The 288,358-nt window shown below is 32.5% G+C and overlaps 6 protein-coding genes and 1 long non-coding RNA gene across 7 annotated transcripts; 5 read left to right on the top strand and 2 right to left on the bottom strand.

Moving 5' to 3' along the window:
• Nucleotides 1–18,495: 18,495 nt before the first annotated feature.
• LOC134698018 (uncharacterized) lies at nucleotides 18,496–36,124 on the top strand. The gene is made up of 6 exons (XM_063560306.1): nucleotides 18,496–18,595; nucleotides 24,171–25,172; nucleotides 26,550–26,961; nucleotides 28,147–28,173; nucleotides 28,902–33,092; nucleotides 33,315–36,124. Exons 2-6 carry the CDS (start codon nucleotides 24,180–24,182, stop codon nucleotides 36,122–36,124), a joined length of 8,433 nt encoding a protein of 2,810 aa, XP_063416376.1. The 5' UTR covers nucleotides 18,496–18,595; nucleotides 24,171–24,179.
• Nucleotides 36,125–62,965: 26,841 nt separating this feature from the next.
• LOC134698019 (titin-like) lies at nucleotides 62,966–140,958 on the top strand. Its single transcript, XM_063560307.1, has 41 exons — nucleotides 62,966–63,053; nucleotides 69,132–69,217; nucleotides 72,921–73,202; nucleotides 74,368–74,679; nucleotides 75,661–75,945; nucleotides 77,838–78,149; nucleotides 79,028–79,306; nucleotides 79,788–80,063; nucleotides 80,937–81,221; nucleotides 81,987–82,298; nucleotides 83,352–83,627; nucleotides 84,132–84,416; nucleotides 86,579–86,890; nucleotides 88,494–88,769; nucleotides 89,777–90,088; nucleotides 90,612–90,938; nucleotides 92,043–92,318; nucleotides 94,235–94,510; nucleotides 96,322–96,597; nucleotides 97,863–98,138; nucleotides 99,399–99,674; nucleotides 102,259–102,534; nucleotides 105,051–105,326; nucleotides 105,979–106,254; nucleotides 108,295–108,570; nucleotides 110,696–110,971; nucleotides 112,645–112,920; nucleotides 114,396–114,671; nucleotides 115,104–115,379; nucleotides 115,871–117,157; nucleotides 118,022–118,297; nucleotides 122,296–122,568; nucleotides 123,445–123,582; nucleotides 127,144–127,424; nucleotides 127,986–128,073; nucleotides 130,612–131,013; nucleotides 132,965–133,113; nucleotides 135,054–135,128; nucleotides 135,414–135,552; nucleotides 138,179–139,193; nucleotides 140,770–140,958. The coding sequence occupies exons 2-40, from the start codon at nucleotides 69,136–69,138 to the stop codon at nucleotides 139,186–139,188; spliced, it is 11,919 nt and encodes a 3,972-aa protein (XP_063416377.1). The 5' UTR covers nucleotides 62,966–63,053; nucleotides 69,132–69,135; the 3' UTR covers nucleotides 139,189–139,193; nucleotides 140,770–140,958.
• Nucleotides 140,959–143,625: 2,667 nt separating this feature from the next.
• On the top strand, nucleotides 143,626–147,363 carry LOC134698020 (uncharacterized). The gene is made up of 5 exons (XM_063560308.1): nucleotides 143,626–143,742; nucleotides 144,893–144,940; nucleotides 145,264–145,346; nucleotides 146,602–146,673; nucleotides 147,223–147,363. The coding sequence occupies exons 1-5, from the start codon at nucleotides 143,724–143,726 to the stop codon at nucleotides 147,361–147,363; spliced, it is 363 nt and encodes a 120-aa protein (XP_063416378.1). The 5' UTR covers nucleotides 143,626–143,723.
• Nucleotides 147,364–150,263: 2,900 nt separating this feature from the next.
• Nucleotides 150,264–161,316, top strand: LOC134696923 (microfibril-associated glycoprotein 4-like). The gene is made up of 10 exons (XM_063558891.1): nucleotides 150,264–150,345; nucleotides 150,983–151,054; nucleotides 152,219–152,348; nucleotides 153,482–153,604; nucleotides 153,964–154,083; nucleotides 154,425–154,550; nucleotides 157,793–157,911; nucleotides 159,204–159,300; nucleotides 160,052–160,216; nucleotides 161,075–161,316. The coding sequence occupies exons 1-10, from the start codon at nucleotides 150,322–150,324 to the stop codon at nucleotides 161,290–161,292; spliced, it is 1,194 nt and encodes a 397-aa protein (XP_063414961.1). The 5' UTR covers nucleotides 150,264–150,321; the 3' UTR covers nucleotides 161,293–161,316.
• Nucleotides 161,317–163,726: 2,410 nt separating this feature from the next.
• On the bottom strand, nucleotides 163,727–171,978 carry LOC134696073 (kinesin-related protein 12-like). Its single transcript, XM_063557660.1, has 2 exons — nucleotides 170,226–171,978; nucleotides 163,727–164,026 (listed from the first exon to the last, which is right to left on the bottom strand). Exons 1-2 carry the CDS (start codon nucleotides 171,775–171,777, stop codon nucleotides 163,731–163,733), a joined length of 1,848 nt encoding a protein of 615 aa, XP_063413730.1. The 5' UTR covers nucleotides 171,778–171,978; the 3' UTR covers nucleotides 163,727–163,730.
• A 52,733-nt stretch (nucleotides 171,979–224,711) lies between these two features.
• Nucleotides 224,712–242,710, bottom strand: LOC134698021 (glucose dehydrogenase [FAD, quinone]-like). Its single transcript, XM_063560309.1, has 7 exons — nucleotides 242,707–242,710; nucleotides 240,211–240,390; nucleotides 233,643–233,854; nucleotides 231,727–231,916; nucleotides 228,858–228,986; nucleotides 227,509–227,630; nucleotides 224,712–224,870 (listed from the first exon to the last, which is right to left on the bottom strand). Exons 1-7 carry the CDS (start codon nucleotides 242,708–242,710, stop codon nucleotides 224,712–224,714), a joined length of 996 nt encoding a protein of 331 aa, XP_063416379.1.
• An 11,865-nt stretch (nucleotides 242,711–254,575) lies between these two features.
• Nucleotides 254,576–268,368, top strand: LOC134695872 (uncharacterized). The gene is made up of 3 exons (XR_010102854.1): nucleotides 254,576–254,662; nucleotides 267,537–267,655; nucleotides 268,143–268,368. It is a non-coding gene; the product is annotated as an uncharacterized LOC134695872 (long non-coding RNA).
• Nucleotides 268,369–288,358: the final 19,990 nt, after the last annotated feature.

Consider the following 288,358-nt stretch of genomic DNA (forward strand, 5'->3'; position numbering starts at 1 on the left):
AATGCCGCTACAAGGCAGCACTCGCACCCGCAAAGTGGAAAGGGATTAATATAAGTTGCAAAACTTGTTTCCCAATCCACTATAAATAAATATGTTTTAACTAAACTTACAAATGTACATGTACACCTAATGGAAAGTGGAATTGATTGGATATTTTGTATTATACGAAATGAACATGATAGTAGTATATACGTCATATAACAATACAAATAAAACAAGAAGAGACGCACGCAAACCCTCCCCCCCCCCAAAAAAAAAAAATAAAAAAAAAATGGAATTATGAGATTTGAAAATCTATAATCTACTTTTTTCCTTATTGGTCTAGTCAGTAAATCAATTGAATGAATCATTTCAAAGCAGTATACCCCCCCCAAAAAATGAAAAAAAATCGAATGTGATGCGTCTTTCAATCGGACACGTTACTTTCATATAAATATATAATATAAGAATTGAGTAAACCACGGAAAAGCTAGCAGATGATGATCAACCACATATCACCATGTCGAGAAACAGTTTTGAGTGATGCTTGTTGTAAAATTAACAATGCATATCGATTAAAAAAACTAAAATTAGTCTTTCAATTTGTGTATAAAAATCAAAAGCGTTGATCTTAATTTCTTGCTTAAATATTTGCTGCCTTATTTAAGATAATTATATATATATTTTTGGAGTTTTTTATTTTATTTCTGGCTTTGGGTTGTTTCCATTTTCCTTTCTTGCATAGGATAATACTACTTCGTACCTTATATCCAAATCACAAACAAGACAAAGAGCTTTTAAGGTTATAATACGAGATAAAAGATAAGTCCATCATACCTCAAAAGAAAAAAAGAAGATAATTGAGGGTTATATTAAAATATCAATGACTTTTTATATGCACATGTACAGTGATTCGTCTTCACATTAAAATATAATGTTTCCGTAACTTCTTTTTTTTCAACATCTTATATGTATATATATGAATTAAGTAATTATTATTTTATCGATAATCAAACATGTTTATCTACTGTGTGATTCTGTTTCAAATAATTCTCATTACTTTTTTTTATGTATTATTTGGGTTTTTTCTGAACATTTTCATTATATCACTAGTCAATGTTAAATATGTGTTTCCTCAAACACAAATATGCTTATGATTTGTTACTATTTATAGGTTTGGGTAAAACCTTTAAATAGCTCCCACATTTCACTGCAGGCCGATGTAAGTACACAACCGTAATTGATTTCTTTTTATTGTGTTTTAAAATAGTTTGAGAGTTATTAATGGTTCGAGGTTCTAAATATATATTCAAAAATTGTGTTGATTCAGTATTTTGATCGATCTAAAAAATTACAAAATAATGTATTTCATCACTGTACAAACTGGTTTATAACGTAAAAAACTACAAGGAAGACTCAATGTAAAAGCCGTGGCTATTGTGAATTTTAAGTATAAGCTTGAATTGTAAGGAATTACAGATAGAAAAATGCCAACAAAGGCCCTAAAATCCTATATATTGATAGGAAATAATGACAGTGGCACAGTTTTGGGCGTAAAAGTAGCTCTCATAGGCGGACGCAGGGGGAGGGGTCCGGGGGCTGGATCCGCCGCTGGCTAGATATGTGAATTGCATTGCTATTTTACCCAAGTGCAATCTCAACTTTATTAGATGAAATTTTTCAAGCTATTAATACATGAATTCGTAATATTGTTTATAATATCGGGATATCGATAAAACGTCATTTGTCTTCCATTTTCACTGAAATAGCAACATTAAGCAGAAATCATAGGTAAAATCCCTTAAACTTGCGTCAGGAATTTGTATAACTTTGCGGCAGGAAGTACGTCATCAATGTATGGTTCTCCTATTGTTCTGAGTAATGTGAGATATTCCGTGCCTCAGAACTAGACATATGTGAAATCACTCATAGGTAAAGAAAATTAAATGACAGATGAAACTTCTATTGAAATGTAACGATGGATATGATATTAAATTCTTTGTGTCGTAAACAACTGAAATGGAAACCTCCATCTGATAAATATATATTATAATACGCCAGCAAACTCATATTTCATACAATCAAAAACGAATTAAATCTTAATACGATAAAAAATGCATACTCTATGATACTTAAGATTTTGTTAACCAACATTTAAATACGTAATTTTTAAATGTAATTCATACCGGAAAGCAAATTTTAAGAGTTAAAAACTAATTTAAAAAAATAAATAAAAACTATTTTAATTTTAAATCTATACAATTTTTTTTAACGTATACTCAAAATTCATTTTTTTTTTAAATATTTATCTACCAACTGCATATCACAGGGGTTGATGATTATATTCATCATAAAGTATAAAGTTTTAGCTTTCTTCAATAATAGCTCGAAAATTCCGAAGAACAGTACAAATCAGCAACTCGGTTAACAGCAAAATTTGAGCCCGCCGCCGGGGTTTAAATTAGCGGTGGTGCGAGGTCCGCGACCTTCCACTATTGCAATCGAACCTTCGTTTAGAGAATAAACTACGCCCGACGGACTTTCGATTTGAAAGAAAATAAAAAATAATTTTGTCGACCTTTTTAACCAAAAAATCCAAACAATCTCAATATTTATTTCATCTTTACAAGATTGATCGTTTATATAAATATACAGCGTTAATTTCCATTGTTTAACTTGAGCGTACATTTTAAATGAATAAATTGAATGAAAACTACGGTTTCTTATTGTGCATTGTGATTAAAAGTTTGTATGTATAATTACTTTCATTTGTTTCTTACTCTGTCTTGAATTGGTCTCGTCGTACTATTGCAAATATTCAATTTCATGACTGCATCAAGTGTTTCTATCAGTTTGCCATAGTGCTATCACATGGTAAGGGTAGAAATTAATGGTTAACCCTAGTTGTAAGTGTTTTAATGTCTTATCTTAATGTTTTAATTTATTGACATAACTGCACGATCCGATTTTCAACTAACAGTGGTACATGTAAGGTACATTTGTAATCGTCACAAAAAATCCCGCTCAAACTTTTGTCAAAGACGGTTTTAACTTTGAATTGTTGCGAGAGTTTATGTTTTATGTTGAAGGCACTTGTATATATTGACCTGAAATACAAGTACTGTTCCATTGAGTTTAGATACATGTCTTCTGTTTCTGTCCCTGACCCATGTTTTCTGTATTCGGCATGTGTAGTGCATCATGCCATGAGACATTGTTACGTGTACCGTGATGAACTTTTGTGCAGGACTGCTTTGTGGTTTTTTTTACATGGAACTCCTGACCAGACTATGACTTTTTGACTCTTGGTCTATGCACTTTGGGTGTGTCATAATGATACAGTGTGTTCCTTTGTATATTACCCTGACCTAGACGTATGATTTTAAATTGACCTTGCTTCTGAAAATGTAGCATGTAGATGTATTGTCATAAGATTGTGAGTCTTGTGGCACGAGAAACTTTATATGATCTTAACCTTTTCCCTCATTGTACAACTTGAATATTTTGTTTGAAGTATATGGAGAATCGTCTGATTGCACTCATATCCCATATTCTTATATCTATATTAAATATATAGATATATTTGTATGTTTTTAATTGTAAGATCGGTATTATGAATTGGAGTTTGAACTAGTACACATTTTGTTAAGGGGCCATCTGAAGTCCGCCGCCGGGCGAGGGATTTTCTCACTATGTTAAAAACCCATTGGTGACCTTTTAACTCATGTTTGCATTTTTGTCATATTACTGTCTCTTAAACACATTTCACATTTCCATTCTCAATTTTTGATATGAGGAATGTTTTGATCAAATGAAAACTAAATCTTTTAATTGCCGTGAAAAATTAGAAAGAACATTTACTACTCTAGTAGCACCATGTGCTGCCAGTTGTGATAGCTAGATTATTCAAAATGGTTCAATCATTTTACCTTGGATTTCATTTCATGGACATGTTGATATGGATAGTCTGTTTAAGCATCTTAAAAATCACATGAAGGTATACGCATATCAATAGACTGAACTCAGTGCGAAGAACATTTAAAAAGTACACTTAGACAAAGAGCTCAATCTAGTGAAAAACTTTTTTTATGCTGGTCACTGTCTGTTATCAAACTGCACCGCCATCCTTAAAAAAAACATGCAAGCTAATTCTAATAGAAGTAGAATCCAAAGGAAGTAAATAAACTGTTTACTGAAATAAATGTACAATATGTCTATGGGCCCCAGATGCCCCTGTCTGTGAAAAGAAAACAAAAGTAACCTTCCACATATAGAAGCAGGATTCACGTAACTTTGACTGTTTAGTGACCATAATCATTGTGTATAAGTTTCAAAACATTTGGTTGATGCAAACTAAAGTAAAAGAACAGAAACGACAGCTTAAGCATCTTTCCTATCTTTAGTCTACGTGTTGATATTTGTATCATTAGTACTAGTACCAACTTCATATATATAATAACTCTTGTGTTATGGGGTAATAAGCATTACGTATAAGGTTTATAAAATTTGATTGAGTACAACTTATTTAAAAGAACGAAAACGCAAATTCATCATTTTCTATGTTGTTAAAGGAATTTGATAACTCTTGAACGGTAAAAGTGACGCTACCAAATTTCAAATTCAATTTTTGTATGTGGAAATAACCATTGTCCCAGGTTAGGGGGATGGTGAAGACCCCATTAACATGTTCAACCCCGCTTTATTCAGTATGCATGTACCTGTCGCAAGCCAGTGGCCTAGATACATTTGTCCATTTCTTTCCTCGTTTGAATTTTGTTTTGTCGTGTTTTTTCTATGTTGTGATGTTATAGTATTGTTTCATCCGGCTGCAAATGTTTTCACCTGTCCTAAGTCAGGAATCTGATGTACAGTAGTTATCGTTTGTTTGTGGAATTTGTACGCTTTTCTCGTTTCTCTTTTTTTTTTTTTTTTTTATTTAGATTAGACCGTTGGTTTTCTCGATTGAATTGTTTTACACTAGTAATTTTGGGGCCCTTTATAGCTTGTGGTTCGGTGAGAACCAAGGCTCCGTGTTGAAGACCGTACATTGACCTTTAATGGTTTACTTTTATAAATTGTTATTTGGATAGAGATTTGTCTCATAGGCACTCATACAACATCATCTATACGTATTTGCTCATTGTTGAAGGCCGTATGGTGACATGTAGTTGTTTTAAATTTCTGTGTACTTGGTATCTTCTTTGCCACACAAGGTGAAGGGTGGGGATCCTGCTAGCATGTTTAATCCGCCGCATTCTGTTTGTATGTACCTGTCCCAAGTCAGGATACTCTAATTCATGAATTGTCGTTTCTTTATGTGTTACATATTTGTTTTTGTTCATTTTTTGTACATAATTTGTCCGTTTCTTTTCTCGTTTTAATTGATTTACATTGTCATTTCGGTGCTTTTTATAGCTGACTATGCGGTACGGACTTTGCTCATTGTTGAAGGCCGTAGGATGACTTATAGCTGTTAATTTCTGTGTCATTTAATCTTTTGTGGAGTGTTCTTATTGGCACTCATGACACATCTTTTCTATTTTGTGTATAAGTTTTGTAGCATTTGGTTGGGGCAACTAAAGTTAAAAAAACGGAACCCTTTGTTTTTGACGTTCGGGACGAACGGACTAGAGTAACTCCGTAGTTTATGCCCCTTATCTATGGTACCGACACAGAAGTTCCGACTAGTGTGCTGGTGCTACTCATTCCACCAGCACTGTCATTAACACACACACACCAACACAATTTTATTATAAAAATATTCAATCTTAATTTTGATTTGATTCTTTTTGGCGTATAATGATTATATGCATGCCTTAATTTCACAAGTAGTATCAAATTTGACAAATTTATTGTACATATACATTTTTGTTATATTTTATAACTCGTTTTTCAATTAAACTTAAATTGATCATCAATTTCTTTTTATATGTCTTTTAAGATTCCGTTTTGAACAAAACGATTTGTTACATATATACTTCACACGTATTTCTATCAAATCTGACATTATTAGAAAGCAGCTATTAAATAAAATGCATTCGAACTTTACATGTGCATTTAAATATATATGCAAGTCGTCAACTGGTCAAGTGGCTAGATGCATATATCGTTGGCCAATTGAACGACAGGTCTCCAAATTTTGCTGTTTTAAAACGTCTAGAAATATTAACGGAAACAAATAAAGACAGAACGACTGAATTAAATAAAAATAATGTTCGATATAATGTACCATTTCGATTTATTTTTAAAATCTAAACGATGCTTGATTTTATCTAGTTTCCTAATCATTAGAATTAGAAAATAAATACCTTACATCTTCTTTTACCGTCGATCCTGAAATGTTTAATGTTAGAAAACAATTTTATCGTCTTTGACCTACTTTACCTTTTTATTCGGATACTTGTGGTTATCTTCTCCAAGTTCAACGGGAACATTAGAATAATCTAGAATAGAACCCAGATGGAACCAGGAATTCGGGTTGCTATAACCAAATAACCCGGATGTTGAACCAGTTACCATGGTTTCGAACCAAAGAACCAAGGTTCAGAACCAAACAACCCAGATGGAGCCAAGGTTTAGAACCAGAGTGCCCGGATAGAACCTTATTGCATTCGGAATTCTCATGACTTTTTATACCTTCAACGTATTTTGCAAATCATTTATTTATTTAGTATATTTATATATAATTATTTATGACTGCGATGTTTATTTTATTCAACCGCTAGCTTTATACCGAAAGTCGCCAACAAGAAATGTGTAAATCCGAGTAAAATCGTATCTGACTGACAAAAACAAGATTGAAAAACAACCGATGCTAAAAACTGGAAATAAAGACCGTTACAATACTAGATCAGGGTAATTCCGGATTTGGCGATCAAATACAATTATCGGCCTAGCCAAGATCAGATGTGCATTTCATATTGGGTCTATGTTATAGGCTTGTAAAGACAAGAAGATAAACTTTACATAAGTAATACATCTTTGAACTGAAGAAGAGAATGTAGGGTTTCACAATGAATATTAAATATAATGTATAGGTGTTACCGTTTTGAAAAAAAACAACACTGAAATACACGCTGAAAATGGGCAAAATTTCACGATATGTTGTTTCATTTAAAATTTCGCTGTTTTTGTCAATTGATAGTTAATGAGTGAACTTAATTTGAACTACATTATTGGTTCACTGTTATAGACAATTTATTCACCTTTCTTTTACTGGTTGTTGCAACAAAACATTTTCAGTGGTTTCAAAGTTATAAACAGTTGAGTACTATGCGCTTGTTATGAAATTTTGTACTTTTGTTTTTAGCTTGCTCAGTGTAGTGATAAAAGAGAAAAAAAAATGCTATTATGTGTTTTGTTTTCTCTTCTAGTATATACATTATCAAAAACTACCTCATTTATCAAAATTACAGTACCCTAGCTGGAGATATATGCCATCAAAGTTGGATATACAAATAAACTGAAAAAATGTCTTGTCCGTAGACATGCATTCCCTAGTAAACTGGAAGCATAATTACATTAATGTTCCATTGCTAAGTTCCTGTTCTTTTGTAGATATGAAATCCCTACTAACATTGTTTTTCTACCATCTATTAATAGAGGAAAAAATTCAAAAATATGTCAGAATGTCTTGTCCGTAGACACATGTCTTGTCCGTAGACATGTATTTTTATTAATATTGCTTGGCTTTATGGGTCTTAATTAGTCCTATGTGTTGTTTTAACTTAGAAATATCTATTTTTAATAAATAAATAGTAATTTAAGTGTTCTCAATTTTTGTAAAATTACTTTACAGGAGTGGATTTTTAAAAGTGTCAGATTATCAGTCATAAAAAGCATACCTTATTTTACTTCAATATTGTTTATTCCAGTTGCTGCATACCTTAACAGATTAACTAAATCAAATGAAGAAAAAGTATTTCTCTCTCTCTAACTTTATCTTTTGCATTTCAGTATTAACAGCAGATGAGGAAGTGTCTACGGACAAGACACTTGTACATAACAAGTATTAAATTCAATTATTTGTCTGCTATGAAACTTAAATCTTATCTATAGGTGATGAAATCTATCTATTCAAATTAAAACTCAATTATTTGTCTGCTATGAAACTTAAATCTTATCTATAGGTGATGAAATCTATCTATTCAAATTAAAACTCAGTATTTTCAACATAAATATAGTCACAATTAATTCTAACATATTTTTTTTTAACTGAAATTGTCTTGTCCGTAGACAATTTACTACAATATATTTGTATCCAATTCCCTTGTGTTCAGTCTAATTTGATAGGTTTAATGTATGTTATTTTTTCATGAGAACACATTCAACTATGTCAAAATTGAGTTTTAATTATAGTTTGATTGTTTTAAACAGTCAGATTATCTGAGATATATGGATTTCAGTTAAAACAATGTGTCTTCATTTTGGCTTAATCAAAAATTTATTGAGATATGTAAAGAATTATGGGTATATTTTTATATTTTCCAAAATTTAAAAAACAAAGCATAAAATTTAATTGGTATTTTTTTAATCTAAACCGTAACAATTATCTTTGAAAGTATTTAATTGAATATCAATAAAATGTCTTGTCCGTAGACATTATCAAAAAATGTATTTGTTTCCATTTTCCTCGAAGTAAAGCATCATTTGATAGATAAACCTAACATGTATAGTTTTTTTTTCAAGAGAACACTTTCAGCTATATCAAAATTAGGTTTTGATTATGCATTTCGTTAAATATGAATACAATTTCTTGTCCGTAGACAAAATATATAAATTGTATTGCTATGTTTGATTGTTATTGTAAGAATATGCAGTAAAGTTATTTTAATGTTTTATACACCAAAAGAAAGGGTTTTTTTTTGAAGTTTTGGTATTTATAGATAAGCTTAGATACAGTTTTATCAGATAAGATTAATGATCAAAGAAAGCTACTGTTGTTTGAAATAACTGTGAGTTAAACATGTTCTTGTAATATTTTTTTTCAATTAAAATGTTTGATATCAATAATTCTAAATATATTTTGTTGTCTTTGTCATTGACCAAAAATCTGACACTGGTGATCATGTCTTGAAGGCAACCATCAAAGAAAATTATACAGTTTTTAAACACCATTTATTTAATAAAAATATTAAATATTTCTTCCAAAAACTGCATGTAATTATATAAATGCTTCCAGTGTTAGCCTAACGATGGCAATTTTTCATAATTTAAACCATTTTTTAACCAAAATATCAAAAGAGTTTTTCCCTGAGGTGATACTCATTTTTGACTTCATGTGAAACACAAAATGCACATCTTATTGTGGCTAGGTCGAATGAAAAATTAAAAATTGAAAAGGTTGACAATGCTTGACAAAGTTAAACCACTGAAAATTCGTACTAACGGAGGATCTGAGTTTAACAATAGCTGGTTTAATTTTGTTATATCAAAGAACATACATATTTGTCAACTAGTGACCTTAAACGAGGTCAAAGCCAATAATGTGGAAAGACTCAGCACGTATGTGAAGACTATGATATATAGATAGTTTAATCGGCATAAGATGCATATATACTTAGACGTACTGCCGTAGTTGGTGGAAAACCACAATGCAACTCATAGTCGATCACTCAACAACTTGGCACCAAACGAGTGATTGGGTCAACGATTCGTACGTTCCAAACATGTAGGAGTATCAAACACAATATTTTATTTAATGTAATATAAGGATTATTACCCGGACAATGAACCGAGGAAATATTAAATGCGTGTTGATACTTCTCTCAACTTGTCTGGGTTGTGGACTGTGACTTGAACTGACGTTCTAGAACCTGAACAAATTAAATACACGTAGTGTAGCTTGACAGTCGATACTCAATAGAGAACAACAAAATTATATGTCACGTGTTCTTCATTTTAAGAAGAGGAGGGACCTTGATATGTTACAATGGATAATCGCTGATCTTTGAAATTGTATTCTTTATAACGAACAGACAATTTGAATGCTCATCATTTCTAAAAACAACCAGAGATTTTTATTACCACACCAGGTAATACGTTCTTAACACTTCTAAGCGTTCATTGCTTGACTGCATGTGTCTGTCAATTTATAAATAGATAATTTGCATATTTTATATTTTATAACCAGCAAAACAACTTACTATAACTATTGTCTATAGGATGATTCGCTTTATGTATATATATATATATATATAAACGAGTCTAAATTGAAAACTACGTTCAAACCTATGATTGCGTTGGATAAAAACCGCAATTTTTATACGTGTGCATGTCAAACAAATTTCGTTGAAGAAGGGTCTAAAAACAGCACAAACAACATTTTCCAAAAGACCAAAAAAGTGAAAAAGTATATTTAAACAAAACGCATTTGACTAACAGGTCGAACAACTGATGTTCTTTAACCCTGCTGACTGCCATTGACGATTGCCAAATAAAATTGATCACAAGATGTAACAAACTGTATCTGAATATAAATTTAATACGTCACAGAAAAAAAAAAAATTTGTTAACTTGTGGCTACGATGTATTGCCACAAACATTCGGTGTCAATATTTCTTTAGTACACCAGATCTAGATTTCGACAATATATGTCTCTTCAGTGATGTTAGGGATCGAAACGGTATTTGGAAGGCCATATAATTTACTCTCAATTTAAGATTGACTCTTGAATTTTAAGAGACAATGTATAGGATGAACGGATCATATAAACCGGAGGGAAAACATGATACATGCCCAAACAAAAAATATAAACGAGTCTAAATTGAAAACTACGTTCAAACCTATGATTGCGTTGGATAAAAACCGCAATTTTTATACGTGTGCATGTCAAACAAATTTCGTTGAAGAAGGGTCTAAAAACAGCACAAACAACATTTTCCAAAAGACCAAAAAAGTGAAAAAGTATATTTAAACAAAACGCATTTGACTAACAGGTCGAACAACTGATGTTCTTTAACCCTGCTGACTGCCATTGACGATTGCCAAATAAAATTGATCACAAGATGTAACAAACTGTATCTGAATATAAATTTAATACGTCACAGAAAAAAAATAATTTGTTAACTTGTGGCTACGATGTATTGCCACAAACATTCGGTGTCAATATTTCTTTAGTACACCAGATCTAGATTTCGACAATATATGTCTCTTCAGTGATGTTAGGGATCGAAACGGTATTTGGAAGGCCATATAATTTACTCTCAATTTAAGATTGACTCTTGAATTTTAAGAGACAATGTATAGGATGAACGGATCATATAAACCGGAGGGAAAACATGATACATGCCCAAACAAAAAATATAAACGAGTCTAAATTGAAAACTACGTTCAAACCTATGATTGCGTTGGATAAAAACCGCAATTTTTATACGTGTGCATGTCAAACAAATTTCGTTGAAGAAGGGTCTAAAAACAGCACAAACAACATTTTCCAAAAGACCAAAAAAGTGAAAAAGTATATTTAAACAAAACGCATTTGACTAACAGGTCGAACAACTGATGTTCTTTAACCCTGCTGACTGCCATTGACGATTGCCAAATAAAATTGATCACAAGATGTAACAAACTGTATCTGAATATAAATTTAATACGTCACAGAAAAAAAAAATTTGTTAACTTGTGGCTACGATGTATTGCCACAAACATTCGGTGTCAATATTTCTTTAGTACACCAGATCTAGATTTCGACAATATATGTCTCTTCAGTGATGTTAGGGATCGAAACGGTATTTGGAAGGCCATATAATTTACTCTCAATTTAAGATTGACTCTTGAATTTTAAGAGACAATGTATAGGATGAACGGATCATATAAACCGGAGGGAAAACATGATACATGCCCAAACAAAAAATATAAACGAGTCTAAATTGAAAACTACGTTCAAACCTATGATTGCGTTGGATAAAAACCGCAATTTTTATACGTGTGCATGTCAAACAAATTTCGTTGAAGAAGGGTCTAAAAACAGCACAAACAACATTTTCCAAAAGACCAAAAAAGTGAAAAAGTATATTTAAACAAAACGCATTTGACTAACAGGTCGAACAACTGATGTTCTTTAACCCTGCTGACTGCCATTGACGATTGCCAAATAAAATTGATCACAAGATGTAACAAACTGTATCTGAATATAAATTTAATACGTCACAGAAAAAAAAAATTTGTTAACTTGTGGCTACGATGTATTGCCACAAACATTCGGTGTCAATATTTCTTTAGTACACCAGATCTAGATTTCGACAATATATGTCTCTTCAGTGATGTTAGGGATCGAAACGGTATTTGGAAGGCCATATAATTTACTCTCAATTTAAGATTGACTCTTGAATTTTAAGAGACAATGTATAGGATGAACGGATCATATAAACCGGAGGGAAAACATGATACATGCCCAAACAAAAAATATAAACGAGTCTAAATTGAAAACTACGTTCAAACCTATGATTGCGTTGGATAAAAACCGCAATTTTTATACGTGTGCATGTCAAACAAATTTCGTTGAAGAAGGGTCTAAAAACAGCACAAACAACATTTTCCAAAAGACCAAAAAAGTGAAAAAGTATATTTAAACAAAACGCATTTGACTAACAGGTCGAACAACTGATGTTCTTTAACCCTGCTGACTGCCATTGACGATTGCCAAATAAAATTGATCACAAGATGTAACAAACTGTATCTGAATATAAATTTAATACGTCACAGAAAAAAAAAAATTTGTTAACTTGTGGCTACGATGTATTGCCACAAACATTCGGTGTCAATATTTCTTTAGTACACCAGATCTAGATTTCGACAATATATGTCTCTTCAGTGATGTTATGGATCGAAACGGTATTTGGAAGGCCATATAATTTACTCTCAATTTAAGATTGACTCTTGAATTTTAAGAGACAATGTATAGGATGAACGGATCATATAAACCGGAGGGAAAACATGATACATGCCCAAACAAAAAATATAAACGAGTCTAAATTGAAAACTACGTTCAAACCTATGATTGCGTTGGATAAAAACCGCAATTTTTATACGTGTGCATGTCAAACAAATTTCGTTGAAGAAGGGTCTAAAAACAGCACAAACAACATTTTCCAAAAGACCAAAAAAGTGAAAAAGTATATTTAAACAAAACGCATTTGACTAACAGGTCGAACAACTGATGTTCTTTAACCCTGCTGACTGCCATTGACGATTGCCAAATAAAATTGATCACAAGATGTAACAAACTGTATCTGAATATAAATTTAATACGTCACAGAAAAAAAAAATTTGTTAACTTGTGGCTACGATGTATTGCCACAAACATTCGGTGTCAATATTTCTTTAGTACACCAGATCTAGATTTCGACAATATATGTCTCTTCAGTGATGTTAGGGATCGAAACGGTATTTGGAAGGCCATATAATTTACTCTCAATTTAAGATTGACTCTTGAATTTTAAGAGACAATGTATAGGATGAACGGATCATATAAACCGGAGGGAAAACATGATACATGCCCAAACAAAAAATATAAACGAGTCTAAATTGAAAACTACGTTCAAACCTATGATTGCGTTGGATAAAAACCGCAATTTTTATACGTGTGCATGTCAAACAAATTTCGTTGAAGAAGGGTCTAAAAACAGCACAAACAACATTTTCCAAAAGACCAAAAAAGTGAAAAAGTATATTTAAACAAAACGCATTTGACTAACAGGTCGAACAACTGATGTTCTTTAACCCTGCTGACTGCCATTGACGATTGCCAAATAAAATTGATCACAAGATGTAACAAACTGTATCTGAATATAAATTTAATACGTCACAGAAAAAAAAAATTTGTTAACTTGTGGCTACGATGTATTGCCACAAACATTCGGTGTCAATATTTCTTTAGTACACCAGATCTAGATTTCGACAATATATGTCTCTTCAGTGATGTTAGGGATCGAAACGGTATTTGGAAGGCCATATAATTTACTCTCAATTTAAGATTGACTCTTGAATTTTAAGAGACAATGTATAGGATGAACGGATCATATAAACCGGAGGGAAAACATGATACATGCCCAAACAAAAAATATAAACGAGTCTAAATTGAAAACTACGTTCAAACCTATGATTGCGTTGGATAAAAACCGCAATTTTTATACGTGTGCATGTCAAACAAATTTCGTTGAAGAAGGGTCTAAAAACAGCACAAACAACATTTTCCAAAAGACCAAAAAAGTGAAAAAGTATATTTAAACAAAACGCATTTGACTAACAGGTCGAACAACTGATGTTCTTTAACCCTGCTGACTGCCATTGACGATTGCCAAATAAAATTGATCACAAGATGTAACAAACTGTATCTGAATATAAATTTAATACGTCACAGAAAAAAAAAAATTTGTTAACTTGTGGCTACGATGTATTGCCACAAACATTCGGTGTCAATATTTCTTTAGTACACCAGATCTAGATTTCGACAATATATGTCTCTTCAGTGATGTTATGGATCGAAACGGTATTTGGAAGGCCATATAATTTACTCTCAATTTAAGATTGACTCTTGAATTTTAAGAGACAATGTATAGGATGAACGGATCATATAAACCGGAGGGAAAACATGATACATGCCCAAACAAAAAATATAAACGAGTCTAAATTGAAAACTACGTTCAAACCTATGATTGCGTTGGATAAAAACCGCAATTTTTATACGTGTGCATGTCAAACAAATTTCGTTGAAGAAGGGTCTAAAAACAGCACAAACAACATTTTCCAAAAGACCAAAAAAGTGAAAAAGTATATTTAAACAAAACGCATTTGACTAACAGGTCGAACAACTGATGTTCTTTAACCCTGCTGACTGCCATTGACGATTGCCAAATAAAATTGATCACAAGATGTAACAAACTGTATCTGAATATAAATTTAATACGTCACAGAAAAAAAAAATTTGTTAACTTGTGGCTACGATGTATTGCCACAAACATTCGGTGTCAATATTTCTTTAGTACACCAGATCTAGATTTCGACAATATATGTCTCTTCAGTGATGTTAGGGATCGAAACGGTATTTGGAAGGCCATATAATTTACTCTCAATTTAAGATTGACTCTTGAATTTTAAGAGACAATGTATAGGATGAACGGATCATATAAACCGGAGGGAAAACATGATACATGCCCAAACAAAAAATATAAACGAGTCTAAATTGAAAACTACGTTCAAACCTATGATTGCGTTGGATAAAAACCGCAATTTTTATACGTGTGCATGTCAAACAAATTTCGTTGAAGAAGGGTCTAAAAACAGCACAAACAACATTTTCCAAAAGACCAAAAAAGTGAAAAAGTATATTTAAACAAAACGCATTTGACTATATATCACTTCACTTTCTTGAATTGTTGAGACCTGATTTTGACCTTTCTTCTGTACATTGTTCTGTGATAAATTACTAAATTTTACTCATCTATATATTTGAAAGGAATTATATGTGATAATCAAATAATCTATTAAACATTTCTTTGATTTGATTAAGTTACATCTGGTGTTTCGGATATCATTTAGGTCATATTCGACCAAGGCCGTACATCCTGATCAGGTACCCTTTTATGAATTCTTAATTATAATCAGGTTTTTTTTCGTGAAGTTTTATTTGAAGTTTTTTTCTTGTCGTAGGGGTGTCTGGATTGATAAAATGAGCAATCCTGACACCCCGAGTTGTGTTTTACGACAAGAAAAACCTTAAAATATGCATTATCTGACTTATATACCGACAAAAAAATATTATTTTTTATAAAGATTTGCAAAATTTTGTATCCTATTTTACCGACCAGACTGAAGCGGGATATTCCTTTCTAATGCGTTCAGGTTTTAATACGCCCTACGGCTCATTTAGAATGTGAAATAAAACTCATTAATTAATCTAGATATATAAACCTTTAAAAACTATTATCCATTATACACAATAAAAATATTTCTCTAACTGCATGTAGAAAGACACAAATGAATTGTTACCATCCGATAACGATTTATGACAAATACAAGACACATTGTAAGTAATTTATTGCACCAACTTAGTTTATTGAAAAGGGGGGTATGTTTTTTCTTTCTTTTTGTAATGACATTTCTATCGCGGAATAGTGGTTATTTTTTCAACTATTTTTAATTGAATCGAATTAAATATTCAGAAAGATTGTCTTTTGAATAGCAATACATTTTTTAACAGATAATCAGGATATAATTATATACCCTCCCCAACCGACCCTATTGTGAGTTACGTAAATGTTATTCAATAGAATATCTTATTAGTTGATCATTTGATAGAGTAAAAGGTATACATAAATTTAAAAAAAGTTAAGAACTGACACGGAGACGAATATAAGTACATGTAGGTCACAGTATGATTTCCTATTCAATGTGTATCGTCCTGAACATGCATGGAATATTTGCCACTGGACGTTAAGCAAGCAACCAACAATCAATCAACCTATTCAGTGTGACTCAATCAGATTTTCAAAATCTTACACACGAATATGTTCAATCTGACTTTATTTAATGAAAGTCTACATTAAAATTCATCTCACATACATGATAATGTCTATGTATTGTAGCGATAAATTAACAAAACTTCACGTTATATAAAAAGAAGATGCGGTATGATTGCCAATGAGACAACTATCCACAAAATACCAAAATGACACAGACATTAATTTGTTTCTTAAATGCGGGCAATGACGATTTCTTTTACACCTATCATCGATTGAACTTTAAAAAATAAATTCCCAAATCGGCAATAAAAAACTATCAGACGAATATAATTTTGAAGCAAATTATAGATTGCATTTTTATCAAGGAAAATAATAACCTCCACAGGTAATTATTTTATGCCTTGGAGCATATTTTATTGAAACATGGTATCGTCCGGGTTGATTCTGAAAAAGAATGGCCTATTGTTCTGAAAGAAAATAACTATATATAGGTATATAATTATAGTTCAATGTTAATTCCTTATCTATCATTTTATAATTTTGCCGAGGTCAAGTACTCTTTCACATTCTTGTGTTAACGGTAAGCAATTATAGGCGGCTTGGGAATATATGTTTAGCGGTTGCATCATCTTCAATCAAATGCCAGTGTTTTCTTATTCGTCTTCCCAACTACTTAAATAAGTGTTTAAATTAAAAAGAAGTTATGACTCGTGGTGAACTCTTCTGTTCATTTTTTGTTTTAAGACATATAATGTGTGTTGCCTACTTTTTTGAAGTGATTTAATAGCTAGTGCATTACTTTCATTTTCCTTGTGTCCCCTGAGTATTAGCTTGTATTTGAAAAGTTTGATCTGTGTATCGAGGTCATCTTTGTTATTAGACGATCACATGAACCATGTACCTTCACTTATTTTAAATCACTTAAATAACGAGCCGGGATGACTTGAATGTACTTTTAATTTTCCCACCAGCAAAATCTTCTGATCTAGTTCTTTTAACTGGTCATACAATTAGTATTTATATTGATATCCAATTTGAACGAAATGTCAATACAATACTGCGTCTTTATCAGTTTGATATAAGTCAGCTTTAAAACAATTATATGCAAGTTCAAATTCTATATGTTGATAGATTTATTTAGTCTATAAGCTTTTTGTTGATAAATTAACAACACTTCCGCTAGGTAATGTGCAACTACAGGATTATATTTTTTAGAACGATGTCATTCTTTCGTGGAATTTTCATCACAATAAACATCTAAAACACGATAATCGGTCAACTTCCAACAAACAACCATATGAACACAACTGTAAATACTGAAACCAGTAACGTATTAAACAAACTATGTTTACACCATACAATAGGACAGAGGGCATGTTATTGCTTGGAAAGGGAGGACTAGCTTGGAAATATCCTTATCTTTTAATTCACTGGATATATGAGTTGCAAGTACACACTGAGATACTGTTGAGTGAAATGTCATCATCAGTATATCTAAAAGTAAAATTCGCTACCCTTGCAAGATGCGTGTGCATTTCTACTTTCCGTTTTTGAAGTTTTCTTATGAATCCTGCTTCATAGTAACGGTAAATTAGTATATTCAGTGGATATATGAGTTGCAAGTACACACTGAGATACTGTTGAGTGAAATGCCATCATCAGTATATCTAAAAGTAAAATTCGCTACCCTTGCAATGTGCGTGTGCATTTCTTCTTTCTGTTTTTGAAGTTTTCTTATGAATCCTGCTCCAAAGTAACGGTAAATTAGTATATTCAGTGGAATATCGAATGTCCTCTGTGTTATAATCACATCAATCCCACCCACAGATACCGTATTATACCCACTATTGTATGGTAGGATCATCGGTTGCCGTGTAGTTAGTAGCATGGTTAAGTAGTTACTACTGTCATCATTAGCCGCTCAACACTGAGGTTGTGAGTTCGAACCCTGCTGGTGTAGGTGCACTCGACTACAATCATAATTGACTCATGTCGAAGGTCGATGGTTTTCTCCGGGCACTATTTTTGTGTGCTTAAATCTATCTAGGATTTAGTTATTTTTCATTGATATACTAATTGTATCTATCATAGGTCACCACTACCAGCTCATCTTGCAGTCTTAGATTAGGGAGGAAACACCAGAGCATCAACAGGTAAGATATCAATTTTATTTAATAAGCGGGGTAGAAAGAGAGAGAAAGTATGAAGGAAAATTGATGTACATTATAATTTTAATATTGTTTTTTTTAGGAAGGAAATTATATTTTTCTTAAGTTAATTGTATGTTTGGTATATTTTATGATTGGTAATGTTCTTTCCCTTATCACTCCAAACTTTTCTGTGTGGATCCATTAATATACTAGACATTAAGGAAACAAGACACTCGGCTTTCTCTGCCTCATTTTAGTCTTATACTACGAACTTGAAATCAGTACTAGAATTCTTCATATATTTGTAAATTTGTAAAACTATTGGGATTCCAATCAAGACATGTTTGCCACTATATCAAGGTTTTCGGAAGACAAACATCAGCTCCCTTGAAACATGTGAAAGATACATAAACAAGCATATTTGTTTATTCAATTGGCCGAGCTAGTGTCAATTTTATTAATATTTATGGTAACCGTTCTTTTTACACTAAACATTAAACAGTTCGATTTTAATGACCATTATACGGTGTACACATTTAATGCATATTCATTATTAGTAATACTTTGAAATAACATTTTCGACTCTCGTTTTTCATATTTTAAAAGTTGATACTTGCATTAGCTTGGAAAACGCAACTATCTTCAGATTGGCACTTTGCGTCTTTAGTATTTTTGTTAGTTATTAGCTTTGCTATTGAGCTAATCTGGCCTAAAGATAATGTGGTCTTTTTTCATTACCCTGTTCTCCTTGTCGTCATCCTTCTGTCTGTCCGTCTTCGTAAACTCTTTAAAAGAAATATAATCCTCTGAAACTATTAGGTAAAATGTTATTAACTCTTATCTGAATGTTTTCTTGTGATATGTAGAATACAATGGTCTCCGGGGATCGGATCAGATTATATTCAGTTTATGCAGTTTTTGTTTAATATCTTATTATCCAAAACCAACACCAAAACCAAAAACAGGATTAAAAAAAGATCGATGAACCAAATAAGCAGCAAAAAAGGAAGTATGAGTTGATCGACTTGGTAAAATTGGTTAAATGACTGCTGAAGGAAGTTTTTCCCCATGAGAAATGATTTGTATTCCTTTTTTGTAGAAACCATAATAGATAGAGAGAAATTCTAATAGCAAAGATGTTAAAAACAATACGACATAAGAAATAAGTCAATAGCCAGAATGTCAACTAAAAGCCCTTGGTTTACTAAAATTACATGAATGATGATTTTTATTAGTTTTCTGTAAAAAATAAATTAAAAGCTATAGTTAAAGAGAAACATTTAAAGCAAAATAAGATGTACAATAAATTCAACATGACCAAATTGTCCCAATAGATAACATTTTTGTTTTCCCCAATTTAAAAAAAATTAGTTTAAACTTTTTGAAACAGGTTTAAAATTTAAATCAATATAAATCCTACAAATCTACCACTCAGGATTCGTAAATAAGCAACCATGAATGGTTGAAGTTAAGGAACCAAATAAATATCAAAATGGTTGACTTGTTTAAAAGTGATCGATGCAGGCTCTTGTGAATCTTTTTAATCGTTCTGATGAACTAAATACTTTAACAGATTGTTTTTAGTTTAATGTTATTTCAGCACTCCCACTCCCCTAAAGTTATTGGGTTTGTAGACGGGGTTCTGATGCTGAAAACATGTTTTATCCCGGTGCTATATGTGTTGGCAGGTCCAAAGTTGGTAGCCAGTAACTAAATGGTTGTTTTTTCTAATGTATATAATTTTTTTATCATTGTTTTGTACAAATATCAAGTCGTTAGTTTTCTTGTCTTACATTTTGTATTGTTGGCGATTTATAAATCTTGCCAATTGGTTTGATGCTTTCTCATTCTTTCAGATTGTGCGGTGACGTACAGTTTCTTACATTCACTCTATTTTTATTGGTTATGTTGTCTAATTTACAATTGTACCATATCTACAGGATTTATCACGTTTATATAAAATCATGTTAAATAATTTGTTTTTAATAAACCATAGATCTATAGCGAGTAATATATATGATCATTGATTTGCCTCCCACTTTGTGGTTTATTAAATGTATTTATATTCTTCTTATTTGCATCAAGTATGCTTCAGAGAAAACTAAATAGTATGTGTTTTGTTACTGAAATGATTCAAATGGAGCATGTTCTCCTATACATTTCAAGAACTGACATTTTCGGAAGTAAACAAATTTAAAGTTCATATTCCCATACCTTTCATCTTTAATTTAGCGATGAATATTATTCCAGAAAAGTAATCAGTACCATATTAACCCAAAACTTTACATTGAGGATTTTGTTATGTTTCAATCAAAAATGTTTTGTTTTGTTCATGCTTATGCTTGACCGATGTTTAAATCTGATTAATACATTTGGAAGAGACAAATCAAGTAATTATCAAAATCCCTGGAGTCGCATGCACAAAAAGGCCCCATTGCTTATGTCGACAGAGTAATGGTCTCATGCTATGCATGTATTACATCTGGTCCCGGCGCCATAAACCTTTTTTTTTCTGAGTAAAAAAATATTCTCAGAATGAATTATTTTACTCAGCTAAGAATGAAAACTTTTTCACCCGCCATAAAAAAATATTCTCAACATTGAGAATATTCTTAGCTGAGATTTTTTTTTCTTTTCTGAGAATTTTTTTCTTTCAGTTGTGTAAGCGGTAAAATAGATGTTTGAAAACTAAAAAGTATACCAAACTTCGCTTAAACTCAGTTTTATCTCTTTGGCAATAATGTAAAACATAAAAAAAGAATATATGATAGATAAAATGACAAGTACTGAAGTAGCATTTTGTAAGCATCGGTAAATGGAAAGTTTGTACTTCAAAGCATCTGTAAATGGACAAAAAGTCACAGGATACTGTATAAGTGGGCACTTGTTTGAAATTATAAGAGAACATTTTTGAAATATTTTGAGTTATTTACCCGTACGTTGTAAATATATATTACTTTTATATATTTTTTAATACAGTTTGAATACATGAAGTCTTCGTAGACGTTTACATGAAGAGTGCTTTTTCACGTCCGCACTTCTATCGTGCATGGCATGCTAAATAAACATTTGTTACGGACTAATAACATTCATTATGTATTCAGACGACATAAGAAGACAACATGTTAAAATTTTAAGTCATTTGTTTATTAAAGTGTAACAGAGCTACCAGCAAAAAAAAAATACATAAAAAAACCAGATGCTTTTAGGCAGCAATCATTTGATTTTCTGGGGGGTGGGGGATTTTTTTAGATTTGTTTTCAGTTTTAGGAGAAAAAAATAATTTGTTTTTGACCCTGAGAAAATAAAATGTTTGTTTCACCCTCAGCTGCCACTATGTTTAATGCTAAAAATGACAGAAAAAAATGTTTTCGACAAAAAATTTAATTCGTTTTCAATATTCGAGATATTGATACAGAATTTTATAGTTTAATACAATTTAATAATTATGCAAGTAGTAAAACTGCATGGCATATTTCATTGTTCATTTCATTTATTAACAACACCTTGTGAAAATATTGTTTTCGAAAATAAAAACTGTTTAAATGTAACAAACAAAACTGTCAGTCACATTGATGTATGAGGGTATGATAAGGGGAAAAGGGGCGTGGGGTGGTTCTATTTTCCCGTATTCTGTAATTCTATTGGCCCTTTTTCTCTATTCAGCATGTTCAGTAAGAAATGTTTTCTGTAAAATTCTTGTGTTCTGATCGTGTATTTTTTCTGTCTGTATCAATGACATATAAATGACGACACTACCCAGTTATCCCCCCTCCCCCCACACACTTTTCCCCTTCCCCCGAATCTGTCACTATGCTGTACAAATGATACATTAATCAATTTTAACTTCGATCTGTTTCAAACCAAACAAGGGAGGGGATTATTAAACTTTCTTTCTTAAAATTGGGATATCTGAAATATGAACGACATCTGGTATACTTGATTGTTATTCATATATTTGGTAAATGGACATCAAGTTTAACACCCCATTATTCATTCTTATTTCTTTTTCTGTGTTTTGCACATTTCTTCCTTATTTCTTTCTTTTTTTAAAAAAAAAGGGGGGGGGGGTATTTTCCATTCTGAAAATCACCTTGTATATCTTATGAAATTTCAAATAAAGATCTGATATACAAGCTGTATATTTAATACATGTACTATCAGTGTAGGGGTTTCTACAATGAGCAGCTGTTTAATTGGTTGCTTTTTTGTGGTCTCTTTAAAAAATCGATAAGATTAATTTGCTACAACCAACTAACAAAGATGGGGTTATCAACTTAAATTTTCGATTCTCATATGCTATCACAGAATTATAAGACATTATGGTTTTTTTCGGATACAATTTCATTTAAAGTAGAGATTTTAAAATTTGAAATGTCAAAATTTCTACTTTAAAAAAAATTCAAGACCAAATTTATGTTTACTATATGTCTCACATATGCTTCGGAATCCTTAAAAACCTTATTGACATTTAATTCTATATCAAAATACCCTCAAAAGCAACATGTAAGATTTTTTTATTTACTTAAGTATGGTTTTGGCTATACTCAAATATTTAAGAATATTCTTTACTCTGAGTAAAAAAATATATGAGAATTTTATGGCGGTGTATTTTGCTGAGAATAAAAAAGTTGAGAAAATTCTCAGGCTGAGTTAAAAAAAGGTTACTCAAATAGTTTTATGGCGCCGGGGCCAGATGTGAATCAATATTCAGTACAATTAAATTTCAGTCAGGAATAGAACACATTCGATGAGTACACAGATTTGAATTCTTCTAAGACCGCAAAATCATGTCGATTGTGAAATCCAACGTGATTGTAATATCATGTTTGTACATTTAAACTTTAAGGGGACATAGAAGGAATGCGTTCATTAAAAATGTCTTTTATTCTGTTTTAGTCTGGTATCTTAAATGGGTTTGATACGGATGTATAGCTTTAAAAATAAATTGTTTACGTGACTAATTTATTTTATGTTTTATTACACACTATTACTGTTACCAATATTACATAACAATATTTCAATATTTTAAATGAGTTCATGTTTAACGGGGAATTTCACATCTGTCTGATTATGGCTTTTAATATTAGATAATCTTGCATCGTTTTTGCCATCCTCATCTTTGATTTGGATAAATTTAGTTGAGAATATGTGAATATCGGCGGAATAAAATATTAAGACAAGTTGTCTATTTAAAAAGTAAGTTGATCATTAATTTAATCTTAATTAACATTTGTTCCTGATGAAAAATGTGGTGAGTTCGTTTTAAAAAGAGCCAAACCAAGTTTTCAAAAATAGTAAATGCTTTTGATGCATTGAATGTTGATTGCATTACGCAAGGTGTATATCACGGCGAACAAATGTTTTTGATTAGTTATCTTAAGCAAGGTATATTTAGTTTCTAAAGTTTGTTTTCAAATGTTCAAATATAGTAGTTAAATCCAAAAATAGCTCAACATGCTTTACTCTTTTCATTTATATTAAGATTCAAATATTTAAAAAAAATGACTTATTGTAAAGAAAATGTATCTATATATCAATTAGATTTAAGCTTTTACAAAAAAGTTTACTTAAACAGGTGAGAAAAATGACACAAAAGGAACAGGAAAACTTTTTGAAAAATGCAATTTTAATTGTTGATCATACGAAAACTGCATTGATTGCATTGGTGGATTTAGATCTTCAAAACAAAAGTCTAACATTTGAACAATTTCTCAATAAGAACCAACATGAAGCTTACCATTTGTGTTACAATAGAGGTAAATGCTGTCAGTGTGCTTGTCCTTACATGTTACCGTCTGTTCGAATCATATATCCAGCGCAGCTAGAACTTTTATATGACAAATTATCACAAAAATTACCTTGTCATGTTTTGAAACTCAAGACACTGTCACCAGTATGTTGTAGTTTTGCACAAAACGGAATATCAACGAATGTGTTGGATATATCATTGGCAAGATGTATTCTTACAAACTTTTGCCATGAAGTCTTTTGGTATAGCTGCTTACAATTCAAAGGTGAGTCTTTGGAAGATTACCTGAACTCAAATAAACATACTATATACCATCTTTTGAACAATAATACCAATTGTTGTCTGTGTCCATCTGGCTTTGTATTTCCATGTGATCGACCTCAGATCATTCATTCAGAATGGAACAACATGTTTTCGTCTCTATTATTACCCTGTAAAAATGACAGAAAACGTTCATATAATGGCACAACCAGTATTTGCTCCGTGTCCGCCACACCGGGAATCAGTATTCACCATTTAGATTTGAAGCTACAAGGGGTACTTCTTCAATACTGTTGTCCATTGAGAAAAAGTGTGGCCGATTTAGCTGACATAAGAAACGTAAAATACGGTCATGTTCAGGAAGCAAGAATGTCCGATGTAGATTACAAGCATGTTTTCAATGACATAGAAAAAAACCTGATGGCAATAGCAACCGTATGTGGAAATATAGGTGAAGTAAAACAGAGTCTTCAAGATTTACAAAATAGAACATTAGATGCGACATTATGTCTTCAATATCAGAATTCTCTGTTAGAGCACCTTCGTTATGTGAATGAAATGAAAGATGTAAGTAGGATTATTCTCAATATTTTGCTGATTGCAATGAATTAAAAGAATGGTTTTACATTATAATAAAATCGAAACTTTGGAAAAACTGAGAAAAAACATACTCGAATGTCCGGCATCAACAATAAATGATGTAAATGAAAATAACACACATTAATTATTTATTTATAGTTACGTTAATCTTTTGTAAAGGGAAGAACATAATTTTTTGTTGCATTAAAACGAATTGATTTTCATACAATTAAAACAGTTCTGCTATAAAAGAAATCTTTAATTAACTTATTTTTAAGCACGGTATTGTGTTGCCAAGACATTGTACAGTAAATGACTAATGACTTTAATTCATATCAAAGTCAGAAAAAAACATTTAGCTTCCTGCATGTTGTATAGCGTTAACGTAAAAAGATTTTTTTTTATAACTAAAAAAATGATTTAACTATTGAGAATATTCAAATATAGAAAAATACAACTTTTGGACAAGGACAATACTCCTAAGCGCCATTCTCATTTATATCAGGGTTTTTTCCGACGTAGTCGGTATAGTTTCGGTTTGTGCACTTTGAACTTAAGGACGCTTCACTATGGCACCAGACTACGCATGCTCGAAAATCCTTTCTGTGATTGGATGAAATGCTGTCATGTTGGGTTATTTGGTTGTGTTTGAAAAAACGTCTCGAAAATTATATCGTGATGGAAAGCAAGTAAAAAACTATAAATATTTGAACTATTAAAATAATTGTTTCTCCAATAGCTCTTTGCATCCATGACAGCTGTTTATTCGGGACAATTATATAATTTTTAATGTGAACTTTGTTGTACGAATGTACATGACTTTTAGAACGCACCTACGCATGTGAGATTTCCGCGGGATTTTGGTGAATGTATACAGAAAGATACTACTTATGCTACCAATAGTTTCTAGCTTTGTTAAACATGAATTAAGTTTAATGTTAACAGTAGTAAATGTATATTTGTTTCTTTTTATTTGCACTAGATTTTTTGACAAATAAAATGTTAGGTGTCATCACAATAGTCTTATATATTATTGCCTTAATATAACATACAGACTTAGTAAAGCAATTCTTGTAGTTATATTCAGATGGAGATTTTATTAAAGAGGTCCTGCATCATTATTAGTCATCGTGCTTCTGAAGGTTATCGAAATGATAGTTTTAAGCATAATACTCAAATTTAAATACGTCGGATATCTTTTTTAAAGATAGTTCTTGTTATATTTCATTTCTTGTATGTATCTTTCTTCAAGCAATCTGGAAAAAAAATCATTGATACAGATTCTTTTAAATCTTTCACATTAACGAATTTGTATATTTAATATTAAAAACATGTGTCTACATCTTTCTACTTTATATCTCACAGAATATTCAAATCTGCTGTAAAGAGGTAAAGTCATCTGTAGGAAAACTTAAAAAAGATTTTTCAAAGAAAATGTCTAAACTTGCAAATGAAAAAACAGTTGAAGCAATTGCAAATGAGGTCAAGGACTTAAAAATTCGCATTCCCCGTAAACTCGACAAGTACTACAAGACAAACTGCAGAGAACAACGAACTATCCAGCATTCTGTAAATAAATTAGCAAAACAATGTAAAGAGCAAACAAAAGAAGTAGATCAAAAAGTTAATTCCGTTGTGAAGTCAATTGCAGATTTTAAAACAAATATGGACACGCGTTTGAATACCGTAGAAAATACAGTAGAAATGATGTCGAAAAATGTTGAAGAACTTGCAATAAGCATTCCAGAAAAAGTAGAGAAATGCATAGATGAAAAGGGTATTTATGTTTTATCAACGTATAATGTACATTGTTGTGGTTATATAGTACTTTAATAGCAAAAATGTTCAACATTTTTTATAACTTTAAACAAGGCACATGTTGAATTCAGATACAAAAATGTAAACAAGCTCATGCTTTCCAAAAACTTTTTACAATTGATCTCATTTAGGCGTCATGAACAATACATATGTCCCGCAATACAGGTTTAGATTTTAGTTGAAATTAGGTTTGAATAATTTACATTGCTTCCAGTACCATTGGAATAGTATTTGATGTCTTCTTGGTAATTGACTAAATTTCAATCTAAAAAAAATACTCCTTTCCGATCATGTTTTACTCTTTTCTAATTTATGTTGAACTGGGGCATAATTGTCCCATGTAAGAGCGATTTTCGAGCGTTAACAAACATGATTAACCAGGACAAAGTAAATGTACAAAACTGAATGATGATGGTGATGTATGACTGCGTAACGTCCAGTTGCAATTTAATATACATATTCGAGACGAACACATTTAAATGTAATATAAATATTAACGCTGTTGTTAACCAGACCGAAACGTTGACTCCGATATTTAACGTATAAGTTAAAATCCACAGAAAGACAGGTAATCCTACGTACACACATTATATTGACTCTGAGCCGTTCAATAATGTGCTATTACTCCTAAATACCACGTATTTTAAATGCGGAAAAGCAGCAAATACAAATTTTAAAGTCTGGTTCCAAGACTTTCTACAATCGAGACAAACAAGCTACAAGAAGACCACACAAAAGGTCATAAGACAGGAACTCGTAGCAGTAGATAAGTCATTCACCTAGTTTTGATCACAATACTGTTAAATGTGGTGTTCCAAGCACGAACCAATCAATCAAAAAATCCAAGTGCAAATGCTATAGTCTTCTTTTCAACTATAGTACTTTGTATATTATACACTTTTAAATTTCTAAAATATAAAAAAAAAGAAAAAAAAAGACCTGCTTATATTAATTTTACGGGGCTCATCATAGAGGCCCTGCTAACGGATAAGTTTCATGAAACATAATAAGCCCAAGCATAGCGTCGAAATATCAATATAGTTCACTAAGTAATAAGTGTTTATCAAAGGGTAATTGTCTTATTGTCTATGTAGCTATGGTTGTATCTATTGAGGAATTCATTCTGTTTACTTTTCTAATTTAGGTTTGTCCAAGAGATCAAAGCTCATTGGTATGTACTTTACTTTTGATTGATTATCTGTTAATAATTAACCACTACAAAAGTCGAGGTATTACCATGAGTTTTAGTGAAGCAGTTGCACAGTTATTATTCGTCTATCAATATAAATACTAAAAATTTATAAGCTTAATCTAAAAAAGGAAACAGTGAAAGCTGTTTGAAGTAAAGTAGTTTGATAGACATTTTGACAATGGAGTTATGCAAACTGGAATATATTAGTTTATTTATCCTATAATTTACTGAGATATTCTCTATACCTGTGCTTACATAAATATCAATGTTTATTTGGTGATTGTTTACAAAGGTGACAATTGGTTAATTTCGACTTCAAAATACGACCATTAATTAGCTGGCATATTTTCACAACAGCACTGACCGATTGAGATATTTATTTCATGATTATATTTAATTGATGTATAAAAAAATATCAAATTGTGTACAGAAGACTAAGTTTATTATATATGTATGCCTCTGTTCAAGAATTGGATTAACATAATTTTTCAACAGTCACTCGTTTTCTCGACTGCAATCAAATGATGCAAATTCAATTTATTGTCCTTTTAAATATTAATTATCGATTGGTCTGTACGAGAAGGTGACATTCAAAAAATGTCTACCGCTCATAAATGGGATATAGTAAATTGTCTCCCTCGTATTAGACTATCAAAATCTGCCATTTTAACATGAAGTATGATAATAAAATATACACTTTTTTAAAGGTTTAACCATGTTAGAAATTGATAATCACAGCAAGGAAAATACATTCGTAACAACGTCTGTGGTTTCTTCCTGTGTGCAGTTACTTCAAGATAACAATATATTGGTACTCACTGGACGAGCTGGATCTGGAAAAAGTAGAAACAGTTTGGAAATTCTACGGCAGTATAAACTTCAAGGGTATGATGTCATTAAATTATCAGACTTAAAAGATTTTGAAGATTCCTTTAAAGGAGATGTGGAGACCATTATTTTGTGTGAAGACATATTTGGTAGGACTAATAATGTATTTACTCAGAATTCAGATATTGAAATACTCGATAGGGTTCATGCTTATGTCAATATGGGTAAAACAAAAGTAATTTTTACTATTAGAGATATCGTTAAACGGTCATGTAAATGGGTGTTCTCATCGTATAGGTTATTTTATAAAAGTGTTGAAGTAGATCTTTGCTCAAAGGAATTAGAATTAAAGATGGAGGAAAAGAAAGCATTGTTTGTCGGGTATTGTCATGTTAATAATTTTCAGATAGTTGGACTGAACGAACAAGAAAATTTTAAAGACGAAGTCATTTTAGATGACAAAGTTACAGTCAAACTGAATCGTATTACCCTAAATCAGGTTATAAAAACTGAGCCAATACTAGGTTTCCCCCAAACATGTTGCCTTTTTACAGGAAATAGAAAATTTACTAGACTAGGGGAAGCGTTCTTCAAACACCCGTCCAGTTGTCTGACAGAAGAGATAGAAAATTTGCGGAAATCTGGCAAAGAAGTTTTTTCTGACAAAATAAAATACTCTTTGCTTGTATATGTTCTCTTAAATGGAGATCTTTTAGATAAAAATCAAATAAACTCTAACAAAATGAGCGAAATTATAATTTCATGCTACGATTATAGTCCAAATTCCATTTCGGAACATAATATCTTCGATGCAATTGATGAGATGATTGGTCAATATCTAATAAAAGGATATTGTACAAATTCCTACAAATTTCAGCATCAGACAGTATTTGAAAGTGTTCTAATTTCATACAGTAGAATTAATCCAGTGCTAATTTTGTCTAAATTGGCGTTTGATTTTATCAGAGAAATGGTGCGCCTTGAAGGATTTCAAGAAAAGGAAGGAGAAATAGTCATGAAGATTCCTGTCAGATACTATCCAAATCTTTGTAAACGCATTATTCAAATTCTCCAAAACGAATATTCTCTGAAATCTCAAAGTTTGATTCAGCTTTTATGTGATTCAGAAATAATGAGAGAAAATAACGTAACCTTTGTTGAACATTTGATTGATGAGGCCCATAGAGTTTTGCCGTTGCAACACTTGAAAATTATAATTTCATACCAAGACGAATCAGAATCGGTCAATTTCTATCTTCCAGTCGCTTTACTTGAAAATGTTATCAAACAGAAGAATATGACAGAGTCGCTGTTTCCATTGTTATGGCACACTCGCTCTATCTTTCAAAACGATAGTAATAATGAAATAATTCAGTGTTGTAAAGCGTCTGTATTGTCAGTATTTCTATCTGCTGTAGTTCAAGAGCATTCAGAAAATATTCTCAGACGGATTTTGAGTATGATACAAGATTTCAAACTTACGCGTGATAACGACGAGTATTTCACAAAAGTTGTTTGTTCAACACCTCCGACGAACAAAAAACTAATGATATGGCTGCTAGAAAATATTGGCATGGAATATTTAGACAGAAAAGCCTTATGTTTTGAAATATGCTTTAGATCCTGGACAAACCTTTTGCACTTATTGACGAAAGATCCTAGCACTGCTGGAATTGACTTAACGTGTCTAATAAAAGAGTTATGTAGTTCAGGAAAATATGAAATTGTGAAATGGTTAGTAGAGAAAATAAATTGTTCCCTTATATCTATGGACATAAACATTAACGGAAAAAAGGATGAAAACATTCATTGGCTTCTAGAAAATGTTAACAAATCAACGTTCAATATGCAAACAGCTATCAGAGAACTTTGTTCATCAGGAAACATACATATTGTTCAGTGGTTCATGCAAAATTTCAAACCAATTTCCGTTCTTGATATGCAAACTGTTCTGAATGAAGCCTGTCGTGCAGGAAACATCTGTGTGGTAACATGGTTGATCAAAAGCACAAATAAATCTTTATTTGACCTTAACGAGGCGATTTTAGCAGCTTGTATCAGTAAGAGAAATGATTTAATAACACTTTTAGTAGATAGCTTGGATCCTTTATCGTTTGATATGAATATCTTGCTGAGGATGTGTAGAAAAGGGCAGAGTGGTATTGTAAACCAATTATTACGAATCATTAGGCATTTCACATTACCTGAAGTCATAGACTGTGCTAGAAAAGCGTGTGAACAGGACAAATTAGAGATAGTTCAGTGGCTGATAAAGGCTCTGAATTCAAATAACTACCTTAAATCAAATTCTCTTTTTAATATGAAAGTGGCGTTAAACATAGCATGTCAAGGCGAAGATGAAATACATATTTTAGATTTTTTGTTACAAAATGTTGTGCATAAACAATTTGATATGAAGGCAGGAATTGAAACGGCAATAAGGGTAAATAACATCAAAATTGTTCAGATGCTGTTAAAAAGTGATGCCCATCAATTGATATATACCAATATTGCTTTGAATTACGCGTGTCGTTTTAACAGAATTGACATAATAAAAGCCCTACTTCAAAGTATTAGTAGTACTGCTATTGACATTCCAACCATGAAATCTGTATTGAACAAGGGAATTGAATTTAATAGATCAGATATAGCAAAGTGTGTGCTAGACAAGTGCGATCATTCTCTATTTGACCTGAAAAGGATATTTACTGACGCTTGCTATGATGACAAATTTGAAATACTGGGGTTCTTGATATTATTCGTTCATCATAAACTGCTTGACATGAATAAGGCAATATATGCAGCACTCGATGAGTTTCCAAAGATATCATTGCGAGTTATTGAGTTATTATTAACCCATAGTGATCGCTCATTATTTGACATGGCGTATATTCGCGAAATTCTTCATCGTGCATGTCGCAATAATGAAATCCATAAAATCAAAATTTTGGTAGCGCATTTTGATAATACTTTGCTCGGTTTTGATTCAGTAATGAATGATGCGTGCAAAGATGAAAACCTGCTTGTTGTCCAATGGCTAGTAGAAAACGTTGACAATACGTTGTTTGACGATAAAACAGCACTAGATTACGCTATTGGCGAGGATAAAGAGGATGATGATGACAGTGAGTTTTTTAATTTTGACATCATCGACTTTTTATTGAAAAGATTAGTTACTGAAGACGTGTTGCCATATATAACAGAAATGCATAGACTAATGAGAGTGGCATGCTTCCACTTTAAAAAGGATATAATCCAATTGTTAATAGAAAAAGTAGATAATTCTTTGCTTAATATAGACACAGTCATGAATCGAGCGTGTTTATATAGTCGCTTCGATGTTGTCAAATGGCTAGTTGAAAATGTTGACAATGGGTTTTTTGACGTTAAATCAGCATTAGTTAATGTTATTGGTGAGGATGAAGAGTATTATGATTACAATGATGACGATTGTGGTGATGATGATGATCTTGATTTTGATATAATCGAACTTTTATTAAAAAGATGTATTGATGAAGACGTTTTGCGATATAACAAAAATTTGAAAAAGGTAATGAGAGTTTCATGCTTCCAGTTTAAAAAGGATATAATCCAATGGTTAATAGAAAAAGTAGATAATTCTTTGCTTGATATAGACACTGTATTGGATATAGCGTATTTTAATGATCGCGTGGGTGTTGTCAAATGGCTATTAGAAAATGTTGATAGTACATTGGTTTTCGTAAAAACAGCACTAGATTGTGTTATTGATAAGATGGAATATTATTATTTTGATGTTGACGATGATGATCTTGGTGTTGAAATAATTGACCTTTTATTACAAAGATGTATTGATGAAGACGTTTTGCCATATATAACAGAATTGAAAGGGTTAATGCTAGTGTCATGCTTCAGATTTAATAAGGATATAATCCTATTGTTAATAGAAAAAGTAGATAATTCTTTGCTTGGTTTAGACACAATAATGAATCGAGCGTGTTCATCTGGTTGCTTTGAAGTTGTCAAATGGCTACTAGAAAATGTTGACAAAACGTTGTTTGACGTTAAAACAGCTTTAGATTGCGCTATTAGTAAGGATAAAGAGGATGCTAACGATGATGATGATTATGACGATGATGATGATGATGATGATGATGATGATAATGATGATAATAATATTTATTTTGATATAATCGACCTTTTATTAAAAAAATGTATTGATGAAGACTTTTTGCGATATAACAAAAATTTGAAAAAGTTAATGAGAGTTTCATGCTTCCAGTTTAAAAAGGATATACTCCAATTGTTGATAGAAAAAGTAGATAATTCTTTGCTTAATATAGACACAGTCATGAATCGAGCGTGTTCATATAGTCGCTTCGATGTTGTCAAATGGCTATTAGACAATGTTGACAATAGGTTTTTTGACGTTAAATCAGCATTAGATTATGCTATTGGTGAGGATGAAGAGGATGATGATGACGATGATGACGATTGTGGTGATGATGATGATCTTGATTTTGATATAATCGAACTTTTATTAAAAAGATGTATTGATGAAGACGTTTTGCGATATAACAAAAATTTGAAAAAGTTAATGAGAGTTTCATGCTTCCAGTTTAAAAAGGATATAATCCAATGGTTAATAGAAAAAGTAGATAATTCTTTGCTTGGTATAGACATTGTATTGAATAGAGCGTATTTAAATGGTCGCGTGGGTGTTGTCAAATGGCTATTAGAAAATGTTGATAGTACATTGGTTTTCGTAAAAACAGCACTAGATTGTGTTATTGATAAGATGGAATATTATTATTTTGATGTTGACGATGATGATCTTGGTGTTGAAATAATTGACCTTTTATTACAAAGATGTATTGATGAAGACGTTTTGCCATATATAACAGAATTGAAAGGGTTAATGCTAGTGTCATGCTTCAGATTTAATAAGGATATAATCAAATTGTTAATAGAAAAGATAGATAATTCTTTACTTGGTATAGACACAGTATTGAATCGAGTGTGTTCAAAAGGTAGGACTGAAGTAGTTAAATGGTTAGTGGAACATGTTGATAATACATTGTTGAACTTCAACATTGCAATGAGTAATGTCTGTTCTAGACTAGATGGTTTAGATTTAGCTATGTGGTTACTAGCAAATACTGATGACAAAGAGATTGACATGAATATATCATTTATCAATGCTTGTACAAAAGGCAATCTAGATATTCTTGAATGGATATTCAAAAAGTGTGGTAGTCAAGTGTTAGACGCGAAGACAGCCCTGAATGCATCTTGTTTGAATGGTAATTTCAACACGGTCAAATTCATTTTGGAACGATTCGAAACTCAACATTTTGACTTGAGCACTGCAATGATAAAGGCGTGCCGAAGTCAGTCAATAAACAGTGTAGAAATTGGCATATGGCTGTGGAATAAATTAAACTGTGGTGAATTTGATATATCAAAGGCAATGATCAACGCCTGCAGGCATGGCAATTTAGGGATGACTAAATGGCTTTTGGAGAAAAATGATATCGATTTATTTGATATGTCAGTAGCTCTCAATAGTGCATGCCAGAGTAACAAAAGTTTAGTGGTCGAATGGATGATATGTAATATACCTACAGATAAAATTCATGTCCAAACAGCTATCAAAAACACATGCGCGAACAATTCAAATGACCTATCTATTATCAAGTGTTTTATTAAGAGTAGCGGAAAAATGAATTTAGACTTAAATATTCTTGTTAAAGAGGCTTGTACATACGAAAGAACGGATATAATAGAATGGGTGCTTGAACATTGTGACAAAGACTCCTTGAATATTTTAGATCTACTTACTACCCTGGTAAGTAATGAAAGCAATCCGGAAACTTCTATAATATACAGAAATGATAAATCGAAACATGATCCGAGTATGCAGAATCTTATTTTGAAGATTTTAAAGAATAACTCACATCTTTGTTGTGGTTACAATTCTATTTTAAGCAAAGCATGTTCGGAGGGCTGGATCGACATATTCAAATGGATCATAACGAAAATTGATTATACCGAATTAAATATCACTGACGCAGTCAATATAGCGTCACAGAATGGAAGATGTGACATTATCAGTTGGTCACTCTCAAATTTAAACCCTGATCAAATCGATGCCAATACAATCCTGGCTGAAGCAAGCGGGTTTGGCTGGGTGGAAGTTGTGAAGAACATATTCAGTCTTCCTATAAAAGGTCATCTCAATTTCAGTAATGCAATGAATGACGCCTGTGCATTTGGGCGAGCAGAAGTAGTAAGCTGGCTTTTAGAAAATAATGCAAAAGAAATGTTTGATTTATCTACAGTAATGATTGCTGCTTGCATTAACGGATGGATGGATATTTTAAATTGGATTCTTGAGAAAACAGACTATATGTTGCCTAACATTGGTTGTGCTATAATCGAAGCATGTGCAGCTGGTAATATCAGCATCGTACAGTTACTTTTCTCTACGTTTGAAAAGGAAATGTTTGACAAACACAAATTATCAACAAGAATATGTGAAAAAGTTAGCAATGAGAAAGTTGTTTTATTTCTACTCGAAAATCTAAATGCAGATGGCTTTCAAATGGATAACATCTTAAACAAAGCTAGTGGATTTGGTTGGTTAGAGGTCGTCAACTGGATAATGGATAACGGACCGGATATCAATACCGTTGGAGCAGCATTCGAAAATGCTTGTAAAAGTTGTGAGATAGACATAGTTAATTGTCTACAAAATAAAATCAGCCGAGACAATATTCAAACGGGGCTGTTGACTGCATGCAAGTCTGGCTTTGAGGAAATAGTAGAGGTATTGTTAGATAATCCAAATCATGAACATCTTGAAATGGCAACATTACTAAATGAAGCGTGTCGGTGTGGAGAACAAACCGTTGTAGAAGTGTTGCTTAGAAAAGTTGATAACGCATTATTTGACAAACGAACTGCAATTAACGAAGCATGCAGAAGCAAAATACCCGAAGATTTGGTATATTTCTTGATAAAAGACCTGCAAAATAATGATTTTGATAATGAGGTCGTCAGTGAAAATGCGCGCAAACATAGCTGGACTAAGGTAATGATGCAACTCAAAAGGAAGTCGTAATAAAAAAAAACACATATTACTTAAGATGATTCTCAAATTGAATAGAAAAAAACATACTTAAACGATCGCCATTTTATAACAATCCAAGTCCTTGAAATTGACTCTTATGATCAAAACTTTATTTAAATTTTAAACAGAATACTATTAGTTTAATTGCACTTCAAAAAGATATTATAAACTTTTATAGATAATCTTTATAGAAATAAAATTTGTTTTTTTATTTATCAAATGGTTTATACTAAAATATATGAATGATCATATATTGAAAATTTTCAAATTTAGAAAACTTTCAAATGTGTGCATTTATGTAGTCGACAACTTATTTTAACTCTAATGTATCATAATTAATTAATACATGTCAATATAATCTTTTTTTTTACCAAAATGTGAAATGATTGTATTTAAATTTAAATTTTAATTTTACAATTAATCAACTGATTTGTGTAAATAGCTCCTCAACGTTTGAATCAATTTATGATTATACATCAAGCATAATTTTAGTTCTAACTGTTTTGACTCTGAAACATGTCAATTTTTTTTTGTCTCGGGACTGTTAAAGAAACATTACCTTTCGAAATGTGAATCTGGTTTATTATTGGTTTGTAAAATTGTTTGCATGTGCATATGACTAAACAAAAGTAGGAAAACCGTTTGATTATACTTCACTTTTGCAAAGCCGTATTATACTTCCTAATAACCATAGAAAAAGAAACATTTTTAGATACCTAGTACCTATTTCCTATAAAACTGGTAAAAAATAAAAATAGAATAAGTCTTCTTATTATTGTTTTTATTTCAAGATCATCAAACGCATTATTGAAATCACGTAAGAGGTACACGTTTACTCAGGAATTTGCGATTTCTATGCGAATTCAAGTTTAACTCAAAACTCAGGTGTCAAGTGGTTTTACCTTTTAAGGATAAAAGAATAAATCAATATCTACTATAACGTTAGTGTGTAATTCTTGGTATTACTTTTATGATAATAAATGTACAAAATGTTTTATTATTGTGAGAGAATGTGGTTAATACGGATAGGAATGTCCGTTATATATTGGTTATTTTCAAACCTATGTATCATAAGTTAATACATGTCAATATAATCTTTTTCTTTTAACAAATGAGAGATAATTGTATTTTAATTAAGGAATGTTCGTCATATATTTGGTTTTTTTTTCAAACTTGTTTAGCAAACTTTCAAAAATGTGTAATTATGTATATTTTTTCTTTGTAGACGCCTGCTTATATTATTATAACTTTAAGAAATAACTAGTTAATATTTTTCAATAAGACTCTAATTTATTATTAAATGTGAAATAATTGCTTTTTACTTTATGTTTTGCTTTTACAATTAATCCGTAGATTTGTGTAAATAGCTTCTCAACATTTGTATTAACTTATAACTGTAAATCCAGCATGGCTTTAATTCTTACTATTTTAAGTCTGAAACATATCAATTTTGAATTTTAGACTTAGGATTGTTAAAGAAACATGAAAAGTCGAGATGTGAATCTGTTGGTTTGTTGGTTTGTTGGTTTGTTAGCTCGTTTACCATGTACATATGACTACAAGAAGTAGGTATATACTGCATTTCTGAAAACTTTTAGATGTATTGTACTTCCTAAAAAAAACCAGTAACTGTACCTCTTTTTTATAAAACGGAGGACACAATGTGAGTTAAAATAAAGCTTGACTAATTATTGTGATTTCATGATAATCTTACACATTATTGAAATCATGTAACGAAGAACACGTTCAATTATGAAGTTGACGATTTGTAGGTGTATTCAAGTTTAAAACCAAAACTCAAGTGGTACGTGATTTTACCTTCTAAGGATAAAAGAATGAATCAATTTGTATTTAAATGTTAGTTGTGTAATTCTTGGTATTACTTTTATGATATCATATATACAAAATGTTCTGTTATTGAGATCAATGTGGTTAAGGGGGTACCTAACATAGATTTAGCTCGTATAATTTTAATTACGTTTTAACAAAATATTTTCTTTGACCCGTTTAGAAAAATATTTTTAGAATTTTGAACCGCTCAATTTACAGAAATAATTTGGTTGGCTATATAGCAGTTTGACCTACACTAGTTTTGATTGTTAAAAGCTTGATTTCTCCTTACTAACAGTATGTGATTAAAATACTCCCTTAACTCCCTTAGGTGTTTTGTATCCCTTTAATAAGTATAGGAAAGTTCGGTTTGTTGTAAAGACATCTGTATCATTATGTAGATAATATTTTGACAGGTGTGTGTATATTGAAACCATAACTCATCAGCTTTTTTTTCAAGTCTATCAATTTTGAAATCTGAATGTACATGTGAGTTAACTTGTTTTATAAATGGTCTTTTCGAGAAAAAAGCAATAATTTTTTTTTATCTGAAACACATAATAGTATGTTAAAGATTTGTTTTATATGCTGGTAAAAAATCTATTTTATTATTTGAACTTTTCTTCCTCATAACTATGAGAAAAGATTTGCATCATGGATAATATGTACCTAAAGTATGTACAATTGTGTAAAAAAATATTTATTTGTATTGATATTTAGTCGATCTGTATATATAAATATATCAATGTGAATTATTCGTTCTCCGGAGAATGATATTACGCCTGTTTGTTTGAATTTATAATGCAGTTCATTGGGTTCATTGATTCAATCATTTTTCAGCCAATAATTCGTGCTATATAATTCCAAAGTTTAATACGACTTGATAAATCAAAAATGTCATAAGAATTCAAATTTTATGAGTGTATTTTCATATGTTTCTTTATATTTCCATTAGTATATATTAAATAATGTATCTTACTATGTATTTTAAAGTATATTTGTGCATGGTTTTTTTAATTTTACTTAGTTTACTTGTTATAAAAATTGTTGATAGCGTTATCATGTTCAATTTGAATTGTATTCATTGATATGGCTTGACCAAATATATTTTTACAAGCCCCTTGCAAAGAGAAAATGAAACAACATGTGAGAAATAATAAAACTATTTATAAATATATGCACAATATGCTAAATGAAAACACTCAAAATCTTCACTGTTAAGTCATATGAAAATATTGTCTTATGAATGTCATGTTAAGACAAATATTGTACTAATGCATGCATAAATTGTACGCTATGTCCTCTGCTCATATGTTGTTTTTTATTTATTTTTTTATCATGAATATATATATTATTATTATTTTCCAACATCGGTTGATACTATATATTTACCTTCAACGTTTGTTTATATTTTCTTTTATACCGGTTTCCCCTATAATGTGCCCTGTGTAATTGCAAAAGTCCTTTATGACTAAGATCACTGAAAACTCTTGGCGAACTAGAGTATTGGAAGAAAATCATCATATAGCAGCTAAGTTTGGAAGAAAATGCTTAAATTGATTTTAAATGCAACTGTGTATACAGTGTCATGTGTTTAATAAGAAAACATAGCCTATTAAGCGTCCAAAGAATATTTGTCCCCCACAAACTTTAAAAAATACATCATTAACAGTTTTACTATAAGTTGTCCAATTGTGCTTTATTAACAATGTATCTACACCATTGTTTATTTTTTTAATTTATTTCATGTTCAGCAGATATACTTTTCTTCATAATTTATAGCTGTGAAACTGACATTTTATGAAAGCATAATTGATCAACTTTAATGCATGTAATTATAGTACAAATATGAGCTGTTCGTCCACATATCAATAATATTTGTTCAAAGCCGTTGTTATTAAACATTGTATACTATGATGTATCATTTTTAGATATATATAAGGGTTTACTTACTATATTTGTAATTAATGATATAAAGAATTTTAAACATACTTTTCAGTGTTTTCCTATTTGAAAATACAATGATCATTGCAAAGTTCCTGTTTAGCTATGGTCAAGATAAATACGGAAACATTTCTATTGATTAAAACAGAATCAAATTCGTTAAAGGTTTTAATGAATTTTACACACGTCCGGCTAAGTTTTTGTAATTTAGTGAACATAACAGGTTTGATTCTTATCATAGTCTTTCCTTAAAGTTTGTTCAATCATTAAAAACAGTCTATGAATGAACAAACGATGATAGCGCTTCGGACGTATACAACGTGTTAAGTGTGTTTTTTTTTATTTCATAGAAATGGGTCGATACCGCTGAAGATGGACTACTAGTCTCCGTGGGTATCATTATACCACTAGTCAGTGCTTTGGATATGAAAGAATTTATAACCTACATGTACCTTTATACAATTCTCCGTTTATACATTAAATAAATCTTTGTAATCTTCTATCGTATTGAAATCATTTGTTACATTACAAACAGTACCCTCTACTAATGGAAAATTTCAGTAGCTTTTTTAACATAATTCAAGGTTCATGCTTTTCACCTGACGAAAAATTATACCTAAGAACTATGTCAGAACCTGTTAATTCACAAAAAAGGGAACGTGACATATATCTTAGACCAAGCTATTTTGCTATATCATGAACTGGAATCCATTGCAAAACTTAACCTTGGCAAAACATGATCCATAAAAGAGGGACGAAAGATACCAGAGGGACAGTCAAACTCATAAATCTGACAACGTCATGGCTTAAAATGAAAAACACTAATAGACAAACAAAAGTACACATGACACAACATAGAAAACTAAAGAATAAGCAACACAAACCCCACCAAAAACTAGGGGTGATCTCAGGTGCTTCGGAATGGTAAGCAGACCGTTCTCAACATGTGTCACCCGTCGTGCCTACATTTAGTTCCAAAACAATCCACAAAGATACTCACAGAAAAATTCAGTATCTGAATTGAATATAAATTAGATAACTTTCCAACCATCTTCGTTGGCCAAGGGTTACGATCCACTCCCCTCCTCTCCGCCCATGGCAGATCAGTAGATTCAAGTCACATCCATTCCGAATACATTATTCTTGACCAATGGTAGCACTGGAACTCTTCAATTTGGAGGTAAACACACAGTATCGTCTAGATTCTACACACTTGTTAAAGCAGGAAACGAACATGTTCGTTGACATTCATGCATTTGTGCAGGAAACATAAAACAGGAACTTCTTTTAGTTGATTAAAAACGTTCAAATTGTCACTAAATATAGTCGTATGTTTAGGGATGTAAGGACTTGTTGCACAATAAGCACGTGACAATTGTTTACATACACTTTCTACATTGAGACGTGATCATGCTATAGGCGCTTTTTGATTGGATGCAGCGAGTTTCGACTGCAACCAATGAAAACCATTACCTTGTGCCTCCGAAATTCTATCTCAATTCGCCAAGGATGGAGAGGAGGGAAGTGGATCGTAACCCTTGACTAGCGAAGATGCTTTCCTTCAGATATCAAATGACGTAGAAAGAAGCCACAAAGGGTGACAGTACTGCCTGTAAGAATGAACAATAACCGTAAACAGGGTATGTTCTACTAAAAGCCCTAACAAAAATCATTTAAATCAGTTCATACGAGAAAATTGAAAGACGTGCGGGAGAGGGTGCTGCGTTATTTTTGCTGATGTCTGATTGTTACACAAGAGCAATTTAATAATCTGCTATTGCAAGGAGCTTAATCAATAAAATGCACTTACTACTTTCGTTTAAAACGATACACGACGTATGTAAATGTACAGCAGGTAATACTGACCCTTCTGGAAAACGTTTTCTATCATTATTATAGGTAGGGTTTGTGTTGCTCAATTTTGTTTTTTGTTTTTTATAAGTTGTTAAGTTGTAGGTGTTCGCTATTTCGTCTTTTATATTTTGCCAAGGTGATATCTGCTTTTATTTTCAGTTAGTTCGATTGCCCTTTTGTATTATCTCTCACTTGTTGTCATTGATATTGGCAAGTATTGTTTTGCTGAACTTGATACTCATGTTTTTGAAATAGCACAAGGCAGTCAATGAAGATAAGGTTTTAACATCGATGACCTATCTGTTCTATATTGATTAACGTTCACAACAGACACATGTTATAAAACTATAGTTGTCTACTTTTTACACATTGTAACTTGGATGGAGAGTTGTCTCATTCTCACTCATACCACATCTTCTTATTTATTCATATTGAAATGCAATATACTTTTAAAACTACCCGACCCGAAACATTTCAAACTGAGGGGTTATTGATAAGACGTGATACCTGCAATAGTTCAAGAATATGAATATACTGATGGAATGCTGCTAACAAAAGCAATTTATACAGTTAAAAGAAAATGATGCGAGTGAAAAAAAATTATCTTGTTATTTCGAAAAACAGACTAGTGCTATATTCGTGTTCAACTACGATTACTTAATCTTGTATCAGGGATTCCTATAAAATTATAAAATATCTTTGATTACTAATGATAGCTATTCACCAGGACCACATACCAAAGAACATGAGTGTTTGCAACAATATGTTGCCAAGCGGCCTTCAACAATAATCAAAACTAATAATGTGCCATGCTAAAATCAAGTGCCTGACTTGAAAAATAAAAATACTCAAACGAGAATCCCGAAGGCCTAACTTATTATAAAACTATAAACGAGAAAGAAATATGACAGACACAAACCTACGATGATGAATCCGATACCAATTGAAATTACCGCAAAAATTCCATGTAAATTTTTTTTTTAAAAATCCATGTGTGCTTTATTTACAGTGTAAAGTATGCAGAAACATTCTACTTGTATCCAAAATTTATGGCATGCGGACAGAAATATCAACATTGTGCGTACGATTTAGGTAATGATGGTCCGGTTTGTAGATAGATTAATATAAAATCCAATTAAACTGTAATTATTAAAGAACTTTTTTTTGGTCTGGATGTTTACATGTTTGTGAAGGGACCCCGTGTATGCCTAACTTGTCACGATGCAGCGGACACACACTGAGTTTGTCATTTTAACAAAAAGTACCCAATCCGCATAGCGAGGATATGGCCTTCCGACATAATATTGGCAGTAAAATCTAGTCTCTGTCCACATTTCAGTCGTAACTATTCGAGATGTGATTTTATATCCCTCTGACAATCAAACAACTTTACTAAATTTGCGTCATGTTGATGTCATTTGCTAAAATTACACTCTGTGTCTGCAAACACAGACACAGAACAGGATGATCCGTGTTGTTAACAGCGCCACATATAAATAGGTTGCTCGAAGAGAGATAATTCAGACGGGAATTTTAAAAAGAACTTAATACGACCCTACAGCTACTCAGAAAATGTTTATCAACTATTAGTCTGACTTACAGTGTTTTTTTAGATAACCTTCTTCAGTTTAAATTATTTAAACACGGAATTTATTGTTTGTATTTTTATATAACACGTGTCCTTTGTTGACCACTATAATCTGCATATATAACAACAACATCAACACATATATATTCTTTATTAAATTTTAGTGAAACTCGATAACATATGAAAAATGTTCCGACAGTCTTTCCCATGTTTAACAAATAATAAGACAACCATGATAATTCTTAAATTTAGATTCTTTAATATCCATTTCTGTTTACATACAATCTATTAATGAAATTAATGAGCAAAAGTAGGATTATAGAATTTGGACTGAGTATAAAAAGTATTAGCATGATGATTTCGACCTTTTAATATTTCGTCTTCATCTGACCATTGTCGATTTTCAGTGGTGTATTCAGTGTTATCACGTGTCCTCCTTGTTGGAAAATCCTGAAATCAAAATGAAGAGATATATCTTCGATGAATAGTAACAAGTATTAGTTATATTTCCTAAAATATTACAAAATATCGATATATATATTTTTTGTTTATCAAGTTTATGTCCACTAACTGTATCCGTATAGAAAACTATATAATTTGACAAGAATCATGAAGAAATAGCAGTGGAAAGGTAAAAGCAAAACATAAAACATAAAACCCCTCGTATTTGTTTGCTATTTGTAAATGATACTTTCTCTGAAAATCGGATGGTGTCGTTAAAACCTAATTGTACATAAAATACATTAAAACTGATCTAGATAAAATATGGAGGATTGTGATTTTAAAAAAAAATATTTTGACCTCATTACATTTAACTTTACCTAGTCAAAGTCAAAAACCTTCCCTGAAATTGTCCTTTTTTATTTGTTTATTGAGGCTGAATCCGTGGTTCTAATGTTTTTTATAATTTTAATAGAATCGGATAATTTAGAGCTTACACAAATGTATAAACTTCTATATACTAAATATAGAAAGATGTGGTGTGAGTGCCAATGAGACAACTCTCCATCCAAATAACAATTTATAAAAGTAAACCATTATAGGTCAATGTACGGCCTTCAACACGGAGCCTTGGTGCAAACCTAATAAAAAAAAGCTATAAAGGGCCCCACAATTACTAGACAAAGTGTAAAACCATTCAAACGGGAAAACCAACGGTCTAATCTATATAAAAAGCTAGAAACGAGAAACACGTATACATTACCACTGTATTTTTGCCTTGTTTTGTGTTTGTTTTGCAGTGACATTCACGTTCCGTATCTATATTTTGTTTAATTTATCTATTTGAATCGTCGTAAAATACTCTTTCTCGAGCTCCCCACAATTCCTAATTTTTAAGAAAATTCACAGCTAGTAAAGTTATTTATAAGTCATGTCCTTTGATGAAACAAGCATTAGGAGCCTGTTATTAATTCAGTGGTTGTTGTTTGTTTATATGTTACATATTATTTTTTTCGTTAATTTTTATATAAATAAGGCCGTTAGTTTTCTCTTTTGAATTGTTTTACATTTTAATTTTGGGCCTTTTATAGCTGACTATGCGGTATGGGCTTTGCTCATTGTTGAAGGCCGTACGGAGTCCTATAGTTGTAAATTTCTGTGTCGTTTTGGTCTCTTGTGGAGAGTTGTCTCACTGGCAAACATACCACATCTTCTTTTTTATATCATACATTAAGGTAAAAAATGAAAGAATAATAAAATTAGAAACTATTAAAATTCAAGGCAATACATTCGTATATTTTTCTAGCAAATCTGTAAAATGTCTAAGAAGAAAACTCGAAATTAAAATTTGTATGTAAGCCAAAACCGAATACTGTCATTTAAAAAAAAATATAATGACTTACTGAACTACTAAATGATTTTGACTCCAGCAACCGACTGGCCTTTTTCCGTCTTTGATAATGGGCATATCCTTGTCTAACCTAAAATACCATATGAGGTATATATGAACTAAGCGTTTCAATCTATACAGAAATACATTCAAACACTCAACATGCATGTTCAAGTGGTAACGTCCGCAGTGCATGGAAAAATCATATCCTTTTGGTATGTTTAGCGATGTTTATCACTCCAAATACATGTAATATATAGTGCAGATCTTTTTTAAATAAATATAATTATTGTTTGTAAACTATGCATGTCCGACTGTACATCGGTTATACAGCTTTGAGGGTTTCGTTCTAATAAATCTAAAAAAAAATTGGCATATAATATCGCACATGTGATTATTACTCCTTACAGTTATAATAATAATGATCAGAAAAAAGGTTTGACAGAAACGTTCATGTTATTCTTAACTTGGAGATTTAAGTAGTTATCAATTGCAAAGGTACCAGGATTATAATTTAGTACGCCAGACGCACGTTTCAATCATGCCCAGTTTTAAAGAATAAAAAAAATAGCTTCTGTGGTCAGTTCTGGCACTTTTATTGCTTAGATGAGGAGCAGCAAAAAGAGAAATGTTCAGCTTTTAAATTATCCTGACCAGGAATCGAATCAATGATATCCTGAAGTCATGGCAAATTAACTTCAACGAAACCAATGAAACGGTCGCCCTAAAACGGATGTAATTGTTGAGTGTGAATTAAAATCAAGATTCGTTACCATGTGCTGCTTTAATGCTTTAATATTTCCAACAAGTAATAAATGGTTTACCTTTTTTGTATCGAATAAATTGTACATGCCATTTTCGAAATGCTTCTGATCAAACTAATATCCAACGAAAAAAAGTTATTCAATGAACAAAATGAATGGTCTTAATGATGCACAGCAGTAACAAATTTCATTTTCATTCTATCATCATTTCTACTGACCTGTTTATTCAAAAAGCAGTGAAACAAACATATAAAAAATCCCTGAAATGAATTAATATTAGATTTTATTAGGTGATAATATATAGTGCCAAAGATAATTGATTGAATAATGATTGTTACTTGTATTACATGTATATCCAGGGAACAATAGCGTTTGCATATTCATAACGAAAACGAATTCACAATAGAAACAGTGGGTTAGTTACTTCAGATATGCAGACCGGGGCGATGGATTTGTATTTATATAGTTTCTGCTGTAAAATATGGGTATAATGAAAAGGAAGAAGAGTTAAACGTTGTCATGGTCTACCTAGAAAAGTTCACCCACTGGCCCAAATTTAATTGTCGAATCGTTGAACTAATTTAACTAAACGCAGCAAGGATTTCACCTTACGCGAGACATTGGATGTAACTTCTCTATTTAAATCGGAGGTGGCTGTGTATTTATAAAGCATTCACATACAAATGGATATCAAACTCCAACAAGATTTTAACTTCCATTGAGAATGACCATATTTTTATATATTCTTCAATCCTTGTAGTGAAAGACAAATGATAAATCGTATGCTAGTGAAAACAAAACTACTTGAAAACTTTACAAACCTTGCAGTAATTTCGAATTTACTGAATATATATTTATTTCAATATAGTCATTCTTCAACTTTTAGCACCCGTCAGCTGCAGATGGGAGTTCTTTTAGTTTTTCGGGATGAGTACAGCCATACGTCACGTCATGTCACGATGGGGTCACGATGTATTGTATAGAGAGAATAAAATTATCTCTGCACATCGCAGAATCATTGCAAAAGCCCTTTAAGAATTCCGTTGACGGCATGTTGTAATGCACAATTTCTATTTAACCAGGTTCATTCTACCATAATGATTGTTTTCTTAAAATATCCTGTACAAAGTCAGGAATATGGCAGTTGTTATCAAATACTTTGTTTCCATGTTTGCTGGCGTTTGTTTTTGTTGCACTTCAGTGTTTCTGTTGTTCCGTTGTTTTCCTCTGATATTTGATGTGTTTCCCTTGGTTTTAGTTTGTAGCCCGGATTGTTTTCTTTAAAACTATCTATTATGACTTAATTCTAAACAGTGGCAAACTTCTGTTGCTTTTTTATCAATCAATCAAACCAAAATCGTAGGAAGAAGTTGATAAAAAGTCGTGTACATGAACCATCCCAGCAAAACTATTGTCTATAGGTGATTTTATTTATTGTCCTTATATATTTTCATAAAGACTTTTCAAGTATTGCTGTGTATAAGTTAGATGCATTTATATATTTGCCTCCAATATCAGGATTATTCCATTATTGTTTTACTAATGCACGATTTGGTAATCAATATATGTAACATGTTCCGCTTGAAGTACGTATATTCACCATATTTTCTCAACCTGTTGAAACCTGATTTGATCTTTCGTCGGTAGATTGTTCTTTGATAAATTAACAAAATTGCACATCTATATATTTGATAGGATTTTCTAAAAGTTATGATCAAATAATCTACCAGATACTTCTATGATGTGATGATGATATTCCTTGTTTGGGATATCATTTAGATCAGAGTCCAAGGCCGTACATCCTAATCGGGTGTACTCTAACCTAATTTTCTTTTAGTCAATATGCATTAAATTCATATCTTTTTCATACATGTAGAAATGTTTATTGCTTCTATGAATAAGATAAAACGTACTTGACAGTTAATTGTCTTGATTTCCTCATAATGTAAATGTCGTGTCCTTGTTGTAACGTGTCTAAGAATATTCGAGAAGACGATTGATGTGAACAACTAGCACTGTTACTTAGAAGCATGCCTTACTGACAGTGACACATAGAATGAGACTAGTCCGATTTTTTGCGGAAAAATTATGAATAAATATAGATGAAATTAAACGTAACTATACAAACTCATCTTATCTTTTAATGAGGTTGCAACCTTCATTCTTTATCATTTATACATACCTGAAGTGAGTTACATACTGCAAATAGGTATTGAAATACAACTAGATCTTCATTTACTGAAAATGCGCCAAGTATCCATGTAATTCCGAACAGTAAATATTACGCAAATACTTTAATTTAATTCCTGCCCTGAAAGATTAAGACAGAAATACATGGTTTGAAACTCCAAAACATAGTATAATTTCAATATTGCATAGCAGTTTGTTTATATCTTGATACATAATTGTTATACACAATTCTCTTTACCGTACATCAAATATAATTGTAACTATTCAGGACTAAGTTAAAAAGCAAAATAGGAAACTTAAATGATACGAGAACACACCCGTGATATCGCGGGTCCGTGACTGAATTAAAGTATATAACTGTGCGTATGCCTTATTTTTGTATTGGTATATCAATTATTGGTAATATTAATAATTTGGAAAACAAAAGGGCCTGGAATGGAGTATTTTTTACTCCTCAGCATACAGCAAAATTATAAATACACCGTTTGGTGGTGCGCCTTTCAGATGCGGAACGTACAGATAAGGTAATAGGTGACAGGTGAAAATACTATTGGTATCGGTGTCGGACTCGATCAGGAACTTTTTAATTATTGGCAATATTAAGTATGTGGAAAACAAATGAGCCTGGAGTGGTGTAATTTTTAATCAACACCATTGTGCTATGTTACTTAATATATATAAAGTTCCTTGATTCATCGTTTTTACGTGATGACGGCTGACAAATTGGACCTCCTTATTTTAGTTTTAAAGATATCATGACCCGTTTATATCCTACTTCCAGGACAAATACAATATTTTGTTTGAAAACAATATTACTTGTCAATGACGAACTTATTACGAGATATAAGCTATTTATATTTCACTTGAAGACCAAACATTTTCAACTAAACCATTTTACAAATGACTTACCAAAAATCTATTTGAAGAACTCTTGAACAATCGTAGGTACATTTTGTATATTCTGTTTTCTATTTAAACTTCAATCAGATAAATATATATATATAAAAACACCAAAAGAACAAAAAATGTCCTTACTGCACTGTATACCAAATAAACATACAAATAAAGTTGCTCGACGAGCCAATCACATGGTTTACAAAAATTCTTCTCAAATATTAACATCTTTTCAATCAGCAATCGAAAATGGCTCAAAAGTAACTGTGTAAGAGTAACACAGTTATTCATAGGGTGATAATAAACGTTTTCACAGATAAAGTCGCTTTCCTCGTTAAAAAAAAACAGATTCGTCATTCTTGTACTTCTCATTTTAAACGGATTGATAAATATTAATAATTAGGATGGTCAACATGGTCAATGTATTGAGATACAACGAACTTGTTTTGAAAATAAGGTGTAATATTTTTTGTATAGAAACATTACACATGTATAGTGTTACATACAAACAAAAAGTTATTTGACTTAGTTAGATACAAGATAAAATTCAACTGCTGTATATTTGAAGGTTGTCTTAGAAGGATTAAAACGATCTCGGGTAGGTTTTCGCCATATATTTTGAATATCCAACTGGCAATCTGGGCGCTCAAAAGACATGGAAGAAAGGAAGAGTACCAAAATTCCTTTTCATCACATTTGTAGAATATTTTTTTATAGATATAGGAAGATGTGGTGTGAGTGCCAATGAGACAACTCTCCATCCAAATAACAATTTAAAAAGTAAACCATTATAGGTTAAAGTACGGCCTTCAACACGGAGCCTATTAACTAAATGTCTGCATAATATTAGAAAGATTGAGAGATCAGGGGGCTCCCACCATTGCCCTGTGCCCTTTATCCTAAATTTTTGATATTTTTTAGCTGAAAAGTGACAATCTAAGCCCTCCGTAAGTATCGAAGATGACATTTTTCTGGGTAATCCTTTTAATACAACCTTTATATATACAGAGTCTATGATGAAACTAAATTTTATGGACATTGAAAGACCAGAGGGGTCACAATCTCATTTAAGCGGTCTCAGGAAGGTTTTCACTATACATTTTGAATATCCAACTGGCACTTTGAGCGATCCGTAAACATGACAGTCTGCTTAATATAAGCCAAGTTTAGAGATCAGGGGGCTCTCACCATTGCCTTGTGCTCTTTGTCCTGACAATTTTTAGATGAAAAGTGACAATCTAAGCCCTCCGTACATATCAAAGATGACATTATTCTCGGAAATCCTTTTGAAACAATCTTTATATATACAGAATCTATGAATTTGTCCAGTTTACTGTACATTGAAAGTACGGGGGAGGAGGTCTGTCCGTCATTTAAGCGTCTCCGGTAGGTTTTCACTATATATTTCTGTTTTCATGGCTCTCCATATGTATTTCTATGTATATATAAATGGTTAAAGTCATGTGAAACCTCAAATCAAAAAACATAATAAATACTATTTTTTATAACTCAATGGATAGTTTTGATTATGAAACTTATGTACATAGACTTTTTTTCTGAAGACAATTCTTCAATTTGGTCATATTTAGAATAAGTTTATTTTATTCTAATTGCTTCCAGTAAGCAAATCCCGACTTATTTCGGTAAAAATCTGGTGATCTCAATACTTATGGATGTCCTTATTATAAACTATTATCTGATTGTTCATGTTAAACACGTGTTCAATGTCCATGCTTTTTTTTTATTGTTGATAAACAGGTGACAATCGTTATTCTTCGGTTTCAAAATCCAAACTTTTAGTACCTGCAATATTTTCACAACACTGACCGATTAAATAAAAAAAATTGACGATTATATGAAATTGATGCGAAAAAAAAAAGATAAAATCGTGCACAGAATACTAAGTTTATGATGTTTGTATGCATTGGTTCAAGAATTGGAATAACATTATTTTTCACCGATCACTCGTTTATTATTACTCTAAAGAGTAATCGGGTTTTGTTTTTGTTTTATAAAAAAAAAATATCAGATTTTTTTTTTGATTTCGTTTTAATTGATAAAAAACATATATATCATAAAGACAAATATGCAACTTACATAAGCATTGATAAGGGTTTATATTCAAGAACAACGAGAGTTTAAACTTAATGGGGCCATCAAACGATTCCTACGTATCTTGTCGCTCCTTTGAACTATGAAAATCATGCTTTTAATGTTATCAAATATTATATTTTTTTTATGATTTTCAAATAAATTTGAATATCGAATATTGAATAACGAACCGGCTGCTAAATTCACATCCATGCATCAATTATAGTAATAATAATCAGGACCAGCAGGGTCACTAGGGAAAAACAGTTTTCTTGAATCTGCGACATCTTTTTATATAATAGTTCTTGAAAAACTGGTCATTATAGTGAAATATGGACTGCTCACAGAACAGTGGTATTGACTAAGATAGTGATAATGACTAAGCCGAAGGCGAATAATTATCGCTGTCACAGTCAATACCACTGTCCTACGGGCAGTCCATGTAATACGAAAATGACCAGTTTTTCAAAAACTATTATGTTTATTTCATTTAGAAACCATGTTTTGGAAAATTCTCATAAATTCAAAACGCCTAAAGTGAACTCGAGTAGTTGAACAGTTTCTATGGCAAAGAGTAAAGACCAGTCGTAGTAAAACTGACATTCATTTTAGTGCAACTTTTCAGTATATAAATACTTAGTAAAGTTCTTTTTATTTTTATAATTAACGAAAAAATATAATAAACAATTCAACAACTTAAATATAATAGTATAATTTTTGAGTTTATAAAAATGGATAATAACCACGTGAATCACTGTTTACATTTACTCGGAAGAAATTGTTCCGAGTATTCTTTATTTAGATTGGTTAATTTGTTACCTGGATACAGGACGCTCTTATATATTTTTTTGTTTCGGGATTCGCGGTACATTTGAAAATTTTTGTTGAAATTATTTTATTAAATTGTAAGAATTGGAGGAGTTGGAGGAGCTCGAGTTAAAAGAGGCTTCTAAGCCGAAAAAGGAGAAATCCGGCAAGAAGGTGGAACAGTCCAAGAAGAGCAATAGTAAAAGCAAACAAACAGATAAAGAGAAAGGTAACGAAACAGATAAAGGTAAAGGTAAAGATAAAGATAAAGACAAAGGTGCAGTTAAAGATAGCAAAGGTGATGAACTTTCTAGTTTAAGTATTAAGCATTTGAGAAAAGATGCAAAGACTAAGAAAATAGTAGAGAAACATATAAAGCAAATGCTAGCCACAGAGTCTAACTCAGAGTTTGATTCTTCTTTAAGTAGTAGTTTAAGTTCTGATAGTAGCATGAGTAGTACGGGTAATGAGTCAGAGCAAAATTGTGTATCTAGTTCGGACTCTGATAGTGAAACTACACATAAAAAGAAAAATAAGCATACGAAAAAGAAGGTCAGATCAGGTATCAAAGACAGACCTCATAATAAGGTTGAAATTAAGATGAATTGGCCGCAATCTGAGCTAAACTATGAGTTTACAAATAGAAAGGCTGTGGAGTTTAGACAGCTAACTATGAGTCAGTTTTGTGCTGGAGAATTAGAAACTATAAGGCATTGCAAAATTGGTAAAAAAGAAAGAGAGGGTAGATTATCTTTATTGAACAAAATTTGTTATTATGCTAGTGAATTTGAATGGTCTGTGCTGTTAAATTTTTATGCAGCATGGGTAAAATTAATTGAAAAAGGTGAGAATGTGTGGTCTGATGATACTTCTCTGTTGGAGGTTAGAATGTTAATAGGAATTACATCCCAGCTCCTTTGTTCTAACAGGGGTGATCTGAACCGAATCCTATAACTCCTTTGATTTTAAAACAAATTTATGAGTTTATGGATTTGAATGACACCAAGGATATGACTTTCTGGAGTTTGTTTTTGTTAGCCGTCTTTATGATGAGTAGAAAATCTAATCTTGTTCCTAATTCAGAAAAGGAATTTGATGAAAATAAGCAATTATGTAGAGGGGACATTATTATTGAAAATGATGTTTAATTATTATTTTGAAATGGTCTAAAACAATTCAGTTTGGACAAATAAAGTTGAGAATTCCAATTTCTAGTATTCATGGGAGTATTTTATTTCCGGTTAATGCATACAAGAATATGAACGAAGCTATTCCTGCTGTTAAAAAGGATCCTGCATTTTGTAAAGTCAAAAAGGGACGCATATTACCCATTATTTATAAAGAGTATCAAAGTAAGCTTAGATATTTAATACAAAAAACTGGTCGTAACTCTTTATTTTACTCTACTCATAGCATCTTTAGCTTTTGATGCTGATGTTTCTATTGAACTAATTCAACTTTATGGAGATTGGCATAGTGATGCTTATAAAAAGTATTTAAAATTTACTTTGGAACAAAAACTACAAGTTTTGCAAATGATGTCGAAGAGTGTTTTCTTGTTAGGTTACTAATTTAAATTGTTTCTTTACAGAACCAGGAACTTTTCTGATAGTGTCAGACTCAATCGCAAAATATGTGAAGCTTGAGAATGCTGATGTGTTTGCGTTTCGGGGGGCTTCCATAGGAGAAATAACTTATCAGCTTAACAAGAACAAGGGGAGTATTTATGAAGGTTATAAATGTTTAGTTATTCATTGTGGTACCAATGATATTCATATTTTATCCATTGATCAGTTTAAGTCTGCTTATTGTAATTTGATTTCAACTGCTTAGTTGTTGTTTCCATCTATATATGGTTATTGCTTTGTCTGGTATTCTTCCTCGTCCTGTAGATTTTGAGGAAACGGGTCAGAAAATTAAGGCAGTTAATATGGCTTTGTTAAATTTATGTTTGAGTTGAAATGTAGAGTTCATTCATTCGTATAGATATTTTTTGAAATGTGGAATGCCAAAGGTGGAGTTATTTGCCCATAAAGATGGTGGTTTACATTTGAATTGTGAAGGTACAAGGCAGTTAGGTTTATATTTTAAAAGACGGGTTACTCATTTGATTTACATGTGTTAACTTGTCATTTGAGATGATTGTCTCAGGTGGATTTAAAGGATAAGTAATGGTTGAATTTTATATTTCTACCATACTTCCTTTAGTTTCTTTTAGTTTATGGTTGATTTAGTATTTCTTCCATACTAAAATTGGGATAATTTGTATTTTATTTTCCTTTATATGTAGTGGTATTATTTGTTTTGTTGGGTTACGATGTAGTAATGTTTATTTATATATTATGTACTAATAATTTTTATTTTATATTGCAGGTAAGAGACTCTTTTCAGTGAGTATTGTTCACACTTTTGGGTGATGTTTCTTTTCATATGAGATATGGTTTCTTGTATGGAGAAAAGTTTATGTTCAGGGTTGATATTGTTTCTTCCTTGCTTGCTTTAACTATTTAGTTTTTGCATGATATTATTTCTTGCATGCTAGATTAACAAGCTTTAATTGTGTAATATTTATATGTTAGTTTAAACTAATTTGCTTAATTCTTTGTGCAACACAGTTGTTTTTTTTTATTTTTTGGCGGCCGTTGGCTTGCATTGGCGGCTAGGTTACGTGTTTATTCGACTGTTTGGACTAATATATTGAACATTTCTAATGGCTAGACGCTATATTTGCTCTTTGACATTAACTTTACATGTTATATGTGACTGTCAGTGGTATATAGTCGAGTGTTTGTCCTGTGCTGTGAAATATATTTATTTGTCTTCTGTATATATTGTGCCGTAATAAAATTGAGTAACTTTGAATTCTTTTGTGAGAAGCCTGGTTTTTGTGTAATTTTTGATTTTATAAAAATGGACAATTACCACGTGAATCAATGTTTACATTTACTCGGAAGAAATTGTTCCGAGTATTCTTTATTTTGATATGTTAATGTGTTACCTAGATACAGGACGCTCTTATATATTTCTTTGTTTCGGGATTCGCGGTACATTTGAAAATTTTTGTTGAAATTATTTACCCACCCAACCGCCGCCTACTACTGTGTTAGTTATGAATTTTATTGCATTTTATGTGCTTATTTATAACTTGTGCTTATGTATACTGTGGCTAGCTCATGTGTTTGTTCGACTGTTTGGACTAATATATTGAACATTTCTAATGGCTAGACGCTATATTTGCTCCTGAACATTAACTTTACATGTTATATGTGACTGTCAGTGGTATAGTCGAGTGTTTGTCCTGTGCTGTGAAATATATTTATTTGTCTTGTGTATATATTGTGCCGTAATAAAATTGAGTAACTTTGAATTCTTTTGTGAGAAGCCTGGTAATTTTAAAAACAGGAACATGTTTTATAAAAGGTACATCCCTCTAAACGAGAAACCACGCCCCACCGGTAATTTACAGGGAAACCACGCCCCAACGGTCATTATCAGTCGGAAACCACGCCCCAACGGTCATTATCAGACGGAAACCACGCCCCAACGGTCATTATCATGTAAAAGTTCGTTAACGACCGGTTTTCTGGTCCGTTTTTTTCTGCTTATGAATGATGGAATTTATTACTGAAGATTAATGAATGTCATGTGACCCCTTTTTATCCAATAAGAGAATCTTATTCTCAACCAATATGAAATAATTCATCTTCAAAAATATTACTATTGCACATAGAACATAATCTATTTTTTATATCTACATTGTAAATAAAGGCAACCGGGGTGTTTCAATGGTGCCTTCTGTACATTTTTAGAATATCTTCTGGTGAAAAGTCCAAGCAAATAAATTTGGACCTCTTCTGAAGATATTCTTTGAAAGAAGCAATAATAATATGTAATATTAAGAAACGGTATTGGCAAAATCTATCCACATTAGTCCATCAGCTAGATCTCAAAAGCGCGTTAGTTAAGGAGTTTGTATTACACCCCAGGGTACCGCGATTTTTTTTGATAGAATTCAACTTCATTATCTTATTGATAAATTACAAGGTGTTATACTAAAAAAAAGTGTCCAAAAGAGGTTTAAAAACGTCCCTTTCAATGGTCCCCTCATTTAGCAATCACGACTAAGTAATTTTTACTTAAAATTTTTAATATAAAGCGATTAAAAAAAATTAAAGTATAGGTTTAAACAACTAAAACAGATACAAAACTATAATATTAAATGTAACTCGGAAGATTTTTTGTTTTACAAAAACTGTTTTTTTACATTAAAAACAATCCGATTTTTTGGGTTCAAATTAAGGCATATTTTCTCCTTTCAAAAAGAAATTCGTTTTACAATTACCCGTTTTAGTTAATTTAACTTGAGAATTAATCATTATGAAATGTTTAAATCATTTGCAGTATTTATATATCGTCTAAAATATGAATTATTTGATAAAATATATGTACGTGCAAATACTCGTGAAATACCGTAAATCACCAAATTACCGTCTTTGATTCAGTATACAACATGTACAATGTATTCACACATAAGCATTATCAATTTGCAACTGAAAACAAACATTTAATTATCGATTTATGTTGTTTTTGTGAGACAAATTATTTTAAAAAGTGAATGTGTTAAGAAATATTTATGAAAAAATTACAAATTAAGGTGATTTTATTTGCGTTCAGAAAAGGTGCATTCTATTGAACTCAATAAAGGTGTGCTTGATAACATTTTGTGTTTGAGCTATGTAGAGATTGACTTAAGATTGTTAAGTCATTCAATCGACAAACATCAAATAGTCAGTTGTGGGATTTTGCAATACTTTTTACTTTCTTAGGTTTCTTAGAGATACAAAAAGAATTGTTTCTTTTTGGTTTCAGTTTAAATAAAGATTCTGATAAACGTTGGTTGCTAAATGCACATAACAGAGCTTCAATATCCTAAAAATGTCGCGATTTGGTAGGAATGGTTAACCCTGAAACATCTGTCCCAAAAGAACTCAGAAGAACTCGAATGAAGCGAGATGAAACTAATGTTTTGAAATTGTTTCAGACATAGCAAAGCTGGTCAAATCAATTTAAAACATCTGAGCAGTTATATGGCTTGTTCTCGGGTTCTGTTGCTTCTTCGGAATTAATGTGCGACCTTCTAAACGCGTACGAAAAGGGAAAATTTGCTTCAGAAATTTACGGAACGGCTTATTCAAAAGTCAACCGTTATGTTCAAAGCACTCAAAAGAAAATTATTGCTTACATTTTTAAAAAAGGAAATAAAAGGCAAGCAGTTAATGGCTGATAGAATCATATTCAAAACTGTGTGGTCCTGGCCATTGATTGACGATCTAAATTATCCCATTGACTGGGACAGATAAGGTGAACGTTTGTCTGTAACGACCATTGCTCACGTCTTACTTATTATAGAATTTGAACTGTGGGGTCACCAAAGGTTCTTTACGCCTCTAATAATAAAAAAATTCGAAAAGTTATTCAGGAATAACCTTTATGTTTTGATTAATATTATTGATATAAATCAACACATTGTATTATTCCGGATTCGTTTTTCGAATTGCTTTATTTAGGTGTTGAGAACCTTTGGTGACCCCACAGATTCAGTGTATTTAACAAGTACATAGTGATCAGTGGTTGTTACCGACAAATGTTCACCTAATCTGTCCCAGTCAATGGGATAATTTAGGTCGTCAATCAATGGCCAGGACCACACTGTTTTGAATATGATTCTAGGTATTCCACAATATTCATAAGGAAATTAGAACGGCAGGTCCTTGGGAGGGCAAATCAATACGATAAGTTCTAGAATATCACAATCGAGTACGGAATGGAAAAAGTGTTTGTTAGTTGCGGGAAACAAAGTTGCTCTTGTTGAATTCTTTGGTTTGGAAAAGAGTTAACAATCCTATAGATAAGGTTACGACTCCATTGTGAAAAAAACCTTCTGACACTGATGTGGAAGTATTGGCTTACTATTTTCACTAGTTGCATATCAATTCTAACATTGTTAGTCTGACAGATACAGCTTCCAAATGTTATTATTTATGCAATCCCTGGTGCGAAATTTGGTGAGAATATTTGTAAAAAACTGCCAGAATTTCACGCCAATACAGATTGTGATACAGTAAGTGTTTTGTCTGGTAAAGAAAGAAGACAAAACATTCGACTTTTTGACACGTTATGAGGAGTTTTCAGAAGGTCTATTCCATCTTGGTGAAACCTTTGACGAGGTTTGCGGAGCTTTATCAAAACACTCGAGAGGTTTTCGTGTTCTATATATGGCTACGAAATTAAAAATATAGATGAACAAAGATCAGAACGTTTTGAAATGCAAAATATGCTATGTTAAAGTAAATTAAACAAGCAAACTTTCGGACGAAGATTTGGAAGATTAAACACAACACTGGTCTGTTGCCAAACAGCTATGGTTGGATTGTTTAGAACGCTTTGACCATTATCAATTGGCTAGACCATCCACCAGCGTTAGATGCTTTGATAATTCTGATGTGCTGTTCATGTAAAGCTGGTTGTGCCAACAAAAGATGTGCATGCGTTCAACAAGGTTTATCCTGAACAGATAGCTGTATGTTAATGCTTGAAAGCTTGTAGATATAAGGATTATCAAATCGTTGATATTGTTAACGATGACAACGAAAATGATGGAAATGATGTTAATTATAATTTGGTAAATGCATGTGACCAAACTGATGATGATTCTATGGATTGACCTTCTGCGTGACCTTAGAATGTGGTGATTCGGTTGTTGAAATTTAAAGAAAAAATAGAGATCTAGAAATCCTGACAATTTTGTATGTTTTAATATGTGAGTTTTTTCATGAATGTGATGTATAAATTTGTGACAGAATCGTACATTTCTGGTTGCATATGTTTGTGTTTGTCGTTGATTCTATGTTTTTGTGTCTTACCCACTTGTTTTTCAACAGAATTTAGTTGCTCTATGTTTCAATGTAAAAAAATGTACCATTTTGTCAAGAACATTAGTACGTATGCTTCTTTTCATTCAAAATCATGACTTTTGGAAATGACCCTCCCCCTTTTTCTTTGTCCTCTTCGATTTAAAAATTAATTAAAAATTAACCTGCGTTTTAATAAGATATGATGTGTTCCATTTAATAAAAAAATATTACTGAATAATTGGTAATTTTCACATTTTTCTGTAAATGTCTGCAAAACAAAACTTTTGATATACCCTCAAAAAAGTCCCCTTTTAACCCCTTTTGGACATTTTTTCAAAAGTCTAACACCTCTTAAAGTATTCTTCAGATATTTCTCTTTAAATTTATACCAAAAAAATGCGGTACCCTGTGGTGTAACACAGAATTGAAATTTTGCCCTACCAGCTGATGGACTACATTCAATCTTTTACAGTAGTTATCAGTTCACATTATGGAAAAACTTTTTTTTGTAATTTTTGTTCAATATCGAAAAAAATCCGTAACATGTAGTTGTATTCCTTAATTTATCTTATGAATTACTTGTCATTCTCCGCCATGTTTTGTATAAATCATTATTATTAATATTACACTGATGCATTTTAAAATTAATGTAAAAAATTATATTCTATAAGCTGTGTTGCTTCTGAATAAAGTATTATATTACTTTTTTAGTTTGTCTTATAAAAGAGGGGCGAAAAATACCAGACTCAAACTAATAAATCGAAAATTAACTGAATAACGCCATGGCTAAAAAACAGACCGACAGACAGACAGACAAAAGTAAACAAAACACAACATAGAAAAAAACCTAAGCAACACTAACCCCACAAAATGGGGATGGGGATCTCAGGCGCTCAAGATGGGCAAGTAGATCGTATCCCACATGTGACACCCGGCGTGTTGCTCGTGCAAGTACAACCCGGTTGTAGGTAAAATTAGGTAAATTCTAACTTATGCATGTGGAGCGCATCAATCTTAACAGTTTTGATTATCATTAGGTTACTCTTTTCCGTGGAAAGTATAAAAAAAAAGAAGATGTGGTATGATTGCCAATGAGACAACTGTCCACAAGAAACCAAAATAACACAGACATTAACAACTATAGGTCACCGTATATATTCTATTTTAAGACCTTTCTTTTCTGATGCCGTTTCGGTGTTTCAAATTATGTCGCTCAGATATTAGAAATATGACATTGAACAACTAACATTTCTTGACAGTCAGGATTTTACTTCGTTAAAAGTATCTTAAATTTTACAATCGTAAAAAAAGATGCCATTGTAGGGACGACGCGCTACGATATAGCTCTTGAAAACCGATAAATTTATCCACATAGCACCATTACGATCCTTATGTGTCAGTTGTACATGTAGTTTAAAAGACAAATGTATCTTCTAGCTATCGAGGATAACTTTGTGTACTTTTTTTGCATTCAGTCATCTTAAAACTATTGTTTGATCGGTTGTCAGACGGATTTTTTTTTTAAAGTAATGCTTTTTTAAGATCCAGTTCAAAAGTCCGTCGTTAAGTACTTTTAGTTAAAATTTGTTATTCGAACACACTTACTCTGTATTTATATGACTCGCCAGGAAAGTATTTTACTCGATCGATATATGTCACTTTTTATAACTAAGATTTTTTTATATTATCAAATCAACCTGGAGCCGAATGCTATATCAAAACAAAAGAATCTGAAAAGATGCACTCGACTTTCTATTTTCGATGCGTCCATTTTGAGATTTTTGTTTCTCTATAAACTATCGCCAGGGGCAAAGATACAAATTAATGCTTTAGAAAAAAATCTTGCAGTGGATATTTTTTTCGACGGAATTTATGCTTATATATGCACAAAAAAGATCCAGTTCGATTTGAACCTGCGACAAATATTTCTGAAATTTAAAACTGTTTCTCTTTAAAAAAAAGTTATATCCCGTCACAATATCGATTTCACTGTAATATATTTATGGTCGAAAGGAATTATTGTCGATGATTTGTGCCACACAGATTTTACATGCACCCAGGACAATAGGTAGAAGTAAATTTATTTTTGTTGCCATTATATTAATTAGAAAAGAAAATTGAAATAGTGAGTAAAGGGTGTTGGCTATTGGTGTATAGAAATAGCGAGAAATGTCGAGGAAACTCTCTGTGTTAAGCAAAATGTACTGTGCAAATAAAGGCAAGCCGAAGGAGTGGTTTTCGTTCATACTATGTCGAAAATTGCGGAACCATAGAGAACCCTTAAAAAAATAAATGTTCTATTAAAAAGCTGCGGCACCATATGTGTTCCGATGTGTTCTTTACACCCAAAGCTGTGGGAAAATTTTGGCATTTTTTTCAACGGATCTTTTATAGCGAAAGCACAAAACCCTAGAAGTAAATAATTACTTCATGTTAACCTTGATATATGCAAGATACATATGAATGGAACATGTAACCGAAAAAAGTGTTGAGATGAAAAGAAAAATTAATACATAAGGATTACATGTTTTTCTCTGGGACTATGCCGCTGACTTCTTTTTCTTCAGAAAAACAAATAAGACTTTTATTCAGGTTTTTTTTTAACTTATCGGTACGATAAACTATAATAAAATATATAAAAATATGTTGAACCCTATGTTTTACCGGTACAAAATGTTATAAATTGTGAAAACACTGAATTGAAAAAGAAGTGTGTGAAACTAAAACTGGACAACTGCTCTTCTACTCATTTTTCTATGTGTTAATGTTTAGGTAGTTTGAAAGAAAAGGGGTCTCAACAACAGTTTTGAATAGAAAAAAATGTCTTTTTCGTACGCAGAATGCAAACTAAATGATTGAAACGGCGTTTTACGTTTCCGCATTTTGGCACTAAGTTTCCGCAATTTTAAAGTACTCTTTTCCGCATTGTTTTAAAATTGATCTTGTTAAAGGTTATTAACGTTTCCGCATTTTTTTCAATGTATGCCTAGGTGGAAGTAAGACATCGGAATAGGAAAAGACTTAATGATTAAAATGAAACTATCAACTTAAAATGATAAAAATCATGCATGATCATATATCAATTAAAAGTCAATGTTCAGCACTAACAGTCGGTATACTGTTATACAGTACATGTAGTATAGTTTACATATTTGTCAAGACGGAAAACGTGAAGCCAACTGACGTATGAAGTCTTACCTCGCAATCACTTCACTACAATACTTGAAAAACTGTTCGAATACAATTCAATTCGTTCGCTGTCATTTTGACGAACTGGTGCTATTGCTGATAAAGACCGAGTTGTTGTTGTATCTTCGGCAAAATTTCTATAAAAAATAAATATACTTAGGGACATGAATAGAACAGGGAGTAAAGATAAGAATCAAACGATTCCATCCCATTTGTGGTTCTTTGGGCTTCTGTATCGGGAGGAGATGTCGATATTTGCGATGGAAGTTTAGAATCCACGGCAACGTATGTGGTATTGGCTTTGGTCATTGTTTAAGGCCGTATGGTGATCTATAGTTGATAATTTTTGAGAGTTGTCTCATTGGCAATCATACCACATCTTCTATTTTTTTTATATAATTTTCTAGGATGTAGTCTTTATTATCACTATTACCACTTTTTTTTTACAGGTGAAAGACAGGTAAAATACGGAAAGGTGGTATCTATTTATTTCGGAAAAGTAATGCACGAAAATGCGGAAACGTGAAACTTAATTTTTGCAAAAAATGCGGAAACGTAATACGCCCGATTGAAGTCATACTTAGGGAGAGTTCTATTCTAAATGCTTTGAGATAGTACAAAGAAATTTAAATTTGAAGATTTTTTTTAAGTCCGAACATTTACACAAGTATGGCCATCCATCTTAAAGAAAATTGCACTCTTTATAAAACAACAAGAACTAGCTTTCATTGGGAAATATGGAGGCTCTCCAATGTGTCCTATTACTTTTGGTTATCAGTTTTCAATAAGAAAAAAAATCACTCAAATGAATCTCACAAAGGTCGTATTGTTTAATGTCTTGTACTTTATAATCATGAGTAAAATATGCAATTTTCTAGTTAAATCCATACGGTATATGTAAACCCCGTAGCATGCCCCGCGTTATGTGGATGTAACCAGCTATTACCTGAAGTTAGGGGAATTACCTGAAAACTTCCCCTAAACTCACTACATTTACAGCATGAGCAAGGTGTGAGCAAGGCATGTAAGTAAAAGTTTAAATTTGTAACCATTTCTATATTTTTTCTTAAAATTACTGTTTGTGTTGATACTTATTAATATAAACTACATCAAACCTGTTACTAGTCTAGATAAATATTACATACAAATAACTTTCGGTGTACTCGAAACATATTCATAGTTAGAATTACTGAGTTTTTCTAATTATTTAGAGTCAATTTCTTAACTATATCAACTGAACTCCTGGTGTCGAAAATCTAAATGAGATAGCATGAAGCATTTTGAACTTTTTGCATAATTCGAAATGGATTAAAATACTTTATTGATAACCAAAAAAAAATGAGAGAGAATTTCCTACAGACTGTCCCTTCTCGCCCTTACCCGTTATGTTTTTTTTATGTTAAAAAGGTGAAAAAAATCTATTCACATTACACACTATACATGTACAATGTAAGCAGATTCAGAAAATTACAAACAAATTGGACATTTTATAACAGCCAATGTATTTGTGAAACAATCCAACAACGTAAGTGCTAAAACGTTACTTGAAAAACGGTGTTTTGCATTTGCGCCGATGTGCATTTCATTTGCGCCGATTTTTTCTTTCATTTGCGCCGATTTTTTTACATGTAAATTACAGGTGAATAGATATAAGAAGATGTGGTATGAGTGCAAATAAGAGAACTCTCAATCCAAGTCATGTTATTTTTCACATTTATCATTTGAGACCTCTTCCATTAGCCATTTGTGCAAATGTAATGAATTGTCAATCATAACATTAATATAACTGTTTTCCCCTGCTCACTATGGGGAGATGGAAGAAGGCCTTACAAGATGCACCTCCAGACTTTTTCCTTGACAGTATCCGTATTTCTTTAACCTCTGTCTTTCGGACATCTGCCACATGTTTATGCGCGATCAGTATTTTGACAATAGAATCCGTGATGACTCTGGCTTAAAACAATTTCTGGAACATTTGAAAGATATGTTGTTATGTTTCAGGACACTAACCTTCCGATATATATATATAGCCCTCGTTGATTTAAAAATTGACTCCTCGGCTCGTTTCAGTGTGTAATATGTCCATCATGTACAAAGAAGTTCCAGAATAATATGAATCAAAATTAACATAAATATAAATGAACATTAACCAGACCTTATCAATTATGGTATAGTACAGAACAAGTACAAGTATTAACTTACCTGTAAATCTAATAAGGAGCAAATATTGAATCGGCGCAAATGAAAAAATGAAATAGGCGCAAATGAAAGAATGAACATTTTCAAAATCGGCGCAAATGTTATACGCCCCTTGAAAATATACTGAGTTTCCGCTTTGTTCGGTGACAAAAAGAAAATAGAACTCTATAAAGGTTCATGGATATATACATGTAGACCCCATGCAGCAATGCAAAAAGCAAAGAAATAGATATTAAACATAGTAAACCTAGATTCATGTCAAAATCATGATCAACATCGAGGGTAAATGGGGATTGTATGGAAAGGTTAGTCCTTCCCTTCTAAAATTAATACCGTGTTGCTAATGACAACCAAAGGTTTGTTGACTAGTCAAATTTTGAATAATAGTACCCAACAAGTGAACGATATTTTTAGTGTTTGCATTGAGCGGGTTTTGGAGTGAAAAGTTTGACAACTGTCCGCTCTAAACATAAACCACACATAACTGTCAGTTGCCGCCAGAGAATCATCTGTATTTTACGGGAAAATTCAAAGATGTCGAATCGAGTTCAGAATATTGCATCTCGATCATTAGTTTGAATGTCTTCCAGCGAATGTTCACCTTATGAGTGTTAACAGCTAGGTCCATGAGCATACCATGTCCATTGTATTTAATATTCATATAATATTTACACTGGACTTTTAAAAACACACAAATCACACATTTCATTCTGTCCAGTCACTCACATTACAGAAATATGAGAAGCGTTTATTATCAAGTGTTTTACAACTGTTGATGATGGCAACGAAACTACAAGAAGACATTCTTTTTTTAATTATTCAAGGCATTATCCTACATGTCCTATCCAGCCCCTTATGTAGGAAATAAAATGTGGTTATATTGTTGATTGGTAGTTCAATTGATTGATTAATTGATTGGTAGATAAATTAATTGATTGATTGGTTGATAAATCGTTGATGGTTTTACTTGCAAAAATAAATGTTTCATGAAAACAACAAATAAATGCACTAGGTACATGTATGTCCCGTTATAAGCGTAACACGTGTCTAGAAAATGAGGGTATGTTGGGACAGGTCACATACAGAGACCCGTCAAAGAAATGAAACATTTTTTGTAGCGTTCATGGAGCTAGGAAATCTATAAAGAAAAAAAAATATAAAGCCCCATTCCGCACGGACGACATGCTCTACGTTCAGTGGCAAATAGTTCATACATGTTCAGGAAAAGAACATTAAAAATGCATAGGTCGGTTACCACTGGACGTTAAGCAACCATCAATCAATCAATCATGGTCGGTTATGTTATATATATCGATCGTGATGATAAGTCGAAAATACTGCATTGAAAAATGAGTGAAATGGATCGGGATAGAAAATGTGCCTTGTAAGCCACTTTCGTCCCTCAAACAGTAATAACAGCTTCACTCAAAGTTTAGAATTTAACGTCCGAATTATGACGGGAAGTGGTGTGTATTAATACAATCCGCACACAACCAGTTAGACGGACTTCTCACTTTAACAAAAGTTTTTTCTGCTGGTGACTAAATGAACCTAATCATGTTACTTAAAGATAGGATCTAACTGAGTATTATATCCTGTGAAGAAATGGTTCCGATAGTAGGGTAGTATAAAATTATTTCAATGAACGCGCAAAATTTGTCCGCTGGTTTAAAACAGAATTGAAATCAAACAAGACCAGTTACTGAAAACATACAAACAACCAAACGTTACAATTGTAAGAGATTTACAATGATACGGTTTTCAAATTATGAATAAACTACTAGTATAATAATATGTGAGCATGATTTCCAAATACATAAAATTTCATTTTGTGTACATACCAACCAAAACGAGTCTTATCCGTTTATAGTTTTGAACAATAAAATAGGTTTTAAGTACACCGGTAACACAGTGTAGATACTATTCTGTACGCTATCCGGAAGTCGCGATTTTCGAAGCGAGGATTCCAAACTGGCTAACAGAACGGTTTTGTTTTGGTGCTTTTTCTCATCATTTGTTTACTCCTATATCTATAAAGTGCTTTGCACATCTTAAATGTATGTATAACATCATAAATATGAGTAACTGTAACAAAAGCATGCAGTAGAATATAAAATATTCGCGTGCATCACACCAACTTCAAAAGTGAAATCGATTGACAATTTTGCTCTCGTAGTACAAAGCAAATAATCTTTTATTGCGAATATTTGCATCAGTTTACAGTAAAATATATACTGTTTCAATATTCCTACCGTATTTAAGTAGAATGTTCGTATTTCAAATAAAAAAATATGCTTTCCTTGAGGTTCCCAAAATAAATTACTGTACGATCAGTCTAAAACTGACTGTATTCTAGTAGCGATTTCAGATTTTTTGTCTGTATGACCAGTCGTGATTTTGAAGAAAAAAACAACAACAAATGGAAGTTTTTAACGACCTTGACTGAAAAACAACGGCAATTTGGAGGTATATACGTGTCTAGGTGATATTATGATTGTGTCCATGGAACTATATAACGTGTAATTTCTTTCATCAGACAATACAAATATATTTCTGATGATTTTTGTAGACGGCAAATTATTTTTTGTTCCGTCAGTCTTACTTAAAATCAAATGCCTAAAAAGCAATACATGATTCGCTTGTGGACTGTATTAGTGTGTCGTTGCAGTTATCTGTTTAACCTGAGACTATGTAGTCTCAGGTTTAACTATAATAATTACATTTTTAAAGACTATTTACACCGTCTACCGTTGATCAATTGGTGATTACATACATCAAGCCTGTCTCTTTTAAAATGACAAAAAATAGACAGAGAAAGCTTTGTTAAAAAAATTTAGGTATTGAGGAAAGAATTAACGAAATTATACCCCGCCACTTCTATAGTCCATGTTTTGGAAAAAAATAAACCACCAGAAAAACTAAATTATAGGTGCACAGGGGCATCATTTAATAACGAATATGAGAAAGTTTTATTAATACTAGTATATGGTAAGTTTTTGAAAGTTGCGTATAGTAAGCGGGTACCACCCAATAAGGTAATGGAAAAGTCCATATCATGGAAATTAAAAACTGATGATTTTTCGAAAAACCAAAATAAGAGGTACACAATTGAATTAAATGATAAGGAATCTGAAAAAAAAGATTCATTAAGTTATGACAAGTGTCTGAAGGAAGTTGTGGATATAAAATAGGTACGCCCAATATAAAGTTAATATGACAAAGTCCGTATTTACGATAGAGAAACATCAAAAATATTTTTACAAAATATTCGAAATAGAAGGTCCATAGTACATTAATAGATTACAAATGGAGCAATTTTAGAAAAGTTTAACAATTGGTTTTGGAGGTCACGGTTGGAAATATCTGATGGATGCCCCCATATAATGCAATGTTCAAGTCCGTATCTTATATAAAGAGACCCCATAAAATATTCTTAATAAAATAAGAAAAACATATCTTTTTTTTATATAAATAAGGCCGTTAATTTTCTCGTTTGAATTGTTTAAAATTGTCATTTCGGGGCTTTTTATAGCCGACTCTGTGGTATTGGCTTTGCTTATTGTTGAAGGCCATACGGTGACCTATATTTGTTAATATCTGTGTCATTTTGATCTCTTGTGAACGGTTGTCTCATTGGCAATCATACCGCATCTTCTTTTTTTATATTTTTTATATTTATAATACGGAATCCGAGAAAAAAATAATTAATAGTTAAACCAGTGACGGATTCAAGAAAATTGGGATCCGGCGGTTTGAAACTCTTTTTTTTAACTTTCAATGCATTTGTATGGGAACATATATTTGGAATCCTCTTTTCTCCTGGATTGGACCCCCTCTCCATTTAAAAATGTCTGGAAACACCAATGTATATTAAGTGGTTTATGAGGACATGCGCTTGCAAAACCGGCGAAACATGTTGTACCGGTCCAACGGACGAACGGAAAGACGGACTTCATTATCACTATAAACCATCGCTTTACAAAGTGGTGTACAATTGAGTGTGAAAGAGACAGATCTACATCCAAAACAAAGTGAAGGAACTGTGATCAATTATAGGCTACAGTACGGCCTCGAATGTTTGTAAATTCATGCATTTTTATATAGTAACAATTAAATCTGTGTGTTTGTACAATTTTTTAGTATAACGGAGGACATTTCTGAAACTTCTATAAACAAACAAACCTTCTTCTTATTTCAGCCACATTCAAACATCCTTATACTTAATGTAGTAAGTCGAGTACACCCTATCAAGCTAAAACATGTTTGAAAAGTTTACAGGATGTAAATTTATTAAAAATATATTTGTGTTATTAAGAAAAATGCCATCTTCTAATGTATCGTAAATAACTTTGAAATCACTACTAGAATACAGTGAAATAGCGACTGATCATACAGTTTCAAAATATACAAGCGAGACTGATCGTACAGTGAGAAATTCAAACAAGTGTAATTTTCTTATTTCTGGCTTCAAAGATCTGGCTGAAACTTTTACCATAACTTAAAATACACTTTATCTAGTAAATTAAGTCTGGATTTTACGTTAATTTGTACAGTAAGAGTGCAAAAAGATTGTTTTCAGTTTCACCAACTGATTTTCCTTAGTGATGCACTTGAAAATCTCTTAATTAAGGCAAAGATACGAATAATGAATGTGCTAAATTTAATTATAAACCATTTGTGAGTATCGATGTCAGCTGAATTAATCATTAAGCAATGTATAGATGAACATCTTGCCGTTTAATATAGTATATCCAACAAATTTAAAATGTGATCCAAAAAGTTCTCGCTTCGAAAATCGCGACTTCCGGAAAGCGTACAGAATAGTATCTACACTGTGGGTAATATATGCCAATAATTGCTGTTTTCGGCTCATTTTTTGTTTTATTCGTTTGATTTATTTTAGCAAAATGATTGGCAATGTACATCGAAGTCTCAATCTGCTATGTGTTTTTCTGGTGTTGCAAAGACCAATTCCAGTGTTGACCCAAGGTAAGAATATAATACAACAAACGCATATTGTTTCTCTGTGATCTGGTACACTGCTGAATACTGTGTATTCCGCTCCTAGTGGGACGTTCTCACCTGTAGCAGCATTACATAACAGGAATCCAGTTTACTATACAGTTAAAATGTGTCGTTTCCTTTAAATTATTATGCCGAGTTCACACGTAATTCGAATTCGATTCGCATCAACTAATTCAAATTAGTTTAATTCGCATTCGAAACGTTTCACGTCCGAACGTCAATTCTAATTCGAATTGAAATTCGCGTCAAATTCGCTTTACTGTCCAAACGACGTTTCTAATGCGAATTGGCTAATTCGAACTAGTTAATTCGAATCAATTCGAATTAAAAAAGAAGAGTGTGTGAACGCGATTAGCAAATTTGATTCGCATTCGATTCGAATTCAATTCGAATTAGATGTCCGTGTAAACAAGGCATTACATTAATGAAATTTATAAATGCATGATAAACCATAAGCTTCAAATAAACATCCTAATATCCATCTTACGTGTATAGTAAAAGTATCAGCAAAACTCTATGTAGCATGATATTTTTGTTTTTATTCATTCCTTTACATCTTTACCCCTCAAAGTCTTTTACTAACCTTTTTTTAAGTTAGACTAAAATTTTTGACATTCTAATCAGTAAAATATAAAAAAGAAGATGTGGTATGATTGCCAATGAGACAACTACATACAAAAAGACCAAAATGATACAAACATTATGAACTATTTATAGGTCACCGTACGGCCTTCAACAATGAGCAAAGCCCATACGGCATAGTCAGCTATAAAAAGGGCCCGATAAGACAATGTAAAACAATTCAAACGAGAAAACTAACGGCCTTATTTATGTAAATAATTGAACGAAAAACAAATATGCAACACATAAACAAACGACAACCACTGAATTGAAGGCTCCTGACTTGGGACAAGCACATACATAAATAATGTGGCGGGGTTAACATGTTAGCGGGATCCCAACCATCCCCTAACCTGGGACAGTGGTATAACAGTTCAACATAAGAACGAACTATAAAAATCAGTTGAAAAAGGCTGAACTCATTAGATAGACAAAAAATACAAGTGGACGTGGCCGGGTACTTATACATCCCGACACAAAGAGACACAATGAACAGATCTGAGAGTACTCGCAGTGATCTGACAGCTAGTTCAAAGCCACTTACAACTAATAAAAAAATCATGCCTCTAAGACTAAACAATCAATCCGTACATATCCAACATACAATGGATTTAGTGTAAAGACGTCGGAAACAGCCAGAGAAAAACATGACCTTGTGCAATGCCAAGTTACAGGTGCCGACAGATTGTAGATCCATGAATATGTATATGTATATAACATACTAGTGATATTTAGTTAGCTTTTAATCTACTGATAACAAAATCAATATTAATATAAATAAAACAATAGTCAGTGAATTTATTACAGTGTTGAATAGGTAACCTTTTAGAATAAGTTTAATTAGAGGAGCAACAAGTTTACATTGATCATTTCTAAATTTCCGGGCACGGTTAACAACATTTCCGTAAAAATGAGGATGTGCTATCCCGTTTATTGTGCAAGTTGCATTTGTGGTTTTGTAGATTGACTAAGTTCGCTCTTTGAAATTTTTTTTATGATGCTCATTAATGCTGGTGTGGTACCTGTTATCGTTATTTGATGAAAACAAGAACGTTCATTTACTGATGTTTTGTAGAAAAAAAATTTAAAACATATCTTGTTCATGTGTTCGACATGACCAGCATATACATGTATACCTATCACATAAATAAACAAAATACATGTATGCATGTTTTTAAAGACGATGTTGAATATTGAGCTATGGTCTTTAAAACTGACACCCTCCGGTAAAAAATAGAAAAAATCTCTAACAATTCAATATAAAAAACAAATTAATCCGTAACCATCAGTTAGATGATATTTCAAGTGGATGGCCGTACGGTGACCTATAGTTGTTTATGTTTGTGTCATTTTGGTCTTTTGTGGATAGTTGTCTCATTGGCAATCATACCACATAGATATAGGAAAATGTGGTGTGAGTGCCAATGAGACAACTCTCCATCCAAATAACAATTTAAAAAGTAAACCATTATAGGTTAAAGTACGGCCTTCAACACGAAGCCTTGGCTTACACCGAACAACAAGCTATAAAGGGCCCCAAAATTACTAGTGTAAAACCATTCAAACGGGAAAACCAACGGTCTAATCTATATAAACAAAACGAGAAACGAGAAACACGTATATATATCATAAACAAACGACAACTACTGTACATCAGATTCCTGACTTAGGACAGGTGCAAACATTTGCAGCGGGATTACTTTTTATATTTACTGTATATTTAGGTCGTACATTATATAACAGTACAATATAGCTGTTTAATTTTTGAGTAAACAAGAAAGTTGCATTAGAACTTGCATACATCAAAAAAAGCTTTGCCATTTTAGCTCAATGGGCACGAAGGGCCAAGTGAGCTTTTCCCATCACTTTGCGTCCGTCGTTGTCCTGCGTCCGTCGTCGTCCTGCGTCCGTCGTCGTCCTGCGTCGTTAAATTTTACAAAACTCTTCTCCCCTGTAACTACTAGACCAAATTAAACCAAACTTGGCCACACTAATCATTGGGCTATCTAGTTTAAAAAATGTGTCCAATTATCCGGCAAACCAACCGAGCAAATATGACAAGGGGTAGAAGTGTTTATCAGGTCAAGATCTATCTGCCCTGAAATTGGCAGATGAATCCGACAATCTGTTGTTGGGTTGCTGTCCCTGAATTGGTAATTTTAAGGAAATTTTGTTAACTGTTTTTGGTTAGCATCTTGAATATTATTATAGATAGAAATAAACCGTAAACAGCAATAATGTTCAGCAAAGTAAGATTTACAAATAAGTCAACATGATCGATGGAAATGATCAATTGACCCAATAAGGAGTTATTGTCCTTAATAGTCAATTTTTAACAATTTTCAAAAAAAGTTGTAAATTTTATTTAACATTTTCCACTGAAACTACTGGGCCAAGTTCATTATAGATAGAGATACTTGTTAGCAGCAATTATGTTCATTAAAATAAAATGTTCAAACACATCTCCATCACCAAAACACAATTTTGTCACGAATTAATCTGCTTCCTTTGTTTAATATTCACATAGACCAAGGCGAGCGACACAGGCTCTTTAAAGCCTCTAGTTAATGACTGATCGATACATTATTAAAAGTTGTGTTTATACATGTTCCTATGCAGTATTGGTTTTGCGTATTGCTTCAATCGTACGGTGTCCTATATTTATGATAAATGTATCTTCATTTAAATTTGGTTGGTAGTTATACTATTGACATTCCTACCACATCTTATTTCTATGAACTGTAAACAAACAAATGCTCGCAGATACGTTTGTTTTTGTTCAACCCTTTCTAGCTCAATATGCGGCGATTTGATTTCGCGATTTTCACATCTTTGTAACATATCTCAGTTAAAAAAGATCAAAATTTTACATAATCGCGGCTATTTACCTTTGCATTATATTTCAATTTACTAAAGTCGCAAAAATATGTCGATCGCGGAAATAATTTGATTTAAATTAAATTTGATAATCAAATTATTTCCGCGATCGTCATATATATAATAAACATTAATTATTTAATTAATTTTATTCTACTCTCCTTTCCAGTGCCGCCAGGTTCACCCGTTATTACCGGACCCGACATTATAATGATGGGTGACATTGTTACCTTGACCTGTACTGTACACGGAGGCTCTCCACTACCTACTGTTAAATGGTTCGTTAATGATGCTGTCATAGATGATACATCGACATATACAGGCGGTACAACACACAATTCGTATACATTTACGGCAGTGGAAGCAGATCATCATAAAGTGTTCGAATGTCAGACTGCTAATGGTGTCTTACAGAACCCGTTATCTAGAACTCAATTCATACGGGTATATAGTAAGTCATTTTAAATTATCCATAATTGTTTCATTTATTAGCCTTTCATATCTGATCATATCTGTTCAGATAGAGTTTCAACATTTTTTTCGGTTCACATTTACCTTTTTTTTTTAAAATTTGCGAGTGTTCGCTTATTTACTTTCAAATCACAGGCACTTGTCTCAGATTTTTTCCCCCTATATATTAAGGTATATAGGGAAAAAAATTCTGAGACAAGTGCCTGTGTTTCAAATGTGTTTCTTTAATTGTAATATGGGTCGGTACATATATACATGTTTATAATTAATATATCAAAAATTCAGAAAAAAAAGATTTGAAAGTGTTTGGTGTAAGAAATAATCTCAAGTATAAACCTCCAAACTAGTGAGACGTAACCCAGTTCTACGAAATATAAATGGAAAGCAAACATAAAAGAATACGCATTGAAAGCTCTGGTGCTTGATGACAGTACCATGTGTTGAGTCTCCCAAGGTCCATCATGACCTACTTCATTTTTTGAAATGTTTAATTTCAGTTATTTATTATTTATGTTTACCTTATATGAATTTAAATGTTTACATGTAGTAGCTATATCAAGTCTTGGTGTGGCTGACTATGCAGTATGTGTTTTACTCATTGCCGAAGGCTGCATTCTGACCAATAACGTTTATGTCATTAGGTCTCTGGTTAAGAGTTGTCTCATTAGAAATGATACCATATCTTCTCATCTATATATGATATACCGTGTTTACCATTATAATTCATATGTTATCTTTTATAAATTTGACTCACTTTGCTTCGCTCTAATTTCGGGGATATACATGTACTTGACGGGGCTCAGGACAGGGCATGTCATAATTTAAAAAAAAATCAAGGTGTTTTACTTACATAGATATACAAAGATGTGGTGTGAGTGCTAATGAGACAACTCTCCATCCAACTAACAATTTATAAAAGTAAACCATTATAGGTCAATGTACGGCCTTCAACACAGAGCCTTGTCTAACACCGAACAACAAGCTATAAAGGGCCCCAAAATTACTAGTTTTAAACCATTCAAACGGAAAAACCAACTGTCTAATCATGTCGATTTAGATCTGTTGCACACAGCCCTTACATGTTTAAGCATATAATTTTAATCGTTTTTCTTTTTAACTTGTTTTGATTTCATTTGTTTCGCTAGGATCCCCGAATCCACCCACCCTAACTGGACCAACAACTATAACAACAGGAACATTATCAAAATGGACGTGTATATCAGAGGAAGGTTATCCAGCACAGAATATGTCTATGAGATTAGGGAGTGCCTCGTTTGGCAAAGGATTTACCACTAATACACGACTTGTAGGACTGAAATCGTACACTGTAATCGGAATCCTATATTGGGCCCCATCTACTCTCAATGACAATCATATGCTATATTGTGATGTCTATCACAAGGAAACGTTAGGATCAAACAATGCTCAAACAGTTGGATTGCTTTTGTCAGTAAAATGTAAGTTATTTAAGTTAACAATTTAAAAATGTGAACTTATTATACCTTAGAATTTGGATTTCGGCGAGGAGGGAGCCTTTGTTTTAGTATTATTTTTTTGCCGTTTTTCTCCCTGCCTTATTTCCAATTCTGTAAACCAAATAAAGGACCTCATATCTAAATGATCGTTTGGCATTGTACATCATCTAGTCTTGGCGACAGTTTGATTGCTGGATAGCTTCTGTAAGAGCCAGATTTTCTAGCTAGAAACAAACAAATAGATTGAAGTATAGAATACAGACATCCACATATTCTTCACAACCATATCTTGAGGATGTACACCTCTGAGAAGCCAAAAATTTCTAGAATTAAACTTTTTTTCTTAAACTGATTTTTGGGTTTGTAAGACTATAAAAAAATAATTGGTGAAGAAAAAATCATATGGTGGTGCACTTCTTTTTTTGCTACGGCCCTTTGAAAATGCCCAATTTTGATGATTTTCTCGTTTTTCATCAATTTTTACTTATTTTTGGGCTATTATTGTGAAAAAATCACAGTTCCACAATTAAACTTTGTTTCATACTTGCGTTGTGTGTTGTCGGATTGATCTCTGACTGAATGTATTCCAGCTTTCCAGTTGTGTACTTTCCATCTCTATTTATCAACTAAACAGAATAGTCTGCGTACGGAATATACATCTCAGTTGATACGATAGTATAGGGCTTGTACTTCTAATCGTGATTTTCTTGACAGAGCGTTGTATGCTGCTCACAATCAAAAGGAAGTTGTCAAACAAATATTTCCAAGTGGTGAAGCTGAAATCACCCCTTCGTAAATTTTACGGACGCCATCACTAGTTGTTTGATTGTTATGGAATGTTCTTTTTATATCTAAAAAATGGCGGACGAATAATCAGGACTCGCTTTTGATTCGCAAAATTAATTTAGTGTCTGGTAATGTATGCATGATAGATAAACCAAAATTATTTAAAACTATTTTCAGCAAATTTTACAATAAAAACACCAAGACTAATATATGAGCCAATCACTGGGCAATCCGCCACTCTAGTGGTTGCGGTTATCATTGGTAAAGCTACGAAAGTTAGTTGGTACAAGAATAACAATCTTATTGATACAGCATCAAACTCCAGATACTCCGGAGGGAACTACCAGACTCCTTCTTTGACTATCAATAGGGTTGAACTTGACGATGCCGGAAGTTATATGGCTTCAGTAACCGAAGACAGAGACAAAAGAAACACATCTATAATCACTGTATCTCCGAAAGGTTGGTCAATAAATAACGCATGCACAATATATGTATCTCCGAAAAATTGGTTAGAAGATGTAAACAACTTTCATAAGGTTTTACATGTAGTAACACCAGTACAGTACGGTTTTCTCTGAAAGGTTTGTTTATGGTATTAAAAACCAATTGTTCTCTAGATCTTTCCATCTCAAATGTTGATACTTGATGTCTCAAATTATCATTCATAAAGAAACAAATACAGATAAAAACCTTTTTCTGATTAAAAAAAAGTAACTTTCTAAAAAAATAACCGTATATATAGGAAGATAACTTATCCTGAACAGTTTCCAATATATATTGTTTGTAGTTCTTTTTTTTTGTGGAAAAAAAATGATGATGTTTTCAGTTAAATCCGATGCCTAGAGTAAAAAGAATGCCACGCTCTCTTCACGTTCAGAACCTTTGCCACAATTCTTTTGAGTTGCCCGCATGTGCACGTGGCTTGTAGCTAGGTAAAATGTCTGTTCATATCCAATATATCCTCGCTTTCCTGTGGCGGTCTCCAGATCTTTATCCTGTCTTACTTGTCATTAATGCCAAACATGTTTATATGACCTGAAATAACCGAAAAGGTGTTTTTTTTCATTATTTATAATTGTTGAAAATTCTTTTACATCAAATGAAAGAAAACGACGTTATTTCAAATCTTTCCATTGATCGTAAACGAAGTTTAATCAGATGGAAAGGTTTCAATTCTAATTTGCATTTTTTCTGAAACCTCCATGAGTTTGACAATTAGTTAAAAATAAAAATCGTAAGGGTACATGTTCATATCACAGTTATGAACGCGCAATGCATGTATCTTGATAGCTACATGTATATATAATTTGAATTAGGTTGACCGTTTTGAAAGAATCTAAAACGTGTTTTTGTATTTGCAACGTTAACAAGGTGAAATAAAGGCAAGCCAAGCTTTTCTTAATATTTCTACAGCTCATTCAAGCAGATCTCATATTTTTCTGATAATCCGCTCAATTGTATGTATAACAATGTGTCTATTGTCATATGTGACATTAAAGTACATTGTATTTGTAATGTTTAAGTTACTGTATTGTAGCGCATAATAACTATTTACATGCTGAACATCGGAAGTTTTCTATGATGCAAAAGCAAAATTATAATACCTTTAATAAAATATGATTACAGCCGATATCAATGAGTGTGTAGGCAAAGGTTATATCTTTGATTATATTGCTTGCTAGTTGAAACGTGAAGTCATTGTTAGGTTAGATAAACTACCTCCCTTTAAGAGTAGACTTGTCCGACAGATAACCAATATATCTGTCTGTAGAACTATGCTACATTTACTTCGAAAGGAGGATAGTATACATTTGTACCTTACATAACAATTAATGACTCCAGGGTTCAACTAGCAAGCAAGCTAACCAAAGAAATTACATTTACCTACACACTCAATGAAATCGACTATTACAGCTTATTCCCTGAAGCATGTAGAGCAAGACTTTAGTTAGCTTACTTTCTTTGTTTTTATATTGTACAATCATTTGGATAACACCCAATTAAATTCAAATACCGGTATTATATATACAGGTTAAACTATGCCTATATATATTATTTAAAGATGTCAATCTTATTTACAAAGCTTGTATAAACAACTATACAAACAAAGCAAGCAGGTCAACCAAAGTTTTGCATTACAAGCATTAATTTAGTAAATTTATAGTTACTGTTCTGTAGCGCATGATAAGTACAATGTATTTACATGTTGAACATCGGAAGTTATAATACTACTAATTATATAATGCAGAAGCAAGATTAGAATACTTTTAGATAGGATTAAACTACTAATCGGCACTTCATTTCATAAAACAATACAAATATTATAATCTTGAGTATGTTCTTTTTGATAGCAACACCAGCACAACCAACATTGACTGGCCCAACATCTTTAACAGCAGGGACGACTGGTTCCTGGACATGTATTTCGCATGGAGCTTTTCCTCTCCAAACTATGTCAATGAGGATCGGTAACCAGATTTTCGGCAGTAGTGATATGTCTATTTATTCTCAATATGAACCAGCCGTCATGTCATTCCGTGTTGTTGGGATGCTGTCCTGGACGCCTTACATAAATCATGATGGACAAACTCTTTTCTGTGATGTTACCCACCCTGAAACTTTAAATAATCCACAGACAGTTAGTTTACAGCTTACAGTGAGAAGTGAGTTACAATTAATGGAGATGATATCCCTAAACTTTTATATAAGTAGGAACATTTTATAATCAGTCGGGCACCTGGAGTATTTAATATTTACAGCTGATTGCATTGAGTGTGCAGGTAAAGGTAATATCGTTGGATAGATTGCTTCCAAGCTGAAATGTGGAGTCATTTTTATGTCATGTAAACTACCTCCCTTTAAGAATAGACTAGTCCGATGGATCACTAATCTATCTATCTGTAGGATTAGGCTGCTCCGAAAGGAGGGTTGTATACCTTACCGTATGACAAACTCATGGTCAGCTAGCAATCAAGCTAACCAAAGATATAACCTTTACCTACGCACTCAATGTAATCGGATGTAAAGGATTATCGTTACATAGGGTTTATTTTACTTCGATTGTTATTCTTAAAAATTGAATAATACATTTCTGTTTTTTCTTCTCACCATTTCGCAAAGTTACAATAACTGTCAATGATGGTATATATATATAAAGTCTCTGAATGATTGTATAATAAAAACGATAACACAAATTCTCATACGTTTCGGACATTACGGCCTTCTTCATTGGAATAAATTACAACATTGACAGTCGGTAATAAATTGGATCGGTAACTGGATCGGTAATTGGATCGGTAATTACTAAATCTAATATTTTGTCGAGAGAGTGAAATTTTTGTCAAGAAGAATACCAATTGTATTGAATTAATTTAAATACACGTTATTTGTATCGTAAAAAGGATTTGAATTTCTTTTTTTTTTGCCGTTAAATATCTCACCGTACGCGACGTAATTCAAGCTCCTCGCCACTTCAGTTTGCCACTTACTTATCCTTGTTAAAAACAGTCGTGTAAATAAAATAAATGTTTTCTTTTTGTAGCCCCATTATCAATGACGACTCCAAAGACTTCATATAATACCGAAGTGACAAACAAGGTCACACTTGCTGTTGATATCAAAGGAAACCCAACTGAGATCAGATGGTACAAAAACGCTGAGCTGCTAATCACAACATCAAATAAATATTCCGGTGGAACTTCATTCGTTCCAGGACTGACCATTAAAAATATCTCCATGAGTGATGCTGGTATCTATGTGTGTGAAGCAACGGATGGCACAGATACAGTTAGATCGAGTATTATTCAATTATCTGCAAAAAGTATGTTAGATTAGCATAAATTCTTTATCTAATATTTGTCAAAAATATTCATATATTATATATCGGTTAATTATTTATGTTAGATTTTTGTAGCTCGGTTTAAGTGTATGAAAAAAGTCATAAAAACCTACATTTCGACCAAGAAAAAAAAGAAAAAAATAATATTAATGAAAAAAAGGATGTCTTATTTTTTAATCTTTAACGGGTTAATAGAAGAGCTCATTGCCATCAATTATATTTTTAAAAAATCTGTTTATTCCTGAAAGTGTTAAAAAACACTTATACTCACTTGAATACTGAATGTGTTTTTGTAGTATTTTGCCTGATTGCTTTCTGTCTAATTGACATAGCCCCCAGTATAGTCGATTAAAGACGTTTAAACAGCGGTTTACTACACTTTGTTAAGTATGTATTTTTAAAAAACCTTATTGGAAAGATGAATACTAACCCCGTTAAGTTTACATTGTTATCTTAATTGTAGTTCCGTTGTCGGTGAGAACCACGAAGACCTTTTATAACACAACAGAGACACGAACCGCTACATTGAACGTAGTAATTTCCGGAACACCAACTAACATCTTCTGGTTCAAAAACAATGATTTGGTTGTTACATCTGGTCGATTCTCTGGAGGGACAATCTCTACGCCTGCGCTGACTATTCAAAACGTCAGTATGAGTGACGCAGGTCGATATGTATTGGAAGCAACAGACGGCACTGTAACCGTTAAAACTAGACCTATATTTCTGTCTCCAATAGGTATGCTCATCATTGCTTTTATCGTGCTTCGTTTTCTTTGTATTTTACCAATGTTCACATTTCCAAATATAGATTGAGGCCTCGGGGAGCAATCCAAATTCGTAGTCTTAGTAAGACAAACAACGTCATCGCAAACAAATAAAATAAAGTCAATGCACGGATTAAAAAAGATTCGACAACACCATGGAAAACAATAAAAAAAAAAACATCTTTAAAATGCATTACACATACTCGGATGCGATGATCATGACAAACGATGGTTCTAAGTCAAAATGTCTTCACCTATCAATCATAACGCCTTTAAGTGTCAGTTCACATTTTTTTGTCATTTATCACGGTTGATCTACCTTGATAAAAATACCTACAACTGTTAATACAGTTTTTGTTTTGGGATAAAAGAATATTAGCGACTGGACGTAACGTAGGAAACCAACAAAAGATAGACGTGAAATTATTCTGAAATGAAATCAGCGTGTTTCGCTAAAAATTGAACTAATAGGAAATTATTTTTCATAAATAGATAACACAAATTACACAGTTTACATTAAAATTTAGAATGGAAATGTGGAATGTGTCAACGAGACAACAACCCGACTAAAAAACAGACATCAGCAGAAGGTCACCAATAGGTCTTCATTGCAGCGAGAAACTCCTGCACCGAAGGCGTCCTTCAGCTGGTCCCTAAACAAATATAGATCCTAGTACAGTGATAATTGACGACATAGTAAACTCCAAGTTATACACAAGAAACTTAAATTGAAAATCATAAAAGACTGACAAAGGCCACACGCATTTGGACAGGTGCAAACATGCAAAGTAAAATGATATAAAAGATGTTTCTATGACTAGAGAATCAATCCAATTCATTTTCAGCTCAACTTGAAGTAACTGCACGGAAGAGATTATATGAGCCTACTATTGGGGAGTCCATTACTTTGTATGTCGACGTCACTTCCTCTAATATAAAAGACGTCCGATGGTACAAGGACAACAAACAGATATATGTCGATTCAGACTCTCGATTGTTTGGAGGAAATCCACAAACTGTCTCCTTGAACATAAAAAGCGTGAAACTAAGCGATGCAGGGAATTACAGCTGTTCAGTAACAGACGGATTTGTGATTAGAAATACTAGTTACATTACAGTATCACCAAAAGGTTGGTGTTTTTTTCTTTCTTCTGATTTGACATCGACCTGACATCAATGTCATATAAGTGTAGAAATTTTGTTTGTAGTGATACAGTTTGTTTTATGACGTAATCTTTCAATTTACCTCTTTGTAAAACAGAACCAGATATACAGATACATGTACCATGATACTTGATGAGTAAAATGTATGTTTGTAGTCTACTGGTATCTGAATTATGTTGCGGCCGAACGGTCATATATTAAAAGTTCAATTTATGGTCGTCATTGCGGTCAAATTTCAAGTCCTGTCTATTGCATTCAAAATATATTCAATGAGACGGGGGAATTTATCGGATATGCTAAATTCTACGGTAAAAAAAATATTCTATAATGGGCGGGAAATTTGAAAAATTGGTGTACTCTGCGAAATTTTGCTAGCCTAAATTGCTGTAACATAGGCAAGTACGCCACCACGAGTTGATTTTACTGTACATAAATCTTGTTAATACCCAATTGATCTATAGATAAACTGTTGCATGGCAAAATACCCTGTTTTTTTCGTTCGATAGCATTTTCAATATAATTATTTTAGTCGCACTTATATTCGACTACTCAAGTTCAAATTTTGATTTAGAACTGTAAGTAATGACATTATTATTAAACGATCATTTTATGATCCTCATTCAATAATTCATGATTTGCCTTAATAAGATAGGAATTCGTTAACGGAATTACCTCAAGTGTTTCCAGTCACAATGACTTTATTATTTTAATATTTGGAATCTTTTTGATAGCATCTCCAGAGATTCCAACTCTATCCGGTCCTACGTCTCTAACAGCAGGAACAACTGGTACCTGGACATGTATTTCAGTTGGTGGTTTCCCTCTTCAAAGTTTGTCAATGAGAATTGGTGACCAGGTTTTCAACACTAACGAATTGGTGACGTTTTCCCAGCATGACATAGTTCACAAGTCCTACACAGTTATAGGGATACTAACTTGGACACCAAAGTTAAGTCATGATGGACAACAGATTTCCTGCGACATTAAACATCCTGAAACATCAATTAGTCCACAGACCGTTGGTTTGCAGTTGACAGTAGAGCGTAAGTGTTAGCATAGACAGAAACAACAAAAGCCACTTTATCACAACAATAGTAACTTTTTATGCCCGACCTACGATAGGTTAAAGTTTTGGTCAAGGTGTTTTTTGATGAAGACGAAGGCCAATCAACTTGAATCTTAGTACACTTGTTGCTTATGATATGATCTTTTTAATTTTAAAGTCAAATTAGACTTTTGACCCCAATGTCACGGTCAACTGAACATATAAAATGAAAGTGGGATTTTCAGGTTAAAGTTTTTGGTCAAGGTAGTTTATGATGAAGCCGAAGTCCTCTCAACTTGAAACTTAGTACACTGGATGCTTATGATATGCTTTTTCTAATTTTAAAGTTAAATTAGACTTTTGACCCAAATTTCACGGTCCATGGAACATGGAAAATGATAGTGCCAGCGGGGCATTCGTGTCCTTTGGACACATTCTTGTTTTCCAATAAAAACGCCATTTTTTGTTAACTATCGAAATTCGGAGACCGTTATCGACCCATGTCTTTTTTCGCTTTTGCGCATACTCAGTACGTACTGCCCACGAAGTTAAAAACAACTCTTTGTTTAAACACTTTCCCAACTTTACTGAGATTTCTCGGGCATCTTCGAACGCGGCTTTATAAATTGCAAATATGTAGCTAACGTTTTGCAAGCAATATATCTTTATGATTTACAGGTTAGGTTGCATTTCAATACACTTGACAGATTTTTACTGAATTACTTTCAATTGACATAGTATAGGTCCTTACAATTATAATTGTTACGTTTGTGTTGACGTCAGATATGAGCTGATTTTGTTGATTATTGATATGAAATTTAGCCAAAACTATAAACTGAATTCAATAATATCTGTTTAATCTATATCTATATCTATCTAGCTAGCTGTTTTCTTTTTCTTCTTTTTCTTTTAAATTTACTCCTCAGTACCACGAATTCCTTTATTAAAAAGTTGTCTGTTTTATTATGTTTATTTTATTAATACATGCAGAAATAAGAAGCAAATATCGATATTATCATATTATTACTAAAATATTAATTTTCTTTTATAGCTTCATTAACAGCAATAGCTTCTAAAGTTTTGTATAGCCAGACAGAGTCATCCATCGTTACCCTTGACGTTAAAGTTAAAGGAAATCCGAATAGAGTTAATTGGTACCATAATGGAAATCTTATCGTTCTATCCGGAAGATTTTCAGGCGGTACTGTCTCTGTGCCTTCTCTAACAATCACAAACGTCAGTACTAGTGATGCTGGACGATATGTTTTTGAAGCAACAGATGGCGATACTACAGTTCAGACAATTACAATAATACTGACTGTCAGAGGTATGTTAATAAGTATTCCCTCAACGATTCTTCATTAGTCTCGTAAAATTACGTTTTTTTAATTTATCTACTGATTGATTAAATATATTTAGTGCGTTGCATCGGTTTGGTCTTTAGAAAAAAATATAGCGTAGTTAATGAAACATCTAAAACACCCCTTCGTTCTTTATTTGACCTTTTCAATATTTTGGATTCGAGCGTCACTGATGAGTCTTTTGTAGACGAAACGCGCGTCTGGCGTATATACAAAATTTCGTCCTGATATCTATGATGAGTCTATTTACTCACGCCGTCATGATAATATAAATTGAGTCAATTGTGTCGTCAAAGCATTGATTTTGTTCATAAGTTTAAAGAACGCGATAAGTTTCGAAAGCAAGCATTATCTATTAATTTGCAATGAAATAAAAGGATCAAATAAAACCCTGCCTTCCTTAATTTTTTAATTTAATCCTTAATTGTCATAAAGTATATGTTGTTACAAATGTTCTATCTTTTGTTTAGCATTACTGGCAGTCAGGGCTACAAAGACGTTATATGAGCCTGTGGTTGGAGAGTCTGTCGTTTTAGGGGTCGAAGTGAACTCTGTTAATGTGACGGGTGTCAGATGGTTCAAAAACAAGCAAGAGATAAATATTGCTTCAAACTCTAGACTGTCAGGTGGGAATACACGTTATCCTTCACTGAACATACAAAATGTGCTGCTGACTGATGCTGGGAACTACGTCAGTTCCGTTACAGATGGTGTTGACATAAGAAATACCAGTACCATTGTTCTAGCCCCAAAAGGTGCGTGTCATGTATATGTAAATGTGTCGAAGCGTTAATCCCTCTTTCCCAATTAGTCACTTTAAGGAAACATATGAAAAAATTGTTAAAACTGATTTAGCTGATTTAAATTTTCGCTCACCAATTTGAACAAAACATTGAGAGGAAACGCGTTACTAACCTATATAGATCATTACTTCTTGTGTATTTTGCTTTATCACAACCAAGAATCGCTTTTAAAAATGCATAACTTTGATACTTTTGACCAATTTAGGCAATTGATGATGATAGTGCATTGCAACGTATTGGACCCATTCGTTTTTTGTTACCTTAGCTTACGTTTCAAATAGAGTCCCGTTCAGTCACAATGCGTTACGTTGAGGATGAAATCATTAAAGGGGACCTTTCAAAAATATTCTGCTGTTGAAAGAACTTCTCTGTTTTATACAAGTATATATTTTTTTATTTATGCGCTATTGTGATAATTTTATATCATCGTTACAATAATACATAAAAACACTTCTTAATTATCTATGTAGCACTCCAAAACGTTTCCATCCCCATAATGTACCAATTACCTCAAACGTGTTATTAAAATCTATAATCGCCTTAGTGTGTCTGATTTAACATCCCAAAATTTGGCCTTTGAATAAAGGCAACAGTAGTATTCCAATGTTCAAAACTCATAAATTGATAGACAAAAACAAATCCGGGTCCTAGACCAAAACCGAAAGAACGCATTAAATATAAGAAAAAGACGACACACCATTAAAATGTAACGCACTCAAAAACGAACTAAGCATTAGACAAAATCCAATGCGAATAACAAATATGACATCAAAACTAAATACATGAATTTGGGATAGAAAAGTACCGTGACACTGTTTATAATAATGTGAATTCACACTCAAATGTAAGAGGAAACAAACGACACAAAAGAACCACAGCATTAAAATGTAACACACACAGACACGAACTATAATATAACAATGACCATATTCCTGACTTGGTACAGGACTTTTTTTTAAGAAAACAATTGTGGGTTGAACCTGGTTTTGTGGCATGCCAAACCTCCCTCTTTTTTATGTCTATAATTGTTATTTCTCAAAAAGTGTAAACCATCAAACGCAAAAACGATTTTTCCCAAATAAACAATTATAAGATAAAAAAAGAACTATTGAAATGTATTTTTACGTTGTGTTTTGTTGTTTTTTTATCAATATGATTTTTGTTGTTTAAGATTTCAAATGGAGGTACTTAAGATTTAAGAAATCAAAGAATTTTTCTCAGTGCTTCAACTTTTGATTAAGTGGTCATTTATAAGCAATAGTGTGTTAAACGGTTGTTGTTGATATTTAGCGTGATTGTAAGTTCATTTTCAACACACAAATATCTCCTGACTGTTGTTTGCTATATGTTCTTTGGAAAATATTTCATGCATATTTCGAGATAAATCATAAAAATTGCATTCAACAAATTGGTTTTATACAGTTATGTTCATCGTTTACTTTTATATAATTTACAAGGGTATATCACGGCCTGATAACTTCAGATGTTTTATCTGAAAAATTTGAAAGAGCCATTGCGAAATATTTCCAACAGGGACTGAATTTTTGTCTCTCCCTTGACAACATTTGCAAGTATGGTCTTGATAAACAATGATAATCCGTCGAAAGGGGAAGTTGAATGGCTGACCAGTGTTAAGAGATAGACATATCTCTTGCATGTAATATATACTCTTGTAGTATTCGAAAAAGATTCGGAAAGATCCGGTTTATGCCACTACAAGGCAGCAGTCGCACCCACAAAGTGATTCATATGAGATGCAATAACTTGTTTAACTTGTTTACCAATCTACTATAAATGAATATGCTTAAACTAATTTTATAGCGGTGACAAGTGTGTGTGTATTTACAATACAATTGATGGTTCATGAAAAAGCTACTTTTTACCTCATATAGATTCGTTTGTAGGATTTGTAACGTTTGTGCGATTTGTGTAAAGGGACACGCTTAAGCGCCCTTTAGCAAATATTCATATTTTACAGTTCAGTGACTTTATATGGCACGTTTGAGGGAATCGATCACTTTTAATGGAAAGGACCCGTTTCTGAGTGTTACATATATTACATGATATACATTTGTAGAGCAAATTTATATGAATTTTATGATTATATTTCATAGCAACGCCTGTAATACCAACACTCACTGGACCAACATCTCTAACAGCAGACACGTTTGGTACCTGGACGTGTACATCTGTTGGGGGTTTCCCTCTCCAAACTATGACAATGAGGATCGGCGGGCAGGTTTTCGATAATCAACAGCTGTTGGTAAACTCTCAGTATGATTCAGACAGCATGTCTTTCCGTGTGGTAGGGGTACTGTTATGGGCACCAAATATCAGAGATGACGGACAAACGCTGTACTGTGATGTGACCCATACACAAACACTAAGCAGGTCTCAGAGCACTAGTTTGCGATTGACAGTTACACGTAAGGGTTATACTCGTTTTGCTCAATCACATTGCTATTTGTCATTAACAATATATTTTTGTATGTGTTTTATTTTTCTACACCTTGCGCATCTTTCACCTCGTTTATGCAGTTTTATCGCTATTTTAAAAATGATAATGATCAACTGTAAAGAGGCATGTAATCCGTACATATATACCTGTAACATTTCAAACATTTGGAATTGACTGCTTGGGACGAAGGTTAAGGTCATATGAATCGAGTGACTGGTGAACAATAATGTTTATCAAACTCTTGAACCAATGCATGTATATATCATAAACTTCGTCTTCTGTTCCCGATTTTATCATATTTTAGGTGTAATACCACCATTGATTTCCCCTATTAGTCTTTGTTAAATTTGCACTTTTCAAAAAAATGTGCAGAATTTATCTTTGTTTCAAATAAAGAAATACTTGGCGTGAGTAAAGTGTTATCCTGTCCAGTTCTATAGAAAAAAGTTTCACATTATATTTCATTGCATATAAGAAAATAACCATCATTGGAAGTTAACCAATCAAATGTCTCCCCTTATTCTATCTGTGTACAAGGTTTAGTCACCATGTAACCTCAAGATTACAAAATTTTCTAAATAAATCACAAATAAAAAATAATGGTGTTTTGAAATACCCAAGACATATGTTTATGACACAGAAATAGTTTTACTGCAATAAAATTTAGGATTAATTACCTACAAGTTGTAGGCTACAACGGTCAAATTCAATGGAATATTTTTTTAGACCTACTTTCGTAAGCAACCGGATGTGACGTACCATGCTTTGGTGGCATTACACTTTTACGCAAACATCGTATAATCGTCAATTTTGTTGTCTATGTCTGTTGTTATGTCATAATATGGCAGCTACTTGATTGTCGTGTTTGAAGCAGTAGTTTAAAGAGTGTCACCTTATAGTAAACGTGTATAACATGTACAATCAGATAATTAAATTTGCTTGCGTATCGCAATCACATGACTTTACGAGAATGGTATCACTAAGGTCACATTGCATACGGAAAATAAGTCGGCGAATTGGTTCTTGTAAACTTTCCCTAAATGTGAATACATTAAAGAATGTTCTTCAGAAGAAAAAAAAATATATGTACGTACATTTTATTATGAAAACTATCCATCTAGTCCATAAACATATTATTTTTTAATTTAAGGTTTCATGACTTTAATTCCGAAAAGCTTTTGACCAATGCAGGTTTGTTCCGATCAAAAGCATGACAAACATATATGTGTCGTTTTTTATTTGTTTAATCTTTTCCATTTTTTTAGAGATAAGAGATTGTTGCTGTATGGCGCGGTTTCATTTTACTTTTATTGTTCAACTTCTAAATATTTTGATATCTTAATATCGATTTGTTTTACATTTTCACACATTTTATATTTTTTTTTTAAATTAGACTATGTGTTTTAACTGTTTTTTAAGTCTGTTTTCCATTTAATCTGATAAACCTGATAAACACAACAAAACATTCTTATTGGGTTTTAATATTATTTCAAAATACAGTACTACATTATAAAGAAACATATTGTCCATATTTCTTAATTGATACATCATAAACATATGATTTGTTATAGGGCCATTGTTAGCTAGAGTATCAACAGTCATATATAGTCCCCTGGAAGCTACAACTGTAACTTTGAACGTAGTACTTCAAGGAACACCTACGATCATTAATTGGTACAAAAATGGCCAATTGATTACAATATCAGGACGGTATTCTGGTGGTAATGTTTCATTTCCCGCACTGGTGATAAGGGATGTTTCTATCATTGATGCTGGTAGTTATGTTTGTGAAGTTACAGATGGAAAGACCACTCTAAGGACAAGTACAATTCAGCTATCTATAAAAAGTAAGCGTCTTTTTCTTTATATTTTGTACAACATATTAAACATTCATTTTCATCTTAAGTACAAAATTGACCGATCGTTTGGTCATCAAAATCATCATGAAGCCAGCCCATTGACTCGCTACCTGAACGTTAATTCTAAGATCAGTAGAGAATTTGACATATTATTTGAGATCAAGGGTGTCTCATTTGCAATTTTTAGATAATTTCTAATTTTAATCTGTCCTGAAATATACAAATTGTAAAGGATGGTAATGTATCTCATTAACTAATACAGGCGTATTGGATGTACAGTAGTAATTCAATTGCTTTTAATGAGGTGAACTTTTGCTAAATTGTCAGTTAAAATGGTAACCTTCTATAACTGTCATGCTTTTCTAAATATCCCTTATCAGGAACGGTGAAGACCAAGAGTTAATGTACAAATTCACATTACTCTTACTTCGATGTCATGCTTCTTCAGAGTGTATACGGAATATCATCAACTGACTACTTTAGACTTGTCAAAACTACCAATATTGTTTATCCTGCACGTGACAACGAATACTAAAGTTAACACGAGAGGATTAAAACACATAAAAAAAGAAAACGAATGTATAATGATAAAATCAATAATAGTTAACAAAGGTTCCAGGATTATGATTTATTACGAGAGACGCGCGTTTCGTCTACATAAGACTCATCATTGACGCTCATATCAAAATATTTATAAAGCCATACAAATACAAAGTCGAAGGGCATTGAGTATCCATTTTTTTCTGGATATTAAAATCAAAGCTTAAGAGTATCGAACACCAAAGAACAAATACGAAAAATGTGACAAAAATGGATTACTCAATATAATCCGGGGACAGAAGAATTTCATTTAGTTAGGCATAATGCATTATTCAATGTACATCACATATTCATTACGATTATTGTTCGATTTCCCTACGTTATTGGAATGTATTTGTTGTAATATGTTTGAAGGCTTGATAATCTCTTATGAATCTTGAATGTTTATGTTGTAGCCAAACCTCCAGTAACAACTCCACGGACAGTTGTATCCAAACTCAAAGTAAAAGCTTCAAAGACTTTTTACAATCCAAAACAATCAACATCCGTTACCTTAAGAGTACAAATCGATGGTACACCTTCTCAGGTCGTGTGGTATCAGAATGGTCAACTTATAATAAAATCAGGAAGGCATTCTGGTGGTACTGTCACAGTTCCTTCATTAACTATTAATAACGTAACCAGAAGTGATGCAGGAAGCTATGTCTGTGAAGCAACAAATGAAATGGGTACATTTCGAACAGCTATAATCCAGGTATCCCCAACAGGTATAATTGTGAACATCTTATTTTAATCTATCTATCTATAATAGTACCCCCCTAACTACTGCTTGACACCATTGTATATCATTTTCGTCACTTTTTACCACTTTTATTACATGTATGAATGGGTTTAAAACGTTTGTAGATGGCGAGTTGTATTATTTATTATCTAATCTGTTACTTAACTTGTAAAGGAAAACGTCTAAATTTGACGATTTAGTGAAGTATTTTCAACTAGAACACCTATGTGTATGATCTATACTGTCAACACAAAGTCATTGATAATATTGTCTTTTCTCGGTTAATAAAACTTGAATTAATGTATCAACAAAATACAAATTTAAGGAAAAATCTATGCTATATAGAAGCACTAAAACTACAAAATACATACCTACAAAGAGAAATCCGAATGAATAAGCGACTCTCCGTTTGTAATTTGCCTCAGAGTTCAGTATTTTTGTGAGTTAACCTTTCGACCTTATTCAAACATAAGTGAATGTTTCAACGAGTATTTATTTTTAAATTGTAGTAACTCCTCAACAACCAAGTTTGTCTGGTCCAACAACTGTGACAGAAGGAATATTTGGTACTTGGACATGTATATCTATTGGTGGTGTCCCTCTCTACAAAATGGTAATGAGGATCGATGACCAAGTTTTTAGTAGCAAGCATTTGTTGATAAATTCTCAATTTGATCCAAGCAGTTTATCATATAGAATTACAGGCATACTTATATGGGCTCCGGACATAAGTCATGATGGACAAACGCTATACTGTGACATTTTACCTCCAACGCAACCGATTAGACGAAAACGAAGCAATTCTCAGATCGCTAGCATTACATTGACTGTGAAACGTAAGATAAATATATTATGCTTATACGATGTTATCAGGTTTCTTTGTACTAAATTATTTCAAGCTTGATTACAGTGATTGTATTACATCCATATGGTGCATGTTCTTCACACGGTACATTTCAGCTCCATGCTTTTTGTAAATGTCAGAGTTTCAGTTGGAACGACAAATCGTTATACTACATTGCATTGATTGATTGATGTACGTTTTTTTGGTTTGTAAAACAATGAGTGTCTTTTTCTATTTCCCATGTTATTGTTTAAGTGGTTAACATTTAACGAATTTGTAGACAATATTATATATAATTTTAAGACCAAGGAAACGTACTTATGCTTAATCATCATATGATTTAGAAATCAGTAAATATAAAAAAAATATATAATGGAAAATATTACGAATTTAGACATCTATAATATTAAAATGACGAGGTCCAATTTGTCAGCTGTCACCACGTAAAAACGATGAATCAATGAATTCAACTTTATATATAACTAATATAGTACAATGGTGTTGATTAAAAATCACACCACTCCAGGCCCCTTTGTTTTCCACGTAATTAATATTGCCAATAATTAAGAAGTTCCGGATCGAATCCGACACCGATACCAATAGTATATTCACCTGTTACCTATTACCTTATCTGTACGTTTCGCATCTGACAGGCGCACCACCAAACGGTGTATTTAGAATTTTGCTGTATACTGTACTCCATTCCAGGCCCTTTTGTTTTCCAAATTATAAATATTACCAATAATCGATAGGTTCCAGGTCGACGGGTTGAAACAGAAAGATTTTAAAAAGCAGAGAAAACTGTGCATCTTATAATCCGCATGACTTTATCAGATGACAATACCAATACTAAAATAAGGCATACGCATAGTTATACACGGACCCGCGATATCACGGGTGTGTTCTAGTTTTATTTAAGAAACCTCCCTATATACGCACGGATTGCATGTGTGTGATAATCACAAATACAGTTTCAATAACATTAACGGTACTAATATTCCTGCACCAGATGCACATTTCGACAAAGCATGTCTCTTCAGTGATGCTCACATATATACAAATGCAGGACCAAATGTTATCAATTTATTGCTTGTAGCTGCGCTGTTAGTGATTGCTGGAAAGATGTTTTATAACACAGAGGAGACAAAATCCGTAACATTACAAGTGAATATCGAGGGAACACCTACTGAGATCCGATGGTACAAAGATAATCAACTAATAACAATATCAAATAGGTATTCTGGTGGCAATGTGACAGTTCCGGCATTGACTATAAGAAACATTAAACTTAGCGATGGGGGTATATTTGTATGCGAAGTAATAAATGAAAAATATACAGCTCGAAGCAGTGAAATCAAATTGACCCCAACACGTGAGTATTACCATTTACCAATTATTTCAACTGATCGGGCGGAGATTATGTTTTAATTTGCATAAGGGCAACCGATTTGAAGATGTGTGTGTTAAGGATATTGCTGTTATAATCAATAGTGAACTCTAACCACCTGTCAGTTTTACAAAAGGCATATACAAAAGAACTGAGTGTATGATATAAGACGAATAATTGGACACTTCATTGATAAGTTTATCCTAAAACTTCTGACAGATTTACCAACACCAAAAAAAAACGAACTGTAAACGCTTTTTATTTCTTTAGAAACAAATTTCTTTAAAAAATATCCAAGTGTTTTTTTTTTTATTTGTAATAATTTAATTTATTGCTTATATTCATCTAAAAGTTAGTAATACGTATCTGAGATAAAATAATCAACTACAAGTCAGTTGTGTTTGGTGGGTTGGATGGTAGTTATTTTAACATGCCCATGAAGCAGTTTTAATCAAACATTGGCTTAATTTTTTATGGTTTACAGTTTCAATTTTATTGTGAGTTGCATTTCTTCGATAATATAAACAATAGAAAAGAAGAGAAATCAAGAAAGATTGCTGATATGGAGTACACAAACATTGCTTTCAGTGCTTTTAATATTCAGTCTACGGATGTCTTCAGATTTTTGCGATACAGAAAAATGAAGGCTTACCAGAAATTCTTATACATGTTCTATGCTAATGAGTCTAAAAATAAACTTCTTGTTGAAATTACGAAAATGGCTAATTACATTTAATATAAGTAGAAAGATGTGACATGAGTGTCAATAGGACAAATCTGCATCAAAATCACAATGTATTAAACATAAACATGCATAAGTCAAACTATGGCTGTCAACACGGCGCTTTGGCTTATACCTAACAGCAAGCTGAAATACAGGATCCTGACTTAGAACAAATGTATAAAAATGCAGCGGATTTAATCGTTTTAACAGGCGCCAACCCTCACTATAACCTACCACAGTAGTGTAACTTTACAACATACAAAGATGAAAAACAGCAATAAAAGCTCTGTTCTTTTGTTTCTGTGTGTGTTTAGGTTTTGTTTGTACATGAACTGATTTTATGTCAAAAATGATTACTCCATACATTTTGTATCCTTTGATTTTAACTTATGTTTGAATCGACCCAAAAGACGTTTATATATAATGTATGGAATGAATGCATTCGTTTTGGAAAGTTTCTTCTGACCTATTCATGGATCGTTGATGCATTTCTATAAGATACATTAAGGTTGCATTTCTGTAAATATTGACAATGCAATTTCCCATAGGAACTCCGTTTATGGCTAAAACTGTACTACTTTTACTATGAAAAAAAACTTAACCTAGAAAGTTCATATGCACCACATTTTTTTTACAAACGTCAAAATATAGGGCTGTGCGGCATATTTTCAACGTTGAACTTCTCAGAGTTTAAACTAACACAAATTTTCTTTACTACCCCTACCTCGAATGAAAGGTTACCACATATTTCAATGTGAACAATATGCACGTGATTATTTACTGGTAACATTCCCAAGTGCTGTCTCTGCGATATGTAGAGAGAATAACTGGGAACCAGTATGTAAACAAAATTAATTTTCTATGAATATTCAATTTCTCCTCAAAAGAGCCGTGTTTTGAGCAACAGCTGTATTTACAAAGTGCAACTTTAAATTCATTTGTGATCAGTAAAAAGTCGAGATTTTTATCGTGTGTACTGTTAAATGGTGTTGTTTACTTCATTGTAGTATTTATGTTTCTTATGTCCAAATAGAAACTATGGTTAAACCAATTGTAAAGCCATAAACGTGTGTCAGATAAAAATAAAAACGAATCTTCCTCAGCAAAAACTATAAAAAAAATTGTAAAACAGATAAATAGATATTTGTTCTTCAATATATTGTATTCTTTATTGCAGCTATACTGATAGTTAAAGCTGGAAAGACATTATACAATCCAAAGGAGACAGAATCCATTACATTGAACGTGAATGTCGTAGGCACACCTTCACAGATTAGGTGGTATAAAAATAATCTACTAATAACAATAACGAATAGATATTCCGGGGGAAGTGTGTCAGTTCCTGCATTAACCATAACAAACGTCCAGCTGAGTGATGTTGGCGAATATGTTTGCGAAATAACAAATGGAAAAGATACAGCTCGAACCAGTATGATCCAGCTCTCACCAATATGTGAGTGTTCTTTCTTATCTCTCAGTTTTCACCGTTGTAATTGATTAAAGCGTTCATGCTTTTATCATAAGAATCATATGCCATAATATGATGATTTTGTCTAGTCGTCTCGGAGAACAAATGGCTGTTTCAACTCGATTTGGGACTCAGACTCAGACTTACGTTGGGAAAAACTAAAGTGTGTTGTTTTTCTGTGTGTATTGGATATTTCACGAATATGAACCTGCTATTATGCTATTCAAGGGTGCTTATATTGCATGAACACCAACTAGTTTTCAATGAATAATTAGTTAGACACATAGAAAAGTTCTATGATATATAAAAGGCAGTGACAGGACAGAGACAAACAACTGCCTACTAAATACAAAATTCAGATAAGAGTTAAAGCAACCTGTTCCGCAACTAAAATACATGTTTGTTACCTAAGAAGGTCAAAACGAATGGATGAGATTAATATGTTTGCTTTTCTTAATCCCCCATAAATGAAAGCGGAGTAAATATGGCAACATAAACTACAATCTGTAAAACTAAAAGAATACAAATAAACTCCAATGTGTTTATGCTACTTTGTTTTGTCTTATTTTAACGTGTTTGATATTCAACTGTTTTATTAATACATGTTTATTTGACATTTTTGATGCGTTTTCATATACATAAATTTATCATTCAATTTACAAACTTTCTATATTTTGCCATATCTCTTTACAGTTTTTGATAATGCAGTCTGATTTCTATTAGTATTGGTATAATAAGTATTACATTAAACTTATGGTGTTCAAAATCAATGCAGTACCATCGCATCCGAAAGATCTATAGAATTTACTATAACTGATTCTATAACAAAATTAATGCTAAGATACACAATTCTAAAACTGTGTATATCAATTGCAGTTTTACTTGCGTCTTGTGGCAAGTACGTCATACATGTTTGACATTATGAACTGATTCTCACTAGTATTTAAAAAAAAGAAGTAATTCTTTCTTTTTTTATAACCATGTCCATCATATGTATCGTGAGATTATAGAGGGTCATGATCATAAGATAAGTTAACAAATTGTATTTTTTATGCCCAACCTACAATAGTAATAGGGCATTGTGTTTTCTGGTCTTTTCGTTTGTCCCGCTTCAGGTTAAAGTTTTTGGTCAAGGAAGTTTAAGACCAATCAACTTGACACTTAGTACACATGTTCCCGATAATATTATTTTCTTATTTCAATGTCAAATTATAGTTTTTATCCGAATTTAACGGTCCACTGAACAAAGAAAATGATTGTGCACGTGGGGCATCAACGTACTGGGGACACATTCCTGTTAACCATGAATTCGTGGGATAAAAAACGTTATTTTGTAATTAATATGAGTGGATAAAGCAAGTAAAATTAAGAATGGAAACTTGGAATGTGTCAAGGAGACAACAACCCGACAAAAGAGCAGACTCCAGCCGAGGGCTACCAATGGGTCTTCAACAGTTTGGATTTTTGAATTTTCATTAATTATGGGAATTGATGACGAAAGATCACCATTTTCTCTCGTAACAACAAAATGGGAAAACATGCACCAACATGTAATTATTTACGAGTTCCAGAACTTTATTTAGGTTTCACAATGTAAATAATTAGACTAGTGCATGTGACATTGTTGTAAGCCGTCAGAGGAGTGAAACAACCTTGTTTATTTCACATGTCAAATAAGAGGTTTCTTTATCATAGGTAAATCAACGCAATTCATTGCAAAAAATGTAATAAAATAAGTTTTCTCTGTTAAAAACTGACATGATTGGTCTTATATATAATATTTGTTTTGTTTGTAGCGATACTGTCGGTTGTAGCAGGAGTTACAGTTTATGAACCAATGGAGTCGGAATCTGTCACATTAAATGTGAATGTCGTTGGCACACCTTCTCAAATCAAATGGTATAAGAACGATCAACTTATTACAATAACAAATAGGTATTCTGGAGGCAACGTTTCCGTTCCGGCATTGACTCTATCAAACGTAAAAGTTACTGATGGCGGTGATTATATATGCGAAATAACCAATGGGAAGGATACAGTTCGAACCAGGATAATTCAGTTGTCTCCATTATGTAAGTCATTCTTGTATGAAAGTACTTGTGTTTAATTTGTTTTTTTACCATTTAGGTTATACTCTCTCAGTTTAAGATATAATGAGTACATGTTAATGTTGTTTCAAAATTGCTCTCAATGTAAATAATTATCAAAGGTACCAGGATTATAATTTAGTACGCCAGACGCGCGTTTCGTCCACATTATTCAAAATTGCTCTCAATGTAAAACACATCCACAGTTATTGCTACATGAACCTTAAATTTATCCATGAGAAGGGTATATATATATATATATACAACTCGTCTAAACATCAACCCAACAATGTTAGATCTGTAAATTTGCTTTCGCAAATTTTTGGTTCTTCCCTCGCCGGGATTCGAACCCATGCTTCTGTGATATCGTGACATTATATCACAGAAGCATGGGTTCGAATCCCGGCGAGGGAAGAACCAAAAATTTGCGAAAGCAAATTTACAGATCTAACATTGTTGGGTTGATGTTTAGACGAGTTGTATATACATTATGTACACAGCCATGTATCACCATCATTGATGGCGATCCGATGGATACATCTGTTGTAGGGTTGTCACTGACTCGGACGTACTTATATATATATATATATATATATATATACAACTCGTCTAAACATCAACCCAACAATGTTAGATCTGTAAATTTGCTTTCGCAAATTTTTGGTTCTTCCCTCGCCGGGATTCGAACCCATGCTACTGTGATATCGTGACACCAAATCGCCTGCACTGCAGCCGTCCCGCTAGACCACACGACCACCTGGGCTCTCATAAAAAGAGCTTTCGGTGGCCATATGTTACCTTTCCACGTCAGTTTTAATCTAGCGGCGTACTACAGTACATGATATATAAGGCATGAAGATGTTATTGTTACAGATCAGCTAAATTATCTATATATTTAAGTGTAGAAAAAATGTAATTTTATAGAGTGAACAATATAGTTTATTAAAGTGTTTATCCATCTGTATCTCCCGAAGAAACATTGTTTTGCCGATTTCCCCTTTCTAAACATGAAATTATTATAATTGTACAATTGTACTTAAAAAGATAGACGAATTCATTTTTTGTATATCTTGCTGTGTCTTTAAAAGGAAAAAACTATATTGGATTTTTCCAAACACCTTCAACTTTCCAAGGCGGCGTAGAACTGCCCTCACATGCCTTAAAAGATATTTTACGTCTTCAAATACAATGTTTGTATTAAAGATAGGTCAAGGAATTGTATTAATATTATTTATGCTTTTTTTGTTTAGCTGCACTGTCAGTTTTAGCTGGAAAGACATTCTATAACCCGCATGAGACTGAATCCGTAACATTAAATGTCAAGGTCGATGGCAAACCGTCTCGAATCAGATGGTATAAGAACAATCAACTAATTAACATGTCAAATAGATATTCTGGTGGCAATGTGTCAGTTCCAGCTCTAACTATTACTAACATAGAACTTAATGATGGTGGTGAATTTGTGTGCGAGATAACCAATGGAAAGTATACAGCTCGAACCAACATAATCCAGCTGTCTCCATCATGTAAGTAATCCATATTCATTTTTATTTTTCACAAATTTTTATCTGTTTAACATATGGTTGCTGACTTTTAATGGGCACCATTTTCAAAATTTGAACAAAATAAAATCTTTATTGAATTAGAAATGAAAGTGATATATTGGAATACTCATTTGCTTTAAACAGCCAATTTGATTCTAATTTGTAAAAAAAAAGTAAAAATAAGAAACCGTATTAATGAATTATTCACTTGCGAGTGATTGTTTTGACATCAATGAATTTGTCTCCATGTGACAATTAATTTAACCCTTTAGCTGGATATTGGATAAAAAGTAGATTACAAAAATACCGAACTCAGAGGAAAATCCAATCGGAAAGTCTGTAATCACATGGCAAATTCAAATGACAAAACACATAAAAAACGATGGATATGCATGTATTCTGCTATTTTGAATGGGCACTGGCTGTCAAAGTCGTGTTCATCGATATGACTCAAATTCTCATATTTGATTTATAACAATGTAAAACATTTGTCCAGATTATACAAAGTCTAAAATACACACTGTACTGGGCATGGTCTCGAAAATATGTAGCCTTGTTTCGGGTTTATTTTCTTTAGACTCCATCTTATCAACTGTCGAGTTCACCTCCAAAGACCTCAAATAACCATAAAGGCGATATGAAAAAATAAATAAGATTATGAATATATATCAAACTCGCCACTGATTCGAATTTTAAGCTTATTTTTATTTTAAAAAATTGAGCTAAATTAGCTGCTGGTGGTATTGTTGTACCTTTCTACTTTCCTTAACGATATATGTATTTTTATGTACCACCTATGAAAGTAGAGAGGCATTATCTTTTCTGGTCTGTGGTACCGTTCGTTCGTCTGTTCGTACGTCCGTTCGTCCGTCAATTCGTCCCGCCTCAGGTTAAAGTTTTTTGAAGTTGAAGTCCAATTGACTTGAAACTTTATACACATGTTTCCTATGATGTTATCTGTCTAATTTCAATGCCAAATTAGAGTTTTTACCCTAATTTCACGGTCCACTGAACATAGAAAATGATAGTGCAAGTGGGTCATCCATGTACTTGGGACACATTCTTGTTATAGTTGTTAATATATTTTTTTATTGTTACTGTACATCACAAAATGCCTCATTTGTACGACGATGTCTTTATTGGGTTTTCGTTTTCATGTGACAATTTCAGATGTAAATACTTCCTCAAGCTTGAAGGTGTTTTTCATTAGTCGTCCTTTAATTAATGCATGTATATTTGCAGCTGTTCTGTCAGTTACAGCTGGAAAGACGTTGTATACACCTAAAGAGACTAAAACCGTCAAATTGAAAGTGAAAGTCGTAGGAAACCCTTCTCACGTCACGTGGTATAAAAACAAACGACCTATTACAATAACAAACAGATATTCTGGTGGCAATGTGGCAGCTCCTGATTTAATTATTACAAACGTTGAGCTTAGCGATGGTGGTGAATACGTGTGTGAAATAACAAATGGAAAAGAAACAACTCAAACCAGTATTATACAATTGTCTCCAAGATGTGAGTTTGTCATTAGAAAAGCTAATAATCATTAAAATTTAAACACAACTAGATGGATATATTTCAATAAATTGAATTATCATTTATCTTCTGATGTAACAATTACAAAATTCGATAATGTGAAATATTCCTAATGCATGTAGAGCAAGACCTTGGTTAACTTGCATGCTTTTTTGATTATTGTTCAATTCTTATTGGGATAAAGTCCAATTAAATTTATAGATATATTAGTGATCCTACATATTTTTTTCATTATACAAATTCATTGTAACATATATCCAGGGTTAAAGTCATATGAAACCTCAAATTAAAAAAAAAGGTGCATATATGGATAGTTTTCATTATCAGATTATTAAACTAATGTACAAGATTTTATGTTTAAGTTGTACACATTTAAAGGAAGTTTACTTTTTTTTAATTGCTTACTTCCATGATGCAATTCGCGGACATATTTTTCGTAATCAAAGTGACCTAAGTGTGACCCTCCTCGTGATAATCCATTGATCGCAATACGCATGGATACGTCACAGACTTGTGGTTATTGTAATGGTAATCGTTAATCAGCTGTAATTGATTACAATTCTTTAAGTATAATCATTGTAATCGTTAATCAGCCAAAATTCTGATTACATGTAATTTAATTTAATCAATTTCTTTTCAAAATGCTCTGTAATCCTGATTACAATTTTATTACATTCTGATTACAATGAAAAACTCTTGAATTGAGTTTATGGTCAATAAATGAACCTTTTTGTTATTCTTATTCAAGAAGGTAAGATAGTTTGGCTTACTTTATCAAGCATGTTAAATGATTTGTATACTTAAGTAAAAAATAAACTGTTACAATATTAAAAAGTCATCATTAGCCTTAGAAGGCCTTAGTAAAAGATATGTAAATTTATTCACAATTTTAAGATGTACATATGTATATTTGATAAAAAAAAATGTAATATTTCCGCAATATTATACTTTTCTTTAATCCTGAATTATAATGTTTTGTTAATATTGTGATTATTGTCAACTTTGAATTGACATGTACATGTAGGAAACCAATTAAGGTTGTTTTTTTTGCGATTTCAATTGAGTATAGCTGTAGGACAATATATATGATAAAAGATTAATCAGACATGTGAAAATTTATCTAATTAGCACAAACTAAATTAAAAGTTGAACAAATATCTTGTTTAAAATAAGCAAATTTTTGTATGTACTTGGCCTGCAAATGTAAACTGCATTGACTTGTAGTAATTGTTTTTTTTTACAATTTGTTCAAACAATTCTATCAAATTTTTATATAACTTTATCTCATACCTTTATTTCATCCATATTTTAACTTCCAAAAACTGCACCTTGAAATACATATAAGTCTGGACATACTTTTTATAAAGCCATATTCAATTGAAGTCAAAATAATTCAGAGATCAATAATGATAAAGTGTAATGGGTGACACAATGTTCATGTATGTCTGTAGTAAACTTTTGTGGTTTATCAAATAGATCAAGTTTGAAGTTATCATTTTAAAATATGTAAAACAAAACCTTTCTAGAAAGAACTATAGTTATATATTAAACGTTAATTCATTCACATCATTGAAATTGGTTCTTTTTTTTTAATTCATTGTAATCAGATTTAATCATGATTACTTTGCCAGTGTAATCATTAATTTAATCAGACACTTTCAGAAATGATGTAATCATTTATTTAATTTACTCGTAAAGGACGAAGTAATTGTAATTTAATCAATTACATTGAAAGTAATCAGACCCATCTCTGATATGTCACTTAAAACAACTATTATCTGATTATACATTTTATACACGTGCTCAATATCCATGCTTCTTTGTTGACTATAAGGTTACAATCGGTACACTTCTGCTTCAAAACACGATTATAAATAGGCGGCCATATTTTCTCATCATAACAGACAAAGAGAAAAAAAAATGACTATATTTAAAATAAACATCATACCTTCTTTATACAAAATCATTGTTTACTGCTGCTACAGAAAAAGTTAGTTAGGGCAATCTTTAGACGTTCTTTTGAATGCATGTCCTAAAACACATAATTTATTGCTATTTTTCTCAGTTTCAAACGGGAAATATATCATAAAGCATTATGAAAATGAATTAAGCTGCTACTTAATATTAGTTGCATACAGTGTAACTACATAATATGTATGTCTATTTTGTGATATGTGTATATTCTATACTCGTATGCATTGAATCATTAGTTATTTTGCGGGATAGTTTTGATAATAAAATCATGGCAAAAACATTTCTGTAATTCATACATTAAAGTTGCATTTAAGTATTGGGGAACATAATATTTAGATGAAAGAGTAGTACTTATGTATACGGAAGATCTTACTTTGGTGTTTTATTTGAACATTCTAACAAATTAATGCTATCGTAAAAAAACATTATTTAAAAATTTCATGTATAAATTCTGTAACTTTATTTGTGTATTGTACATGGGAAGAACTATTTTACATAGTATCCATTTGTACAAATGGAATTCAATCTGTTATATTATAATAGTCAGGTTATGGGTCTTAAACTGTATATACATATATATTCTTTGTAGCGATGCTAAAAGTTATAGCAGGAGATACTTTATATACCCCTAAAGAGACAGAATCCGTTACTTTGAATGTTAAAGTCATTGGCACACCTTCTCAGATCAGATGGTATAAAAATGATCAACTAGTTAAAATATTGGGCCGATATTCCGGTGGCAATGTGACAGATGCTGCTTTAACAATAACTAACGTCAAACATAGTGATGGAGGTGAATATGTGTGCGAAGTTATAGATGGAAAGGATACAGCAAAAACAACTAAAATCCGGTTGTTCCCATCATGTGAGTTTAAAACAACCAATAAACAGTTTTAGTGTATAAAGCATTATGCATATTATGGTCGCCATTCCACAACTTTTATAATACAAATATATTCAATGCAACAACTCAACTTTTATATTTGTCACAATACACGCAAAAAGTAAGATCACAAAAATAATGAACTCCGAGGAAAAATCGAAATGCAAAGTCTCTAATCAAATGATAAAACACATCAAACGAATGGACAACAACTGTCAAATTTTCTGACTTGGCACCGGCTTTATCAAATCTAGAAAATGGTGAATTGATACTAGTTTCATAGCGCTAAACCTTTCACTTGTACGACAGTTGCATCAAATTAATTGCTTTATATTAACAACGATGCGTTAACAAAATTTCACAACTAGATGAAACAACAACACGGACCCCAACACAAACCAGGGGTGATTTCAGGTGTTCTGTAAGGGTTTAAAGGGCCTGCCTTCACATGTCACCCGTCATGTTGCTCATGTGATTGCAAATCCGGTAAATGGTATAATTTGGTGTGTCGCATTTGTGAAAAGGAAACTGAATTTTAGTTACGGCAAATTACATCACTATTTTAATTTTAACTTCAAAAGGTTGAATAATTTGTTTAAATACTTCAAACTAGACATTATGCTGTTTGAAATAACTGCTCTTTAGTATGTTGTTATTTCAATGACATATTCTGCTCGGATTTGTTGCAGTTTTGGTTTTTGTTTTGTGTATATAGCCTCATAAATATTCGTGTCAAACTGTTTTATAGGGATTGACGACACATCTCAAGTACCTTTGCGTCACTTTTAGTAGACTTTATTAATATCAAAAAATACCCTTAATAATACCAGACTTTTTATCACTTATTCTTAAAGTCATATGAAACCAGTGAGTTTTGAAAAATACTGTTTATCTATTTCTTGAACCAATGCAGGTATATATCATAAACTTAGTTCTCTGTGCACGATTTTATCATTTTTTACGCAAATATATCGTATATTCGTCACTTGTTTTTTTTTATCTCGCTGTCTGTTATGATTTAGCAAATATGGCTGCTCATTAAATGCCTTGTTTTGAAGCCGAAGTTTACCGATTGTCATCTTATATTAAACAAATAACAAAAAGCATGGGCATTGAGCACGTGTTTAACATGTTCAATTAGATAATTGTTTTATTTTAATGACAGATTCATGCGTATTGTTATTGCCGGATTTTTACGAGGAGGGTTACGCTCAGGTCCCTATGCATACGGAAAATATGTCGGTGAATCGCTTCCTGGAAACTAGCAATTAAAAATAAGTAAACTTCTTCTAAATGTGGACAAATTAAAGAACTTTTATAAGAAAAAAGTATGTGTACATAAGATGCATTATGCAAACTATTCATTTAGTTATAAAAAAAAACATATGCATATTTTTTTTTAATTTGAGGTTTCTTGTGACTTTAAGGGAGCGATTTCATAAGTATTCATGCATATATATTTGCATTACTTGTATTACGTCGAGGGGTGGGGATGTGCTCGGTGGCCAAGTGGTTTAAGTAGTTCTACTACTGTAATCACTATCTAGTAAATCTGGATGTTGTTATTTAGAACCCCGCTCGTGCGAGTGCACTCGAAATCATGCTTTATTGTCTAGGATTGTCAGTTATCTTATCGCAGGTCGATGATTTTTTCCGGGCTCTCTCGCTTCCTCCACCAATAAATTTAAACCTAAACGCATCAAAATACCTCAAGAATGGCGCTAAAAAATGGCTTTAAAACAGCAATAATCAATCAATCTATTACGTCTCAGTAACATACAATATTGTCAAGTTGAGATTGGAAATGTGGAATGTGTCGAAGAGACAACAACCAAAGTAATAAAAATGTGTTCTTGACGTTCTTGCGTATTTGAATATACAATCTGTTCAAGATGGAATTATCAAATAGCGTATTCCTGCAGAACTCAGCCCGATTATTCACACAAAGGCATCTGATTATTGTATTTAAATACGTTTTTGCAACACTTTTGATGAAAGGAATATTTACAAACAAAGATACACGTAATATGCAGGTTTTTAGCTGATATTGGTTGTCTGTTCAGCTTCATGTTAAAGCTTCCGATTAAGGTAGGGTCTTTATGAAGCTGAAAAAGTTTACACATGTTCCTTATGTAACGATCTTTCTTATTTGTATGCCAGATTAAAGTTTTGCTGAATATAGACAGTTATAGTGCAAGAGGGGCATCCGTGTACTTAATTTACACAGTCATTCTTCTTGCATAATTTTACACACAGAAGTAAAATATGTATTAATCTGCAATGCACGACTAATCAAAGTTGTCTCTGTCTTTTTATGTATTCTCGTTTCAAACCAAACACCTTAAAAAACATACATATCATTGTGATGATTTACTCCAATGTAGAATTTTTATTAAAAAATCGATTAAGAAAAGTTAACTGACAAGCCTCCTTTTAAGAATCGTATTAACATTTGTGTTAGAAACATAAACAAATAAAAGTGTGATTTTTTTTTTCAGCAAACCTTTCAATTGTAGTTGGTAAAATATTTTATAACCCAAAGGAGACCGACACAGTTACATTAAACGTGAAAGTCGTAGGAATACCATCGAAGATCAGGTGGTATAAAAACAATCAACTGATAACAATATTAAACAGATATGCAGGTGGCAGTGTATCAGCTCCTGCTTTGACTATCACAGACGTCAGATTGAGTGATGGCGGGGAATATGTGTGCGAAGTGACAAAAGGGAAGGATACAATTCAAAGCAGTACCATACAATTGTCTCCAATATGTGAGTTATTCTATCGTAGTTCCATTTATTACCCAATGTTCTGGCATTATCCAGGAAAAAGTCGCATTACAACAAATAATTGGCTGTTGTTACCTGTAAAACTGATTAAAGCATCTCTGCATCTCGCTACTACATCACACACAGCATGATAATATAATACACATATACAATTTTTTTAACATTTCAGTGGCAAATTTGTAAGTTTTTCTCCTTGTCATAAAGTACTCTCGTCCTTATTTGATTAACTTTTTTTTTAACTTTATTAAACGTTGAAATGAATTCAAATGCTTTAAAACAAAAACGAATTAAGAGAAGTGGATGCAGTATATGTATCAGCCTACGACGAACTTAAGTAAATATTGGCTTTAAATCTTGTATTCCGAACAGTTAATCATATTTGGGTACAAAGATAAAGACATTTCGAAAGCTCTTTCTAATGGATAAATGCTACAGTTGTTTATCGATGTTCAAATCTAGCAAATTTATATACTGCTGCTATGCACGCACCCGTCATGCAAATTCAAACTTAGTAATGTTTCACAAGACTGTTTCGAAATGGTTGATTTTATCCTTTTATACATTGAATGCCTTATTATCATGTTTATACACAAAAGATGAATATATATTGAATTGCATTTATGTATTTTTGTAGCCATGCTTTCAGTTATAGCTGAAAAGATATATTATAATCCAAGGGAGACAGAATTAGTAACCTTGAAAGTAAATGTAGAGGGCAAACCCTCCAAGGTCACGTGGTATAAAAATAATCAGCCTATTACAATAATGAACAGATATGCCGGTGGCACTGTGGCAGCTCCTGCTTTGACTATAACAAATATTCATCTCAGTGATGGTGGCGAATATGTATGCGAAGTAACAAATGGAAAGGATACGGCTCGAAGCGGTACAATGCAGTTGTCTCCAGCAAGTGAGTTACCAGTGTATTTTTTTTAAATCTAGGAATTGTTTGGCAAACTCGAGACAATGAACGTATTTTAAACTTTACGGAGACATAGAGGTTATTTTCTTAGTCATAATGACAATTAGTAGGGCGGCTTAGTACTGAAATTTTACACAATCATGCAAATGGTGATACAAGGATAGTATTTACCACAGACATTCTTTAGGGTGTACTTTATCATAGTAGAGGGGTAACCAACATGTTTTTGTATTTTCTTTCAAGGCGGTCATCTTGAATTAGAAATTGAGATCATGTTGCTCAATAGTGGCGATTGAAAAAAAATCCTTACCTTTTTCAACGTGATAAAGGTTATGACAACTATTTGAAATACACTGTATTTAACTGTGAAAGGGAACTGGGAATGTGTTACACAATGTGACACAAAATCCAAACCAAAAAGCAGAAAACACTGTTTATCACTGGGTCTTCGACGCAGCGGGAAAATTGTGTTAAAGTAAACAAACGTCGCTTGTTATTTGTTTTTTTTTCTGTTTAATGCCACTTTTATGTCTGGCTATCGGGCTATTTCTAGGCGGCAAGTTTTGATGAAGGAAACAAGCCTTCAATAGGAAAACTTACAGGGTATGCACTCTCGTCTAGAGATGAATAAGCCGTTTTCAGTTATTAAATGGAAATAGTTCAATATTGGAAATAGAACAGGGTTAACCATTGATTTGATTGAATGATTCGATACATAAAAACTCCTTCTGATACAGGTAAACCGATAAATACTACCAATTTTTATCCTATTAATATAGTAATCAAACAGACCTTAAAAATTTATTTCAACGCGTTTGCTATCTATTTATCTATTTTTTATGTTTATATCGCATATCGGGTTAAATAACCATTGACAGTCTTCGGTAGTCACATCAATGATTAATTAGATAGCGTCTAACCCTGTATACGCACGAATGGCTGAGTCATATTAACGAGTTGTTTGTTTTAGACCTTTTATAATTTAGATTTACGTTTTAAAATGTTATAAATTAAATTAATATGAAAATTTGAGTAAAATAGGTGAGCATGAATTTCACAGCTTATATACAAAAGTTAAACATTTCATTCGATGTTTTTGTCTGTTATTGCCTTGAAATTGTTATTGTTTATATGAAATTTATTTGGATTATTTATGTATTTGAAATCAGCAAACAAGTAATCACCTATTCATATTTACAGATAGATGTTATTTGAAGCGAATTCTGATAGGGGTTCCTTCCTCTTCAAAACGATTTTTCTTTTTTGCAATTATCTAAGAAAGTTATATAGATTGTGAGCAATTGTCATTGTAAAATAAAGGCAACAGTAGTATACCACTGTTCGAAACTCATAAACCGATTGAAAAACACAAATCCGGGTTGAAAACTTAAACTGAGGGAAGCGCATTAAATATAAGAGGAGAACAACGACAAAACAAAAAAAATCAACAAAACAACTTCTTGTTAATAATAGATGTAATCAACTTCAGTTTCCTACATTATTTTGTAGCTAGGTCTTTAGGGAAGAAGGCTAAGTTTTAACGCACATATTCGCGTTTTTTTCTCCTTCTAAATAGATGAATTAATTAACATAGCTTTGGGTTTTTAATATTAGAACTGTCTTCCTATTATCCTTGCGTGACTTTTTAATTTGAAATATATTTTTAATCATTGTAGATGAAACAATGACTAAATGAAACAATGACTAACAGTTGTTAAAATATTTTTTTTGTTATCCAAATTGATATTTTCTTATTGCCAATAATACTACATTTTACAATATCTTATTTATCTTTTTAACCATTCTTCGAGTGAATGTGGATTAATAAAAAAAAACCTGGAAGTATATTTTTGTTTGCTAAATCAGCGATACAGTCTACTTGGAGCCCCTAAAAAAATAATATAGTGTAAACAAAACATGCAATCGTTTCTGTGACAGCTTCACCCATTGAATCAAAAAAGTGAATCCTTATTCCTGCTAAGCATTAATAAATAATTCGTTTTTTATGTTATCTTTGAACATTTGTAGCAATGCTGTCAGTAATAGCTGGAAAGACACTTTATAACCCGCAGGAGACACAATCTGTCACATTACAAGTGACTGTTGTAGGCACACCTTCTAAGATCAACTGGTACAAAGACAATCAACTTATAACATTATCGGATAGATATACTGATGGAACTGTGTCTGTTCCTGCACTGACCATTACAAACGTCAAACTTAGTGATGTTGGTGCATATGTGTGTGAAATTACAAATGGAAAGGATACAGCTCGAACAAGCATAATCAAGTTGTCTCCTTTATGTGAGTAATTCGTCTTTTTTTTTAACCTCTTGAAATTTATTTAATTTGAATCGTTTGATTGACTTTTATGGTATTGTTTGCTGTTTTTATACATTCGTTCACATGGCTATTTTCAAACTTGTTTTTACCATTAACTTTGACTTCATTTTCATGGTTCAGTGACTACTTGAAAAAAATGTGCAATGTTAAATTCTCTTCTATTATGAATAACAGCATAAGTATATCTGGTATGTGCGTACCTAACATACCCGTCACACTGTTTTCACTTGACCTCGACCTCATTTTCATGGATCAATGCACAAGGTCACGTTTTTGTGGACTGGTCATGACATTATATCTCAGATACTATAAGCAATAGGTCTAGCATATTTGTTGTCATGAAGGATTGTAAGGTTTGCATGTCCAACTGGCAGATGTCATCTGACCTTGAGCTTATTTTCTTGCTTTAGTGGCTTTTTTTGTGTTTTGTGTTTTGGTCTGGGTTTTTTTTGTACTTATGTAGCAGTTCTTCTGTATTTGGTGTATGGAATAATTTTATGGTGTACATGTCCGAATCATATGTATATCTGACCGTGGCATAATTTTTAAGGTTCATTGGTCAAAGTTTAGTTTTTGAGTTTTGGTCTTTTTATTTCTAATAATTTATGCAAAAGGTAAACTTTATATTTGATGTTGTAAATATCTTATGATGTACATGTTAGCCTCGCAGTTTTTGTTTGACCTGGACCTCATTTTCGTGATTCATTGCAAAATGTAAGTTTTTGTCTTTTGATTTTTAATTCAAATGATAGGCAATAGGTCAAATATTTATTTGTTGTATTGAAGAAATGTAAGCTGTATATGTCATATAATTGAAATTGGAATTCGGGAATGTGTCAAAAAGACAACAACACGACCATAGAACAGACAACAGAAGAAGGTCACCAACAGGTCTTCAGTCTGAAAGGTACCATTTGACCGTAACTTCGTTTTTGGTGGTTCCTTGGTAAAAGTTACATTTTTATGATTAAGTTTGTTTCTTTTAGATTCTATAGGTTTAAGGTGAACGAAATTTAATAGCTTGATTGTAAGGTGTAAATGTCTGTCTGGCATGGTTCATCTGACGGTGACCTTATTTTCATGGTTCATTGGTCAATGTTTAGTTTTCTTGGTTGAGTCTGTTTCTTAGAAACTAAGCAATCGGCCTCAATATTAATGTAATTGCATGATTGTACAGTGAACATGTATTTCTCGTTTGGTTTATCTGACCTTGACATCAATTTTTTGTATCATGTTAAGTTTATGGGATAGTTGTAGTAAAGCTTTATATTTAGAACTATCAACATAATATCAATGGGCAGTAAAGAAGGCAAGATAATTCTAAATACAGGCAACAGTAATATACCGCTGTTCAAAACTCATAAATCCGTGTACAAAAAACAAAATCGGGGTAACAAACTAAAACCGAGGAAATTGTGACCTCTTGTTATAAACGTTATTCATTTCTGGACACATTCTTAAAACAAATATTTATACTTTATACGTCAAAGTCCATCCGTTTCTAAACCGCTTATTTTGATAACATCTATTCATTTCTAAAAAAGATATTAAAACAAATAATTAAACTAAAGTTGCATAAATAAACATGACTTGTTCTTTTAATTTAGATTTTTAAGTAACAAACAAATATTTCCCTTTCACCTATAGCGTGTGCTTTATTTGAAGACTAAAACTGAACATACAAAAAACAAAACAAAGATCAACACATTGATACCACAGGTTAAAAAATATATAAAAAATACACTGTTAAATATCGGCTGTAGCTAAAATATAAAGCATTAATGTCCTAACAAATAATAGAAAACCCAAACCTGATTTAAATGAGAGGTACATGATAAAAAGCACATTAGAACAGTAATGGTAAATTGATTTTGCCATAACTCGTGTTCTATTTTAAAATATATATTTGTTTACCATATGAGCAGTACTTTTTACAAATGTACTTGGAGTGCTTATTTGTAAACGAATAGAAATACCATGTCCTGAACATGGTAGCTTCACCTTATTAATCAAGTTGTAATATTCTCAATCCTCATATGCATAAATACAAGATTTGTCTTAAATGTAAATTATATATATTTTGTAGCAATATTGTCAGTAAAAGCTGTTAATACACTGTATAGCCCAAAGAAGAAAGAAACCGTCACATTGCAAGTTATTGTCGTGGGTAAACCTTCTAAGATCAGCTGGTATAAGGACGATCAACTTATAACAATATCGAATAGATATTCCGATGGAACTGTTTCCTCTCCTTCTCTGACGATAACAAATGTCAAACTTAGTGATGGTGGTGCATATGTGTGCGAAATAACAAATGGAAAGGACACAGCTCGAACCATCATAATACAGTTGTCTCCAATGCGTAAGTTATCCGTCCTATCATTTTTCGTTTTAAGAACCTTTTGCAATCTATTTGATTTAAATCGTTTCACTTGACTTTGGTGGCGTTCTTTTCTACTTTTATCCTTTTGTTTATACACGTCTCTTTGCAGACCAGGGATCTCCATGGATGAAAATTGAACCATGGAGGAACCTTCACTATCATAAATCATATCTACGCCGCACAGTGTAGCACGATCGAAAGTATTTCATCCCTCCACATAAGGATAGGTGAACATGCTAATTCATTTGAATTTTCATTATAACTACTATATAGAAGTATATCTATTTTCAATAATTGGCGTTTTTAACCCTTCGAATGCCAAATCCTCATGCCCCTCCCTTGAATGACCAATAGCTATGGGGGTTCAAAATCGTGTGAAGCTTATTTTTCACGGACACTGTCAAATTCAGAAGTCATGAATCCATTACCGGTATGGCTGGTTTGCAACGATTCAAAGAGTCGTACGGGATATGTAAAAGTTTAAAAAGATTTGTTTTTAATGACTTTTTTTGCCAGACCGTTAAAAATAAAGGTTATAGTCCTTTGTAACTTGTTATTCCGCTTTAAAATGTAATGCTTACTGAATCATATTTGTCCACATCATACTTGAAATATTGACCACATAAGTTAAAGTTAACACAAAGTTCTACGTTTGAAAATATTATTGTAAACCCAATCTGGTAAAGACATGCTATAAACTCGTTGTATTAGGCCTGTGAGTATGTAAGTCAGATAGTCGTTTCGTAAACACAAGACTCGTCAGTGTCGCCGGAATCACAAAGTGTGAAGGGCAAAGCAATTGGAAATTAAACAGCGTTGGAAACTAATTATTAAAACATTGTTCAAAATCTGACAAAATGGCTTTCCAAACATCAAATTTACAAACTAGTCACCACTTCATGTATATTTATTATATAGTCATTTTATAAAATTTACTGTTTGCAAAACTATGTGTTATTCTTGATAATAATGATGTTTTGTCCCAGGCTGATAACCCTGGCTCATAACTTTTTGGAACTTTTGGTCCTCTGCGATCTTCTGGTAGTTGTTATAACTTACCATTTTTTTTTAAATCTGAGCAAAGTTTTGTGTGGACGTACCGCGGGTCTAGTGTATAAAAATATTTTTCAACTCGTTACCTTTGGATGGTTATTATTCGTTTGTTTCTCTGTCCTATATTTTGTCCCATTTAACTGTTTCTTTATTGTAACCCTGTCGTGTAATGTTGTAATTTTAATGTCATAATTAGGACTGCCATTAAGAGGAAGGTTTGGCATGCCACAAAACCAGGTTCAACCCACCATATATTTTTTTTACATTATAGTTCGTTTCTCTGTGTGTTACGTTTCGGTATTGTGTCTCTGTTGTGTCGTAGCTCTCTTATATTTGATACGTTTCCCTTGTTTTTGGTTTGTAACCCGGATTTGTTTTTTCTCTATTGATTTATGAATTTTGAACAGCGGTATACTATTGTTGCCTTTATTTACATCTATGTATTTTTTTCTCTAGTGGATAGTTGTCTCATTTGAAATTGTTCCACGCTGTCTGTAACAAGTGAATATCTATCCAATACTGACTATTATATCAGTGTAATCAGTTTAAATGAAAATGTTGATAATTTCCTATGTCAATATGTCATCTTTAATTTGTAGCCCTTCTGTCAGTGGTAGCCAAAAAAACTTTGTACATGCTAAAGCAGGACGCAACTGTTACACTGAAAGTAAAAATTGTTGGAAAACCTTCTCAAATAACTTGGTACAAAGACAAGCAGCCAATCATACGATCTGATAAATACTCTGGCGGAGATGTATCTGTCCCTGCATTGACCATAAGCAAAGTAGCCAAAAGTGATGTCGGTGACTATGTTTGTGAAGCCACAGATGGAACTGTCACAGTAAACACGAAAACTATCAGTCTGTCTCTTACACGTATGTGTGACATCTTATTCCCTTATTTAAATTGCTAGTTTCGGATAACTCGCCCAACAATATAAGTGTTTTATATAGTTTACAGCTGAGGTTTTATGACAAACAAATTGTTTCTGCCTATATAGCTTATAACTATGAACTTTATTATATTTTACAATTTGAATAATGAAAAAAAATCTTCATTTATGGTCATGGTTGTGTGTTTATATTATTGGTCTATCCCCATCTGGGAATGACATGATAAAACCTCATTATAGGTTGCACTTTGTAAATACAGCTGTTTCCCAAACCAAGGCTCTTTTGGTGAGATTTAGAATTTGCAGAGAAAAATTAATTTTGTGTTTGAGTCCTGTCGATAACCCAAAAATAAGCCGTAACACCTAAATCTACTTTTTTGTCACCCCGACATCAAAAGTACAAGCTAGAAATACAAAAATATCTCAACATACCTTACAATAGTGTGTTCTATCCTGAATATGTTCTTAATATTCCAAATTGCCAGAAACAGCAGAATAATTTAAGAAATTTGAGACCACAGGGGCAAAAAACATAGACAACTGCCTACCCCCTGGGTCATAAAACAAATAATTTAACTTGTAATTGCTATGATTTTATGATTTTCAAGTTTTTGACATAAAAAGCAATAACTATGCTTGGAAGTTATGCAAAAATCAGATGTAAGCAGTCATCTCTAAATCATTTTAAGTGAAGTTATATCTCAGACTGGTATCTGCATACATACAACTATAATATTGCAAATATGGCTTTGTTTGAACACTTTTAGAATATTAATTAGGTAAATTGTGTCAGATATATAGGAACAGGTAAGACTGTTGTGACAAAAATTCTAAATTGACCATTTGAGGTAGAAAATGTGAACTTTAATTGACAAATAGGAATGCAGTAAGATATGGACTGGAGACAGAGGCAGGATTGGATACTTTATATAATTTTGAATGTTGCAATTGTTGACTGCTTAACATTACATATGTAGTATTCTGATATGCTTTAAATATGTTATAAAAACAGTTTTAAACAGGTTCTAGGCATTTTATATCAGAAAAATAAGAAAATATGCAAATAGGGTAATCTGGCAATAATTAAAGTCTTGTTTTCAAATTCTTTTAAAAATTAAAACAGGGGAGGGAATATAAAATGTTCTTTAAAAAAACTAATATATAATGATTGATTTAAGGCTATAATTCTGATAAATGTGTATAAGTGTGAGAAAAACGGATTTTAGAGAGTTTTCTATTTGAATAAATGTTTGTATCCCAGATTTGTGATTATGAACGCCTGTTTCGTCTGTACTACCAGATAACTGAAATATCCAACAAGAATGAAGTGATATATATACATGATAAAGCAGTCTTTTCTGAGACAGCTTCATCCTTTGAATAAAATTGGTAAATATTTAATCCTCATGAGCACAAAACAATAATTTGTCTAAAATCTTATCTGTATACATTTTGTAGCAATGCTGGCAGTAATAGCTATAAAGACACTTTATAATCCAAAAGAGAAAGAATCCGTCACACTTCGAGTGACTGTTTTAGGTACACCCTCTAGGATAAGCTGGTATAAGGACGATCAACTAATTACAATATCAAATAGATATTCCGATGGAACTGTGTCCTCTCCTGCACTGACCATAACGAACGTCCAACTCGGTGATGGTGGTGCATATGTGTGCGAAATAACAAATGGAATCGATACAGCTCGAACCAGAATAATCCAGTTGTCTCCATTATGTGAGTTGTCTGTTTCATTATTATTCATGTTATTTTTTTAATTTTAGAACCTTTAGACAATTTATTTGCTTTGAATCTTTTGATTGACTTTATTGCGTTATTTGATGGTTTTTTTTATCCCATTATTTATACGGCTATTTTCATACCGTTTAAAGTAAGGGTTAGTCCATTGTGCATTCAAATTCCGTTACTACAGTTGGTCTAACTTCCCTTTTGAACTGTTCAACACTGTATAATGTCGGAGACTTACTGTACTGTATGGGGTGTGATCGTTCTTGCAGTCCATACGGCTTAATTCTAAACCATCGTTTTTTTCTGGTGGATAGCTATCTCATTTGCAATCGTTCAACATTGCATTCTTTTATATAGCAAGAAAAGATTAATCCAATACATAACTTTATTACAGAAATGTTAAGTCTTGTCTTTTTGTAGCCCTTCTGTCAGTGGTAGCCATAAAAACGGTATATATGCTAAAGCAGGACGCAACTGTTACACTAGGAGTAAAAGTTATCGGCAAACCTTCTCAAATAACTTGGTACAAAGACAAGCAGCCACTCACAAGATCTGATAAATACTCTGGGGGTGATGTATCTGTCCCTGCATTGACCATAAGAAAAGTAGTCAAAAGTGATGTCGGTGACTATGTTTGCGAAGCCAAAGATGGAACTGTCACAGTAAATACGAACCCTATATATCTGTCTCTTACAAGTAAGTTGGACATCTTATTATCTTATCTAGAGTGCTAGCTTCCAATGCATTTCCCCATAATAAAGTTGATGATAACAATAAACAAAAATATATTTCGCAATTTGAAATGCGAAAAAAAACATTTTTTATGGTCTATTTTAATTATTGGACTTACAATACTTTATTGGCCACTTTGACGTTTTCTTATCTTTATCCTCAACGATTTTGAAATACTTCAACTTTTTAAAATCATAAATGAATTGTATATAGAATTCGCTCTGACATTACACTGTTTTTCTTTATTTTCAATATACGATTTGGGAATTTTCTACTCGTAGTTAATATACTTGATGAACGTCGGCTGGTTCTGATCATCTATTCTCGAATGTAAAATTATAGATGAAATGTTTACTGTATTAAATAATATTATAATAATGATTTTTATTATATGTTGAAACGATTAAATGAAATAAAGTGTTCAAAATTTTAAATGAGTTTATAACTAATTTCAGGCAGTACAGAGGAATTCAAAATATTCCCAACTGATGTTCTACCACCAATTCAACCCGTTCAACCAACGATACAACCTGTTCAGCCACCAATACAACCGAGTGTTCAACCTCTTACAGTAGTTACTAGAGCACCAACAACTATACTTCTTACCACTGAATTGCCGAGTACAAAACCTTCTTCAAAATTCCCTGCTACTACTGCAGATGTATCGAAACCGGATCTAACTATTGCACCACAAACCAATTCACCTCGACCTAATACTTCACCACCAAATAGCAATAGCGGAAGTTCATCTGTCAGTATTGATTCGCAATGTCATTTTCACGATGGACGTCCATGTTGTAAGCAGCAAAATCACGGACCAGTCGTTAACGTTAATGTAAACGTTCGAGTTGATGGCAAAGGCCGTGATGGCAGCAGTTCTGGTGAGAGTAGCTTTTACGACAGTCATCATGACAGTAGCCAGGGTGACAGCAGCCGTCATCATGACAGTAGCCAGAGTGACAGCAGCCGTGATCATGATAGTAGCCAGAGTGACAGCAGCCGTATCGATAGTAGCCTAGATGACAGGAGCATTGATGACAGCAGTCATCAAGACAGTAGCCATCATGACAGTAGCCATAGTGACAGTAGCCAGAGTGACAGCAGCCGTATCGATAGTAGCCAAGATGACAGTAGCATTGATGACAGCAGTCATCATGACAGTAGCAATAGTGACAATAGCCTAGATGACAGTAGCTCGAGTGACAGTAGCATAGATGACAGTGGCCATGTGAACAGTAGTCTAGATAACAGTAGCATTGATGACAGCAGCATTAGTGACAGTAGTGGCAGCCGTCATCATGACAGTAGTCAGAGTGACAGCAGCCATCATCATGACAGTAGCCAGAGTGACAGCAGCCGTCATCATGACAGTAGCCAGAGCGACAGCAGCCGTATCGATAGTAGCCTAGATGACAGGAGCATTGATGACAGCAGTCATCAAGACAGTAGCCATCATGACAGTAGCCATAGTGACAGTAGCCAGAGTGACAGTAGCCAGAGTGACAGTAGCCTAGATGATGGAAGCATTAATGACACTAGTCATCAAAACGGTAGTCTAGATGACACTATCATTGATGACAGCAGCCTTGGTGGCAGTAGCCTAGTTGGCAGAGTTTGTAATGGCAGTAGTATTGATAAGACAAGTCTCACTGATAGTAGCCTAGTTGACACTAGCATTTATGAAAGAAGCCTTGGTAACATTAGCCTCTGTGACAATAATGTGTCTGCAACTACAAAAGCAAGTAAGAGCATATCATAAATATGTGTGTGCATGTCTCTATCAACCCATTTGAAAGAAAAAACAGTTTCATAATTTTGTTTTATTTTGCGTATTTTGACACTTATAGACCGAAATTTTCCAAGGTAACCTTAATAGATGGGTAAAAGATACAAGAGGGACATTCAAATCCATGAGTCGAAGAAAAATGACAAAGTCACGGCTGAAACGAAAAACTACCAGACAAACAATAGTACACAAAACCAAACATAGAAACCAAAAGACCGAGAAAGTCGTACACCATTAAAACTGTCGCGTTGCTAATGTAAGAACAACCCTCATATGAAGTCGTGTTCGGGGTCAAATTCAGGGGAATTAGGACAAGGTTATAGTACGGCATTATAAACACATTTTTTATCTTCTGTAAAACATATATTCCATATTATGGAAGTATGGAGACATAGCAATTGTTATATAGGACATTATCAATAAAGTACTTAAACAACTTCATTGGAATGTAGAACTATTCATGAATCGAATCGAAAAAAAATCTGCTGAAGTCGCCGTTTCAGAATCGAATGCATTCTGGGTAATGTTTTCAAACATGGACACAAAAAACGTCATTCTGTACTTATTTGTTGGGCAGTTTGGATAATTGACATCATAATTGGATATCAGTGTATAACATAAATCTTTTAAACGCATTCAAAAGAGGGACGGAAGATACCAGAGGGACAATCAAACTCATAATTCGAAAATAAACTGACAACGACATGGCTAAAAAAGAAAAAGACAGACAAACAATAGTGCACATGACACAACATAGAAAACTAGGTATGGCTGAGATTGCGATAAATGGTCAAATGACTTTTGATTTATATTTTTGTAGTTGTTCTGTCAGTCACACCTATAAGGAAATTGTATATGCCTAGACTTACCAAAAGCGTCACATTGAAAGTGAATGTCGTAGGAAAAACTTCACGGGTCACGTGGTATAAAAACAATGAACCTTTAACAATGATAAACAGATATTCTGGTGGCAATACGGCAACTCCTGATTTAACTTTAACCAATGTAGAGCTGAGCGATGGTGGGGAATATGTGTGCGAAATAGAAAATGGAAATGAAACAACTCGTACCAGTATAATCAGAGTGTCTCCAAGATGTAAGTTTTACATTTAAAAGCCTCATGTTTTGTTTGGAGGGGTGGGATGATTATAGAATCATAACCAAAAAATATCTGAATTGTGCTCTCTTATTCATAAAAATTGCATTTTAGTATTGGGAAACAAACATACTTGGATTAATAAGGTGTACAAGTGTGTGGGGGATATTACCGTTTGTCATTACAACATATCTATTTCATTAAAAGCATACATTGCAAAATTTTAAAATCTCGTAACTTAAATTGTGTACTTCACTAGGACGGATTGTTCTACTTAGTTTCCAATTCAGGAATATGATAGTTGATTTTTATTAGTTGGATGTGGTTGATCTTTTGATTTTTTATCGTTTCTTTAGGTACTTTGTCCACAAATAAAGGTAACAGTAATATACGGCTGTTCGAAAAATCGTAACTCGAACACTCCTTACATTGAACACAACAGGACTAAAAACAAATAAGCCCTAACGTTCGACTTCTGTCATAACTTTTGCTACTTTTGATCTTTAGAACCGTGGTTCTGTGATATTTGTTTTATTTAATATCTTAAGACACTTATACACCGAAATTTGCAAAATTAACTATAAAAGAGAGAGAAAAGATACCGGAGGGTTATTCAAACCAAGATCTCGAAGTTCACTAGCAACGAAACATACAAAACAATAGTACATACAACATTTCTTATAAATAAAGACAAAACAAGTCGAACCTCATAAAAACACAAGAGGGTATTACATGTGCTCCAGAAGGGAAGACAGATTCTGTTCAGCATGCAGAGTTGTTGTAATTGTAATCAGTAATCAGCTGTAATTGATTACAATTGTTCCAAGTAATCATTGCAATCATTTATCAGCCAAAAATCTGATTACATGTAATTTAATATAATCAATTACTTTTCAAAATACCCTGTAATCCTGATTAAGTTTTTTATTACATTCTGATTACAATTTAAAATAATCTAAAACTGAGTTTATGGCCAATAAATGAACCTTTTTTGTTATTCATATTTGATAAATATTAAACATGTTAAAATAGTTTTCTTAACTAGAAGCATGTTTAATTGATCCGTCTACTTGAAACATCAGTAAACAAATAAACTCTTATAGTATTGAAAATTCATCATTGTCCTAAGTAAAAGATATTGTACATTAAATTCACAATTTAAAGATAACATACATTGTATATATATTTGGTAATAACTGTTATATTCAAGTTATACTTCCCTAACCCTTGAATTATAATCTTTTGTTAATATTATGAATTTTGTCAACTTTGAATTGACAGATAGGACACCAATTCAGGATTGTTTTTATTGCAATTACCAATTGTGTAGGGCAATATATATTGTAAAAGATAAATCAGACATGTCAAAATTTATCTAATAAGTACAAAATAAATTAAAAGTAAGAAAAATAAACAGATTTGGTATATATTTACTGGACATGTAAAATGCAATGATTCTTTTAGTACTTATATTACATTTACAATTTGATTAACATTTCTTTTAATCTTTATAAAGTTTTTAAAACTGGTAACTTTATTTTTATCCACATTTTAACTTTAAGAAACTACACCTTGAAATATATATAAGAAGTCAGAAGACAAACACCAAACACTTTATAAACATTTATCCTAATTATTCAATTGAATTCAACATAATTCAGAAATCAATGATGATAAAGTGTAATGGGTCATTTATGACACAATGTTCATGTATATATGTTGTTTTGTGGTTTGATAGATAGATGAGGTTTGAAGTTATTATTTAATAACATATCAAATAAAATTAATTCCTAACCATATAGATATATTAAACGTTTATTCGCTCACATTTTATAAATATTGTTGTTTTTTTCAAATTCATTATAATCAGACGTAATCTTTAATTTAAATCAGATACTCTCAGAAATAATGTGATCATTAATTCGATTTAATCGTTCAAATGACAAAGTAATTATAATTTAATCAATACAAGTAATCAGACCCATCTCTGTCAGCATGTGGCACCCGTAGTACTGTTCATGTCACTACAAATCTTGTAATAAGTTTTCGGTGTGGCACATTCAGGAAAAAGGTTACGGGATTGAAGTCACGACATAAGGCGCATATCCGCTATTATCTGTAAATGTTTCCTAACGTATTAAGCTTGATAGTGATATCGTAAGGTTTCAAACATAAAAAAAAAATTCTCTGCCATTAAAATTTTGGTGTAGTGATAATTTTCTTTTTCGCATATAAAATATTGATATGCTTTAAAAAGGGTAAAATTTTCTTAACTGAAAGATGATATAGTACCATTTTGCGCATTATCAATATTTCTGTTCATTCGAAATTGCCAGTTGACTTCTAAAGAACATGTTTGCCCTGGAGTAAAATTTGAACGTCTGTTTTTCATCAAGAAACAACTGTGAAATTGGATACAAGTACATGAAGAAACGTTAAATGGCAACTCAACCGAAATATTAAACTTAACTAAAGTCCAATGACTCAGATGATTCAACAAACGTGATAATAGAGTTATTGTTCTTGAAATTATGCATGTTCAAAGCGTGCGCGTTTCTGATCAACGTTTTGACAACTATAAAGTACATACAATTTTAAACGGTAACAATTATAACAAATATAAGCCGCACAAGAAAAGCAAAATCATATGGTCAAATGATAGGGGTTAAATTCCCTGAGTATCAATTTCTGCAATTTACTAGATCGAGAGAAAATGTCACTGCAAAACGTTTGTTCTGACTTTCTGTTATCTTTGTAACACTTATTTGAAATGAATTGTTCTCATTAAAGATATAACGATGATTTTCAGTTTTTGATATGTTTTATCTTTGGTCTTTATTGATATTGTCTGATGGCCATCAAAACGCTTTTAATTATATTTATGGACTTTGTAAAAAAAACATCTCTGAGTGAAGATTGATCAAGCCATTACAAAACCATATTTTTTTCTGGAATAAAGTGAGAGGTTTAGCGTTATAAAACCATTTCCTACATTTGAGGATTCCTATACCAAGTCAGGATTATGACAGTTTAGTGATGTCCTTTCGTTTGAAGTGTTTTATCATTGTATTTTGACATTTGATTACGGACTTTCCGTTATTGACTTTTCCTCTGAGTTCAGTAATTTTTTTTTTATTGTATTTGAAAATGGATGTGCATATAATAAACTTAAAGGTACTTTGCTAATTTGCATAGCGGCCATTTTGAATTATCATGACAACAGCCATACAATAGTATAATATATGCCCCCTGAATAAAAATTCCAATATTCCTATTTCTATGCTTTATCAACAATTCGTGCTTGTCCACATATAGTTCAATTCTGCATGTTTGTATGGTTCTGTTCGTGTACAAAACCATTGTCCACTTTGAAAACTTTCGGCATTTTGAGTTTTAATATCGGAATCGTAACCGTTGTATAATTGCTATATAAAACAACAAACAATCGTAGAAAATCGTGATAAACAAGTTCCAAAGCAGAAAGCATTACATCTTCAAGATAGTGTATACGATTTGTCCGAATATAGGGAAACACCTTGTAGGTTTCATTTTTAAGTTAACTTACTTTTAAATTACCTGCTTTCTTAAGTTTACGGCAAAATTCTTATAAAAACATAATGTTTTCAACCTTCCCATTATAAAAAAAAAGTAATTTTTTTAGCATTTTCTCTTAGAATTACATAATTTGTTTGTAAATATCCGCCAATGGTTTTAGATCCATGACGGAGAGGGACTGGATTAATTTATATTTTCAATCTTAATCTAAGGGAAGTATTTTAATCGAAAGGGCTGAAGTCACGGGGTACAAATCATATGATTAAAGTACTCTTGATTTTGCCATAATTGTTTGTTTGCCAGATAAGCGAAGCCTTTATTTTTGTAAGACTGAGCACGCATTAAGTTTTGTTACAGATTTACCCTAATGATTTGAATCAAATAAGAATTTCCTGAATCTTTTTTAACATAATTAAATAATTTGTATATATACATTTTTGTAGCACTGCCAATTGTAGCTGTAAAGGTACTGTATATCAAAAAAGAGACACAATCTGTCACATTGCGAGTGACTGTTGTAGGTACACTTTCTATGGTCAACTGGTACAAAGACAATCAACTTATAACATTATCAGATAGATATTCTGGTGGAACTGTGTCTTCCCCTTCACTGACTATAACAAACCTGAAACAAAGTGATGGTGGTCTATATGTGTGCGAAATAACAATTGGAACAAAAATATTTCGAACCACCATAATCAAGTTGATTCCAGCATGTAAGTTGTCCATCTTATTTATTTGTATTATCTCGACTAACCAATGCAAGTGTTGTAATTTGTAGGCAATTAATCATCAAAATTGGTCGCCAGCGGTGGACTTATTTTAGTATAGAATCCTAGGGACATTTGTCTTCTGTCAGACGACTACTTAACGAATGAAACTGAACATGGGTGACTGAATCTTATGCAAAGCTGAACAAGTGTTGTAATTTGTAGGTGATCAATCATCCAAAACGGACGCCAGAGGGGGACTTGGTTAAACATGAGACCCTATGAAAAAAATATACAAACGTCGTTTTTTTAGAAAACACTGAATAGAATTAAAAAAAACGCCTGAATGTTTCTAATGAGATGCTGACTAGATTTTGTCACTTTAAAGCCGATCAAACATCCAAGATGGCCACTAGAGGGGAACTTAGTTTAACAAAGGACCAATGGGAAATTCATACAAACGTAGTATATTCGATTGATCTAAACCACGACATGAATGATCCTTTAGAGCGACAAATACTCTTGAGAGCCTCGAGTTGATAATTGTGACTTTAGTTCGTTCAAACGTTGTGAAGGCATTGACGATTTTGCTCTCAGTTCTAATATGTTTTGCTATTAATTGACGGTATTGGTAACTTTGAATTAGATTCATGCTCCTCTCCTGGAGTAGCTTACATGGACGTGAAGCAAATAACTCGTACATTCGTCTACATAAACAGGTCCCTCTGCAGATGACATGTACAAAAACATGAAAACATGATATATATACAGGAACATATGATTTATAAGAATATTTTATGAAAATGTATAATTAGCGATGAATTTGACAAGGCTTTTACTAATGATTGTTAGATATTGAATGAAATTTATTTTCCATTTTAGCACCTTTCAACTGTGATTTTGACACTGACTTCTGTGGTTGGAATCAGGATAACAATACTGACAATTTTGATTGGAAAAGGTATCGTGGCCCTACCACATCACCTTCCACAGGTCCAGCCGTTGACCATACTACTAGGAGTAAGTAGTTTCTAATATTTTTTTATTTATCATGCGCAGTATTTGATTTTAATTACATTTAAACAGGCAAATATTGAAAGTGAAGCTGAGTTTCGACTGACTAGTATGGAGAAAATAGTTCTGTTGATCAAGGTATCAGGCTTCAGTTTTATCGGAACAAGGAGTAAAAGGATAGGCAGGGACGACATCAAAAGTTCATTGTAGGATCAAAAACACTTATTTCACATATATTTTCCACTGACACCCCCCCCCAAACTCCCTGACCCCTCTTAACTGATTTTGTTGAAAATCGATTGACCAATATGAATATAGGTAAAGTCGATAACCAAACTTGCAGAAATTCCACCTACACTACTTCAATTAACTTTTGTTTATCATTCATTTATTTTTTTATGCTCTGGTGTCAAAACGATACAGTTCACGCTTATTAATTGTTTTACACCAGTAATTGTTCTACTGTCTTACCTCATTTTTGTGTAAACTTGATTTCATGATTTTTGAAAAAGTGAACTTGAAAAACTTTAGGAAATAAGTACTTTGTTTAATTTATAAATTGTTTTTTCGACATTCCCCCCATTAAATTGATATATCAAGAAAAAAATGTATCATTTGTATACTAACTGACTCTGGATCCGGTAATATTCATGGATGACTAATTGTGTAAATTAGAGTCCTACATGTATATCATAATCATGTACTTTGCAAAATACTTATTTCTATAACTTAGTATGCAGAATCATCCAAAACCACGAAAGCAAATATCCATGTAAAAAATGCTATAATCAATCCGTAAAGATAATTTTGGTTTCTGTTCTTATATAGATATAGGAAGATGTGGTGTGAGTGCCAATGAGACAACTCTCCATCCAAATAACAATTTAAAAAGTAAACCATTATAGGTTAAAGTACGGCCTTCAACACGGAGCCTTAGCTCACACCGAACAACAAGCTATAAAGGGCCCCAAAATTACTAGTGTAAAACCATTCAAACGGGAAACCCAACGGTCTAATCTATATAAACAAAACGAGAAACACGTATATATTACATAAACAAACGACAGCTACTGTACATCAGATTCCTGACTTAGGACAGGTGCAAACATTTGCAGCGGGATTAAACGTTTTAATGGATCCAAACCTTCTCCCTTTTTCTGAAACAATAGCATAACATCACAACATAGTTCTTCTTATTAGTTCATGCAGACATATGAGCTGCGTCCAGAAATCGACCTTACGCAAATCAAAACAAATACACCTTTTAACCTATTTCGGTTCTGATAAAATATTCAATTGAAAGTCTGGGACTGTTTGCAAGTTGCATTTATTTATCAATCGAATTATTCGAATGCTACAAAACGGACAAAACTTCGTCTTTTATTTCATTGTATTTCGTATATGAATGTTCAAAAATCAATTAGTCTTATACATGTACATATTTACGCACACTTGCATAAGGTCGATTTCCGACGCAGCTCATATCTATAATACTAAAATTACGAGGTCCAATTTATCAGCCGGCATCACGTTAAAAAGATGAATCAAAGAATTCAACTTTATTTATAACTAATAAAGTACATTGGTGTAGATTAAAATTACACCACTCCAGACCCTTTTGTTTTCCAGATAATTAATATTGCCAATAATTAACAAGTTCCGGGTCGAATCCGATACCGATACCAATTTAGTATATTCACCTGTTACTTTAACCTTATTTGTACGTTCCGCATCTGACAGGCGCACAACCAAATGGTGTATTTGATTTTGCTTTAAACACGGGTCAAAATCACAGGGCCGACACAACTAAATTCAATCATTGTCAAATTGTTCCCTATTGTAGTTTTTTAATTAGTAAGACTTTCTAAGATAACAATACGAATACTAAAAATGTGGACTTAACTTGAAATAAGGCGTATAGGTACAGTTTTCAATTTGTTAGCGGGCATGACGTAACACCGCGAATCAAAGAATTGAACTTTATTGGACAATGCTGTTGATTAAAAATACTCAATTCAAGAACCTGAATATTACCAATAATTGAAGAGTTCTAGGTCGACGGGTTCAAACAGAAAGATTTGAAGGCAGAGAAACTGTATCTTATAATCGGCACCACTTTTATCAGATGATAATACCAATACTAAAATAAGGCTTACGTATAGTTATATACTTTAATTCAGTCACGGACCGCGATATCACGGGTGTGTTCTAGTAATAATCATAATGATTGAAATTCAGATTGGTAAACATTCTGTTGTGTTGTAGTGTTACTATAGTGAAACATTTTTAAACCGAACCACTTATTGATTTCGTTTGGTTGGGTCGATGCCACTGCTGGTGGACGTTTCGTCCCCAAGGGTATCACCAGCCCAGTAGTCAGCACTTCGGTGTTGACATGAATATCAATTATATGGTCATGTTTATAAATTTTCTGTTTACAAAACTTTGAATTATTCGAAAAACTAAGGATTTTCTTACCCCAGGAGTAGATTACCTTAGCCGTATTTGGCACAACTTTTTGGAATTTTGGGTCCTCAATGCTCTTCAACTTTGTATTTGTTTGGCTTTTTAACTATTTTGATCTGAGCGTCACTGATGAGTCTTATGTAGACGAAACGCGCGTCTGGCGTATAAAATTATAATCCTGGTACTTTTGATAACTATTTACACCACTGGGTCGATGCCACTGCTGGTGGACGTTTCGTCCCCGAGGGTATCACCAGCCCAGTAGTCAGCACTTCGGTGTTGACATGAATATCAATTATATGGTCATTTTTATAAATTTTCTGTTTACAAAACTTTGAATTATTCGAAAAACTAAGGACTTTCTTACCCCAGGAGTAGATTACCTTAGCCGTATTTGGCACAACTTTTTGGAATTTTGGGTCCTCAATGCTCTTCAACTTTGTATTTGTTTGGCTTTTTAACTATTTTGATCTGAGCGTCACTGATGAGTCTTATGTAGACGAAACGCGCGTCTGGCGTATAAAATTATAATCCTGGTACTTTTGATAACTATTTACACCACTGGGTCGATGCCACTGCTGGTGGACGTTTCGTCTCCGAGGGTATCACCAGCCCAGTAGTCAGCACTTCGGTGTTGACATGAATATCAATTATATGGTCATTTTTATAAATTTTCTGTTTACAAAACTTTTAATTATTCGAAAAACTAAGGATTTTCTTACCCCAGGAGTAGATTACCTTAGCCGTATTTGGCAAAACTTTTTGGAATTTTGGGTCCTCAATGCTCTTCAACTTTGTATTTGTTTGGCTTTTTAACTATTTTGATCTGAGCGTCACTGATGAGTCTTATGTAGACGAAACGCGCGTCTGGCGTATAAAATTATAATCCTGGTACTTTTGATAACTATTTGTACGATGTCGAGTTTTATCAGGTTCGCACCGCACATATGACGGTGCTTACGAAAATGTTTGATTTCAACAGTTTTCGGTTTATACAGGATTCGGTTAAGTTAGGTTTAACTCTATTAATAAATTGTTAGCTGTTCTCATCATTTAAAAATTGATTTGATTTTAAAAAAAAAACTACTTATTTTTTTGTAGCTAAAAGAGGATATTACACATTAATGGAAGCATCAGACAAACAACCAGATGATAAGGCCCGTTTGATAAGTCCTATCATTGCTGGTAATGTCCATCAGTGTGTCACTTTCTTCTACCACATGCATGGTAATGATATCAATGCTTTGAATGTTTATCTATCTACTGTGGACACCAGTAACGTCTCTTCACCTATTTGGTTCCGAAAAGGAAAACAAGGAAACCGATGGAAAATGGGACAGTTCGAGATTCCTGGAGACGAAACCACAAAGTCTGTTACAAATGTAAGTAAACAATAGGGTTCAATTTTTTTCGTGTTTAGAGCTGAATTTATAATGCATGTAGTTTGTTGTTGGCTTGCTTGCTTTGTTTGTATAAATGTATGCTCAAGCATCCAATAGCATTATACAAACTAAAGTCCCACCTATCTATTGATTGTAACTGTAAAACAATGCTTTAGCAAACAGTCGTACAAATAAAGCAACAAATCTTTTCATTACATGCATTAGGAAAAATGGGTCTAATTGGCATTAAGAACTTAAACCACGTTTAACTTCATTTAACATTTGTTTTGATGTTTTACAACATATTTTATTGCAGGTAGTAGTTGAGGATGTTAGGGGACCTACTTATTCAGGAGAAAAATAGGTCTAATTGGCATAAAGAAGTTAAACCACGTTTAACTTCATTTAACATTTGTTTGATGTTTTACAACATATTTTATTGCAGGTAGTAGTTGAGGGTGTTAGGAGACCTACTTATTCAGGAGAAAAATAGGTATAATTGGCAATAAGGATTTAACATTTAACATTTGTTTTGATATTTTACAACCTATTTTATTGCAGGTAGTCGTTGAGGGTGTTAGGGGACCTGATTATTCGGGAGATATTGCCATTGACGATATTTTCCTGACATCTGGAAGTTGTAAACAAGGTTTGTTATTTCTCAATAATTTATTCTTTGATGTAACGCGTCTTCTGATTGGCTGATGTTATTTTGTTATGAGCCAATAGACATAATTTAGTCATGTGACAGTGACGTCATCAACGTTTGTTCATGGTTTTCTACGGTTTAAAATGGAATTTAGAATTGAATGATAAGAAATGACTAATATTTTTTCTGTCTATTCGAAATAACCCGCTACACGCGTTACTCAGTGTGCACCATTTTTGTATGTTATTTCTTCATAGACAGAAAAAATATTACAGTCATTCCTTAATTGATCTTTTTTTATTCTATAGCATAAAAAAATATTCCATCAAATTTATGATATTTACTGTAAAACATTTACTGTTATATAACAATGTGACGAACTGATTTGATTATGAATTGTATCAATATTTAATTTCTAAGGAATAATGATGTACAAGTACATTATTTTTTAGCTCACCTTGACCAAACGTGCCAAAAGATCTTTTATTCTCATTATGCGTATGTAGTCCGTTGTCGTTCGCCGTCAGTCGTAAACTTTTTAAAAATCTCTTAACTATACATTTTGGTTTTTTTCGCTTTTGTGTCCGTTTGTTTTGTTAACACATTGTTGTCAATATAATGGAAGGTTTAGTAAGCCATAAAACCTGGTTTGATCCACCGGTTCAACACAAGAAAATGCCTCTACAAAATCAGTAATATGACACTTTTTATCATTTCGTTTGACATGTTTTAGCTTGTAATTTTGTCATTTTTTTATGGACTTTAAACTTTCAATCTTTCCATGAAAATACCTATTAGTTTTGTCTGATTTCTAAATTTATTTTCTTCCGCTTAATTTTGTCTACCACTCAATTTTTTTCTTGCGCTGTATTTTTGTTTCAAAAGATTATGATGATGTCGCTAAGTTTTTTTTAATATAATATAATACAGTGTATAGTTACGCTTTTGAAACTGACCCTGTTTAACAGAACACTTTTTTGCGTGAGAGCTGTCCCCCCGAACATTGTTTTTCTTGTTATGAGATTTCTTTCAACCGTAAAAAGCGTGTTTTTTTCAAAATGCTCATTATATCCTCAAGAATGTTACTTTTTATTTTGCCTGAAGACCCTATATGAGATTTATCCCTTCTTATGCATTTGATATGAGTGATATGCATTTCTAACTGGTAAACAATAAGTGATAGAGACCGGAGGTCTTTTGATTTAAGGTCCCTGGTCTAAGAAAGAAAATTAAGTGAAGGTCAGAGGTCAAAGTCATATTCTAACTTTAGTTTTTGGCCTAATTTGACTTCTTTTCAAGAGCTTTATAAGATATCGACAACAAATATTTCTAAACTGTTTGCTGTGACATGTCGTAAATTGACTAGTAACACATACATTTTCGTTGAAAAAGGTACATTAACATTAAGTTGGAGTTTTCTCTCCACTTATATTTAAAATTATGCGTATTCACCATATATAATAAAGACCTAGTGTCTTTTGATTTGAGGTCCTTGAGTTATGACCTTCAAATTGAGCTAAAGGATATAGGTAAATTTGACATTGTTGTTTTTGACAGTTGCTTTTATTCTGTATGTATACATAATAAAGCCATGGGACTTTTTGCATTCGGTTGCAAGCTTTATGGCCTTAAAAAGGTACTTGAAAGTGACTTGTGATAACTGGAAGAAGCTATTTTATGTATTTGTATATACAACCATATGATTTTGGAATCAGTGTCCCGTAAAATATCAAATAACAGAAGTGACATTTTTCAAACCAGAAGTAACAAGTTACATTCCTTTTTTAATAATAGTTATTAAAAGTACCAGGATTCTAATTTTATACGCCAGACGCGCGTTTCGTCTACATAAGAATCATCAGTGACGCTCGTATCAAAATAGTTAAAAAAAGCCAAATAAATACAAAGTTGAAGAGCATTGAGGACCCAAAATTCCAAAAAGTTGTGCCAAACACGGCTAAGGTAATCTACTCCTGGGGTAAGAAAATCCTTAGTTTTTCGAAAAAATCAAAGTTTTGTAAACAGAAAATATATAAAAATGACCATATAATTGATATTCATGCCAACACCGAAGTGCTGACTACTGGGCTGGTGATACCCTCGGGGACTACGTTAATAAAAATGTCCTGTAAACCATATATGTTTTAAACCATCGTATAATACGCTATCATTTGACGCTTGAACTGACTTTTAAACTGAGTTTCAATATTTTTGTATCAAAATGTAGAATTCTTGGTGGAAAGATCTTCCGTTATTCTCTGGACATTTGGTTTTTATTTGTTATTTTTATGTTTTTCAACATTGAACTGTTTGCCTTTAAATTCAATATACAGTTTTCGAAATTTCTCCTGCATCTAAACTTAAAGGTTTTTGTATTTGATAAAAGACAGTTCTAAGCAGTTATTCTCAAATGTGAATTTGTAGATGAATTTTATAAATTTTTGAATGAATATAATAACATTTTTTTGTTTATATATTTTGAAACTGTCAAACAAAATGAATAAAGTTCAAAAATTTAGATGATGTATATATTTTCAGTTTTTAGAAAACAATCGAGCGTTCAACCCCCAGTATTAAATACTCAAGCACCAAAAGAGGAATTAAAGATATTTCCAACTGATTTATCACTATCGACACAACTGAGCGATCAACCTCCAGCATTAGTTACTAGAGCACCAACAACTATACTGCTCACAACTGAATCGCGTAGTAGAACCACTACATCAAAATCCCTAGTAACAACAACAGAATTTCCGAAACCAGATGTATCTATTGCACCACAAACCAGTTCACCTCGACCTAATACTACACCATCGATACCTACATCTCATATCACAAGAAACGGTGAAATATCCAAAATGTCGGAGAGCAAATTGTATACAACTACGAAACAACCAGCTGGCAGTACAGTGTATTTAACTACAGAACAACCATATAACGGTAAGTTAAACTCAGGTGATGTTTACTTTTTAATTGTTGCTATGCTTACACTTAGACTTCATGGTATATTTTTCGGTTCATTTTGGTTATAGTTTAAAAACTATAGTACTGTAGCTATTCATTCATTTTATGGCAATGACTTGATTTGTAAAGTGCAAGCTCTATGTTAACGGTTATTGCATTATTGTTTGAAATATGAAAACTTCAACTAACAAGATGAGTGAATCATTCACCTGAATACATTAGTTATACGATGATGACTGATGTACCCATATTTTGACTATTTTATTAATTGTGACTGTTTATTTAACGCAGCATGTAAATATAACGAAATTTGATGAGACTGTTATTAAAGTGAGAGGGTTAGCGCTATAGAACCAGGTTTAATCCGCCATTTTCTATATTTGAAAATGCCTGTACCAATTCAGGAATATGACAGTTCTTGTCCATTCGTTTTTGATGCGTTTTGATATTTGACTTTGCCATGTGATCATGGACTTTTCTAATTGATTTTCCTCTGAGTTCAGTATTTTTGTGATTTTACTTTTTACATTCTGGTCAAGTTCGGTTTTGACAAGGTTTCGGTTATAGATGTAGATATTGTGATCATTTTATTACATTGTTCTACATACAGGCTTTCAGAACCTTATCTGGCGTACCTATTTATAGCTTTCCGCAAACGTGTTTCCTGTGCTCTTGGATTTTAAAGTCATATTAAACGGGTTTCTTGAAATTTTAATGTAATCGAAATAATTGAACCAATGTATGCATATAGATTAAACTACGTCTTGCAAGCACGGATTTTATATTTATTACACATCTATAATATAGCATCGGAAAGTAATATTTTATTCAGTAAATATTGAAAAAAAAATAACCTGTAAAACGTGACAGATAGGTGACTTGTAACATCAATGACATTTGTATTTTATGTATTTTCCATTTGCTCACCTAAGTAAATTAAACACTTCTTTTAACACGGTTTCCCCCTCGCACTTGCGTTGTGCGTTGACCAAAGTTATAACAAGAGGTTTCGTCGGGAAAAGGTCGACGAATTCGTGTCTTGATCGAACGGAATTATTCAATAATTATGAAGATTTTGAAGATTTTGATAATTTAAAAGATGGTCTTTTTAAAATAAATTAACGTTCACTTCTTTGAGAGTAAAATTAAGCTATTCAAGTATTCGAAAAAAAAATACTGCCAAAGATCTTTTAATTTTACCTACAAGAAATAACTTGACTACATAAAATTATATCTAACCCCACTACATTTTATGTGTCCCTTTTATCATCTGTCATTTCAAACATGACAGCAGTGGAGTTATTTTTGTCATCCCGTCATTATAAACATGACAGACGTGAAGCCAATTTTGTCATCGGTCATTGCAACCATGCTACATGTAGCAGTAAAGTTACTTTTACCATCCTTTTCTTCAAAAATTTAAACAGTGAGGTCGATTTTGTCGTTCGTCAATATGACATGGTAGCATTGAAATCACTGTTGTCATCCGTCATTATAAACTGAGCAGTAGTGAAGTGACTTTTTTAATCCGTCATTACAAACGTGGTTTACGTGGTTTACGTGGTCCGGAATTATTTGATTTTTTTCATCCATCATTGCAACCATGCTAGCAGTGAAATCACTATCATCTGTTATTATAAACGTGGTAACTCTGAATTATTGGTTGGTGTTTTTTCATCCTTCATTGCAACCATGTTAGTAATGAAGTTACCTTTGCCATCTTTTAGTTCAAACATTTTAGAAGTGAAGTCACTTCATTTCGTTTGAACAAGAACAACAGTTGTATTTAGAACATATTCCCGAGCTCGTTCATCACCGTACAAATGTCTCTGTTATGAGTTATAACAATAGTAACTGCTCGTTATTTTGTGTGAGCATAAGCTACTGGTATTTTGATTGTGTGTCGATCTTGTTGTTTTTTTTTCAGGCAAACTTCTCAATATACTTTTGAATAGCACAGATGTTGAAAAAAGACGAAAAAGATCTGCCCAGAATAACGATTTCAGCTGTTACTCCTGTGATGATTTGCCGTATGGCGAAACATGTACCAATATTAACCGCTGTCATTCAGGACATGTATGTACCCTAATATCCACTAGTATAACCACGGTGTTGATGACATGTGTTGATTTATTTAGTTTTTGACTACTAAAGTATAATGGACTGGTAAATGTAAAAAAAAACTTGCATGTATAAGTGTTATTCAAGACTATTTTTTTTAAATTCGGGGGAAAAATTTTGGTTGCAATGTTTTCTGAAAATTTGAAGTATCTTTTTTAAAAGTTTTTGCTTGTCATATAAAAACTTGTTACTTTTTTCAAATAAGTACTGGTCTTGGGGAGGGGGGAATATACTAAAACTAGCCTGTCAACACTTAGGCTGTAAGATCGAGTTGAAATTGTCTTCTTTAGCTCACCTGACCTGAAAGGTCAATTGAGCTTTTTCTCGTCACTTGCTGACCGTCGTCCGTCTTCGTTTTTTAGCTCACCTGACCTGAAAGGTCAAGTGAGCTTTTTCTCGTCACTTGCTGACCGTCGTCCGTCGTCGTCGTCGTTAACTTTTACAAAAAACTTCTCCTCTGAAAGTACTTTGCCAAATTTAACCAAACTTGGCAAACTCTTCATTAGAGTATCTAGTTTAACAATGTGTCCAGTGACCCGGTCAACTAACCATGATGGCCGACATGGCAAGAAATAGTACATGGGGTAAAATGCAGTTTTCGTCTCACATTTCTGAAACCAAAACATTTAGAGCAAATCTGATGAGATAAAATTGTTCATTAGTTCAAGATCTATCTGCCCTAAAAGTTGCAGCGGAATTGGGCAACTTGTTGTTGGGTTGCTTCCCCTGAATTGGTAATTTTAAGAAGATTTTGCAGTTTTTGGTTATTATCTTGAATATTAATATAAATAAAGATAAACTGTAAACAGCAAAAGTGTTCAGCAAAGTTAGAACTACAAATAAGGCAACATGATTAAAATGGTGAATTAACTCCTTAAGGAGTTATTGCCCTTTAAAGTCAATTTTTACCAATTTTCAAAAATTTTGTAAATTTTGTAAATTTTTTACAAAATATTTTCCACTGTCACTTCTGGGCCAAGTTCATTATAGATAGAGATAGTTGTTAGCAGAAAGAATGTTCAGTGAAGTAACATATACAAACACATCACCAACAGCAAAACACAATTTTGTCGTGAATCAATCTGTGTTTTTGTTTAATATGGACATAGACCAAGATAGCGACACAGGCTCTTTAGAGCCACTAGTTTATATAAATCTTAGCAAATAGCACGTTACAGTTAGGTAACATAGATTTATCTACAAAGGGGTTGGGTCGAGGTTAAATGGACAGTATTTGATATATTGAGATTAGGGTGAGCGCAGAGACATGTTATGAGAATTTTCTAATCAAAGTTCAGAGATTTTCGTGCCAGTGATGATTTCTTGTTTTTAATTTGTTGATACGTATAAATTGTTGTTAGGACCACGCCGAATGCCGGTCGCCTCTTAGTGATCAGTCTGTCCGTCAGTCCGTTACACATTGTGTCTTCTCTATATCTAGAGAACCCTTAAGATTTTAAAGAATATACTTGACATGTATATAAACCAATATAAGAGGGTATGTCATAATGTATCCCAAAGATACAATTATTTTACTACATGTTATTCACAGCGGGTCTCACACAGCGGATCCCATTTCAATGATGTCTAGTTGTAAACAGTGGCAGATCCAAATCTTTTCGTAAAAAAGGGGCGCTCCAGTCATGCTTCAGTAGTTCCCTATATAATCAACCAAAGGGTTCCCATGAAAGAAGTGGGCAAGCCCCTAAAGCCCCCATCTCCCCTATCCCTGGGTCAGACTGGTAAATTTAAATTCCGATTAAAATTTTGTGTTGGTCATTATGATTTAATAAGTGAAATATTCGTTTGAAAAAAATACCAAAGAATGAAATTCAAGAGTACACTGCCGATTGGATGTTATGCTTTTAATCTGTATTTTATGTATTTTATTTCAGGGTCACTGTATGACGCAATATAATTTCCATAAGAACGAATTGATGTCAACAACAACCAGATGTAGTCACATGCATGCAAGTACCATATTTATGTTTTAGATTATTTCTTATATCCTTATCGATGGACATAACAATTACTTTTTCTTTTATTTTGCTTAAGATAGTTTGTAACTTGAAACAATCTGTTTCACGCCATTGGAACAATATAATCAATCACTAATGTAAAATGTAAACGCATATGGCTTGCCCATCAGCACCAGGGAACATAAGTACACTATTGATGTTTATTTTTGCAATCGGATGAGTCTCATTTAACATGTTTAATGTGTTTCTACACGTACTGTATTCCAATGTTGACAGATTTGCATGAACAGAGAAGAAAATAATGCAGATGAATGTTATTGGGACAACAAAGGTAAATTTGAAGGATCCTGTACCTACTGCTGTTCAGAAAACCAATGTAATACAGTAGTATCATCACTTCAGGACAACAAGTGTGGTAAATATTGTCAAATGCCTGTAAAATAAAACTTTGGTATGATTGTTTGTTTTAAAAGGTTAATTCAAGCTTTGTAATTAACATTGTCCAACAATATATAATAATAGGCATATTTCAACCTGTAAATAGAATCATATTCAAAACAGTGTGGTCCTGGCCATTGATTGACGATCTAAATTATCCCATTGATTGGGAAATATTAGGTGAAAGTTTGTCTGTAACGACTATTGCTCACTTCTTACTTATTATAGAATTTAAACTGTGGGGTCACCAAAGGTTCTTACCGCCTTTAATTATAAAAGAATTCGAAAAATTATTCAGGAATAACCTTTATGTTTAGATTCATATTATTGATATAAATCAACACACTGTATTATTCCGGATTCGTTTTTCGAATTGCTTTATTTAGCTGTTGAGAACCTTTGGTGACCCCACAGATTCAGTGTCTTTAACAAGTACATTGTGAGCAGTGGTTGTTACCGACAAACGTTCACCTAATCTGTACCAGTCAATGGGATAATTTAGGTCTTCAATCAATGGCCAGGACCACACTGTTTTGAATATGATTCTAGTATGCATGTATTAAAATTTGATTGTGCTTTATTCCAATTACAATTGTACTATATACAAACAAAGCAAGCAAGCTAACCAAAGTTTTGATTTACATGCATTAGGAAATTAGCTGTACTTGATATTTTTTATTGATTTATTCCTGCAACTCAGAGGCAATTGCATGTTTAAACTGTGATTTCTGTTCTGTGCTGTCACGAAAAACAAAAACCTCTCTAATTAGACCCATAGTTTATATAGTATGAGTTCATTTTGTAGATTTTCTTGGCATGTTGATACTATACGTTTGCCTTTCAGTCCGTTGTAAAAGGTTTGGGTTTTTTGTTTGGGGTTTTTTTGTATAACTTTTTGCTCATGCATTGTATTTGAGATTGACATCTGCTAATCGAAATAGGTACAAATGTAGCTTGTATACATTATATTTGAAGTTGAGCAATGTATGCAAGTTGAAGCCTCGCTATTATTTTTTTTTGCAGATGTCAATCTCGATCACAGTGCAAACAAACCTTTATAATACAAACAAAACAAGCAAGCCAACCAAACCTTTAACTTGCTTGCATAAGAATAACAGCTTTAAAACACTATTATATGTACAGAATTACATTTTTGATGAGATGTGGTATGACACTCAATGAGCAGACACATGAAGAATGTCATTGGTTTAATCCAGTTTGTGAGCCCCAACAATCTAAAGGACAGAAGTAAAATAACACATGACATGCATTTAATTTTTTTTAAACAATGATATGACATGTTGCATTTTATTACCGTGATCGTATCTTTTTTTTCATGGCAGAGAGGATGGCTCCTCGTACTTTTTGCAATGTTATAAAGCATGGCATACATATCTGATTGTCTACTCTTATTAATACAACAATGGTCAATGATAGCTAATCTTTAAGTTTAATAGACTGCATTACATGTATTCAGAGTGTCCTCACTGAGTAATGTACACAGTCAGAAGGGTACTTCGGCAACGTCCACTTGTATTTTGTCCATCTCATGAGTTAAGCCTTTTTCAACTGATTTTATAGTTCGTTCTTATGTTGTACAGTTATACCACTGTCCCAGGTTAGGGGGAGGATTGGGATCCCACTAACATGTTTAACCCCGCCACATTATTCATGTATGTACCTATCCCAAGTCAGGAGCCTGTAATTCAGTGGTTGTCGTTTGTTTATGTGTTGCATATTTGTTTTTCATTGATTTTTATTTTTATAAATAAGGCCGTTAGTTTTCTCGTTTGAATTGTTTTACATTGTCTTGTCAGGACATTTTATAGCTGACTATACGGTATGGGCTTTGCTGATTCTCAAAGGCCGTACGGTGACCTATAGTTGTTAATATCTTTGTCATTTTGGTCTTTTGTGGATAGTTGTCTTATTGGCAATCATACCACATCTTCTTTTTTATATACTTAAGAATGGCTAGTCGTATCAAAATATGTTTGGTATTGATTTGTTTTATTGAACTGTAGTGTTTATATTGTTAAAACAGTGACAAAAACACCGCTTGAAATTGGTACCTTCGCCTTCTGTTTATACTATCATTAGTTTTTGAAAAAAGTCGTGTCATTCATAACAGGCAATATAAGATGCATAAGCGTTGCGATGGCTTTAAGGAGGTAGACCTAAGGTCAAGGAATTAACTCTCAAAATCATCTGTACGATTGTGTCATATATTTTCATAAATGTATTCTAAGCTTTATGCTACACAGATTTATTCCAATCTGTTTCAGGTAAATACTTTAAAAAATACGTTGATGAAATCTGACCTTTACAAACACGTTACTGGTTTAAAGAGTTATCACCCTTAACTTGTAACTGTATGTATGATAATGTAACCAGATTACCTGAAATATGATTGAAATATTAGTTTTCTCGTTTGAATTGTTGTACATTGATTTTCGGGGCCTTTTATAGCTGACCATGCGGTATGGGCTTTGATCGTTGTATAAGGCAGTACAGTGACCTATAGTTAATTTCTGTGTCTTTTTGGTCTCTGGTAGAGAGTTGTTTCATTGACAATCATACCACATCTTTATTTATATTTACAGACAATAAGGATAGCAAGGGAAAATGTGATAAGATCAATTCTACAAGATCCACAACAATAAATAACTCAAAATCACCAATCGCAGCATCAAGGAATAAAAGAGATTTACCATCAATACAACCACCGATGTATAAATCAAAATCAAGAGGAATGAAGTCTAATGAAAGGTTTGGTGATAAATCAGAAAATCAACTCTCAACAAATAATGTAAAAAAAACTATGAAAAGTGGTGAAATAGAACCAATTAAAAGTAGGGTAAAAAAAGCAACTAACAGAAGAAAAAAGAAAAAAAATAAAGGCGATGGTTCTAAAAAAGAAGGTGGCAAATTGAAACGAAAACAAAATGGCGATGATACTAAAAAAACAGATGGCAAATCGAAAGGAAAACAAAATGGCGATGATTCTAAAAATACAGGTGACATATCGAACGGAATACAAAGAGGCAATGATTCTATAAAAGGAAATGGCAAATCGAATGTAAAACTAAAAGGTCACAAGTCACAGAATCCAAAATCTGGAAGCAAGTCACAGAATCACATATCGGGTAGCAAGTCACAGAATCCAAGGTTGCCGAATCTGAGGTATGGCCACAAGTCAGAGAATACAAGTTTGGACAGAGAATCTGAGAATCCAATATCGGGCAGCAATTCACAGACCGAGTCGCAGTCGGACAGCATATCATCTGAACAAAAGTCAGGTAGACGGTCATCAGGATCAAGCTCGGGCAGAAAGTTTACCAGAAAACATAAAAGTCAAAATCCTAGAAAAAGTGGGGGGAGTTCGTCCGGGCAAGGAGATTCGTCAAGTACAGAATATCATAGGAATCGTCATTCATGCCACTTTCATAAAGGGCGTCCATGTTGTAAAAAGCATAAAAGACCAGGAGTTGATGTTGATGTACATGTCCATGTAGATACTGGATTAAAAAGCTTGGGTGCATGCCCAGGTTGCAACAACAAAGATGAGAAACTTGGTAAACAGGTGAAAACCACAGTTACCAAATCACTGTAAAAAGGGTATTTATAATTGAAATATTAAAGAATATTCGCATGATTAACAGCTATTTTCCTAATGTATGTAGGTTAAAGGTTTGGTTGGCTTGCCTGCCTTGTTAGTTTAAAGGGGCACTAGCTACGAGATATATAAAACATCAAAAGTGTGATTTTTTTTGTTCAATCATTAATTAAAGTAAAATAGTTTTTATCAGACCTCATTAAATCCTTATTCATGTGAACTCCAATTTGACCCCTTAGAGAGAGATAGAATAACGCATGCCTTGTCCGCGTACGGGTATTTCAGTTAAAAGAATGTCAACAATGAAAGTGAAACTAGGTTAATAATTTGATTAACTGATTCGATCCACACAAAATCATTCTTATAAAGGAAAAATTGACGATAAACATACATTTTTAATCTAAAATACAAAATTTATCGTACCTATAAAAATACAATTGCACGAGTTGCTAAATCTATTCATATCTATGTTTATGTTTTAATAGCTTATATGGTCATAGAAGGTCAACTCGGTAGTTAATTAGATGGCGTCTTGGCTAAAATTTACACGAAACGAAGCTACATCTTATTGAGACCATGTCCTATTAACTGTTTATTTGATACTTTTGATAGTTTGGGAAAATGTTTCACCTTGTTATAAATATAATATGAGGATTTACGTCAAATCGGTGAACATGAATTTGTCAGCAGTGAGCTAGTGGCCCTTTAAATGTTCTAAATACCCTAGCATCCAATAACGTTTAACAAGCTGAAGCCCAACCTATCTATTGATTGCAATTGTTAAAATTAACAACTATGCTTGAATTAACAACTATGCTTGACCAAACAGCTAAAACAAAGCAAGCAAGGAAACTGAACCTTTAAACTACATGCGTTAGGAATATAGCTTGTTTTAGGTAAAGAATCAATTAAGCATACTTGTGAACATGGAGATGCCTATGATAATTTTGTAAGCTTTTTATGCCCCACCTACGAAAGTGGAGGGGCATTATGTTTTTTGGTTTGTGCCTCCGTTCGTTCTTTCGTTCGTTCGTCCGTCCGTATGTCTGTTCGTTCAGGTTAAATTTTTTGGTCAAGGTAGTTTTTGATGAAGTCCAATCAACTTGAAACTTAGTACACATGTGCTCTATGATATGATCTTTCCAATTTTTATGCCAAATTGAGTTTTGATCCCAACTTCACGGTTTACTGTACATAGAAAATGATAGTGCAAATTTCAGGTTAGAGTTTTTGGTCAAGGACTTAGTTTTTGATGAAAATGAAGTCCAATCAACTTAAAACTTAGTATACATGTTCCCTATGATATGATCTTTCTAATGTTAATGCCAAATTAGAGTTTTTATCCCAATTTTTACTAAACAAAGAAAATGATAGTGCGAGTGGGGCATCCGTGTACTAGGAGACACATTCTTGTTTTGTATCAGTCTGTCAGTTTTGTGACAGTATAGTCAATAGAAACGTGCTTTATTGCACACCATAAACGTGTATCGAAATTTAGAAATGTTTATTTGCATCTTTCAATCCAGTTTCAGAGAAGAGAAGTATGAATTATAATTCTTTGATGTCCTTATTTTTTAGGTGTCTTACCTAAATATGATGACAGAATTCGTACATTGGTGGTCAACTGTGGTAAATATTTCAGACAAGAAAATGACTAGAATACAAATGCTTTTTGTCTATTGTAAATCAGAACAGTAGCAATGGACAGTCCTTGTCATCAATAAATGCAGTGTATTTATTTTTTTTAAATTAAATGGTGAAAGAATATTCTTTGATTTATTTTCTTCTTGTAAAATAAAAAATCAGCTTAACAGAGAGGCGAAAAATACCAGAGGGACATTCAAACTCATAAATCGTAAAGACTTGACCGTCTTAACCTTTTCATTTCTTTATCATAATTTGCAGAATGAAAAATAACACTAAAGGTTTTTCAGCGAGAAAGGCTATTGTGGTTTTATGCCCCACCTACGATAGTAGAGGGGCATTATGTTTTCTGGTCTGTGGGTCCGTTCGTCTGTTCGTCTGTTCGTCCTGTTTCAGGTTAAAGTTTTTGGTCAAGGTAGTTTTTTGTCGAGCCTGCAACTTCTGTTGCAGAAAGCTCGACATAGAGATAGTGATCCGGCGGCGGCGGCTACGGCGGCGGCGGCGGTGTTAGCTCACTTCTTAAAAGCTTTATATTTTAGAAGGTGGAAGACCTGGATGCTTCATACTTTGTATATAGATGCCTCATGTTACGAAGTTTCCGTCAGTCATATGTCCAATGTCCTTGACCTCATTTTCATGGTTCAGTGACCACTTAAAAAAAAAGTTAAGATTTTTTGTAATGTTGAATTCTCTCTTATTATAAGTAATAGGATAACTCTATTTGGTATGTGCGTACCTTGCAAGGTCCTCATGCCCGTCAGACAGTTTTCACTTGACCTCGACCTCATTTCATGGCTCAGTGAACAAGGTTAAGTTTTGGTGGTCAAGTCCATATCTCAGATACTATAAGCAATAGGGCTAGTATATTCGGTGTATAGAAGGACTGCATGGTGTACATGTCCAACTGGCAGGTGTCATCTGACCTTGACCTCATTTTCATGGTTCAGTGGTTAAAGTTAAGTTTTTGTGTTTTGGTCTGTTTTTATCATACTTTAAGCAATAGGTCTACTATATTTGTTGTATGGAATTATTGTAAGGTGAACATGTCTAGCGGACAGATGTTATCTGACCTTGACCTCATTTTCATGGTTCAGTGGTCAAAGTTAATTTTTTCAGTTTTGGTCTTTTTATCAAATGCTATACGCCATAGGTGAACTAAATTAAGTGTATGGAAATATTTTATGATCTATATATTAGTTGCGCAGGTTTTATTTGACCTTGACCTCATTTTCACAGTTCATTGCTCATTGTTAAGTTTTTGTGTTTTGGTCTATTAATTTTATTAAACTATAAGTATTAGGTCAACTGTATTTGTTTTATGGAAGCATTGTTAGCTGTGCATGTCAGCCTGACATGGTTCATCTGACCTTGACCCCATTTTCATGGTTCATTGGTCTTTGTTTAGTTATCTTGGTTAATGTAACGTTTATGTGACAGTTGTAATAAAGCTTTATACTTAGGACTATCAACTTAATATCAATGATTAGTAAAGAAGGCGAGACATTTCAGCATGTGCACTCTTGTTTATGTGGGGCATTATGTTTTCTGGTCGGTCTGTCCGTCCGTTCGTCCCGCTCCAGGTTAAAGTTTTTGGGTAGTTTTTGATGAAGTTGAGGTCCAATCAACTTGAAACTTAGTACACATGTTCCCCTATGATATGATCTTTTTAATTATAATTCCAAATTAAAGTTTTGACCCCAATGTTTAGGTCGTTCGATTGTCCGTCTGTCCTGCTTTAGGTTAAAGTTTTTGGTCGAGGTAATTGAAGTTGAGTCATATGATCTATTTGGGTCTCTTTGAATACTTTTAATCAGCTAAAGAGCTTCCATCCTAGAAATCATTCTTGAATATTATTGTAAGATACTGTAATATTGGGATAAAATACGACATCTTGATAATCGCAAAAATAAAACATATCGACTGGATACATAGCAACAGGTACACATATTAAAAATATTCTGAAACATGTAGCTGCTTATATCATTGGTATATAAGACGGATTGTCACATTTAAGAATTAATACAAGAAGTGAGAATGTTGAATTTCGCTGTCAAAAGAGTTTCTATAAAATCAGATTTAAACCGTTTTTGAACATTTGAGCCATTTCCAGTTTTCTTGGTTTTTAGACATACCATTAAATAAACTCTTCATAGATACCAAAATTTAATATATACGCCAGACAAGCGTTTCGTCTACAAAAGACTCATCAGTGACGCTCGAATCCAAAAAAGTTAAAAAGGCCAAATAAAATACGAAGTTGAAGAGCATTGACGGCTTGAAAGATGTTGTTGGTAGCTTGATTGACTGTTAAAAGTCACCGTGGGTACCACATCAGCTTGAGACTGGTGCGAAGCGTACTTGTCAAGGAAAAGACAATTTACATTTTGAATGGTCTATTTATTTTCTATTGTCGTAAATTTTCTCAATCTGCCTTCTTATTAAAAAAGGGATTATATTTATATAAAACGGTCAGGGCTATTTTGCCGGTGCTGTTTTGATGCAGTAAAATGCATCTCATGTATGTGGTGTATATCCTTCAATTTTACAGCTATTGTTTTTTTTGTTTGGTGAAAACATGTAGTTTGTTTCGTTAGCCATTATTCCACAAACTGCAGCTAACATTAATGAACATGCTTTGTATTTAAATTAAAACTGTACATGTACATTGCATGTATATGGTAAAACGAGTACTGAATTAGTTGGTGGATGTTTTACGGTGTATGCAACATGGCCTAGCGACATGTCACAAGCAAAACGTGAAAACTGGGATTTAATTTTAAACCGGCTTATCAGATTTTAAGCGTTACTATGGGCTGTTATCTGAATCTGTGGTTCTGAATGCCAGTACATGTACATGTGTGTCACGATAAAGGATTGATATCATTTCAATGTCAATTATATCAAAGGGTAAATAATCATTTATTACTTATTCTTGTTTGTTTGTTAGTCTGTTCATAGTTCGACTCGAATGAATTTTGATTCAAACAGACAGTAGATATTTTCAACAAGATGTGGCCTATGTAAACTAGAGGTGTGTTCCTCAAATATGTGACAATAAACATTACAAGCTCTCTAGATGAAACTGTGTGGGAACAAAATTAATCAAACATTTTTCTTTCAGAATTATTTTACAGAAAGTTGTTTTTCCTTTATGACGGACTTTTGTTTTGGCACTCTGTTTTTACATGAACAGAAAATGAGTCAAGAATTAACATGATAGAATAAAGACAAAACCGTTAGATTCGAGAACAATAGCTTTACGGAAAACAAATATCTCTACTTGTCGTTTATTTTATCATGTCCTTTTATCACTCATTATGTGTGCGTAATTACAACAGTTACTTATCATCAGATTATCATGCAGAAGACCCTGCTGGTGCTATAAGTTATGTAAGTAGAACGGAAATTGCTATACTTGGTCAAGTAAGGAATGTGTTCAACAAACAATACTAAGAACAATACATCTGTAACCGGAGAGCATGAGTTGTCATCACAAAATCGCATTATCTCCACCAGGACTCGTTCCGGGACATCTGTGTTACAAGGCAGGATAAGTATACAACATTGAAGGGCAGCAATCCCTTCACACATCAAACGTCTGCAAAAAAAAAACCAAAGTCAACGAAAGACCTTACAACATCACATCAAATGATAATAATAATGAAAGTTTATAAAACGCCCTATTTAAAAAAATAAAATTACTCCAAGGCGCTGTGCATGTATAACAGATCAAAGACGGAACTAAATATACACCAACATACATCAAAGGACAGTCACATCCGCTGTACCATGAACATCAAAACAGGAAACAGTTATACCAGTTTCCGGAGCGTAAGGCATGCTCATGACACATGAATGATCAGTATAGTAACTATATACCAGAGGAAACAAAAAGCATCTTATAAACTTGGTGTGTGTGAAGCACATTTCTTTATTTTTTTACATCAACATATACGCTCAAACCCGAAACTTTTCAAGCATACAATTAATAAAAGTTTAATAAGGCAAGAGTTATTTGACCACCTTATTTGATATGTTTATATAAACTATCTTTCAGATTCGATACTGGTATTGACTGTTTTAACATGTTTTTTCTCGACAATTTGTGAGTATTTTCAAGCATTTGTCATGTCGTAAAAATGCGTGAAATTGTGAATTTTAGCATTTTCATCTTTTTGAGTGGTATCAACAGTCATTATTCTAAAGAGTAATTTAGTTTCAATAGTTTATTACGCTAGAAGTGCAATGCACCTCAATTGCGAAACAAATATATTTTCCGAAATTCAATGTTGATATTTTTTCTTTAATTTTTGAATGAAAAAGATTTTTGTGCTTAAATAGAATCATATAAGTCAGCGAAATAAGCAACAAATACTTGCAAATTATAGATATAAAATGGTTGGTACTTAAGTTTACTAAATTTTGTAGATTGCACACGGATATGCTATTCATGCACAAATTTGCAAGAAAATGAAAAATGTTTGCACGCAGTTCAGTGTCAGAATGACGAGGTAAGACTGTCACCCTTTCCACACCAATATCTACAATATTATCCTAAAATACAATTGAAATTTCAATATATGCTTAAGACTTGTTTTCCCAATAACATTGGCCAATAAAATTGAGAAGGAAAATGGAATATGTCAAAGAGACAACAACCCGACCAAAGAGCAAAAAATTAAAACAGCCGAAGGCTTCCAATAGGTCTTCAACACAGCGAAAAATCCACACCGGAGGCGTGCTTCAGCTAGTCACTAAAAAACTACTTGTTCAGTGAAAAAAATCGTCATACTAAACTCCGACTGTGTGAAGTGCATTTCTTTCTACATCAACAAAAGATCAAACCTGCAAGTTTGAACGCCAACAATTGATATATATTTAATTTAAGTACAATGTTTCTTTCAATAACGTTGGTTATTATACATGACATGTTTTAATAACCATAAATGTAGATTCGGTGTTATTTCAAAACTATAGAATTCACTTTATTCACAATTTGAATAGAGTCAATTAAATACACCATGGTACAATCTTAGAAATGGTCTATTTTGGAGGTTATACACGGTATGTTGCTATTTTTCAACATTACTTTAAAATTGAACAACAGATAATATGACAAACATATAGGGACTATATTGAAATTTCCAAACCAATCTTTTTAAAATCAAACTTTCTATACATAATTTCAATATAAGAAAAGAGATGTGGTATGATTGCCAATGAGACAACTCTTCTCTAGATATCAAATAACACAGAAATTAACAAATATCGGTCACCGTACGGCCTTCAACAATGAGCAAAACCTATATCGCAAAGTCAGCTACAAAGGCCCGAAATTACAAATGTAAAAAAATTCAAACGAGAAAAGTAACGACCTAATTAATGTACAAGAAAAAGAACTAAAGACAAAGAAGTAATACAGCAACAAACGAAAACCACTGAATTACAGGTTCCTGACTTGGGACCGCATATAATGTTGGTCCAAGTGATGGACCCTCTTGCTTTGTGATTTGTTCATGCTTAGTTTTGACTATAGTATTACGATCATTCGATCGTGACCCCTTTTCGTTAGTATCCAACTATCTAAACTGTATTATCCGATTTTTCATCATTATTTATGTTTAATATCTATATGGGGGAAATTAACATTTATTTATAAAAAAAAATATAAATGGAAAGATTTTATCAGTAAGCTGCTTACTGATAAAATCTTTCCATTTATAACTATTTTATAAACAAATAAATGTACAAAAGTATTTATTCCAGGTCTGCTTCACACAAAAGTATGAGACTACCGAAAACGTTATTCGCTACGATGTTGGTTGCACTTATCCTGAGGTAATATTTAATAGCTATCTTACATATTTATTCTAAATATGTAATTTATTTGTTACTCAACGATCAACAAACATCCATCATCTTAAAATCCCTTTAATTGGGTTAAAATGGAGCAAATAACTGTGTTGAATAAGTTACTGAAGTTGATCAGCGGTTTTTGGAATCCGTTTCAAAATAACAACTGAGACACAGAACCATCATCTCTTAGGGAGAGGGAGAGTTTGTAAATTTTTATTACATTACTTTTATTCTTAAATGCTCAAAAGAAAAAGAAAATTAAAAAGAGAAGTGAAAAAAACAGGTTTCAATTAAATTGAAAAATTATAATGTTTCGAAAAGAAAACGTATTCCTTTACATGTATTGTACTGAAAGAATAGTTTGTTGGTTTCTTTTAGCAAAAAAAAGTGAACCAAGAGAACACCGTGCCTTTCCAAATGATCTACTCACACATACATGTAGCTCAAATACAGTACTATAACATGTTCAATCTACATGTAGCAGTGTCGCTCTTTAATCAAGCTCATTGTAGTATTTGAGTTGTTTTACAGATATGTCGTAAGGATTTAACTGGGAATCTGGTAGGACGTAGAAGTGACCATTCCCATATGATGTGTCAAAAATGTTGTAATGGTTCTCATGTCTGTAATGATGATTTAACGTGTGACAATAGCTTAATAGGTAAGACTTAAAACAATAATATGAATGAAGGAGGAGGGGATGACAGCCACTTAATTTCATAAAATCATATGGACAAGCGTCTTGTATAGGGTTGGGTTTTTTTGGTAAAAGGGAGACCATTCAATTGCTTTTTTAATGTTAAATCACAGCGACTATTTCATACAATACACTAACGTTTGATTAGTCTGTTAAAGTTATTTTATTTGTGTCCTTATAAAATCATAGGTGCTAAAGGCTGTAGGATACTATTTCAATAGTCTACGCTCGTCGTATACATGATGTAGTATGGAATGCCTTCGTCTGTCCGTCCGCCCATGTGTCGTGCAAAAGTGTCCATACTAATTTAATACGAAGTAGAAAACAATTAATTTGCGGCAAAGATGATAAACCACAACAAAAAGTGCTTAATTTTGTACACCATATCCGGATTTCGACAATTAATGTCTCTTCAGTGATGTTAGGGATCGAAAAGTATTTGGAAGACCTTTTATTTTACCTCAATTTAGGATATACTCTTCAATTTTAAATAGTCAAAATATGATGAACGATTTAAATTTAAAAAAAAACAATATATTTCCTAATTATAATACTATGGAAAGCCACAGTGAACCCCCCGATTATTATTATTATCATTATTTTTTCCCCTTAGAAATACATGGATACAAATAAATCTTCAGCTTTGACAATCCCGCCGATTATTATAAATTCTACAATCTTCGGCTTTTCAAAATCTTCGGCATTTCAAAATCTTCGGCTTTTCAAAATCGTCGGCTTTTCAAAATCTACGACTTTTCAAAATCTTCGGCTTTTCAAAATCTACGGCTTTTCAAAATCTTCGGCTCTTTAAAAATCTACGGCTTTTTATAATCTTCGGCTTTTCAAAATCTTCGGCTTTTCAAAATCTTCGGCTATGCAAAATCTTCGGCTTTTCAAAATCTACGGCTTTTCAAAATCATAGGCTTTTCAAAAATCTACGTTTTTTTATAATCTTCGGCTTTTCAAAATCTTCGGCTTTTCAAAATCTTCGGCTTTTCAAAATCTTTGGCTTTTCAATATCTACGGCTTTTCAAAATCTTTGGCTTTTCAAAATCTTCGGCTTTTTAATATCTTCGGCTTTTCAAAATCTTCGGCTTTTCAATATCTTCGGCTTTTCACAATCTTCGGCTTTTCAATATCTTCGGCTTTTCAAAATCTTCGGCTTTTCAATATCTTCGGCTTTTCAAAATCTTCGGCTTTTCAATATCTTCGGCTTTTCAAAATCTTCGGCTTTTCAATATCTACGGCTTTTCAAAATCTTCGGCTTTTCAAAATCTACGGCTATTCAAAATCTTCGGCTCTTTAAAAATCTACGGCTTATTATAATCTTCGGCCTTTAAAATTTCACCGACGATTATTATCATAAAATGCAGACGCGGAACGTGCGCGGAACAGATAAATACATTCGAAGCTCTCTAGATTTGCATAATTTGGCTCATTACAACAAGAAACTTTGAGAAAGGTAGGTGTCTTTTGACAACTGGAAAACCTGAAACACGCAAGCAGAGTTGGTGACCCCCCTTTTGAGAATGGCTGGATCCGCCCGGGAAAATGATGTGGCCATGAACATTAATTATGTTTACAAACTTGTAAGAGATAGCCGGACAAACAAAATTATGCATCTTAATTAGATCATCTTACCACAGGAGTTTGAAATCCTATCAATAAGGGGGTAAAATATACCCTTATTAAAGGATTTCATTACGGACGAACAGACGAACGGACAGTATATATACACCCAACCTCTATTTTGTTACGGGGGCTTAAAAAATATCAATTGGCTTACGCACACACTTACAAAATATGTACATGCATACTTACTATATAGTCTGCACGTGCTTGCGTGTGTAAGGTTTTCCAGTTGTCAAAAAACACCTTCATATCTCAAAGTTTCTTGATATAATGAGCCAAAATATGCAAATCTAGAGAGATTTGAATGTATTTCTCTGTTCCGCGTCTGCATTTTATGATAATAATCGTCGGTGAAATTTTAAAAGCCGAAGATTATAAAAAGCCGTTGATTTTTAAAGAGCCGAAGATTTTGAAAAGCCGTAGATTTTGAAAAGCCGAAGATTTTGAAAAGCCGTAGATATTGAAAAGGAAAAGATTTTGAAAAGCCGAAGATTTTGAAAAGTCGAATATATTGAAAAGCCGAAGATATTGAAAAGCCGAAGATTTTGAAAAGCCGAAGATATTGAAAAGCCGAAGATTTTGAAAAGCCGAAGATATTGAAAAGCCGAAGATTTTGAAAAGCCGAAGATTTTGAAAAGCCGAATATATTGAAAAGCCGAAGATTTTGAAAAGCCGAAGATTATAAAAAACCGCAGATTTTTAAAGAGCCGAAAATTTTGAAATGCCGTAAATTTTGAAAAGCCGAAGATTTTGAAAAAGCCGTAGATTATGAAAAGCCGAAGATTTTGGAAGATTTTGAAAAGCCGAAGATTTTGAAAAGCCGAAGATTTTGAAAAGCCGAAGATTTTGAAAAGCCGAAGATTATAAAAAGCCGTAGACTTTTAAAGAGCCGAATATTATGAAAAGCCGTAGATTTTGAAAAGTCGTAGATTTTGAAAAGCCGACGATTTTGAAAAGCCGAAGATTTTGAAATGCCGAAGATTTTGAAAAGCCGAAAATTGTAGAATTTATAATAATCGGCGGGATTGTCAAAGCCGAAATTTATTTGTATCCATGTATTTCTAAGGGGAAAAAAATAATAATAATAATAATCGGGGGGTTCACTGTGGCTTTCCATATAATACATACAGCAAATGATAAACATAAATATTTGATAAACATTAAATATATAGTATCAGTACGTGTTTTGCCTTTGCTATTTTAAAGGTTCATATATTAAGGTTCATTTTTATTTATCAACAGTTCGAAAGCAGAATTGTTTGAGCTGTAGTGAAGTCAAAAGTCCAGAATTGTGCACAAACATGACAGTCTGCCATGAACATGAGGTCGGGTTGTTTTTAAACTTGACATCTTTTAAACATACATCTGAATTAATCATAGGATGTGTGTATTAATCCATATATATTAATATTTTCTAGCCTATTCATCCACTGAAGATTGGGACTTCCTTTACTCATGGGGCCGCTACCTATATATGCTGAAATCGATAAACATAACCTATACACAAGCCCTTACTCTAAATCATAACACGATCATAATCAAATCCAATACGTATGGTCGCTCTGATCCGGTGCTCCGGAAGGGTTAACAATTCAGCTCCAATTAAAGTAAAAGCATCCATTGTATTTTTCTGTTAATTGGTATGACAGAGGACTGCGACAAAAAAGTAAAGGAAAACAATATACACTTCCTTGCAGCACATAAGATAGACTAGTATCAAAAGTATATTAAAAAGAACTGGACTCAATGAGGAATAAACGACGTATTTAAGTCATTATATTTTTATCAATTCCTTTCGTTTGTACAAAATGTACGAGCTTGTACATGTTGTAGTCATTGCTGAAGATTCTTAAACGTGTTGAATGTATTGTTTATTTTCCTTATCATACTAACAGTAAGTTTGCAAAATGAATTACAAAAAAATATTCAAATTCTATACTTTTCTATTTTTGTTGTTGAAAGGCTTGTTTTCTCCATAAATTTAAGACGGAAGATAATCAAGAAAACTTTGATCTTGGTTGCAAAGATAAATCTGTAAGTATTTAAAAGAAAGTTCCAGATTTACATTTTTTTTAAGAGACAATCATTTCAACCGTCGTCACCAAAAGTGGACAAAAGACATATCCCGGATCAACAGAATCGAATCAGTCGTCTGCGCTTATGTACCAATTACATATATCTGGCCTCACGGTCATATAACTTTCGAGCATGATTTTTGTACTCAGACTTGAAAATCAACCAATCAAATTGCTGGATTTCATGTTTCGAGCCTGATTTTTGTGCTCCGAGCACTGAGCATAGATTTATGCCTTCAATGCCTGTTCTTAAAAATAAAATTAGGAGATGTGGCAAGATTACAAATTATACAGCAATCCACAAAAGACTACAGAACAATTATGTGATTTAAGATTAGTTGGTGTATACAATTGAGAATGGAAATGGGGAATGTGTCAAAGAGACAACAACCCGACCAAATAAAAAACAACAGCAGAAGGTCACCAACAGGTCTTCAATGTAGCGAGAAATTCCCGCACCCGGAGTCGTCCTTCAGCTGGCCCCTAAACAAATATATACTAGTCCAGTGATAATGAACGCCATACAAATTTCCAAATTGTACACAAGAAACTAAAATTAAAATAATACAAGACTAACAAAGGCCAGAGGCTCCTGACTTGGGACAGGCGCAAAAATGCGGCGGGGTTAAATATGTTTGTGAGATCTCAACCCTCCCCCTATACATCTAACCAATGTAGAAAAGTAAACTCATAACAATACGCACATTAAAATTCAGTTCAAAAGAAGTCCGAGTCTGATGTCAGAAGATGTAACCAAAGAAAATAAACAAAATGACAATAATACATAAATAACAACAGACTACTAGCAGTTAACTGACATGCCAGCTCCAGACTTCAATTAAACTGACTGAAAGATTATGATTTCATCATATGAACATCAGGCACAATCCTTCCCGTTGCCTTACTTTCAGTCGTGGTATACATTTAATTTACATAAACCTGCATGTTTCCATAAAATTAGTCTTGATATCCTATAACATCTTGCATGCTTCACTATAAGTATCCTTATTGTTGATAAATTATATAAAAGTTGTTTCAGGTCTATAAAGAGGAGATAATTTTAGGTTTTTATTATTCTTTGTTGAATTTTAAATACAGCTTTATGGGGCTATTCTTGTTTCAGCTTTGTCTTCATGCTTCAACTAGTAACGGATTTGGCCGACGATCAACAATTGGCAGACATTTGGTATGTGAAAACTGTTGTAGCGGTTCCGACTCGTGTAATCGAGATCTTCTGTGTGGACATCATATGCGTATGTAAATACTATTGAGTTGTGATTGAAAAATTAAAGGGAAAACATTAAGGGGACAGAAAAGTGTACAATTATTCCAATAGACTAAGTACGAATTGAAGATTCTTTTATATGTCGCTTATTCAAAGGCTCACATAAAGAAAGTTGTGTTTACTAATATTCCTTAATGTTAATTAATATATAGAGGAAGGAGATTGCCAATAAGTAGAACAACTACCCACCATAAATCAAATGAAGTGGATGTAATCAATAAAGGCAACCGTGCGAGGGCTGTATAACCAGTCAAGGTCGTTAAAAGCTTCCATCACCATAGACAATCGTACAACCTTCAACAATAAGAACAAACCATACTGTCTAATTATCGGATTTAAAAGGCTCTATATATAAAAAAAAAATACAAAACAATGCAATTGAGAAAACTTATGGCCTATGTTGGAACAAAACAATTTACGAAAATAAATGTGACAGACACGGACCAATGACAACCACTGAATTCGTTTATATTCATCTTTTTTAACTTGAAAACTATCTTTCTCCTGCATTTAGCAGCATGTGTTAGATTTCATGCCTATGATATATAAATTTATAGAACCAGATGTTGTGTCATGTTGATTGTTTACGTCAGAGTATTTGATAATTCTGTTATATTTTCTATCTTTTATATCACGCATTACCCATTTACAGTGATACTCTAGTCTGAGTATGTTGTACTCTAAAAAAAATGCAAAAGATTTTCAAACAATAATAATTACATTAGATGTATGTTTCATTATGATACTTCATTCTGATTGGCTAACTGTACATCACGTGTTATTCCGTAAGCAATTGCATTACTCCATAAAACTTTTCATTCACGATAACACGTGGTCCCACAATAAAGTGCACAGGTAAATTAAATAAAACAATAATAAAATTCGTGTTTTCATGATCATTGCTAAAAAAAATGTAATTATAAGCATTGAATGCTTCTTTTTGTAACTTCATAGGGTTGTAAAAGCGTTGACCGTGCGCACATTTTAAGTATGAAGCGCTTCATACAAAATGTACTTCGGTCAACGCTTTTACACCCCAATGAAGTTACAAAAAGAAGCATTCAATTCTTAAATAAATGTTCTTCTGTTACTGTCTTACAGAAGAAGGACCTAACTCTACATGTACCCTAAACAGCGAGTGTGACAGCAACCTTGTCTGTCTGTCCAGTCGATGTCAGTGTCTCTCTACTGACTACTTCTGGAATGGATTTGTTTGCATGACAAGTATAATATAAATAATTATAATAACAATATTACTATTATTTTGCATTATGTTGCTGCTGCTTTATACCAAATACTAGTATTCATATAAATCATTTAAATCGTATATTTGTCTTAATTAAAAAAATCACGCGGTAACAATTATTTGAAATATTGAAATAGAAATTTTAATTGCAGGCTCTGAAAATGATAAGTTCCATTTATATCATTTGGTTTATATTTAGAATGTAAGCCCATATGTTGATAATAAGTTGTCCTTCCTATCGTTGTCTGATTGAAGTCTCGTTCGTGTATATTTATCCATACATGTATGCACCTCATTCAACTTTATATGTGTATAGTTGTATTTTATTTTAATAAAGGAAAATCCATAAATGAGGAATGCGAGGAATCGAGACAATGTAAATTGTCCTTACAATGCAGAAACAAAAAGTGTCAGTGTATAGAGTCAAACTACTGGACTGGATCCACATGCGCAGAACGTACGTTATTCAAATTTTATGTTTTAACTTGAAATCAGCCAACTATTGTGGAAACAACAGCTATACTTATAAATATTTGCCTTATTGTACATGTTCATGTACAAACACAAATGTTGATAGGCTGCTTACATCCTGAGCGAACCGTTTTTTTTTCAGAAGTAACTTAAAGTTTCCAAATTGACACGTATGATGCCTTGTATTTCGACAAGTAAATTGCAACCGGTGCCAATAGTGGAACAGAGAGTAAAGACCATAGTTATAAAAATGTTCCAATGTAGTTTCAAAAACTTGGTTTGTTATTTCAAAGTCTTGCAATAATTTTATTTTAATTAATTATGTAGGAAAATCAGTGAATGGTACTTGTGCCACACTTATGGAGTGTAGAGACACATTGTTTTGTGTCCACTCAATATGTAGATGTGACTACTATATTGGAGAAACATGGGATGGCTATTCATGCGGAACAGGTAAATGTGTGACTACTTTATTTTAGAAACATGGGATTGGTATTCATGCGAAACAGGTAAATGTGTGACTACTTTATTGGAGAAACATGGGATGGGTATTCATGCGGAACAGGTAAATATGAAGAAATGATGAAGGGTGATATATAATACGCCAATAAGATAGCAATATTGACACCAAATAAACCAAGACATATTTATGAAATATAGTATTCAGTTGTTAACAAAGACCGGATTTGTTATAATACGAGCAACACGACGGATGCCACATATGGATCTGCTTACCCTTATGGGGCACCTGAGATCCCCTTCAGTTTTTGGTGGGGTTCGTGTTGTTTATTCTTTAGTTTTATATGTTGTGTCATGTGTACTATTGTTTGTCTGTTTGTCTGTTTGTCTTTTTATATTTTTAGCCATGGCGTTGTCAGTTTATTTTCGATTTATAAGTTTGACTGTCCCTCTGGTATCTTTCGTCCCTGTTAAACAGCTCATATAATAACATAATTATATGGAAGTCATCTTACTATGCAGTACAGCATTGACAATGAATAAATGTAAATGTTCATTAATCGCTGAAAGTGACTTTAATAAATGTATCGTTGTTTGATTGTTTAATATATTTGTTCTTATCTTCTTTATGGTCATAAGTAAAATATTTCAATGCGGATATGTGGTATCATTACCAATGACATATCTACCTACCAAAGCATGAGGATGAATTGTACTTTAGGGAATTGTATAGCCCCAGCTTCGCAATTGTAGACTTTCAATTTATATGTAGCAACATGTATGGCAATCAGTACATTCATATGTAGTAAAAGTCCATATTTCAGGTCATGCATTTCCTATCACTATTTCTAAATAGAGGAATTTTGCTCACAAGGAACCAATCAAACTCAAAGTTCCGGGCAAATGGTAAAGTTTAAAATAATCCCTTCGTATCTTTTACGGATGCTATCACCGGTTCGTTGATCGTTATGGAATATCTGTTTCACAGATGACGATGGATATGTTCTAATCGTCGTAACAAAAACACTCTTCTCTTTTTCTCGAAACGAAGTCTACCGAATAATACTTATCACAGGGTTTTTACTGTCACGAGCAACATGACGGGTGCGACACATGGGGCAGGATTGTTTACCACTACATATCAGCTGAGATTACGCCTATTGTTAGGTGGGGTTCGTGTAGCTGAGTCTTTAGTGTCTATGTTGTGATTTGTATATGTTGTCTCTTTGTCATTTTTGCCATAGCGTTGTCACTTTATTTTCGACTTGTAAGTTTTTAATGTTTTTTGCATCTTTCATCTTTACTCTATAAAGACCTCGGCATAACAAATTCTGTAAAAGTTTAAAAGATAAACCAAGTTTTGCGGTATGACTACAACAACCAATTCATTGCAGACCCCTTACTTGCTATTGGGTCGAGAATAAAGAATGCTGAGAGTTTAAATAAGTCGTAGGGCAACAAATCCTCTCCATACCTTGTATAGTTGTATAACTTCACATAAGAACAAATCACCAAAAACAGTTGGACAAGGCTTGAACCTTCAGATCGACCCTTTTAACCCTTTACAAAAAGAGAGAATACAAGGTACCGATTTGTAACTGTTAGCTATACCAGGGTTTTAATTTACCAAACTAAAACGAGTCTGCTGCACACATGTAAAATGTAAAGACGGCAGAAAAAAGATATTTTTCTCTTCATTCTCTATGTACGTATTTAAGCAACTGTTCTATAGTTGAAACTTACATTTTAAAAATAATATCTATTAAACGTTTCCACCTTAAATACTTTTGGAGTAACACTTTTCATCATAAACTAAAGTATACAATCATAACTTATTGCACTATCTCAAAGATGTAATTTTCCTAGTTTCAAAATCAATTTTAATTTTCCAGGACATTCTTTAAACGGTTCTTGTACATCAGCAGCAGATTGCAGATCTACTTTATCTTGTGTTAATGGACGTTGCAGTTGTAACTCAAGTGAATCATGGAATGGCCATGAGTGTGTTACCAGTAGGTCTTGTGTTACTCAATTGTACAATTTATCAACTCGGAAGGGGCATCATTATTACTTTTCTTTACATAGTTTGCATTAAAAAAAGTTGAGATATTGTTACGTAAAATCAACCAAATATAACCCGCTGTAATGAAACAGTAAAAAATAACTTTAAACAAAAAAAGCACCATTGTCGTACTCAGACTTAGACATTAACCAATCAGAATACCTCAGACTTAGACATCAACCAATTAGAATACCTCGGATTTAGACATCAACCAATCAGAATACCGCAGACTTAGACATCAACCAATACTGTGTTTGGTGTTTTGTGCACAAAATGTGTACTACAAGTTATGAGTAATGTTCGATGACCGACAGCCCAGGCCTCAATTTTGTACATCAGACGCGCTGCGTTTGTCTTTAACCGACTCATTTATGACACTCGAATCAAAACTCTCTATATATGCTTAACGATTATCATTAATGTCTACACATTTCATTCATTTTGGAATATTCTTTTTGTTATGTACAGTAATAAGTGTAATATTACAACTGACACCATGTTATATTCTCTTGGGCCGTATATGGCGATTATAAGAATGACAAAATAAGCAGCGTGTTCATTTGTATAAGTAAACACACAAAAATACTCAACTCCGAGGAAAATTCAAAAAAGAAAATCAAAAATCAAAAGGCAAAATCAAAAGTCCAAATACATCAAACGATAACAACTGTCATATTCCTGACTTGGTACAGGCATTTTCTAATGTAGAAAATGGTGGATTGAACCTGGTTTTATAGCTAGCTAAACTTCTCACTTTTATGACAGTAGCATCAAATTCCATTACATTGTCAACGACGATATTCAGTTTTCCACACGAATAATCATACAAACAATGTATGGGGTTTACATAAATCATATCAGACTGATACCAAAGGGAAGTATCTCAACGAACGAAAATCGAAGTACGTAAAGTACTATATAAGAATAATGTTACAATATGCAATACCAAAAATAACTACTTAGTATAGTAAATTTAACTAAGTCGTGTATTCAAGATTTGCAACTTGAAATTCAGCAAGCGACACTCAATAAACAGAGTCTGTATAGGCATTTGATGAGAATAGTATGACTTAAATCTATTTTGTATGTATAGTAATAAGACCATAACTTGCCATTTGTATACTATTATATATACATGTATGCAATTTATATGTATATCAAAGTAACATTTTAGGCCCCAGAGAGTGTGAGGATTTAATTATTTCTATATCTGGAATTTATACTATTTATCCCGGAGGTGGTACCCTTGCAGTTCAAGTGTACTGTGTTGTTGAAGCAAACAAAATATGGACGGTTTGTATAGTATATTAAGACAATCTCCCGTTTGATGCATCTAAGATTTGCCGATTGTATATTGAGCACCGTTCATTACTGCATTTTGTTCTTGGTTACAATTGTAGCGATTGCATTTCTGCCGTTTTAAAAAACATGAGATGAACTTATTATTAAAGACAATCACAAAGCATACAGATAATATAAAAAAGAAAAATGTTACAACTCCCCACAAGACCAAAAGACACAGATAAACAACTATTGATCAACGTACGGCCGTTAACAATGAGCAAAGCTCATATCGCTATAAAGGACCACGATTTGACAAATGTAAAACAATGCAAACGAGAAAACGTACGGCATAATTTATGTACAAAATAATGAACGAAATACAGATATGTTACACTGAGCTACAGGCTGCTGACTGGGACAGATTATACAAGCCGTTCTCGCCACATTCTGTATGTACCTGGTACACGTTCCCGCCACATTCTGTATGTGGCGGGAACGGCCTGTATAATGATAATGTACATTTGCAGCAACGTAAAAAGCATGTAGAAAGATCACGATTACACAACAATCAATACATTTCAGAAAACAATGAACCACTTGTATTATGACATGTTCTGGAGACGTAAAGTATTCCTTCAATTCAACGTGTTGACTCAACAGTAAATGCCCAATTAAGGTGGTATGGATGTCTAAAATAAAAATGATAGAATTTGTTCATAATTTGCCAAAACCAAGTATGATCTATCGATATATGTCGAAAAAAAATGATAGGTCACCGTGCATTTTCTCAAGCTACAGGATGTGCCAAATGACACATTTTGTATGCATTATACAAGAAAAAAACACCGTTTTGTGATTAGAAACTTAACAAAATGATAGAATTGTTAAATACTTAAGGAAAAGATAGCTTTCAGACAATGCTTTGAAAATTTCAAAAGAAAAGATAGGGTCACCGTACGTTTTTTTCTGGCTAAAATACAAAATAGGAAAATTCCATGTAGAATCCTTCAGAAAATGCACTGTTTTAGAGTTACCTCCCCTTAAAATGCGATTTTTTTTTTTCTTTCTAAAAACAACAAAAAATAATCAACATTTGCAAAAATATTAATATTAATAAGCTACATTCTAATAAATATTCTTTTAAATGAAAATTCATAATAAATATCTGCATTCCTGCATAAAATTTTGCTAACTTGATAGAAAATATGGACCTTTGGTTCTCTGTTTTTTACAATCCAAGATGGAGGAAGACACCCATACCACCTTAACATTAGACCATACTAAATATCTAATATATTTAGGTGATACAAAGACGAGAGAGTGGTTCTGTAGATTTTGATAGAGGATGGAATGAATATAAATCTGGATTCGGAATAGCTGGTGGAGATTATTGGTTAGGTTAGTAAATAGTATAACAGCAAGTTAAAAAAAACCTACAGAGTGCAAACTTGACTTCAATAAGGGAACGTTCGTGTTTCGTTTTAAATGAGCCAAAGGTTAGTAGTTGTCTCTGGGATTTACCCCCTGATCCCTCCTACAAAATATAACAATGTAACCAATCGTGTTGAAAGTGACTTATAACACCAAATACCAACCGACCAATGGGTTGAAAGAAACAAATGGAACCTATTATAATACTTCTGTGTGCTAATTGAGCATCAGTTATAACAAAAAAAAGTTCTCCGCAATTGTAGATTTTTAAATGACAATTCTTGGAAACATGTTCAACATTCCATTTTTTTTTTAATTTAAATGTTATGATATATATGTGCATACCCCATTTCCATTCTCTATTTTATAGAACAGACACGTTGACATTGATCTTGGTTATTATTATAGTAAATTACCGTTTTTTCTGTTTTCAATGCAATTCTCCTACATTGGAGTCAAAGATGCTAATGATTTGACGATGCATTTCATGATTGCAATTTAATCATATAATTTACGATAAGGCATCAATCTTTCTTTTTCTCGTAGCTCTTTTTTCAATTTGGGAAGGGAAATGAAGGCTACTCGTGACTTATCATTCCTTACATGCATCCCTCTGTTTTGAATAAATCATTTCTATCTAGAAATGTAACTTTGTGCAGTTTATTTCATCCTCATTTAAGAAATTTTCAATATATTTTTAGTTGTATTATCTTATCAGGTAATGAAAATATTCATATAATGTCAACGGAGGCCCAGCATGAGATCAGTATATATCTAGAAGTCTCCCCTAGTGATTACAGATATGCAAACTATTCAACCTTCAGACTTGATGATGAAAACAGTAAATATAGTTTAGCCATAGCAGGTTACAGAGGTAATGCAGGTAAGTACAACGGTGAACTTAATTGGGTATGCATCGTATGTATGCTGAGAGTCTGTATGCCAATGGGGTGGTCTTCATTTTAGTATTTTTCAATCGTTAGGCCATTTTCTTTATCCCTTTTCAGCCCTTCACTTTTTATTTCTTAGCACCGTATTATTCCGTAATTTTGTTATTGTCCATTTTCTCAATCCCTTACTATCTTTCCCCCTATTATTTCCTACTATGTTGATCCCATCCGATGTCTCATGCATGTGTTATATATTTATTAACCTATAATTGGTCAAAACATACTAATACATGTACGTAAAAACTATGCAACAATTCAGCAGGGTACTAGATCTAAATATTCGGCAGGATTCCAATAAAAAATGCTGGTTTCTTCGAAAATATTTAATGAAATCTAGAATATATGTAAACATCGGGGTTTCATTCTCCGAACTCTTTAGCTGTCTTTTACTCCAATACTTCTCACGAAAGAGGTGGAACGTACAAAAATGATTATATAAGACTCATTGGTCGATAACTTAAAATAAAACGCCATGACGAAAAAAAGAAAATCACGAAAACACACAACACTACATAGAAAACTACTTATTTAGCAACTGTCGTTTTACTTTCAATAATCTTACGTCAAATCGTTTTTGTTTTTGTGTGTTTTTGTTTTGTTTTGTTTTGTTTTGCTTTAATTTATTTATTTTAGTTAATTTATTTTATTTATTTATTTATTTTTTTTTGGGGGGGGGGGGGGGTCCCATGACACAACACAGTTTTGTTAAACATCTTTTGCTAATGAGGAAATGAGGAAAAGATTTTATTATTTCAATAAAGCTAGTACTTAATGTAGTTTGATATTTGCAGGTGATTCAATGACCTATCACAACGGCCTTATGTTTAGTACAAAGGATTCAGACCATGACGGTGATGCAGGCCGGAACTGTGCAGCACGATATAAAGGGGGGTGGTGGTACAAAAACTGTTACTATGCCAACCTGAATAGGGAGGACAACAACTTAATCAATTGGAGAACATATTCAAATTACATACGGAAAACTAAAATGATGATAAGAAGAAAATGATAAAAACCTGTTCAAATGTATAAGGACTTCATCGTTTGATACATATATTTTTGTTAACAGCTTTTCATAAATTAATGGATTAAACTGATAAAAGTTGGCATGACTTTTAGAATGAAATTTCGTTAATTGAAATTATCTTTTACACTAATGGCAAGCGTTTTTGTGAAATTTAGTCTACACAAAAATTGCTTTATTAAATCGAAGACTATTAAATGGCTGCCATAAACATTATTTTTAAGGAATTTCAAGTAAAAATATTAATAAAGGCCATGTACATTTTTTTTGTACTTACGAGATTTAGTTGTTCTGGACTTTGGACAGGTACATGCAGACAGTAAACACTAGTATATCGCATAATACATAACACATCACTACAATGAAGTAACAGCCTTCTATTGAATTAACAAAACGAAATAATGCTCGCATTTACCGAGAAAAAGTTACAATACTAACATAAAATTAGTGACTCACTGTCTCGCATCACGTGAGAACATTGTCTCAAACAAATAGGCAATATTTGTCAAACGCCGCGGACGGGCAGACAGACACACAGAACATACCTAAAATGTCCCATGCCATAGTGTCATAGTGTATCCCTGCACCTTCACATGAATTCTTTTTGATAATCGAGGCTAACATTTATTCACATTTAAAGTCTTGTGTCATAGTGATGCCATCAAAATCCAGAACAAATGAAGAATGGTTGTGAGAGGGGTAGCGCTATAGAACCAGGTTTAATCCACCATTTCTACATTTGAAAATGCCTGTACCAAGTCAGGAATATGACAGTTCTTGTCCATTCGTTTCTAATGCGTTTTGTTATTCGATTTTGCTATGTAATTATGAACTTTCCGAATTGATTTGCCCCTAAGTTCAGTATTTTTGTGGTTTTACTTTTTATCTATTGACATGAAATTATGTGAAAACGTTAATTTCTGAACTTTTGACGTGAATAACATATTCAAGTGGATGATATAGAAATGTTAAGTATGACTATAAGCTTTAAGGTTATATTTGTTGACAATTATTCCTTAACTTTATTCTGTTTGATGAAAGTATTATGAATAAAAGAATTATATAGTCTTAAGAAAAACTAATCTTTTTAATACCTCCTTCATTATCTGAACTACTTTCGTCATACAACGACAACAATGTTGACTCTCTTGTCAATTGGCGCAAACACAAAATGCTTGCCGTTGATATGCAATTTATTTTTGTTTTTTTAATAAAGACATCGTTCTTGTATAGGATCTGTAGTTTTTGAAGAAGCTTGACAAGTCCAAAAAGGCTTTAAAACTCACTCTCAACAATAATTTGTATTTAAGGTGTTACCCGGTGTAAAAAAAAAGGCAAATTACTTTTATAAAAAAGTTTGCATAAAAAATACTCCCTCGACACAAAGTGTGCCCGCCTCGTAAAGAACCCTTATATTCACCGTCGGCGAATAATTCTGTTATGCATCGCCAATTTTCTCTCTCGATATAATGAAATAGTAACGGTCCTTTGAATTGTAAGACATTCAAAAATGTCAAGCCTATTAACTCTTAGTAGGGTTGACACGGCATGAAAATACGGATTTTTTGTGTTATTAAATTTGCTGTTACAAAATGATAAAAATCATTATAAAGTAAGGAATGTATCTCCCTCATGCAAAGCTCTGATTCCTTTCACGGATTTGGCTATACTTTTTTGAACTTTTGGATTATAGCTCTTCATCTTTTATATTAGCTTTGGATTTTACATATTTTGGCCACAAGCATCACTGAAGAGACATGTATTGTCGAAATGCGCATCTGGTGCAGAAAAATTGGTACCGTTAATGTTATTTAGAATATCCCTCTCCTCAGAGGGCGTATAATTATGTATAAGTATTAACCACTACGTGCCTTTCGTTTTTTTCTCTGTATCGTTTAATCGACACACATCTCTGTTTTACATACAGTTGAATCTGAATCTATCACAAACCTATTACATTCACTCGATATATTAATGATTGAATCGAGTTGTTTCATTCTTGAATCTATTATATAAAATATCTAAAACAAATTTTGCAGTGATATGATATGAAAACCAAACTGAATACAAGGGTTCCAACTTTTTAAAGAAAAAGTTGATCCCGATGTGATTTGGCTAGCTCTGTATGTCCCTTTTGGTCATATACATGTAGCTCCAAACGTTTCTACACCTTTATACTCAAGTTCCTGTAATCAAACGATTTGGTCTAAGCGTTCCTGATAAAGATACAGCCAGAGAAGACCACAAAGACTCACGCAATTTATAAAGTGTTATTAACATTGTATATAGTTTCCTGACAATAGTTGGCGTAGAGGGTATAAACATACAGCGTTGTAAGATTTATTTTTTTAATAAACTTAAATTAAATAAATAATCAACAAAAAATAAAAGTTCAATTTTAACAAGGTCCCTGATTTTATCAACTAGCTTAGTTTGTTTTCTTTTATCTTTTCGGTTACTCTGTCATGGCTTCGTTCGTGTTTCGATTTCGTTGAATTAAACGATGATAAAATTTTGTCGTCGGACGGTACAGTTCTCTCCCTTTGTACATGGTTGCGAGGATTCTGTTTCAATAACAAACGTAACAATAAGTCTGAAATGTCTCTCTTATTTTGAGGTACAGAGTTTGCATTGTCCACTGAGGATCTGTAACTTTCAGTGGGCAAAGCTGCTGGGGATGAAAAATCTTTAGACATGGAACTAGAAAACGATCCCGGGTCTGAAATAGAAATAAAATATATGAGAATTTAGCATTGTAACATTAAAAATTTAGCATTGTAACATTAAAAATTTAGCACTGTAATATTAAAAATTTAGCAATTTAACATTAAAAATTTAGCATCGTAATATTAAAAATTTAGCATTGTAACATTAAAAATTTAGCATTGTAATATTAAAAATTTAGCATTGTAACATTACAAAATTAACATCAATTCAACAGACAATCCCATCGTAGACATAGACAATGGACATTTCTTAAAGGAGCTGAACTCGCTATAGTATGATAGTGTATGTAAATTGAATTATTTTGCCAGCAGTACTTATTCCATGAGTATTATGGAATTGAAAACTAGTGTTATGGAGAGTATAATTTTTAAAGGCAAATAAATTTGATATAATATATATCCAATTTACGTCCTATGTGATATTCCTTTTATTGATGTATAATTATTTAGATGCTACCCTTAACAACGCGGGCACTTGCGGAAAGGGTATCCACAAATGCGTCGAACAGCATATGCAATGAATATACACAGACAAGTAAACATATTCATACAACATTTTCATACTTAAAATTGGTATATCATCTTACATAAGAGGAAAAAAACATTATGTAAAATGTAAAAATATGAGCTTAGGTAAAAGTAAGGTAAGCATATTACATAAACAAATAACATTTAAAGTTTAGGTTCCTAAACCAATGATCTCTGAGAGTACATTTCACTCTGACAACATTATTTATTACTTAAACTCTCCATAGTTTTACTGATATAGGGATCAACCTGATAAAAACAATGACCAAACAATTATTTGTATTTTATCGTAGGACGATAACTCTGTGACGTTTTAGTTTTATCTAAGCGTTTATAACCTACTATCAAAATTTTGAATCTGTTTGGGTTAAACTTTAAATTTCACTTTGATTCAAATTTAAATGTTATGTCCAGCGGACACTAACTCGAATAATTCAAGCCCTTACCGTCTCCGATTCTCTCCACCTTTCGTTAAGGTAGTGATCGATAGGGAGCACAATATAACGACTGGATTATTCGGGTTAAGCAGACACTGCAGTTCCTTCTCGGACTTCCCGATAAGGAATTTCATCAGCAAACAATAAGGCAGCAACCATTTGATTTTGCGGGGTGGGGGGGGGGGGGGGGGCTATGGATTTTTTTGGGGAAAAAGTTTGTTTCCAGTTTTGGGAGAAAAAAATTGTCGCCAAAACAATAAATTGTTTTTTGCCGAAGGCGAAAAATAAAAGTTTGTCCAGAACAAAAATCCACCCTCCCTCAAAAACCAGTTCAAAATTTGTGAGGAGAGCTAGATGCCCAGTTTATGTTCATCAAATGATTGCTTGCATCTTTTAAGATTCTATTATAATAGTAAATGCTTCATATCGAGTTCAATGACATTTTCAATATACACTGTATAAACTATTGACCTTGTATAGTACTTTAAAAAAATAATTAAAAAAATAGCAGAGTTAGTGTTCCATTACAACTCTTTTTTTCTAACATGCAAGATGTCAACAACTATAATCGACAGTTTTATCACTGTTTATTTCCGATACGTTCTGAATAGGCAATACATAACATCTGTGATATAGATACAATGGATAAGCAGAGATTCTTGAAAAAGAAACCGTGAGCCTGCAGTGATGTTAATCTTCGATTTCACTGCTGTTAGGAAACTTGAAAACCAAATAAAGCATCTTTTAAAATAGTTATGGCATGTCTTTAAAAGAAATTTCCTGTTCATTATCACTTTATATTTCATTTTATTTTGGTAAAGAATTGTAATATAGATATAGGAAGATGTGGTGTGAGTGCCAATGAGACAACTCTCCATTCAAATAACAATTTAAAAAGTAAACCATTATAGGTTAAAGTATGGCCTTCAACACGGAGCCTTGGCTCACACCGAACAACAAGCTATAAAGGGCCTCAAAATTACTAGTGTAAAACCATTCAAACGGGAAAACCAACGGTCTAATCTATATAAACAAAACGAGAAACGAGAAACACGTATATATTACATAAACAAACGACAACTACTGTTCATCAGATTCCTGACTTAGAACAGGTGCAAACATTTGCAGCGGGATTAAACGTTTTAATGGATCCAAACCTTCTCCCTTTTTCTGAAACAATAGCATAACATCACAACATAGAAAAACAAACGATAAAATATCAATTGGCAGACTTACCTCAATCAAAAAACGTATGATTACACAAAGAACGAATAAATTTGATCTGCGATATCTGAATACAAATGCACAGTTAATTAAATATTAGAGACAAAACATTCATGACCAAAAAAGCTAACAAACAAATTCAAACACAGGACATCACTGAGAAATATTTAACCAATCATTGTTCACTTTAGAAAAAAAACCGTTTTTTTATAATCTTGAAGTTTATACAAATGTTGTAAGAATAAGTGAACAATTGAAGATATTACAAATAATCAAAGCTGGTGTACAGACAAGATCCATATATTAAATAAAAAATAACAAAAAAGCATTAGAAACAGTATCAACAGGTCGAATTAACAAGAAAATACGATTTGAGAGTACTCGCAGTTACTGACAGCTAGTTAAAAGCCAAAACCAATTAATAATAAACAATCATGCATCAGAGACTAAAATCGACTAAAACACATCACAGGGATTTAGTATTTTAACGTCATTAATAGTCAAAGAAGACATGACTTGTGCAATGCCAAAAATAAATGTATCGACAGGTAGTAGTATAGTTAAGAGCGACTTCTATAGAAAAAAAAGTTAACGTGTCTGTGTCTCTATACATCTCGTCTCAAAAGATAATGAAATTTAGTTATGTTTTAATTTGCTAATGACAAAATCAATATTAGTGCCAATGTGAACTATATTCAGAGATATAATTACAATATTGGTACGATAACCCTTACTTATAAGTTTGTTTAAAGGTTCGATGAGTTTACAAGGATCACATAGTGATTTCCTCGCTTTAAGTACAATATTACCATAAAATTTAGGATGTGAAATACCGTTTTTAATAAGCTTTCTACAGGTATAGCCAAATTTACTAATCAAATCTTTGTATCTATGAAAGAATTTAGTAAAAGTTTTAAGTAATTTATGGTATCAAAATCCCTGACACAACAATTTACCAGTGATGCATTGATTACGTTCGTTAAAATCTATGACACCAGAACACACACGGGCAAACCGAACGAGTTGCGATATATAAACACCGTATGATGGAGCCAAAGGCACATCGCCGTCTAAAAAAGGAAAATTAACAATAGGAAATGAAAAAATGCCTCTTTTGTCGTAAATTTCAGTGTGAAGTTTCCCGTTTGAAATTGAAATGTCTAAATCTAGAAAAGGACAACTGCTGCTGTTTATGTTAGATTTAGTTAAAGTAAGTTCGTTATGGCTGTTTTACTTCTGTTGGTGTTACATATAAGGTAGATCGGGTGTCTTATTCTGAGCATTCAATGGGCATTTTGTTTATGTTGCAAACACTTCTTTTTTTCTTATAAAACCAATTTAACACATAGAACTTGGCTGTAGACTATTATGTCTTTTGATTTGATTTTATAAAAGATGGCTTTCATCGAAAGATACATTTTGTAACAGAGGGTCAGTCAAACTCATAAATCGAAAATAAACTGACAACGCCATTGTCACCTAACAGAAGTTCCAGTGGAAACTTTATTATAAACAATGTCATAATACCTGTACCAGTTGGAACAAATATTCAATACTATTTATTCCGTTAGGAACATCTAATGTAATATTTATTCCTGTGGAAATAATATTTCAGAATATTTTTTCCTTTTGGAACTTATATTATAAAGTAACTTCTATTCCGTGACACCATGGCTATAAATGAAAAAGACAGACGTATAAATTATTCGATTGCTAGCTGTCTCATACCTTTACCCCTAATATTTTTTTCATACAGGCATGTAACAGTGTCATTTTCAACAGATAATATCATGGTTTTGTAATTTCTCCTATTTCAGATAAACATATCTTTTACATCTCATATTTCATTATTTAAAGCACAGTACAGCGCGTCATCAATACCATTGTTCTTCTAGTAGTATGGATCTATATGATTGTGAATACAATCATATATATCTTAAATAAAGTATATAAGTTAATTATGAAAACAAGTATTTTGTTACATTTCTATAGAAAATATTAAAAAAATGTCGAGGCGATTGATCATGCAAATATGTAACGGTTCTATTGAAAAGTATATTTGGGGTCGTTTAAATTTTAACAAAGAAAACTTATTTTTAACTTTTTATTAATTATGGTAGGAATTTCGTGGAGAATACAAATAATGTTGACAATAATTATCGGCGATTATGTCAACAATATGAAAATAAAAGAAAATATTTACAGTTAGTTTTATAAGCTTATAAATCTTCAGTAAATTCTATCTAAGCTCGTTTGAAAATTTACATTGAACTTATCTAAGTTTATATAGTTAAGTTTAGCCTTCTTTGTTTTTGTCTTTATTATTTGCATTTTATATTTCGAAAATACTTAGGACTATCTATTGAATTTATGATAAGAAGTAGTAGGTTATTTTGAGACGAATAACATTATGACACAGAAATTATGATCATAGAATATCAATTTGATATGGTCACACCATATATGTTCGACGATATGCATATATTATAATTGTTCTATTATAAAATAGAGATGCGACATGATGTGAGAAACGATAAAAAGTCACCATACGCCGTTCAATAATGAGCAAAACCCACATCGCTTATCAAACCCTGAAAGACCCCATCATAACGTAACGTAAAACAATTTGAATAAGAAATCCAACAGTTTGATATATGTACAAAACAACAAACAAACAAAAAACCAAATTATGGTATACAGCAAAAAACGGCAAACACAGAATTCCAGGCTCTGGACTAAGGACAGACATATACAAAATATCAAACAAGTGTGCGGACGCTCAATCCTTCCCTTATAACCTACTAGCAAAGTGATGATTTTAACAGCACAACACATTTTAAAGCACAAATTATAAAAATCAGTTGAAAGGAGCTTGACTCATGGAATCGACAAAAACAAGAAAGTCCCTAGTACACGGATGCCACATCCAAACTATCATTGTGTATGTTCAGTGGACCATGAAACTGGGGCTAAAACTCTTATTTGGTATCAAAATTAGAAAGATCATATCATGTGTACTAAGTTTTAAGAAGATTGGACTTCAACTTCATTAAAAACTACCTCGACTAAAAACTTTGACCAGGAGCGGGAAAGACGAGCAAACGGACGGACAAACGAACGAACCGACGGACGAATAGACGCACAGACCAGAAAACTATATGGCCATAAATGGGGCATATCAAATAGACACTGATAAACGACTTGAGCGTACACGCATTTCATTAAAGCTAACTCGTATTAATTAGAAATCCTTAAAGTATATGACGTAACCAATTCTGACAGTAGTCGAGCGAATTAAGCAGTTTGTGTCTTATAGTGCTTTGCTTTAATTCTGCGCCAATTGGCATTTCATTCATGTCAGAACATTCTTTCATTAGCGACACATATCTTTTTTGTTTTGCGCTAAAATAAATCATTTCATTAGCGCTAATATTACAGATAAATAGTATTCGAAAGAGAGACGTTTAATAATAACCCCAAGGATGAAGTTAGGCGACATTAAATAAATCTAGAATTCAAAATTGAAATAAGAAATGAGTATATATGAACCTACTTAATTTTCGAGGGTGAATAATCTAAAACTAAAATCTTATTCGCGATGAAGCAATGAATATTGCAAACTGCTCCGTTATTTGTTACCTGTAAATGACGCAAATGTTAGATTTGATTTTGTAAAAATTGTCGCAAATGCAAAACACCACTATACAGGTATCACTTGCCTATCAACACAGAGGTTATTGTCCAATCAAACAACGCACACGGAAGCTGTGTTAACCTCCGATCTAAATAATTGACTATGATTGACCGTGTCGTGTCTTCGTTTCTTAGGGGGTTTAGAGTTGTGTGTTTGGTTGTTTCGTTATTTGTTTGCTTTCAAGTTCTTTCAATGGGTTGCTGTCTCATGTTTATTTACTAGTTATAATTCACGCGAATACAGTGTGAACCATTATGTTAATTATATACTGAGCCACAATTACCCTATAACAGATCTGTTGACACTAACCTGTTATATATTTTCGTACTTTCCAAGAAACCGCATCTTGTCTGTCACTTTGGGCAATCAACAGTTTCTTTTTGATATAGCGTTCACGGACATGGACGGGAAATTCGTGGACTGACTGTTTTTCTACTTTAACACTCGGTTTCTTTGGAACACGATCTTGCATTGAAAATTCACTTATAACAAATCCAGTTGCAGTAGTGTACTGAAGTTCTTTTTTCACACCTGTTTCTTTTGGGTTTTTTCGAAGCAATTTTGATCCTCTCATGCTGTGCCTTGGAGAGGTTCTCGAACTTCCACCCGACGAATCAGGAGAAACGCTTGACCTAATATCGTAACTCGAGACCCTCCCTACAAATGCTGGGTGTGCTTCCGTATCGAAGAAATGCTGTGATAGAGGTATTTGTGGATTTTTTCCAACGATTGATAAGTTATCCTTTGGTCGACAAGCTTCTTTTCGGACAAGTGGAATACTGACCGAGGAGTTCCGAGGAGAGACAACCATGGTTGGGTTAGTCGTTTTCTCTTCGGGTAATTTTGATGTTGGAACACCATAGTTAGGTCGATAGCTGACCATATTTCCCTTTTCCACGTAGTACGATACCGGAGGTCCGTTAAGTCCTTGTAAAGTGAATTTTATGGGAGGTAAATCCGTTAACCTTGAACGTGCAGATGATGGATGATTTGTTCTATTAAGAGTTATCTCCTCTTCCTTATCACACTGAGTTGCACTATCTGATTTTACACTGCGCCTGTCTGAGCTCGCACTCTTGGTAAAACGTCTTGCAGATCTCTGAGTGTACAAACTAGCGTCGGTATTCACATCCGGTATCGTTACAACTATTGAACGTTTATATGCACCGTAACCGGTATTCTTCTGTTTAGTATCTGATGGAATGATGTCATCTGCAGACGACGTTGAAACTGGACTTTTCCTTTCTGAAGCCATCGACAAATTAGGTTTTCCTGTCGTCCTGACCAATGGCGGTAAAATATTTGTCTTATTGTTACCCTTATTGTTGTCGTTATGAATAAATCTTTTGTCCAAATAACTAACATTATTATTTTCTTTCGATTGCGTGCTAGTTGTGTTTTTGTTATTTATTAATTTATTTTCTTTGTCAGAGTCACAACTGATTTCTTCATTTAAATTTCGCTCGTAATTAAATAAGTCTCCCCTACCTTTCATTTTTTGAAGAACTTCTCTTAAAACTTGTTTTTGCTGAGTCATCTCCCGACGTCGTCGAATATTCTCCGACGCTTCTTTACGGCTTATCCTCATTTTATCCAGTTGTAATTGTCGTAAATTTTTATTTACGACTTCCTGTGCCTTTTGTATTCCTTTTATTTGTATGAAATCTTCATTCTCCCACATGTCCTTGACCTTTTTCTTTTTTCGATGTTTTCTTTCAGTCACATTTTTCGATTTCTTTTTATCTCCGATAATAATTATTAATTGGTCGTCATCATCTTCTTCGGTTTTAGAATTACCGGTTTTAGAATGACCCAAGTCTAAGTTGTGGATTATTGATTCATTTGGTGACATTTTGCTCATGCTTTTTATCTTATTCAAATTAATTTTCCCGATATAAATCTCGACATATTATAAATCACATATTAATTAGAAGATAACTTAAGAATCTTGAAATCGATAACAGAAAGATCAATTTCTATTTTGAATAATAAACGTATTCATAGAGTTAATAATGAAGATAACTGTGAAACACAAACTTGACAACATTTAATAATCTTTAACTATAAGGAAAATATATTCCACCTGTCGTCTTCGGAAGAGTGATTCTATTTAATTAAAGCATTTAGACTTTTAACTATATAAACAATAGTACTAAGTGAAGGGAACAGCCATTAAACTCAAAATTAAAATGGTGTTATATTTCATTACTGTACAATTTAAAAGGTTAAGTGGATATCTTTTACCTTTTATGAATTTAAATATCGTCACTTTGTAAGATAAACATACAGATTATCAATTTAAGTTAAAATGTTATTTTAATTTATTAAATATAAAATAATTAGAATAAATATGAAGCGTAAACACCAGGGGCGGATCCAGACATTTTAAAAGGGTGGGGGTGGGTTCCCAACCAAGGATAAAGGGGGTTCCAGCTATATGTCCCCATTCAAATGCATTGATCGGCCAAAAAAGGGGGGTAATAACCCCTGGAACCCCCCCCCCCCGGGAATCCGCCAATGAACATCACCATGATCAGGTTATGTTATACAATCTGAAAGGAACACTTTTTTAAAACAAATAGTAACATCGCGGGTACATAAAATGAGATTATCAAATTTATTTCTATGTAAATTGTAATTACTGGGCTATGTTTTATACAAGTGTTGTAACACAAACAAATAAAAAATTAAAAAAACCAACAGTAAGCGTTTTTGAGAACATGCTTTTGAATTCCTTTCCCTTTTCAAATCCCCCTGTCTTATGGTGTTATCCTTTTCAGTATATATGTTTGTTATTGCTTGTATTAGCAATTGCACATCAGCCACACATTTAACACAAACAAATTTAAGTCATTTCAGCATAACTTGAGATCAATTAGATTTTTAAGTACATTCTCAGGTCAGCGTGATTTTATATCAGACTAGCTTTTTGCGTTTGGCAATTTGCATTCGTTGGTACGGTATAATTTAAAAACAATACCTGTTGCTGTTGTTGTTGTTGTTTATATCATATTGGTAATATAAAGATCATGGAGTGCTTTTCTGATTTGATTTGTGTTACATTTTGTTTGTATTTAATAGAATTATCTTTTATAATATCTTTGATAATCCCTTATATATTTATTCAAACTTATAGACGTATACAGAAAATATTTTGAAACCCCTTTTTAATACTTTGTTATTGAAGATCGTATGTTGACCTCTGAATGTCTTTTATGACTTTACTTAGTTATTATTTTGTAGAAACCGCATTTGAAAAATTCTCCATGAACGATTACGCATGAACCTGAGTGCTTTCAACTTCCGGGTATTTTATGTTACTTAGAACAAGGATTAAAATCATTTGTATATGAGATCACTAAACAAATCCTTGCTTAGAACAATCACTTACATGTTGTTGTCGGGATCTTAAATGACAAGTTCTCGTTTTTTAATGCGTTCTAATGATACGAACATACGATTTGCAAGTGCTTATAAATTCTGTCTTTTATTAAACGCAGCCTACTGATCATGATACCAATATGTTTCTTTTCATTCAGATGTTTTAGTCCTTTTTTGTATTGGTAACGAAGTATATATTGACTAGTAACAGTTTCATCCAATACTATGAAAGCTTCATTTATATACTTTTCTTGCTTTTCTGGTTAATTAAATTCTCTTGAGGATCTGTTCCCCTTTTCTTTGTAAAACTACAAAATAATTAATCTTATCTTATATTTACTATTATTAATTTCTATTGTCAAATAGACAGATCGTGCTCCAAGCATCTTTAATATAGGATGTCTTTTTTAAAGACAGTTTTGATATTCAAAATCAAGGTTTTTTTTATCTGCTTGACCACAATAAACTTTTTTTTATCAAATGGGAGATATTTTTTAAAGGAAAATACCATCCCACTTCCCCGTTAGTTGAAGGATAAACCAGACAAGCCATGGCAAAACAACGGTAAAATGATAAAACAAGTCCACACAACATTATAAAATATTAAACTAAACATGATCAGTTACACAAACCCACAAAAATCCGGGAGTTTTCTCAGGTGCCCCGAAAGAGTAATCAAACCTTGCTCTACATTTTGGACCATGCAGTCTGTTACATGATACTGACATCACCGGTGACAAAAGCGGATGTGTAAGTATCTTTTATCTAACGCTAAGCCGGATACATAGGTGGATCAAGCGTACCCTACCCCCTTTTTTGTTGTTGAAAAGGTGCATATATATATAGGAAGAGAAAATTTGACAAGGAAAGCTTTTCGTTCCGCGACGAAAATCTTAAACACCATTGACCTATAATGGTTTACTTTTTTTACATTGTTATTTGGATGGAGATTTGTCTCATTTCCACTCTCACCATATCTTCCTATATCTATGTCATGTACTATTCACCCGGTTTATTTAAATAATTAAAAATGGACTTATAAATAATGTGTTGGCGTAGACCAGTGTTTACTTCATAATTGTAAAATAACTATATTCACGATCTTGTAATTTTCTGATATTATGAAAATCTAGTTACCTATATGTAAGGGTAGATGCCGGATGGTATAAAAGGGGCATGCACATCTTAAGATTTTGTTGACGGTTTTATCAATTGTTTATGAAAAAGGGGTATATCAATAAATGTTCTTTTAATATAAGCAAAAGCTTATAAAACATAAATGTTGTGTGATTGCCAATATGACAACTCTTCACAAGAGACCAATTGAAACAGAAATAAGTAAGTATTGTTCACCGTACGGCAATAAACAACGAGCAAAGCACATACTACGTAGCCATTTACCAAAATTTAAGCAGAATCAAGTTTCTTTACTAACGATTTGAGAACCAATGATGGTTATGAAAATTACAAGGTAATTATAGTCCGAGTCAGCACTTTTCCCGCAATTAAATTAAATTTCTTGAAAATAATTTCCTCAGCCTCTCAACATTTTTAGCTTTCTTTACAAACACCCTTCCGATTTAAAGTATCAATTTTTAGTTCCAGAGTATTTTAGTTTCAGCTGGTTACAGTGAGTTGAGTTGCTGTGCTCTATTTTTAGTGTGTCACTATAACTACAGATTAAAAAGAGCTAAACCTTTGCTTCAGGGAGTCGGCTCACGATTTCGATTGTGCAGCTTATTTGTAAAATATATTTTGCTGATCACGATTGTAATTAAACATTTCTCTCTATCTATCATGTCTATTAGTTTTCACGATAATAGGCAAAAATGAAAAAAATCGATTTAAGGACAATGTTTAACTATGTTAAGAAGTCGTCCGATAGTCTTTCGTTATCCAAAATTTGGTAGTTCTCAACATTCTAAACATTTAGCTCGCCATAATTTCTATCATCATACCGGTTCTCAAAATAAAAAATAAAAAAAACTTGCATATTACCCCTATGTTCTATTTGTAGCCATTTCCGCCTAAACGCTTCTCATTACTTGGCGTCTTTCGTCGTAGACTTGTAGAAAAAAATCCTCTCCTCGGAAACTACTTGGCCAAATTTAATCAAACTTGGCAAGCCTCGCGCTTTAAATATTAAAATTTAATTGTCTATAGTGGAGAAATATCGTATCACACTTGTTTCAGTTGTGGAATCTATATTTTTACCACTTGTTTTTAGTTTTTCCCTACCATCTTATAAAAGATACAAAATTAATGTATATAAAACCTTAAAGAAACAAGAAAAATCTTCAGCAGTACAAGATCTTCAAAAAGTCAACATGACTGTCCTATTAACATTGTAGTTGTTATTATCCTTTTATGATGATTTTTATATTTAAAAAAAAGCAGCCAAAGATGCAGCTTGGCAACACAGGTTCAATTTAAAATCTGAGTCAAACACTGTGCCTATTTACCATTGTTTGTTTGTTATACGCATGTTGTATGCGTGTTGTATTTTTGTATTGCACCTCTGAATCGATGTTTTTAATTTGGCTGTTTGAAAAGAAAAAATATATGTTTGTCATATAAAGCTGAAAGTAAACTGATTGCATTATAACTTTTACTGAAATCCTCCTTGCCCGAAATGTCGTATATTTTGCACTAGTTTCAAAACGGTTTTGTTTATATAGATAAGACCGTTTCAAAACGGTTTTGTTTATATAGGGAAAACCGTTGGTTTTCCCGTTTGAATGGTTTTACACTAGTAATTTTGGGGCCCTTTATAGCTTGTTGTTCGGTGTGAGCCAAGGCTCCGTGTTGAAGGTCGTATTTTAACCTATAATGGTTTACTTTTTAAATTGTTATTTGGATGGAGAGTTGTCTCATTGGCACTCACACCACATCTTCCTATATCTATTGTCAACATGAAGTTTACAGAGTCGACAAGTAATGATTGTCAACGATTGTCTAGGACTATCCCAAGTCTGTCATCTATCCAAAAGTTTTTATATGTTTTTGACTATGGTTAAAGGTAAAGGTTTGGATCTACTGAAATACGTTTGTGTGAACATCATTGTTTCTCGTTTGATATTTCTACGAGTTTTAAGTGACCTTCATCTAAGATGGTCAATCATGGAGGTGACATTACTGGTGTTATATTACCTGTTGGTGACGCACCATGTTGTCCGTCTTTGAATTTTTTCAATGTTGTTGGGTTTTTTTGTTGGTTTTTTGTGTTAAGTGACCAAACTGAAAACAGAATTCTAGGTTTGGTCGTACCATAGATTTGTAAGCCAAACTGTGTGATGCTTCCTGATTTATTATAAGTTCCTTTTTAGAAAGACAACGATCTTATTTGCTGATCAGTGATGTTGTTGATGTTGGTTACCCATTAAATGGTGTTAGATAAGGTTATACCAAGATAAAAGATAGTAAAATATTAATATCGATGATTTGGTTATATCTGTATAAAAACATAAAAACAGTCATCTGCAAAAAAGCGTGTTTTAGTTCGTAAGCAAATAATTGTTTCCTAACATGTCCAATAGGCTTTTCTGGTCTAATTCTAAAGTAGTTTCTTTGTGTTCCAGGACTATTTTACTATTTTTTTTAAACAACTTATTCCTTTTTCTAATAAGTGATTATTTTTCTTTATTAATAAATATTGGTTTCTGTTTTGTGTTATTTATCATTTTGGTTGGACTTGACTTTTCCATGGTTTTCGATTACTTTGTTTAAAAATGGTCCCTACGTTCATTTATTGTAATTTGTTTTAGGTTTGAAATATTGTTAAGAATTATGTTATTTAGTTTTTCTTTAATTTGTTCAGTATTTGCTTTGTTGTATCGGAAAACTTTTCTATGTGATTATATTGCACATACATGTGTTATCTTGGATTCAATATAAACCATTTCTTGATCGGATACTCCAGGAAGGACTTCAAATTTATTCACAAGGAAGCTGTTATAGTAAAAAGAAGATCAGATATGGACTTTGATGTTTCTGTATAATTTGTTAGATTTGTTTCGACTCGTTGCTTCCTGATTTATTTTTTAGTTTCTTTTCAGAAAGACTACGATCTTATTTGCTTTATCAGTGATGTTGTTGATATGGGTTACCCATGACATGGTGTTAGATAAGGTTATACCAAGATAAAAGATAGTACAATATTGATATCGATGGTTTGTTTCAATCTGTATAAAAATATAAAAAACAGTCCTCGCAAAAAAGCGTGTTTTAGTTCGTAAGCAAATGGTGTTTTCCTAACATGTCCACTAGGCTTTTCTGGTTTAATTCTAAAGTAGTTTCTATGTGTTCCAGGACTATTTTACTGTTTGTTTTAAACAACTTATTCCTTTTTCTAATAAGTGATTATTTCTCTATATTAATAAATAGTAGTTTCTGTTTTGTGTTATTTATCTTTAGGTTGGAATTGACTTTTCCATGGTTTTCGATTACTTTGTTTTAAAATGGTCCCTAAGTTCATCTATTGTAATTTGTTTTAGGTTTGAAATATTGTTAAGAATTATGTTATTTAGCTTTTCTTTAATTTGTTCAGTATTTGCTTTGTTGTATAGGAAAAAATTTCTAGGTGATTATTGCACATACATGTATGTATTATCTTGGATTCAATATAAACAATTTCTTGATCGGATACGGCAGGAAGGACTTCAGTTTTATTCACAAGGAAGCTGTTATAATGGAGAAGAGGTCTATTATGAACTTTGATGTTTCTGTGTAATTTATTAGTTTTGTTACCACTAGTTGTTTTGACATAATTTGTATGTCTATTAATAGTTATCAAAAGTACCAGGATTATAATTTCATACGCCAGACGCGCGTTTCGTCTACATAAGACTCATCAGTGACGCTCAGATCAAAATAGTGAAAAAGCCAAAACATATACAAAGTTGAAGAGCATTGAGGACCAAAAATTCCAAAAAGTTGTGCCAAATACGGCTAAGGTAATCTACTCCTGGGGTAAGAAAATCCTTAGTTTTTCGAAAAGTTCAAAGTTTTGGAAACAGAAAATTTATAAAAATGACCATATAATTGATATTCATGTCAACACCGAAGTGCTGACTACTGGGCTGGTGATACACTCGGTGATATTAACTGCTGACACTGTTTTTGTGATGAACGTGTTTCCCTCGGTTTTAGTTTGTTTTTTGTCCATGGATTTATGAGTTGTGAACAGCGGTATACTACTGTTGCCTTTATTCAACAATCTTGACTGGTTTTACAGCCCTCGTACGGTCGGAAAATTGTTTTGAGTTTTATGCCTTTTGCTTTATAGAGTAACTATTCCAATCTGTTCCACCAACGTTACAATTTTCACCTTACCAAAGGTGTCAATTTTTTACTACGCTTTATTCTGGAGAAAGATGTTTTCGAAATGTGATAAATATTCGTCCTCTATTTTATCTAGAGGTTTTTAAAAAGTTTATCAATTCATGGCATAAGCTCAAAATTACGGGGACCTTATAGCTCCGGTGATCTGAAAAAAAAGTTTGTAATAAAACATTACAATAATTTCTGGAGATAATGGCCTTTTTTGCTATAAAATACAGACAGTCAGAAATAGCCCATTATTTATGTGAACAATAATACTGATTTTATTATAATCCCCATTTGAAGGCAAATTTTGTCCTACCTCCTGAAAAATATGTTGTTGTCTCCGCAGAAAAAAGCCCAAACAAAATCGTTTTTGTGTGTCGAATCACATTATATGTAAACTGCTTCATAAATGAATTAGGTGATGGCAATTCACTTTGAAACTCAACATATACCCCTAAGACACTTAATAGAGAGGAAATCCTGGATAATCATAGGTCTGTTCTATGTTCCTTTGGAATTTCATATAATAAAGAAAAACTGGATCTTCCACCACTGTATTGGATACCCTAACTAGATAAGTGCTATCACAATACGGTATATTGCTAGTCTTCCGTGTGCTCATCGAATCCTCTTTTTAAATTATTGATATCAATTTTATCAGCAATCAAAGACGGGCTTCAAAGTTATTGTGAAACTGGTTATTCTGTTGTATCAGAGTGACTCAGATGTTGATACCAAAAAAAATCTAATATTTTTTAGTGTGCACACAAACTGAGGCTCTTTCATCTTGCAATAGTATTAGCATATTTGACTGTTCTACACTTTACACTGGTATTCCATATTCCAAACTAAAAGGACACATTGAGAGAGTTTGTATTGCTTTGTTTCGTAAAACAAATGACCATCGTAGAAACTAGTATCTTGTCTTAGGGAGTGACAAGACATACTAAATAAAATCTCTGAAACTGACATTATAAAGATACTTGATTGATGGGTGGATAACATATTGGTATGTTTGGACGGCGTGGTTCTTAATATATAATCGGCATTCCCATGGGAACCAACTGTGCCCCTTTTCTTGCCGAGTGTTCCTTTATTCTTTTGAGACAGAAGTTAGCAATATCCTTTAACTTTATAAAGGTGATGTTCTCTCACTGAATATTTCAAAATTTGTTTACTACTTTGAACTCATCTTTCCCATCAAACTTGAGCTAAAGTATACAACAGATACAGTTAAGTCTGCCTTATATCTTGACTTACATCTAGAAATTAACAATGAGGATCGGTTGAAAACAAAGTTGTACGACAAAAGAGATGATTTCGGCTTCCCTATTGCGAACTTTTCATTTCTATATAGCAACATTCCAGCAGGCCCTGCATACTGAGTATAAACATGTATCTCCTAAATGTGATTCTCGAACTAGCATTTCCTATTATTAAACCAAGAATTTCAAATGGTGATGTTAAAATCCTCCTTTTGGAAATTTTGCGGACGCCATCACGAATTGGTTTATCGTTACGGAATATTTGTTTGACAGAAGATGCCGGATATGTTACTAAGGTCGAAAGATCAAAGCCGTTCCCTTTCCACGAATGTGACCCACAAAACTAGAATATTAAACTGGTTTGTAATGTCACGAGCAACACCCCCAGTTTTTGGTGGGGTTAGTGTTGCTTAGTCTTTAGTTTTCTATGTTATGTCTTGTTTCAAATTGTTTTTCTGTTTGTCTTTTTTAGCCATGACGTTGTCAGTTTATTTTCATCTATGGGTTTGAATGTTCCTCTGCTCTCTCTTGCCACTCTTTTAGTTATCAGATTTCTAAAAAATAATTTTATTGAACAATAATTTTAAACTATATGAGTAAAAATGTGAAACCATACTCCTTACTGTGGATTATTACCTGTTCCATAACCTTGTGGTAGTAAAAAGCAATCACATGTTAGAGAAAAATCATCATACATTGTAATTTTCTGATTTTGTAGCTGTTTCTTTAGAAATTTAAACGGTATTTTATAAATCACTTGACCTGTTGTCGATGTTAATATTGTATGTGATGAACTATCTTCGCTAGTCAATAGTGCAGCGGCTACAAACATATTTCAGAAGTACTTTGAACATTCTGCTACTAGTATGAACTTTGGCATAGACCTTCCTCAACTATTATTCTTTTATTTCAGATAGGGAGCATTTGAAAAAAATATCTCACTTCCGGTTAAATTCGAAATGGCGGACATCATACATAAATCAGCCTAATATCGAATGCTAGTACGTGAAAATGTGTTATTACCATGCTACTATCATAATATTTGGTACAAACCTTTGTTATGTACTAAATACTTCTTTTGGATATATTAAATAGATTATATAGCTTCAAAAACCCTATTCTCTGTAAAATCCAAAAAGGTGGACATTGTACTAAAATAATTAAGCTTATTTTTTTGGGAGGGTAATTGAAATGTGTTTAAACGTATTGCTACTATCATTAAATTGTGCAGGAATACTTTGGTGCTTCTAATAGATACAATATATTAGACATATGCCTGTAAATCCCTTACTGTCGATAATATCCAAAATGGCAGACATATTTCGTTTTCATTTTTTAAGATTTAATGCATTAATCAATGTCTTTTTTATTAATCATTCATGTCATTAGACTAGAACAAACAGTTTTGATTTGTTTTTTTTTTCAATCTCAATTTGTTCGAACCCCTTGATCCATGCATCTGAATCGTGCATAAATAGACCACATTTAAGGTTACGAAAATAGTTCGGCAACATTGTTTATCGACGTGTAAACCGAACAAAAATGACAACATACGAATCCCATAGGCAGATCAGACCCCCTTTTGAGAGAAACATTTGGTTGATTATATAGGGAATCACTGAAACATGACTGGGGCCCCCTTTCTTAGGCCAGTCAGCAGGCACCCTTATAAAAAGTTGTGGATTCGCCACTGAATCCAACTTAAGTGTTTGTAGATATGCAAATCGAAAGAATTATATTTTTATATAAATATATAACAATATATCAGTGAGAGTACTTAAAGTTCACAAAAGTATATATTGACATTAATGAAATGTGTTTCATCTTCTAGAAATTGTTTTATAAGATTTAATATGCACTCAGCAACAAAAGAAAAACGCCTCTGTGTTATCAGACTTTATAATTTAATTGCCTATAACCTTTTAGAAGATGTGTCAAACTAAACTTCTATAATATTCAACAATATACAAATGAGCGAATTGAGGTATTTTGTATTTAAATCAATACACGATATAGATACATATCATTTTAAAAGAAGTTAATATGAAATTATGAACGCAGCACTTTGCAATAACAAATCGTACAAAAATCAGCTAGAAGGGCCCAAGGCTATAACTACTGACCCTTTCAATCATTCACTTTTCATAACTTAACTCCAAGTTATGTCTGTATTAGTTGACATATAGACGCAAACAGGAATTGGTGCAAACTTTTTGTCTTAGATAATGTTAACGATAACTGGCGAACCTTTATCGCCAAATATCATGAACGAAGTGGTGACTATTATGTCCAACTACAAGTTTTGGTTGCCGAATTCTGTTTTAGTGTTTCGGGTTTTTAGAATAGCCCTGATCGCAATGTATATCAATATTTAGTGTGTAATCATATAATTATTTTAATTTTAGTAAAAGGGGATCCTTCATAGCTGTATTTTTTTAATTTTCAATTATCCTCTTTTCTTTACATTTTAGTGCCCCATTATTTTTTATTCTTCATATTTTTTATCATTATTCTGCACTTTTGGTTCTCTATACTCTATTCTGTAAAACTCATTCAGGCTCTCATCTTGGGAAAATATTTTGTCTTCAATACACCTCATCGTTTTGTCCGCCATTATTGCACATCACGAAAGTTCCCGTAAAATGTTGACGTTGTAATAGAAAATATATGACGGCACAATGGAAAAGTGATTGTTGTATGACGTATAAAGTTCATGCGGGACATTATCGGGTCAAGCAGGAATAGCCAATATGGTTATATAAACGGAGGGTCAAACTGATACAGTTTCTAACAAATCGAAGATGAAATGTTCCAGGGAAATATCTGTATTCAGACCTTCTCTAAATATTCGCCAAAAGTTAGCGCCATTAAAAAATCAGAAGGGTTTCCTGTAGTGTTTTGCGATATTTTTTATAACTGTTTTTATATCTAACTTAAACTTTTAGTCTTTAGGACATGTATATACTTTGTATTGGAGATAAAAAAAAATTAGGGAAATGCCCTTTTTATTTTTTGAAATATCATGTTGTTAAAGTATAACTACGATTGCATTTCTCTTTCTTTAAAAAATCAAATTTTTATTAATTTTAACTAAGGAAGTTGAATATAGACACACCTTCCAAGTTGAATATTTTTTTAACACCTAGTTGAATATTTCTTCTAGCACCTAGTTGAATATTTGATAATGAAAAACGAACCGGACACTAACTTCACATATAAACAGTGGTTGTAACTTTGGGTATTTTGACTAACTTTAAACTTGCTTGTTCTTCAAGTAATGCTCCGTCTTACAAATCTATCGTTTCTTTTAAACTTGCTCGAAGAAAATGTAGCTTTGGTCAACGAAGATAATATGAGTCTTTAAAAATTAAAAAAGACCTTTTATTCGACAGTATTTTTAGCAGAGTAAGTATGAAACGTGAAACTGATGATTATGAAAGTATTGATAATAAAAGTAATATTGTTTCGATAGCAATCACTTAATATGTACTACATAAAATGTATATAAAGTACTGAATAAAATTTCAAATTTGTTTAAAAATATTCAATATGCTATTCAAGTGATGTTTATGTTGTAACTAATGGGTTGAAATATTGTTTTTCAATCTTTTTGGGAAAAAAGTGTTTTTTGAAATCTCAAAAAATGCAATTTTTTTTTTTAATTTTCGTCTCAAATCAATGCTTTAGATATGAAAACAACACACAGTAAATTTGAAACCTTTCGGATTAGTTAATGGTTGTTATCGCTTTTTGAATATCGCTATACACATACTGTCTATGGTAAATCAGTTGATAATGTATACATTTTAACGATTTCTCGTGGAGCCAAACTTTGCTTCACAAATAAACGAAGAAACTGTATGATTTTTAAAAACATATTGATGGCAAACATTGTCTTTATCTTTAAATGAGGGGTTGGCATCATTAGTTGGAACTTCTGTTTTCAAAATTGTCGTTTTATGTAAATTTTGTAAAAAAAAAAAAAAAAAAGGAGAAAAACGTCACAAAAGCAAAAAAAAAAAATTAAAAAAAAATTAACGCATTTATATTTCCATAACGATTAAGTATAACTTCCTTCAATATTGGTCCAATGAACGGAACACTTTATTTTTTATTTGAAAAAAAGTTTTGTATCGTTTCTTTTGTTGACTAGTATATAACTACGATTGCATTTCTCTTTCTTTAAAAAATCAAATTTTTATTAATTTTAACTAAGGAAGTTGGATAATTTTTAACACCTAGTTTAATATTTTTTAACACCTAGTTGAATATTTCTTCTAGCACCTAGTTGAATATTTGATAATGAAAAGCGAACCGGACACTTACCTCACATCAATACAGTGGTTTTTACTTTGGGTATTTTGACTAACTTTGAACTTGCTTGTTCTTCAAGTAATGCTCCGTCTTACAAATCTTTCGGTTCTTTTAAACTTGCTCGAAGAAAATGTAGCAACCTATTTTAAATAAACTTATTCAAAGATTTTACATATAAACCACTGTAACTACATATGTATTATTTGTTCATTTATATATATATATGAAATAAACTACTAGATTGATACCCATTTGTAGCTTAGAGGTTTTGTCGATGTGTCAATGGCATTCACACATAACAGATTTCAATGCGGTGTTCGATTCCCAGTGAAGGCATATACAAATTACAAAAAGTAAAATCTCAGTTTTAAAATCAGATCTATAAGTAAACAGAAATTAGTAAATAAGCCAATTCAAACTTAATGAAATTAGGCACACAGAGGAATCCAACGCTATTGTTTGGTGAGTCATTTTCAGCATCAAATAAAGGAAGCATAAATTCTAACAAAAAGAAACCACGGTAAATGACTAGGCTGACGTCACGGTCTCAATGAAAATAGTTGTGTACTTGTAGAAAAGCCAAGCAGACCTTCGCAGCATTTTCTTTACAAATGTGTAGACTTGTTGAATGTAAACCGTCGAAGCATTAAAATTGCGGTTTGATCCATGTTATACGCATCTATCACATTGAATCTAAGATAACGGATACAACAGACACAGTTAATGCTGCCTCATATCTTCACTCACATCTAAAATTCGACAATAAGGGTCAGTTGAAAACAAATTGTTATGACAATGGAGATCATTTCAGCTTCCTAATTCTAAACTTTTCATTTTTATGAAGAAAAATAACAAGCAGCGCCTTTATACGGAGTATATATGACCAAGTTACGACGATACACCATGGCTTGTATGTCTCATCATGATTTTTGTGATAGAGAGTTGGTGTTAACAAGGTAGCTATTAAACCAAGTGTTCTAGGTGGTGAATTTAAAATCATCCCTTCGTTATTTTACTGAAGCAACCACGAGGTAGTTGTCATAGTATTTACATTTACAGTCGACTCTCGTTATCTCGTAGTCAGCCGGACCGGAGAAATATTTCGAGATACACATAGTTCGACTCAAACGAAAACCGGAAGTTTGACCGAACAAGGGACACAACTCTTGCTTAGCATGGTAAAGCTAAAATAAATCCGGGTGAATATTGGAAGGGGATCGATATTCTGGTATCAGATCGATGTATTTGTATGTCATGGTCTTTCGTTATTATAATAACATTGTTTTACTTATTCAATTGTTTCAGTTACAATTGTTTCCTATGGCTTTTATCCGAGAGAGTAATTTCCAATCGATAGTTTCGTTATTCAGGTCGTTTAAAGTTGACAAAATTGTTTATTCTCGGATACAAAAGACTTTAGAAAATTTAGATTCCTCTTCATTTTGTATTATCTCACTCTTTCTTTTAATAAAAGAAAATACAACAAGATTAAAGACGCCGATTGAGTAGTTTTTAGGTGATCATCAACGGAAGTCATAATCCTTACTTTATACACACCCAAGCTCATTAGTGTAAATCACAATTAATTGTTTTGTAAACATTTTAAATACTTTTTCATGAACATTAACAATGTATCACTAATTATTTATAAAAATTCTATAAAAGATAGTCTTACGTAAACACTCGTGGAAATAGCATGTCATAAATCAATACAGTGGTCAGTGACTGGAAATTTAATTACACGTGTATTGTCAGATTAACTCTTCAATCCATTTAAATGCCGGAGGTCATGTTTTGACATATGTGTATTAGTTCGAGATAAATAATGAATTTTGAATGCTTTTGTTAACCTTGGGATCGTAAATTTAGTTCGACTCATCCGAAATTTCGACACATCCAATTTCGACTCATCAGGAGTCAAATTACATACATTTATATGGAACAAAGTTCGGGACCACGTGAAAACTTCGACTCATCCGAAATTTCGAGTCATCCGAGTTCGAGACAACGAGAGTTAACTGTATAAAACTGCATTTAAGGATCCGATAAAAGTTCAAATGTATAGATAATCGCTAGCAAAGACCTTATAGAGAAGAAGATAAATACTCGGTGTCAACTTTATAAACGTTTCATTGATATATCATATATGCTAGCGGTGTTTTTTTTATCTGCCTTTGCAGTTTTCCTTTTAATGTCTATGTATTATCATGTCACTTTTAGACGAGCCTTGGTATGCATAACACGGCTTTCAAATGTTTGGCTTTCAGTGGTCCTGATGAAGGTAGACCAGGTGGGCGCCACGGCGTATGACATTTTTATAGTATTAGTTGCATGTTGTATATTCTCGTATATATATATTATTTTATTTGTACTTTAACGAGAGGTTGTGTAAATGCCATTATGTTTGACTATACAGCAACAATTTACTATCAATTACAAACACTTTTATATTTCTGTCTTTATCAAATGTAATTGTAAGTTTGCTGGAAGTTTTTAATCAAGTAGAGTGGTGTATCGATGATGTAATCATGTCTGATTAGGATTGCTCATGCGATTTTGTCAATATACCTAAAACTATTTGGTGTTTCACGAAATTCATATATTCAACAATAAAACGGCAATTTGTTTCATGTAAGATTGCATTCATCAACAACTGTTTTACAAATTGGTGTTTGGCGACTGGAAAAAAATTATGATGAAATTCAAACTAGGGAGATAACAACATATATTCTAGGGTTCGTAGTATAGGAATATTTCCAACAATACACATGTATTTTGCTGCAATTCTGGATAAGCTTCAGAACTATATCTAGTCTATTTTTTAAGGGTGTATTGGAATCGACTTGACAACTGTGTGATGCGAACAAATGTGTATATACAAACACAGGTAGATTTTAATTAAGACTGAATTAAGAATGAAATGTAACATATTCACACACCCAAAACGAGAAAAACGATTGATCTATGTGCACAATGTTTTCTAGCATTCAGAGTGTTGATTTTCAAATGACGGAGTAAAACAACTGACAACAATACAAATTTACTATAAATGAACGCCTTATCTATATATGTGGTATAAATGTACCCGCTGTCAAGAGAAAACCATCTTACCAGATTTTAAATTCAGAAAGAACACCTTCAATTCAAATTTCTTTATTCTTTTTCGGTACAACATATTTTATCAAGACATCAAATTATTTTAACGATTCAATCCATAAAATATTTTATTGAGTCAATACGGGTTTAGATGTTATATCTGTGAGTTCTGTCACGTCTGATCATGTCTGCAGCTTTCTCCCCAATCATCATGGCTGGTGCGTTTGTATGACCTGAAGGAAGATATCTCATAACGGATGCATCTGCCACTCGGAGGTTCTTGATACCAATAACCCTGTAAGATAAAAGTATTTTGATTTGTAAAATTAAGGAATGACTCTCTATGAAAAAATAAAATCGAAACTGTGGTGCATTGAAAGTGTTTTCATTTTTTTTAGGTTATTTCGAATAGACAGGAAAAAAATATTACAGTCAGTCCTGATAATTGAATCCTAAATTCCATGTTTAAGGAATAAATCATGAAAAAACGTTGGTGACGTCATGTCATGTATGTGAGTTGATAGACAAAAAACGGTCAGCCAACCAGAAAACGTGTTACATCCAAAATTAAATTAATCACAAATACATTTACAACATATCTAAAGCAGTGATTTATTCGTTACATCAGCGATATGTGCATAACTGAATTCACAGTAAATGAAGAATATGAAGCAGAAAGTAGTATATGAACAATTGTCATGCTCTTGGAATTCCAAAAGAATTAAATCTCCAATCCGTTCAAAACTATGTTATCTATACTGATATATAGATAGGTAAATATATGCTGACCATACAGGGACATACATGGAGTTTATGATATTGTATGTAATCTAGATTAATTAGATTGGCATATTTGACGTAAAATGACCATTTTACACAAAGATATTTTATAAAATTTTATATGTGCAAAGCCTCTAACCAGTTTAAAAGTGAGTATACCTTTACATCTGTGTATATGCCGTTTTAAACAAAATCTTTTGTTTGGTAAAGCATTTGCTTGTATATACATATGCATGACAATATCTTAAATTGAGGCTATTTTCATGCAGTGTTTTAGGTTTTGTTTAAAGTGCAAGCAACTTACAGAAAATACATAGCATCAATGAACAAAAATCTGGCAGATGAAAATTTTCTGAATATCTCAAGGATAGAGTTTCTAATCTTTAAATTAAAAAGTCCAAACAATGGCGTTGCCATCTTGATTTCCTTTATGATTAATATGTTGCTAACAATAACAATATGTTATAAATAGTAATATTAAAGACAGTCGCAATTATTTTGAGCTATGAAAGCAAAATATGTTGTGAAATTCAATCTCTCGTTAAGTATAACAATACCTTAATCTTGAATCTACTACAACCGAATGGTCATTAACGGATCCCATTCTACATGTGCCTACAAAGTGATATGCCGTTGATAGAAAATGTCGTCCAATACACCTCCAGTAATTATCCGAATCAAAGATTTGTTCACTACAATGTCCAGGTACATCATGCCTTACCAAAGTGGCCCCAATAGATTTCCATGCTTCCGTTTGTTCTAACAAACGCATAAATCGAATGCCTGAAATTAAATTTTAACGTGTTTATCTATGATGAGTTTATTTATATTCAATACCATAACGTGGGATATACATAATATGAAATTTCCCATTGATAGTAAGTTGTTTTAGTGTTTTTGTTAAATATGTTTTCTCCAATAAAACAGTATTTGTAATAATTTAATCGTTTTTACAGAATTTTGTAAAAATTTACTAAGAAATAAGCGTACGCATTTTGATTATTGACAAGTGAAAACTAATTAAAAAGGAATCTGGACTGCTTTCAAAAAAGGAATAATTAAGTAAACAACAACTTAATTGAAAACAAAATTTAAAGAGAGATTCTTACAATTATTGCAATACTCGTAACTTTCGACAAGTACATTTCGAAAAATACTGTCCGTTCTACTGTTTAGTCTATTTGTGTTAATTTCCATATGACGTGGCTCGGTACTTGTGCATCCTGTCATTGTGTTGTTGTGCTATGATGTATTTTTTTTTATTATTGACTTTCGTTTTTGCTGGTGTGCTCTGTCTGTATCCCTGTTTGTGTTTCTTTGTTGACATATTTGTTTCTTTTTATAGTGATTAAGATCATAACACAATGTTGACTGCTGTACCCCTATTTTTGACATTTTTACCTATTATGTTTGTTTTGTTCACACATCGTTGTCAATATAATGAGATTTTATGCGACTGTCATACAAGTGAGGGGTTTAGTTATCTATAAAACCAGGTTTAATCTACAATTTTCTATATAATAAGATACCTTTACTGAGTCCGGAATATGACAGTTGTTATCCATTCGTTCGATGTGTTCGATTTGCCATTTGATTAGGGACTTCTCGTTTTGAATTTTCCTCAGAGTTCGGCATTGTTATTTTACTTTTTATATCAAGTGGTTATAGCATAGTTGTTATATAATTATTCATACCCCTAACAAAGTCCTCAATGTCCTCTGGGTGAGAAAGATATCGTGGATCTATAATAGGAGAACTAAACGGTGATTTTCTCGATAGCCGCAAATAACCTTTACTTCTTGGTTGTAACAAGATCATGCTCACTATGAAACTGTTTGGATCAACACGTTTTAAATGTTCTTTTACAATCTGAAATTTAATATAGGTATGAAATAATTACCGTGTGTTAAAAAAACCACTGTAATGTGTGTTGTGTTATTATTAACTTCCTGCCTTAAATCTTTTAAGCGCAATACAATATTTTTAATAAACTGAATGTTTAGACAAATCATATTTAACTAAATTCAATCAGCAATTATTAATAATTGTTCAGGTCTGTTCACAATAATTTACTTAAGATACGAAAATTTCGATAAGCAATAGTTTTTCTGGAGTAAGACGATAGCTTATATAACATTGAGACCGACAATACAATGTTTATAACAATATTTCATAACCAAGGAAGATAATAAGCAACTTCCGGTAAAATCAAAGTCGGTGTCATATAATAACTTACTTTACGCTAATTTCAAAACAATAAGTTTCTATAGGCTTTTTCTAAGTTAATAAGTTCTTACTGCCAGTTAACACCCCCTTCCCCCCGAGTCACGTTATGAGTTACGTAATGCTGACTACAAAACTATATTGCTTTGGTCCTTTTAAATGATATCAACAAATTGCTACTTCCTGCTGATCATTTCAAATTGATATCAGTATATCTAACATAGTCTACCACCCTAGTGCAAAAGACCCTATAGCTTTGTCGTTAATAAATATGAATTTAAAGCAAAGATCAGACTCTGGAACGTCAAATTTACCTTTGATCCTGACGTACATGTTAAGGTCTCTACTGTATATGTTTGATATATTAAATGAAAATACAGCTTATTTTAAACATATGCAGTGAGAAAAACTCCCATTTAATGTCAAAACTCATGTTTAAACAAAAGGTATATGTTACGACATGTCGAAAGTAACAGTTAAGTGAAAATATGTTATCGATATCTTATCAGAAAAGCGATTCGGACTCATGAAATTGTTAACGTGTTGTTTTACATATTTTATACAGTATCTGAGGACAAGTGATAATAAGCCAAAGCTAAAATAAAAATTTGAAAGACGAACTTTGACCTAACCATCATTTTTAGTGGTTGACCAAGGACCTCAAATTAAAAGACCCAAAGTCCTTTCACTTATGTTTTTTTCGGTAACAAATACATATCACTTTTAAGAGGGAATAACTCTCATATGAAGTCTCCGGACTGTTTCGGTCAATTTTTTTTATGATACTCTGATTATGTAATGAGCAATATTGTGGCTTTACTTTACGGTTGCGAAATAGAAATAACAAGTAAAACTAGTTCGGGAAGATAACTCGTACACGAAAAATGTTTGGTTAAACGGTGTCCGTTTCAAAATTTAATAATCTGTTTTATATCATATACCAAATGTCGAATAGACATCTTACGAAACAAAAGCTTCTTGCAAGAAATAAAAGTGGCGGAAGAAAAGTAATATAATCAGAACAAAATCAATAGGTCCGTGGAAGGACCAAATTGCAAATGTAGTGTACTATTCATTTATCGTATACGCATTACGAAGTTATGTTTAGACGCCCCTAATTTATAAGTCGCCCCTAATTTATTAGTCGCTTTTAATTTATCAGTTGCTCCTAATTGATTAGTCACCAAAACATAAAATTTACATATACTAGTATATAAAAGTCTTGAAATGATATGTTCATTCATCAATGTTTAAGTAATTATTATTAAGATAAATAAGCACTGTATCAATTTATTTCATCCGTGTATCTCAAAAACGTAATAAATCCCTTAATTGACTTATTTATTTTCATAGTAAAATTGTTGGTCTCCTTTACATATATAGTAAATGTTAAACTTGATTTGCTCTGTTATCTATTTCAGATAACATGGTAATAACTCTGTCTTTATTGACATGCATCGTTACGAATTACTCATTGACCTATTTAACACAAATATAGCATGTATAATGCTCAAGAAGAAAATGTTCAAAAAGATACTCAATCTAAATTGAAACTTCTTTTTATATACTTCTCTTTTTAATGCCAGATATGGATCAAGAACCAAACCCTCTTCATACGCATTGTTAGTGAACAGAAGTTCAATTTGTGGACCTCTTGTATATAGCGGATTGACATTTTGAAGAATTACTCCTTCACCACCGTTTCTTGTAAAAAATCCTACAAATACAAATTAAGTAATTGATATAGACGAGTTTATAATTCGCTGAATTCTTATTCTTTTCCTTTTTCATGTGTTTATTATGCGTAGTCATGTGATAAAAAAAAAAGTTTTACATAGACCGTTATAAGGTGAAAGGCAATTGCATATATAAGGTTTTTATTTGTATTTTGTCTATTGAAATGTTTGTTACTCGAGCACTGTCGATTGGTCTTATGTAAATGAAAAACGCATGTACCAAATATCATCTTTTTAAAACTGTATATACCACCTTGTAAACTTTGATTAAACAAAATGCATGACGGTATTTTTAATTTTACTTTACACAATTTATAAAGCTTGTCTTAGAGTAAATTTTACGTGACATATATAACTATAAGACCAAAAACATAATTATGAAACACTGAAACCGAATAAGTGATTGAATGTTAAGTTGCGTTACTTGCCTTCTCTGTTGAAAATATAATCGAGAATTCTTTCCGGTTCTGCCACCTTTTTACTGTTAATATTTAACGGTGCAGTGATATTGTATTGAACAGCGAACCTCAAGTGATCATACAAATTCTGTCCAACGGGGAGATCAACTTTTAATGGTATCTATAAAAGAAGATATATCTCATCTTTGATATATTTTGAGCAGAACATTTAGCCCACTGTAATAGCTAATTCGTCGTTTATATTTTGACATTACGTCATGCATAGCAGAAATCGCTCCATTATATACGTTTGTGGCTCTCTGATTTTGAGGAGTTCATGTCGTTAGATTTTGTTAATTACATCGATTTATGAGATATGCACATCGATAAACTACTATCATCAATATATGCATATGTATATTAAGTAGGTTCGCTTCTCAATATCAAAATAACAAGCTTTTCATAACTAGTAAATATTGATAAGGGATCATTAAAGGAACCAAAAGAGCAAAAACGAATAATAGATCAATGTGCTTGTTTTCGAGATATTAGCCATTGAAAATTTGGCGGGAAAATATCGTCTCTCGACTTTTCATAGCTTTATTATTGACAAGTTTAAGTGCTCATAAAAATATTAAAAAATAACAAGGATTTTATTAGACTTTTACAGATGCCTTATTATTATACATGTAAAAGAATTATAAAAAGAAAAATGAATGTCAATGGGCAAAATTTGTTAAGGCATTCAAATGGATAAAACCAGAGGATTCCGAAAATCTGACAACAATTCCAAAACATGACAAGCGAACATCCTTAAGTAGAAACACGGATATTTTGGGCAAATTTTCTCAAATTAGCTATTGTATTGAATTTAAGAAACATTTCAATTCTTTTCTTTTTGTTTTGTTTGAATAAGCACATTTAACTGAAACACTGTTGGCCACTTTTTAAATTTCGGAGTAGTGTATATATTTACTCGTGTTTTGATAAAACATAGTCATTTAAGAACAAATGAACTACAAATCAATAAAGGTGTAGAGTAAGGATCAATGATACAGCAAGCAGACGACACAAATAACCATAGGATAGTTTAAAGCAATATATATGCATTTAAGATTAAAGTGGAATGTTATCTGAACATAAGTAAGCTGTACAACTGTTTACTTCGATTCAGACTTGTTTAAATCTAACACAATTTGAAGGAAAAATGGTGAGTGTCATTTATTTCAATTTCTTCTTTGGACCTAGCTCTTTCAACAATATTAAATAACATAAGAATTTTTGCAAAAAAACTAATAAATGTGCGAAATCATCATACAAATAAGACTTTTTTTTATGTTACCTTCATTTGTTGAAGATGTTTGCAAGGGCCGATTCCTGAGAGCATTAAAATCTGAGCAGAGCCTATAACTCCAGCTGAAAGAATAACTTCATGTTTTGCAAATACCCGTCGTCTCTTTCCATCTTTTGCAAATTCAACACCAACAGCTTTGTTATTCCTAATTAAAACCTGTATGTCATAGATAATAGATAAATGTTTAGTTTTTATCTATAAGCAGGAAAGTTACACAATGGGATTTGAAACTTAATTTAGTACAATTATTGTTAATGGAAACATAGAATTGAATGTGAATGCATGCTTAAGTTTAAGGAATAGGAAGCAAGAGATAACTCCAGTATTCAACCGATTGTACTGTAATTCTAATACATAATATTTACTAAGGACAATAATGAATTGTCTCTCTTCTTTATATTCGCTAACTCTTCATTTTTTCGATTTTGATATTAGACAACTAAGAGTTGAGCATGGTCATAGACGTTCTTTAAAGTAAAACATATTAAAACTCATTACCTTTGTTACACGAGACCGCAAACTGATTTGCAAGTTCCGTCTATCTAAGACTGGCCTAAGGTAACAGGTCGATGTACTGCAACGTTTGCCGTCTTTAACATTCATCTGATTTTTACAGAAACCTGAAATATTTTATGTAAAACAAAAGGGCTGTTTCCTGCTCTTCATGCTGAGTAAAAGACCATACACACAAATATGTAGAAAAAGTTGAAAAGCCAGAAGCCAAACAATACTTAAATCTAAAAATATGATACATGTTTTCGAATTTTAATCCTTTGGAAAAAGTCATTATGTGCCAATTTTTGTGTTAATCAGATTAACAGGGCAGATATTAAACGTAACACTTTTAAATAAGCATTGCTATTAAGAACCTGCCACAAAATTTACTGCTCTAATAGTGAATGAGAGGTAAAACTTAAAAGTATTTCAGGATAACATTAACTGTACGCTAGTGTCCACATTTATGTCACTTTGATATTGTATTGTTAATATCCTGTCTCTGTTTCGAAATTCGTAGTCTCCATATAATTGTAGCCATTTTTGACATTTCATAAAGATAGTGCTATTCAAACGTAAAATAATAAACATTTTCAATCGAAATGAAGTATTCAAAAATCTTATACAGTACATAAAATGTATAAGATCAATGACCAAATCACTGATTGTGCATGTCAACATGCATTGTTGATCATTGCTGACGATTGGACTGGTGATACGATGCAAACTTCATCAAAGATACCAGGTCATTAATTTGTTACGTCAGCATAAGACTCAGCAATGCCGTTGGAATCAAAAAGATGAAAGGTGAAAGGAAAACACTATATCGAAGTACATTATCGAAAATTCGCCAATTATGTTTAATGCCACCTATGCCCTGCAGTTCATTAAACCAATATTGATTAATGACAAATATCGCAGTTCCAATAAGATTATTTTTGATTATTTAGTTCTCAAATGGTCTTGAAAGAAATGATTTAACAAACAAATTATCCAAGGTTAATTCAAAACTTGGAAAACCATAAACCTGACACAACAAAACGTTCGACTTCATCAACCTTTGACACGAATAGGAAAACTGCCTTGTTAATATAAAAAAAAGAAGATGTGGTATGATTGCCAATGAGACAACTCTCCACAAGAGACCAAATGACACAGAAATTAACAGCTATAGGTCATCGTACGCAATGCATTGTTTAAAAACAAAATGGCGGGTTAAACCTGGTTTTATAACTAGTTGATAATCACACTTGTCTGACAGTTTTTTATAGTTCCGTTAAACATACCAAATTGTGTGAGCAACCCAAACAGACACAATTGGTTAACGAGAAAACATTTGGAATCCAGCAGACAAATTTGTGTAAAAAAACATAAAAAAAATCCAAACAAATGAACTAGTACAAATAATTCTTACAGCGACGCAACAAAAAATGTTTTTTAGTTAGCAGTACAGTAAGTAACACATCATGACGTATTCACACGTTCCCGATAAAGTATAAATTAAGATACCATGGGATACAAAATATAAAACTATAAAAATTGCATGCGTCCGAATCGCAACTCAGGACCTATTCGTATCGTATCAGGAAAACTGAAATTTAAAAACCCGAAAGTTGGATTCACATATACCGAAGCAGGTCAAAAGTCATAAGACCTAAAGAAACATGAATTGACAAAAACAGATTAATGGAAATAAGCAAATTTATTAAATGATTCAAAACCTCAGCACATGTTATCTATATCTCACGACCAAACTGTTTTATTTCTGATGTTGACAATTAATAATTGCCTATATATCTTGTTAGCTTCCAATGAAGAAATAGGAATAGTCGTATATTGACAAAACCATGGGTCGAAAACATTTGCAAAAACATCGATGACGTTTTACAAAGTTTGAGTAGCATTAACATCGTCTATATATAATTTGTAAAACCCCGGTCAGGTCAAACCAAGACTATTTTTAGCTCATTTTGTTCCGTAACTAATGCTCTTCTGACTTATAGTATCAATTTTAAATTCTAGACTTTTTAAAATTCCCCTGAGTACATCCTTAAGTTCATGTATTTACTTATTTACTTATTAAGTTTTTATTTTGACTTGTTTAATCTTAAAATAGATTAACTAGATTTGATATAGGCAACTTAATGAAAACTCTAATTTTCAGTTTTTCTTTGATCGCCCTTAATACTAACTACCGACCGTTCAAGACCCTCATGGGTAGTCAAGGTAGTCAAAAACCACCCGCATCATTAATACTAACTACCGACCGTTCAAGACCCTCATGGGTAGTCAAGGTAGTTAAAAACCATCCGCATCATTTATACTAACTACCGACCGTCCAAGACCCTCATGGGTAGTCAAGGTAGTTAAAAATCACCCGCATCATTAATACTAACTACCGACCGTTCAAGACCCTCATGGGTAGTCAAGGTAGTTAAAAACCACCCGCATCATTAAGTTAAGGTAGTTAAAAACCATCCGCATCATTAATACTAACTACCGACCGTTCAAGACCCCCATGGGTAGTCAAGGTAGTTAAAAACCACCCGCATCATTAATACTAACTAATAATCTACCTATCGGATCATCACTATTGCAATCTACTGTAGGAAACCCAATTTCCATTGCCGCTGTTTGGTGAAATGACTGTAAAATACTCCCAGTAATCTCTTTTATTACTATAGGTCCATGAAGTCCTCGTAAAGCTATAAAACATTTGAATTCACATATATGATTGAAACTGAATTGTCTGCAAATGGTTATAAAACAATTCTACAGTTCACGATGTTTGATAATTTCAAATATGTTCTGATTGATTAAACCATGCAAATAGTATGTTCCGACGAAGAAGGGGTAATTATAAAAAGACTCATTTTGCCAATAATGATATCAGATTGCTGCATTTCATTTGCGACATTTAAAACTCACCAAAGATAACAGGTTATAGATGCTTACTCCAGATGTTCATTTAACATTGAATCAAAACAGATTTAGTATGAAAACTATTTAGAATTTGAAAAAAAACATTGAATCCTAAATAAAAGTTTTAAAAAGTTATCTCCAATTTGGCTGAGGCCTCTATGCTTTGTGTATATCAACTCTAGTCTGTCAATGAATTTTACTTTATTGATAAAAATAAGGAGATGTGGAATGATTGCCAATGAGACAAATGACCAAAATTCTTAAAGTCTAACAAAACAGCTTGTAAATTTATTTTGACGGCATTAAAACTTATATGACATCATGATTTTCCTCTTTTAGTTTGATATATATCCTTAAGTTTAAAACAGACAAACAATGAAATAGCAGATCGAATTACAATTCAGATATTTATAGACAATTCAGTAAGATCAGGCTCTTAGTGTGCAATGTCCTTTCATTCGTAAAACTAAGTAGAACAGTTTTCCGTTATTTGAATGTCTTCTATTAAGTGGCTTTGAGTATGTTTGTGGTTCAGTAAATATAATACAACAATACAATTCTTATAACTATAGAGGTATAACTTACTCGAGTCTCTGTAGGATGTATCTGTAGCGTTTTCGAGTTTTCTGAAGAAGGGCAGAACATCGTCGTATCCCCATCCGACTGCCCCTTCGTATTCCCATTGATCATAGTTGTTACGACTGCCTCTAACAATTACTTGTGCATTTATCGACGATGAACCTCCAAGCACTTTGCCTTGTGGTATGTAAGCCCTCTATATTAATAAAACAATAAAAATAAAACTAGGATGTGCATCTTTCCTGTTAAAACGGTAAGTATCTTTACATATGGCAATAATTCGACAGTCTGTAATGTATTACTGTTGGATAAGTACATGTGCCTATCATTAGCATAAACTTGTTATTAGGATTAGTTGCATCTCATGTACCATGTGCTTTTCTATTATTGTATGTCGACATATCTCCAAAAACAATGTATTACCAGTTGGTCTCAATTTATTTTACAGAAAGGGAATCTTAATCGAGCAGAACAGGAATTTCTTTTCGGAGAAACTGAATGTGTCAAATCGTCCCTGTACAATAGCATACGGACGAGATGAGAAAAAAGAAAAGGAAACCGAGCAACATAAAACAAAAGAAAAAGAAATGAAAAAGAAAAGAAAAGTAGGAAGTAATAAATCGTCGATCAGTGAAAATATTTACTTCTATTTCATGTTTTATCTCCATGGTAAGATACAAAGGAGACAATCAAAAACTTATGAAAACAGACGACAACATGTTCAAATATAAAAACAGTTGATAAAACACTGCAAATAAACTTAAAGTGTGTGTACATGTAGTACGACAAACATAAAAAACACAGATAAACACAGGTGCTCCGTTAGGGGTATATTTCACTATATGCATTCGTGGCGTTTATAATTGCAATTATAAATCCACACTTAGTCGCATTATATGATGTTACAATAGTAGGAAAGAGGACCGGATTGTGACTATGACAAACATACAAACGTGAATTAATCGTATGCAATTTGCCGACAATTGTTTTTCAGTTGTGAATGGAAATATCATTGACAAAGCTAAATAGTATACGATTTTTCCGTCAAAACCACATGTTTGACTTGAAATACTTAGCATTAACTGTTTAATTTAGTCTATTGCATTGTTTTGAAATATGTGCGTCTTATTCTATTGATCTAGTGTCGATTCACTTACTTAACCGTTTTAACCTGACTCAAATGTTATTTGTTTTTATATTGATTATAGTTCGCGACAATAATTTTTTAAACATGTTAAATGCTGACCTGCCAAAAATGTACACCATGATGTAACTTCAATTAAAAGATATTCATATCAAAAAGTAAATATTACCTCATTTTTATAAGCAAAATGGGAGTACTTTTGTTGAACTGAAAGATATCCCCAGTCTTTCTCAGAACCTACAAGGGAAGGCCACAGAGATGGTATTTGGGTCACGTCATCAGGTTCCAAATCCGATATTCCAGCTTCCAACAAAAGAACTGAAGTTGCATAATCCTCCGATAGTCGAGTGGCAACAACACTTCCTGCAGAACCCGATCCTACTACAAAATATAATTTACAAAATCTATATTTTACTTATTCGTACTGATTTGTACAGAAAGTTAACTTGATAACCAGTCATTTTTAGGATTACTTCAACCGGTCCTAGGACCAAAATCAAGGTAAAATTGTTAAGCAGACTTGGTCTTAAGACTGTCCCATTTATGACGACTGAAAAGTTAACTTTAGACAGCTCTGCTACTGAATTTAACTTTAAAACCTTTTTTTTTTGGGGGGGGGGGGACTGAACCGCCACTAAAAATCAGCAGTTATTAAATCTCAGGATGGTTTGTAAAAGAAAAATAAGCGCGCCGATGACTTATGCTTTATCTAATGACCAGCCGATAATAAGAAGATAAAACGCACAGACGTGCAATTGTACACATTCATGAGATGAATTTTCTATGTTCAACGTATATATTCGAATTATTTTTTTAAACAACACATAAAGTTATAAATTTATTTTTAATTAATGCATTTTCGAACTGATAAGGTGAACAAATTAAAGTACAATAATCTGTAAACACAATATGTTGGTGTACTCTTATTGACCTTTTACTGTCTCGGCTATGACTACTAGGTTTATACGATGTGTGTATTCACGGTTCTGTGGCAATACTCGTAGATGGCTTGTTGAATGGTAAATTGTTATTTGCACTTCGGTATTTAACCACGCCTCTAGGGCACACATTGCCGGGTGTGACTACTATTCGGATCAGTGGATTATAAAACAAGGGAGCATTTAACACACACATTTGAAATACATATTCAAGTTGGTGACAAATGAAAATAGATCGCCGTGGAATTATTTAATTATATTTGGTGCTATTATTTATTTGAATAAATAAATTAATTTACTAAGAAATAAACAATTTTCGGTTAAAGACGGGAAAAAAGCAACATTCTTTTTAATTTCGTGTTTTCATTTACTTTTTTGGGAAACATAGGGTGCTATGGTTAGTATAATGATTGTAGAGACAAGAAAAAGGTGTTAACACTTTGATTGGTTTATTTTTGGTGATGGTTATTTTCTGATATGAAATTAAATTTAAGTTGATTTTTCAGGTATGTATAAACTAATTAACTTTAAAAACATACATGTTTATGCCCACCTAAAGACATTATGTTTTTCGGTCGGTGAGTCAGTTCGTCCGTCCGTTAGTTCGTTTGTCCATTCATCCGTGGTCTGTCCTACTTAAAGTATTTTGTTAAAGTTTTAGGTAAGGTAGTTTTTGGTGAAGTTGAAGTCCAATCAACTTAAAACTTAGGTCACATGTTCCCTTTAATATTATCTTTCTAATAATAATGCCAAATTAGAAAAATTAACTTCAATTTCACAGTACACTGATAGTACGAGTGGAGCATCAGTATAAAATGGACACATTCTTGTTCAATATATTTTCAGTTATAACTTACAACTCAAACACCAAATGTTAAGTTAGATTGAATTTGATATGTTTAACGCCTAGACAAATTTAATGATATACACCTCTTGTCCGTGATTTATGTCTCATAAAAAAGGGGAACTTAGAAATTAGAAATAGCTTTACCAAAGCATTTTGATTGTCTTTATTAGCAAAAAAATGTACGAGAACACTTACATTTAGACTTTTGAAAACCACAACTTCTTATTTAATCAAATGACTTATCTTTTTGCGAAAGTTTGGTATGCAAAAGTACAAAGTTATAAATGGGTGTCTTGCAATATCGAAGTGATAATCTATTTGTCATATCTCTTATATCTTTTGACGAAATCAAACCATCATGGTATATTCTGCATTTGTATAGACCGAAGTGTACTAAATGCTATTCATATTATACATGTTAAAAATGAATGAACAAATATTAAACCTATTTTTTTTATTGTTTTCCGCCCATGTCTGCTCATCGCCAGAAATAAAGTATCTCGCACGAAAAAATGGTATTAATTCCAGAGTCAAAATTTAAAGAACTTATTTTCCATGTAAAGAGAATTGACCTAACAAAAGAATTGCTATCTCAGGCTATTAGTAACACATGTAGAGCAGTGGGTCGTTGTTGGACATATAAATCTTAGAAAGTGTATCAACTGTTAAATTTGCAGGTCACTGAAAGGGGAAGTCCCATAAGGAAGTAGGTGTTGAGGATTTTTTTTATATATCCAGTGACTTATATTACATGCGTATTCTTGAACGTTTGATACATCATTTACTCTCAAATTGCAAAAACGAAAACTTCCACTTGTATTTATAGTATTTGTATTTTTATCCATCTGATGACTTAAGATTTTTCAACTGATTTGTATAGTTCGTTCATATTTTGTACTGTGACACCACTGTCCAAGGTTATGGGAGGGTTGGGATCCCACTAACATGTTTAACACGCCACATTATCTATGTATGTGCCTGTTCCAAGGCAGTGGTCTGTAATTCAGTTGTTGTCGTTTATTGATGTGTTACCTATTTGTTTTCGTTCATTTTCTCTTAAAAAAATTAGGCTGTTTTTAAAAAAAAATCGTTTAAATTGTTTTACATTGTCAATTAGCTGACTTTGCGGGGGTGCGTCTAAACACTGCTAAGGAGTCCTTAGTGCACTAAGGACTGATGACATGCCACTCAGGACTAGTTGGGGTGCTGTTACATGTAATTTCTTTTCATATTATTGTAGAAATTGATATTTAATACATAAATTTCAAATTTAATAGAAAAATAATAATGAATAAACGAAATATTCAACATTATTTAGACATGTGCCGAAAATCAATGAACCGTTTGACACGTGTCAAATTACATAACTGATTACACAGAAATCCTGCTTTCTATTTTGTTTAATCGACATGTTTTGTAAAGTGGGAGGTTCATTCCCTCTATTCCCACTTTTTATAAATCTAGTAAGAAAAGGTAAAATTTCGGTGTCTTCCTCCTATTCCCACTTTTAAAAAATACTATTCCTTCTATTCCCACTTGCAAATAACAATAGATGTTTTGATAAATAATTTGTTTTTATAACAATCAAGGTTAATTAGAATGTCACTTTAGATTTACCTGTATTTATTTCAAAGCATAACATATTTGGTCCACTGTTTAGGTATAATACCTTGTTTATTTGTAATGTGTTTCTTTTTTCTTCAAAGAAATACTTAAAAATAAAGAAAAAATATGATAAATAGATTGAAGTTAAGATTTATTAAAAAAAAATGAATTTGTACTTAAGTGCCAGTCTTTGTAAGAATCAGGCAATTTAGGTAAAAATAAAAACATGATTAGAAAAACCCACCGAGATTATCATGCTTTCTAAAACTAACGATCATCCTTAGTTATTATTAGTCTTTCGTTTGTGTGTCAAGTAATATCAAATAACTTGGTTAGAAAATTGGTAAGAATGATAACAAATTACAGAGTTATCTTCCTTTATTCGTTAATTTCTAGTGCATTTGAACCAAATTGTATCTTCTATTACCAGAACAGAAAATGGAAATGAGTGTTATTTTTGAAATAAAATAACACCGTTCTTGAATTTAAAAACATCCTGTCATTGTTCTATCATAGTCATATCATTGGTCCAGTCATTTGGGTAACCCACCATGCAGTAGTAAACGTACGTTTACTTTTTACAAAGAAAAACAGAAGACGCGCAACTTACACGTTAACACGGAAGTAAACGCGGAAGTAAACGCTGGTTAACTATAAACAAAATTAGAAGACGCGCCTTTTTTGCGTTAACGCGGAGGTAAACGTGAAAGTAAACGCCCGTTTACTTTTAATGTCTACTAAAATTTTGAAGGAAACACAGAGATAACGCGGCGTTTATATGAAGTGCACGGGAGTAAACGCCTCGTTATCTTTTTCCGCGCGTTTACATGTAATGCTTGGTCTGCACCCAACAGTAGTCAAATATATAGGTCTTGATTTTGACAACAGTTGTTACATTCAGTTGGATACTCCAAGTCGTAGATAAAGCCATCCACATAAACCACAAGAATTGGTAACACGAATAAAATTACTAACATAGTGTGACATTTTTTTTAATGATTTTTCAAAAGAAAGATGTGATCTTCACCCTCGCTCTAGAATGAATCACAAACTTTAAGGGTGTTTCTTGCGATTTTTTTTTAAATCGTGGATAAAAATTGGTTTATAATTACTTATAGTTACAGTGGCTTGGAAGAACATTAACATATTAGATACACAATACGTTGTTTTATGTTAGCTGTCTGTCCATTCATTACTGTGGATTCATTAGTAATCGTTGGATAACAATTTTCGTGGATTTCTAGGGTGCAGGTTAACCACGAATTTAAATGTTCAACAAATTGCAAATTTTACATTGGCTTGAAAGCAGACTTTAACAAAACCACGAATTTAAATATCCACGAAAGTATCAGTTTTCCTCAATCCATGAAAACTGGTACCCACGACAATAAATAAATCCACAGTATAAAATAATATATCGTTTTTTTCAATATGCAATCCAATCGTATCAAAGCTTTAAAATTTTCATCATGCAAAACACTAACCATCATTCATACTTGAAAGTAACAAGAACGAAATCTTTAACGTATACCATCATTATGATCACAAACATGAGTTATCTGCACTTGTCAAAACTCCGCCGATTCAGGTCCAGTTGACGATTTGATGGTTTCGAATCTTGAGAAAAAATAGCCAAGTTTAAAACTTACCAACAATGTAATCATACATTTCTTTGAAGGGTTTCTCATAAATTCCTGGGGGATCTACTCTCCGTTCAGGAAGAATCATTGCAAGAAAGTATACAAGAGATGCAATCGCCGAATTACGGACTATCACTTCTGCGAAAAACATCTTATATTGACCAAATAAAAGCTGAATAAGTAAATACCTACAAAAGTTCAAGTTAAATGTAACTACCTTTGATTGAATGTAAGCCCGAAAACGAAAAATTGATATATCTATATCAACGTGTTTTATTTGATCTTGATGTCATTGAGAAACATAAAAACCATGTCTTTTTTTTACCAATGTAGTGACTTGTATACTATTTGAAACTACACGTTTTTTTAAAATGTTGTTTGTATATTGAACTCCGAAACGCGATTATATAATGTAAAATTTATATTGTAAACGGTTATGAATCTAAAATATCCAGTTTAAATATTGCATTTCTAACTTTATTTTTTAATTTTTTATCTTCAGAATAAATAAAAGAAATTTCCTTTACAAAAAAGTACATACCTGAAATATATACGTCACCCTAAAATTTTTCCTTTTCAGTAGTTGTCATCAAATGTAAATGCAACAATACTACAATATATGATGGTATGCATAATGTTTCTAACCAGGTGAAACATCTAATGATATCGTAACAGAGCATATGTGACGAAAGAAAATACATGATTATGTATTACAATTCATTTCCTCAATAAGTATTCGTAAATTTCATAGCATGTTAGATAATTAACAAAAATTAATTCTTTTTAGATATACTACAGAGTAACATTTGTATTTTATCATCTGGTACTGAATTTATATTAAAAATTTAGTATTTCTGTCTTCCGTATCCTTTATTGTCTTTATAAAGAGATCCACTATTTTAGAAAATGACAGTATCATTGGGGTTTCTTTGCCTTTATAACACTATTTAAACTTATCTCCAAAACATGTTTCTTGCCTACCAATGTCTGAATTTTGCTTATTGCCTCGATGTATGTGTATTTTGGAAAATTGCAAGTATTTCGTCCATGAAACTTTACGAATACGTAGGCAATTGTAAACGATTATCCGGATGTATTTGCAGAATAAGGACCATGACGCTACGGCAAGCAGTACTTTATAGACAAACAATGTTTTTTTTAAAGTAAAATTCATTTTGCACAAGGAAAACAAGCAGTGCATTGAATTCAATTGGAGTACTTTAGGTTCAACGAAAGAGAATATCTTGCAAAACAAAACTTTGGTTTCCAACATAATCAAAACCTTTTTTACCAATTTAATTACATGTGCAAAATATGTTACTTTTCCTGTTTTCCTTCTATATTGTTCCCTTTGACTTCTGTTTTGAACGCATGCTTTTTCTTAATTTTCAGCATGACAGGATTACGTATTTTATGCATACAACCTAGCATGCACCTTTAATTTATAGTTTAAAAGTGAACGCTACGTAAAGATTTTAATTGTTGGTATTGACAAATTTTTTGAACCATCACATGGGATTCCATTGTTTTTTTTTAATTCATTTTTTCATGTTTTCATTTCCTTTTTCAAAAATATATTAGATAAGTGATGTGGTATGATTTAATCGCAATAAAAAAATCTTTTAACACCTCTCAGTAGCTTATAACAATAACTTAATATCATTGGGATATATATCCCAATGATATTAATCATTGGGATATATATCATTACAAAAAGATTTATAGACATTAATGAAATGTGTTTTGTCTACGATTTCACCAAAATAACACCATTAGCGTGCTACGTTTCATAATATATATACCAGAAGTATTACAATTTATTTTTGCAAAAATTGTGAAACTATTTTATATGGAAAGAATTGTCTTGTTTTTAGTTTGGTTCAGTATACGTGAAACATACTTCAAATCAAATGTATTTTCAAAAATACGACAATATATGATGGCATGCATAATTTAACTAACCAGGTTAAACACCAAATGATATCTTAACAGAATTATTTCTAATGTTTAGAATTAACTTACATCTTTTAAAAATGAAAAGGTTTTCAATACATTCTGCATATGTTACGGTACACATATAATTTAAATACTCATGCTAAAAATTTAAAGAGTTGCAAAGAATGTGAAGTTAACGGATGGTTTGTTATTCGGTTTTTTTTCTATATTCAATATTCAACATAATATAATCATTTTTTGGCCCCTACGAGTTATCATTGACGGTCGTTATTCTGTTAAAATATAAGTAGATATAACAGTTTTGGAATGCAAAAAAAAAAAAAATCCAATTGACTTGATGTTTAAATTTATTTAAGTAAAAGGGCATATGGCGTTGGCCAGACCTTCCAGATCTTTAAGTCTTCACAACATTAGCATAGAGTTAGCTAACAAAACACATAGATACAAGTAACATCAAGAGGAATGTATGCAAAATTGTTTGTCTTGGATGAGCTCAGAGGGCTGAAATTGCAGTTTGATATTCAAAATATATTGCAAGGGCCGTTGGGACCTTCCTGGTCTTTTAATGTCAATAAAACTTGCTTACACTAAGACAAAGTATTAATACCTATTTGTTTACGTACTGGTTCCCAGATATGATCTCTATGTTTCATTTCATAAAGACATAACTCGGAAATGTTAAGATTGAGAATGGAAATGGGAAATATATCAAAGAGATAACAACCCAACCAAAGAGCAGACAACAGCCGAAGGCCACCAATGGGTCTTCAACGCAGCGAGAAAATCCCGCACCCAGAGGCGGGCCTCAGCTGAACCCTAAATAGAAATGTGTACTAGTTCAGTAAAACTAGACGTCATACTAAACTCCAAAACATATAATTGAAATAAAATTAAAAAAAATATACAAGGCCAAAGGCGCAAAAATGCCTGTATAAATACACATGGATAGCGGCGAAATTGAATTCTGAGGAAGACCCAGAGTGAAGGTAGGATGATACAGAATTTTATTAGAAGTTTAAATTCTTAGAAGTTCGGGGCTTATAAATGTTGAAAATATGCCGCACAGCACTATGTTTTGACCTTTGAATAAAATAGTATTGCATATCAACTTTCCATTCTAGGATATAATTTTTAACGAAACGTCTTCATAGTAAAAGTGGCACAGTAGCCGCAAAGGGAGTTCCTATGGGAAATTGCATTGTCTATATTTACAGAATTGCAACCTTTATATACAAAAGTCAATGAAAAATGACTGGATGCGTTAGATAGACTTCCCATGTGTCACACATTGTAACAATCATCATAAAATTTAACACAAAAAAAGTTAATACGAAAATACAGATAAAATAAAGAATGTGTGAGGGTCTGGAATTAGACCAAATCACTGGGTTTGTACTTTCAAGAATAACACGACGGGTGCCACGCGTTGTGCAGGATATGATTACCTTCCGGAGCACTAGAGATCATCCCCGGATCATGATGGATTTATATTGCCTAGTCATATCGATCTATTGAGTTAAGCCAATTGCAACTAATTTTTACAGTTTTTTCTTATGTTGTGCTGTTACACTTCTGTCCCAGGTTAGGATTAGGATTGAGCGCTTACAGACATATAACTCCGCTACATTCAAAATGTATCTGTTCCAAGTAAGAAGCCTGTAGTTCAATGGTTGTCTTTGGTTAATGTGTGTCACATTTGTTTTTCTTATAAATTAGGCCGTTAGTTTTCTCGTTTGAATTTTTTCACATTTTCACATGGTGGCCTTTAACAGCTGACTATATGGTGTGTTGAAGGCCGCACAGTTGCCTATAATTGCTTACATCCACTGCATTTAAACTCTGATGGATATTTGTCTCATTTGCAATCACACCACATCTCCTAACTTTGTTTAGATTTCTATGCTGTGTTTTGTATACTGTAACATTGTTTATCTTTTGTACGCATACCCCTAAGCCCTCTTTACGGTAGCCCGATAAAAAACCCTTGATCCGCGAAAGAAAATTTAAATATGAACTCATATAAGTTAACTCGAATTTCAACTAGGAATCCTAATCAAAACGAGACTCAAATTCGAAGTCCAACTCGAACTTTATCTCAAAAGGTGACTCAAATTCGAAGTTGAAGTCGAATTGTAACTGTAATTCTACCTTTAAATCTGACTCAAACTCGAAGTTAAACTCGAAACTCAATGCTTTCTCGAACTTTAATTGTAATTATGGCTTAAAATCTAACTCCAAATCGATCGAAGACTAACTCGAAGTTAACTCGAACAGTAACCCGAACTTTAATTTGAACTCTAACTCGATTGACATGGAAATCGGTTTTAAAAATAGAACTAGTTTTTCCCAAATGGTCACGTGGTTTTACCTCATCACCAAATGAAAGAATGACAGAACCATATCAATTACTGGAACGAACACATCATGTAGTGTAAAATCGTCAAATTTTGAAACAATAATTATGTAATGTTAAAGCCATATAAAGAATTGGGAAATCAGCATTACGAAATAACAAAACAACATCATGTAATGAAACAACTACATTACTACATTACATTAAGCCACATACACATCAAGTAATGTTAAAACCACACTGTCTAATGCCACAACCACATTAAATAATGGTGAAACCACATCGAGTAATGACAAAACCATATTAAGTAATGACAAAACTATCTCAAGTCAATACGAAACCATATCATGTAATATCGAAATACCATTAAGTACTGACTATTCCATATTGAGTTATATCAAGACATCATTACGTAATGACAAAACCATATCATGCAAAAACAAACTATCATCAAGTAATAATAAAACAACACAACGTACTATGATAGTACCACATAAGACAACTGTGGCGTTCCATACCTGCAGTAGAGTGTTCCTTTATTCAGCTTCCCATATTCATCGTCGTGGATAAGCGAAGATTTGCTTCATATTTCTGTACAGACAACGATATCAGATTTAAAAACAAATTGTAAATCAACGCCGACTCCTGAAAATCACAAAAAACCTATTGTAGTCTCCTGGTTCATTAAGCAAGTTCTCGATTTGTACTTTGTACACAGTGTAAGATATAGGTTGTTAATCAAATTCTTAATAAGCTATTTTGTCCAAGGAACAATATGTGGCTTGCACATCAACACTTGGTAAAACATTTACATCAGATGAGCGATTTTCTCTTGATTATGATAACACAATAGACCACTTTTGAGTTATGTCCTTCACCTGAAAAAATCGTCACTTGTGTGCGCCTTTGTGACGTCATTTACCAGATAGAGGGGGTTGCCTGTATACCTGCTATATTTAATTTCATCAAGCGTATTTGTGATCGTCATTTTACAGGATAAACTATACATAATAATTGTACCGTAAGTACTTAATCACAATTCCCTTATGACAGCAGTGCTGATTATTAAATATAATTCTTTAACTTGCCAAATAATTCGTGCAATATAGCATTATATTTTTCCAACCAATCACTTAACATAGAAACGGATGTCACGACACCCTTAAACGCACGAGTGACGTTCACTAAAACCAAAGTTTTTGACGGAAATGCAACGAACTCGAAAGTTGTCTATTATTGCACTTGTGGTCCTTGTATTGCGACATGATCTATCAAGCATTAGAAGCATTATTTGATTTTTTTCATTTTAATTGTAGCTGAAATTGTTGTTAGGAAGAATGACAGCAACACCATATGTCTATTTTTATATCCAAAGACGGACGAGGACAAATCTTGTGCAAAAAGAACTACCTAAAAGCAACAAAACAAAATTTACAACGAGCATTTTCAACCAAATTGATGCTGAAAGAGACAACCCAAAACATGACAAAAATGGCTGTGAAATATTGGCAGTGTTTAAATTCAGACAGTATTTTTTTTTCTCTCAAGAAACCGTCTTGTTGAGTGACAAAGTTATTGTATTGGAAAGTGACTTTAATAAAATGATTTTTTTGGTGTAATTGGCATTTGTTTTTTCGATGTATTTTTTTTTACATGAAGAAAAGAAATGTGGGATTTCATTGATTTTTTTCAGTTCTTGATTTATCATTTACCTGTAAGAATCAATTATGCTACCTGCAGCTGTCCAATATTTTTTAGAAAGAGGAGGGTTATTCTTAAAAATATTGGACAGTTAAAGGTAACATAATGGTTTCTTACAGGTAAATGATAGTCTAATCACTGCAATAAAGAACGGGTACAACAATAGAATGACGTCACAACAATGTTTTAAAGGAAAAAAAACATATTTATACGGTTTTATTTAAAAAGAAAAAATGAGTTATTTTGTTGGTTGTTGTCTATCATATTTGTTTTTCGTTTATTGCTTTGAACATAAATTGACAATCATACCACATTTTCTTATTTCTTATATTGATAAATATATATTAGACAATTCTTTATTCGATAATATAAACATTAAAAAGCACTACATTTATGTAAAAGAAAAGTTTTGAATAAAAAACAGTAAATAAGCTGTAAAGGAACATTTAAAGTACACCGTGTCAGTATGCATGTATATGATATCTACGGGAACCATCTATAAGTCTTGTGGTAGAAAATGGCTCTCCCGTTTGTCTATATTTTTTGGCGAATAATTTTCGACGGACGTGTGGAAATGTCATATGCATACTTACTTTTTTATTTTGTTACGAATTTTTTGTCTTTCTCATTTGCGTTCATCATTATCATTGTGATGTTCATTTGTTCCGGTTAGTAACAATTTACATTCTCGATCTGTCCTAATTCTACATTTGCATATTTTGTGTGCATATCTTTACGGAAAGTATATCCATAACAAATCAAGGACCCTTTAAATTGTATTTGTCTAAGAGATCTTGTTAGTGGATTTCAACTTCTTTATGTGTGGACAAGTGGTAAGCACAATGGCATGTTTTTTTGCTATTCGGTAGTATTTTTGATGGTCCATTTCTGTTTTTTTCTTTTTTGCATTTGGAAGACATTCTGTATTTCTTATTCCTCTTCCTATTAAATCGATATATCGGACGGCAGAGACACATACCAAACATGACCTCGTTTAGTCATAAATAAGAATGGCCAACGTAGATACAAGTATCTTGTCTTAGGGAGGGATAAATCCTACTTTGTAAAGAATCATTCTGATTCAAATAAAAAATTCTCTGAAACCGATATTATCAAGATGCTTGATTTCTTGATTGACAACATATTTGTTACGTTCGGAGGACGTGTTTTTCAACAGACTGTCGGCATCCCAATGGGAACAAACTGTGCCCCTCTACTTGCTGACTTGTTTCTTTATTATTATGAGGCTGACTTCATACAGGAACTTCTTAGGAAGAAAGATAAGAAGTTAGCAATATCCTTTAACTCTACTTTCCGCTATATAGATGACGTTCTTTCACTAAACAATTCAAAATTTGGTGACTATGTGGATCGCATCTATCCCATCGAATTGGAGATAAAGGATACTACAGATACAGTTAAGTCGGCTTCATATCTTGACTTACACCTAGAAATTGACAATGAGGGTCGATTGAAGACAAAACTTTACGACAAAAGAGATGATTTCAGCTTTCCAATTGTGAACTTTCCATTTCTAAGTAGCAACATTCCAGCAGCACCTGCATACGGGGTATATATCTCCCAATTGATACGATATTCCCGTGCTTGCATTTCCTATCATGATTTTCTTGATAGAGGGTTACTGCTCACAAGGAAGCTACTAAACCAAGAGTTCCAATTGGTGAAGTTGAAATCATCCCTTCGTAAATTTTACGGACGCCATCACGAGTTGGTTGACCGTTATGGAATAACCGTTTCACAAATGATATCGGATATGTTCCTTACGTCGTAACTACAATCCCCTTCCCTTTCATGAATTTGACCTACCGAATTAGACTTTTTACCGGATTTGTAATCACACAAGCAACACGACGGGTGCCGCATGTGGAGCAGGATCTGCTTTCCCTTCCGGAGCACCTGAGATCACCCCTAGTTTTTGAAGGGGTTCGTGTTGTTTATTCTTTAGTTTTCTATGTTGTGTCATGTGTACTATTGTTTTTCTGTTTGTCTTTTTCATCTTTAGCCATGGCGTTGTCAGTTTGTTTTAGATTTACGAGTTTGACTGTCCCTTTGGTATCTTTGGTCCCTCTTTTAGTCAAAAAGACATGGATGAATTTATGAATGCAGATGTAACCGAATGTGAACTGTGTCATACCCGTTAATATATGTTATGGCAGCTTTTGTGGGACATCCCTGTATGGACGATAAGCTGGATAGAGATACATGTTTGCTTGCAATGTTATACTTCTGCGACACAAGTTACAACGCCTGCTTAAAAGTAGTTCTATTAAGTATTATCATAAATTTCTGGTCTATTTATATCATGAATAATCGGATATTCAAACTAAAAACAAATAATGAAATATCTGATAAAAAATGACGGTTTTAATATTTAGCAGCAATAAGGGGAAGACCATTTGATAATGCGGGGAGGCTGTATTATTTTTTTCACAATTGTTATTTATTTTAATCCCGCTATGTATGCTTATTTTTTTCAACTTTGACCAGGCCAGCATATTTAAATTGAAAATCCTCCTAAAATATGCAATTTTTTATTCAGAAAAAACTCATTTTATAAAATGTTCTTGAATTGAGGAAAAAACGTATTTTTTTACTGCATGTTTATCACAATTAACAAAAATTCCTCTACAGTATTATAAAATTTGGGTCACATAATCTCCCTGCAAAATGAAACAAAATGCCGTTTTGAAAAATAGGGTTCCATGAACTCGTTTTCCAATTAAATCAGTTTGATTGATAAAAATCATTTGAAAAATGCATCTTTTCCCGATATGTCACAGTTTGACGTCGCGAAAATAACAAATAACGTTAGCAATGTCATTACCTTCCCTGTAACTGTATCGTATGCCCTTAACTCATAAGATCGTAGTACGACGCACAACAAACATGTAACATAAAAACAAAAAACACGATGCAAAAGAGGATATTCGCAGTTATACTAAAAGCTAGTTAGTGTTTACTTCAAGATTAGATGTGCATTTACAGGGGTCAGGGCTACATGCATCCCACCCCCTTAATCTGCGATTTTTTTTTAATGCACAGGGATTTTATGGCAAAATTCGTTTTTGACCCTTTTTATCAATTTGCTTATAGAACCAGCAAGTTATGCGGCCCCCTCTTTTTAAAAACTTCTAGATTCACCACTGAAGATAAATCTACAATACTGAGATTGATACAAAGCAATATTAGTATACCCCAAGCTAACCTTCAATGCAAATAAATGCAATATATTAGGCCTTTTCAAACATGGCTTCCATTTAATAATAAATGAATATATCACTACCAATTCTGAATTTTTACAGAAAGGCATTTCATTACTTTATTTTTTCCATAGAGTATAACTGCTTTCAACTTTCACCTACTAATTTCTACGTCAGACAAATTGGCAAAAATATATTTAAAAACAAATTAAGTTAATAGCTAATTACAACTAATAAATACATAATTTTTTCCCACACTATTATAGTATCAATCATAAAAAACGGATTCATTGTAAATGCGACATAAATAGTACGAGAAACGCATGACCTTGTATATATTGTCTACATACATCTTTGATCTACAAAAATTATCCAGGTTGATTACTTTGAACTTTTTTGATAGATAGACAAGATGTCTTTTTTAGTCTTATATCAGACAAGCATTGGTAAATTATTTTACAGTTAGAAGATTATTCTTGAAAATCAAATGGTCGGAGTTTTAAGCGGGTCTCTTTTAACCAATTTAAGTTAGGACAGCAAAGAGAAAAAAGTTCGAGAATACATCGATTTCTTCTTACCAATTTTCGCGCAAAAGTGGATTTTTATTTTCTTGCGCAAACTTAGGACGAATTCGCGTAAACTTAACTGGTGTGAATAATTATATATAAATAAATAAAATGTTATGATATCATAAAATAATGATTTAAAAATGAATTGAATTTCATATGTCTAAAAAAAAAAGGTTATACTGATTGCAATACTGCAAACATTAAAAAATAAAAATAAAAATGTCATGCCAGACAAGATTTGTTTAAGAAGATATTCATCTTTATATTTCGATTTGGAACAATTTTCTTTACAAGTACAGACGTAACCTGCTACTGTCCTGGCCATTTTTTATTTATTAAAGAGTATGATAAAAATATTATGATAATTATGATATTTCTGCATTTTATTGTTTGGGGTTAAAGACATATTATGGCTCAAAATCGTATTTTTTACATCATTGAAAAAAGATAGGTATTTATGTAAAAAAGAAATTAATATTGTTCCCGTATCGAAAAATGATTAAAATCCCATATAATCGGCATTTTTTTCAACAGTTTCAAGTAATTTTGCTAGTGGAATCTAATTAATTATGCACTGACCAAGATTCTGATGACGCTTCCGACAACTGCCGAAAGTATTTTAAGACAATGACCTAGATTCTTATCATGGATGCTGAGGTGAGAACTTTAAGAATACCGATGAAAATATCTCAAATTATATGGCTAAAATGTGTTCCGTTAATTGCAACATTATTCTTTAAATTTACTAGTTCTTATTTACCTGTATATAAAGATTTATCCTTTCTGATTGTGATATTAAGAAATTTATGATACTTTTTCGGGAAACATGTACCAATAAGGCCTCCTGCGGGGGCAGTGTACAAATCTCGTACTTATTCTCACAATATGTGTTCGCATTTATTTTTATATATATTTCTGTTTAAATTAAATCGTTGTTTGCGTATTATTGCCTGAGAGATGACATTATGTAGGTCTTCTAAGTCAAATATTATATATCACTTGTTTTTAAAGTAATTTCTTTGTATCATAACAAGAGTTCCGCTAGAACAATTAGAATTGTGAGGAAAAAAAATGTTGGATTAATTTAAAAGAATAAAAATATAACCGATTGTTTGTTCTGAGAAAAAAATGCATGTCCCTTACAAAAGGTGAATGGTTGGTGTCCTACATCTATGTTTTCAGCATTAATCGCATGCATAAATTTTGAACACCCCCAAACAAAATACAAATGTGGTCAATTTTAATATATTTATAAATAATCATTTATCCTGGACTCTAGAAGCTCAAGGTCTAGATCAAATTCTCCACATAATGAGAGTACTGACAGCAATAAGACGTCTTAAGCTGATCATGAAAGACCACGGGGAGCACGAGTACACGGGGGGTCTCAACATGGGTTTTTGGGTACATATGTGCAGCTGGGATTTCAAAAACGCCCCATTCATATATTGTAGTCTTGTGAAATCCTAACCTAAACATATTTCATGGCAAAATCATACCCCATTCATATATCCCACAGTTATCAGTTGGTTATCACATATTTTTTTTTACATCTTGACTTGATTTTTTAACGATAAAACAGCATTCATATAAAATCTAATCGAAAGATGAAAATTATTGACCTATTGACATAATACCTTGGTGAAATCGATACCCATTGATATATTTGATGTGTCAAAAAAGGGACCCATTCCTTCTGTATATACCTTCATATAGGAAGAGATCCCCCATGCACGAGGAAGGGTTAGATGAAGTAGACGTGACAACCACAGGAGGGCAAGAGGGATGGGTCCAAGGAGGAGCCAAGGCAACCAAGTAATCGGATCAAATAGGGCAAAGGTAGCTGCAGCTACCATAGAGGAGAGAAATCGACAGTTGGAGGTATATAATGTCATTCTAGCAAATCTGAAAAAAAATGTTGGAACACATATTATTATATATTGAATGTCTCACCAGATTAAATGTCATATTATCCTCTTTTTCAATATATATTCACATCTCCGCATCTTTGTACCCCCGCAGAGAATCAAAACAAATTGCCGCTACGCTACCACATATTGATGTTCATAAACTGTCTAAAGAGCAGATAAGAAACTTACAAAACTGTCAATCATTGTCAATGGGAAGGCTCCAGTGTGTTTAAGTGACTAAGTCTAAAGGACTCAAAATATAATTTTATGTAAAATTACATCCTGGACATACCGCTGGACACAGGCTGGAACTATTACTTACGGAAATAAATCATTCAGATGTGCAGCGGCTTCACTCTGGAATAGATTGCCAAACCATTTCCGGACTGTTTCGACAGGCAGTATGATAGTTAGGAGTTAACCTCTTTATAGAAAAAAAAATGAACGTGGATGTGTCTTTATACAGTTATGTTTCAATTTGTTTATTATATTTAAAGTGTATTATACTCCTATTTATTAACAGTCAGGGGCGTTACTTAAACAAGTTATTTTTTTTAATTACCTATATAAGTAATTTTTTATTTTAAAAATAATAAAATTACTTAATAGAGTTATTTTAATTTTCAATAGAAACTTACACTAAATGTAGTTTTCATGATTTTAAACAACATTTTATATCATAAAATTAAGAATTTATCAGATTTGAGAGGAGTAAAGAGATAAAGGGTTACTTTGAAAATAATGACACAAATATTACCTGAATAAGTTATTTTAAACATTTTTGAAAAAAATAGCAATAACACTTATCTAAGGCACATATTTAATTGATTTAGGTTACAAATTATAATTAACTTCAGGTCTTAATTAATTCACAAGTATCTATCTATTTATATCAGTCTACCTTCAAGATTTTAGAGGAAAATGATAATTTAATAGTCCCAAGAGACTAATCTTTGACCCAGAAGCGTCGGTATGAAAGATAAGTGCGTCGGAAAGTTAATTAGTGTTTCAGAAGAATTAGTTTTTATATATGAAGGGAAAAATAACCAGATAACTGTGAAAATTATGTAAAGCTAGTAAAATCTATATTCATGGACACCTATAAAAATAATATTCAGAAAAATAACTTAAATAAGTTATATTTAAATTAGCCTCGTTTTCAACATTACTTGTATAGGTAATTTTAATTGTTACTTGTTTAAGTAATGCCCCTGACTGATTAAGTGCTAAGTTATGAATTTCTTTGTTTATTAATATCAAATTTTAATCATGTTTTTTTTTATCTATATTCAATTTTTTTAGTGCTTATTTCAATTTTTTTAGTAGATACATTTATCCTTACAATTTAAATTTAGCTTTTCAACAATTTTGTTTTTTGTTTTTGTGGCCATTTTATTCACTTTGGAGAAAAATGCTCAAAAAGAGGTATAATATGTATAACAAGAATTATTTTTGACTGCTAAGATTAATAAAAAAAAAATACAAACAAATCAATCACTTGGTAGATATTTATGGTTATTTGAATTTTATCAAAATAACATGATTTAGTTAATTTATCAAAATAAAATGGTTCAGTTAATACAATGTATCGCTTCGTTACTTTGTCTCAATTGAGTTATCAGGGAATTACTTATTTTTCAAAGAATAAAGTTTGTTTTGTAAACAGTTCATTTGTTTTTCTACTAAATGCTTTTGAAAGTTTAAAATGTTGTTTGTACAATTAAAAAAAAGTTTTGAAGTATGTACTTCACAATCAATTTAGCGACGCACCTGCTTTAACATAGTTTTATTATATATGTTTTCTACTTTAACTTTTAACAATGAAGCAGAAAAATGCAATTTTGAAGAGGAAAAAAAAAAACACTTTCAAAATTAAGAAATTTATCCAGAGCCATGCCAGTAGACTGGTAGTATCGTTAAATAGTTGAAGACGAATATTTGCCTGCTGATGTTAAAGATACAAATAAAATCATTAGCCCTCCGGAATCTACAAGATGGAGCAAAAAGAAAGTTTTGAAGCTTAAGGAATGTAATTTTTACAGTATCCATAATTGCAAAAAAAAAAATGATTTCGTGTTCAACATGTTCAAATTTTGGTTACGAAATAGCAATTTGGAATTCATGTTCATTGGGAATAAATATAACATGTTACGTAAGATGCCAGAAGTACGTGACATGGACGGATCCAGGACTTTTGAAAGAGGTAGTAATTCCCGATAATTAAAGATATGGAGATGAGTTTAGAAAGGCGATAATTTCCGTGAATGATTCTATACCACAAATTCTTATATATTATGATAACATGATATTTTGATTTTTGGCGACCCCCTGGATTCCGTACTGCAAGAGATAACGACGATGCAATTTAGTGTCTTTTCAGAAGTGAAAACAAGTTGGCGAAAACAAATTGAAAGTGGTGAACAAGAATATGTTTTGGGGAAAGGGATGGCGAAAAAGAAAATTGACCCAGTGGAAACCCTTTTACAGCTGAAAACAGTATTAAGCATTTCTTTCTACAGGTATATATATATACTATACTGACACAATAGCTTTGGACTTTGAAAATGTTGGAGGAGTTATATGTGGATCAGAAAAGTATATGTATAACTCTGAAAGACCAATGTAGTAATTTTTTATCTACAAATATACAGATATCGAACATGCATTTGTTGTATTTCAAACTGTACATGATTTCCAAATGAAGAAATCAGAAGAGAAAGCACTGAAATTCATTCTTAAGAAAGGAAGATGATGCTTGGAATCATTCAATTTCCTACATTTATCTGCTGAATGCCTTAAACTAATTTTACAATCTGATAAACTAGTTTGCGAAGAAGAAAATGTCTTTGCAATGATGATCTTATGGGCCAAACAGAGGTGGGAAAAACAAAATATATTGACAACAGATCACAACGTAAGACAATCTCTTGGTGACTTATTATACCTTATACGATTCCCCTGTATAGAGCAAAAGTTTTTCATGGACAAAGTTTCATCAAAGAGCATTCTAACCCTTGAGGAAATAGACATGGTCAATCAACATTTCAATGATAAACGGACTGATATTTTCTCTTCGAAGTGTCGACTATCCAAGATTGTTCGTGTTCAAAGGTGTAAAGTAGATAAAAGTACTTTTTGGGGTTATTATGGTCTAGATGATCATTGTGTCGATTTCCAAACACGAATGACGGGGAATTGACTTCCGTTCTTCTCTTTGGATCTGAAACTTTTTCAGGCTCCAGTGAAATAACAATTAATATCTTACATGCTTGTTCTGTTCTTAGGACCAGACAGACAAAAATAAACTCTATCTTCGGTAAAAAAATCTAAGAAGTATGGTTAGAACGTTCAGTGTTTATAGTTGCACACGATCAATACACTTTACCCTTACATATTTAAATGGGATCAAGCATTTTAGTAAACACAATTGAGAACGGAAATGGGAAATGTGTCAAAAAGATGACAACTCGACCAAAGAAATGAAAACAACCAAAGGTCACCAATGGGTCTTCAACATAGCAAGCAAATCCCGCAGCCGTAGGCGGGCGTCAGCTGGCCCATAAACAAAAAAAGTGTACTTATGCAGTGAAAGTGGACATCACTAAAAACGCCGAAACATATAAAGTATATATGCCGTACCCGACACCTCTAATGAAATCAAATGTATTAAAAAGTCGGCATATGTTAATATGGTGGGTTCAAACGAGCTTTAACATGTTTAATGATGATGTGTAAGAATTTTACATCATTTACAAAATGTATTGGTATGGCATGTTATGCATATACTTGTTAACAAAACCTTGGATTGAAAAAAGCACACTAGTGTGATAAGATTTAATATTTTTGCCAAACAATTTATTGTTTTGCGGTTGACTTACTTGCTTTTTACACCCATATTCGACAAACGTATGGTTGCCTGGCACATTCACTACAATAAGTGCAAACTATGTTAATTTATGGTTGGCACACTGTTACTGCTGGTTGAAAATATTTTCAATTATCTCAAATACCTCTCATCATTTTCCAAAGGAAATACTAGCTTTGTGATTAGCCAGAAGTTGAAAATAAGTATATAAGGTAGCTTTTGTGTCTTTCTTCATCTTTGATTTTGATATAGCAGATCACAAACGGTCTGATCTTTAATGAAATGTGCAAAATTCAAGAGTAGTATGTTACTCATGTGAAAGTCTTTTCTTGTTGATATAGAAACTCATGTGTTTGATTATATTGACGGCTGTATTTCACTAAAAAAAACCAGAACATTTTTGCTTCATTCATTGTTTTTCAACTTTGCCAAATAAGGGGAGATAATTCAGATATAAGGGAAGATAAATTAGATCAAGTACTATTTATAATAGAATGTGTCGTGAATCTACCTGTTTTGTTATGTAGCAAGAAAATGAGTCCGTGACCCCATTTGGTCTTGTTCTTATATTGTTATTATCTGAAAGCATATAATTAGAGCTATATTCTCATACTTTATCTTAACTTTCTATGGTGTAGTTTCCTTTTATCACACAAAACTGGATTTTCCATGCATAATCTATACAAAATCTGACAATTGTTATACACAACCTGTAGCGTTAAAAAAAGCCTGGGGACCAAAATTTTATATCATATTTCTAAAAAAGCATGACATAAACTACCTTTGCACAAATTATTAGAAAAAGATATAGTCTTTAATTCAGACCCCTCATCTCTCCGAATTAAACAAACAATGCTGGAATTGTTTTTTAATGAATGTGAGTAAATGCAATGGGTAAGGGAACGGACCATTTGTCTAAATGAAGATGGTGTTAACATGTAAAATGGAATCGACACTATCAGACAAAGTTATCTTTTGTCCTGCGTTTATAATTTTTTTTATTTGGGTTTGCTCTGCTAATTCTTTATTTTTATTTGATAATGGTTTGCGCATTTTTTCGTTCGATATTTTTCTTTTGGTCATATTATTGCTTGTTCTCTATGACTTGTGATGTTTGATTACGCGCCTTCCTTGGTCCTTTTTTCTTTTTAATTGATGGCTTCCACTCACTAAATTTTGAAATCAGCTCAACTTAATAAATTATGTAAAGTGTTCTCTGGCAACCGAAGGAGATTTAGCACCAGTATTCCTGATGTCAGCCTTTTTCTAGGCGAAAATGGAATCTAGGTGTTGACATTGAAGTCATAGTTCATACAAGATAAAAGAATAGACATCTTACATTTTCCAATTATGGGTTGTTTGCGTGTGAGAAAGCTTTCACATGTTTGACTTGGATGGAGTGTTGTCTCAATTGCACTCATACAACAACTTCGTATATCTACCGGTAATGCTTGCTTATTAACCTGATATTCAGGAATAAAAACCAAGGGAAAGAGAATTGCCTTGCTTTCAAAGATGATATAGGACCCTCGTTTCAGAAAGCAGGTGATGATTACTCTGGCTCAAACTAAATACAGATTTATAAAGCAGTAACAATAATTCTCAGCGACATGTTTATTGTTACATTTGGGTTTGACGTTAGTTTTTCCGTGCACTGTGAGGAGAATTCTGTTCCAAGATCTCTCCAGAAGAATATGAAGAAGAAAGATCTAAATGTATATTTATAATCCTTGTACCTTTTAGACACTGGCTTATAATTTCATACGCATACCAATATCTTAACATGAGGTTATTTTAATTTAGTGTTTTATGTTTTGTTTGAAGCGCAAGCAACCTACAGAAAATATAAAGCATCACTGTACAAAAAAAACTGGCAGACGACGAATACATTTGGAATATCTCAATGATATAATTTTTAATCTTAAAATCAAAGAGTCCAAACAGTAGCGGTTCCTTTACCTTTTATTTAATACGTTGTTAAAAAATATAATCTGTTATGAATAAAAATTTTGAAAAGACTGTCGTAGATGTTTTGAGGTACGATACAAAATATGTTGTGAAATTAACTATACCTTAATCTTGAATCAACAACAACCGACGGGTCATTAACTGACCCCATTCTACATGTGCCTACAAAGTGAGATGCCGTCGTTAGGAAATGACGTCCAATACACCTCCAGTAATTATCAGAATCAAAAATGTCTTCACTACAATGTCCAGGTACATCATGTCTCACCAAAGTGGCCCCGATAGATTTCCATGCTTTAGTTTGTTCTAATGAACGCATTAACCGAATGCCTGAAATTATATTTGAACGTGATCCAATACAATAGCGTATGATATACCTTATGTGAAATGTTCTATTGACAGTAAGTTTATTGTGTGTTTTTGTTAAATATATTTTCTCCAATAATTGTGATTACAGAACTTTGTAAAAATATATAAACGTATGCATTTGACTATTGACAAGTGAAAAAAAACATCTAGACTGCTTTCACAAAGGGAATAATTAATTAAACAATACATTAAGGTGGTACCTAACACTACAGGGAGATAACTCTGTAAAATCAGCTAAACGTTTTAATTATGTTCTGTTGTTAAGGGAATATTAAGCTTCTCAATGATCCAAATAAATGTTTGTCAAACTGCTCTATATAACCAGTGTAATTTTTCTGATAAAACGGTTGGTTCAACTTTTTTGATTTTTTTATATTTTTGTCAAAGGGTCAAAGTAAATACTTTGTCAAAATTTAAAGAAAATTAAACTAGCCAAAGAAGTTTAGTTAAAGTGTTGGGTACCACCTTAATTGTTAAAAACTATTTTAACGATAGATAATGTCCATTATTGCAATACTGGTACTTTCAATCAAGTACATGTCGAACAATACTGTCCGTTCTACTGTTAATACTATTTGCGGTAAAGTCCATTTGACGAGGCTCAGTACTTGTACATCCCGTCATTGTGTTGTTTAATCTTGATTTTTGTTTTTGCTGATGTGCAGTGTACATGTATGTTTGCCTGTTTGTGATTCTTTGTTGATTTGTTTGTTTTAATAGTGATTAAGATTATAATATTTGTTGATTGCCTCACCCCTACTTTTGACATTTTTTGTTTGTTATGGTTTGTTCAAACATTGATGTTAATATAATTAAATGTTATACGACTGTTATACAAGTGAAAGGTTGAGTAGCTTTTAAACCAGATTTAATCCACCATTTTCTACATAAGAAGATACCTGTACCAAGTCAGGAATACGACAGTTGTTATCCATTCGTTTGATGTGTTCGATTTGCTATTTGATTCGAGACTTTCCATTTTGATTTTTCATTTGAAGAGGGACTTTCCGTTTTGATTTTTCCTTTAGAGCTCAGTATCATTACTTTACTTTTTCTATCAAAGTGTTACAGAATAGTTGTTATATCATTATTTATACCTCTTACAAAGTCTTCAATGTCCTCTGGGTGAGAAAGATATCGTGGATCAATAATAGGAGAACTAAATGGTGAATTGTCCGAAAGCCGCAAATTACCTTTACTTCTAGGTTGTAATAAGAACATTCTCGCTATGAAACTGTCTTCAGCAACACGTTTTAAATGTTCTTTTACAATCTGAAATGTAACATTTGTATGAAATAATAACCGTGTGTAAAACACCCTAAGGTTATGTGTGTCGTGTTATTAGAACCGCATTGCCTTAGATTTTAAAATTAAATAGATATTTTTGCAAAAATAATATCTAACAAAATTCAATCACGATGAAAATATTTGTTTAGAGAACAAATGAAGTTCTCTTTAATATTATTTAATTACGATACGCCAATTGTTTGTCTGGAGTTAAACATAACTTAAACATTATTGAGACTTACTCATTGACCTATTTAACATTTTTTATATACATTTCAAATTTGAAAAATAAAATTTGAATAGAATCGCTCAAAAGTACCGTCTTCTGGTACGTTAATCTTCGGTTTGTATTCCAGCTAAACTAAACTGCTGTCCTAGAACAGTAGAAAATGTTCAAAAAGATACTTAATCTTAATTGAAAGTTATTGTATTTACTTCTTTTTTAAATGCCGGATATGGATTACGAACAAAACCCTCTTCGTAGGCCCGGTTAGTAAACAGAAGTTCAATTTGTGGACCTCTTGTATATAGCGGGTTGACATTTTGAAAAATTATTCCTTCAACTTCGTTTCTTGAAAAAATTCCTACAAAATACATATTAAGATATTGATATAGACGTGTTTATAATTCGAAGGTTTGTCATTATTTACTTTTGATGTGTTTACTCTGCGTAGTCATATGATAAAACATTGTTTTTCTATTTAGACCGTTATAATGTGGGTTTTTTTATTTGGTATTTTGTTACTCAAGCATTACTGATTGGTCTTAGGTAAATAAAAAAAACGCGTGGACCAAATAGCCTGTTTTAAAAACTTTGTATTCAATTTTGTTTACTTTATATTATACAAATGCATGACGGTATTTTAAATAATACTTTACACAATAAATGAATCTTATCACTAAAAAGTTATTAATTTAAGGAATGTATCTCCCTCATGCAAAGCTCTGATTCCTTTTACGGATTTACTATACTTTTTGGACCTTTTGGATTATAGCTCTTCATCTTTTATATAAGCTTTGGATTTCAAATATTTTGACAACGAGCATCACTGAAGAGACATGAATTGTCGAAATGCGCATCTGGTGCAAGAAAATTGGTACCGTTAATTTTATTACTACCACTGGGTCGATGCCTCTGCTGATGGACTATTAGTCCCCGAGGGTATCACCAGCCCAGTAGCCAGTACTTCGGTACTGGCATGAAAATACGGATTTGTTGTGTTATTAAAATTTGCTGTTACAATATTATATAAATTATTATAATTTAAGGAATGTATCTCCCTCATGCAAAGCTCTGATTCCTTTTACGGATTTGGCTATACTTTTTGGACCTTTTGGATTATAGCTCTTCATCTTTTATATAAGCTTTGGATTTCAAATATTTTGACAACGAGCATCACTGAAGAGACATGAATTGTCGAAATGCGCATCTGGTGCAAGAAAATTGGTACCGTTAATTTTATTATTGTTTCGTGGCACATTTGATAAAAATAATACAAACGTAAACACGAAAAATTGGAACCTGAAAAAAATCATTAAATGTTTTAAGTTGCATTACTTGCCTTTTCTGTTGAAAATATAATCAAGAATTCTTTCTGGTTCTGAAGCCTTTTTATTGTTAATATTCAATGGTGCAGTTATGTTATATTGAGCAGCAAACAGCAAGTGATCATACAAATTCTGTCCAACAGGCAGATCAACTTTTAATGGTATCTGTAGAAGAAGACATATATTTAGGGGCCAGCTGAAGGACGCCTCCGCGTGCGGGAATTTAACGCTGCATTGAAGACTTATTGGTGACCTTCTGCTGTTGTCTGTTCTATGGTCGGGTTGTTGTCTCTTTGACACATTCCCCATTTCTATTCTCAATTTTTTATCACATCTTTGATATATTCTTAGCAGAACATTTTTGATTCGAGGGGCACTGATGGGTCTTTTGTAGACGAAACGCGCGTCTGGCGTAAATATATAATTCAAATCATGGTATCTATGAAGAATTTATTTAACCTTCTGTTAAAGCTGGTTCTTTGCTTATATTTTGACATAACCTCATGATTAGCAGAAAACGCTCTCTTATCTACATGTGTGGCTCTTGTTTTCTCATGAGTTCATGTCGCTAGATTTTGTTTATTACATGGATTGGTGTACGTGATCGATTAATGATATTTGCACGTTGATAAACTACTATTGTCAACGTATGCATATGTGTATTCAGTAGAATAACACATATTTTTTGGTGTTACTGTTCAAATGAGCTATTGTATTGTCTTGACGAAACATTTCAATGTTTTTCACTTTTTGTTTGAATAAGCAAATTTTACCCGAAAACTGTTTATCACTTTTTGAATTTTGGAGTAGTGTACATATTAACATATTTTGATAAAAGAAACCAATCAACTACAAATCAAGGAAAGTATAGAGTATACATCAATGATACAGCACGCAGACGACACAAATAAACAAAAGATAGTAAAAAGCAATAAATAATCATTGAAGATTGAAGTGAAATGTTATCTGAATATGAATATGCTGTTCAGCTGTTTACTTCGATTAAGACTTGTTTAAATCCAACAAAAGTTTGCATGAAATTGGTGAGTGGCATTCATTTCAATTTCTGCTTTGGACCAACGATAACGAAAAGCATAGTTAATCGGTTTCAACTAAGAATGTATGTGTAAGCAAAAACAAAACAAAAACAAAGCTACCAAAACGTGTGAGATATCATACTTATTCCCAATTACAAAACGTGAAAACACCTTTTTTTGTATATTACCTTTATTTGTTGAAGATGTTTGCGAGGGCCAATTCCCGAAAGCATCAAAATCTGAGGAGAGCGTATAAATCCAGCTGAAAGAATAACTTCATGTTTTGCAAATATCCGTCGCCTCTTTCCATCTTTTATAAATTCAACTCCAACAGCTTTGTTATTTCTTATTAACACCTGCATGTCATAGATAATAGATATAAGTTTAGTTTGAACTACATGTACATGATCTATAAACAGGATAGTTACACAATAGGATTCAAACATTATTTAGTAAAATATTTTTATATCGAATCATAATTCCAATGTGAATGCACGTAAGTTTAAGGCTATAAATTTTAATTTCAAATTTAATATTAGATTCATAGTCATTTTTATTGTAAAAAATTGAAAACAACACGTAAAATAAATTGTATGCGTCCGAAGCGCTTTTTCTGGTTTTACCTTCCTCCGGAACGCTCAAAGGGTCAAACATTTGAAATCCGAAACCATTGAAGAGCTATGTGACAAAAATACCTAAAAAAAATAGCCAAACTCATTTAAAGTAAATTTTGCCAAAGGGAGTTAAAACCTTAGTTTCTTAATAATTTCAAAATTTATAAAAGGACAATTTTAGAAAGGTTTGTTAAATAATGTCAGTACCGAAATGCTGACTACTGAGCTGATGATACCCTCGGGGACTGAAAGTACACCAGCAGAGGTATTGACCCGGAAAGTGAAAATTGTGTAAAGTAGTAATTTTCACATTAGACAACTTTCGCCCTTAAATCAACAAATTTAAGAACTTTTTATTGCGTCCATTGTAATTCCGTGATGTCATTTAGTCTTGGCGACATATTCAAGTGTTATGAATTATTTATTGAATTATATATAGAGTAAAAGAGGGACGAAAGATACCAGAGGGATAGTCAAACTCATAAATAAAAGAATAAAGCTAAAAATGTAAAAGACAAACAGACAAACAATAGTACACATTACACAACATAGACAACTAAAGAATAAGCAACACGAACCCCACTAAAAACTAAGGGTGATATCATGTGCTCTGGAAGGGTAAGCAGATCCTGCTCCACATGTTACACCTGCCGTGTTGGTCAGTTATAACAAATCCGGTAAATAGTCTGATTCGGTAGGTCACATTCATTAAAGGGGAGGGGATTGTAGTTACGACGTAAGGAACATATCCAATATCATTTGTGAAAAGGTTATTTCACAACGGCCAACCAACTCATGATGGCGTAAAATTCAAATTAAAAATAAAAACTATACGTCTGTATTGCCGGCTTATGCTCTGCCGTTGCCGTTCAAAATCGTTGTGCATGTATCACTGTTTTATTGGGACTGGTGTGTTCTCTATTAAACCTATTGCTTTTATGGAAATGGTAGCAAAGATACCTCGAGTATTTTAACCGCTTGTATTATAATACTATTACACAACATTTACTAAAGGCAATAACGAGTTGTCTCTCTTCTTCATTATTTGCGAAATCTTAATTGTTCCGACTTTGAATGATAGTAGAGTACTAAGAATTGCGCATGGTCAAAGACGTTCTTTAAAGTAAACATATAGAAACAGAAACGCATTACCTTTGTTACAAGAGATCGCAAACTGACTTGCAAGTTCCGTCTATCTAAGGCTGGCCTAAGGTAACAGGTCGATGTACTGCAACGTTTGCCGTCTTTGACATTCATCTGATTTTTACAAAAACCTAAAATATTTTATGTAAAACAAACAAACTTTTTCATGCTCTATTGGGCTGAGTAAAAGACCATAAATACTATATGTAGGAAAAGTTGAAATCGAGAATGTTTTGTTTGAATAAGAGGAATTCTTTTCAAGATAGGATTTATTCCTCCCTAAGACAAGATACTTGTATCTAAGTTGGCCATTCTTTTTTATGAAACGAAGCATTACCAACTCTTTTAATTTGTCTTTTATTTGGAATGGGGAGTACTTGTGTAAAGTGTAGAAAAAGTCAAATGTTGTAATACTATTGTAAGATAAAAGAGTCTTAGATTGTATGTACTCTAATAGATCTTTGGAATTGTTTAGTATCAACATCTGATTCATGCCACCTCTAAAACAGACAGTTTCGCAATAGCTTTTAAGCTTTAATTGCTGATGGAATAAATATTGATTATTTAGAAAGAGGTTTCGTGGAGTAATTGGAAGACCTATCAGTATACCGTTATGTGTAAGGACACTTATGGGGTACCGAATACAGTTATGGAAGATCCAGTTCTAAATCTTTGGTTGAAATTCAAAAGGAGCATAGAATAGACCTATTATCAAGGATTTCCTCTTTGGTAAGTGTTATGAGGTTATATGTTGAGTTTTAAAGTCACTTTTAAATCATTGTTAAAAATGGCGGGTTAACCCAGTTTTTTTAACTAGTTGATAATCACACTTCTCTGAGAGTTTTGTTTGATAGTTTCATTAAACAAATTAATTTGTTAAGAACCCCGGTCCGATCCAACCAGAACTTATTTTAGCTCGCTCTGTTCCTTTACTAATGCTCTAATGACTGACAGTATCAATAATAAATTCTAGATTTAATTTTGATAACATAAGTGCATCCTTTATTTCATGTTTTTACTTATTTTGTTTTTATTTTGACTTGTTTAATCGTAAAATAGATTAATTAGATCTGAATACCACCCTAATAATCTACATATCAGATCTTAGCAGATTACTGTTTGTTATGTGTGCACCGCATTTATGATGTAATTTCTAATAGACAGACAAAATATTACAGTCATTCCTTATAATTTAATTTAAAATTACATTTTAAGCCAGAGTAATTATGAAGAAAAAAAATACGTTGATGACGTCACGGTCACATGAAGAAATAACGTCCATGAGCTGATACACAAAAACAATCATCTAATGATAAGACGCGTTACATTCAAAATTAAATTATTAGCTTATAATCTACCTATCGGATCATCACTATTACAATCTACTGTAGGAAACCCAATTTCCATTGCCGCTGTTTGGTGAAATGACTGTAAAATACTCCCAGTAATCTCTTTTATTACTATAGGTCCATGAAGTCCTCGTAAAGCTATAAAACATATGAACTCTCATATATGACTGAAACGGAGTTGTTTGCAATTGATCATAAACCAATTCTTTCTGTTCATGATGTTTGACAATTTGATGTACTTTTTGATTGATTAAACCATATAAGCAGTATATAGAAAGGGTATATATATGTATAAAGACTCATTTTGCCAATAATGATATAAGATTGCTCCATTGTATTTTCAACATTTCAACCTCACCAAAGATAAAAGATAATAGCTTCATGCTCCAGATCGTAATTTTACATTGAATCTAAACAGTTAGATTATAAATAATATTAAAAATTTGAAAAACATGGAATTATGAATATAAGTTTAAAAAGGTTATGCCCAACTTGGCTAAGGCCTCTGTGCTTGATATATATCAACCTTAGGTTGTCAAGGAATTTTACTTTAAGAACAACAATAAAGAGATGTGGAATTATTTTCAAAATCTAACAAAACAGCTTGTAAATTTATTTTAACGGTATAACAACTCTTCTCTTACCTCCTATAGTTGATTGGTTAAAGGACTGATTAATATGTGTATTTGATATAAGGTGTCTCAAAAACTATAAGGTTAGTTATCATACATGGTTAGTTACCATATGGGGTAAGTAAGGAGTAACTCCACTATCAAAACAAAAAAGATCCCATAACCCTTTATAAAAACAACAAAGTGTTGAGGAAAACTCTGAAAGGATTATTCATACGAAAATATTAATGATAAAAAGTTGAAATAAGTTCATAAAACATAGTTAAAGCTACCAAGTTTTTATTGTAGGCATAATGGTGTTACTTTCCCTAGAAAACAAACTAGAGGCTCTTAAGAGCCTGTGTCGCTCACCTTGGTCTATGTGCATATCAAACAGAGAACACAGATGGATTCATGACAAAATTGTGTTTTGGTGATGGTGATGTATTTGTAGATCTTATTTTACTGCACATGTTCCTACTTGCAATTTTCTCTATCTATAATGAACTTGGCCCTTTAGTTAGAAAGGAAAACATTTACAAAAATTTACAAAATATACCAAATTAATGAACATTGATAAAAATTTATAAAGGGCAAAAAACTCCTTAAGGGGTCAACTGACTATTTTGGTCATGTTGACTTATTTGTAGATTTTTCTTTGCTGAATATTGTTGCTGTCAACAGGTAATCTATATCTATAATAATATTCAAGATAATAACCAAAAAAGACAAAATTTCCTTAAAGTTTACCAATTGGGGGGCAGCAACCCAACAACCAGTTGTACAATTCATCTGAAAATTTCAGGGCAGATAGATATTGACTTGATAAACAATTTAACACCATGTCAGATTTACTCTAAATGCTTTGGTTTCAGAGTTAAAAGCCAAACTCTACATTTTACCCATATGTTTTTTTTTTTACCCATAGCGGCCATCTTGGTTTGATGGCTGGGTCACCACACACAGTTTTAAACTAGATAGTCTAATATTGTGGCTAAGTTTGGTTAAATTTGGCGCAGTAGTTTCAAAAGAGAAGATTTTTGTAAAAGATAACAAAAATGTAAGAAAAACTGGTAAAAAATGACTATAAAGGGAAATAACTCCTTAAGGGGTCAAATCACCATTTTGGTCTTGCTGACTTATTTGTATATCTTACTTTGCTGAACACTATTGCTGTTTACAGTTTATCTCATCTAAATAATATTCAAGATAATAACCAAAACCGGAAAATTGTCTTACAATTAAAAATTCAGGGACAGCAACCCAACAACCGGTTATCCGATTCATCTGAAATTACAGGGTAGTTTATCTTGACATGATAAACAATTTAACTCCAGGCAGATTTGCTCTAAATGCTTTGGGTTCAGATTTATAAGCCAAATCTACATTCCCCCCCTATGTTCTATTTAGACCCACGGCGGCCATCTTGGTTGATTGGCCGGATCACTGGACACATTTTTATCAACTAAATACCCCAATGATGGTTAATTTTGGTCCAGTATTTTCAGAGGTTAAGATTTTTGTAAAAGTTTACGACGACGGACGACGACAACGACGACGGACGACAACGACGACGGACGATGTACGAATGACAAAGACGACGACGACGGACGATGGACGCCAAGTGATGAGAAAAGCTCACTTGGCCCTTTAAGAAAAAAAGAAATCTGATTCAACAGACGAAGAAATTGATACATGTAATGAACGATCGAAATAAATTCATAAAAGCTAAAAAAAAATCATTTTTGGCATTTGTTTTCTGTATGGACAAATGGAAGTAGTATTTTGATACTAAGTATTGAAGACATGATCACTTTGGTAGGCCGCTCGTCAAAATATCACATGTGTAGATATTCGGTAAGAAAAATTCGTTACACGTGTGCTAGTGACCTAATACGATATATCTGGGTCAGTAAATTCCATATGGGGATTCACTCTCAACCCGTATAGAATTTACTCACCCGATATATATCATATTAGGTCAATAATACACCATGTAACTAATAATATGACATCATGTTGTTTCTCATTTAGTTTAATATATATCCTAACGTTTTAAACAGACAAACAATGAAAAAGCAGATAGAATTACAACTCAGATAGTAATAAAGCATCGGTTTTAGTATGCAATGTCTTTTTGTTCGTAAAAGTTAGTACATATTTCCGTTAGTTGGATGTCTTCATTTACTAGCCTTGAGTATAGTTGGGTTTGGTAAATATAATTCCACAATACTATTCTTCAAGAATAAAAGTATAAATTATCCTACTTGAGTCTCCGTAAGATGTATCTGTAGCATTTTCGAGTTTTCTGAAGAAGGGCAGAACATCGTCGTATCCCCAACCGACTGCCCCTTCGTGTTCCCATTGATCATAGTTGTTACGACTGCCTCTAACAAAGGCTTGTGCATTTATCGACGATGAACCTCCAAGCACTTTGCCTTGTGCTATGTAAGCTCTCTATGTTAATAATATATGAAATAGAAAAATAAAATGTGCATCTTTCCTGTTAAAAATGTATTTTTGAATATCACAATATTTTTTTTTCTTTTTTAAATTAAATATCTAAAATAAATTTGTTTGATAGTCTCCTAATATTGAATTTGAATAGATATAACAAAAATTAGGATAAACTGGTAACACAGGGTTCAATTGTCCTAACACGGTATTAATCGGGTCAATGAAATGCATATCGGGTTTGGCTTCGGGGTGTTTGTGTCCTGTCAATAACCAAAAAGTAAGCAGTAACGGCTAAATCTGCTTTTTTTTTTGTCTGCGCGGTATAAGACAATACAAGCTAGCAATACAAAAATATCTCAACAATACTAACAATAGTGTGTTCTATCCTGAATATGTACTAAATATTTCATACTGCTAGAAACAGCAAAATAATTTAGGAAATTTGAGGCCCCAGAGGCATAAAACATAGAAAATTGCCTACCCCTGGGTCATAAAACATATAATTTAAATTGTAAATGCTATAGTTTTATGATTTCAAATGTCTTTATACGGAAAACAATAACTGTGCTTGGAAGTTATGCAAAAATCAGATGTTAGCAGTCATCTCTATAACATTTATAGTGAATTTATATCTCTAACTGGTATCTGCATACACATGACTTTTGCAATTATGGTTATGTTTGAACACTTCTAGTTTATAAATTAGATAAATTGTTTCAGATACATGGTTACAAATAGTTCTGTTGAGACAAGAATTCTAAACTGACCATTTGAGGCAGAAAATGTGAACTTAATTGACCAATAGGCATACTGTAAGATATGGACTAAAGACAGAGGTAGGATTTGATACTTTATATTATCTTGAATGCTGAACATTATATGTACAGTATTCTGACATGTTTCAATATGTTATCAGAACAATCTTAAATAGTTTCTATGCATCTTATTTCAGAAAACATGCAAATAGGGTAAGTTGGCAATAATCAGAGTTTCAAATTCTTTTAAAAATTGAAATAGGGGAGGGGGTATAAAATGTACTGTGAAGTAAAAATTTGAGTGTATGCAGTAATTTCTATAAGGCTATAATTCTGGTAAATGAGTATTCATGTGAGAAAAACTGGTTTCAAAGAGTTTACTATTTGAATAAATGTTTTATTAGGTTGTGTTTTGTAACAGCTGTTTCTCAAACTACGCCTTTTTTTGGGGAGATCTAGATTATTTATAGAAGATTAATTTTGTTTACATGCTGGTTCCAAGTCATGCTCTTTGTGTTGCATCGCATAGAGACATAACTTTGGAATGTTACTAGTAAATATACATATGCATATTGGTTTTATTGAAATCTGTGGTAACCCTAAAGTCGAGGTGGTAGTAATTATGAAAATTAGTGTTAGTTTAAACTCTGAGAAGTTCGGGGCATATACACGTTGAAGATATGCCGCACAGTCCTATATTTTGACTTTTGAAAAAAATAGTAAGGTATATGAACTTTCAATTCCAGGATATGTTTTTTTTCAAAACTTCATAGTAAAAGTGGTACAGTTTTAGCCGTAAAAGGAGTTCCTATGTGAAGTTCCATTGTCAACGTGACTCAAATGTTATTTGTTTTTATATTGATTATCGTCCGCAACAAAAGATTTTTAAACTTGTCAATCGCTGACCAGCAAAAATGGACACCATTATGTAACTTTATTAAAAAAATTATTTATATCAAAAGAAATATTACCTCATTTTCATAAGCAAGATGGGAGTACTTTTGTGGAACAGAACGATATCCCCAATCTTTCTCTGAACCTATAAGGGAAGGCAACAGAGATGGTATTTGAGTTACGTCATCAGGGTCCAAATCTGATATTCCAGCTTCCAGCAGAAGAACTGAAGTATAACAATCTTCCGAAAGCCGAGTGGCAACTACACTACCTGCAGAACCAGATCCCACTACAAAATATAATTACAAAAAAACTATAGTTAACCTTGTGTAGTCGCTAATCGTACAGTAAGTTACCTTGATAAATAGTGTTTTTTTAGAACTGCTTTTATCCTACAATTGGGTGTCTTATTAACAGATACAGCTCTACAGCTATCGCTATGCTGTATCTGTTTACTATACAGATATCGCACTAAAGCTCCGCCCATTGCCGGACTAGTGTTGTATGAACAAAAAATGAAAAACAACACGTTTGATAATTTCTTGCGTCCGAAGCGCTTTTCTGGATTTACCTTCATCAGAAACTCAAAGCCAAATATTTGAAATCCGATAATGTATAAGTACCGAAAATCGTTGAAGAGCTCAAAAATACCTAATAAAGATAGCCAAATTCATCTAAAGCCAACTTTGCCTGAGGGAGTTGAAAACCTCAGTTTCATAATAATTTCAAAATGTATAAACGGAAAATTTTATTAAAGTGTATTAAATCATGTCAGTACCGAAGCACTGTCTACTGAGCTGATGATACCCTCGTGGACTGATAGTCCACCAGCAGAGGTATCGACCCAGTGATGTAAAACATAGAAAACAACACGTTTAATAATTTCTACGTGACCTCCGGATGTGTATTGCAGTCGCATTCCAATGACATATTGTTTTACCTTATGCGAATTCGCGATTACTTTTATACGTTCTGTTAGTTTTCGAACATTTCTTTAGAGAAATAAGAATTTAATTAATTTTGATAACAGTCAAACATATAGCAGTATTTTCGACGACGACACTCATCGATTTCAAAACTTGAACGTTTACATGTTTAAGAAAATCAACCATGTCTATTTCAGCATGCATGTTACGTGAATGTCGAGTTCGGTTCAAATTTCTGAAGCGTAGAACAACTCGTACACTTCTATTTAAAATTGAACAACGTTTTGTTATTTTTTTTTTCTACTGTTGAAATAAGTTGTCATGTTAGAATAGATAATTATCACCTCGGGCGATGTATTATGGTTGACTATTCGAGGTTCTTTTTTATGAACCCGTCTCCAGCTGAATGTGTGATTTTAGTATTACTACGAGGGCTTCAGGGAATTATAAATTGAGAATAAATGTAAAAAAATGTGAGTTTTTGTGTCTTTCAAGGCAAAAACAATATACAGAATTGATTGCAGGATAAAGACAATAACTGTTTATTGTCTTTAAATTTTTCAGCTGTATTTGTACTCGGCTCGAAACAGGAATAATATCTCGCTAAAGCTAGCATTGCATCTGTTGTTAAGCCTCATACAAATACAGCTGATATTTAAAGACACTAAACAGTTATTGTCTATTTATTGGTCAAAGGAACAATATCAATGAAAGTTTGAATAAACTCATCATAGATACCAGGACTAAATTTTGTATATACGCCAGACGCGCGTTTCGTCTACAAAAGACTCATCAGTGACGCTCGAATCCAAAAAAGTTAAAAAGGCCAAATAAAGTACGAAGTTGAAAAGCATTCAGGACCACAATTCCTAGAAGTTTTGCCAAATCGAGCTAAGGTAATCTATGCCTGAGGTGGAAAAGCATTAGTATTTCAAAAATTCTAAATTTTGTAAACAGTTAATTTATAAATATGACCATATCAAGGGTAATTCATGTCAGCACAAAAAGTGCTGACTACTGAGCTGGTGAAGCACACTTGGTCTTTGATTGAATCAGACTGTTTCTTTTATTATTTTACGGCTTGATAGACCTCAACACGAAGTTAACGTGTGTCTAGAACCTATCAAAATCAATTGAATTGATAAAGAAAATAGTCAGACCTGTCTAAACAATTCTGTTTAAACAAATACATTATGCATAACACTTTGATCGGAATACCAATATTTCATTTTTTCTTTTAACAAGTTAAACACGAAATTGATTACAGGTGACTTATATCTAATATTGCAAGGTGTGTAGAGTATTCTAATTAACCATGATAACAAACATCAATATTGATGTATTTTTACAAAAGTTTATGATCGGTTTGAATTCAGAGCGCCCCATTTCTCATTTCTTTGAAAGACCTAACCGCCACTAAAAATTAGATGTTATTAAATCTCAGTAGGGTTTGAAAAAGAAACATATTTGATACCATATACCATGTATAATAAAAACTGACTATATGTGTACTAAATTATGAAAAAGAAAATATCATGCGTCTATTACACCTGCATACGGGGTATATATCTCCCAATTGATACGATATTCCCGTGCTTGCATTTCCTATCATGATTTTCTTGATAGAGGGTTGCTGCTTACAAGGAACCTATTAAACCAAGAGTTCCAAATGGTGAAGTTGAAATCATCCCTTCGTAAATCTTACGGACGCCATCACGAGTTGGTTGGCCGTTATGGAATAACCATTTCACAAATGATATCGGATATGTTCCTTACGTCGTAACTACAATCCCCTTCCCTTTCATGAATGTGACTTACCGAATTAGACTATTTACCGGATTTGTAATCACATAAGCAACACGACGGGTGCTACATGTGGAGCAGGATCTGCTTACCCTTCCGGAGCACCTGAGATCACCCCTAGTTTTTGGAGGGGTTCGTGTTGTTTATTCTTTAGTTTTCTATGTTGTGTCATGTGTACTATTGTTTTTCTGTTTGTCTTTTTCATTTTTAGCCATGGCGTTGTCAGTTTGTTTTCGATTTATGAGTTTGACTATCCCTTTGGTATCTTCCGTCCCTCTTTTACAAATGACAACAAGATTAGTATATATTGACCATGTTGACTACACACAAATTTTCCGCGTTGATTTACTAAAGTTACAGCATAATTTTTTGTTTTATTCACAATGCTGAACAGTAACAAATAATAGTAGAGTTTGTATTTCAATTCCGATAAGTATAACAAAAATATTTGACTGGCATGAATCAAAGTCATGATTTTGAAAGAACTTACATATTGCCACATAACATTGTCCCACAGTGAATCATGAATAAAGGAATCCTATCGTTAACTTAAATTTCCATCATACACACGTTGACCATTATTTTAAAGAAAAACAATTTTACACTTCTCGTTTAGATTTAAACATAAATAGGGACGAAAGATACAAGAGGGATAGTCAAACTCATAAATCGAAAATAAACTGACAACCCCATGCTAAAAATGAAAAGGACAAACAGACAAACAATACTACACATGACACAACATAGAAAACTTAAGAATAAACCAGCAACTAGTAGTCCAGTCGATTTGTGAAACAATTGTTCAGATTGTGGTAAAAGCATCAAACTTTGCAGAGTGTTCGTTGAGGTCGTAACTAACATTTATAGCTATGGACCCAATGCAGGAAAAAATGGCAGCTCTGGGCGGCCATTTCGAAATTGTCTCCGCAAAAAATAATAAAATTATTAAAACAAAAATGCAAAAAAATATATTATTTTACCAATTTTGATAACCTTTCGTATATTCTAATGACAAATAAAATTGAGAATGGAAATGGGGAATGTGTCAAAGAGACAACAACCCGACCAAAATAAAAAAAACACAACAGCAAGACTATCAACTTAGGACTATTGAAGTATTAGTGGCCATCTTCAATGGTGGCCATTTTGAAAACGTAAATTTCCTATACATCGTTATTCGCTATCCTTAATTGTTATTTGAATTTATACTAAGTTTTTTTTATACATTTACAACTAGTATTGCTAATCATTTATTTATGACTGTTGCTATTCATAAAGAATATATTCACCAAGTGCTAAATTAAGGCGGGCATATGTTGACAAAATAAATGTATATAAAGAAATACGTTAATTCTTGTAATTGCAGTTTAGCATGTAAGGCATAGGTACGGACGGAGCTGAAAAAACTAATAAACAAATAGACTGGAAAGAATTCTATAACGCCAAGAGAGGACACGTGATGATTTTGTTATGCCAAGCAAATACAAAAAGAGCAGACATAGACATTCGTGCTGGTAATTAGTCATTTTTTTTAAAGCATACATTTTTTCCATGTTGATGAAGGCCATGTAATGGAAGAAACACTCTAGAATCACAAGGCAAAAGGTGCAAATCCTGTCAAAGCATATCTTAAGATCAAAATAATATTTTTCAGGAACGAAAAAAGTCTTAGATGAGTCACTGATTGAAATACCAGTAAAAGAACCAGTCACAGTTGTGATGAATCAACAAGAACAATGATTGCAGGGATTTAAATTTTTTTTCTTTCTTTGTGATGGGGTAACTGACTATCATCATGAAACATTAACAATTATAATCGACAATAGAGTATGTGACTGTCACTTGAACTACTAACCACTGTTGTTCTTTTAGCCAGACTCAGTGCTGGAGATTACTTTTTCAGGAGCAGATATAGTCACGCTAACTGTTTAATTAAACTGAACGACATGGCCATTAGAGAGAATTCGAGACACAGAAAAAAAGTCAAGAACCTGGAATGGGGCTTGTCAAAATGAATAAAACAGTGACTGCTCACAGTCTGGAACTGATAATTTTTCATGATTTGAAATTATTCTATGACTATGGTGATGCCTTCATTTTACCCTATTATTATGAGGCCTGTTTCAGAGCTTCACGAATACCTTCGTTGAAAATCAAGAAAACTAATTAACCTTGCTTGTAGGCATGCAGATATCCCATGACAGATACATTTCAATTTTGTTAGATGCATTGTATCATTTCTTCCTTCCATGATAACTGCAAATTGTTCAAGGCGTTCACTGTAGAATTAAGCGTGATCTGCAAGCTTGGAGATTGGTACAATATCTCTTCCATACCGTGTGCCGTAAATGTATTTTATTATTTTGGAAACTCAACTCCAAGGATAAAAGATTCCTGGCTTTCTTTCTGTGTCTGCCTATTTGCTATGTTGTCAAGTTTTATCAATCATCAAGCAGAATACTAGTGATTTGAATCTTCAGCACTTACTTTGGCTAAGATAATATGTCTTGTAGTACAGGTGCACAGTCATGCCTTATTTTTGCCGATTTGAAAATGTTGATGTATCATAGAGATCTTCAGATACATCACCACAGAAAAAATACATTGCTGTCATTGTTTTTGTGTTGATTCAGTACCACTTAACAGCTAGTGTCTGGTTCCACATTGTTTTCTTTCAATTGGCAACTTATCTTCAATATCAGATGTATGTTTTCACCTTTACTGATAAAATATTTTGAGGTCTGAAATTTTTTTTGACAGGATTTTTGCCATATTGCCTTGTGATTCTGGATGCTTCTGCAGTTTCATAGACTTTATTCGTCTGTTTCAAAATGAGCGAAAGGAAAACCAATCCATGACCTAACGTCTTCGTTACTTGCATCAAAGGAGTAATTGACAGCTCAAATGTCTGTGTCTGTTCTGTTGGCATTGCAAACCCTCACATGTCCTTTCTTTCCGTTTCACACATTCATTCTAGTCTATTCGTGCATTAGCGTCTTCTGATATCCAGCTCCAGTGTTTTCGAAATCAACAATTTTGATCCTTTTCAACAACAACTTTCGGTCATATCATATATACGTAATTTCTGTTTTAAAAAATTACTTAGGCAACAGTAATTCTGATTTTGATATCTTTATTTCGTAAACATGTACACGCCTTATCTGACTTTGTGAATATCCAATATAAGTTTACAAAAAAGTATAAATGCAAACAGTGAATTAATAGAAATAGCGAATAATGATATATTGGAAATTCATGTTTGTAAAATAGCCATCATTCAAGATGGCTTCCAAACAATCAATATATGAAGTCCTCAGATGACAGTCCTTGTCATTTGTGATGCATGTACCATATGACTATATAATACCTTCCTGCAGCAAGCGTTTAACTAATTAGTCAACGTGAACACGGTTTACCAAGGAACTGCAACTGTGCAAAGGCAGTATTAAGTTGTACTACTCTGTGTACATTTGGAGGCACACAATTTACCACAACACGTTTAATAATTTCTTGCGTCCGAAGCGCTTTTCTTGACAATGTGATAGAATATGATAGACAGATTGTGGTTTGACATTTCATTTATTGTGAGATATTGTTAGCGTCATTTGAGATCATTTGAGCAGTTGATGTTCTTTTAACATTACTTGTATGATATGAAGCTCATTATGTCTGCAATCAAGCTTTTTGAAAGTTGTTTCATATAAACACTACGCATTGTACTTTTTCAACAAATTTTGCAGACAAAGAAAGTTATTATTTATCATAATTATTCACACATATGTTACAGAACATTTAAAAATTCTATTAATTACATGTAAATATTTCCAGTTGTACAACGTGACAAAATTAAAACAATTCAATTGACCCTACATGATTTCTTATTTGCATCAAAAATAGCATAGTAGAAAAAACTTACCAACAATATAATCATACATTTCTTTGAAGGGTTTCTCATAAATTCCGGGTGGATCGACTCTCCGTTCAGGAAGAATCATTGCAAGAAAGTAAACAAGAGATGCAATCGCCGAATTACGGACTATCACTTCTGCGAAAAACATTTTATATTGACCAAATACTGGCTGAAAATAACAAATATCTACAAAAAAAAAAAAAAAAGTTAAATTAATATACCTTTGATTAAATTTAAGCCTGAAAAGAAATATGTTAACGTGGAACTGAAAGGGTTTTGATATTTCATGTCAGCACTTTTGTGCAAAAGTGCTGACATGAATTGTCATTGATATGGTTATATTTATAAAAAAAACTGTTTACAAAATTTAGAATTTTTGAAATGCTAAGGCTTTTCTACCTCAGGCATAGATTACCTTAGCTGTATTTGGCAAAACTTTTAGGAATTTTGGTCCTCAATGCTCTTTTAACTTCGTACTTTATTTGGCCCTTTTAACTTTTTTGGATTCGAGCGTCACTGATGAGTCTTTTGTAGACGAAACGCGCGTCTGGCGTATATACAAAATTTAGTCCTGGATATATGATGAGTTTATTTGAATATTTTTCACTTTGTTCAAGAATAAGCCATTTTCTATAAGTTGAAAGATATAATGTTTATTTTAAATAATGAATTATTATCAATAAAAAATGTTTATGATTAATCTATTAATGTCATAGCGTAAAATTAGAACCATTCTATTCTTACAATATAATGTATATTATTTAGAAAGAAAGTTTTAATCAAATATCATATAGTAATTGAATTCCAAAACGCAATTGTCTAAAGTAAACTGTAAACGGTTATGAATCTAAACTGTCCACTTAAATATTGAAGTTTTTACTTTTTTTTATCTTCAGAATAACAAATTTGATTTACAAAATCAAAGCAAACCTAAAAAATATAGTCTTCCTAAATTCTTACCTTTTCAGTAGTTCTCATCAACTAAAAATGTAACAATGCAACAAAATATAAAATTATGCATAATTTAGCTTACCAGGTAAAACACTTATAATACATTTGTGTATTTCAACAGAGCATATGTGACGAACGAAAATACATGATTATGTACTACAGTTGATTTATTCGATAAGTATTCGTAAATGTCAAACATGTAGTACATAATGTATGTTAGATTATGAACAAAAAGTAAAATCACGAAAAATTACTGAATTCCAAGGAAAATTCAAAACAGAATGTCCCGAGTCATGGGGCGAAATCAAAATCTCAAACACATCAAATAAATGGACAACAATTGTCATATTCCTGTCTTGGTTCAAGCATTTTCTCATGGGTGGGTTAAACCTGGTTCTATAGCTAGCTCAAACTCTCACTATTATGACAGTCGTAAAAAAATATATTATATCTACAGCGATGTTTTAAGAATAAAAAAAAGGCATACTAGGTAAAAATGTCAAAATAGGGATAACGCATTGGTTGCCTTCTGCTGTTGTTTGCTCTATGGTTGGGTGGTTGTCGCTTTGACATATTCACCATTTCCTTTCTCAATTTTATAAAGCAGTCTATGTTGTTTTATTATTTTAATCACTATAGAATCAAACAAATATATAAACAAACATTTACCACGGCTGAATAACACAATGACGGGATGTATCAGTACAGATCTAGAGCCAAATCACACACAAGAAAGAAACACAAAAAGCCACACAGACAAAGCACATTTATAAAAACAAAAACGAGAAAAAATGCAAAACTTATCATAGAACATAAATTACTTCTTTGTAAATATACTTGAAAGTAACATTTGTATTGTATGACCTGGTCCTGATTTTAGTATGTCTGCATATCGTATCCTCAATTGTCCTAGTAAGGGAGATCTACTTTTCAGAAAATGGCAGGTTCATCTAGGGTTCTGAAAACACTATTCAAACTTATCTCAAAGACATATACCTGGTGCAGGAAAACTGGTACCGTAAATATTATTAGTTATTCCTACAAATGTCTGATTTTTGTTTATTGCCTAAATGCATGCAAATTTTGGTAAACGTCAAGCAGTTCATTAAAATAAACAAATACGTAGGCAATTGTAAACGATTACCAAAGTCTCAAACTTTTTTCTGATAAATTCAATCATCGTTAATCAATCAAAATGATACTACGGAACACATCAAAAATGCAGCTAAGAGTTCTATTTGTCAACACAAATAACTAATAGTCCACTCGATTTGTGCAGATTTTTGACAAAATTGCTCAGATTGTCATAAAAGCATAAAATTTGGCAAAGTAATAGTATGTCTTGGACAACATTTTAAGCTATGGACCCACAAATTCGGAAATGGCGGGAGAGGCGGCCATTTTGAAATGGCGGCCGTTTGATCTCTAAAAATTTATAAAAAAAAAATTCATGAAAATAATATTAGAGAAGATATTAATATGAAACCTAGTTAATAGAATAACAGTGCTGATTCCAATTGTCTGGTTGAACAACATTTTTGAAAATATTACCCATATTGAAAGGTGGCCATCTTGAAAATTCTTGAAATTTTTAAGCCCAAATAGGTAGTCATTATTCGATAAAGATAAAAAAAAAATGCATTATATGTACATTGACAAAAATATAAAAATTTAATTGTTTGAGCTAAATAAACAGGACAAAAACGAGCCTAGTCCTCTCCCCCCTCTCGAGTTTTTCTTCTGTTTCGTAGCGAGTACAAATAACTTTACATTTTGTCACGTTATACAACTGGAAATATTTACATGTAATCATAAAATTTTTAAATGTTCTGTAACATATGTGTGAATAATTATGATAATTATTAACTTTCTTTGTCTGCAAAATTTGTTGAAAAAGTACAATGCGTAGTGTTTATATGAAACAACTTTCAAAAACCTTGATTGCAGACATAATGAGTTTCATATCATACAATTATTGTTATAAGAACATCAACTGCTCAAATGATCTCAATTGACGCTTAAAAATATCTCACAATAAATGAAATGTACATGTTTTGTCAAACCACAATCTGTCTATCATATTCTATCACAATGTCAAGAAAATCGCTTCGGACGCAAGAAATTATTAAATAAAGGCAACAGTAGTATACCGCTGTTCAAAACTCATAAATCCATGGACAAAAAACAAAATCGAGGTAACAAACTAAAACCGAGGGAAACGCATTAAATATAAGAGGAGAACAACGACACAACACCGAAACGCAACACACACAGAAACGGACCAAGCAACAGACAAAACACCACGAGAATAACAAATATAACAGCAAAACCAAATACGTGAATTTGGGATAGACAAGTACCGTGTTGTTTTCAAATTTTTCTCCTCCACATGTACACAGAGTAGTACAACTTAATACTGCCTTTACACATTTGAAGTTCCTTGATTACCGTGTTCACTTTGACTTATTAGTTAAACGCTTGCTGCAGGAAAGTATTATATTGTCATATGGTACATGCATCACAGATGACAAGGACTGTCATCTGAGGACTTCATATATTGATTGTTTGGAAGCCATCTTGAATGATGGCCATTCAACAAACATGAATTTACAATATATCATTATTCGATATTTCTATTAATTCACTGTTTGCATTCATACTTTTTTGTTAATTTATATTCGATATTCACAAAGTGGTCAGATAAGGCGTGCATATGTTTACGAAATAAAGATATCAGTATCAGAATTACTGTTACTTACAAGTTTGCCTAAGTAATTTTTTAAAACAGAAATTACGTATATATGATTTAATGTATGACCGAAAGTTGTTGTTGGAAAGGATCAAAATTGTAGATCTCGAAAACTCTGGAGCTGGATATCAGAAGACGCTTATGCACGCATAGACTAGAAGGAATGTGTGACACGGCAAGAAAGGACATGTGAGGGTTTGCAATGCCAACAGAACAGACACAGTCATTTGAGCTGTCAATTACTCCTTTGATGCAAGTAACGAAGATGTTTGGTCATGAATTGGTTACTTTCGCTCAATTTGAAACAGATAAATGAAGTCTATGAAAATGCAGAAATATTCAAGAATCACAAGGCAATATGGCACAAATCCTGTCAAAAAAAATTTCAGACCTCAAAATATTTTATCAGTTAAAGTGAAAACATACATCTGATATTGAAGATAAGTTGCCAATTGAAAGAAAACAATGTGAAACCAGACACTAGCTGTCAAGTGGTACTGAATCAACACAAAAACAATGACAGCAATGTATTTTTTCTGTGGTGATGTATCTGAAGATCTCTATGATACATCAACATTTTCAAATCAGCAAAAATAAGGCATGACTGTGCAACTGTACTACAAGACATATTCTATTAGCCAAAGTAAGTGCTGATGATTCAAATCACTAGTATCCTGCTTGATGATTGATAAAACTTGACAACAAAGCACATAGGCAGACACAGAAAGAATGCCAGGAATCTTTTATCCTTGGAGTTGTGTTTCCAAAATAATAAAATACATTTACGGCACATGGTCTGGAAGAGATCTTGTACCAATCTCCAAGCTTGCAGATCACGCTAAATTCTACAGTGAACGCCTTGACAATTTGCAGTTATCATGGAAGGGAGAATTATACAATGCATCTAACAAAATTTAAATGTACCTGCCATGGGGTATCTGCATGCCTACAAGCAAGGTAAATTAGTTTTCTTGATTTTCAACGAAGGTGTTCGTGAAGCTCTGAAACAGACTTCATAATAAAAGGGTAAAATGAAGGCATCACCATAGTCATAGCAGGCAAAATATGTATGCTAGATACTTGGAATAGCTTTACCGGGACACTCAATAGCAGCTGGTAACACGAATCAGTTCAACAGACATAAGGTTACTTAGTAAGAATGATACAGGATGGCCAAACATCGAGACACAGTGCTGTAATATCCTTGAGTGACAGACAACACTAATCATTTCTCGGCAATTATAGTTCAATTGTGATACTCGTCGTCGAAAGGATACAACTGCAACTTATCAGTCCTCCGATAGAGAGTAAGATGTTTCAAATATTATCGAACTGATTCAATTTGAATGTCACATTGAATCTCCCTGCCTTTTTATAGTAGCAAGCATAGCTCTTCAAACTATTCTAGCTACTTTGACTATGGAGAGGCCTTCGCCATCACGACTATAAGACATGGCCTGTTTCAGAATTTCCTCAACATATTCGTTGAAAATCCGGAGAAAGACGCAACCTTTCATGTATGCTTGCATATTACCTATCAATATATATGCCTATGGCAGCTAGTATTCAATTTTTCAAAAGTGTTGTATTAATTATTCATTCCATGACAACTCATATTTACTAAGAACGTTTACTGTACAATTTACCGATATCAGCAGTTTCAAATAATGAAAAATTATCTGTTCCAGACTGCGAGGAGTCACTGTTTTCTTCATTTTGGCAAGCCCCATTCCAGGTTCTTTACTTTCTTTCTGTGTCCCGAATTCTGTCTAATGGCCTTGTCGTACAGTTTTAACATACAGTTAGCATGGTATCTGCTCCTGAAATAGTAATCTCCAGCACTGAGTCTGGCTAAAAGAACAACAGTGGTTAGTAGTTCAAGTGACAGTCACATACTCTATTGTCGATTATAATTGTTAATGTTTCATGATGATAGTCAGATACCCCATCACAAAGAAAGAAAAAAAATCCCTGCAATCATTGTTCTTGTTGATTCATCACAACTGTGACTGGTTCTGTTACTGGTATTTCAATCAGTGACTCATCTTAGACTTTTTCGTTCCTGAAAAAAATGTATTTTGATCTTTTAAGATATACTTTGACAGGATTTGCACCTTTTGCCCTGTTATTCTGGAGTGTTTCTCCAATTACATGGCCTTCATCAACATGGAACAATTGTATGCTTTAAAAACATGACTGATTACCAGCGCAAATGTCTATGTCTGCTCTTTTTGTATTTGCTAGGCATAGCAAAATCCTCACGTGTCCTCTCTTGGCGTTATAGAATTCTTTCCAGTCTATTTGTTTATTAGTTTTTTCAGCTCCGTCCGTAACTATGCCTTACATGCTAAACTGCAAGTACAAGAATTTACGTATTTCTTTATATACATTTATTTTGTGAACATATGCATGCCTTATTTGAGCACTTGGTGAATATATTCTTTATGAATAGCAACAGTCATAAATAAATGATTAGCAATACTAGTTGTAAATGTATAAAAAACTTAGTATAAATTCAAATAACAATTAAGGATAGCGAATAACGATGTATAGGAAATTTACGTTTTCAAAATGGCCACCATTGAAGATGACCACTTATACTTCAATAGTCCTCAGTTGATAGTCTTTGTCATTAGAATATTCGAAAGGTTATCAAAATTGGTAGAATAATATATTTTTTGTATTTTTTTTATTAATTTTTTGGAGACAATTTCAAAATGGCCGCCCAGAGCCGCCATTTTTTCTGAATTAGGTCCATAGCTATACATTTAAGTTATGACCTCAACTAACACTCTGCAAAGTTTGATGCTTTTACCACAATCCGAACAATTGTTTCACAAATCGACTGGACTATAGAACATAAAACCATTTAGAAGGATTGCATAGTAAACTTTAGAAGTTAGTAAAGGCACCTCAACCAAACTTCTCAACAAAGCATGATCAAGTTGTTGAGACAAAAAGATGCCTTCCATCCTCTCACACTTATCCAGTTCATAGCCTGTGGAAAACATGTCCCAAGAAAGAGAAAATACAGGGAAATAGATAACAGACTGCAAACACTAAAAACAAGGTAACATAACTAGTATGAACTGTCGAGTATGGCGATTCTGTTTCTCATCTCCTACACATTGTTTAAGACTTTGTATTCGCTTGTATATTCAATAATGTGCAATGTATTACTGTGTGAGTGCTATGATTACTGTCATTTTAGTGTACTTTTGGTGCTTTGTTTAGTGTTACTCAAAATTTAGTGCTTTTATTCAAAGAATGATTTTTTTTAAATTAAAGATTTATATTTCAATTGATTTTATTTACTTTTATATATTAATGTTTGCACCCAAATAAATGCAATTGCTTGTGAATACCATCAAGCTTAGAAGTTATTTTGAATATTATTTACACAAAATGTGCTTTGAAAATATTTTATAAAATAATGTAATATAAATTATTTTTCTTTTTTTTCCACAAAAGGTACATGAGTTTACCTTGATTCATTAGTTTTGTGTTTTTACAAAATAATTCTTCATAATCCCATTGATAACACAAAAATTATGTTAACTCACATAAAATTTTACTATTTTACCTAAAAAAATCAAAATTTAGGAATAGCCAGAATAAACCAGATAAAATATGAAAGAAAAAAAGGCATTTCCGTATATTTGTCCGATACATTTATAAATATATACTGAGAACTAAAAGTTTAAGTTTGATACAAAAAAAATTATATATAAATATATATTGCAAAACACTATTGAAGACCCTCCTGAATTTTTAATGTGTATAATATTTGGCGAATAATTACTCTTAGACTAGATATTTCCCTGAAACATTTCATCTTTGATTTGTAAGAAAACGTAATCGAAGTTCTCACTGTCATATTTAAATATTTCCACGTAAAGCTTTGAGCCCTACGTCATATTGAAGACAAAATGTTTTCCACAAATTATAGGTTAGAGAAAAGATGGCAAAAAGTGCAGGATAATAGACAAAAAAATATAAAGAATATAGAGGGAAAAAAAGGCCAAAAACAAAGAATATCTTGTTCTAACATATAAAGAAGAAAAAAATAATCGCCTTAAAATTTTGAAAGACAATAACAATCGAAACCAAGGGTAAACAAAGACTCACATACAGAAATGGTAGACCGCATCAATGTATTAATACTTTGTCTAAGTGTTCAAAACTTCAGATTTTATTGATATTAAAAGACCAAGAATCTCTCAACATCTCCTTGCAATATATTTTAAATATCAAACTGGCATTTCAGACTTCGGAGCCCATCCAAGACAAAAAAGTTTCCTTAAATTCCACTTGATTTTATTTTTAAATATGTGTCTTGTTAGCTTATTCTATGCTAATGTTGTGAATACGTTTTTACAACATTGAAAAAAAAAAAATCGTAAAAACTCTGATTTATATATTAAGCTTTGCCGCGAAAATAACCCACGGTTTCATATTGGATTTATCGTCTTAAAGGAGATGATCAGGTTTTCCTTAAAAATGACGAAAATCTGAAGTGTTCGGTGTTGATCAAACTCCTCATTACAAAATATCCGAGAAAGAAAATTTACATTAAAGTCATGCTCTTTTTTTTCAGTCAAAACATTTTTTTCCACAAATTTTAATTAGCTATATTTTCGTTTCTTGATTAGAAATGTATTTTAAACTGAACAGGACGACTTTTCGTCGAATTTGATGTCACTACCGGATCTGGAAATTTTCCATAAGTGGGAGCCCAATGACTATATATAATCAATTAGATTTTTTCCTAAAAAAAAAGCACAGGGCCCCCTGGCCCCCTGGTTCCCCTCTAAATCCACATGTGGATGTTGAATATTTATACAGAAATTTAGTTCAAATCTTTTTTTAAGAGTTATAGACAGTTTGATTATAAAGTCTGGTAACATTAATGCGTTTCTTTTGTTGCTAAGTGCATATAACATCTGTAGAAATAATTCTCATTTTATCAATATCTATATATTGTTTTGTAATCTTTAAGTATTTTCAATGATATTAAGTTATATATATATATAGTTTCGAGATGTCCTAATTGTGCATTTGATGGGAAAAAGTAGCCAATGTACTGAAAGATTTATTGAAAATTGTAAATGACTGGGTTAAGAATTATAAGGATTATAATAAACACATGTGTCTATATGTTATTGAAGTGTAAACTGGGTTGCTCCAGATTATACATCAATAACCTCAGTCTCGAAAAATGTGTTTAATCCTATAGTAATTTTATATAACTTACTGAAAGGTGTTACTGAATTTTGTGTTATTATTAAATCAGACTACATCACGTATCTAATGTATTATAGGTACAAAAAAGAAATTAAAACAATGGAAATGAAAAAAAAATGGATCTCAAGTAATGATTCAAATGTTCAATACCAACAATTAAAATCTTTACGTGGCGTTCACTGTTTAACCTACTCGAATATTTGTGCTAGATTGTTTGCATGCAATACGTAATCCAGTTAAACTGAAAATTTAGAAAAAAAAAGTCATGCGTTCGCGACCATAAGTCAAAGAGAACAATGTAGTAGGAAAACAAGACAAGCAATATATGTTGGAGACCGCGCTTAATTGGCCATTTCAGAATCTTAAGAATCATGGATTATTTCATTGGTCGTACCCCAAAATAATGTCATTGCATTGATTAAATTTCCATTGTTTATGACATTTTTTAACCAATCAGAACGTTTTGGTTTTACACTTTTAAAAATTTTACATAGAATGCATTAGATTCTGAAACGGCGAATTGAAAAAAGAGTTTTAATTATGACGAAAGGAAAAGTTTTGTTTGAAATGACAGTCTTGCTCGTTAAAATAAAAGTCCTTCAATTGAATTCGATTGGCTGCTTGTTTTCCCTCTAAGAAAGAATTTTACTAGAGTAAACTAACAATGTGTGTTCTTAAATAATGCTCCTTTAGAACAATAAACTACTTACTTAATTCGAACAAACTGCTTTGTTGAAATTAAAAGTTTATACTAGTTTTTAATATGTAATGAAAGTGCTGCTAATACACGAATATCGGTCGTGGTTAAACAAGTTTAAACAGAAATTTTGGGAATTATAAGGACAACTGCAAAACGTGATTCTAAAAATAATTTTAAAAACCATTAGTTTTTACACCCAAACAACTTATATTTTGCGTTGTGGTTCAATAGGCTTTGGTTGTTCATATACATGAAGATGGTTTTATATTTTGTAAAGATAAGGGTTGATGGTAAGGGTTCTGCATCATTGATGTGCTCAAGTTCTCTAAAAACCAAACATCTTCAACTGTATTGGGTGGTAAAAGTGGCAGAACTACCGCTCATCGTACAAGTTTGTGAATGTTTCCCCTTTCACTGTATTCAGTCTGCAAACATACTTCTGTGCATTTCGCAAGATATACTTATTGTAGTGGAAAAATCATCCTTTAATTTTGATTCCTGGGGAGATTGAAGTGGCTGCGTTTTTGATGGCTATTTCGCAGTCGAGGAATACAGTAACTGGTTGTAGAAGAATGTTGAATATTTTACTTAGATCTTGAAGAATAGTGAGTAGCCTTGTGTATAACTGCTGATCTTGACCGGGTAGGACACTGTAAACCAGTTCAAAGTTACTCGGCTTAACTTAATCAATTAGGTCAATTTATACACTTACCTTTTATAATTTTAGTAGTTCTTTTAACATTACTTTTGATACAATATTCGTTTAAAAAAATCATATGAAAATGATATGAAATCAATAAATTCGTTGAGGCTGAAGTTAAAATTGTGGTTTACTATTAATTTTCTTTTAAATACTTTTTCCAGACTTCTTCCTGTATTTTTAAGACTATCAAATGCGTTTACTTCCTTTTCTATCTAATAATTTTATTTTCTAGAAATTCTATAATATTAAAAACACTAAAATTGAATACTTGATACATCTTTACAAAGGTAAAACCTTTGAACCAATTAGACACTATATCTTGCAATAACAACATGTATTGTTCTTTCACTAATCTCCAATGGCATGTAGAAATAGTCAGAATAGTAAAATGCAAAATATTGGAATAGCCAAAAGACATCATTTCATCTATTTCCGAATAATTTTGGATTAACACGTCTTTTGATTGGCTTACAGTTTTTTGTCTATCAGCTCATAGACATAATTATGTCACGTGACGGTGACGTCATTAACGTTTTTTCATGATTTACCCCGTCTCGAAAGAAAATTGGTTTATAAGGAAAGACTGTATGTTTTCTGTCTATTCGAAACAACATTAAAAATGTGGTGCGCACTTCAAAATAAACCGCTACGCCGGTAATTAAGTGTGACCCACATTTTTTATGTTGTTTCTCCATAGACAGAAAAATGTTACAGTCATTCCTCAAGTATGACTATATTATCTGGGTTTTTTTTATTTTGAAAAATTATAAGACTTAGTACGATTGCATTTTATAATTCTTTAAAAAAATCACGGATTATTTAAATTTTGACTCTAGATTTCCTGACGTCAGAATATATTTGCATAGTATTTCCCAAACACAAGGCTATTGGCCTTGAAAAACTGACCAATCGACTCAATGAACTACAATGCATTGTGGGCTACTACGAGTTTACTACCAGTTGAAAACAAGTTGAATTATTGGGCAAACTGTCAACTAATATAGTGTCTGGGACTCTCAAAATAAATGTTTTTGTTCTGCAAATACATTTATTGTAAAATATATAACATAATCTTCAATTGACAAGCTCAGATTAAAAACATATTTTTTACGGACTTCACGATTCGACTTTCTTTTTCACCTTGTAAAAGTAGTTTAACAGGTTTTTCAATTGTTATGCATAAATACTTGTGCAATAATTTCCCGGCGTGAAACAGTGAAATTTTAGATGAATTGACAACTGTCTATTATGAACAATTATTGGGCTCTTTCAAACCTGTCTAATGTCATTCCTAAATTATTTTTGCGTCGGAAAACATGAAAACTGACACTGAAACACTTCTATTTGTGCTGAATGCGTAAAAAAAATTTATCAGCCTGAACTAAAAGTAAGAGCACAATATTATTCAGTATGCTATTAAAGCGGGGACGGTATATTTAACATTATTTGAATAGTTTCATCCATCGATAATGTCCGTCTGTTGCTACTTTTATGCCAAAATAAACCTCGGAGGTATTCTCATCGTTCGGCTGCTGTCTTTTGACGTATGAGCAATATCTTCAATCATTTAAATCCTCTGGATCGTAGTGGGTTCCATATTACACATTAGTTTTGAACTTGCTTGTTTATTATTTTATGCTCCGTCTTACAAATCTTTCAGTTCTTTTAAACCTGTTTGAAAAAATAGCTTTAATTTAGTGGCCAACGAAATCAAAATGAGTCTTTTTATTTGTTTTAATTAAGAGAGATGCATTACTCGACAGTAGTTATAGCAGAGTATGTATGTTACATGACATTGTTGAGATCATTAACATATATAATAGATAATAAAGGTAGTATATATCGATAGAGACCATGTCTGCACTTACGTATGGTAGTACCAAACACCTTGACTAAAACTAATTTTTATAAATTTGTGACAAAAATTTAAAAAAAACTTTAGCTACACACTTCAACGAAAAAAAAAATATGGGATATATTTATAGCGGTTTAGCAAACACTAAGTTTGATCATTAAGAATATTTCCTCAATAATAGTACGTAATTACAACGTTCAGCTGATTTTTTTCAGAGTTATCACCTTAAAATTTTATGTACCAACTCATTTACTTGACAATGTGCAGCATCTGGCTTTCTTATAAAAAAAATTCTTAATAATATCAATGTTTAAAATGCTAATCTCCATGATTATTCTGTTATTATTAAAACAAATTGTTCCAAATGTCAATAATAAAATTGAGAAAGGAAATGGGGAATCTGTCAAAGGGACAGCAACCCGACCATAGAGCAGACAACAACCGAAGTCAACCAATGTATGCTTCGTTCAAAGATATAGAAAGCGAAAATTATTTACGTACTTTATAGTAAAACCTATATCTTGTTTTTTTAGCAAATCCAAAAACCAAATCACTTTGTAGTTATTTTCAATGTAGCTTAACTGTTGAAATATTTGACCTTTCGTTTTTATGTATCATGTGTTCTTCCCTGTGCTTGACAGATAATCAGAAAACGGTGTGTATTACATATCAGGTCAATAATTTCTTGAAAGAATTGTATAAATTGAAATTCTTGTAACAGTTATTCAAGTTGTACAAATGGGATATATAAGCATGATTTCTCCATCAAATCTATTTGAATTTTACCGGAAAATTAGTCTTCTGTATCTTTTAAAGACACAGAAATGTAATACGATTGTCAATGACATGTTTCAACGCAGCCAAGCAAACTTCCATTTCCAGTTAGAATCAACTATAAATGCATACTAAGGGTATAAGGGCAAATATGGTAAAGTTATTGAATTCTCCCGTCAGCCATGAAAAAGTCAATGCTGAGTGAAGTGAAAGAAAATTATTTCTATCATAAAAATCAAGTTACCTACACTACCAACAATTTGACTAGCGTTTACATGTACATTAAATGCCGCTATAAAAACAGTACTTTTAGGAAACATTACTAATCAGTACATTAAATGCCGCTATATAAACAGTACTTTTAGGAAACATTACTAGACAGTACATTAAATGCCGCTATATAAACAGTACTTTTAGGAAACATCACTAAACAGTACATTAAATGCCGCTATATAAACAGTACTTTTAGGAAACATCACTATTCAGTACATAAATTTTTATATCATTTTCAGTAATGTTGAGAAAAAGTTGTTTACAGTACTGAAAATTTCAGTCCTTTATCAGTACTGAAAATTTTAGCCATTTTTCAGTACTGAAAATTTCAGCCATTTTTCAGTACTGAAAATTTCAGCCATTTTTCAGTACTGAAAATTTCAGCCATTTTTCAGTACTGAAAATTTCAGCCATTTTTCAGTACTGAAAATTTCAGTCATTTTTTAGTACTGAAAATTTAAATCATTTTCAGAACTTAAACTTTTTGTCATCTTCAAGTACTTCTACAGATACAATATAAGGTCAATGTCAGAAAAATATAAAATGTTTTTATACTGCAACTAGTTGTGTTTATTTTATATAAAATATTGTAACAAAGCTCTATTGTGTACGATGTCAATTTCATCATGGCACACTTTCTCCACAACCAGGGGTCCATGAAGGGATGAAAATAAGTCTTTCGTTTGTGTTACGATTTTAATAGCTATCAATTTATTAATTTATGTTGCAGTATAAAAGCAATATTAGGTCAATGTCAGAAAAATATAAACTTTTTTGTGCTTGGCGCAAAACTGGGGAAGGGCTCGGTAGAACCTCGTCCTTCCCCAGTTTCTTAGCCTCATACAAAAAATATGTAAGAGACTGCGAAACTGGGATAGGGCAAGATTTTACTGCGCCTTTCCTTTCCCCAGTTTTATTCAGAATACTAAAAAGTTTATATCTTTATGACATTGATCTAATATTGTTTTTTTCTTACTGTAACCTAAATTAAAATTGATTTTTAAATCGTAACTGTTATATATTATTAGCATAAATATCAAACTGTTTGTATCCCTTAATGAACCCCTGATTGCGGAGAAAGTATTGCATGATGAAATTGACATTGCATAAAATATAGAAATCAACGACAATGGAAGCCCGCAATGAACGGTGTTTTAATCTTTTGCTGACGACAACTTCCAAATCTACTTAGGACTAGGATTTTTTAAGGTAAAAAGTTACGAAATATATCAAAGTAGTTCATATTTCATTTGGTTAATATGGTGATCACGAAATCAAATAACGTGTTCAAACTTGGGGCATTTTAGTTGGTTGCAGAACATGTCCGTCCTGGGACAACTCGGACCGTCTAAAAAAGACAGCTAGGACCATCTATAATGACAACTCAGACAAAGACAAAAGGTACATGTTTACTAAGTTTCAAGTTGATTGGACTTCAACGTCATTAAAAACTACCTCGACCACAAACGTTTACCTGAAGTGGGACAGACAGATGGAGGAATGCACGCACAGACCAGAAAACATAATGCCCATAATTGAGGCATAAAAAGTTGTAAAATAACAACTTTAGAAAATTATGTATCAAGTATATTGCAGCAAAATAGGCTGGAAAGGGCTAAAGAGAAAAACAGTATCAGCGAATACATTGGTTGACAGAAAATTAGACTTTGAAATAAATAAATAAATAAAAGATTTTAAGGAAAAATAACGAGTCTGATGAGAAATATCTAAATTGATACTTCTTTTTTATTCCAATTTTGAGTATATATAAAATTATACCGTAAGCATTAAATTTGCCTCAATGTAGTTACTGCCCTGTAATAAAAGTAAGGTATGTGTATCTGACACAATATAGCTCAAGTTAAATGAAACCCTTTTTCAGACATTTCAAGTATATTTTAAATAATATTAATAATCTTATTATATGAACTTTTCGGAAGTGTTTCACGACTTTTTTTGGGAAAAACTAATTTTATGAAGAAACTGTTGCCATCTTATACGTTCGAATATAGACCTGCAGAGTTTTCAATGCATTGTAAGTCAGGTTATGTATTTTGAAACTACCACAGAACAAACCATTTATTTTTGTGATAATCAAGCCCCCCCCCCCCCCCCCCCCAACCGAATATTTAACAGTTGCCTCCTTAGAAGGACACTATATGGATAACTAGCTGGATAAATAATAAAACACACGGACAATAACAGTTAGGGTACGACCTTTCGTTATTCTAAGGATGGGAATGGGGCAGCACGATTTTTTGCGGATTTTTTTTATTATTTTTAAAGTCTTAACTTGTCGCTAAGCATGCCTATTGATTCCAGCTCTTACCAGGCCACCATATTCATATTCAAAGACCTCCTGCCACCTCCCCCTTTTAACCCCAAAAATTAATTGATTTTCTACTTATTAAACACGAGTTTAAATTGATTGATTGTTAGTTGTTTGCTTTTAACGTCAAGCGACTAATATTTCATATATAGTTTAGGCAGGACGCGAAATTTAAAGTCATGTACGAAAAATGTATACAATATCATAACAAGTAAGGAGATGTGGTATGACTGCCAATTTGGCAAATATCAACTGGAGATCAATGAAGTAGTATTATCAATTATAACCAACCGTGCGGCCTTTGACAAAAAATGACAAATACCCATACTGTATATCAGTTATAAAAGGTCACGTCAAAAAAAAATCGTAAGGGTTCTGCGGAACCCAGTGTCTCGCCTATTTTTGCTGTAAATCACAGGCTCAACAACAATGAGGAAAAAAATCAATAAAAATATTCCTCTTGTTAATATTTTATGATTGTAAGAAAATCACGGTCCATTTACAGAAAAAACGGAGTAATCTTTTTACAAACTTTACTTCTGGATACAATCTTATGATCAAAAATAAGTTTCTGTCCAAGTTTGGTACACACCCAGGATAGTTTAAGAAAGTTATCAAAATTTTAAAAACTTTAACCACAGAGTGAATGTAATGGTTCCCTGCAGAAAAACTAAGTCCATTTAAAAGTAAAATATGGAAAAAATGGTTTTATTTATTTACAAAATTTATTTCTGGATACTATCTAATGATCATAAACAAGCTTCTGTCCAAGTTTGGTACAAACCCAGGATAGTTTAAGAAAGTTATTAAAATTCTAAAAATTTAACCACAGAGTGAATGTAATATTTCCCCGCAGAAAAAAACTATTTAAGTCCATTTATAAGTAAAATACGGAAAAAAAGGAATTTTATTTTTACAAAATTTATTTCTGGATATTATCTTTTGATCTTAAACAAGCTTCTGTCCAAGTTTGGTACAAACCCAGGATAGTTTGAGAAAGTTATTAAAATTCTAAAAACTTTAACCACAGAGTGAATATTTTGTTTCCCTGCAGAAAAAACTAAGTCCATTTATAGTAAAAAACGGAAAAAATGGAATTTTATTTTTACAAAATTTACGTCTGGATACTATCTTATGATCATAAACAAGCTTCTGTCAAAGTTTGGTAGAAATCCACTATAGTTTAAGAAAGTTATCAAAATTTCAAAAACTTTAACCACAGAGTGAATATTTGTTGACGCCGCCGACGACGCCGACGCCGACGGAATGTAGGATCGCTTAGTCTCGCTTTTTCGACTAAAGTCGAAGGCTCGACAAAAATGTGAAACAATTAAGACGAAATAAACTAACGGCCTAAGGGACGACATCAAATTTCGATGAAGGATAAGTAGAGGCTCTTAAGAGCCTGTGTTGCGAACCTTGGTTTATGAGTGTATTAAACAAAGGAAAACGATGGATTCATGACAAAATTGTTTTTTGGTGATTGTGATCTGTTCGTAGATCATACTTTACTCATCATTCTTGCTACTTACAATTTTCTCTATCTGTAATGAACTTGGCCCTTTAGTTACAGAGGAACACATTTTGTAAAAACTTACCCAAATTTACCAAATTAATGAAAATTGTTAAAAATTGACTATGAAGGGCAATAACTCCTAAAGGGGTCAATTGACCATTTCGGTCATGTTGACTTATATGTAGATTTTAATTTGCTGAACATTAATGCTATTTGCAGTTTATCTCTATATATGATAGCATTCAAGATAATAACCAAAAACGGCTAAATTTCTTTAAAAATTACCAATTGGGGGACAGCAACCAACCAACCAGTTGTACAATTCATATGAAAATTTTAGAGCAGATATATAAAAATATACTTAAATAATGATTTTGGCTGAGTTTGGTTGAATTTGGTCCAGTAGTTTCAGAGGAGAAGATTTTTGTAAAAAAATTACGAAAAATTTGTAAAAAAATGACTACTAAGTGCAACAACTCCGTAAGGGATCAACTTACCATTTCAATCATGTTGATTTGTTTGTAGATCTTACTTTATTGAACATAATGGCTGTTTACAGTTGATCTCTATCTATAATAATTTTCAAGATAATAACAGAAAACGGACAAAATATCCTTAAAATTACCAATTCAGAGACAGTAACCCAACAACCCATTGTCTGATTCATCTGAAAATTTCAGGACAGATAGATCGTGACCTAGTTAACAATTTTACCCCTCGTCAGATTTGCTCTAAATGCTTTGGTTTCAGAATGATAAGCCAAAATATACATTTAACCCCTATGTTCTATTTTTAGCCATGGAGGCCATCTTGGTTAGTTTGGTTAGTTTGGCGGGTCAACGGACACAAGTTTTAAACTTAAATTTGGTTAAATTTGGCCCAGTAGTTTCAGAGGAGAAAATTTGTTTATAAGTTAACGACGACGGACGCTCAAAATTCGGATTTGTGGACATATTTTTCAGCCTGTCGACAGGAATACATAACTTTTTTGTATTAAAAGATAAACAGATAAACATAATCTGTTTTATGTTATATTATTTGTAAATTCTGTTTTATATATAAAATGTGCTATAAATGTGCTATAAATGTGTGCAATTTGTTGTTTTTTTTTCTTCAAATAATCCATATTTTTTCGCCAAATTGAGTCCTGTTACCAGGAAATGTAAACATATGGGGCTAAGGGTAGTAATATTTTTTTGTTAAGCTCATGTGGCTCTATTGAACTAATAAAGTTTAATTCCGCGGTCACACTACGATCTGTGAAAAAATGCAAATGTTGACGATCGTAGTGCAATCTTGAAGATCACAGTAAGGTCGTATCACGGTCGTGGTGAGGTCTTCAAGTTCGTGATGAGCGTATACATGCAACTTTGAACATGTTCAAAGCAATCGTGGTGGAATCAGGTATTTGTGAGTTCGCACTAAGGTCGTAGTAAGATCGCAAAGGTCGCTGTATCATTATAGCGAGAGCGTAGTGAAAGCGTGATTCTATTCGAAGAGACAAGTACCATAGTGTGGAAACGGAACTGTACGGTTTTCTAATAATTTGGTCATTCGGGAGACTGTCAAAAGGGGCCCCGACATTTGCAAAAAAACAAGTTGCTTGATGAAAATTTGATGAACTCTTATGTTACTACATATAGCTATGTAACGTTTCTGCTTTAAGTTTTGGTAGCTAAAATATTCTTATAAAGAACCAATAAAATAATAAGAAAGCTATGTGCATCCAAACGTTTTCCTTAGAATGATGGAGCTCCATGTGAAACGATCAAGTTTGTCTCACAACAGAGATCAAAAATGTATAAAAAAACATCGAAAAATGTCTAAAAAAAACCATCGAAAAATCAATGTTTACTACATTGTACCTGAATTTCCACATAAATATATTTATTTTCTCCATGTCGAATATTTTTATTGACTGTACAATCGCTTGCAAGTTTACTGTACAATCACTCTGAGCCTTTCTGAACAATATCTATGAGAAGAACATAAACCGTGTACTATCTCTTCTGCCACATTCATGATTTAAAATTAGTTTATTTTTTCCATGATACTTCTGTCATATAAATATTTATTAAAACTACTGTAATCCAATGCTGCAACACATGTCTGGAATGATTTTCTCTCCCTTTTCTGTTACAATTTAATATCAGTTAGTATTTTTTTGTATTTTTATCAATTTTTTATACCTAAATTACATACTAAAAAGTTGAGGGTAGAGGGAGTGTTGGTGATTGAAACCCCATTCAAGTTTTTCGATTTTTTTTTTATTTTGTGGAATTTCAGGGTGTTCCGTGGTTTGGATCCCGCACCTGATCTGATATCGTTATTGATAATATTAAATGATGATCCGATCATTCAACTGATTTTTTTTTATGGTTTGGTCTTGTGTTGTGATAGGTTGTTTTTTTTAGAAATGAGCGCACTCAGACATTTTTACCCCCCCCCCCCCCCCCCCCCCCGCCAAATTCTGTATGTACCTGTTTTAAGTCAAAAGCCCGTAGTTCAGTGTTTGTCGTTTTTTCCGGCACGGGACGTTTGCGCTTTTTCATAGGACATTTTCGCTTTTTTTTGTGGACACTTGCGCTTCAAAACATAGGACATTTGCGCTTTTTAAAATGGACATTTGCGCTTTTTTTTTATATATATATATATATATATCTATGACTTTCCTCCTCTTTTATCCTGGCTTGGGACACATGGCAACATTCCAGCAGCACCTGCATACGGGGTATATATCACCCAATTGATACGATATTCCCATGCTTGCATTTCCTATCATGATTTTCTTGATAGATGGTTACTGCTCACAAGGAAGCTATTATTTAAAACCAAGAGTTCCAAAAGGTGAAGTTGAAATCATCCCTTCGTAAATTTTACGGACGCCATCACGAGTTGGTTGACCGTTATGGAATAACCGTTTCACAAATGATATCGGATATGTTCCTTACGTCATAACTACAATCCCCTTCCCTTTCATGAATTTGACCTACCGAATTACGACTTTTTACCGAATTTGTAATCACATAAGCAACACGACGGGTGCCGCATGTGGAGCAGGATCTGCTTACCCTTCCGGAGCGCCTGAGACCACCCCTAGTTTTTGGTGGGGTTCGTGTTGTTTACACAATGTGTACTATTGTTTTTCTGTTTGTCTTTTTCATTTTTAACCATGGCGTTGTCAGTTTGTTTTAGATTTACGAGTTTGACTGTCCCTTTGGTATCTTTCGTCCTTCTTTTGCGCAAATGTCCTATCGTTTTACAGGTAAAAAAGCGCAAACGTCCTGTGCCCGTTTTTTCGTGTATGTCATATATGTTTTTCGTAAATTGTTTTATATGAATTAGGCCGTCAGTTTGTGTATTAATTCTTATTTTTCATGTCGGAACCTGTTATTGCCGACTATAATTGCTTAAATCCATTTATTTTTTTAACTTTGAAAATCCTATCACATCTCCTTATTTTTATATTGAAGATATAAATATGGTTTGATAAAATGTTGTTCTCACTAAAAAACAAACTTTTTCGTTAATTTGTCGGATTCTATAGTTGGGAATATTGAAAAGTTCCCGATATAAAAAAAATCATGTTGTTTTCTCTGTCTTTCAGATAACAAGGCCTCTCCAATCCTTGATAAAATTTAATGTTACTTGAGCTTTTTCTTCCAGTAGTTATAGCTTGTAGTAAACAAAAATCTCATTGGAAATTATACCACATCTTCTTATTTTAATATCGTGTTTATTGGCATATATTATACGTGTCTTTTCTTGGATCCGTGGTTAGCTACTACCATTTCACATTCGAATTCCTTTATCAAGTTACAATATCCCGATCCTATGATGAAAAATTCTTTGTTTTATTGTTCAAATATGTATTAATTATTTTTTTTAAATTGCTGGTGAAAAGCGTAATAAGTAAAATTCGAAATATGCTAATTACCCTTGCAGAGCATCTAGTCACATTTTTTTTTATATATAAATATCTATTTTGTACGAGGATTATTTTCATTTTTATTGTAGATTAGATTCTTAACATATTTTGTACTGTCCTTTTCTTTTTGTCTTGTATACTTATTCAGTGGTTGTTTGTTTATGTGTTCAATTTGTTTTTCGTTCATTTTTTGTACATGAATAAGCCGTTAGTTTTCTCGTTTTACATTGTTATTTCGGGGCCTTTTAAGTTTTATAGCTGACTATGCGGTATGGATTTTGCTCATTGTTGACGGCCGTGCGATGACCTATTGTTGGTAATTTCTGTCATTTTGGTCTCTTGTAGAGAGTTGTCTATTTGGCAATAATACCACATCTTCTTTTTTTATATCTATTGTATACATTTTGTTTTTGTCTCTGATAAAGTCACCTTAAAAGGGTTCCTTGATAGGATCTTAAGCCCCAGTCCCACTTGACCACGATCGCACCACGCTCACCGCGATCTGAAATAAATTCAGATCGTGGGGAGGTCGCAGTATGAGCGGCATAAAAATGTAAATTTCCATTGCTTGCAAGATGCTTCTACGTCCTCATTACACTTCTACGACGATCTCGCTACGATTATAAGACGTTCTCACCGCGCTTATTCTGCGACCTCACTACGCTTATCAAGATCTTTCTACGCTCATATAACGTTCTCACTACGACCATACCACGCGTTATCCGATTGCAACACGATCTTACCACGTTTCTACTGCGCTGTTAGCACGCTCTTACCACGATTATACTACGTTCATACTTCGATCTCAGCAAAAACGTAAACATCGTGTTCCATATCAATACAGTTCCATTCTATCTATTTCTGATTAATACGTAGATTTCTCTGAAACAATACAGTCATGCCACCAAAATCTACTAGAATACGTGGGCGTGGAAGTAGAGGTTGATGTAGAGGCAAAGGGAGGTCTGATAGTAACGAATCCTGATCCAGCAGAGATGACGGACCGACCAATGCAACATAAATTACAACCTATTTCTGGTTCATCAAGCTCAAACGACGACATCTAGTGAACGATAGCAGAGATGACACACATGTGTCAATATTAGTAGATAAAGGAAGATATGGTATAAGTCAATGAGACAACTCTCCATCCAAGTAACAATTTATAAAAGTAAACCATTCTAGGTCAAGGTAAGGCCTTCAACACGGAACATTGGCTCACATCGAACAGCAAACAATAAAGGGCCCCAACATTACTAGTGTGAAACCATGCAAACAGGAAACCCAGCGGTCTAATCTATATAAAAACGAGAATCATGGTTGGGAAAATGGACAAGGAATCCTTATTACAAACAGACAAACAAAAACATTGGGAGATTTCATATTTTTTATGCGAAAATGACAATAAGAGTGAAAGTCGTAGTATGAACGTAGTGAGGTCGTACGAAGAGCGTGATGAGGACGGCAAGGGCGTGCTAGAATCGTACTGTGAGTTTGGACAGCGTGGTGTAAACGTGGTATGGTCGTAGTGGAAGCGTAGTTGGGTCGCGTTGAGAACGTGATGGTCGTAGTTAGGTCGTAATAACGTCGCTGTGAGATCGTAGCGCAGTCTTTCCGAATAGAACCACACTTTTGCTACGCTCTCGCTACGATGGCACAGCGACCTTTGCGATCTTTCCACGACCTTGGTGCGCTCTCACTACGCTTCTACTACGACCTGTTTTCATCACGACCGCACCACAATTGTTTTGAACATGTTCAAAGTTGGCCACGCTCATCACGATCTTGAAGACCTCACCACGACCGTGCAACGACTTTACTGCGATCTACACGATCGTACTACGATCATCAAAATTTGCATTTTTTTCGCAGATCGTAGTGCGATCGTGGCCTAGTGGGACTGAGGTACCCCAGTCCCACTAAGCCACGATCGCACTACGATCTGTGGAAAAAAATACAAATTTTGATGATCGTGTAGGTCGCAGTAAGGTCGTACCACGGTTGAGGTGAGATCTTAAAGATCGTGAAGAGCGTGGCCAACTTTAAACATGTTCAAAACAATCGTGGTGCGGTCGTGGCGAAATTAGGTCGTGGTAGAAGCGTAGTGAAAGCGCACTAAGATCGTAGTAAGATCGCAAATGTCGCTGTACAATCGTTGCGAGAGCGTAGCGAAAGCGTGTTTCTATTCGGAGAGATTGCGCTACGATCTCACAGCGACGTTATCACGACCTTAAGTTCAGTATTTTTGTGATTTTACTCTCTACTCTGTTACCGGCCACAAAAGAGCTCGTCAACCAGAGAATTAAGTTAATAAACACAAAGTTGTAATAAATTCCAGTAATTTTAAGTTTTTGAAGCTCTTTGGTATTGTATTAGGTACTTTAAATGAAAAGAAAAGTTACAAGTAACATATCATATTAGTTTAAACGAGTAAACACTAGGGAGAACAGACAACTGTGGTCTCGGTCGTATATTGGTTTGACGTTGGCGTCGTCGTCGTCGTCCGAAAACATTTGGTGTTTTCGCACTTTAACTTAAGTATAAGTAAATAGAAACCTGTGAAATTTAAACACAAGGTTTATGACCATAAACGGAAGGTTGGGATTGATTTTGGGAGTTCTGGTCCCAACAGTTTAGGAATTAGGGACAAAAAGGGCCCAAAATAGCATTTTACTTGGTTTTCGCACAAGAACTTTCAGTAAACAGAATTCTATTAAATTTTAACATAAGGTTTATGACCACAAAGAGAAGGTTGGGATTGATTTTGAGAGTTTTGGTCCCAACAGGTTAGGAATTAGGGACCAAAAACGGTCCAAAACAAGCATTTTTCTAAGTTTTTGCACAATATCTTTAGTATAAGAAAATAGAAATCTATGAAATTGTCACACAAGGTTTATGACGACAAAAGAAACGTTGGGATTGATTTGGGGAGCTTTTGTCTTCGTATAAAGCTGCGCCCTGCGGAGCATCTGGTTATTTTAGTGGCCCTTTTAGTGGAACTCATTATCCAGTGAAATAAAAAATAAAAAAAGTATATCTACTTTTAAATACTCTTACAAGTCATTATATTTTTTTAAGTGTCAAAAGTATAAGTTGAGCCACCATGTATTATACTATAGGTGTTTTTTATACGACCTCAAACATTTTTTTGGATCGTATAATGGTATGATGTCGTTGTCGTCTGCGTCGTCCGAAGCCCAATTGGTTTCCGGACAGTTTCTTTAGTTTAAAAAATAGATCTTAATGATTTTTTTTCTGAAGCGTCAATACCACAAAAGGAAAGTTAGGATCGATTTTGGGGATAGTTGTCCAACCGTTTTGGAATAAGAAGCCCAAAATAAGGATTTTTCTATTTTAAGAATACTAACTTGTGTATAAGTATTTCATTTGCTCTGAAATTGTACCACAATGTTTAAAACCACAAGTAGAAGGTTTGGATTCGTTCACGGGGTTATTGGTCAAAAGTTTAGGAATAAAGGGCCAAAAAGGGACCAAAAGCAAGCATTTTTCTAGTTTCAAGACAGTAAATTGAGTGTAATTGTATTGACCTCTCTAAAATTGTACCACAATGTTTCACATAACAAAGGGGAGGCTAGGATTAAGTTTTGGAATAATTGCCCAAATATGTAGGAATTAGTGGGGCCAAAAAAAGGGCAAAAAAAGAAGCATGTTTCTAGTTTCCAAACAAAATTTGTTTAGGTGAATGAATCTCTCTGAAATTGTAAAACAAGGTTCCATACTACAAGGGAAATGATGGGATTGAGTTGAAGGGTTATTGCTTAAAAAGGGGGTTTCAATAAGGGTTTTTGAGGGGGGTTTAATTTTTTAAGGGATTCCTTTTTTTCAAAAAATTTCGAAATTCTAATTTTGAAAAATTTAAAGAAGAAGCCTTCAATTGCACAGTATTGTACAGTAGATTTGTTAGATCTCTGGCCACATTTATTTTGTGACAAAAACCTTTATTATGACAAAAATTCGATCACAATCCAAAATTCAGACAGTATCAAGCTTGAATATTGTGATCAAATTTGCTCCAACCGTTCAGGGTTGGACCACTGCGGTGGTATAAAGATGTGCCCTGCAGAGCACCTGGTTGTTGTAATTATAGTTTGTTTATTTAGATCTATTGTTTAGTTTAAACATATTTATTTATAGTGGATTGGGAAACAAGTTTTGCAACTTATATTAATCCCTTTCCACTTTGCGAGTGCGAGTGCTGCCTTGTAGCGGCATTAGCCTACTCTTTTTCGAAATCTACAAAGGTGTCTTTAACGTGCAAGAGATGTGGCTCTCTCTTAGATCTATTATTTACATTTGTATATTAGTAAATTATTCATTGATGTAGTTGATATTGTATGTAGAGAGCCTTCTTGAAATTTGGTTTAATCCTAATGAGTTTTTATTATTATTATTATTATAACTCGCAACTCAACTTTTAAAACTCGCAACAAGACTTTTGTAACTCGCAACTCGACTTTTGTAACTCGCAACTCGACTTTCGTTACTCACAACTCGATACTCGCAACTCGACTTTTGTTACTCACAACTCGATACTCGCAACTCGACTTTCTTAACTCGCAACTCGATACTCGATAAAAAGTGAATCTCTTGCGAATTGCCGAAATGATGTCAGAGGCGGATTAAGGGGGGGGGGGGGGGGGGGGGGGGGAACTAGGGAATCACCGAAGCTTGAATGGAGCGAGGCCCCTCTTAGGCAGTCAGCGGGCCCCCACTTATGACAATTACTGGATCCGCCACTGGATGTTGCCATCAAAACTGTGTCACTTAATAATTTGTCTCCGGGTATATTGTTATGCAATCTGTAACTGTACTACAATGGTTATTTTATGATTGCCATGGTAAGGATTATTTTGTTTTAAGGGGACAATGATTTGATGGGGTTTTTTTTAGGGGGGGGGGGGGGGGGGGTAGAGTTGACGAATAGATATAATCATTTTGATCTGTTGCTACGCAAGTTTATATTTTACTACAGCAAAGCTTCATTTTCACTTTTTTATACGCCCGTTAAAATTTTGACGGGACGTATTATGTTATACAAATGTCCGGTGTCCGTCCGTCAGTCCGTCTGTCCGGCGTAAACATGTCGCGCCGTAACTCGAGAACGACTTTTCCAAATTTCACGAAACTTATTGTAGTTGTTTCTTATGATAGTCAAATGATCTGTATACTGTTTGGTCAAAATAAGATTAAAACTTTTTGAGTAACGGCACTTTGTAACTAAAATAGGGGTGTGGTTTTTTTTCACATGTCGCACTGTATATCAAAAACAATTTTTGAAGATTGCTTAAAACTTTACACACTTCTCAGTTATATTAATTTTAAGATCTGTATACTTTTTGGTGATGATTCAAAATTTCATTTTTGAGTTATTGAGTATTTTGTAAAAAAAAGGGGGAGGAGATTTTTACATGTCGCGCCGTATCTCAAAAACGATTTATGATTATTGCTTAAAACTTTACACACTTTTTTGTTATATTAATCTTAAGATCTGTATATTTTTTGGTGATGATTTAAAATTTCGTTTTTCAGTTATTTAGTATTTTGTAAAAAAGAGGGAGGGTATTTTTACATGTCACGCCGTATCTCAAAATCAATTTATGATTATTGCTTAAAACTTTACACACTTTTTTTTTATATTGATCTTAAGATCTGTATACTCTTTGGTGATGATTTAAAATTTCATTTTTCAGTTATTTAGTATTTTGTAAAAAAAGGGAAGGGTATTTTTACATGCATGTCACGCTGTATCTCCAAATCAATTTATGATTATTGCTTAAAACTTTACATACTTCTTTGTAACATTAATCTTAAGATCTGTATTCTTTTTGGTTTTGATTCAAAATTCTATTGTAGTGATATTTAGTTTTTTTTGGGTTCATTTGTCCCTCTGTATCTCAAAAACAATATATGGTTATTGCTTAAAACTTTCTCAAAATTTATTTATGATTATTGCATTAAACTATCACACAAGACGACAGGCGTATCATGCGCTCATGGCGCAGCTGTTTATTTTAATTTGTACAAAATTTAGTTCCTGCATTTTAAGTTGCAGAGAGTAAATTTTCCTCGTGCTCTGGGCATGTTGGGCAAAATAATTTCTTTCAAGTCTTATCAGCCTATAGTAAAGTTTTAAAAAATCCATTCAAAAGAATTGGTTGTCATATTTGTTTTAGCCCACTTTGCTATATTCATAAATTTTTATCCGTTATCATTGTCCGTTCACTTATCTAAAATTGTAAAAACTGTTTTCCTCTGCATACTAATGAGCTTAATTATTTTACCAAACTAGGGAACAAGAAATCTTCATAGGGATACATAGATTGAACATTTTCTAAATGGATCCACAGAACTCTGTGTCTCACCTGTAGTTGCTAATGTTAGTGTAAAAGTGTGATGTTGACTATAGTAGTGAGTATATTTATCAGTAAAATATAGAATTTAAAAAATAATATATGTGCATGTATCATACTCCATCCATGAACTATGGATAATTAAAACAATGTTATAGCAATAACTAAACAATATTCATAGATCTAATTTTAAGGGTTAACTTATTATAGCTCTTGAATCATTTTTTTATATACGCTTTGAATTTTAAATAGTTTGGCCACAAGCATCACTGAAGAGACAAGTGTTGTCGAAATGCGCATCTGGTGCAGAAAAATTGGTACCGTTAATGTTATTATTATTTTTTTATCTTGTTCTAGTTTATCTTGGAGACGACAATGATAAATTATAAATCACAAAAAATCCTTAATCTCACCATTGCACCTGTCAGAAATGCTAAATATATATGGACTCATCTTTAAATTCCTTAATAACAACCCTGATTGGTAAGGTTACTGTAGTATTTGATGATTATTTAAGAAAATTGTACCCTGAATTTGTTTTTTAGATTTCAGCAACAGAATGAAGAATTCCAAGAGTCTAATACGGTTTATTAAACAGGATTTTATTATTGAATAAACACCCTACAAGAATATAACATACACATAAGTAACTATGTGCAGGGAAGAACATTTAAACAAAACTGTAAGAGACATACAGTGGTGTATTTTTAAAGAGACCGAAAGAACAGGACCTGTAATAACTTGCCATGAGTGTATATTTTCCAAACCAGAAACTCGTTCATAATAATATACAATTTAAATTAAAATTATTGTATGAACATTACAGATAATGTCTCAAAAGAGAAAATTTAGTTTTAAATGAAACATTTAAGTACAAAATATTGAAATAGTCTTTCCATGTTGTGGGACATGTAGAAAGTTTATGCTTTCACCATTCATGTAGCTCCATATAGAAGAATTGGTCCATGTCCCCCTCCCCCCCCAAAAAAAAAAACCGCATTCGTATCCGACGACAATCAATCGATAAAAAACACCAAACAAAAATCAAAAGGGAAACATACCATCGACACTTGATACATGTAGCATGCTCTGCATTGTGAATGAAAACTAAATCAACAAAGATTTTTTTTATGTTTTTTTGACATGAGACAAGCAATGAGAAGGTTCCTACCTTGGTACAGGCGTTTAAATAAATTATTTTTAGAATATGTAAGTTGATAAATGGATTAGAAAAAAATCTTTTGTTCTGTCTTTTGCAAGTAAGACCCTTTTCCCTGAGTAATTTGTTTCAAAGTTGATCAACAAATACAACTAAAATCCAGGATGCAAGTCATCTATGTACATGACTTTGCTTGTCTTCTTGCTTTATTGTCGTGCCTGTGACATGCGAAAGATACAGATAACAATGCTACGGCGTTAGCTATTTGTATTGAGCTTCATATTTTATATGGTAATTGACTGTAACTGGAGGCTTCATACCTTGTGGCTTATACATGTATAACGAAAGTCTGTATTATGTCTGTTGACCTTGACCTCATTTTCATTGTCAAGCAACTGCTTGAAAACAAATTTCTATTTTTATTATGTTAATTTCTCACTTACCTATTAGTGAACTACCGAATTGGAATATTTACCGGGTTTGTAATAACATGAGCAACAGGATGGGTGCTATATTTATATGTGGAACAGGATCAGCATACCCTTCAGGAGCACCCGAGATCAAACCCATGGTGGGATTCGTGTTGCTAAGTCATTAGTTTTCTATGTGTCTTGTGAACTATTATTTGTCTAATTTGCACAGGTCACTAGTCAATGTTAAATTTAGGTTTTTTGTCTATTTCTTTTAGCAATACTAGTAGATAAAACTAGATATAGTGTATGAAATGATTTTATGATTTAAATGTCTTGTCTAGCAGGGGTCATCTGACGAGTCACCTTGACTTTATTTTTTCATGGTTCATTGGTCAATATGTAATTTTCATTGTTTTGGCTGTTTCTTGTATGAGATAAGCAATAGAAAAACTATATTACGTGTGTATAATGATTGTCAGCTATACATGTCTTTCTGACTTAAATTGGTTTATCTCACATTGACTTCATTTTCATGGATTTTTGACAATGTGTGATGTATGTGACACCTGTACTCAAACTCTTAACTTGGTCTATCAGCATAAAATAATTCGTGAATATAAAAGCAGGCGAAACGTTTCAGCTTGAGCATTCTCGTTGCATCTTAATATAAGTTGTATTTGTCTGAGACATTATTGGTTAGAGCTTACATGACTGACTTTAATTGTTGAGGACCAAGAAATTTGAACAACAAGAAAGAAATAAAGAAAGGTTGTATAAAACATGCTCACGACAAAAAAAAAAGTCATATTTACTTTCTATAATATTATCTACAATATGTTCAGTTACTGTTAAATTCTTGTGAAGACTCGATTCGTGTTCATTTCCAATAAAAAAAATCATGTGATAGATCGATTCACTTTGGGTTCATAAGTAGTAGATTTGTCTGTAGTTTAGATCTTTTACACTAACCGTGAATTTGAAAGTGCTTTAGGTCAAGGACAAAAAAATCATTTTATGCAGTTGAACACTCTTTTACTTGTAACGTAAAAGATGAAGAAAACCGAATAAGACTCCAATTAGCAATAGACTGAAATATCTTGGTAGAAGTGTTACTGTTTTGTGGAGATTTAACTAACATTTCTTTTCATATTTAGAATTATGTATTTTAATTGGATTCTGCCTTACTACCCTAAAAATTAGTCCAGCTTTTCTTCAAAATCTACTGTTGTCAAAATTCTTATGCTATATTAAAACCACACAAAGAACAATACGAAGCAAAGTTCTATTTTCTTGCCGTTGAATAGAAAATATCAGTGTTGGTAAAAATAAGGAATGTTGTTATAATTTTCAATGATACAACTATAATTATTCACCAAAGTTTTAGGTAGATATACGCAATTGTAGTCGACTGTACGACCTTCATAGAGTGAGTAAAAGTCGCTATAAAAGGTTTAAACATGTGAAATATGAATATGAAACAATTCATATCAGAATATTAACTGCCTAATGTACATGTATAACAAAACAATTTACAAACAATAAATATGACCGAAATGAACCAACCACAACCACTAGACTACAGGTTCCTGACTTGATCCAAGGTTAATGTTATAAAAATATCTTGAAACGTGTGCTTATTCTTTTAAATTACTTTTAAATTATTACTGATAACAAACTGTCATGGTATCAAAAGAATCTTTTCTATCTATAGGAGAAACGTGAACTATATTAAAGACGTCATTGCATTTCAAGTGCTACAAGAAAGTATGAAAGAGCAACATTTTTAATGTAGACGACTGCATATATATAATCTAAATATTTAGTTCTATTAATAAAACAAGGAGATGTGGTATGCCTCCCAACTAACAACAACAGAACAAGGACTCTATATAAATAACCATAATGTTCAACGTCAGACGTCGACAAAATCGGTTTAACACGCCATATTTATATGCACCTCTGTCTCAAGTCGGACAAAGTCATGTTATAGATATGTCTTTGTGTAGTTATACATTTAGTTTGAAGAACGATATTCTGACATTGTGCTTTACATCTAGATGACATCTATTTTTTTTCTCGGAGCTATTTAGAACTTCTTGTATGATGCTGACTGCTTAATATTGAAAAACTGTATTGGTGACCCCTGTCTGATAGTTTTGTATTTGTTGCTAATGTGATTGAATTTGACTGTTTTGATGACAGCTCCTTTTCCGCCTTTCACACAAATCAACAATGAGAACATCATTGCGCATGGAAAGCTGTAAAGTCATCTTGGTAACTAGCGAAACTAATCGTCAGGAAAAAAAACCCTTACTGGTTTACGCCAAAAACATTGAATAACACCAATTATGACATACAACAAATAACGACAATCAAAAATGAGAAGTCGTGGCTTGAAACAGGCACATAAAGAATGTGGTCATAAAGTTCATCAAAGGAATCCTCTTTAATGTATTAATGTGTTGAAATGAAAGAATATATATAGCCATGGAGTTTTAAAATAAAATTCTTGTTTTTATCCCAAACCAACTTATGATATTTGTTGATGATTACTTTTTATTGATTGTTGATTGCTTTATGTCCAGTGGCAAATATTTCACGATGGTTCTTGAGAACAAGTTAACAATAAATACAGCAGGTACTAGTAGGTCTTGTAATAATAGAGGCCCATCCCGATGATGATCAGGGGGAATTTCGATTCCACTGGAAAATAAAGGTATATAAGTAAGGGACAGAAATTTTGCAATGCAACACGAAGAGTTGTTGCAAGGGTTCTTAACGTGCAGAGATCTTGTCACTCTCTTTACTTGAGGCATTGGATTAAACCTCGATATATGCATTCTGACAGGACGTAGCTGCAAACTTGATATATCTTTCACAGCCAGACGGACGCCCCACTTTAACAAGCTTTTTACTGCCGGTCGGAATAGGACCAAGTGAGCATATTTCTATTCCCAACTCACCCTTGGGGCTTATGATATTTGTGATAGGGCCCCTTGTGATAGCATAACCGAGTTTTTTTTATTAGGTCTTGAATTTGACTACAACTTTCTGTACTTAAAAATGATTGAATTTTCAGTACTGTAAAATTACTTAAATTTTCAGTACTGAAAAATGACTTAAATTTTCAGTACTGAAAAATGACTGAAATTTTCAGTACTGAAAAATGACTGAAATTTTCAGTACTGAAAAATGGCTGAAATTTTCAGTACTGAAAAATGGCTGAAATTTTCAGTACTGAAAAATGGCTGAAATTTTCAGTACTGAAAAAAGGCTGAAATTTTCAGTACTGAAAAATGGCTGAAATTTTCAGTACTGAAAAATGACTTTAATTTTCAGTACTGTAATCAACTTTTTCCCAACATTACTGAAAATGTTATAAAAATGAATGTACTGAATAGTGATGTTTCCTAAAAGTACTGTTTATATAGCGGCATTTAATGTACTGATTAGTAATGTTTCCTAAAAGTACTGTTTATATAGCGGCATTTAATGTACTGATTAGTAATGTTTCCTAAAAGTACTGTTTTTATAGCGGCATTTAATGTACATGTAAACGCTAGTCAAATTGTTGGTAGTGTATGCAAAGGGAGATTTAGCTAGGACTTTAGAAAAGGGCCGAAATAACTATCTTCTGATTTTTGTAACGATTTTAATATCATTGTTTATGAAAAACGTTTAGTTTGCAATCGAAAAGGGGTATACGCCTATTACCATAATATCATACGACCACCGATTCTGCTTAACAAAGCTCCCGAAGGTTCTTTGGTTATTTTTCGTCGTCAATTGAATGATGGATTTTTGCACAAACCCCTGAGGGTTTCCCGCTTATATATTGGCGTGTTTAGGATGTGTCTTTATGCAACTCGATATCTCTCGGCTAGAAGTCAGAATACAATTCACCAGTCCGAAATGGAAATTATATGGTAAGGTAAATCTTCTGAAAAAGTCCAGAAACGTTTTCAATATTAGAAAAATATCATTGCAGAAAAAGTTAAAACTCTTGGTATCATTTGGCTATACGTTTGGCTTGGTACTTGTGACCTCACATCTAACCAAGAAAAATATATATCAATAACATCACAAACTGGCGACGAAACCATAGACCACATAATAGAATATGTTAACCAGAAAGTAAACATCATTAATCAATACCCCGGCTGTAAAGTAACTTTTTTGGAAACCCCTATGTATTCAATCCTGGAATACAACAAACAAAAAGGTCACCCTCACCCAGAGACTTTTGTAGATCAATACACAGAATTAAACAGACAAGTAAACTAAAACATCAACTAAATCATGAAATAAGAAGTATAAACGAGCAATCGAAGCGCCACTCTCCATCTTTTAGCACAGACCTCATCTACAATACAACATTGAAAAAAGGAAAACACAGAAAACTTGAAAAAAGTCTAAAACCAAGTTCTCACTTCTAACTGACGGTATTCATTAAGGTTTCATTTTGGGAAGAACCTGGCTGAGGAAAAGTGCAGAACAATACAGGAATGACTGCTGGAAATAAATCAAATCAATAAATAAAGCTTGGAATTTTCAAAGGATATACATTCTTAATTATTTAAAATATTCAGTCAGCATGTATTTTCAAAGCTAAACTGATATATGTGAAAATAGTTCAGTCGATTTTTTAAAACAATTGTTCAGATTGTGGTAAAACAAACTTTGCAGAGTGTGAGTTGAGGTCATAACTAACATTTATAGCTATGGACCCATTTCTGAAAAAAAAGGCGGCTCTGGTCGACCAATTTGAAATTGTCTCAAAAAAAATAATAAAAATTATTAAAAACAAATACAAAAAATATATTATTTTACCAATTTTGATAACCTTTCGTATATTCTAATGACAGAGTATAAGTGGCCATCTTCAATAGTGGCCTTTTTTAAAACATAGATTTCCTATACATCGTTAATCCTTAATTGTTATTTATATTTATACTAAGTTTTTTATACATTTACAACTAGTATTCACTACAAACCAGTTAAAGTCTGGAATGGCCTATATCTGTACTCGACTGTACTGATTTTTACTCGACCAGTCTGAATTGGTCTGAAATTTACTTGATATTACTCGACAGTAGTCTGAACCATACTTAACAGTCTGAATTTGTACTTGACCAGATTTAACAATTTTATACGAGTCTGATACATGCTCGACCTAGTCTGAATCATACTCGACCTAGTCTGAACTGTACTCGACCTAGTTTGAGCCATATTCGACTAAGACTTGACCAACCTAGACCTATTATTTGTATCTATCAACTAAATTCAGAGCTCTGAACTAAATTGTATCAACTTAGGAAATATATTTTAATAAAAATGAAATTTGAACAAGAACTTGAAACTAAAATGTACTCAATATAGTATTAAAATTAAAATTTCACAATAATTAGCAATATTTTTTAATTTTATTCAAAATTTTATGAATATTTAGGAAGTATTGTATGGTAATTGGACTTATGTATATATATTAAGTAGTATATAACACAACTTAATAAATTTTAAAAAATGAGACCTTATTTTTTGTTTGTTTTATTAAACCAAGAATTTAATATAATCATGATAATAGAATTTCCATAGCAATCCTTGATAACCTTTTTAAAAAAAGAAATGTGCCTCAAAGTAACATTCAAAATTATTTCAATTAATTGAAGAACTTTATGTCAAATTAATGATATGGCATGCATTAATATTGTCTAATTACCTCAGTACATGTGTGTTTTACAGGTAAAAAGAAAGCCCTATTTTCTAAAATTCGTATATTACTAATCTAGTATATTCGGAAGGCCTTGTTATTTAAGTTGAACAGGATGTTGCAATTTTGAATAAATGTTAATTAGAATTTAATACCTCTGACCAGGTGTGATCTTATTTATGAATTTGCCCCAAGCAGAGATTATGCTTAATATTTCACCACTAATCAGAGGAACAATTGTATTTATTTCTTGAATTTTATCCCTTTTTGATATAAATTATATGATATATATATTTTTTTTATCCTAAATATAATAAGATATATTTCTAATAAAAGGTTAAACAATTTATAAATTTTGTTGGCTGTTATATATGTTAGTTAAAAAAGAAATGTATTTTAACAGTTAAAAGGTAGAGGTTATTCGGTCTAGTATGGTTCAGACTGGTCGAGTATTGTTCAGACCTTTGGTTAAGTATGATTTAGACTGGAAAAATAGGTCGAGAAAGGGTTAAGACTGTTTCAGACTGGTCGAGTAATGGTTCAGACTTTTTTCAACGGCAAAAATAAGGGTCAAGTACGATTCAGTACAGTCGAGTATGGTTCAGACTGGGGTCGAGTAATGTCAAGTAAAAGTCAGACTAATTCATACTGGTCGAATAAAAATCAGTACAGTCGAGTACAGATAAAGGCCATTTCAGACTTTAATGGTTTGTAGTGATTGCTAATCATTTATTTATTTATGACTGTTGCTATTCATAAAGAATATATTCACCAAGTGCTCAAAAAAGGCATGCATATGATGACAAAATAAATGTATCTAAAGAAATACGTAAATTCTTGTACTTTCAGTTTAGCATGTAAGGCATAGTTACGGACGGAGCTGAAAAAACTCATAAACAAATAGACTGGAAAGAATTCTATAACGCCAAGAGAGGACACGTGATGATTTTGTTATGCCAAGCAAAATACAAAAAGTGCAGATATAGACATTTGCGCTGGTAATCAGTCATTTTTTAAAAGCATACAATTGTTCCATGTTGATGAAGGCCATGTAATGGGAGAAACACTCCAAAATCACAAGGCAAATGTGCAAATCCTGTCAAAGCATATCTTAAGATCAAAATGGTTTTTTTTTCAGGAACGAAAAAAGTCTCTAAGATGAGTCACTGGTTGAAATACCAGTAAAAGAACCAGTCACAGTTGTGATGAATCAACAAGAACAATGATGGCAGGGATTTTTTTTCTTTCTTTGTGATTAGGTATCTGACTATCATCAAGAAACATTGACCATTATAATCGACCATAGAGTAGGTGACTGTCACTTTAACTACTAACCACTGTTGTTCTTTTAGACAGACTCAGTGCTGGAGATTACTATTTCAAGATAGATATCATGCTGACTGTTTGTTAAACGACAAGGCCATTAGACAGAATTCGAGACACAGAAAGAAAGTCAAGAGCCTGGAATAGGGCTTGCCAAAATGAAGAAAACAGTGACTGCTCATAGTCTGGAACAGATAATTTTTCATTATTTGAAATTGCTGATATCGGTTAATTGTACAGTAAACGTTCTTTGTAAATATGAGTTGTCATGGAAGGAATAATTTATACAACACTTTTGAAAAATTGAATACTAGCTGCCAAAGGTAATATGCAAGCATACATGAAAGGTTGCTTCTTTCTCCGGATTTTCAACGAATATGTTTGGGAAATTCAAAAACAGTCCATGTCTTATAGTCGTGATGGTGAAGGCCTCTCCATAGTCAAAGTAGCTAGAATAGTTTGGAGAGCTACGCTTGCTACTATAAAAAGGCAGGGACATACAATGTGACATTAAAATTGAATCAGTTCTATAATATTTGAGACATCTTACTACCTATCAGAGGACTGATAAGTTGTTTCGACGACGAGTATCACAATTGAACTATAATTGCCGAGAAATGGTAAGTGTTGTCTGTCACTCAAGAATATTACAGGACTGTGTCTCGATGTTCGGCAATCCTGTATCATTCTTACTAAGGAAACTTATGTCTGTTGAACTGATTCGTGTTAACAGCTGTTATTGAGTGTCCCGGTAAACATGGTAAAGTTATTCTTAGTATCTAGGATACATATTTTGCCTGTTATGACTATAGTGATGCCTTCATTTTACCCTTTTATTATGAGGTCTGTTTAAGAGATTCACGAATACCTTCGTTGAAAATCAAGAGAACTAATTTACCTTGTTTGTAGGCATGCAGATATCCCATGGCAGCTACATTTCAATTTTGTTAGATGCATTGTATCAGTTCTTCCTTCCATGATAACTGCAAACTGTTCAAGGCGTTCACTGTAGAATTTAGAGTGATCTGCAAGCTTGGAGATTGGTACAATATCTCTTCCAGACCGTGTGCCTTAAATGTATTTTATTATTTTGGAAACACAACTCCAAGGATAAAAGATTCTTGACTTTCTTTCTGTGTCTGCATATTTGCTATGTTGTCAAGTTGTATCAATCATCAAGCAGGATACTAGTGATTTGAATCTTCAGCACTTACTTTGGCCAAGAGAATGTGTCTTGTAGTACAGGTGCACAGTCATGTCTTAATTTTGCCGATTTGAAAATGTTGATGTATCATAGAGATCTTCAGATACATCACCACAGAAAAAATACATTGCTGTCATTGTTTTTGTGTTGATTCAGTGCCACCTTACAGCTAGTGTCTGGTTTCACATTGTATTCTTTCAATTGGCAACTTATGTTCAATATCAGATGTATGTTTTCACTTTTACTGATGAAATTTTTTGAGGTCTAAAAATTTTGTTGACAGGATTTGTGCCATATTGCCTTCGGATTCCGGAATACTTCTGCAGTTTCATAGACTGAAGACCTGTTGGTGACCTTCTGCTGTTGTTTTTTTATTTGGTCGGGTTGTTGTTTCTTTGAAACATTCCCCATTTCCATTCTCAATTTTATTTTTTACAGAGTTTGTCTTTAGTGCCGTGTGGAGGCAGTAGAGTGCCTCCCCGTGCTTCAGGTTTATGCTCTTATAATATACTAGATTATGGAGTGTGTGTCCGAGCGATAACTGCTCTAGTTCATTACTTTAGGAATATTTATCAAAAAGTAGTATTTCAATATTCAGCCCCATTCTACTATTTAGTCAGCCATCAGTCCTACCCTGATATACACTATCTTTTTCGGGTAATTTATACTGATAGCGTTTGACATTTTCAGCCGAACAAATTTATCAATTTTACATAACTTGAATTATTGTATGCTGGTTCATATTCTGAACGCCAATCTTTGCTCCTTTATTATGTAATTCACTAATTAAACAATTATGAAGCTAAGAAATGGAAAAATACTAAATACTAAACTTGTTCAAAGGGTATCTACACGTCTCAATCTTCAAAATCGGTTATCTAAAAATACTACCATCGCTAACATTTTTAACAATAAAAAACGTGGTTACCCTAAATATGTATCCTAGATACTCTTATTTGTTATATTTACAAGAAGTCTACCCGGAAATTTTGTTTAATTATAGTCAATTGTGTAAAGATGTTAATATCAGTGAAAATACACCTACTTCGTGTAATTGCAGTAATTCCGAATATATTTATGGACTCATTTCCCATGTTATAACAGGAGATCTTAACATCGTTCAAGACCGAGAGTTAAAATCATTCCTCAGTAAAAATGCCTGTACCAAGTCAGGAATATGACAGTTCTTGTCTATTCGTTTTTTATGCGTTTTGTTATTTGATTTTGCCATGTGATTATGGACTTTCCGTATTGATTTTCCTCTGAGTTCAGTATTTTTGTGATTTTACTTTTTTCTATCGATAAGTGTCATGCCAAAAAATGACTTACATGTCCCCGTCTTTCCACCAACAATACGGTAAGGTCCACGTTTAATGGTCGCACATTTTCTTTAAATTTTGAAACTGATATAACATGAAAAACTAACAGTATTATATATTTACTCACATGAAACAAACCGGGGTGTGGTTTTCAGTACGTAGAAGAAACTGGACGATATTTATCTAAACGCACTCAAGAACATATGTATCGTTTTAAAAGACCAAATTAATTCAAAAGTATCATTTACCAACACCTTAAGAAGCACAACCATCCTTTTAAATATTTAGCAGTTCAACCTTTAGAAGTAGTAAATAAGCAGCCTGGTGAATCGCATTCAAAGTTTGTACGATCACGGAAAATAATTGAATTAAATTGGATTAAAAAATTACAGACAGTTTACCCTCTCGGTCTAAATGATAATATCATGGGAATTGGTAATATATCTAGAACCAATTCCGTTAATATTTTGGATATAGTTTCTAAAACTGTTCATAAAAACCGTTCTCACCGTCGTAGAACAAATCGCAATCAAAGAAAATTTCGGGCCAATCATACCAATATTTCGGACCTAATTTCTATTTCAAAAAACAACGGCAGACATTATCTGTTAACAAAACTCTGTTTGTTACTGGTTAATAAGTTAAATAAAATTTTGGAGGATTGCAACACAATTTCATATAGCAGTCCGAAGTATGAAATTGTTCAAACTATTATGGCATATTGTTCTTCTAGATTATTTCCCAAAATTGATCGCCCTGAAGATCATAAAAAACATTTTATTAAAATTAAGTATGTCAATAAAGGCTTTGATTTTGTAAATATTGCCGCTATATTTAACGACCATTCTGTTAAAGAACAAATTCCTGGATATTTTGACAATACTGAGCTACCTCTTCTTTGTTATATTTACAAGAAGTCTACCCGGAAATTTTGTTTAATTATAGTCAATTGTGTAAAGATGTTAATATCAGTGAAAATACACCTACTTCGTGTAATTGCAGTAATTCCGAATATATTTATGGACCCATTTCCCATGTTATAACAGGAGATCTTAACATCGTTCAAGACCGAGAGTTAAAATCATTCCTCAGTAAAGGACCTATATATCGTCCCCCGTCAATTATTAATTGGAATGAGTGTCGTAATATTATCCACGAATCACTCCATACTTACTGTATGAAATGTATAAAACGGGAAAAAGATGACAAAAAATCTTTGGACTCTTTTTTTAATTTAGTAATGAAGATAGTTGATATACGTATTCAACATTTTAAAGAACATTTTACTATTAACAATAACCACAATAAACCTATTTCTCGTATCAAACATAAACTAAGAGAACAAGCCAAGGAATTTGTTTTTGTCCCGGCCGATAAAGCTTCTAATAATATTATTATTGTTTGACGTAAATTTTACATTGAGGTTCTGAAAAAGGAAATCACCAATTCACCAACATTCCAACTGACTCTATTTTCAGAAAACGAAATCTGTAACAAACATAAACTTTTAGCCACCGCTTTACAAGCAGAGCCAAATACAATGAAAGTCCCAACTATGTATTGGCTACCGAAGCTACACAAAACCCCTTACAAAAATAGATTTATTTCGTCTTCAAGCCATTGTTCAACTACTAAATTGTCTATTCTTCTTACCAGCACACTAACCTTATAATAAATTGTTCAAATAAGGCCTTCGAAAATAGTGGGATAAATTACTTTTGGAGTGTCAAGAACTCGTTGGAAGTACTTGATAAATTGCATGCTAATATTGGTGATTTTGAATCTGTTCAAAGTTTTGATTTTTCTACCCTGTATACCACATTGCCTCACATTCTCATTATGAAAAAATTCACACACCTAATTAAATGGGCATTCAAAAAATCAGAATTAGAATATATATGTTCAAACTCTTTTAGGTCATTTTTTAGTAGCAATAAACAAAAAAAGCTATGTCAATTGGACATGCTTTGATACTATATATGCCCTTGAATTTTTACTAGATAACATTTTTGTTCGTTTTGGGGATTCAGATTATCATCAGATTATCGGAATTCCAATGGGGACTAACTGTGCACCACTTATTGTGGACCTCTTTTTGTATTGTTATGAGTTACAATTTATGGCAAAAATAAGCAAAGACCCATCAAAACAACATCTGATAAACAAATTTAATAATACTTTTAGATATTTGGATGATATTTTGGCTCTCAATAATGACGACTTCAGTATGTATATTAATGAAATTTATCCTGCTGAACTTACTTTAAATAAAGCTAATACTAACAACGACCACTGCCCTTTCCTCGATCTTGATATCTATATCACTAACGGAAAGCTGAATACTAAAATTTATGATAAAAGGGATGATTTTTCATTTCCTATCGTTTATTATCCATTTTTAGATGGTGACGTTCCCTTGTCACCATCTTACGGTGTTTATATATCTCAACTTGTACGATTCGCTCGTGTATGTAACAATGTTTTAGATTTTAACGAGAGAAATTTATGTATTACTGAAAAATTATTACACCAGGGTTTTCGATATCACAAACTAGTCAAAACAGTTACTAAATTTTATCATCGGTATAAAGACATCATTCGTAAATATAGCTCAACATGCAGACTTCTTATACGTTCAGGTATTTCACATCCAATTTTTTAAAGAAATATTCTTTATTAAGCACGAAGGTGTCAGCATTCACCTCACAAACTTACAAAACCTTTGAATAGACTTATTAAGAAGGGATATAATTACGATACTGTTGTCAAGTCATTATAAAGATTGCATATTTTGGTGTTAATATTGAGTCACTGATAAGGTCTTTGCGTCGGAACTAAACACATTTATTCTAAAAACAGTTGTTGGCATGACACGGGTTATGTTCTTCTCATATATGTTATGATGGTATGATACTAAACCCCTAACGGGAAGGATTGTGCCTGATGTTCATATGATGAAATCATAATCTTTCAGTCAGTTTAATTGAAGTCGGGAGCTGGCATGTCAGTTAACTGCTAGTAATCTGTTGTTATTTATGTATTATTGTCATTTTGTTTATTTTCTGTGGTTACATCTTCTGACATCAGACTCGGACTTCTCTTGAACTGAATTTAAAATGTGCATATTGTTATGCGTTTACTTTTCTACATTGGTTAGAGGTATAGGGAGAGGGTTGAGATCTCACAAACATGTTTAACCCCGCCGCATTTTTGCGACTGTCCCAAGTCAGGAGCCTCTGGCCTTTGTTAGTCTTGTATTATTTTAATTTTAGTTTCTTGTGTACAATTTGGAAATTATATTAGTATGGCGTTCATTATCACTGAACTAGTATATATTTGTTTAGGGGCCAGCTGAAGGACGCCTTCGGATGCGGGAATTTATCGCTACATTGAAGACCTGTTGGTGACCTTCTGCTGTTGTTTTTTTATTTGGTCGGGTTGTTGTCTATTTCACACATTCCCCATTTCCATTCTCAATTTTACTTCATTCATCTGTTTCAAATTGAGCTAAAGGAAAACCAATTCATGACCCAAAATGTTCGTTACTTGCATCAAAGGAGTAATTGACAGCTCAAATGTCTGTGTCGGTTCTGTTGGCATTGCAAACCCTCACATGTCCTGTCTTGCCGTTCCACACATTCCTTCTAGTCTATTCGTGCATTAGCGTCTTCTGATATCCAGCTCCAGTGTTTTCTAAATCTACAATTTTGATCCTTTCCAACAACAACTTCCGGTCATACATTATATCAACTATACGTAATTTCTGTTTTAAAAAATTACTTAGGCAAACTTGTAAGTAACGATAATTCTGATATTGATATCTTTATTTCGTAAACATGTGCACGCCTTATCTGACCATTTTGTGAATAACCAATATAAATTAACAAAAAAGTATGGATGCAAACAGTGAATTAATAGAAATAGCGAATAATGATATATTGGAAATTCAGTTGTGTTAAATGGCCATCATTCAAGATGGCTTCCAAACAGTCAATATATGAAGTCCTCAGATGACATTCCTTGTCATCTGTGATGCATGTACCATATGACTATATATTGATACCTTCCTGCAGCAAGCGTTTAACTAACTAGTCAAAGTGAACACGGTTACCAAGGAACTGCAAATGTGTAAAGGCAGTATTAAGTTGTACTCTGTGTACATGTGGAGAAAAAAATTGAAAACAACACGTTTAATAATTTCCTGTGTCCAAAGCGCTTTTCTTGACATTGTGATAAAATATGATAGACAGATTGTGGTTTGACAAAACATGTACATTTCATTTATTGTGAGATATTTTTAGCGTCAATTGAGATCATTTGAGCAGTTGATGTTCTTATAACATTACTTGTATGATATGACAGTCATTATGTCTGCAATCAAGGTTTTTGAAAGTTGTTTCATATAAACACTACGCATTGTACTTTTTCAACAAATTTTGCAGACAAAGAAAGTTATTAATTATCATAATTATTCACACATATGTTACAGAACATAAAAAAAATCTATCGATTACATGTAAATATTTCCAGTTGTACACGTGACAAAATTTTTAAAAAATCAGCGCTCATGGCACAGCTGTTTATTCCTTTAGATACTATTTTGTACATGATTAATTAAGCAGTTGTTTTACATATGTCATTTTGGGCCTTTAATAGCCGACTAAGATGGATAGGTTTTGTTCATTGTTGAAGGCCGTACGGTGACATTAAGTGGTAAATTTCTGGGTCATTTTGGTCTCTTATGCATCACTCCTAAGAAGCCGATTTGAATAAGAACACATCATATCTTAGTTTGATAACACTTGTTACTTATTAGAGACCGTGTCCTCACCTCTATAATTTTGTTTTATGTTGCCAGGTTGCTGTTACATTTAAGAATGCGGCAACAAATCCGTGTATTCCTTTCACGGTTGTTGTTCATTATTTTTTGACAGAATAATTACATTTGATGTATGTTTCATTGAAATACATTATTCTGATTGGCTACACTGCAATCTGGTGTTATTCCTTAAGGTTTATGTACCCTTCTGTAGCCATTTTTGTAGGATCTTTTCAAACTTCAATTGTATCAAAACTACAGATATAATGAATAATAGAGAAAGGCCATTTTGTACATATTCCAAGGGGAAACTTGATGCAAAGCATTATTTTTTACTGTTTCATTGCATTTAATAGAAAAAGAGGACTGTGTGGCAAATAAATCAAGAATTTTATAGAAAATCCAAAGCCTTTATCCTTGTACTCCTATAAATGGCAATTTGATGATTAGTAGAAATATGATTATTGCATGCAGTGCTAGCATTGGTTTCCTTAAAACAATTTTATAAATGTAGTTATTGGTTAAAACAAATATAAATATGGCCAAAATCAAGTACACCTTTTAGGGTGCGCTCGACTTTAGTGACTCAGCACGAGGTGTTTTGGAATTTACAGGTTGCTTAGAACTTTTTGTAAAAAATAAACACTAGCACATCATAGAAAATCAAGTGAGTAACTTATTTTTCAAATTTTATAACAAAAATCTCTGTATCAAAGGCTGTGGATTTTCTATAAAAGTCTTGATTTATTTGCCACAAAGTTCTCTTTTTTTGTCAAATGCAATGAAACAGTAAAAAATAATGCTTTGCATCAAGTTTCCCCTTGGAATATGTACTATCTCTATTATTCATTATATCTGTAGTTTTGATACAATTGAGGTTTGAAAAATTCGTACAAAAATGGCTACAGAAGGGTACATAAACCTTAAGAAACTGCATTACACAATAAAATTTAACACTCATGATGACATGAGGTCCCACAATAAAGTGCACCGGTAGATTAAATAAAAACTTGATAAAAATCGTGTTTTCATGATCCTAGCTAAAAAAAAAATGTAATTATAAGTATTGAATGCTTCTTTTTGTAACTTCTTAGGGTTGTAAAAACGTTCACCGCGTGCACACTTTTAAAATGCAGCGCTTCATACAAAATGGACTTTGGTCAACGCTTTTACACCCAAAGTGAGGTTACAAAAAGAAGCATTCAATTCTCAAATACAAATGATACACTGTTTTCATTCGTCACAACTCGGCAGATTTCGTACTTAACGAATTCATCCGACGATTGTAGATTGACACTGTGTTAAGACTTTTGATTTGCTAATTGATTTTTGTAATATTAACGTTAGTTGGCAAATATTACATGCTACATGTTTAGAATTATGTTTATTTGCTATATACACATGCTATGATGAATCCTGTTTGTTCCATATAATGTGTGTTATATGTGTAGTAATACAACTAGAATCGTTAATATGAATACAGTACCATGAATATCAAACCTTCAGAAACATAGAACACTGAAAACTCGGAACGCAAAATAATCGTGAAAAACATCCGAAAACAAAGAATCCTTTACACGAAGGTTGTTTAAACGTGTGAAAACACTAGGGTATAAGATACTAAAATGATAAGAATTTAATATTGATTGAGAGATTTTTTCGCATCAAGATAGAATAACCCTAACCCTAACCCTAAAAAAAGGAGGATTTTCCAGTTTCGGACAATAACTAAAAAATGATTTCAACAGTACTCATGAAACTTTGTTGAGTACTTTTAATCTGTCGCTGTAAGCTTTCCTTAAAATTTAATTTTTATGTTTCCGAGTGAAGTTTTATTGATTCATTAAAAAGAGAACATAACTCAAAAATACTTTCAGCAGTTCTCATGAAATTTTCTTGAACAGTATATATCATTTAATATAAGCTCTCTTTCTATCTATTTTCATTAATTTCTGATATGACATGAACAAGTCTTTAAATACGCTACGGGCGTATCATGCGCTCATGCACAGCTTTTTAATCCTTTAAATATCATTTTGTACATGATCAATTACGCAGTTGTTTAAATTTGCCATTTAAACCTTTAATAGCCGACTATGATGAATAGGCTTTGCTCATTGTTGAAGGCCGTACGGTGACATGTATTAGTAAATTTCTGTGTCCTTTTGGTCTCTTGCAAGAGAGTTAGTTTTCTTATTGGCCATCATACCATATCTACGTTTTTTGTATTTCTCTGTTTTCCAAATACAAACTAAATGATACATTTTTAGTTTTGTAAGTTAAGGGAGCTGTTGATTAAAGATCCATCTTAATCTCTCTTGTGTTTATGCATCACTCCTAAGAAGCAGTTTTGGATTAGAACAAATCTTAAAGTTAGTTTGATAACACTTGTTACTTATTGAAGACCGTGTTCTCGCCTCTATAGTTTTGTTTGTTTTATGTACATGTAGCTAGGTTGCTTTTACATTTAAGAATGCGGGAACAAATCCTTTTATTCATTTCACGGCTACACTGCAATCTAACGATATTCCTTAAGCAACTGCATTACACAATAAAATGTACCACTCATGATGACACGAGGTCCCATAATAAAGTGCACAGGTAGAATAAATAAAAACTTGACAAAAATCGTGTTTTCATGATCCTGGCTAAAAAATGTAACTATAAGTATTAAATGCTTCTTTTTGTAACTTCTTGGGGGTTGTAAAAGCATTGACCGCGTGCACATTTTTAGATTGAAGCGCGGAATTCATATAAAATATATTCGGTCAACATTTGCCGATTATTTTTTGTAATATTTACTTTAGTTGGCAAATATTACAAGCTATATGTTTAGAATTATATTAATTTACGACAATGCTATATACACATGCAATGATGAATCCTGTTTGTTTCGTATACACCTCGATTCATAGCATATTGAAATATCGATACAATGAACTGAATTTGTGTTTTTATAAGATAACATATATAATATTAATTGAAAAGTGAAAATGTTGACTGTTTACATGATCGAATTTTTTACTTTTTCATTTTGGGCAAATGGTTGTAAAATGGCTAATAAAATACAAGTTTAAGTTTCAACTTATACTGACGTTTTTGAAAATTTGCTTTGCACTATACACAAAATTCTTTTTAAAACTCTAGAGTGACAATTTGTGATTACATTAAAGTAAAATTCAGGTCACTAGCGAGTGTATCCGTCAAGCTTCCGGACAAGTTCATTTACACGTCGTTGCATGCTTTAAACTAAGCGTCGTAACACAATATCACACACCTATACCCCCCTCCAAAAAAAAAAATTTGACCCCCAAAAAATTACCCTCATTTCAAGTAAAAGAGCCCTAAATTTTCATAAAAAAAAAGCAAAAAAAACGCAAAAACACCAAAATTTTCTTACTCCCAAAAAAATTTTTTTTTTACTTTGGAAAAAAGCGTTATTAAAAACACCCAAAAAACAACAAAAAAATTCCCAAAAAAAAAATAAATAAAAAAACCGGGAGAACAGGCGAAGAAAGAATTCTGTGGGATTTAAGAGAAAAAAAAAACAATTTTTACTTTAAAAAATGAAACAACCTACAGCTCCTGATTTATATCCAGAATTACCTATAGAAGATGGACAAAATTATAGACTACAAAAAATAACAGAAATAGAAAAAACATTAATAAATGAGAGAGATAAACGTAAATCACTATACAAAAAATATAAACGCGGAGTTAATGTTACTGATGGTGTTGATACAAGTTTAATTTCGACATCTGTTGTTTTAGCTGGTATAGGAATAGCTTTTCCTATCTTACTTCCCATACAAATTGCAGCTGTTGTATGTGGAAGTTTAGGAGGTCTAGTTAAATTAATTAGAAGAAAGTTGACAACAAAATCAAAAAAACATTATGAAATTAAAACAATGGCAAATGCAAGTTAAACAGCATAAAAGATTTAATATCAAAATCTTTAACTGACGGACAGATAAGTGCAGATGAATTTAAACTTATTTTAGATGAATTAGAAAAATACAACAAAATGAAAGAAAATATACGAACAAAACAAACACAAACAGTAATGAATGATAATGAAAGAAAAAAACTAATTGAGGAAACAGAAAATAGAGTAAAAAACGAATTAAAAAAAAATGGAAAATCTTTGATTTTCTTTAATAAAATAATTTTAGTTGATAACGGAAATCCACCAAACTATGAATCAATTTTTAATTAAATAAATGGATGAAGAAACAAAAGAAAAATTAGTAAAAAATGTAAAAATAATGTTAAATAAAAAATTTAATTATTTTTATCTTAAGTTGTTTTAACAGGTTCTTTTTATTGTTTATTATCTAATATTTTAGATGAATAAAATGGCTGAAGGAGGTTATGAGTTTGATAATCCTGAGTATAAAAATAATGATTATGATGATGATTATGAAGAAGAAGAAACGTCTTTTCAAGATGATGAAGAGTTTCAAAATAATATAAATAAGGAATTTGAAAAATCAAGAGATTTATCAGAAAATGATGTTAAAATTCGTAAAAAAGAAACTACAAAAAAAATGATTAAACAATTTTATAAAAAAAATGGTGAAACTATACGTAATGAAGAGGTTTTTTGTGTTGGGGAAGATCATAAGGGAAGACAAATCTTATATGTAAAAGATGAAAAAGGTAATGATATTGCATTAACATATTACCAAAAAGGAGTATTAAAGTTTTATAAATTTAGCACTCTTCAAAGAGAATACGGTGTTAATTTTGTCAGGGATGTTTTAGGTGTAGATGATTATAAAATATCTGATAATTTAAGAGAAGGTAGAGCAGGG

Source organism: Mytilus trossulus, chromosome 14 (genome assembly GCF_036588685.1).
Source record: "Mytilus trossulus isolate FHL-02 chromosome 14, PNRI_Mtr1.1.1.hap1, whole genome shotgun sequence".
Classification (NCBI taxonomy): domain Eukaryota; kingdom Metazoa; phylum Mollusca; class Bivalvia; order Mytilida; family Mytilidae; genus Mytilus; species Mytilus trossulus.

What these genes read in the sequence shown, in the direction of transcription:
- LOC134696073 (XM_063557660.1), bottom strand. Translation starts at nt 171,777, where the DNA reads ATGAGCAAAATGTCACCAAATGAATCAATAATCCACAACTTAGACTTG. An exon ending in AGTACGAAAATATATAACAG is followed by an intron (nt 164,027 to 170,225) that starts GTTAGTGTCAAC and finishes TTTCTATTTCAG; the next exon opens with ACCCGGGATCGTTTTCTAGT.
- LOC134698019 (XM_063560307.1), top strand. Translation starts at nt 69,136, where the DNA reads ATGATTGGCAATGTACATCGAAGTCTCAATCTGCTATGTGTTTTTCTG. An exon ending in TTTGCAGTTGACAGTAGAGC is followed by an intron (nt 82,299 to 83,351) that starts GTAAGTGTTAGC and finishes TTTCTTTTATAG; the next exon opens with CTTCATTAACAGCAATAGCT. An exon ending in AATCCAGCTGTCTCCATCAT is followed by an intron (nt 98,139 to 99,398) that starts GTAAGTAATCCA and finishes GTATATTTGCAG; the next exon opens with CTGTTCTGTCAGTTACAGCT.
- LOC134698021 (XM_063560309.1), bottom strand. An exon ending in ATCTTGCTTATGAAAATGAG is followed by an intron (nt 231,917 to 233,642) that starts GTAATATTTCTT and finishes TTATTAACATAG; the next exon opens with AGAGCTTACATAGCACAAGG. An exon ending in TACATCTTACGGAGACTCAA is followed by an intron (nt 228,987 to 231,726) that starts GTAGGATAATTT and finishes TATGTTTTATAG; the next exon opens with CTTTACGAGGACTTCATGGA.
- LOC134698018 (XM_063560306.1), top strand. Translation starts at nt 24,180, where the DNA reads ATGACACAAAAGGAACAGGAAAACTTTTTGAAAAATGCAATTTTAATT. An exon ending in ATGTGAATGAAATGAAAGAT is followed by an intron (nt 25,173 to 26,549) that starts GTAAGTAGGATT and finishes TATATCTCACAG; the next exon opens with AATATTCAAATCTGCTGTAA. An exon ending in CAAGAGATCAAAGCTCATTG is followed by an intron (nt 28,174 to 28,901) that starts GTATGTACTTTA and finishes ACTTTTTTAAAG; the next exon opens with GTTTAACCATGTTAGAAATT.
- LOC134696923 (XM_063558891.1), top strand. Translation starts at nt 150,322, where the DNA reads ATGACAGTCTGCCATGAACATGAG. An exon ending in CAGTCTGCCATGAACATGAG is followed by an intron (nt 150,346 to 150,982) that starts GTCGGGTTGTTT and finishes TGTTGTTGAAAG; the next exon opens with GCTTGTTTTCTCCATAAATT. An exon ending in TGGATCCACATGCGCAGAAC is followed by an intron (nt 154,084 to 154,424) that starts GTACGTTATTCA and finishes TTAATTATGTAG; the next exon opens with GAAAATCAGTGAATGGTACT.
- LOC134698020 (XM_063560308.1), top strand. An exon ending in ATGTTTTTTCTCGACAATTT is followed by an intron (nt 144,941 to 145,263) that starts GTGAGTATTTTC and finishes TAAATTTTGTAG; the next exon opens with ATTGCACACGGATATGCTAT. An exon ending in TTCAGTGTCAGAATGACGAG is followed by an intron (nt 145,347 to 146,601) that starts GTAAGACTGTCA and finishes TATTTATTCCAG; the next exon opens with GTCTGCTTCACACAAAAGTA.